The sequence below is a fragment of the Panthera leo genome, chromosome B4 (genome assembly GCF_018350215.1).
Source record: "Panthera leo isolate Ple1 chromosome B4, P.leo_Ple1_pat1.1, whole genome shotgun sequence".
In the NCBI taxonomy this organism is placed as follows: Eukaryota; Metazoa; Chordata; class Mammalia; order Carnivora; family Felidae; genus Panthera; species Panthera leo.
In genome coordinates this window covers 137,283,149-137,549,433 of record NC_056685.1, presented here as the reverse complement: position 1 = coordinate 137,549,433, position 266,285 = coordinate 137,283,149, and the positions used below count along the sequence as shown (strand labels likewise).

The 266,285-nt window shown below is 50.3% G+C and overlaps 1 protein-coding gene and 2 long non-coding RNA genes across 4 annotated transcripts; 1 reads left to right on the top strand and 2 right to left on the bottom strand.

The window, feature by feature from the left end:
- Positions 1-56,673: 56,673 nt before the first annotated feature.
- ATXN10 (ataxin 10) lies at positions 56,674-222,523 on the bottom strand. 2 transcript variants are annotated; one of them, XM_042948115.1, is made up of 12 exons: positions 222,277-222,523; positions 203,595-203,786; positions 196,423-196,505; positions 182,748-182,844; positions 180,373-180,531; positions 166,767-166,847; positions 157,298-157,463; positions 149,157-149,265; positions 147,563-147,732; positions 84,384-84,447; positions 58,421-58,608; positions 56,674-57,953 (listed from the first exon to the last, which is right to left on the bottom strand). In XM_042948115.1, exons 1-12 carry the CDS (start codon positions 222,390-222,392, stop codon positions 57,951-57,953), a joined length of 1,428 nt encoding a protein of 475 aa, XP_042804049.1. In that variant the 5' UTR covers positions 222,393-222,523; the 3' UTR covers positions 56,674-57,950. The 2 variants fall into 2 exon arrangements, with proteins under 2 accessions (XP_042804049.1, XP_042804050.1); XM_042948116.1 differs by lacking the exon at positions 222,277-222,523 and adding an exon at positions 221,547-221,566.
- A 24,159-nt stretch (positions 222,524-246,682) lies between these two features.
- Positions 246,683-247,717, bottom strand: LOC122223762. The gene is made up of 3 exons (XR_006204463.1): positions 247,618-247,717; positions 247,170-247,232; positions 246,683-246,835 (listed from the first exon to the last, which is right to left on the bottom strand). It is a non-coding gene; the product is annotated as an uncharacterized LOC122223762 (long non-coding RNA).
- A 58-nt stretch (positions 247,718-247,775) lies between these two features.
- On the top strand, positions 247,776-263,500 carry LOC122223761. Its single transcript, XR_006204462.1, has 4 exons — positions 247,776-248,010; positions 253,724-253,969; positions 262,207-262,410; positions 262,796-263,500. It is a non-coding gene; the product is annotated as an uncharacterized LOC122223761 (long non-coding RNA).
- The last annotated feature ends 2,785 nt before the right edge of the window (positions 263,501-266,285 follow it).

Sequence of the window (266,285 nt, the reverse complement as noted above, 5' to 3'; positions counted from 1 at the left end):
GCGATGTTCTGTTGACCCAGTGGATGGATATGTACCACACATTGGTTCGGTGATGAGAAAATGCCATAAATACCGGAAAACAACACCTGAGGACAAAATACCTAGGTGTCTTGCCCCTGGCAGAGCGAATGCGGGAGCAAGCAGACTGCTCTGGCTAGGCAGGGGATGGGTGGGGTAGGTGGGGGTGGTGGGGGGTGGTGGGAGTGGGGGGCTGGGCCCGAGGCCCTGGCTGGGCTCAGGTTATAAGATGAGGAGCTCAGGTGGAACCTCTGTCCAATGAGTGCATTTATTAAGCGCCCACTGTGTACCAAGACTGTCCAGTGAACAGCGTACTAAGGGCCAGGGCCAGGGTCACTCCCGGGCTGGGGGCTGCACAAGGCCCTGAGTCTGTCCTCAGGGATCCAAGCGGTTGTTCTGGAGAAATGCAGGAGGCTGGACATCTTTCTGTCCTGCTCTCCTGTAGTCAGGACGCTGTGGGGCTCAGGGAGCACTGAACCGAGTCAGGCAGGACGACTAGGGTGGGGGGCGCCTCTATCCGTGCACACAGCCAGGAGGACCTCCGAAAGTGTTCACCTCACAGGAAGTGTGTTTGGAGGGGAAGGGGTCCGGGGCCTGAATCCCCAGCGGCTCAGGTGGGTGCCAGGTCGGGCGGACACTGTGGCACATCGGGGTGAGCCTCACAGGGCTGTTCTCACGTGCTCTGGGAGCCCTCGGCTCCGTCCAGAGCCTGCCGGGGGCAGGGGCTCTGGCCCTCAGACCCGCCTCCACAGGGCGCCTCCGCGGTGGCCGCCTTGACCATCAGGGTTCCACAGAAGAGTTAGTTTGACAAAAGGGTCTGGCTGCTAAAAATGCCAGAAAACCACGAAGAGAGTGTAACACTGGAGTGTCACGGAAGGTGTGCAAGGCTCAGAGAGGGCCCTGGTCTGCCTCAGGTCACACTGGCTGGTCCCCTGACTCCACCCAAACAAAGGCTTCCTGAAGCTGGGCTTCTCTACGCCCCCGGGGCCCGGGACAGAGCAGCCCGGTTCTGATCCCATCACCCCAGACTCGGCTGGAGGTCCTGAAGGAAAGTTCCGGCAAAAAGCCAAAGCTGGGAGACTCTGGGCTCAAATGTTCCTAAGTGAAACTGGCAGCCGAGAGACAAGTTCCAGAAATGGCTGGAGAACTTTTGGCCATGCTAATTAGCCACTGAGGTCACGGGTCAGGGTAGGCGGCAGGCACAGGGAGGCCGGGTTACTGGATGCAGGCTGGCTTACCTGGGGTTCTGGCTGATGCCACACTTCCCGGTAGGTCTGGCTGCCTCTGTCTGCTGCTGGGTGTCACCCCGTGGAGACAGGAGCTCTGGCAGGGTCCTCCTGTGCCCGTGGCTGGGGGTGGGGCTCAGCGCTGATCAATCTCAGGAGGCAACACTCCCGAAAGGACTCGGGGCCCAGAGAGAAGCGTCTGGGGCGGAGGGAGGTGCGTGGGGCTGAGAAGGCCGACCGCCCCCAGCTTTCTAAGCAGAACTCAGCCCTCCCGGATCTGGCTGGCTGTGAATGCGAAAGGACTTCGGGAGCCAAGGCTGAGGGCAGGAAAGCCCAGGGAGCTCCAGGGCCAGATGGGGGAGTCCCGGGTGCCCCAGGGAGCAAGCAGAGCCCGGGGGTCCCCAGGCCTGCAGGAGTCTGGGCCTAAGTGTGCAAGGCCTTGACTATCAAGCCTGGGCCGCTGACTTTTCTTCGACCCCTGGTGACCCCGGCAGTGGCCCGGTGACCTGGGGGTCAAACCTCTGCGGCTTTGTCTGGAAGACGTCTCCCCCTTGGGCCCCATAGCCAGCACCTGCCCCCAAGCCTCCCCAAGGTGACAGGTGAAAGAATGAAGCGTTGAAGGATGCGTCAAAGGATGAGTGAGTGAATGTATGAAGGAGGGAGGGAAGGAAGGAGTGGACGAGCGAGCAGAAGCATTTCCCCAAGCTGAGGGCTTCCCCGCTGAGCAGGGCTGAGGGATAGGACCCCAGGCCTCACCCGGGCAGGACCAGACAGGGGTCAGCCCAGGCTCTGATCCGCAGGGCCTCGCTGACTGCTGGGTTCTTGAACACCCCAGCAGGTGCCCTGCAGGACCGCGAACGCAGCTGGAGTAGCCCATACTCAAACCCACAGCACCTGAGGCCCCTTCCCCCGTTGGTGCACCTGCTGTCCCTTAGCTAAGGTGACCTTCCAGTCCTGTCTGCTGGGCAGACTCCTATGTATCTTTCAAAACCGGTTCATGCGGGGCACCTGGGTAGCTCCGTTGGTTGGGCGTCTGACTTAGCCTGAGTCACGATCTCGTTGTTCCCGAGTTCGAGCCCCGCATCGGGCTCTGTGCTGACAGCTCAGAGCCTGGAGCCTGTTTTGGATTCTGTGTGTGTGTGTGTGTGTGTGTGTGTGTGTGTGTGTGTTTCTCTCTCTTTGCCCCTCCCCCACTCACACTCTGTCTCTCTGTCTCTCAACAATAAACAGAAAAAAAAAAAACGGTTCATGCGGCACCCCCCCCTCCAGGAAGTCTCCAGGGCTGCATAAACAAGGGCAAGAGGAGTAGGGGCTCCAGGGGCCATGAGGGGCTATATGGCTGCTTTGCCAGCATCGGCTCCAAGTGCCCACCCAAATGCAGGCCCGGAGCGGAATCTTGGGGGGCTCACTGCTGGTGGGAGAGACTCCTGCACTCAAGGCACCACAGGCAGAGCAGGGCAAGGGCCCGGTGTGGCGGGAGGGAGCGGCCTCTGTGTCAGTGTCTGGCCCTCCTGTTACCTCCCAGGCCTGTGGCTGGGTGGCCTTAACCTCTGCAAGCCTCAGTTTCCTCTTCTGTAAAGTGGGATTATCTAAACTCCCACTCCGAGAGGTCTAAATGGCCTGGGTGAGGAAACGAGCCAGGCACACTGCCCGGTATAACGGAAGTTCTTGGTCTACCAAAGTTTGCTGCTCAAGAACGGCAGCTGTGCACAGAGTAGAGACCACAGATGCACCGAACTTGAGAGTCCGGACGAGGCTCTTCGGACACGTGGCGGCTGCTGGATCAGCCCCATGGGAGGCTCTTCCTACTCCCCGCACCCTCCGTGGCTCCCAGCAGGGCTGAGCCCCTCAGGGGGCAGGATGCTGGTCAGCCTGGGGCTTGCGCACACCCTCTCTGACCCTCCTGGGTGGCCGGTAGGGCTGGGGACTGGGTGTGTGAGGGTCTCCCAGGCTGGACCCGACTCCTGCCTCACACCCCTCCGGTCTGGTGGCCCTGGGAGATCCCCTGGGTCCCCTCTGTGAGACGTCACGGCCCGACGGTCACAGCCCCACTCCTGTGAGCTGTCAGGGCCTCCCGCCTTTTTCTGGGGATGCCTCGGACGGACGGAGCTCAGAGGGGCGGGCAGGCGGGAGCCAGCGCTGGTGGGCCTCTGGTCTCAGGACAGAAGCTCCCCTCTGGGGCCTTGGCCTCCTCGTAGCCAGGCGGATAATCCCCACCAGCATTGTGGGAGCCGGAGCCCGGGCCCTGGGAAGATGCCCCAGAGGCTCTGCTTGGGCCCTGGAGGGCGACCTCTGGGGTTTTCACTGGTTGCCCCACCCTTGGGGTAATTGAGAAAGCGGCTTCCTTTTAATTAAAGCTCTGCAAAGGGTCTGAGCTCCCCAGGAAAGGAAAAGTGTAGATGCAGAATAATTAGCCAGACAAAAGGCAAATCCCCTTAGCATCTCCCTGGGTGATTGCAGGTTAATTGGTTGAGGCTCTAACCCGCCTGCCCGGGCCAGACACCCGGGCTCTCCCCAGCCTCCCGCCGCTCGCTGACCCTGAGGCCACACCTGCCCCACTGTCCGGTGTGGGAACCCAGCAGGGGCTCCGGTTGCCCTCTGATCCGCCCCTGCCCCGCCAGGCCCTCTGCTGGCCTCCTGGCCCCTCCCCCGTCGTCGTGGCCCAGAGCCAGGGTGAGCCTGCCGAGGAACCCCGGCCCGTCTCCCTGGAGCCCCTGCGGCCCTGGGCAGGCACGCTCTCCTGGGCTGTTCCAGCCCCAACGCACCTCTGAACCTTTGGCTGGGCTGACCCCTCTGGCTGGCAGGCCCCCCTCCCCACCAGCGCCCCAGGATGGCACTTAAGCACTTCCAGGCCCCAGGCAAGGCTCTGGTGCAGGGTGTAAATAAGGAGCTGGGGAGCGCCGGGGGCTTCCCTCACCAGCCCTGACTCAGGCCGGGGAGTAGGGCTGCCTTCCTGCTCAGGCCCTGCGTCCACAGGAGGGAGCTGGCTTGAAGAAATGGAAAGGTTATCAGTGAGAAAGAAAAGGAGGGAGGAAGGAGGGAGAAAGAGAGAGAAGGCAGACGGGAGGGAGGGCCCGAGGACCAGACGGCCAGACCTTCAGGATCACCAGCCCCCAGACTGGGCGAGGCTCCCTGGGAGGCCTTTGCTAAAATCATTCTGAAATGTGCCGTTTTCCCGCCCTGCTATGTGAGGCCTCTCCTTGGCTGTGGCCCCCGGGGGGACCCCTGAGCCACGGCCACCACCATCACTGTCCACAACCGTGGTCAGAGCAAGAGGTGCCCAGGCCCGCATCTGGTTTAGTTGATGAGGCCACCGAAGCCGGGAGAGGTCAGGACCGAAGGTCACACACTGAGCTGCGGGAGGGCACAGTGCAGCGGGACGGGCGCACCCCCAGTCCCCCCCCCACCGGCTCAGTGGACGGTGTGGGGCCCAGACAGGGGTGGGTCTGGCCTGAGGTCGCGGAGGGGCTCCTCGGGGCAGCCCTGAGCCCCTCTCGCTGCCTCCGCCCCGGTGGCCAGTGAGTCAGCCCCACAGCTTGGTCTGAGGCCTGGGCTGCGACGGTGTTTCCAGCTGCGGAGAGAGGGGGACAGCTGTTTATTTTTCTTGCAGTTAAGGGGGTGGGGTGGGGGCGGGGACGGAGGAAGCTGACCTTGCTGTTCTCACACTGCTTCAGGCTTCCCGGGAGCCCCCGAAGGAAAGGGGGGCCGCAGGGGTAGGCTGCTGGGGGGGGGGGCGTGGGGCCTCCCCACCACACTCCTGGGGCGGCCGGCCAAAGCCAATTCCACAGGCCAGTTCCTGGAGCGGGATGTTGGGGTTTCCGAGGTCGGGAAGGAACTGGCAAAGCTCAATTCATGATGTCACCGGCCGGGCCCCAGCCCTGGCCCAGGCCCCCGCCCTGCTACCGCCTCTGGAGGCCGTGGGGCACCCTGGGGATCGCTCAGAGCTGACACAGTGAGGTGCCCACGGGGGACTCAGGTGCCTGTTCCAGAGCAGCCCTCGGCATCCCTGCCCCTCAACACCCAGATCCTGGCTGCGGGGGGCCCTAACCCGGGGGCCCCTTGGAGGCAGGGACGATCTCCTGGCTTCTGGGATTGGCCACGGTGGCACCAAAGGGGTGTTTCCTGAACCAAGAGAACATCTTTCCAAGATGCAGTGATTCACCTGCAACGGGAGGCCCTCCGAGCACTCCTGGCCCTCCTCCTGGCAGGCCCAGGGCTCAGCCCCATGGAGGGAGGGGACCCCCGCCCAGCCCAGGACCAAGTGGGGGGTCGGTGCCGGGGGGAGCGTGTCACCTGCAGCCTAGAGTTGAGGACCCTTCTGAGTGGGAAGAGAATGGACGCAAGGGGCCGTCTTCTTTCTCCTTTCCTGGGATTTCCAGTTTTCTGCCGCAAACACTATTTTTTCTGGAACTTTTTAATGAAGTATAACCCACAGGAAAGTGGACACAGAAGTATACAGCTCGACGGGTTTTCACAAACCAAACCCTGCACGTAACCGGCACAAGATCAGAAACAGAACGTGGCCAGCTCCCAGAAGCCTCTCGATCCCCTTCTGGCCGCTGTCCCACCCCGGGGGCCACGCTCCTGACTCCCACGGCCGTGGGTTCGTCTTGCCTGGTTTATAACTCACATGAACGGGTCACACAGCCTGTCCTCACATGGAGGGTCACGCAAAGCCTGTCTGCCTTCTTTGTTCAAACTTGTGTTTGTAAAAAGAAACCCCAAAAACGAAAAACCCCCAAACCAAAGAAGATTCTGTGCAAGGTAGGTACAGGGGTACCCACAGTCGTGTGTGGTTGTAACTCATGTGTTACTCTTAAAAAAAAAAAAAGTCCTGTACAAAAAAATTGAGGGGAAAGTACAGAGTTCCCATATACCGCCCTCCCCACCCCTACTATTCACGTCTATTTGTCACGACTGACGAGCGGATGGTGGTATGTGATCGTTCATAAAATCTATAGGTGACGTTCGAGTTCACGCCTGATGGGTACATCCTACGGGTGTAGACAATGTGTGATGAAACCTGTCCACCATCATAGCATCATACAGAGTGTTTTCACTGCCCTCAAAATCCTTGGTTCTCCACCTCTTTATTTACTTCTCCCCTCCCAGCCCCTGGCCAGCACCGATCCTTTATGTGTCCACAGTTCTGCCTTTTCCCGAATGGGACAGACTTGGAATCGTGCGGTGTGGAGCCTTGTCCTAGGTCCTTCTTGCAGTTAGCGGTGTGCTTAAGGTTCCTGTACGTCTTCTCGTGGCTTGATAGCTCATTTCTTTTTAGCACTGAATAACGTCCACGGTCTGGACGGACCGTCGTCTATTTACCAGATCACCAGCTGCGGGATTTCCTGGTTGCTTCCAAGTCTTGGCAATTACGAATAAAGCTGCTAGAAACGTCCACGTGCCGGTTTTTATGTGGACGTAAGCTTGCTGGTCCGTTGAGTACCCACCGAGGACAGGGATTGCTGGGCCGAATGAAGAGCATGATGAGTTTGGTAAGAAAGCACCGCGCCGTCCTCCACGGTGGCCGCGCCATCCCGTGTTCCCGGCGGCCGTGGACGGGCACTCCTGTTGCTCTGCGTCCTCCCCAGCGCCACATGCTGTCTGCGTTCTGGATTTTGTACCTTTCTCCTGGGTCTGTCGTGGTGGCTTGTTTTCACATGCAAGTCCCTGATGACACAGGACGCGGAGCAGCTTTTCATGTGCCCGTTAGCCGTAAATAGGGTTGAAATAAGCCATCTCCTGTGTTATTTTCCCTCTTTTCAGATCTTTCGTGCATTTTTTATTTGGGTTGTTTTCTTCCTGAGTTTTAAGAGTTCTTTGTGTACTTAGGACAGCAGCCCTTTATCAGATACTCGTTGCAAATATTTTCTCCCCGTCTGTGGTTTATCTTCTAATGCCCTTTGCAAGCGTCTTTCACGGAGCACAAGTTTCTCATTGTAATGCTGTCCGGCTCATCCATTATTTCCTTCACGGATCGTGCCTGTGGCGTTGTGTCTAAAATGGCATCACCAAACCCAAGGTCATCTAGGTTTCCTCCTCTGTGATCTTCCAGGAGCTTTATATAAAGTTTTGCATCTTAGGTCTATGATCCGTTTGGACTTAATTTTTGTGAAGATCGCAAGGTCCGTGTCTAGATTCATCGTTCTGCACGTGATGTCTGGTGGTTCCAGCGACATTTGTCGAAGAGCCTGTCTTTGCTCCTTTGTCAGGGTCAGTGACTGTATTTACGTGGCCCTAGTTCTGAGCTCTCCATTCTGGTCCATTGAACTGTTTGGTCTTTACCCCAGCACGCTGTCTTGATTACTATAGTTTTACAGTGTTGGGTACTGTGTATTCTTTTTCTTTGTTAGTGTTTATTTATTTTCGAGAGAGAGAGAGAGAGAGAGAGAGAGCATGAGCAGGGGAGGGGCAGAGACAGAGGGAGACACAGAATCCGAAGCAGGCTCCAGGCTCTGAGCTGTCAGCACAGAGGCCGACGCGGGGCTCGAACCCACGGACCGTGAGATCATGACCTGAGCCAAAGTCGGACGCTCAACCGACTGAGCCACCCAGGTGCCCCTGGTGCCGCGTATTCTGTAGCTTTGTAGGAGTCTTTGCGTAATACTCTTTTTAATTAAGAAAAGTAGCCGGTGCTATTTTAAAGAGATGCCACGGGAGGAAGCCGCTTGCAGCCGGCCCGCTGTTTGGGGTGTCTCCTCCGCTGGCCCCGTGGTCGCCTGCAGTAACTTCTAGGCCCCAGCGGGCCTGTGGGTGGCAAGATGGGCAGGGAAGGGAGGTCATTGTTTGGTTTTGCTCTTTAGGCTTGCGGGCTTGTGGGGTGGGGGTAGGGGAGGTGGGAACTCCTTGCTGTCATGTGACTATTAACCATTTCGTCAGCCGGACCAGGCCTGGGGGCAGCTGGAGGGGGAGCCCCATTCCCCCGAGGGGGACCTCTCCCATTGTTGGCTTCCCACGGCCATTCTAGAGAGAAGTCCCCATTAAGGTTTGTGAGGCTGGGGTGGAGGAGGGGCCCAGTCCCCATGGGGCCTCGGCCAGGTCACTCCTTTCTTTGAGCTCTTGTTTCCTCACCTGCAAATTGGGCCCCTGAGGGACACAAGCAATCGCTATGGCTCCATGGCTCCCGGAGAGGGAGTGAGGCCCCTTGCAAACTGTAAAGTGCCAGGCAGACCTGTGAATGTTAAGATCGGTTGGAGCGTGAGCACGGCCCATCTGCCCGGGGACCCGTGCCACGCCAGTGACATGGCCCCAGTGGCCCCCTGGGCAGCTTGGTTCCGGGATCGACGGGACATCTGCCTCCCAGTGCTGCTTCTGTTCAGTTACCCTACTCCGTTCCACTTAAGAACATGCGGCAGCCCTGTGAGGGGCGGGGGTGTTTCCCTGCTCGTCTCTATAAGGCGTCCGGGGCCCAGAGCTCTGTCCCGGCCTGGCGAGAGCCACTTGGCCAGGAGAGGGTGGTGAAGGCTGAGCTTTGAGCCCCTGAACCCAGGGCCTGGCTACATCCAATGACCCTGACCCCGACTCTGATGGGGGACACGGGGGGGCCTCTGTTGGGGCCCTCCCCCACTGGGGCCTATGTTCCCCTCTTGGGCCTGGCCTCCTCATCAGCCTGTCCAGTCTCCAGATGGTCATCTGCTCCCAGCAGATGCACCGGGGCCTCTCGTCCCCAGCCTGACCTGAGTGTCCCCTGAGGCAAACGTTCCCGCCCCCGGAGTGGGAGCCTGGGCGGCCCAGTGCCTGCTGCGTGCTCCATTGAGGGCATTTTAGGGAATAAGAGAGGGAGGAAAGGGTACATCCCAACAGCTCTGGAACACCAGGGGGTTTGGCCTCTGTTCTCTGGGCACTTGGGGAGCCATGGAAGGTTCTGGGACCTGCAGGAGGGGGTTTGGAAGGACATCACCCCGGTGGGCCTATTGGATTCTCTAGGATTTACAAACCCCTCTTGGGACATCTGTTCCCTCGGCTGGGAGAAAGTTCCCCGAGCAGAGGCTGGCGTGAGGCCTCAAATAGAGGGACACGAACCCACTGGTGGGTGCTGGGCCCGTGGTAGGCAGGCAGTCCCCATGGCCCCTTCTGAGGAAGTGGAGCCCTGTTGTGTCCCTGAATGTCAGGACCGGTGGGCTCTCGGCCACAGGACAGCCTGGCCCACGGTGGACCCCCCCCCCCCCCCCCCACACACACACAGGGTGGGACAGCACACAGCGGGCCAGACACAGTCCCTCGTTAGGCTGAAGGAGCCAATCCGGGTCCCGGAGGAGGACATTCTCGAAACTGGCCAAGCTAGCTGCAGGTGCAGTTTACCGAACCAGGCGACTGGCCCGTCGGTTTCTTCAAGAAGCGGCACCCTCCCTGCCACCTCGTCCTCCAAGGCCAGGCCCAGCGGAGCCCGAGGACGGCAGCCCGGCAGGGGTCTGGTCAGACGTGGGCCTCCCTCCCCCCGCTCACTCCATCCCCCACCTCACGCCCCCCTCCCTTGACACGGGGCCATGGCCAGGCCTCCTCCCAAGAGGGTGGTCTCCCGAGACCTGGGTGCCACCCGGTTAAGCTGCGGCCCTCCTGTGGTCTCCAGCCAGCCAGGCGCTTCTCTCTGGGGCTCAGTTTCCCTCTGTGGGAGGGAGGAAAGAGCTCTTCCCAGAAGTTGGCTGGACAGGACCCTGTGATCCCCGGCCCGGCCGGTCATGGCACCAGTACCCCTTGAGCTGCAACCACTGATGGGCTAAGGAGGCAGCCTCAGGGTGAAAGGCAGAGCCCAAAGGACAGGGCCTCAGGACCCTGGCTCCGTGCTCTCCCCCAACCTATGGCCCCCAGGGGCTCCCTGGGCCTGTCCCGTGACCTCAGTGCTGCACAGACCACAGCCCTCTGCCCCCACCCTGGCCTTCCAGCTGACCTGCCTCACCTCAGACCCCCGCCCCCCCCCGCCCAACCTCGGGCCCTTGCCTCTTGTCTGACTCCTGCTCACCTTCCAAGCAAAAGCTCCAGAGGCACTCCTCCAGAAAGTTCTTCCTCCTTCCTCTCTGATGAGGGAGACCCAGGGGCCATGGGAGGCTCCTATAGGAGGTGTTGGTGGAGCAGGGGTTTGAGTCAAGAGGAGGCAGGAAGGAGCTGAAGGAGGAAGGCCAGGAGGGCCTGTCCGAGGGCCCTTGCCACCCTGAGGGGGGTTACTGGGGCATATTGTTGTTCCCCTTTCTGGAACAGGGGCTGGGCGGGAACCTCTCCAAGGGCCTGGTGCACGCGGGAGACGCCCGACCCCGCTGGGTGCATGGGTGAGTAAACAAGGAGGTAAGAATGAGTCAGATGATCTGGGAGCCCCTCACCGGCGGGCCAGGTCCTCTGGGAGGGGCCTGTGGGGCACAGGGATGCATCGATCCTGTGTGCCCATGGCAGGTGGGCCTGGCTCTGGCTGCTCTCGTCTCCGTGGTAACGGCAGGGCAGCGTAGCGGTCGAGGAGGGAGTTCTGGAGCTCCCGCTGGTTCAAATCCTGGCTCCACTCCTTCCTCCCGCTATGACTTTGAATAGCTCACTCAGCCCTGTGCTGTGCGAGAGGATGGTAAGCCACGGGCCAGGCCGTGGGGACTAGTGAATCAACAACACAAAGCTGGAGGACCAGGGCTGGCTTGGTAGACGCTGGTAACGCTGAGCTGGGGAGATGACGCCATTCGATAACGTCACAGGGGACGCGCACACGCATGCTGGGGCTTTTCGGCTTCTCCCCAGTGCTGTCCAGGGGATTATGGGACCCCAGATGTCGGTGCTGGGTGATGCCGGGAGCAGATCTAGACGGCACAGTGCTGTGCCCAGCCCGGATGCAGACCCCAGGGGGTGGGGACAGAAACCCCAGAGGAGGGGCAGGAACTCAGGAGGAGGGACACGGACCCCAGGCCCAGCGAGCGGGGGATAGGGGGTCGGAGGGTGGCGCAGCTCGGCCCCTGGGCAGGGAAGTTAGAGGAGGGGAACGAATGATTTATTGTCTGAACAAGGTCGCTTTTCGAGACGGAAAGGGTGGAGGCACTGAAAATCATTTAAACTATTGGTTGCTGCAGGGGCACCTGGGTGGCTCAGTTGGTTAAGCATCCGACTTGATTTCAGCTCAGGTCATGATCTCGTGGTTCATGAAATCGAGCATCTGACTCTATGCCGACAGTGTGGAATCTGGGATTTTTTTTCTCTCTCTCTCTCTCTGTCCCTCCCCCACTCGTTCTCTCTCTCTCCCCCCCAAATAAATAAATAAACTTAATAAAATTTAACTATCAGTTGCTCGAATATGTATTTATTGATCAACAAATCAGTTTTATCATATTGGTGGACCTACAAAATAGTGATGTTCAGAACCTCTTAAAAAAACAATACCATTATTTCTGAAATAATTTAAGCAAATTACACCCTCACACATTAAGGCACGTGGAAAAGATAAGCCTGCCCCGGGTTTGATTACCTGCCATGAAAAATAATGTATGTGCAACACGGATTCTCCATCACACACGTTTTTGAGCACTTGTCTGTTCATTTGTCTGGGTTTTTCTCTTCTCAGTGTGTGTGTGTGTGTGTGTGTGTGTGTGTGTGTGTGTGTGTGTTAAATAAGGTCTAATTATTTTTAGGGTTGATTTCAATCAATTTTCCTGTAACCTTCAAAGTTGCTTATAATGATCCCCAACTGTGAATGTGCTGACACCTTAGACCGATGCTTCTCTGTGGATGATGCTATTTTATTTTACTTTTAGCGTTTTTATTCATTTTTGAGAGACAGAGAGAGACAGCGTGATAGCAGACGAGGGGCAGGGAGAGAGAGATACACAGAATCCGAAGCAGGCTCCAGGCTCTGAGCTGTCAACACAGAGCCCGACGCGGGGCTTGAACTCGTCAACTGCGAGATCGTGACCCGAGCCGAAGTCGGACACACAACCGACTGAGCCACCCAGCCGCCCTCAGGTGATGCTATTTTAATTGAGAGGGTCCTCTCCCTGCGGGCCGGGGTGCCTGGTGAGCTCCTGCACAAACCTGTCAATGGACAGAGTTCTCGTTCTAATAGTTCGCGCTGAAATGTGGAAACGTTTCAGCCCAAATGTCCTCACAGGCACTGTCTTTTGGCCTCCATTCAAGGGTGCAAATATTCAACAACAAAAGAAACGGTAAAAGGCAAATCTTGTCCCAAAAAAGCTATCTCCATGGTTCTTTTAGGTGAATCTTCACATTTAGAGGCTGCAAAACCATGGGCCTTCCAGATTCCACCCCGCTTTTTTAAGTTTATTTATTTTTTGGAACAAAGAGGGGAGGGGCAGAGAGAGGATCCCAAGCAGGCTCCACACTGTCAGCTCAGGGCCTGATGTGGGGCTCGAACTCAGGAGCCGTGAGGTCATGACCTGAGCCGAAGTCAGACGCTTAACCGACTGAGCCACCCGGGTGCCCGGCTGATCCAGAACACGCATTTACCGGATTCATAGGAGAACCCCACCAGCAGGTGCTCCCCGCAGTGAAGCGGTTTCATCGGACTTTAGAATCTCGTTGCCTTGGGCGTCTCCCCGGCTGGGGGGACCGCTCCTCGCTCGCTTGCGAGGGGGCGGATTTGAATGCCTTCTGGTTTGCAAGAAAAGGCTTCCAGCGCTGAAGGTTCTCGGTGCTCCTTTTGCTGAAATATTGGATGAAAGTTTCCTAGCCGATTTTCTCACGCATTGCAAGCCGAAGTTAGAGAACTCCCTTCTGCAAACACGCGGACACCGTCGGCCTCCCGCGTTGATTCAGGAAGCGGCCTTCCCAAGCCGGAGGGCCGGAGGGCCGGCCGGCAGCGTGGGCTCCACGGCCGGGGCACATCTGTGGGCGTGACGCCACATCACTGCAGGAATGTGGCCGCTCGGCCCTGACCTGCGCACGAAAACCAGCTGGAAAGGCCGATTCGTACAGTTCCTGGCGTGCAGCTTGGCAGAATTCTGCGCGCATCACGACCAAGCGCGTCGCCACTCATGGGTTTGTGAGTGTAGCTGGAACATCACTTTTCCCGCTAGAGTCCCTCCTACGGTCACCCCTGCAAGGACCAATGATTTTGTCTCCATCCTGAACGTCCAGCTGAACTTACAAGGGCACTCGCGGTCACGCCCCCGAGTCCCCTCGACAGGTTGGACTTCTGAAAGCTTTACCTGGACTGCATACAAGAGGCAAAAGCGTCTGCTCTTGGACTTGTCCGTTGTCTGTTGGTGATTCATTGTCCATGCCCTGGGGGCAGGGATGGTCAGCCCCCCACGTGTCCAGAGTCTGTAGGACCGCAGCCCCTACCCCAGGATTCTCCCTGAACCGTCCTGACTTCTGGACGCACAGGCTGCTGCTGAGGGTCCTGGATACCTTGCCCAGGCCCGGGTGGCTCTGGGGGACCAGAGACTGAGAGGTGGACCCCACGCAGGTCCCTGGGCCTCTTTCAGCGGCTCCTTGCCGCCCACAGTCCTGGGGTGGGGGCGGGGCTCCAAAGAGGTGGGGCCACGGAGGCCCTGAGCCAGTGGGCGACAGGGAGCAAGGGCGGAGCAGGGACTGAGCCCAGGGTCTGGCCACACTTGCCTGGTGGGGGGAGACCAAGGACATGGCCAAAAGAGCGGTGTGGGGGGAGGGGCCCGCAGGGCCACGGCAAGAGGTGGCAGCTCCTTGGGGGTGTCCCAGCAGCGAGGCCACTCCTCCCACGGCCTGACACGCCACCGCCACGGTTCCACGCCCTCGGCTGTGCTCCCTGCGCTATTTCCTAAACCTCTGATGACCCTTGAGCTTTTCTGGGGTCCAGCTTTCATGCCCTGTGGGGTTCCATGGAACACGGTTTGGGAATCACCGGGCAGCACCTGCACTAAACGCTTTCGCAGTGACAGCTCTCTGAGGAGCTGGTGTGGCCTGGCATGCCCGGCCCACGGGGCAGCTCCCGGGTGTGTGAGCCGTGGGGTGCGGCTGCCTCCCTGTTCAACCGCCAGCTCGTCCCTTCCCTCTGCCTCAGTTTCTCCACTTGTATAATGGGGACAGATGGGACTCCTGGTCGGGTCTGCCGGCCGGGCACTGTTCACACCGCTTCTGACTCCCTGCCGGGCCCTTCCCCGCAGAGCCCAAGGCCACCCCCTGCAGCCTTCAACCACAGCTGCCAGGCCCGGCCCCGAGGGGAGCCCCACGAGCGGGCAGAGGCAGGGGGCACCCAGCGGGCCAGCGGGGCTCTTGGGTTTTGTGCGGCTGATGGGATCGCTAGGGTGTTCGGGTCCTGCGACCCCGGGACAGCCCTTCCCTTCTCTATCTGTCCCTCCAGAAACAAGAGCTGTTTCCGCTACGCGGACAGCCCCGACGACGGGACGGCCACACCCAGGGGTGCAGTGACGGGGGCAGCCGGGGCCCAGGCTGTGAGGAGGCAGAGGGGCCAGTGCCCGTGTTACAGACGAGAAACTGCAGTCAGGAGAGCAAGGGAGGCGCCCGTGTGTCGCTGGGAGAGGCCCCCCCCCCCTCCACATCCCTCGGCTCTGTGCCGGGTGCTGGCGTCCTAGGTGCCGTGGGCACAGTGAGCAGGTGCCTCCCGTAACTGCTGCCCAGCGAGCGGCAGGGGCTGAGCGGGGGCTCGGGGGGCCGGGCGAGGGTCGTGAGCATTGCCTGCTAGCGGAGGGTGGGGTCCGAGGGGGCTGAGGGTGGCAGGGAAGGGGCGAAGAGCCACCAGGAGATGGAGGGCGGTGGCGGAGACCCGGTGATGGAGCGTGAGGGTGGGCGTGTCCGATTCCAGACATGTCTAGAAGGTCGAGCCAACAGGATTCGGTGATGGATGGAGTGTGGGGTCAAGAGGAAAAGGAGGCATGGGGAGGGAGGGGGGTGGTCTAGGGTTTTGGTCTGAACCTTTGGAAGGAAGGAGGGCTTCCTTCCTGAGACAGGGAGGGCTGGGGTCAGAGCAGGGGAAGGGCCTGGGAGGAGAAACAAGAGTGGTCTTGTGGCTGGCAGTTGGTCCTAGATCTGATGGGATCATGGTTGAGGGAGGATCTAACCCTCTGGGGCCTAGTGGGTGTCTCCCTTTCTCTCTACGGCAGCCTGATTACTGCACACGTCCCAACACGTCTGCACACATGCCCGGCACTCTCATGCTGTCTGCTGGGTGCAGAGAGCCCTGTGGGCGGGAGAGGATGGGGAATCAGGGTTCGGAGCGGTGGTAATGTGCCCCAGGCCTCAGCCCTCGCCGGGATTTGGACAGGGGGTGTCAGAGGCCAAAGCCGCTATTTTTCCAGGGCTCACGCCTGCCTTGGGGCCTGTGGGAATTTTCTCTCCAGGGCGGGGGCGCCGAGTCCAGCTGATGGAGGCGAAAGGGCCACATGCTTTTTGTGGTTGAATTATCCAAACACTGAATCGCTCCATCCGCCCGGGTGGCTGTGAACGGGCCGGCTTTGTCCAGTCCTGAGAACAGCGGTGGCGGGCAGGGCCAGACAAAGGCGGGCGCTGACACGGACTTTTCCATGGTCCGGCAGAGAAAGAAAGGCCTGATGGACAAAGCCTGGCGGAGTCAATGGGGGGGGGCGGGGCGGGGGCTCGGGCGTTAGTCACGGTGGGGCTGGCGGGCGGGGCGAGGGGCGAGGGGCGAGGGGCCCCCACCCGAGCTCCCCACCGGTCGGCCAGAGGCGTCAGGATGGGAACAGAATGGCAGGAGCTGACTTTCTGGTGGCCCTCTGTGTCCTGGGGCCAGCTCTCAGGGCTGCAAGCCCCCCCCCCCCAAATCACCTGACCACATAACCCCCCAGAGGAAGCCTCCAGGGACCCCAGGAGACCACTCAGGTTCCCACGGCCATCAGCACCCACTCTGCCTGGCTCCAAGGCCTGGCCATGCCTCCTGGGGATAGCACGACGCCTGGGGGTGTGCAAGGCCTCCCCAGGCCCACAGCCGGAGACTCCTCTGAGGGGCCCCGTAACTGGCTAAAACCGACCTCTTGAAAAGAGTGTGTGTGATGGGGGCCAAGCGATAACACAGCAGGGCTGGGGCTGGGAGCCCCTTGTCCTCACAGGGACCTCAAGGTGCACGGGGACCGAGGAGCAACCACAGGCCGAGAGCCAGGCCTGCGGGACTCAGCACAAGGCCTGGGGTGCAGGGAAGGGTGGGCGGAGGGGGTGCCCAGGACAGGAGCGGACCCGCTGGAAGCTGGGCACGGTGGGCTGCCTCCGTGTGGCCCCTGGACGGCGGTCTGAACCCTAACCCTGGGGCCGCGGACCTTGGTGTCACAGATGTGGGCATTTTGACCAAAAGGAGCACACGGGGGTGATGGGCTCATGCCTGCGTTGCAGAGAATTTCCTTGAGGCCCCCTTGAGAATGAGCTAGAAGGGGGAGGCCAAGCCCTGATCAGGGCGGGCCAGCGGGGGTGGCGTGGATGGTTCGAGACTGTGTTCGGTCCAGATGAGGCGTGGGGGTGGCCACAGCGGGGGCCGGAGTTCCCTGGCTGAGCTAGCAGGGGGCTGTGCTGGGTGGGGGTCCAGATGCCAGCAGAGCAAGGCCTGGGAATAAGGGCCTGAACCGCCAGGCCTGGTGCAGCCTCTTCACACACGATGATTTCATCCTTTAACCCTCAAAACTGCCGGGTGGGTCTTGTCCCGTTTACACGCAGGGAAACCGAGGCCCAGGGACCAGGAGTCTCAGAACCAGGCCTAGGGCAGCGTGGGCTTTACCCACCATGCCCGGCGGCTGCCTTGACTGCCCCCAGCCCACGGCTGACCCCCAGACCCCCCCAGCCTTCCCAAGGGAGCACCTCACCGTCCCCGCAGGTGAGGCCAGCTCACCCCAACACGGAGCCCATCTGGGGACCCGCGGGGCACACCCGGACGCCCGTGCGAGGCCTGCCGGGAAGGCACCTGGGCCTTGGCCAGGGTCAGCGTCATCCTCCCTCGGGCAGCGCTGGGCCCCCAAGCCAGGAGGTGGACCCCCAGCCTCACCGCGGCCCGCACCGCCCTCTGAGGCCTGCCCCGGATCCCATCTGGGTCCCATCAGCTTGCCCTCGGCCAAGAGCGTGTGGCGTCCGTGGGAGTATGAAAAACAGCCGCAGGGGCCCGTCCTGCTGCCGACGGGCCTGGCTCTGCCCCAGCGGGGAGGGCGCATTTCTGATGAGGAAGCAACTTGGCTGACCCATCCCCCATCAGGTGGCGCCCGGGGAGGCTGCCCAGGCCCCCGCCCAGCCCCGGCCACCAGGCTCCGGCCGCGATCTTCTGCCAGGATGTGGCTAAAGACCTGGCCGAGGCCTGTGGGCCGCCTGGAGGACAGCATCGGGGGCCCGGCGGGCACCCGGCAGGTCGGGAACGCATGTGTGTGTGCACGCGTGCGCGTACGTGCTGTGTGCTTGCACGCACGTGTGTGCACGCGTGCGCGTGTTGGTGGTTCTGTGCTCGGGTCCCGGTGCTGGGAGGAGAAGGTGGCCGACCAGCTGTGTCCACCATGGGACGGGCCCTGTGACCCAGACCCTGGCATGCCGACCTCAGACAGCCCCGGGCTCGGGTCCCCCCACCCCCGCCGGTCCAAGCCTCCGTTTCCCCACCTGGAAACTGACAGTGATGAACTGACTCCACAAGCCTGTTGCGAACTTCAAGAAACGAGGTCATTTGTGCAAATCCCCTAGCACAGCCCTTGGCCTGTAGCAGGTGCTCAGTGAACGAACCTGCCCTCTGAACAGGACGGAACCTTCGCGGACCTGGCCGAGGGTGTCAGAAACAGCTTTTCTGCGCAGGCAGGGGGAGCCTCAGCACGCATCAAGATCCCATGGGACTCTGCAAACATTGCCCAAGGTCCTGCAACCCACCGGGCCCTGCATTCGGAGCTAAGGATCCTGAGGTGACCAGAGCATGCTCCCTGCCCTTGGGGAGCTCACACCGGCGGGGGAGATAGACACTGGCCCCGAGGGATGGCTGCGGGACCCCAGCCTCAAAGCCTGACCAGCCCTCAGCCCCTGCCTCGCTGGGCTGGGGTGCAGTCCGGGAGGGCTTCCTGGAGGAAGAAGCATTTGAGCTAACTGCGTAGAATGAACACGTGGGCCTGGCGGACGGAGAGAGGGAAGAGCAGGAGGAGGACCAGCACGAGCGAGGGCCGGACAAGGGACTGCACGTGGTGTCCACGTGTGGGATTGAGTGCCGCGCGGTGGGGGGAGGCAGGAAGGACAGTGGAGGAGTGGGTGGGGCCAGGGGACGCTACCGAGCAGAGGCACAGACTACCTGAGGCCCCCGGGAGGAGGTGGGCTCCGGGGTCCTCTGCGCCCGCTTCCTCTCTTCCAGCCCCCGCCCCCCTCCGTGGGCGGCCCACACGTGTTGGGGGCAAGCGGGAGCCGGCTGGCCTGGACGAGGAGGCGGCTGGACCTGCGTGCCTCTCGGTGAGCTGGGCCCTCTCTGCCCCTTCGAGGTGGGAGAGCGGCCACCGCCCCCACTCCGCCCCCAGGGGGGCTGGGACCCTGGGCTAAGCCTGGGAAGCCACCTGGGAATGGCATTTGCGCCGTGGATAATGAGGGCGGAGGGAGCATAAATCTCCAGAAAGCCCTCTGATGTGTTTGGAGAGACCAGGCAAGCGTCTGGGAATGCTCAGTCACCGCTGGTCAGCGCTGGGCCCGGCCTTTGTTCCCTGGCCTCTGGGCCCTGGCGTCCGGGAGCGTCCCAGTCAGCAGAATCGGGCAGGTCGTGTTCAGACCCCGGGCGGGGGTCACCGCAGGGCTTCCCCCAACCCCTGGGCAGGCCTCCCTGAGGACAGGGAGAGGACGCCGGGCCCAGACCCTTGCGTTCAAGTTGGGTGCGAGGCAGGTGGCGGTAGCCGGGACGGGGGGGCACCTTGGAGGCTGTGCGTGAGCGGTGGGGGCCGGGGGCTGGGGAGTTGGGGGAGCAGGACTGTGGACAGCGGTGCCCGTCTCTCTGCCTCATGCTGTCTTCGGCTGTGTCCCCGGGTCCAGAAGTCTCCCTCACCGGGGACCAGGGGGCCTGCTCACCCCCTCACAGAAGGGGGCTCCCGAGGCTCGGTCACAGAGGTGCACCCCAAGCAGGATGGCCCCCCTGCTCTGGGGGGGGCAGGGATTGGAGGCAGTCAGGTTGTAGGAGCCCCACAGGTGCCCCCAGGACCCACCGAGTAGATGGGGCCAGTGCAGGATCCTGCGGGTCCAGGAGGGCAGCGGGTAGGGGTGCTTGGACCCAACTCGAATGAAGCCTGGGACTAGGCCGGAAGGGAAACCCAAGGGACTCCGGTATCACCACAGCTGGAGCGGGGCCAGGACCGACGATCAGGTCCTGATCCCCAAGCAAGCGTTCTTGGCACTTCTACACCCTTCCGGAGGTTTCTAACTGCCCACTGCCCTGCTCGCAGCCGGACCATTGTCTCCAGACTGTCGATGGCAGGGACAGTGACAGCCACCCCCAGTGGGCACTCAGGGACGGCCCTGCACCCGGGCATCAGCCTGGACCTCTCCTCCTGGCCCCAGGCGTCCACCCCGCCCTCGCTGCCATTCCCAGGGACCAGCACCGCCTCACTGCCCACAGCACCTCCTGGAGCAGGTGCCACCGCCACCCCAGCGTATACTGAGCACATCGTATGGTGATGACGTCGAGGCCTCCTGCCTCGCCGGGGGTCTTCTGGGTCAGGGGCAATATGGCTCAGGAGCCATGGCCTTGACCTCCGCAGCACGTGAGGAGGGTAGCAGCCTGCTTGTCAGCTGCCAGGATTTATAGTTGTGTTTACTTTTCCTAAAATACATTCTGCTCCCTCAAACACCTCCCATAGCTCCCCATTGCCCGCGGAATGCAGCTGGCATGAGTGTCTGCATCCCCACGGTGTTCTTGCAGCACGGGGGCCCTCACTGTGTCCCCCCTCAGGACCCCAAGCTCTCTCTAAGGCTTCCCTTCGGGCTCCGGCACCCCCAGGACTCCCCAGCTGCTCTCGTTCGAGCCTGGCACGGTGCGGGTCACGGGGCATCTCGCTCCTTCGTGCTCGTGGAGGATGAAGGCCCACGTCACCTGCGTCCAGCGCCTGGCTCCGGTGACCCGGCTGTGACCGGTGAGCAGGCACTGGTCTCAAGGCTGCGCTCTGGGCGTCCCGCTGGGCCCTGCTGTAAAGAGGCGTGGGCTGGACCTCGGGCCAGACCGTCACTGGCACCGGGAACCCCCTCCCGACAGATGTAGATGTTGTCAAACCCAAGGACGCGGAGGGCCCGGCTAGCGGTCACCATGCCACGCTCCCGGTCCGCCTCGAGGGCCGCCTCCAAGCTTGGAATTATGGTTCCCAAATCTGTCCTTACTTGGGTTTGCTTTTGAAAAGGTTAGGATTTAACTTTCACCCGATAACACGCACTCTCAGCTCCGTCTGAAATTACAGAGCGGCCGGTCCCGGGCTCTGGCGTGTGCCCGCGGCTTGGTGAAGAGGCGCTCTGTGGCTGTTGCCACTCTGCCCGGGCTGGGGGTGGGGGTCCAGGCAGTGCCACCTACCTGGGGCGTCACTGGGGGTGCTCTGGGGTGTCGCTCACCCGGGCAAAGTAGGGTCTTCGGGACGGGAGGAGGCCCCTGCCGGCCGCACCCACAGGTCCTGACAGCGACGCCCTGTGTCTGGGGACGGGCACCGGGCCCGTTGTCCCCACCCTGGTGCCTCGTACAGCAGGTGTTCTCAGCTCCCTCAGGAGCTTGACCTCCGACACTTGCTGGCACTGGGGCCCTGGGTAAGTTGCTTACCTTCTCTGGGCCTTGGTGTATCATCCGTGAAATAGGGATCGGGCGGTTGCAAGCGGAGAAAACGTGTGCACAGGCTGACCCCGGGGCCCACTCATAGCACACAACACCCAGGAGCTTTGGGGGTGAGAACGGGGGCCCGGAGCAGGGGCAGAGGCAGCGAGCCCAGGGGGGCACGTCCCAGCCCAGGGTCCAGTGGGTCCCGTGCGTGCCATTGTGGTGGGATGACAAGGACATTAGCGTTATTATTCTCTCCACTGAGCGGGAGCCGGGGAGGCGGGGCCAAGTGCATGGTGTCCGGGGAGCTCTCGAAGGTCCTGGGAGTGGATCCCTGCGGGGGGTGAGGAGTAGACCTTGGGGGGGGGGGCCCAGGGCAAGCAGACCCTGTGTTTGCGTGGGGAACATGTGGGCGCCCCGAGTCAGGACCCCCGAGGCTCTCTAAGCGCTCCCCCAGCTCTCCCTGACCGCCCCAGCCCCGAGCCCAGCCTTGTCCCAGGATCCCTGAGTGTGTGACACACACCGGCTCTCCCTCTGCACTGGCCCCCCCCCCCCGCCCCCCCCAAGGCCTCCAGGGCGGGGCTCACCCTGGGGACACCAGCTTTCCCGCTGGGACCTACCAATGTGCTCTGAGCCTGTGGGCTCGGGGCCCCAGTGTTGTCCCCTGCACCCCCACGAAGCAGTTGCCTCGGTTCCTGGGCCTCCTTTCCACCCCCCTCCCTGGACACCTCCGGCCCCTTCAGCCATGTGAGGCAGGGAGCCCGGCAGGTGTGGGTGGAGTCTGCTTGTTCCCTTACAGCTGTGTGACTCTGGGAAAGCTAGTCAACCTCTCTGTCCCCAGGTTCCTCTCTGTCAGGGCTATCTGCCCCCACCCCGGGCAGGGGCTCAACCGACATCAGAGGGACTCGTCCTCCTGCCGACGAACACGGGTCAGATTGACCCTGGGGACGACGCCTGACCCCCCGGGCCAGCGTTGGGGCCCCGAACCCGCCATACAGCCTCCCTGGGCCGCCTCGGCCCCCTTGCTCAACAAAGTAGATGCCTAAGGCACGCACCGATCGGCCCCAGCACAGGGACATAGATGAGGGGTCACCCCAGGACCGACGCTTGGGTGCTCCCCATCTGTTGTCAACGGCCAGAGCAGGGTGGGGCCCTCAGGGTCAGGAGGAGGATGGCCTGTGTCGGGAGGGGCACGTGCCAGGCTCCAACGTGCGATGTTTCGTCCTTCAGTGAGACGCCTGGGCGCAGCATGACCCGGGGGAGAGGGGGCAGTGGGATACGGAGTGTGGGGGAAAAAGCAGACCCCGGGCACCCGGCATTTGCAGGTCTGACCCTCAGCTTGTCCTGGCGAGGAGCCAGCGTGCTGGTTCTGTCCTCTCGGGTCCCCTCTCCCGTCCAGCAATGTTGGCCATGGAAAGTCTTCGGTGGGCAGATCCCCACCAGGGGCGACAAACTCCCGGGAGGCCTGGGCCCGGGGAGGAGGGGCCTGGCTGCTGGCCGTCCAGACTCCCCACCCAGGGGGATGTGCCAGCACAGGACTGAAGACAGGGACACAGCAGGGACAGAGAGAGGCGAGGGGCGATGCCGAGTCACGGGGGGGGGCCCGTGTCCAGACCCCAGCCCGGGCCCCGGAGGCCAGGGGCTCAGCTCGCTTGAGCCTCAGTTTCCTCGCGAGAGGCAGAAACGGGCCAACGCCCCCACAGAGCCGCTGGGGGGAGGGCTGATACCGTGGATGTCAGGCCAACATCTCGCTGTCGCTGTTACCGAGAGCCCCCTGTGGCCCAGCCCCTGAGGGGGGGCCCCTGGAAGATGCCAGCAGCTCAGGTTTGAGCAGAGGCCCCCCCCCCCCTTGCTTGAACGACCTCAGCACGAGAAGCCCAAACCCAAACAAAACGCAGCCCCAGCCTCCACAAGGGCCTGTGTGTCTGCAGAAACTTCCACCCCCTGGGACATCTGTGGCGGCCCCGGCGGGGGACGTGAATAGGTTCGGTGGCATGTTCATTCAGCCAGGCCCCAGACGCAGGGTCGCTCCCTTCGGGCCCCACACCCAAGCACCCTGGGCCGCCTCCAGCGTTCTGTCCCCGGGGTGGTCCCCAGCCCCCCCCCTCCCATCCCCAGCACCTGCCATCGCCCCTGAAGGATGCCCAGGGGCCTGTGGGTATTGTCCCGGGGCCACCTGTCCCGTCCCGGGCAGGCACGCGGGGTCACGATGGCTCTGCTCATTCACACGAGCCTGAAAGGCGGCCCCTTCTAGGCAATTGCCCTTCTCCTCCTCGGCCGCGTCGGAGCTGTGCAGGGGGAGGGGCCGGGCAGAGTCAAACAGTATTTTTTCTGTTCTCTCCTGCACAGATGGAATTCAATTAGGAAAGAAGAAACCCAAGCCCAGCCAAATACTGCTTAAAAAAAAAAAAAAAAAAAAATCTTGCAGGAGAGAAACATCTTCCCACATCCTTAGCAAATCAATGAGATCAACGGCTCCCGTCCAGTTTCCTCCCCAAACGCCGAGGTCGCGGCCAGAACGTCCTCCCCCACACCCAGAGGGGGCAAGGCGGGAGCGGGCAGTGGAGCCCGCTCCAGCCCCTGACCCCCATCCTGCCCCGCCAACTCTCCCCGAGAGCGGGAGTGCTCAGCAGGCCAGGCCAACTCTGCCAGACCCTGGGTGGGGTCGAGGGTGTCACTGGGCTCTGAGGCAAGAAAGCTTCTCCCCACGGCCCAGCCGCCTCCTCGGCTCTCCCTCCGGCCGCTGCCCAGGGCGGCCAGAAGCAGCCTGGGGCCAGGCCACAGAAAACCACTGCAGGAGGCTGGGTCCGGGGGCCTGCCTCCCACTGCCGTGGCCTCTGTCACCAGGTCCCCGCCAGGCTGTTCCCCACCTCAAACAGCCATCGCTCCTCAGCAGTCGCCGTGGGGTCAGGTCGCGGCTGCCCCTGTCCTGCTTCACAAGGAGCAGCCCCGTCCCAGGGAGAGGATGGCCCAGAGCCTTCCCAGCTGAACTGACGGCCCAGCCCCAGGCTCGGCTGCTGCGAGTGGCCTTCTTTGGAGAAGGACTGGACGCTCATCGAGACGTCCTGTCTGATCTCTAGATGCTTCACGGGCTCCAGAGACGGACTCTACCTCTAGAGACAACTCTTTTGAGAGTCTCGGTATGAAACCGGAGGAGAAATGTGTTGGGCTTTAGAAGAAGCAGCCCAGTCAGTGCCCTCCGGCCTCGGGTGGGGGAGGAGGCCATCAGGACCCCGTGTCCTGGGATGGGAAGACCGCAGGGCCAGTCCCGGTGTCTGGGCTCTAGTCACGCCCCCTTCCCACGCCCTGCCCCAGGCTCAGTGCGATTCAGGCAGATCCTTGTTGTCCGAGTTGCCCCCGTCTGGGGAACAGGTGTGTTGGGGCCCAGGACCCAGAGCGCGGAGGGAAGAGAAGGAGGGGAGGCGGGACAGCCCCTCTTCAACCTGTTGATGGCTGAGTGACAGTCTGCTTGCCTTCTGCTCCGGGCCTCTGCGCCTGCTCTTTCCTCCACGCGCCCGGCGCCCAGCCCTCACCCCAGCCTCTCTGGCGCGTGTCTGTCTTCCAGAAGCCCTTGGACCCATTTTGCCCCAACCCCCTGGCTGTGAGTTCCCCGAGGGAGCCATCCTCTCTCGGACCACCCGTGGGCCCCCAGCCCCAGCACAGAACCAGCACGGGGAGGGGACAGAACGGAGCTGAGCTCCTGGCCCACGGCGGCCTGCTCTCCTCCACTGCGTGGCCAGCACCTTCGGGAAGGACCACCGGCCCCGCGTGCGCGTGCCTCTTCCACGCCGCCCCGCGGATGCTGGCTCAATGCGCCCGTGTCCAGGTGGAGGCCCTCCTCTCGGGCAGGACAGCCGGCCGGGGGCCGGGCCCCGGGCACAGTACTGCCTTCCGAGAGCCTCCCGACAGCCCGCGGTCTGCGGGGCGGAGGGCGGGCCAAGGTCACACGGAGGGAGGGGGCAGAAAATGCCGGTGGATTTCAGCACAGCCCCGGTTGAGGTGCAATTCCTTCGATGCTCTGAACCAATGGGAACCATTTCAATTCTTTCCAGCCTGACTTGTCTCACAGATTGCCGAAGCACTAATTAGTGCTAATTAGAATCGGATCCACTCGCCAAGGCAATCTGTCCTGCTGGGGCAGGCGGGATCCCAGAAGCACGTCTGATCTCGAAGGGAGTGGAGTCTTTTCTGCAAAAAGGCCCCCGTGGGTAGCTTTGGGGGCGGGGTGTTTTGTGCCTCCCTGCCGGCTTTGAGGACGTCCCTGTTAGAAGCGATTCTGTTCCAACGTGTTTGACACATTCCAAGGGGAGAAAAGACAAATGTATGCCTTTGAGAGATGGGTGAGGGGGGACAGGGCAAGGCCGGCCAAGTATCGTCTTGGGCGTTTTGTGCGAAGGCACCAATGAGGCCTCACAGGCCAGGAGAGGCCCCGGCGTGGTTGCCATGGGAACGTTCTCCCGCTGGAAGGGGAGAGCGGCACCCTGGGTCTTCCCTTTCTCCTTCTGCCTGGGACCCACTCCAGAGCGGGGTGACCACAGACACCTGCCCGGGCCCTTGCGAAGTCTGGAGAGGGAACAGGGGTGTCCCTGGTGTCCCTGGTGTCCCTGGTGGGAAAGAGGTGACCCTGGTGTCACCTGGTGTCTGGTGGAGAGCAGCCAGCCAGGGAGGGCTTTGGTTTACAAGGCATTCTGGCCACTGTCACAGGTGATGGGGGCGTGTGACCCCACCTAACCTTCACAATGGGTCCTGGAGATCGGCACCAGCATCTCGATTTGACGGAGACGGAAACCGAGGTTCCAAGAGGTGAAAGGAGAGGGCTCGGAGTCACGGGTGGGCTAGGAAGAGGCAGGGCTAGTGACAGACCAGGGACAGGGCTCACACACGTGTCCAGAGTCCAGAGCTGGAGCCAATCACCGAGGACTGGCTCCCCCTGTCAGCCTCCATCACAGAGGCTGGCTCTCTTTAGGGTCTTACGAGTCCAATGCTTGCCTCCATTTTACGGGTGGGGGACCGAGGGTCAGGAAGGGAGCGGACGTGCCCATGGCAAAAACCCAGGTCGAGCAATGCTCTGCCCTCATGCCGCCTTTCTTCTGTGGTTGTGCCCAGGCATTTATAGTCTTGATATTTTTATAGAAAACACCCATGTGTACGTGGGTCCCCCTCTTCTCCACTGGCAGGTGGGTGAGCACCTTAGCCTCAGGCTCGGAGCCCCAAGACTGCAGGTCCAGTGTGAAGGGGGAACATTCATTTCTTTGAGCAGAACCTCGGTGGTGCCCAGGGAACATCTGTTTATTGGGTCTGTTGCCTCGCAGATTGGCAGAAACACGGGTTTCTCTAGGTTCTCAAGCAACACGGTTCAGCCTCTCTGCCTGGACCCAGGTGCTCTGTCTGTGTATGTGGGGTAGGGGTGTGGGGGGGTCCTATTGTGCTGCCCTTGACAGTCACAAGCAGACCCTCCTGCGGTCAGGGAGATTCCACCCGACAAATCCCTGACCCAGGCCAATTTGCAGCAGGAGGAGTAAGGTCAGAACCTCCGGATTTCTGACGAGCCCCGGGATGGCGATTCAGAGTCTGGGTCAGCTCTCTGTTACCAAGTATCTCCGCAGCGAGGCTATGGGCAGGATGGGGCCTCCCTTCTGGAACATTCCTCTTGCCCTTTTTTCAAAAGCAGCTTTATTGAGGTATAATTGTCAATTAACGGCGCGTGTTTAAAGGGCACCGTTTGATAAGTTCTGACATCTGCGTGCATCTGTGAAACCACCACCACAAAATCAGGATAATGAACCAGCCCGCTATCCCCCAAAGTGCTCCTCTGCGATCAGCCCCTCCTTGCCCTACCTTTTCCCCAGACGTCCACTGATCTGCTTCCTGCCACTATCCATTAGTGTGTATCCCCTAGAATCTAGATAAATGGACTCACGCCCTATGTTCTCTGTTTGTCTGGGTGCTTACCCTCAGCACGCTCAGACTGATTTTGAGACTCACCTGTATTGTGGGGTGTATCGACAGTGGGTTCCTTTTTATTGTTCAGTATATATATATATATATATATATATATATATATATCACAGTTTGCTTTTTTATTCACCTGCTGATAGACATTTAGGTCGGATCCAGTGTAGGGTTACAAATAAAGCTGCCGTGAATATTCGCATACAAATCTCTGTATGGTCGTTAAGTTTTCGGCTCCTTTGGGCAAACATAAGGGTGGAATGCTTGACAATACTTGGTATTGTGCGTTTTTCTCACTTTAGCTGTTTCAAGTAGATGTAGGGGGTAACTCACTGGGATTTCACTAACTCACTGGGATGAATAAAGCTACTGAGCATCTTTCCATGTGCTTATCTGCCCTTCATAGGTCTTCTTTGGACCTCTTTCAATGCATATGTTGTTTTGAGCATTTTTTTTTTTTGGAGTGGGCTGTTTGTTTTCTTATTTTGGGTTTTGAGAATCCTTTCTGTATGCTGGATACAAGTCATCAGATATATGCTTTAAACTTATTTTCTCCCGGTCTGCGGCTTGTTTTTTTTTCATTCTGTTGACGGTATCTTTCAAATAACAACAGAAGCTTTCATTTGTATAAAGTCCAATGATCAATCTGTCCCCTTATGAATCATGTTTTTTGCTGTTGTAGCTAAGAGATTGTTGTCTAACCCAAGACCGCAGAGTGCTTCTAAAGCTGTTATAGTTTTCGGCTTTCCATTTAGGTCTGCGGTCCATTTGAAGTTAATTTTTGTCGATGGGGCCAGATAGGGGCTGAAGTTTGTGCTTCACTTTGTTTGGTTTCGTTTTGGCACACATTTGTTTTGAACAAATGTTTGAGTGTTCTCACACCATTTGTGTAAAGGACGATCATACAATCACTTCTCCGCTGAACTGACTTTGCGCTTTGTCCAACATAAGTTGCCTATGCGTGGGTCTCTATCTTGTTCCACTGATCACTACAGTCTCTTGATTACAGTAGCCTTATAAGTCTTTAAATGAGATAGTGTGACTTCTCCAGTTGACTTCTTGTTTTCAAAGTCTTGTTGGGGGCGCCTGGGTGGCTCAGCTGGTTAAGTGTTCGACTCTTGATTTTGGCTCGGGTCATGATCTCATGGTTTGTGAGATTGAGCCCCGCAGCAGGCTCTGCACTGAGCGTGTGGAGCCTGCTTGGGATCCTCTCCCTCTCTCTCTGCCCCTCAACGGCTCGTGCGTACTCTCTTCCTTTCTCTCTCCCTCAAAATAAATAAATAAACATTAAACAAATTTAAGGTTGTTCTGTTTTTTCTAGGTTCTATACATTGCCAAGCGACTAGACTACGAGAGTCCGATTTTCCGTCTCTAGAGGAAATCTGCTGTAGTCTAAGTGTCGTGACATCGCATCTATACATTGACTTGGGGAGAAAATGACATTTTTACAATATTGAGTCATTCTAATCCATGAACACGTTCCGTCTCTCCATTTATGAAGATCTGTAATTTCTTTCGGCAATATTTTGTAATTTTCAGGGTAATAGGTCTTTTGTGTCTTTTGTCAGATTAACCCGTAAATGTGTCATGCTGTTTTGATACTATTATAAAATGAATTTTAAAGTCTTCATTTCTGATTATGTGGTGCTAGTATATAGGAATACAAATTGATTTATGGATACTGATCTTGTTTCTGCAAACTTGTTAAACTCATTTATTGGCTCTGGTAACTTTATTGTAGATTCATTGGATTTTCTGCATAGAAGATCATGTCATCTGTGAATACAGACAGTTTTCCTTCTTCCTTTACAATCTAGATGTGATTTATGTATTTTCCTTGCCTGATTTCCCTGCCAAGAACCTCCAGTTCAATGCTTAATAAAAGTGATGAGAACAAACATCCTGTCTTGTTCCTGAACTTAGGGGAAGAAAATTTAGTCTTCCGTCATTAATATGATGTTAGTTTTAGGTGCTCTGTAGATGTCTTTTCTCATATGGAGAAAGTTCCTTTCTATTTCTAGTCTGCTGAGTTTTTAATCAAGAATGGATGTAGATTTTTTAACATTAAACCACTCTTGTATTCTTTAGATAAAAGCTCACTTGATCGTGCTGTGTTGTCCTTTTTATATATTGTTAATTGGGAAATACATCCCTTTAATATTCTGAGAGTTAGTGTAGAATTTCCTAAACGTTTCATAGAATTCGCTAGTGAAGGCATCTGGGCCTAGAGTTTTCTTTGTGCAATGTCAATTTCTTTAATAGATATAGGGATATTCAGGCTATCTATTTCTTTGTGAGCGAACTTTGGAAGTTCATGTCTTTCCAAGAATTTGACTGTTTTAACTAGGTTGTCGAATGTATAGGTATGATGTTGTTCATAGTATTCTCCTATTATCCTCTTAATATCTGTAGAGTCTGTAGTGATGTCACCTTTCTCACTTTTAATTTTAGTAATTAGTATCTTCTCTCTTTTTTTCCTGATTAGTCTGCTTAGAGTTCTATCAGTTTTATTGATCTTCCCAGAGATGGCCTTTTGGTTTCATTTTTCCTTTCATTATTTTTCTCTTCTCTATTTCATTGATTTTCACTTTGGTCCTCTTTATTTCCTTTCTTTTGCTTACTTTGGGTTGACTTTTCTCTTTTTCTATTTTCTTAAGATGGAGCTGAGGTCACTGATTTGAGTTCTTTCTTCCTTTTTGATACAGGCATTTCGTATATTTAAGGTGAAGCTTATCTCTGCTTTAGCATCAGGTCACAAATTCTGATCTGTTGTGCTTTCATTTTCCTTCAGTTTTAAATACTTCCTAATTTTAATTTGTTTTCCTCTTTGACTCATGGGAGTACAATATAAGTTGTTTGGTTTCCAAATATTTGCGAATTGCCCAGATAGCTTTATATTACTGATTTCCATTATGGTAAGAGAACGTAATTTGTGTAACTTGAATCCTTTTATATTTCACGAGCAAGAATATGATTTATCTTGGTAAACGTTCTATGTGCCCTTCAGAAGAATGTTTATTCTGCTGTTGCTGAAATGCAGCCTTCTAAAAATTGTAATTAGGTCAAGTTGGCTAATAATGTGGCTCAAATCCTCTATATCTTTGCTGATTTTCTGTCTCCTTGCTCTATCAGTAGTTGAGAGAGGAATATTGGAATCTCTTCCCATAATTATGATTTAGTTCCCCCTTCAGTTCTATCACTTTTTGCTTCTTGTATTCTGAGGCTCTCAATATTTAAGATTATGTCCTCTTGATTGACACCTTTACAATTATGAACTGGCTTTGTCTCTGCTAATATTCTTTCTTCTGAAATTTACTTTGATGGTACAGCTACTCCAGCCTTCTTTGGATTACCATTATAGTGGTAAGTCTTTGACTACCCTTTTACTTATAACTTATTTGTGTCTTTAGATTTAAGGTGCATTTCTTGTATGCAATATTATAGTCTGATCTTGATTTTTTTAAAGTTTATTCATTTAAGTAATCTCTACACCCATCATGGGGCTTGAACTCATAACTCTGAGATCAAGAGGCTCATGCTCTTCTGACTGAGCCAGCCAGCTACTCCTGGACCTTGATTATTTTATTCGATCTCAATCTCTGATCTTTAATTGGGATGTTTAGACAATTTACATTTAATGTGATTACTGATATGTTAGGTTTCTTTGTTTTCTGGGTTTTTTTTTTTGTCCCATCTGTTCTTTGTTCTTTTTTCTTTTATTGCCTTATTTTAGATTGAGTAATTTTTATTATTACTTTTTATCTCCTTAGTTGTGTCTCTCTGTTGTGTTATTTTAGTGATTGCTTCAGGGTTTATACTATAATCTTTAACTTATCAGAGTCTACCTTCAAGTGGTTGATGTCACTTCACCTACTATAGTGTAAGAACTTTAAAAAAACTTTTCTTAAATGTTGTATTTATTTTTTGAGAGCGAGAGATAGTGTGAATGGAGGAGGGGCAGAGAGAGAGAGGGAAACACAGAATTCGAAGCAGGCTCCAGGCTCTGAGCTGTCAGCACAGAGTCCGATGCGGGGCTCAAACCCACGAACTGTGAGATCATGACCTGAGCCAAAGTCTGATGCTTAACGGACGAGCCACCCAGGCGCCCCTAGCATAAGAACTTTATAATAGTATTTCCTTCTCCCCCCTCCTGGCCTTTATACTAATGCCATACATTTCACTTATTTTATAACTATATTTGAACAATCATCTCTTTAAAAATTGAGGTGAAATTCACATAGCAAAACTTACCTTTTTTAAAAAGTTTATTTATTTATTTTGAGAGACTGAGAAAGTGGAGGAAGGTCAGAAAAAAGATGGAAAGAGAGAGAATCCCTAGTAAGCTCTGCACTATGAGCACAGAGCCCAACGTGGAGCTTGAACCCATGAACCATGAGATCATGACCTGAGCTAAAACCAAAGCCAGACACTGGGGTGCCTGGGTGGCTCAGTCGGTTAAGCGTCCGACCTCAGCTTAGGTCACGGTCTCACAGTTCATGGGTTCGAGCCCCGTATCGGGCTCTGTGTTGACAGCTCAGAGTCTGGAGCCTGCTTTGGATTCTGTGTCTCCCTCTCTGTCTCTGCCCCTCCCCCACTCTCACTGTGTTCTCTCTCTCTCTCAAAAATAAACATTAAAAAAAAGACGCTTAACCAACTGAGCCAGCCACCCAGGAGCCCCCCAAATTAGCAATTTTAAAGTGAATAATTGTGATATTTAGTACATTCACAATGTTGTATAACCACCACCTCTACTGAGTTCCGAAACATTTCCATCCCTCCAAAGTAAAATCCCACACTCATTCAGAAGTCACACCCCATTCTCCTTGGACCCTTGACAACCACTCACCTGCATTCTGTTTCTATGGGTTTACCTATTCTGGATATTTTGTATAAATGGGATCCCTTAATGTGTGACCTTTGTGTCTGGCTTCTTTCACTTAACATGTTTTCAAGGTTCATCCACATTGTATGTAGCATATATCAGTACTTCATTCCTTCTTTTTAAAAAAAAAAATTTGTTTAATGTTTATTTATTTTTGAGAGAAAGAGACAGCACGAGCGAGGGAGGGGCAGAGAGAGAGGGAGACACAGAATCTGAAGTTCGCTCCAGGCTCCGAGCCATCAGCACAGAGCCCGACGTGGGTGTCGAACCCACAGACCGTGAGATCATGACCTGAGCCAAAGTCAGACGCTCGACCGACGGAGCCACCCAGGCGCCCCTATACTTCATTCCTTCTTATGATTGAATAACATCCTACTGTATGCACACACCACAATTTGTTTACCAACTCATTCACTGATGGACATTTGGGCTGTTTCCACTCTTTGGCTACTTGTGAATATTGTTGCTGTGTGCACTCATGTGCAAGGATTTAAGTACTTGTTTTCAATTCTTTGGGAGAATTGCTGGGTTGTATGGTCATTCTATGTTTAACTTTTTGAGGAACAGCCAAACTGTTTTCCACAGCAGCTGAATCACTTTATATTTTTACCAACAACGTACGAGGATTCCAATTTCTCCACATCCTTGCCTGTGTTCATTTCCTTTGTTTGTCTGTTCGAACCATAGTCATGTGAAAGTGTGTAAAGTGGTATTTCACTGCGGTGTTAGTTTGCATTTCTCTAATGACTACTAATGTTGAGCATCTTTTCATGTGCTTATTGACCATTTGTATATCTTCTTTAAAGAAGTGTCTACTCAAGTCCTTTGCCCACTTTACAATTGGGTTGTTTGTTGTTGGAGTTGTAATAGCCTTTTATATAGTCTGGATACTACACCATTATTAGACATTGGATTTATGAATATTTTCTCCCACTCTTTAGTTTGCCTCTTTACTATCTTCATAATTTCCTTTGATACACAGAAGTTTTTAATTTTGATGAAGTCCAATTTACATATGTATTTATTTAGTTAGTTCATTGTGGTTTTGGTGTCACATCTGAGAATCCATTCCCAAACCCAAGGCCATGAAGATTAAGTCCTATGTTTTCTTTTCAGAGTTTTATAGTACCTTTGATCTTTAGGTTGTTGTTGATCCCCTCAAGTTAATTTTTGTATATGGTGTGAGGTAGGGGTCCGGCTTCATTCTTTTGCAGGTGGATATCCAGGTGTTCTCAGCACTTGTTAAAGAGAGTGTTCTTTCCTCACTGAATGGTCTTGGCAACCTTGTTGAAAACTCAGTTGGCCGTCGATGTACAGGTTTATTTCTGGATTCTCCAATTTATTCCACTTGTCTATATGCCTATCTTCATGCCAGTACCATACAGTTTGTATTACTGTAGACTCGTAGTATGTTATGACACTGAGAAGTGTGAGTCCTTCAACCTTCGTTTTTCCTTTTCAAGATTGTCTTGGCTATTTGGGACCCCTGGCAATATCACATGAAACTGAGGGCTGACTTTTCCATTTCTGTGAAAAAGGCTGCTGCAATTTGCATAGGGGTTGCACTGAATCTGTAGATTACTTTGAATAGTATTTCCATCTTAGTGACATTAAGACTTCCAATTCATGAACCTGGAATATTGTTCCATGTATTTAGTTCTTCTTTTCAATTGTCTTTTGAAGAGATCTAAATTTTAGAAAATTAAATGTACTCGTGTAGGTACCATTTACAGTGTTCTTAATTTCTTTACATAGATACATTTTCAGCTGGTATTATTTTTCCTTTGTGTGAAGGACTCTAACATTCCTTGGAGAGCAGGTGTGATGCTAATGAATTTTCCCGCTCTTGTGTGTTTAAAAATGTTATTGTTCATGTTTCCTTTACAAAGACATTTCACTGTGCACATATTTGCTGGAATTATATTTTAAAAGATTTTTTCTTTTATTTATTTATTTATTTATTTATTTATTTTTCTATTTTATTTTTTATTTTTTAAAATTTACATCCAAATTAGTTAGCATATAGTGAAACAATGATTTCAGGAGTAGATTCCTTAGTGCTCCTTACCCATTTAGGCCATCCCTCCCTCCCACAACCCCTCCAGTAACCCTCAGTTTGTTCTCCATGTTTGAGTCTCTTCTGTTTTGTCCTCTTCTCTGTTTTTATATTATTTTTGTTTCCCTTCCCTTATGTTCATCTGTTTTGTCTCTTAAAGTCCTCATATGAGTGAAGTCATATGATTTTTGTCTTTCTCTGACAATTTCACTTACAATAAAGATATTTTTCTTTTATTTAAAAAAAAAATTTTTTAACATTTATTTACTTTTGAGACAGTGAGAGAGCATGAACAGGGGAGGGTCAGAGAAAGAGGGAGACACAGAATCTGAAACAGGCTCCAGGCTCTGAGCCATCAGCACAGAGCCCGACGCGGGGCTCGAACTCACGGACCGCGAGATCATGACCTGAGACGAAGTTGGACACTTAACCGACTGAGCCACCCAGGCGCCCCAAGATATTTTTCTTTTAAAGATAGAAATAGATTGACAGCTTTTCTTCTGGTGCTTTATTTATTTATTTTTAATTTTTTAAAATGTGTATTTACTTTTGAGAGAGAATGAGAGAGAGAGAGAGAGAGAGAGAGAATGAGAGCAGCAAAGAGGTAGAGAGAGAGGGAAACATAGAATCCAAAGCAGTCTCCAGGCTCCAAGCTGTCAGCACAGAGCCTGGCGTAGGGCTCGAACTCATGGAGTGTAAGACCATGACCTGAGCCGAAGTTGGACGCTTAACCGACTGAGCCGCCCAGGTGCCCCTTTCCTGGTGCTTTAAAAAAACGCTGTTGCTTCACCTGCATTGTTCCTGACAAGAAATCTGTTGTCATCCTTATTTTCCTCCTTGACGTAATGTCTTTTTCCATAGCTACTTTTAAGATTTTCTCTTTGGGGTGCCTGGGTGGCTCAGTCAGTTAAGTGCCCAACTTCAGCTCAGGTCGTGATCTTGCATTTCATGGGTTTGAGCCCCCCCGTCAGGCTCTGTGCTGACAGCTCGGAGCCTGGAGCCTGCTTCGGATTCTGCGTCTCCCTCTCTGCCCCTCCCCCACTCATATTCTCTCTCTCTCTCTCTCTCAAAAATAATTAAAACAAACAGAAAAGACTTTTTCTTTGTCACTGTTTTTTAGGAATTTATGATGAGCCTGGGTGTCATTTTCTTCATGCTTCTTGTGCTTGGAGTTTGTTGAGCTCTTAGATCTGTGGGTTTATAGCTTTCATCATTTTGGAAAAATCTGATCATTCATTCTTCAAATATTTTTTCTGTTCCCTGCTTCCTGTCCTTCAGGGACTCGAATTACACATACGTTAGGCTGATTGAAACTGACCCACAGCTCACTGATGCTCTTTACTGGGTGGGGGATTCCTTTTCCTCTGTGTGTTTCACTGTGGATAGTTTCTATCGCTATGTCTTCAAGTTCACGAGTCTTTTCTTTTGCAGTGCTGATTTTTCTGTTGGGCTGTCTACACTGCTTTTCATCTCGTGCATTGTAGTTTTCAATGAAGTCTGATTTGGGTCTCGATATCGCTACATTATTCTAACTTGTGGAATACAGTCAGGATGCGTTTCTCTGTTAATTCTCCTGGTGGTTTCAGGTGGGGAGTAACACGAGCCTGTTGATTCATCTTGGTCAGAAGCAGAACTCTCTTTTTAATCCACGTATCGGTAACCTCCTCCTTGCTGGGTGTGTGAGCCCACGCAAAGGTGGACAGAATAAAATGTCAGCCCTCTTCTGACTGCAAGTCCTCCTCACGGCCTCCCAAGGGGTAACACAGCCGGCGGTGTCGTTGGGTCAGGGCAGCATGTATTCCCTGGACAGAGGCCAGAAACAGCTGCCTCGTAAGCCCTGGTGTTCATTGTCCTTGTGATGCCGACACCGGGAGGACCCAGGGCCCCTGGGCAACAGTTCAGGTTGGTGTTCAGAATGCAGTTTTCCCCTAAATCGGACAGATAAGCCAGCAAGAAATGTCTGAGGTGTGACAGGCCAGGACGGAGGGCAAAAAGCACTCTACCCAGGTGGGGGCAAAATAAAACAGCAGCCAGTTGAGGTGTTTGTTGCAATTCCGGCTGCATGAAGGGGAGCCTGGAATCGTGGTGACCGTGGCCACGGCCATCACTACCCCAGTTCTCGAGAGCTACTAGGTTTGGGGCATTGCCTGTTGGCTCACACAGTGACCGGTGGGGTCACTTTATTCATCCCCGTTTGGGCCTGGTGGTTATTTTTTTTTTTAATTTTTTTTTTAACGTTTTTATTTATTTTTGAGACAGAGAGAGAGCGAGCATGAACGGGGGAGGGGCAGAGAGAGAGGGAGACACAGAATCGGAAGCAGGCTCCAGGCTCTGAGCCGGCAGCACAGAGCCCGATGCGGGGCTCGAACTCACGGACCGCGAGATCGTGCCCTGAGCTGAAGTCGGACGCTTAACCGACTGAGCCACCCAGGCGTCCCGGGCCTGGTGGTTATTGAGGCTAGTGCTCGTCCAGGGAGGTGGCACTCTCCCTTACCGTGTCCAGGCGCAGGATGGAGGGGTGACTCTGTGCTTGGAATAGGGAGCCAAAGGTGACGTCAACCACGTCTGTCTTCAAGCAGGGTCCCTGCCCGTGAAATAAGATGCTAGACGAGATGGCCTTGCCAGGAAGGGCCTGGGCACCGGCTCTCTGGGCCCCAGTCTGATGCCAGGGCTGTAATAAATCACTAGCAAAGTCGAGAAGCCCTGGATCCCTAACCAGTGGTGGTGCCAGCAGGTGTGTGCATGTGTGCACTTGTGTGTGTGTGTGTGTGTGTGTGTGCGCCTGTGCATGGTGGTGACTCCCAGAGGTCTGAGTCCACGCCCGACACTGGGGCTACTGAGTCTCCCTGGCCTGCGCCTGTCACAAGGATGTGGCAGCCAGGGTGAAGCCGGGAGTTAATCTGGCTTTGATGCTGACCCACTGAGCATCCAGGAAACTAGGGTCAGGACCTCCCAGTCTGGCTGTGGGTGAACCAGCGAGTGGGAATCTAGCAGTCGTAGCCTGACCCGAAGCCCCTTGGAGGCTGAAGGGAGGGGGCCAGGGCTGCCCTGGGACCGGAGAGACCCTGCCCTGCGTCTTCCTGTTGAGACTCCCGGTTCTGAGCAAGGAGCAGAGGGCCTTCCTGTGTTGTTTACTTGGTGGGTGTTGCCTGGGCACCCACCTTGTGCCAGTGCTTTTTGGGGGCATGTGGGATGCAGCATGGAGCAGAGAGGCCCAAATCCCTGCCCTCCCTGCCCTCGTGAACCAGACAATACATGAAGTGGCCCCAGGGGTGGCTGGAGACAAGTATAAGGCAGGGGAGGGAGGTCAGGGCTACTGGGAGAGGAGGCTGTGGTTGTAATTTCACCGAGGAAGTGACATTTCAGCAAAGACCCGAGGGAGGTGAGGGAAGGAGCTGGCAGATATTTGAGGGAAACGTGTTCAGGCGAAGGGAACGCCAGGTGCAAAGGGCCTGAGGCAGGAGACAGTCTGACTCAAGGAGCAGCTAGGAGTCTGTGGGGCTGAAGGAGGGGGAGCCGAGCAGGTGACCCGGTCAAGCCCGGTAACGCTGGGCCGCAGTGTGAACATAAAGAGGCTTTGGAGGGTATCGGGCAGAAAAATGACACGAGGAGGCGCTCATCAACCTCAAAGCACGTGACAGTTCACGGTGGCTTAGACCAGGAGGTGGTGGGAGGTGGTCAGCTTTGGGACACGGTTGGAAGGCAAGACCACAGGATGTGCCGACGGACGTGGGCTCTGAGAAAGAGGGGAGCCCAGAAAGACGGCAAGGCTTTTGGTCTGAACAACCGGAAGGCTGGACTTGTTCCTCTGTGGGGGGTGGGGAGGCTGGCGGGGGCAGGCCTGGGGCGGGGAGAGGTCGGGAGAGGGCAGGCGCGTGTTTACCCACCAGACACCTCCGGGCCGAACCGGTGGCGACATCGGGTAGGGAGTTGGATCCAGGGTCCGAGGCTCAGGGGGCGTCCGGGCTGGGCCTACGTGGGGACGTCGGGGCGTCACTGGTGTTAAAGCTTTGACACGGGGCACGTCTCCAGGGAGTGGGTGTCGGGGTCTAAGAGAGAAACACGGAGAACGCCAGCACCTGAGAAGGACGAGAAGGAGCGTGGCCGCAGGGAGCCACGCCTGAGGAGGTCTGAGCGCCGACCACCAGCCTGAGGGACGTGAGGTCCTTGGTGGCCGTTGGAGCCCCGGTGGGGGGAGGAGCACCGGAGAGGCTCACGGGAGAAGCGGGACCACTGGAGAAGGCCGGACAACTCTTTCGAGGGCCTTCGCTTTCAAAGAGCAGAGAAGGCGTTTTCTGCTGCAGGTCGGGTGGGGTCAGCAGAGGGATGATGGGAGAAACCCCAGGGTGCGGGCCGCTCAGGGGACAGGGCGCGACCTGGAGTGGAGGCGGGCACAGCTCAGGACAGGAAGGGGTGGCCAGCTGTCGCCCGGTCGCTGCTGCTCCCACAGCTGGGAGGAAGGCCCCGCGCTGAGGGGCCGGGGTGCAGTCCCCTGGGCAGGGGAGCGGAGGGCCTCGGGTGGCCGTGGTCGCGCCCGCGTCCCCCAGCCGCCTGGTGAGTCCTTCCCCCAGGCAGGCTGCAGCCATGGCGGGGGCCCCAGGTTGGATTTCTCCAGACCAGAATCCCACGCAGAAGAGGGGCCGGAGCGGGGGGGAGGGTCGGGGTGCATGGGGAACACCGAACAAAGAACACCGAGCCGGGCGTGGACAGAGGGGAGGAAGGGAGGCCACAGAAGGTTCCGGGTGGGCTGGAGGGCCGTGGGGAGGAGATGGGAGGCAGTGGGCTTCCGGGCACGGACACAGGGCAACGATGCGTTCCGCGCTGTGCCCGTGGAAGGGAAAGGCTGAGCGGTCCCTGGAGTCACCTCTGCCTCAGTGTCCTCGTCTGTAAAATGGGAATAACACCAGCACCGGCCTCACGGTATCGTTGAGGGTTAAAGTTCTCGGGACGCGGCCTGGTTAGGACAATAAGCACTGGGGGAAGCCTTCGCCTCGCCCGCACTGCTGGACCGGGGGTGGGGGGTGGCGAGGACCGAGGGAGCCAGGGCCGCAGGCCCGTCTCTGGGGGTGGGACGATCTCCAATCCCCCACAGAAGTAGCACGGGAGCACGGTGAGCCTGAGGCCGCCGCGGGAAGGGAGGAGGGCAGGCGGGACCACCCGGCTGCTTCCCGCGGGGCAGGCCGGAGGGTGCCCGGGTGCTGCAGGCCGAGTCCTCCTTACTCCTGCAAGGCCATCCCCCAGAGGGCAGTGCAGGATCACCTCTCGGCCACACGCAGTCTCCCCACAGCCGGCTCTTTCCGGAATCCTTGCAAACAGGCCGACCTGCCAGGATCGGGTTTTACTCTCAATGTTCCTCTGTTTTTCTTCTCTGAATCGAAAGCGGTCACGGGCCGGGTGCTGCCCTCGGCCGCTCTGTGCGTGCTGTCTCACCGGGCCTCCCCAGCGGCAGTGACTGTCATCTCCATTTCATACAGAAGGAAACCCAAGACCCGAGAGGTCAAGGAACTTGCCCAAGGCCACACAGCTTGGAAGAGAGGGGCTGCGGTTCCAACGGAGGAGGGTCCAGTGCTGGGGCCGGGCTCCGATCCCTCCAGCCAGCCGCAGGGCGCGGGGCTCTCGATGGTGCAGAAAGGGTCCCTACGCTCCCCCTGCCATCCAGCCTGCGTCCTGCCTTACTTGTACTGGTCTCTAGAGGGGGCCCCGCTGCTCCTGCCCAGCTGGACCCGGTCTGTCTGCACAGGGCCTGGCACCTACTGGGCTCTCAGTGAGCACTGCTGACCGCGATCAGGATTCATGCCCGGGGCGGGCGGACTGCACGCGTCTCCAGGAGAAAAGGCAGGAAGCGGGGAGCCAATCCTCGCTCCGGGCGTGCGCAGAAGGGCCGTGTCGTCTCCTTGTACCCCGACCTTTGCTTGCACGCCCCGCCCCGCGGCACTGCAGCCACTCGGGCGGGTCGCAGGCTGGAGCTGCAGGGACCCTGCCGTGGCACGCGGGTCTCACGCCAGGTGCGCACGGGGCTCTGCCCGATGGACGGCGAGAGGGCCCGTGTCCCCGGGCCGTGCCTCCACGATCCCCCGGGACCTGCCCTCTCCGGAGCTGTGGCACATCCCCTCCAACACCCAACTCCCCACTGGGCCCTGCGCTGGGCGGGAGACGCGGAGCCGGCCGGGGAGACAGGGGGGCAGGCAGAGGTGGGGGCCTCCCTGAAGAAGCAGGAGAGAGGGGAGGGAGGGAAGGGGAGGAGCAGAGGCCGCTGCAAGGACTGAGACGGACGCAGAGACGGGCAAGGAGGAGACGAGGGCCTCGGGAGCTGGGCTCCCCAGCGGACTCGTGATTCACAGCGGATGTTAGTTGCTGGGAACGATTGCGGCTGGAAACCCTCTAAGCGCCAGCGAAACGCCTCAGAGCAAACCCTATCTGTTGGGGGGACTCCGGGAACAAAGGCTCCGCGTAAACATCTCCCGAGGTGTGGAATCTCCGGGTGACTCAGGGACCTCACATCCAGACACCGGGGTTGTGAAAGCCGAGTGCCCCGGCAGGCTGCCGAGCGTCTCCCGTGCTGATGACAGCGGGAGGCCGACTTGCAGCGTGAGTCACGGGCAGCGGCACCCGGGAAAATACCCAGGTCACCCCAATTACAGCATCATCGATCGCTGCCATCGCCCTGTAACCCAACCCAATGAAACCGGAGAAGACGCCGGCCGGGCCGGGCCGGGCCAGCAGGAGTCGGGCCCTCGGCGAAGTCGGCCTCCCTGGCAGGGGCCTCCGCGGTCATGCCAAGCCGCAGCCCTGTGTGGTCGAAGCAGAGGTATCGGCCCCGTTTCACAGACACGGGGACCGAGGCCAGCAGGCCGGGGCCACGCAAGCCCAGGGCAGAGAACCCAGACAGAGGCAGACTGCCTGGAAGAAAGAGTGGCCTCGGGGGCCGCGGGCAGGAGATAGTCTCGCTCAGCACGTCCTGCCGTCCTGGCCACTGGAATGCTTTCGGCTCCTGGAGGCATCCATTCTGTGGATGGTGCCCGCACTTGCCGGATCTCAGCAGCCTCCACAGCGCCCCCCGTTCTGTAGAAACCAAGGCTGCGAGAGCTCGTCCCTGGCCGGGGTCACAAAGCTGGTGAGTGGCAGCACTGGGTTAAAACCTGCTGGACCCCAGATCCACGCTCTTTCCATAGTGACCTGCTGCCCATCACCCTCCTGTGAAGATACTCAGACCCAGCGAAGGCCCCCCTGCCTCGTCTCCAAGGGGCTGTCGCAGAGCCGTGCGGGCACACGGGTGCCCGCACACGCGGCCATGCCCTGCAGCCACGACGTGCACCGAGGCGTCGCGGCGGAGCCTTTGCACCGCCCCCTGCCGCCACTGACATGCCGGCCCGGCCTCGGCGGAGCGGGGAGGCCGGCTACCGCGGCCCACCCACGAGCCGGTAGCTCACCAGGCTCTTAATCAGTAAGATATGTTTCTGGAATAAAAACCGCATCAGCATTTTTATTTTCAAGTTCAGACAAGGTGGCTTTTTTTTTTTTTTTTTTTTTTTCCCTTCCCTATTTTCCCTTCACATGGGCGAGGCTAATCCTCTTGCCTTGACTGACAGGTCTCTAGACGGAGCCATACATGTAAAGAAGCAAACAATCAATGACAACAGCACAGGGGAGATTTTTCTTCCTCGAGTCTTTCAGATTTCGGTAAGTCCACAACCCATAATTACCAATGCAAAATGTTTAAAAAGTGATACCAGGCCTGTGGCTGGGCCGTCCAGGCAGACACGTGGCAAGTATTGCAGGATGGCTCTTGCCTTTCCCTTGTTTATTATCGTACAGGTTCTTGCCTTTCTTCCTGAAGATCTGCCCTGGGGGGTGGGATGGTCCACGGGTAGCCGGGCTCCCACCTGGGACCAGGGAGGGGCAGAGCTCCAAGGAAGAGGGGTGAGGAAGCAGGGCGAGGGGCCTTCGGGGAAGGCTCAGGTATGAGCCAGAGCTCCAGGAGAAACCACTTAAATCCAGGGAAATGCCTCTGTTTCAAGAGTGGGGAGGCTTTCCCATAGCCGCAGAGTAAATTCAGACCAAGTCTCTGCTCCTGGAATTGAAGTGACCTCTATTTAATAAAAGGGGGGTAGAGGTGGGGGCAAATCCAATGCAGTGACTTTGTTGGGTGTATGTTTGGGAAGGTCTCCAAGAAGTAACATTTAAGCCGAGCCCCAAAGGCCAAATGAGGATCAGCCTGGTGAGGAAGGGGCGAGAAAGTTATAGGGAGAACTAGGAGCAAGGCTGATCCCCGGGAGACAACAGTCAGTTCAGGTGAGACTCGGTGGGGCCCTCTGGCATTCTCAACAGGGCAACTCTTCCTGGTGGGGCCTGGTCCAGGCACTGCTGCCTATTTGACAACCGGCCCCTGGCCCACTGAATGTCGTGATATCCCAGAGTTGGGGGATTGTGACAACTCACACTTCCACACATTCCCAAATGCCCCCTGGTGGGGGCAGGGGGTACTGCCGCCAGAGAGGGACAGGTAGAAATCAGATGTGTGTGGGCTCCAGTGTGGGGGGTTGGGGCACAGAGTGGAGAAGGGCGGGAGTTAGAGATAAGGCTGTCAGGGACAGGTGCCACCTGGGTCCAGTTGCCTTGAATGTCTTACTGGGGAGTCAGCCCCGGAGGAAGTTCGGGTAGGGGAAGGACATGACAAACTTGTGCTCTAGAAAGGTCACTGGCTGCTAGGTAGGGCATGATTTAGAGGGTGTTAAGACTGAAGGTAGAGGCTTGGGATTTTCTTTGTGGAAGGATTAATCATGAATTCAATTTCTTTAACAGATATAGGGCTATCTGGATTTTCTATTTCTTTTTGTGTCCATTTTGAAAATTCATGTCTTTCACAGAAATAATTCAAGTTTTAAAATTTGTTTTGGCATAAAGTTGTTCACATTCCCGTCATTTTCCTTTTAATGTCTGTAGGATTTGTAGTGATGCCCCATCCTTCATTACTGATGATTTGTGGTTTTTTTTTTCTCTTAAGCAGTCTCTGGGGATTCATCAACATTACTGATCTTTCCGAAGAACAGCTCTTAGTTTTATTGATTTTCTCTACTGATCACCCATTTTTTAAGAGAGAGAGAGAGAGAGAGAGAGAGAGAGAGAGAGAGGCAGACAGAGAGAGGGACAGAGAGAATCCTAAGCAGGCTCTGCACTGTCAGTGTGGAGCCTGATGCAGGGCTCGAACTCGCAAACTGTTAGATCGTGACCTGAGCTGAAGTCAGATGCTCAACCGACTGAGCCACCCAGGTGCCCCCCTCACCCATTTTCTATTTCATTGCCTCCTGCTTTTAGCGGTACAGTTTATGTCCTTCTTCTTAGTGTTTCGTGTGTTCTTTCTCTAGCTTATGGTGGAATCTTTGTTGATTTTAAATTGCTCTCCTAACAAGGCATTTTAAAGCCCTACATTTCCATCAAACATCTGCTTTATGGCATTTCAAGTATTTTCATATACTGTATTTTCCTCACTATTCAGACAAACCTTCTAAATTTGTTTCATAATTTCCTTTTTCATCCACAGGTCATTTAGAAGTGTTCTTTTTAACTTCCAAATATTCAGATATTTTCCAGGTACTTTTTTGTTATAGATTTTCATTTAATTCTGTGAAAGCCAGTATTTGATTCTGTATACAGAATTCTACATATTCTGTATGATTTCAAGCATAAAAATATTTGGATAGAATTCTGTCAGTGAAAATGAAAGGAAATGCAGAAGAAAAAGTCAGAACATAATTTCCAAGCACTTAAAAAAAAAGCACTTTGAAGATGGATTATGGTGGGGACCACAGTTTTCTATGTTTCAAGTCTACTGCAGTCATTGGAAGGACTGATGTAATATTTTAAAGTAGCTCTTCTATTTGTGGCAAATTATATTATTTCCAGTGACTGAAGACTTAAGATGAAAAACTTAGGTATCAACTTGAAATGTTGGTATATTTTTTTTCAAAGTTTTTTTTAGGGAGATGTGAATAGAAAGTTGGAGGACAACGGGGCTAAATAATGAACGAAAGGGAACTGGGAACTGGAGGTTTTCTTTTCCTTAAAGATGGGTGCAACTCGAACCTGTTGGAAAGGGCGCAGGAGCGGAAGGCACCTGCACATGGGGGCGGGGCCAGGCTGGAACCGCAAGTCAGTGTCAGCAGAGCACCGGTGTGTGAAAGGCACAGGCACTGGGTTGGCCATTTCGAGACAGCAGTGCCCTGCTCTTCCTAAAGGTGTCAGATTCACCTTCCTCCCCCAGACCCTATTCTGGGTCGGTGGTCCAGCGCACGAAGCAATCTAGGGCATGGCTGCATGACCCATGGCTGCGAGTGCTGGAAGGTGCAAATTAAGGTGGACCCAAGTTCTCGGAAGGCTTCCTGGAGGAGGACAGCGTTACGGCAGAGCCTGAAGGAACGAGCAGGATTTAGGAGAACAGGGAGAGGACGGACTGGCATGGATCCTGTGGAAGGAAGCAAGGCAGGGCAGGAGCCTGGGTCTGCCCTCTGCTGCCAGAGCACGAGTCTCTTTGGGTTCCACACCCCCCCCCACCCCACCCTGCAGGGGTCCCAGCAGAACAGCTGCCTGGCTGAGCATCTTCTAAGAGCCAGTCCCCTTATGCACACCAGAGGGTTAATCCTCACCTTAATTCTTGCTCGACAGACAGGCAGACCCTGGGGCTCGGAGATGCACGGTAGCGTGCCCAGCTCTTGGCGCTGGGAACGGGACCTCGGTTCGCGTCTTCCCGCTCTGCCAGGCTGGCTCTTGCCCGGCCTCTGTCTTTGCCTCGTCCAACACAGCTGCGGCCTCCAGAGGGAGAATCTAGTGCTGGGGGCTCCCCACCGTCTCAGGCCACAGCCCAGACTCCTCCCGCGGGCACGCGACGTCTCCCCAGCAGGTGACCTCTCAAGCAGCGGCAGGTTCCCAGAGGCGGCTCTTCTCTCTTGGCCCCAGGCTGATGCACGCACCGGCTCCCGGCCCGGAACACCCTTCCAGCCCGTCCCGGCCCGCGAGAGCTGCTGCTGGGAGTCTGGCACCCTCCGGCTCCCGGGGCTGTGGCTCCTTTGCTTACGTCTTCCTCCCCACATCACACTGGGAGCTGACTGAGGGCAGCGGTGAGCTCACGCCAGACTCAGCCTCCAGCTAAGACGGACGGAGCACCGCGTGCCTGCATTCGCCTGCTAGGGCCGCCACAGACCGGTTTAAACGCCAGAAGTCCACCCTCTCGCACGTTTGGAGGCCAGAAGACGGAGATCGAGGTGCCGGCAGCTGGTTTCCTCTGAGGCCTCTCTCCTTGGCTCGCAGGTGGCCACCCTCTGGCTGTGCTGATTTTCACGCGCGTGTCCCTCTGTGCACGCGTGCCCCTGGCGTCTGCGTCCAAGTTGCCTCTTACAGAGACACCAGCCAGATTGGGTTAGGGGCCACCCGAACAGCCTCATTGCGATGCCGTCACCTATCTGTAGATCCCAGACCAATCTGTAGACCCCCAATCTCAGAATGTGACCAATATGGTCATGTACGCGTCCAGTTCAAGGCATTATCACAAACTGAACACATGTGACCAATACGGTCACATTCTGAGGTCCCGGGAAGCTAGGGTGTTGACAGATGAGTGTGGGCAGAGAGACAGGATGCAGTCCTGACGTGGACAGTAAGTGCAGGCCACACAGGGGACATCAGGCAGACACAGTCCCCGCGCTCGCCGGCCTGCTGACGCGCTGTGGTCGCAGGCAGAGAAGCTGGGGCAGTCCTGCCAGCTGAGAGTCCAAGGCCCCAGCTGCCGCCGCTCCTCTCTTCACCCTCCTCCTCTGGTCGGTGCTCCATCACGACAAGGCGCTCGCACATCCACCACCTCCCAGATGCACAGGCCCCTGGAAGGTGTGTGGTTCATCTCACGTGCCAACTTGACTGGGAGGCGGGGCCCCAGACATTTGTCCAAACACGACGCCGGGTGTGGCTGGAAGGGTGATTCTGGATGAGATTCAGTTTGAATCAGTGGTCTGAGTAAAGCAGATGGCTCCCCCCACCTGATTGGCCCCATCCATTCGGTTCAAGGCCTGAATCGAACAAAAAGGCCGACCTCCCTTGAGAAAGGGGGGGTGGGCTTCCTGCCCGACTGCCTTGAGCTGGGACGTCCGTTTTCTCCTGCTTTCGGACTCGCACTGAAACACTGGCTCTTCCTGGGGTTGGAAGGCCTCTGGCCCCGGACTGGAGTGACAGCATCGGTGCTCCTGGGTCTCCCCCCTTGCCGACTGTGGGCCTTGGGACTTGTCAGCTTCCAAAATCACATGTGCCAATTTCTCAGAATGAATCTCTGAATCTCTGTCTGCCTGTACATACACCGTGGGTTCTGTTCCTCTGGGAACCCTAACACAAAGGTCCTGTGCCACCCCTCCTTGGTGAGCTCCAAGGGCCTTCACCTGCTGCTTCCTCCCGGCTCCCGGGAGGGTGAGCTGCTCCATGGACCAGTCAGCCACTGCGACAGGGCCGGGTCACGTGCACATTTGAGCCAAAGCCCTCCAAAGCTCCCTTTCCTGCTCCTGTGACTACAATAGGGGGACGTTCTGATCCCACCTGCCTAGGCCCCTGGTCTGACTAAAAAACAGAAAGAAAGTCTAGGCCTTCCCTCTGAATGATGTCCTTTCCCAGGCAGGGAGTAGGATGTCACAGAGCCCCTGAGAAGGTGCTCTGAGGCTCCACACTCCCCTCTCCTGCCCCCTACCTTCTCTTTCTTTCTCTAACTGACCTAGCTCCCGCCTGTTGTTTTTAAAGTAGGCTTCAAGCCCAGTGCAGAGCCCAGCGTGGAGCTTGAACTCAAGACCTGTGAGATGTAGATCTGAGCGGAGGTCAAGAGTTAGATGCTTAACCGACTGAGCCGCCCAGGAGCCCCCTGCCTGCTGCCTTCACTCCTGTTCCCGGACACGCTCAGCTCTGGAGTCTGGTGACAGGTTGGCTCCCTCAAGTCTGACCCCTGGCACTTTCTCGGGGCAACACACTGCATGAATCCTCAGGCTTTCTCGCCCTTTGGACACTCAAGCCAAAAAACACCTGCCCAAACAGCCCTCAGCCTGAATCAGGAGGGGCTGGTAACACTAGAGGGTGAGACTAAATCCCTGTCCTCCCAGCAAAACCATGCAAGGCTGGATGGCCACACCCGTGTTGTGGCAGATCCTGTTAACTGTCCCCACGACCTGATCTCCCTCCTTCCTGTGGTCAGGGACAACTTGCACTCTGGGTGGGCACATGGCCACCCAACTGGGGGCTACACGGTCCAGTTTCACTCAGGAATCGATGTGGCCATGGGGCTGAATTCTTGCCAGTAGAACATGAGTAAAAGAGAGGCGTGTCAAGCCCAAACCCCTTCCCTCAAAGGAAACTGCTTGCCCCTCACTCTCTGTCCTTCTAGCCAAAGGCAGGAACACAGGCACAATAGGCCACCGACTTCAACTGTGCACAAGGGTCAACACTGGAGATGGCAAAACAGCAAGACAGCGAGGAGCCAAACTCCTGCCAAACCTAAGGGCACCCGGTGCCCAGCCCGGCTTCCTGGTCTACCTCTCCGGACAGACCAGAGGCTACTACGTGAACAGAAGTAAAGCCTCACTCTTGTTGGGCCACGGTATCTTGGGTTCTTTTTGGATAGCGGCTCACCCTGCACCCCGGTGAGAATCTTGGTTAAGTGTGAACTGGAAAACACATACAGAAAAAGACACAAAATGTACGCGTCCAGTTCAAGGCATTATCACAAACTGAACACACCCCCGTGACCACCGGCAACCTCCTCCCCGAAGAGAACCACCATCCTCACTTCTATAGTTTAATCTGCTCGTGAACTTCACAGAAATAGTCCTGCAGCCATCATTTGCCTGTAGCTTCTTTCACGCGCCGTTGTGAACCTCCTCCCTGTTGAGCGTGGCTGCAGCTCACTGCCATATGGCCCTACACGCCGTGAACATATCACAACTTACTCAGCCATGGCACTGTTGATGGCTCGGGTTGCTTCCATTTCCCGGCGATCACAAACTTAACGCTGCTCTGGATATTTACAGCTCATCTGTCTTTGGGTTCACCTATCCATATACTTCTGTTTGGTGTGAACCTTGTAGCGGAAATGCCGGGTCATGTGATATGCTTGCTCATCTTCAAGTTTAGCAGAAAATGCCAAATTGTTTCCCAACGTGGTTATAGGGTTGTGCCAATTTACACTTCCACCAGCAGTGTTTGCCTGCTCCACATCCTCACCAACAAACACGTGGCGTTGCTGGTCCTATTTTTAGCTCTTCCGGTGGGTAGTGGCGGTATTTCATTGTGGTTTCAATTTGCATTTCCTTATCACTAGTGAGGTTACATACCTTGGCATGTGTCTACTGGTGAGATGGGGATCTTCTGTGCAGTGCTTGTTCAAGTCTTGTGCCCATTTTTGACAACTTTTTTTTTTTTTTTTTTTTTTTAATTTTTTTTTTTTTTTCAACGTTTTTTATTTATTTTTGGGACAGAGAGAGACAGAGCATGAACGGGGGAGGGGCAGAGAGAGAGGGAGACACAGAATCGGAAACAGGCTCCAGGCTCCGAGCCATCAGCCCAGAGCCTGACGCGGGGCTCGAACTCACGGACCGCGAGATCGTGACCTGGCTGAAGTCGGACGCTCAACCGACTGCGCCACCCAGGCGCCCCTACAACTTTTTAATTGCTACGTAGTTCTCAATCTATTTGGGATGTGAGCCCTTTGTCACTTGTATGTTTCAAGTGTCTTCTGTTGCCTTTTCACCAATTGTGACTTAATTTTTTTAAAAAGTCCATTTTTAACAGCTTATGTATGCAATGTAGTTAAGAAATCTTACCCCATCTGTTGTGAGACTCTATTTTCTAGAAGTTTTCACATTTTGTTTTAAAAAGAGTTGTTAATATTTATTATTTAGTTTTGAGAGAGAGACAGAGTGTGAGTGGGGGAGGGTTAGAGAGAGGAGACACAGAATCTAAAGCAGGCTCCAGGCTCCGGGCTGTCAGCACAGAGTCCGATGCGGGGCCCAAACTCAAGAACCATGAGACTGTGACCTGAGCTGAAGTCAGATGCTTAACTGACTGAGCCACCCAAGCGCCCTGGGAATTGATATTTTTATATGGTACAAGGCAAGAGGTAAGCTTCCTTAACCCTCTACAGTTATTCAGTGGCCTGTGCAGGATTTGTTGAGATCACTCTCTCCCCATTCTCTGCAATGCCATTTGCCATTACCAATGCCAAAAAAGGTATCAAATGTCCACAGATGAGAATCTGTTTTTTGGACTCTATTCTGCTTCTTCATTCTATTTACCAAGTGCCAATGCAATCCTATTTTAACTAATCTTGCTTTTCAGTTTTGATATTCATCTTGTTCTTTCAGAGTGTCTTGGCTATTCTTGGCTTTTTGCATTTCCTCGTACATTTTACAATTTACTTAAAGATTTTATTTTCTAAATCTTTGTTGCTGGTATACAGAAATTCAATGAACCTTTGTACATTTACTTTGTGTTCAGCAACCTTGCTATATTCATAGATCTTTTCTTCACTAGCTACATGAACTATCCTGTTGTCTGCTTGAGGTCTTTCCCAGTTACTGCCCTTTCTCTCTTTTTTGATGTATCTCATTGGCTATTTCACCTTTCCAATATACGGGCGAAAATAAGTGATGAATTGGATTAACCTTACCTTATTCTTCAGTGTCAAAAGGAAAAGTTTCAACATTTCTTCATAATGTTCTCTATTTGCTGTAGGAGTTTTTGTAGATATTCTTTATCACTATAAGGAATTTCCTTCCTATTCCCAACTTGCTGTTTTTACTAATATAGTGATTAGATGTTGAATTTTGAATGTAACTTACTTTTTCTGCATGAATTGATCATGATTTTAATCAATGCAGTGATGTTTATTAACATTAAAAAAATGTCATACCGATCTTTCATTCCTAAAATAGTTATTAATGTGGGTAGGCTCTCTGGATCCGTGTTCATGCAGAGGATTGGACTTCACTTTTCCTTTCTTCTAATAAACTTTGCAGGTGTTGATACCAAGGTTGTGCTGCCCTCACAGAGTGAACTGTTTCGTGTTCCCTCTTTTTCTGGAGAAGTTTGTGTGTGATTGGTGGTATTTCTTCCTAAAATGTTGGTAGAATTTGTTGCTGAAACTATCTAAGTGTGAGTTTCCTCTGTGGAAGTTTTGAAGATTAAACATTTAAAATATTATACTTTTATAAAATAAATTTTAATTTGGGGCACCTGGTTGGCTCAGTCGGTTAAACATCCGACTCTTGATTTTGGCTCAGGTCAGGTCATGATCTCATGGTGAGATCCAGCCCCACGCTGTGAGTGTGGAGCCTGCTTGGGATTCTCTCTCCCTTCTCTCTCTGACCCTCCCGTGGCTCATGCATGCTCACTCTTTCACAAAATAAACATTAAAAAAAATTATATTTTTATTTCATTTTATTTAGCTTTTTTACAAAACCCATTTGTCCATGTCATATGTAAGTTCAGATTTATTAGCATAAAATATTCACAATATTCTTTTAGGGACTTTTAATGTCCAGAATATCTGTAGTGATAATATTTTTCTCGGTGCTCTTTCTTCTTCATTGACACAGCTCTATCAGTTTAATTCATTTTGAAAAAAAACTTTTAAACGTTCATTTTTGAGAGACAGAGTGCGAGTGGGGGAGGGGCAGAGAGAGACACAGAGAATCCGAAGCAGGTACCAGGCTCCAGGCTCCGAGCTGTCAGCACAGAACCCAACGTGGGGCTCGAACTCATGAACCACGAGATCATGACCTGAGCCGAAGTCGGACGCTTAACCGACTGAGCCACCCAGGCACCCCAATGCATTTTTTTAAGAATCAATTTTTGGCTTTATCTTTTTTGTATGTTTATTTTTATTTTTTAAATTACTGCAGTTATTTCCTGTTTAATTATGTTCTGCTCTCATATTACTTTTTTTACCCCCATCAACTGTGGGTTTAAGTTATGTTCACACTACTTAAGGATGTTTAGGTGACTCATTTTCTGATGCGTTTTCTCACATGTGCACTTAAGGTAATAAATCTCTAAGAAGAGCTTTAACTGCACTCCACAAACTTTGTATGATTTTCATTAATGTTCACTTAAAAATATTTTCTAATTTTCATCTCTTGGTTTTAACTTTTAGGTATTTGAGAAATAGGTTAATTCCTAAAGTTGTGGGCATTTTCTAGTTATTTGATATGTAGCTTAACTGTTTTAGGGTCAGAACATACTATGTATGATTTTAATCCTTTGAAATTTGTTGAGATCTAATGCACAGCAAAATGACAAATACGGTAAGTGGGCCCACATATACTTTAAAAGTGTGTGTATTCTGCAGTTGTTGGGTGCGATGTTCCGTAGACATCCAAGAGGGTCAGCCCTAATTGCATTGATCAAAACAATATTCTTATGGGTTGTTTTTGTCTACTTATTTTATCACTCACTGAGACAGAACAGACCACTGCATGCTGGCCATATGATGACTCCAATCTGCAGACTGGGGCAAGAACACCCCCACGTGGTGGTGGTCAGTAGACACTGGCTGGGAGTAGATGGTGGCAGCTGCAGAGAGAGAGGGGGAGGAGAAGGGACAGGCAGGCAGGGAGGGAGGCAGATGCAATCACCGCTTAGTTGACTGAAGGAAAGAATCACCTAAGTGAGATGGTGTTCATGTTAATTTTCTCTTGCTCCTGCCTTCTTGGTGGTGTTTCAAGCCTAAGGTTTAGTTCTGAGTTTCAAATGTCTTACCCAAAACTAAAACGCTCATTCTCTTTCTTCTTAGGCTGTAAATAGGGACATTAGACCTTTTTACTGTCCCGTATGTTTCTTACCCCATCTTCTGTATTTTCCATCATTTTGTCTCTTAATGGTTCATTTTGGGTATTTTTGATTGGTTGGTCTTCCATTTACAATTTCTATCTTTCGTGGTTAAAATCAACTACTGATTTCTTAGTTTTGGTTGTATTTTTTTCAGTTCATGAATTTTCATTTGATTTCTTTTCATAGTGTGTCCTGCCTTTGCTGATATGTTCAAAGTCAATCCTCAATGGTCTCTTTTGTCTCTTTAAACATAATGAACAAGGTTGTTTTAATTTTGTTTGAGGACTCTGTTATCTGGAGCCCTTCTGTGTTCATTTCTATTAGTTACTAATGGTTTTTCCTAATCTCTCATTTCTATTAGTTACTAATGGTTTCTCCTAATCATATCATGTTGTCTTGTCACCTCATGTTATTTTTGATTGAGTGCTAGAGAACATATACGGAAAATTATACAAATAACTTGAGACTTATGGTGGTCTTTTCCCAGAGAGGATTCACCTGGGACGGCAGTAATTAATCCAGGATGTCTGATGGCACAGCATACCAGGTCTCTCAGATTCAGTTTCTGGAGCTGAAAATATTTGAAACTGAGTGCAGTCTCTCAACCATTTACTCTTCCGATGTAGCCCTTTGGGGTCCCATCTAAAGAAAGAGAGGTCTACCAGGCAACAGTCCCCACGGCCTGGGCTCCTCAAGGCTGTGATAAGCACCGTAAGCCACTCGGCCTCTCTGCTTCCCCCTCTGAAATGACAAATATCTACAGAGGAAAAAGTGGCCCAAACACCAGACTAATCTCCCAGCCGCTGTCTATTCCTGGATCCCGGCCCCGTAATTTTTCACTGTATCTGGTTAGCTGCCTGGCACCTTTGAATAGTGGTTTAAACATATTTTGGCCTATTTTTTAGTTGTCTTCAGGAAGGCTGGTCAGAACCACCATGGTTTGAAGTGCCCTCTTTCCTGACATAAATAATTCTCCAAGAAAACGTTCTTTAGCCCCTTACCTTCCTTCTGAGACATCCCATCGTATGCACCCTAAAACGCAAATAAAGCTCTATGCACCAAGATGTTCGCAACAGCATTTACAGTGATGAGAAAAAGAATACAAAATGTTCTAATAATAAGACAGTGGTTAAGTCCACTATGGAACATTCTGATGATACAGCCACTGCAATTCTTTTCATGAGGGCTTTTTAACGTACGGAAATATCTTAAGCTATCATGTTAAGTGTTGGCTTACATGGAGGCTGAAAATGTGGGCTACTTTTTGTTACAGTAGGCCCTCTTCTCTATCCACTCTCCTGCCCCCAGACAATCTCATTTACCTCCATGGCCTCAGATATGTTTACATGACTCCGAACATGGATTTCCAGCACTGACCTGCCTTCTGAGCGCTAGTCTTGTGTACTCAATTACTTTTTTAAAGTCCTCTCCATTGGGAGGTCTCAAAAGCATCTCAAACTTAGCTTGCCCCAAAGAGAATCTCGGTTCTCTCTGCTCCAAACAAAACCCACATCAGAACTATTCTCCACATCACACTTTTCCACTTCGGTGAACGTGCGATCATCTACCCAGCTGCTCAACAAAGCTTTAAAGAGTGATTCTTGCTTCCTTCGTTTAGCCCATCCTCAACAGTCCACCCACAGACCCTGTGAATTCCACTTCCAACACACAGACCAAACGCAAGCCCGTCTCTCCACGGCCACTGACCCGCACGTGTCTAAGTCGCCGTCATCAGCAGCCCCAGGAATTAGGTCTCAGCTTCTGCTTTTTTCCACCGCAATTCATTTTCCACGTGGCAGCAAGAGCGCTCACTGAAACACGTGAAGTGGGTCTTCCCATTCCTCTGCCGAATGCCACTTCCCAATGTACTTCACGCAAGACTCACATCCCCCCATGGCTTCGGAGGCCTTGTGCGGTCGGACTCCTGCTTACCCCTCTGACCTAGTCGCCCTCATGCCGCTGCTCTCTGGTCACCAGGCGCTGGCCCCATTAGCCACCCTCCTGGCCGCTGCCCGCGTGAAGCTTGCCATCTCGGGGCCTCGGTGGCTTGTCGCGGTCTTGTGAATGCTCTGCCCCAGCTCTCAGAAAGGGGCCGTCTCAGAAAGGACACCCCATTCGCCATCTGTATCACCGTTTTCTTCACAGCACTCGCTGCAGTATGTGCCACCTTGCTCTTGTTTCATCGATCTGTTTACCTGCCAATTTCCTGCCATTCTCATCAGAACGTAAGCTTCACAAGCGCATGGACCACGTCTGCCTTCGTGACTGCTGTGGCCCCAGGGCCTGCCGGGCACACCATTTGAGGAAACTTAGGCTCTGAGCGGTTAAGCAACTTGCTCAGGACCACACAGCTGGCAGTATGTGGAGCGGAGATCTAACCTAGGGTTTTTCTAACTGCAAAGCCCATGTTCTTCCCATGGAGCGCCCCTTGCTCTACGTCCTGAGCCACAATCCAGGCAGTTCCGCTACGTTTATTTTCCATGCTTCCGGGAAAGAAGCTGTATTTTCTTCCTCACTCCTTCTCCTCTAATTAACTACAGCAATTAATCATTTAAGCATTTGCTGTCTGCAACTCAACTTCCTCATCCACGAAATGGGATTAGTACTAGCACATACGGTACCACTGCTAGGAAGATTGTATTACTGATATTTTCAAAGTGCCGAGAGCCTTGCCTGGTACACAGAAGGCACTGTGCAGACAGGGGCAGGAGAAACGGTGCCATTTCTGTGCGTCCACCAGATATGCTCACGGTGAGGGCGTGAAGGGCCTGTCGATGCACGTCACGGCAGTAAGAAGAGAAACGGGCAATAACGAATGCTTACCACCCGGTGCATTCATTAATTTCTACCCTTGGACACTCCTATGGGTCAGCGGTGTCATGAGCCCCACGAGTGGTGAGGAAATGAAGGCACGGAGCTTACAGGGTGTGCCTAGAGTCACACAGGAGAGAGGCGGGGCTCACTTCAGTCTGTGCCTTTCAACCACTGCGCTTCACACGGTGGCGGAAACAATTACACACGTTGCTATAAAACATCACGCAAACTCTCGTGCAACTGATGTAAAATAAGCACGTCACAGCTGTGTGTAAATGGAGGACGTATATTGTGTTGTTTAAACAACAACAACAACAACAAAAAAACGCACTTAACCTAGTATTTCCAGCTTAAGGTTTTAATTGAAACAGTGATCAATTAATGGAACCTCCAAGAAGTCATCTCCACTGGCATAACTGTCTCTGGTTGTGATGACGGAAGTCTGATGAATGACTTAATACCATAACCACTACATTTATAGGAAAAATGTACCTTTAAAATTCATGTATGTTAGGGGGCGCCTGGGTGGCTCAGTCGGTTAAAATTCATGTATGTTATACAAGGTAAATCAAATTTATACTGTGAAATGTCACCTAAATAAGATCTAACTGAAAAAAAACCACAAAATAAGTATATTGAAAAAATCTGTAAGGAAGAGAAAAACATATTATATAACTCAAGGGGGAAAAAGTGAATTTGGAAAACAAGGATTTTTCATAGATGGGCCTTTGTGGCTGAAACAATCAGGACCTTGGACAGCACCAAAAAAAGTGCTCCTTTCCTGTCCCCACCCCCACCCCCTCCCCCCACCCCCAGACTGGACTGGATTTGTATTAGATTTTAAACGTTAGGATTCTTTTGTATTAGATCTCAAATGTTAGGTTAAATGTCAACTTCTCTGCATTTTACAGTTCTGTCTTAATTTTAATGACTCTCATGTAGAAACTGGTTCCTTTACGTGCAGAACTTACTGATGAGGAACATGTAAAGTCTTTCTCCTGCAGAGACTGGCGTTTCTATCACAACGTCTTTGTTCATTCATTCAGGGATGGAAATAGAAAGACAGTAATGACATCTGAATAACATTTGGGTCCCAGGTATGGTGAAAAGAGCAGGAAATTGATGCCTTCGGTAGATACTGGGCACAGGACACACACACATAAAATGCTGATTTTTGATTTAAAATCTACTCGTGGGCAGCCCAAATAACCCCAATCATTTCTCTTTATCCTATTTTGCAACATGGGCATCTTTTAGCAGTTTCCAAAGCTCTGTGGCTAGATTCACAGGTTACTGAACAAAAATGTGTCTCAACACTAGTTTCCCAAACAACTCAAACCTACAAGATGTATTAAGGTGGAAAAATAGAAATTCTTATATTACTAAAATTGTGAAAAAATTGTATTTTTGAAATATCAACATCCATTGTGACCTTGAACAAAACCCGTCTGCAAATACCTAGACTCCGTATCAAGCAGAAAAGCCTTCCCCTACTAGCTTTTATAATGAAACAGGCTGAAAAAATGCAAATGCTTTGCTGGTTTGCTCTTGGAAGCAGTAACATGGTCGCCAAACTTGCTGTGGCCATTCTGTCCCTTTACAAATGTTGTAAGGCTGGCCTGCCTTCCTTTCTTCTTCTTCTAAATGACTGATTGAGGTGGTGATTTAATCCCCTGCAGCATGTAAAACGAGGCTCTCAGAATCACCAAGCCCTTGGGTAGAGGGCAGGGGAGCTGTTGGCTGTGCGGGAGGATTAACCGTCCAGGGCATCCAAGCAGCCACAATGCAGCCGTCAGCATGTTTTCACTATGCAAGCCCCACATTTCCTAGTTAGAAAACACACAGCCATTACCCCTTTCTGTGTTCCCACACAAGGCTCCCTTTTGTTTATTTGTGTTTGTTATTATATGGCTTATACCGCATGTTTGTTTGATTCCACTGGTGTGCATACATCCATTGAGAGAAGAAGAAAAAGAAGTGTCTATTGCAAACTTGTTAAAAGGGAAAAGGGACTCCCACTGTTTTTTTTTTTTTTTTTCCTTTGGAGGGCCTCTATTTGAGAACAGGATGTTAACTCTTTGTGTCTCAGAAAAGAATGACTTCTTTGTGCATTTTAAATTTTGAAAGAAGGCTTCTTTACTGATGGAATGTCATAAATGAGAGAAAAAAACGTTACAGATTACCACAATTCTGGAAGTTGACGTTTCTTCAGAAATCGAGAGTACATTAGCACGTGGGACAACTTTTATTTCATTCTGAACATGCTTAAGCTGTTTGTACAGAGCAATTTACGTATGGCTACAAAAAAACTTAGAAGCACTTTATTCTAGAACAATCGGTATTTCTGTAAAACTTCTGGCTGGGTCTTCGTTGTTTTTATTTTGGAAGATTCAACAGGGACTGTGCAAAATCTAGACAGTTGAGTAACATGGCTGTTCAAGAACGTTTTATGCATTCGTACGTGACCTCCCTCTGGAGCTCTCTGCTGGTTACATCAATGCTCTGGGCGGCCTCAAAGATTTCAGTGCTCGTTTAACCCAGCTCCACCTCTAACAGGAGTACGTGTATAGAGAGAAAAGGACAGAAATAGACAGATGTAGGTCAAGCTAACTCCTGGTCCCCAAAACTACTTTTGCAACTCCAGAAAGTGGAGCCGTGGCTGAAACGTGGAGTGGCTTTAGGAGACAGTGCCTTTGAAACTGAATGAGACGTGGACGTCCTTTAATCCTGTGGTCCTAGGCACAGAGTGCCCTTCACGGAGGAGGCATGAAAGTGGGTAAGAGGCAGGCATGCGCCTGTGAGAACAATGGGTCTGGAGGTCTAGTTCCCCAGGGGATTTGGAAAGAGAAGAGTTAATGGCCCTCACGTTCTCCCCACTCACTCCCTGTATCGTCCCCACAACGTTCCAAAGGGCTGGGCTCAGTGACAGCACAGCCCAGTCCCTAAAATGAAGAGGGAGCTTCTCTATTCTTCAGCATCTCTCGAATTAATTAGCTGGAAATGAGTCTTGTCAATGTTTTGGAAAGGCAGAAAGGGTGAAAAGAGATTGCTAGAATTAATCACAGTGAGAAACCTACTTCAACTGCCTGCCAGAGTTCAGAAAACCCAACGAGCAGAGAAGAAAAGTAATCAGGCCGACCCGCCATCTGAAGGAACAAATGGAATCCGAGCAAATGCCCCAGTCTTTGCCGAATAAGGGATACGCCCTCCAGGAAAAGAATTTATTATCTGCCGCCACAGTAAGTACAATATATGACTTAAATGCACACTGTATCCATGGGGACAAAGGAAACCGAACGGTTACGTTTCTAAAGCAAAGAAACCACAAAATACTCAAGTTACTTTCACTTTCGAGCTCATACACATCTAACTCTATTACCTAAGATTCACGGATGCCTGAATTTGTACTTAACAAATCTTCAAACACTTGCAATGTTATATGCTGCGGAAGATGGAAAGTCCGGGAAACAGATTCCCAAAATTCAGATGCTTCAATGGAGAGTTCGTTCACTAAGAGAAAAAAAAGAAAACAAAATTGCAGATCTATTTCTAAGAATCACCCAAGGGAAAACACACACGCACATGCACACGCGCACACGCACGCACACACGCAGGCACGCACACAGCTGAGGGAGGGACCTGAAACAACCCATTCCACAAGACGAAGGGGGCTTACCTGCATCGGCTGCCTCGCCAGGAAAACCCGATTGCTGTCAGAAACTTTTAGACCGCACAGAAATTTTGACGTGCTTTTTGTATGTCTCCCCCCAGACGAGTCGGAACTTCTCATTTTTAAGAAAATGGCAGCTTAAAGCTTGACCAAAATGTTATTTGCGATTAAACTGAGGGCTTTCTTGGCCATCTGAGAAGGCAACACGCTCCCATCCGGGTTCTCGGGAAGAAGCTCTGCCCATGGGCAAGGGAACAGGGGGTGGGGGCTGCTGTGCACAAACCGGCTGCTCCCTCAGCATACTCACCAGCGGAGGTGTGCCACTGGTGGATTTCAGAATCAGCCTGTCACCCCTCTTTTCAACTTCCAAACCCATCTTTTTGAGCAGGGAGGCGTCGGCCAGCCCCTGCTGCTCCATCTTTGCGATCAAGTCTTGGTTCTGACTGTTGTCTTCTGTAAGGTTTCGGATGGCATACACCACCCACTGGGTCAGGACTGGAAGTGGGGTGAAGGAATCTACCAACACACTTTCCCGGTTCAGGAGTCGCACGCGAGCACTACCGGAAAGGAGGGGGACGAACCCGGCACTGGCGAACGAGCTCCTCCTGACCATGTGTCATGAGCACCCAGAGGGGGAAATGATCGAACAGACGTGACACAGGAATCGTACAGGTATGTCCCACGTGCGTGTGCATGTGTGTGATATCCAACAACGGGCACACAGACGTACTTACTTAACGAAGACCCGTTGAATGAACGAGCAAGGAAGCAAAAGCTGGGAGCAGCCACGTCTGAGGTCTATGATCTCTCTCTCTCTCTCTCTCTCTCACACACACACACACACGTTGGGTAATGTTATGGAGCCACCAGGGAAAGAATAAGAACACTACAGCATTAGTCACAAAGATGCCAAGTTAGAGGCAGGCGAGAGGACTCATCTTGTTTAGAGCAAGCTCAGTTATAAATACGAATTGTTCCCTAGGAGTCACCATGGAATTTCCCTCATTCCGCCGCATTTGCAAGATGAAGCCAGAAGGCCTTTGAAGGATTTGCTGTATTTAGTTTGAATACTTGTGCTCTCAAGAAAGCATCTCATCCCCTCGGCCTTGCTGGGCCCCGGCCCTAATTTTGCGTGTCCTGCACAGCAGCCTTCACAGCAGACAGTAGAGAGCCCATGAAGACGACAGAATCGCTGCATTTACTGAGGTCTTTTAGTGACCAAGAGCTGTGAAAATCTCAGGGAAGCGTTAAGTTGCTGCTGCATGTTGTTCTACAAGAAAACTATAGAAGTTGCCTCGGGCACCAACCAGCATTCGGCGCTGGGTCCAGGGATGCATCAGACTTGTCGAATACGGCGGGCCTGGCCTGGCACCTTCTGCGGTTCCGGAGGGAACATCAAACACCTGGGGTGGGGCAGATGCTTTCTCCAATGAAGAAAGGCCTCCCTGCCCACCATCGGATGGAAGCTGGCAAGAAAAACAAACCCTTTCCCCGATCGTCAGATGTTTCCTGTGCAGGCATTTCTGGTGTCAGAATGGGGGCATCTGTGCCCCCAAATTGTATCAGGCTCTCCAGTCTGAAGGGTCAACACTTCTGACCCTGTCCCAGCTCCCAGCATAGTGGTGAGGCCGGTGCTCAGACATTTCTAGCTCCCTCAACTGGACACAGGAAGCCACAGAGAAAGGCTTCAATATGTATAAAGGCTCCCAAAAACACCCCCCCCCGCCCCGGGGTCGCTGCGCACCCTTCGTGCCGGGCGCCCTTCGCGACCCGGGCTGCCTCTGAGCGCGGGGAGTCAGGCGCGCCCACCGCGTGTCTCCGACGGCTCCTCCAGGCGCACCGCTAAAGTAGGGGCATCAGGGTGGCTCAGTCGGGTAAACGTCACCTGACTGTGACGTTCGAGGGCAGGAGCCGCACCAGATTCGCGTCTGTGCCTCCAGGCTGGCTCCAGACACAAAGTGAGTTGCGGACTTTGGAAGCCACGGCTGGCTGTTTCTACCTGTCCACCCAGACGCCCTGCGAGCTCCTCGGGGGCAGGTGTGACCCGCCTCTGTTCCAAGCACAGTGTCGGGGGATGTCTGTGGGACCTCCGAACGAGGAGTGCTAGCTCCCACTCGCCACGTGGGTGGGGCCGCGGTGGCACGGCAGTGACCCACACAGGCTGTGCTTTTCCTTCGGGTTCCTGGTGTGGTTTGCTGACTCAGGGCGTTGCACGGCCGAAAGATCAGATGAAAGAAAACCACTACAAACACAACCCAGGCGAGGAAGCTGCGTGCGTGGGGTCGATACAGGGTATGGGACAAGAGACACCGGGAGGATTCCCACGTGGGCAGATGAGAGGGCAGATCTCAATCACGTGCATCGTGGCGAGGCAACCAACGCGCCTTGTGGAAGCGGTGCCACGGCAGCTTAGTGGCACTTCACCCTGGAAGCGCTGGGAAACGAAAAACCCGCGCGCCCCCCACTCTGCACGTAGCAAAAGGGCAGCCCAGAGGAGAAGGAGAGGGGTGAAGATTCCCGGCGGTCAGACCGGGCAGGGGCGCCGCTCCCGGCTGGGCCAGCACGACTCCGGGAGCACAACGCAGCCGCTGTGAACTTCTCGAGGGACAGATTCGCGGCACAGCCACGCGGCGGACAACCTAACATAAGAAGCAGTAAAGCCCAAAGCAGAAAAGGCACGTCTGTCTTTTTCTGCACCTGGTGTTCAGGAGGCAAGAAGATGTGCGTAGACGGACTGGGGGGTCGGGAGAGGCAGGGCCACACGCTGGAGTCCGCTCCTTTGCACACCTTGAAGGTCGGAAATAACCGAACAGCAACCCCCCCCCCCCCCCGCCGACTTTTCACATGAATGTATGTTTCCCATTCTCGTCAATGTGAAGTCGTATTTCCTCCTGAAGGAGGATTTCGTGAAGTTCGAACGCGGTGCCCTGAGCAAACAGGAAAGGCCTGCCCTGCTTCTCCACCCTCCGTGAGCACCCACACTCGGGGTCTGTGTTGTCCCATCTATAAATTAAATGCCACACAGACATGCTCTCCTTTGTCCCTATTTCCAGGGAGAACGCTTTAGCACTACTGTCTAGGGACTCTGACTTAATCATAATTAAAAAACCAAATTTAGCGGTCGTTTCTTTCACAAAATTTGAGTTGAAAAGAGAAAACACCGAAACAAGCCCTTACAAGCGGCGTCTCACGCACACGAGCCTGGCTCATGAATATGCATGGCTCTCCTCGTTAGCGGCTGTGAAAGCCCGGAGCCCTGGGCAGCCTGCGCAGCCCTAGACAGCCCGAAGGGTCGCTAGGGAGATTAAAGGGAGTCCCGGTTAATATTCACATTGCCCTCTTGTTCCTTCTCTAAAGAGACAGACAGAGAGAAAGAGCGGGGGGAGAAAATTAAACATCTTCTAAAGTCTAATCCAACCAACACGTGAAGTGCTTTATTGTGCGCCTGGCTTTAGAGAGACAGCTTCTAAAGTTTCCATAGCTACTGCAAATACAAGGCGTGAGCCTGTGCGCGACAAAACTGCCCTGAAAGAGCCTTGCAATCAGCACTCGAGTGAGGGCTCCACAGGGCTGGCCGGCTCCTCAACAGGGCACTCTGGGGTCCGGACACAGGCACAAAGGGGACAGTGGCAATGAGCACCCCAGAACTGCCGTGCTTGGGAAGGAGGCTCCTCTCGGGCCCGGAGCCACAGCCCCGGGCTTCAGAGAGACCCAGCTCAACACCGAACCCTGCGGCCTTGGACAAGTCGGGTGGTGAGGTGTTAGTGAGGCACAAAAGTGTAGGCCCGGAGACAGTGCGATCTAGAAAATCTCCCAACACGGATGTGACGAACCAGCAGACTGACGTGCCAAATTCACTTTAAAGTCAGAGAATTAAAACACCGCAGTTGGAAGTGTCCGATGAGAAAGGTTCCATCTAAGAAGGGCAACACCCGTTCAGTTCTCAGAATCAGACACCTGTGTACCCAAACGCAGGGCCCGGGAGGACAGGGGCTCCGTTCTGGTCACCGCTCCAGCTCTGTGGCTGGAAGGATGCTGAGAACAGTGGTCAGCAAATTAGGGCCTGTGTTTTTGTACGGATGCAAGTTGACAATAGTTTTTATATTTTTAAATCATTGGGGGAGAAAAATCAACAGCTACTACTAACTGGTGACACATGGAAATTATTTGAAGCTCAAATTTCAGTACCCATAACCAATGAAGTTCTACTGGCACTTTATTCATGCCCATTCACTGACCTACTGACTATGGCTGCTTTCATGTTCCAACGGCTGAGCTGTGGAGGTGTGGTAGAGACCGTCTGGCTAGCAAAGCCAAAAATATTTACTAAATTTAAACCTTTACAGAAAAGGTTTGCCTACCTCTGGCCTAGAACACGGAAGGCACCAATAAATATTTGTTGAGTGAATAAATGAGCTTTTTAAAGTCCTGGCATTGAAAGACTTACATTAGTAGGGCGCCTGGGTGGCTCAGTCAGTTAAGCGGCTGACTTCGGCTCAGGTCATGATCTCACGGTTCGTGGGTTCGAGCCCCGTGTCGGGCTCTGTGCTGACAGCTTGGAGCCTGGAGCCCGCTTCGGATTCTGTGTCTCCCTCTCTCTCTGCCCCTCCCCCTCTCACACTCTTGGGGTGTGTGTCTCTCTCTCTCAAAAATAAACAAATGTAAAAAAAAAAATAAAAACTCACAATATCTAAATCAAAACAATTTAGCTTATGTTAAAAGATTTTGATAATGTGTGTATACATACTATCTATGTAATATCTATGATATTTTACATGTTATGAACCTGTACGTGCACAGCATACATCTATATTTAACATCATAACATACACAATATGTATATAACAAATGTAGGTACTATATACATAGGATCTATATTTAATTTTTGCTTTCGGGATACATTTTGAAAAATTATTTTTAGACAACAAGCCCATTGATGGCATGGGATTTACGTACTGCCTAACAAAGTCAACTATTTAGCAGGGCACAGAGCATAAAAACCTTTTACAAAGTTGGTGTGAGAACAGGATGTTCGATATGAGGCGAACCTACTTGATCAGGTTTTCGGGTTTCACAAAAACCGTGTAATTACCTGCCACGTTATAAATTAAGGTTTTCGTAATACGAAGTTACGGTTCTGCTAAAGATCAGGATGCTTTCAAACGACTTCCGTATCTAAACTAGTATCTTCACAGAAGTGGTAAAACTGAAGAATTTTTCAGAGTGCAAAGAAGTAGCCCAGTTTAAAATGCTTCTGAAAACGCTTTCCCTTGCTAAAAGACAAAATACTCCTAAATATGCCGATTCTGTCAGGCAAAGGATGAGCAGGCATCGAAAGGGCGGCTTCTCTTCCCGCGGCAATGACTTCCTTCCGCCTTCCTGCTAGCCACACAAGTCAGAGAACCTGCCCGTGTCGGGGGGGTGCTCTGGGGGGCCCCGCTTCCCAGGTCCTCACCAACCTCAGCCCTGCTCTTCACGTACTGACTTTCTGAGGGGAAAAAAGTGGCGCCTCTCAAACTGCTGCCCCGGGATCCCTGGGCTCCCCCGAGGCCTCTGCCGGAGGACGAGGACCTTGTCCAAACCACAGAGGACGTCCGAGTGGAGGTGGTGAAGGAGGAAGAGCTCACGATTCAGGGGTTTCTGGAGGGTGAGGGGCACCCAGCCGCGGACAGACGAGGGCCGGCGGTCAGGACACACCTGGAAAACACGGCCACCGTTCCTTCCCTTCCCGGGGCAGCACATGCTTTTCCTGCACGGACTGACTCGACCTCCAAGGGCCAACATACTTCCCTTTCCTTCTGCCTTCCTCTACCATAATTACCTTCTGCTCTTAACTCTCATTATGTCATCCGGCTAACCCCATGCTCTTCTCCGTCAGGAAATTAAAGCAGAAGTTTCTGCGGTGCGGATTCCATCCGGGGTCTCCCCGCCTGGCGCTGGAAGCCAGAGTGTGCCCAATAACCGCCACAAACCGCCCATCTGGCTCCCTCCTCCTCCTCCGAATCGTCGGCCTATCCGGTATCTGATTTCCCTCCGCACTTCTGCATTTTAACAGGAGGGAACATCTGTGGTTCAGGCGCTCCAGCGCCGTGCGGATCCGAGCCGTTCGAGGCTCTGCCGCGTGTTGTGTCCCGGAGGCACCGACAAATGAACGCGTGCGTCCTCGCTCATTTACCAATTACTGGCTAACTGTGAATCCTGAGCGTGGTAACGGGAAGACTGACCCGGCTGGTGGGGGCGGGGGGACAGCTGCCAGATTGGTGGATCACAGGCCACAGTCTGGAGAATATGAAAGAACACTTGTGTTTAGCACGAGCTCCAAGAAGGGGCAGGAAGGCGTCATCCCGGAACCACCCCCTCTGCAGGCAGGGGCCGTTTCCTGGCCTCTGAATCCCCAGGGGACTAGGACGTCACAGGAAGAGCCACGAGGCCCAAGAACACAAACTGCCCAATTCTGACAGAGCTGTGTCAGACACTATTCCTGGGCTGAACCCCAATCAGCCCCTTCTAGGTGATTCTGGAACAAAGGGTGCATTCTCTGTCCTTGGTAGGCACGATTTACTTTCCGCAAGTGGAGCTTCTACGGGGGGACCCGACACTGAGCACCTCGCGGGCCTCTGCTCCTCTCTCCCCACCTCAGGTGGCTCCGCGTCCCCAGCACCGTCACACGCGTGCGGACGCGGTCTGTCTCTTGCCCCCCACCCCCCCCACACCAGCCGGGTTAGGAGCGCTTGGTCCTTGACAAATCCCACACGTATAAAGCCCAAGCCTCCGAGATGAGCAAAGTGACACCGGCCGAGTGACGGGAGGAGGAGGCCCCTGCCCTCTGTCACCACACCCGCTCCCCACACCAGAAGCTCCTGCGGCCGAGTGAGGGCTGCGTGGGTAGCTCACAGCCGCGGGGTTTTGGAGGTAAGGGGTCCGAGGGCACTGCGACCAATTTCGTACATGACACAGTCTGGAGTCACTTGACTCACCACTTGAAAGCGCAGTGTGGCACGGGGCGGTCAGAGCGTGGCGTCCACATCCCACGACAGGTCTCGGATCAGAAACGGCCACCACCACTTCTAACTGAAACCACACTAAAGGCTTCTGGGGCCGTGAAGTGGTTCCATGTGCATCTGGGGCCGCACTCCAGGGTCACCTCCGAGACGCCGGGCGAGCCCCTGCGTGTCCCGTCTCAGCGGCGCCTGGCACGTGGCGGGCACGCAGCACGCGCTCGGTAAGCGGCGCGGGAAGAACCCCCAGGGCCCATCACGCTGCGCGCCCCCCTCCCCGGGCCCCCCTCCCGCGCCCCCGTCCCGCGCCCCTTCTCAGGCTGCGGTCACGGGGTGAACCGGACCCCTCCCACAGAACGGGTGATCACCTGCGTGCCGGGACCGCCGGCTTCGTCCCCGCAGCTCCTGGCGCGCGGAAGGAGAGACGCTTTCAGCGTCCGCGGGACGAATGCCCCCTGCCCGTCTTCTACCTACTCCGAAGCTCTTCCGGGGCAGGTGGGCCGTGAGTGAGAGGTTACTGAACACACGCGCGCGGGGGCCCAGCCCCACACGAAGTCAGCCCTCGCGCTGCAGGGGAGCGTTCGTCGGGGAGATGCGCTCTGGACACGACAAACTCCTAAAGGCACCGTGCCGCCCTGGTGCTGCGATCCCCGCTCGGGGCCGCGGCCGGAGACCGCGTGGAGCCACCTGGGACGGCCCGGCCCCCGAGGACGGAGCAATCGTGAGCAGAAGCCCGTGGTCGCACAGCAGAGACCCCCCGGGGGCTCCAGGCCCCGTCTGCCAGGCAAGAGGACGTCCGTAAGGTACCGTGTGCCCTCTGGGATGAAGGAACCGTCGGGTGAGCAGCAGTGACCTTCTCCGCAGCGACTCCGCGGTAAGCAAGGCTTTGCGAGAGGAACCGATTCCAGCGCCTCTCACGGAACCAAGACCGTCAGCGCATCTGCACGAAACAGTAAGAGCAAGTGCAGTAAACGTGTCGGCAGCGGCTGTGACACGCCCAGGACACGTCGGGGCTGTTCCGGGACCCAGAGGAAGCATTCGGTCCTCAGGATGCACTCTGCAGCAGGTACGGCCACCCTCCTTTTACGGACGGCGACACAAGACGCCGGGGCTCACGCTGGTCCGAGGTCACACACCCTCGGGCGGCTGAGCCAGGGTGGGAGGCGGGCTCGGCACCCACCCTCGCGACCACCGCGCTGCCTACTTCCGAGCACTTGTCCGTGAGCGTGGCCGACGAGGAGGGAAGTGGGGGCGGCGGGGGGGGGGGGGGGGGGAGGAGGCGGACAGAGCGGTTCTTCCTGTGGCTCAGTCTAACCGCAAGCCTCCTACCTCTGCCTCCAAGTCAGTTAAAGGGATGGTGGGTCTGCTGACACTTGAAGTGAGGTCCCTTTCTCTTCAAAGCAATCCCGAAGGACAGAATAAGCTTGCAGAGATTAGAGTGACTACCTCTGCAAAGCACCCCTGGAACTAGCTAACGGACAGTTCGAGGAGCGCCAGCGGCTCGGTCGGTTGCGTGTCTGACTCTTGGTTTCGGCTCAGGTCGTGACCCCACAGTTCGTGAGATCGAGCCCCACGCTGGGCTCTGTGCTGACACGGTGGAGCCTGTGCGGGATTCTCTCTCTCTCTCTCTCTCTCTCTCTGCCCCTCCCCTGCACACATGCTCGCTCGGTCTCTCTCCCCCAATAAAGAAATAAACATCAAGAAAAAACAGTTCAAAATGAAATTAGTATTTGGAGTAGAAAAAGTGAGTAGTCTCATCTAAATCACAGAAGATGAGTGTCAGTCTAGCGCTAACGAAGTCCGAAGTTTACACAGCGCAGCTAAGGGTCAGAAATACTTCTGAGAGAGCAAGGCTTCTGTTTCAACGACAAACAAACAGTGCGGGGGTTCTGGCAGATTTCAGACTAGACGAGACGCAGCAGGTGCCCCAGAGGGTGTGTTCACAAACCGCACGTGCCGGGGGCCTGAACACGTTACCACTGTCACTGGTCACCCGGGACGGTCCGCTCCACGGGTCGCCGTGCTGGCTTGTCTCCCCCCACCCCCCCCCCCCCCCCAGCTCCCAGAAAGTCGGCAGTCAACAGGGGTGGGCCCGCAGACGCGTCCGTTTCCCGCCCACACTCCCCCGCCCCGAAGCGAGCCCGTGAGCGGTGGTGTTTCTCATCCTGTGCTGTCGGCTTCCACTTCTCTCAGTAGCAGGGGAACTAAGGACAGAGCACAGACCCGGGAGCCCACTCATCCTGGTTACGGGAGGAGCTCGGCCGTGTCCGTTTTAAAGGAAGACCACTCGGCAGAAATTTATCACGTGCAACTGCCTTCCACGTTAACTGGAAATAAATACCACGGGCCCGCTGGGCTATTTATATGAAGGCCAAGCTGGTTGTGGTGGTGACGTTAAGTTCTAAGGTTCTTCCCTATGTCTCTCTTACAACTTCTAAAGTACCGGCCGCCTCACTCTGGCGAGAAAAATCTCATTCCGTTATAGAAATCTAATACTCTAACGTGTTTTTCCTCCTCTCTGCAGACAATCTGCTCCTTGAGCATTATACTGGAATTAGCACGGGATTTACATCCAAAGATGCGAACGGCTGATCACACACCCGGCTGTCTCAAGAAGTTAGCCATGATGTAGTTGCTCGTCAGCAAATGTGAAGACACCACGCTCCATGCTGGGAAAACAACAGTTCCCAGGATGGTCAGGTCCCCGCCCTTGTGGCATCTACATTCTAGAGACTGACTCACCGGACAAGGGCAGTGGGAGGCGGCCTCTCCGAGGAGGCACCACCACTCTCAGACCCACAGGCTACAAAGAAAGGGGTGTTGGGGCAGAGGGCTGCGGGCCGTGCACAAGCCCCAAGGCACGAAGAAAGGTCCGGGGTCACCTCTGTGTCGGGAGACTGGAAAGCAACAAGGCTTTCCACGGGAAGGCCTCCCTTGCAGGGAATCGGGATACGGTGAACAGTCTGTGTTTTACTCCAGTACAATTAGAACCTGGGGCAAGAACGAAGTAGAAAAATGAGGACCCTGTCTTGGGTAGCCGTGTGGAGCGTGGTTTCGAGAGGAAAGTGTGGGAACCGGGGCCCAGGAGGGGTCCGCCGAGGCCAGAGGAAGGTCCTGGAAAAGGACAGACCTGGGCTCAAGTTCCAACGCGGCCACTTCATACGATGTGCAACTTGGAGCCAGTTGACGCAACCGCAACAAGGTAGAGCTGGTCAGGTCACGTGTGAGGACGGCGGGAGGGGACACCTGCCGTGTGTCTTGCCTGGTCCCCGGCACACCTGAGAGACAGCGTGGGGCCCCGGGCAGGCTGTGGAGCCCCCGACCCCTCTGTCAGGCTGGGACTTCACTACCCTTTGCCTTGGCTGCTTCGTCCATTCGGGGGGGGACCATGCCCCAGTGTGTCAAACGATCACAGGACCCACATGAAGCTCTTGGGCCCTGGAGTCAGAAAGTGCGGGTTCTAAACACCAGGCCTGCTGCTCAGGAGTGCGGAGCCGTGGCCAGTCACGACCGTTTCTGCCTCAACTTCTTCTTCTGTAAAATGGGACAATGACAGTATCTGCTTCACGGTGGTCATGAGATTTCAGTAAAATCCTAATGTTTGGTGTAAAAGAGGCTAGTTCTGTTAGAAACATAGACGGTTACAGGGGCGCCCGGGTGGCTCGGTCGGTTGAGCGTCCAACTTCGGCTCAGGTCACGATCCCTCGGTCTGTGGGTTCGAGCCCCACGTCGGGCTCTGTGCTGACAGCTCGGAGCCTGGAGCCTGCTTCGGATTCTGTGTCTCCCTCTCTCTCTGCCCCTACCCCCTCATGCTCTGTCTCTGAAAAATGAATAAACCTTAAAAAAATATATTAAAAAAAAAAAAGCAGCAGCAGCAAAGCGGGAGGAGGAGGCCAGGGACCCTCACATCATTTTCTTGCTGAAAACCTGTTAGGATTTCCTGGTGTTTCCTACCCACACTCCGAAGTGCTTTCAGAGAGAAAGACAGAAGTCGTTTCGATTCTGACATAACCCGGTTTCTCTCAAAAACTGGGAAAATGTGTTGAGTTGCTATAGGTTGTTCCGGTCCCGAACCGGGAAGTACAGATTGTTACCTGCACGGGGCCATCATTCTGTGAGCTTCCGTAAGAACGTAAAATTAGGCCGCTACCCGAACATGAAGACGAGAATCTCTTGTAAAAAATAAGGCCGGTCGCAGTCGCGTGAAAAATCCCAAGTGCAGGCTTGGGACCCGGCTGTCCAACTGTCCTCTTCGGCCCGGCTTCCGTCCACCCGTGAGGCTCTTTCACAGCACGGGGCCGCTTCCAGTTGCACTCAGTTAACCCTAAAGAGAAGACCTGTCCGTCCCTCAAACGGCCTTTCCCGGCGGCTCGCAGGAACCAGCTGCCATTGCCGGGACGGCCGGGGCTCAACCCGCGAAGCCTGCTTCACCTCTACCTGGGAGGGAGGTTCGGACCAGAGGACAGAAGAGCGTGGAAAAGGGGACATCTGGAAGCGAGCTTTCTTTTTCTGTTTTCTGGATTTGCGCGAGCATCCAAGGTGAAGAAGGGGTGGCCACGAGGATAAGAAAGCCTGAGGATCCGGAGGCCTTCCTTCCCGACTGCGGCCCCCACGCCTCACTCCCGTGAGGCAGGCCCGGCGTTTCCCCCAAGTTCCTCGGGGCCCACGTGGTTTGTCGGGAGAGACACCAGCAGGCTCGGGTCGCGTGCTGGTGGCTGGCGCGGCCCTCCTCCGTCCCACCCGCGGGTCCTCCTGTCGCGAAAGTGGCCTCCGCGCAGAGGCTCAGCCCACAGCTTCCTTCATGTGGTCAACAGGGACTCACCGAGGGGCCGCCGCCGGCCCTCCTTCCTCCAGAGACTCACTCACTCACCCGGTAGGGTTTGTTTGTTTGTTTAAATCTGTTGGTTCTAGAAAGTGGTACAGAGAGTACAACACTTCCTGCCAGGAATGACGATCCCAAAACACGAAAGCCAGGGAGTCACCATCTCACGGTGCTGAACCGGCCGTGGGGCGTCCACGCTCTGCCCAGACCCTTCTCCGTCACTGCTGAATCTGACCGAGGTCATTTTGGGCAAAAATCCTGACTTTAGGGTTCCCTGGAACAGGTTCCCTCGATGCCAAACTTCTCTCAAGTGTTTTACAAAATACGCAGTCTGTGTAGCAATGGCATTTAAGTACAGCAACTGTAAAAAGTCCTTTAGTAACATCCTCAACACATCCCAAACTGCTCTTTTTACTAAAGGGAATGCAAAAAAAGAAAAACTGGCAAATACTTAACTTGGTAACAAAATACAAACATCCAGTTAAATGCTACGACTACTTACTAAGCACAGACCATGCGCCAGGACTGCGTACGTTTCACGTGGGTGGTCAGTGGGGTCCAAACTCGCCAGCTCTTTCGAAGGCAGACCTCACCCTCAGGGCCCGCTGTGCCCACCAAGTGCCCCAGGGCTCACGCACGATCTGCCAGCGATGTCGCTCGGTAATGCCATTTGGGGACGCAAGGGAGGTGCATTACCGAGCACGAAGGGGATGTGCTGGTGGGACGCCTGCCTGGCTCAGGGGGCAGACCACACAGCTCTAATCTCGGGTGATGGGTTTGAGCCCCACATCGGGCAGAGAGATTACTTGAAAATAAATAAACAGAAGGATCTCCCGGTGACCGGTCGACTTTGCTGAATATGCTTTCAAAGGGAATGCAGACTGCTCTGTGCAGAGACAGGCTTCTGAAACCCCCCAGGGGCTGTGTTTGGACACTGTCACGCATGTGAAGTTTAGGCTGTTTTCAGACTTTTCTTTTCTCTCTCTCTTCCTTCCTCCCTCCCTCCCTCTCCCTTTCTTTTTTAGAGAGAGAGAACACGTGTGTGAGTGGAGGAGAGGGAGGAAGAGGGAGAGAGAGGGAGAATCATAAGCAGGCTTCACGCTCAGCATGGAGCACGACGCGGGGCTCAATGTCACGACCCTGGGAACGTGACCTGAGCCCAAGTCAAGAGCTGAACGCTTAACTGACTGAGCCACCCAGGCGGCCCTGAGACATTTCTTTATGGTCAAATCCATACGGGAGATAGCAATTTTCTGAAACACAAAGTCAAGAATCAGCAAAGCTCTCTTTATGCTCTTCTCCATACTGTAGAGACGCTGGGGGACAGGTGCAGAATGACCACCATGTAGACAGAACGTTACAGGAAGCGATTCTGAAAAGTGAGTATCTGGTCCGTGCAGACAATGCGACGCTCGGCACGAAAAAAGAAATGAGAAGTCATGGAGCAGACTGGAATGCGGAGCACCAATGACAGAAGCCAGTCTGCAAAGGCCACCTACTGTGTGATCCCGGCATCTGCAGGGCACTCCAAACAAGGTATTAACCACGGAGATCAGAAAAAGATCTGCGTTTGCAGGCAGAGGACAGAGGATTCCCCGGGCCTCCACGTATTACAATGGGGGATGCACGTCCTTACGCACTTGTCCAAACTCAGCGCACATGACACCAAGAGCGAATCCTCCTGGAAAGTGCGGACCACGGGTGACAATGACATGTCAGTGGGTGTTCACCACGTGCGGCAAACGTCCCACCCCGGTGGGGATGGAAATGCACAGGGAATCTCTGTACTGTCTTCTCCATCTTGCTCGTCAGCCTACCACTGCTCCAAGAAAAGCCCAGGAGAAAAGAGAGTAACGTTAGGAATGAATCTTTCATGTAGTTTCAGAATTCAAAATACTTTCTCAGGCTGGCAAACTCACCACGACCATGGAAGACCAGTCGGGAGAAACTATTTCGGCCAGGATGTCTAATACATATCCCAGAGATGTTCTTTCCCTAAAGTTATACTCATCAGTATGAGTATATATCGGTATATAACAGCACCTGTTATATTAATCAGCCACAAGTGTGCCGCAGGATCCTTCAGATTAAGAATAGGTGGCAACAGATCTTTGCATGACGTTTTGTTTCAGGTTTCAAACGCATTTTACGTGGTGTTACTTCAAACGTTAATAGGAACTATCAGGAAGTAAAATGGCGAAAATGCTGTGTCATCGCAAAGCCAGGTGGCTGAAGTGACAGGCCATCCAAGGAAGCGGCTTCCACGGCCACTCGCACACTACCTGCGGTGTGACGGCAGCCCTGCCCTGGTCCCTGTGCAGGCTGAGTACGTGCCAAGGGGGAGGTGGCAGACCACACGGCCCACCCCGGGCTTCTCACCAAGGGAAAGGGCAGACTCCCATCTCCTAGCTTAGGTGAGAATAAACCCCAAGCATTCTTGCTTTTTTTTTTTTTTTTTAATCTTTATTTATTTTTGAGAGACAGAGAGAGAGCGAGCTCGAGAGGGGAAGGGCCAGAGGGAGAGGGAGACACAGGATCCGAAGCAGGCTCCAGGCTCCGAGCTGTCGGCACAGAGCCGGACGCGGGGCTCGAACTCACGGACAGCGAGATCGTGACCTGAGCTGAAGTCAGAGGCTTAACGACGGAGTCCCCCAGGCGACCCCAGGCAATCTTGCTCTTTGTGAGTCAACGAGGCACAGCCAACCCTGGTGCATCCTGACCTCTGAGATGGGAACGGCTGAGCAACCAGGCTCGGCGAGACACAGCCTGAGGACAGGCGTGGGCGGCGCGTGCCCCCCGGCGGGTTCTCACCTCTGTCACCTCTGGGCGCCCTCGGGGAGAACCACTTTCTGTGCCTCAGCCTGCGGGACGCAGAATCTGCGCGCTGACGATGCTCGTCATTTGTAGCCTCTGTTTCAGAGACGCGGGAAAACCGCGAAGCAGGGGCCACCCGAAGGAGCGCAACTCCAAGTGTGTGCGTCTCACTTAAAAATGGTCTACTTGCCACGACACCTGAACCAGGAAGCGGTCCACTTTTGTGAAAGCCTCATTCATTACAGGACGCGGACTCCTCCGGCCATCGGCTTCAGGCCCTGGGGACCTGGTTGCTAGGATACCATAAAAGCCACACAAACAGGGCTTCTTTCCCCTTTCACTGTGAATGGTGCCATTTAGATGCATCCGTGTGTGTGTGTGTGTGTGTGTGTGTGTGTGTGTGTGTCGGGGGGCTGGTGGCAGCGTGTCACACTCTTAGCAGCCTGGGAGCGGCACCCGCACATTGTCTGGTCCTCGGCCCGTGCTTGGCTCACGTCACACGGGGCCCCGGGGAGGCCTCCCCTGACCTGCAAAGCTGTGTGTGTACAGACTTGTTTGCTCTGGTCGGGGAGAAATGTTGGGTCTGTACATCTTCAAACGCACTAGGTGAGAGGCAAGACAAGCAGCGAGGGGCTTTACAAAACCAAATCAAATCACTGGCCAGCTAAACCGAAAGTTTATCTTTTTCAACTAAAACAGCATTAAAGGAACAGAACAAATAATCACCGTTTATCAGCTATTTCATGCTGGGGACTCAGAAACACAGAAGTAAATAAAAAATAAATGGCTCTTTCCCTCCAGAAAGAGGAGGGACAGCTTTCCCTCAGAACGACTTCCTAGCCGTTCGCTGCACTGAACGTCCGGGTGGGCAGTGTAGGGTACTGACAGCAGAAAGGCACCGTTCTGTGAACACGGCGCCAGCACTCCTTTGGCGTGGAAGCGCACGGACCCCACCAACTCTAGCCCCTTGTGCCCTCCCGAAGTATTTCAGACACTTCTCTGAACGGCCCCCCTCTGGCTGCTGCGTGGCAGGTCCAGTCACAAGCCTGGACTCCCCGGTAAGTACAGAGCTGGGGCGCCTGGGTGGCTCAGTCGGTTGAGCGTCGGACTCTTGACTTCGGCTCAGGTCACGACGCCAGGGTCGTGAGACTGAGCCTCACCTCGGGCTCCGCGCGGAGCACGGAGCCTGCTTAAGAGTCCCTCTCTGCCCCTCCCCCTCTAAAATGAAAATAAAATAATAAATAAGAAGGACAGAATGGAATATATTTCCATCATTTCCCAGGATGTGGCACTTACAGTCCAGAGTCTCCAAAATGCACATAAGAACGGTAAGGACTCCACGCAGTCCTGCTGGAGACAGGCTTGGGCAGCACGGTTCGTGCGTGTGCGTGCGTGTGCGCACAGATATGCAGGTACGGACATACGGTTTAGAAGCCTTCCCTCAAGTAATAGCCGTTCAAGACACCACATAAAACTCTGTGCTTTGGAACACACTCTGGTAACGCTCCCTTGGATCCGTGGGGTCCAGTGTGGAGCGTGTCCCGAGGTGTAAACGCACGGGGACACAGATCCCACCCGGGGTAAGCTGTCCTCGAGGGAAGGGGTTACATATGCGGGTCCGTCCGTGCGGTGTGCTCACGGGGACGCGGAGCGCAACTGACCCATAAAGACGCGCTGGCGCGCTCTGCTTGGTCCCGGGGGTCACGGAAGGATCCCAGAGAGGAAGACACCCAGGTCTAGAGTTCCAGAGGAGGAGGGAGGGGAAACGGGAAGGGGGGGTCCATCTCCAGGCTCAGGGGTGCATCTTGATCATGCACGGTTGCAACAGAGCGCTGAGCGGGTACCACGTGCTACACGTTCGGCAAGATCGGTCCAAGACTTGTACCCAACACAGCGGATTACCCACGTGTCCCGGAGAAAGTACGCCTGAAAGGAACGCCGTGACGGAGCGAAGCGAGCACGCACGGGCAAGTCTAGACCCCTGAATTCAGACGAAGCACGGGCCTTACAGTCAGACACACCTGGGCCTGCACCCTGGCCCTGCCCCTCCCGCGCTGGGCGAATCTGGAGCGGCCGGCGTCAAGGAACCAGCTGCCTGGGCTTTAGCGTTCTCGGCGGGAAATGGAAATAAACGTTCCCAATGAAGCGGGTGGTCTTAGCCCCAGTGAAGGGGCCGGAACAGGACGTGGCACGCGGGAAGAACCCAAAAGGTGACTTAAAAAACTTGTGCGTGGCGCAACAGAACACACACATCCGAGGGCACGTCTTGAGGGGTTTCCTCACGTGGATGTGTCCCCGTGACTCCACCTACACCGAGACTAAGGACGCGCCCGCACCCCATCCCGGAGGGCCCCCGCGTGCCCCTTCCCTAGTAATACCCACCCTCCCACCTGCACACATGGTAGGAACAGGCCACCGTTCATTTATCCCTTCTACCACGGATGAGTCCCGGGATGCTCCCACCTTGGGGTTATTATCAATGGCTCTGCTGTGAAGGCTCTTGCACGCCTGGAAGACACACGCGTGCACTCCCCTCGGGGGAAGGTGCCGGGAAGGGCACCACTGGCTCGCAGGCCGGGTGTGTGCGTTGTGTTAGGAGACGCGGCCAGAACGTTTGCAAAGGGGTTACTCCAATCTACGTCTTCCCCAGCAAGGCTCGGAGGTTCAGGTTGCTGCTCCACACCCTTGCCATCACTTCATACTGTCGGCCCTCGCCATTAGCCATTCCGGTGGGTTTCTCACTGTGGGTTAATTGTGCATTTCCCTGACTGATGACACCGAGCTCTTTCCCCAGGTGTGCTGGCCATTTGGATTTCTTCTTTTCTGAAATGCCATGAGTCTCCTGTTCGTTTTGTTTTTAAATATATACATTTTAAAGTTTATTTTGAGAGAGAGAGAGAGAGCGAGAGAGCGCGCGCGAGAGCGAGAGAGCACAACTGGGGGATGGGCAGAGAGAGAGACAGAGAATCCCATGCAGGCTCCACACTGTCAGCACAGAGCCCGATGCAGGGCTTGAACCCATAAACCATGAGATCGTCCATCATGATCCTGTGAGGATAGGAGTAGGGCCTGTTTTATAAGCAAAGAAGCTTAAGGCCAAAGAAAGTAAATGCAGTGCTTACAAACTAGGAGGGGTGGGGTGCGGGTGTTGGACCCAGCGGCTGCCACTCTTGCCCCGGGCCACACCTCCTCGACACGGGTCAGGTCACAGGGGAAAACACAGTTTGTTTAATATTTCTGTAAACTACTTGCTACATTTCTGTACGCAAGGAAACTTACAAATGAGGTGTTTCAGTGTTAGAGAGAGAGAAAGAGAGAGAGAGAGAAAGAGAAAGGAAGGGAAAAAAGAGAAAAGAACAGAAAAAAACTCCTGTTTGGATTCTCTATGCCTGTCCCCTCCCCCTCCAATAAAAACAAAACAAAACAAAACAGCCCACATCAAGGACAGCTGATGAAAACACAGATCAAAAAAGAATAAAAGGAAAACATTTCAAATAAAGCTCAGTGGTTTCTATTTGGGAGCAACAACAACAAAAAATCCCACTTGCCACAATAAACTGACAAACAAGGAACTGACCCTGTGGTGGTGGGGCTGGAATTTTCCGATGGCCTCAGCTACCGTGTCATTACTGTGGGTGACCCACAAGCGAGCGGGCGAGTGAACAGCTGGGGCCTGGCTGGGCTCGTGCCCCTGGAGCAGCTGTGGAGGGCAGGTCTTCCCAGTGAAGCGCCCCTTTGACATGCTGCCCTCTCCCTGAGACTGGAAATCCCCGCTGGTTTCTAGAATCTATCTCCAAGAAATGGAGCCTCGGGCCTCATTCCTAGCCTGGGGGCAGGGGCGGCGGCCCTCGGCGGCTCTGATAGGAGAGCCAGCCTGAAGTTCCTAATCCCCAAGGGTGGCCAAGAAAGTGGCAGTCTCACAGGGTCCCCCGCACTGATCTCCTTTGGGGACCGAGGACTGCTCCCCACGGCGTCACGAGGCCTCAGCCCCCATCCCACAGAGCATGGTTAAGTACATGTGCACGGCAGCTGACCCTGAGTGATCAGAGAATGGAGAGATTGTTATCAGCACGATTCCTCGTCTAAACATACCCAAAACATCTACTGATTTTTAACACAAAATACTGAAATTAAAGTTCTGTAAAAACTTGGCTGGTGTTAATTAGAAGAGGGGGTTAAATGAAACAAATCTGAAACACCGTCACTGCCGAGCAGACTTAATTCACGAAGAATCACAGAACCCACAGGAGCAATTTTTCGTGTGCTGCCAACCGCCCCTGTTCCCACCAAATACACACACACACGCCTCTCGCCAGGCTGCTATTTGTTCAGTGTTGTACCCACACGTCTGTGTGTCTAAGAAGTGTTTACTGGACATTTACTAGGTGCCAGACAGTGGCAGATTGTACCGGGGTGAACAACAGAAAAAAACGGTCCCTGTCCTCACAGCACTTGGCCCAGAGGGCAACTGAGACGTAAACGCACAAGTATTTGGTGGCACACTGCGATGAGCAGACACGGCAGGTTACAGGAGGGGTGACCGGACCCGGCCGGGCTCCAGCGACCTCTGGCTGAGGAAGAGACCGCGGGAGCCGAGCACCCAGCACGCGGAAGGCTGGCCCCGGGGAGAGCAGTTCAGGTGAGAGGTCGGTGCAGGTGACTACCTGCGGTGACCATGAGGCGCACGTGAGCCACAGTAAGAAAGCGTGTGGGGGGAGTGCCGCGGCGGGGAGAACAGCTCCGGACAAAAGTGCAAGAGGAGGCAGCGGCGAGATCAGACGGGGCCCCTCAGGCTGTGCTGGGGACTCCGGGTTGTTCCGAGCACGGTGGGCAGTCTTGGGGGTTCTGTCAACGGAGCGTGTTTGGGACAGATGGTGTGGGGGCAGGGAGAGTCCAGAGGCAGAGAGGAAGGATCCTATGTTGTTTTGCGAGGTCTCACGGAATGGCTGGGGAGTCCGTGTTTCCCGGACACCCCGAGGGAAGGAGGGGAACAGGAGTCAGGAAGCCACCGCTGACCCAGGCTGGGGTGAGGAGAGAGTGAACGGGACGGTGCCACTGGAAAAGGAGGAAGTGGACGGTCTTGGGACGTGCTCCAGAGAGAGAATCGGGAAGACGCGGTGACACGTTAGTGGCAGGAGACCGAAAAAGAATCAGCATGGCAAGGGGCTCCCGGATCTCTGGCCTGAAACCATTCCCCCAATTACCGAGGAAGGGGGGGCGGTTACGGAGCTATTAACAGCTCAACTGTGGACGTGCTGGGTTTGGAATACCGGGAAGACATACCAGCAGATGAGAGAGCTCTGTCTACAGACTGAGTCTGGGAGCCACGGGTGAACAGGTATTTGAAACCCTGAGAATACCCAGAATGCAACTCTGTCTCCCCATCTCCACGGTGACCGGACGGACTGGCCCAAGCCACCATCCCCTCTTGCCTGGAAGACCGGTCGCCACAGCCTCCCTACAGGATTCGCTGTCATTCCGTGGGCCCGGAGAGTGTCTGGCATGTGAAGAACGTTCACTAAACACGGAATGAATAAAGGAAGAAACGGGTGGGACTCCTTAGGGAGAAGAGGCAGGGTGAGGCGAGCACCCCCGGGTTCTGGAATGTCCAGCAGGGCTCCAGCAGGTTTCCAACGGGCAAACGCTGCATGGAAGAGGAAGCAACAAAGGAGCCAGAGAAGAAGGATCCAGAAAGACCTGAGGAAAACCTACAGAAGGTACTATCGTGAGGGCCAAGAAAGAGGCAGTATGTTACAGGCGAGGGATTAATTCTGCCGAACTGAGTTTTAAAATGGTAAGAACAGGGGCACCTGGGTGGCGCAGTCGGTTAAGCGTCCGACTTCAGCCAGGTCACGATCTCGCGGTCCGTGAGTTCGAGCCCCGCGTCAGGCTCTGGGCTGACAGCTCGGAGCCTGGAGCCTGTTTCCGATTCTGTGTCTCCCTCTCTCTCTGCCCCTCCCCCGTTCATGCTCTGTCTCTCTCTCTGTCCCAAAAATAAAAAAAACAAAAAAAAAAAAACAAAAAAAAAAAACGTTAAAATGGTAAGAACAACAGAGCACCACTGGTTCTGGCACACGGTAATGGCTGGCGACAGTAAGCAAATGATGAGGCTTAGGAGCCCACTCACCGATCTACACCCCTTTTGGAGAGCCACTGGATTTCTTAAAATAAAGACACAAACTCTCAAGCACAAAAAGAATGTTAGATGCTAAAAAGCAGACAGAAAAGAAGTAACAGGGCACTGGCTTACGGCTGGGTAAGGGGGTCTAGCACCTACCTCAGCAAACCCAAGAAAGCTGGTCCTGAACGGCAGGGAAACACTACGCCCTGCAGAATCCCTCACAGCTCAGATGCTGGTGACCACATGGATCTCTTCAGAAGGTAAAGGTGAAAATTAAAATAGAAGGCCTGTTTGCACATTTAACACGTACGTGTACCCCTAGACCCCCTTTCTCTATCTCAACACAAGACTGGAAGATTCATCAGCTCAACACCAAGGATAAGACAGAGACGCTCTGGCACGGAGGGCACCAGATAGGGTGGAGGGCGCAGACACCACGCGGGAGATGGTGGGATTAGGTGACCGTACATACGCATTAAAATTAAAATGTAGAGATCCTGCGGCTTTCCCAATAAAATGGTGGCATCAGGCATACATTTTCAAACAAACTCAACTAGTTCCCCACCAATGGCCCCACTTTAAAGGAAATTCTAAAAAGACCTCAGGCAGAAGGAAGACGATCCCAGCTGGACAAACAAGAGATACAAGGAGTGAAGGGCAGGCAAAGTAGTAAATATGTGGATAGATCTAAGTGAACACTGACATTAGGGGTTTGAAAACAGAATTAAAGTGTATAACAACAACAGCAGCATGTAAGTTGGGGGTGCCAAAGTGGTCCTGTATAATCCGGGAAGGGGGTTAGGGGTGCCTGTTGTAATTTTCCCAGGAAACTATTAACGGAATAGAAAAAAAGAACAGAGAGCATTTAAATGAGAAAACGATAAAAACTGAATTATACAAAATAATCCAAAAGAAAGCAAGAAAGAGAGAAAAAGAAAATAAAATAGGAAGGACAGAGAGGCTTCAATACAAATAGGTCAGCATTTACATTATATTAAATATAAATGGGCTAAATGCAGCAGCTGAAAGACAGAGACTGTCAAACTAGATTAAGGGGAAAAAAAACCCAACTACATGGTGTTCACAAGAAGCACCTCTGATACAGACAAGTTGAAAATAAAAGAGTTGAAAATGTTATACCATGTAAATAGCAACCAAAAGCAAGTTAGAGGAGCTATATTAATATCAAGTAACAAATAATTTTAGAGTTTTAAAGGGGTTCAATTTATACTGACAACAGGAACATTTCTCAAGGCCTGTCATACACCTTTATCTAATAACACTGCCTCAAAACATACAAAGGAAAAATTTATGTAACTAAGTGAAGAAATAAGACAAATCTATAATCACAGAAGGGTATTTTAAGACTCTATGTAACTGATAAACGAAAGGAGACAAATATATCAGTAAAAATATAAAATTTTCACAAACTTCACCTAATACACATGGATAAAATGCTGCTTCCCACTACTGGAGAATAAATGTTCTTTGCAAGCACACATAGAACAGCTGCAAAAAAGTACCATATACTGGGTCATAAAGGCAGTCTCAATAAATTTCACAGGACAGAAAAGTATGTGCTCGTTGATCACAACACATTTATGCTAGAAATCAAGCTCCAAAAGAGAACTAGAAATTTTCAATTTGTTTGGAAATTAAGAAATGCATTTCTAAATAATCCAGGGGTCAAAAAAGAAACCATGACAGAACTTAGGAAACACTTTAAATGTATGGTAACAAAAATAACATACACCCAAATCCATGCAATGGAGCTATAAAAATACATAGAAAAGGATAAAAGCTTAAAATTAAGAATCCTAAATAAATGGACAGATATGCCATACTCATGGACTGGAAGATCCATCCAGTATCGTTTAGATGTCAATTCTCACCAAATGGACTTTAGTCAATGCAACTTCAATGAAGAACTCAATGTGCGGATTTAAATTTTTGTTGGTTAAATTGGTTTTTTGTTTTTTTTTTTTTGGTTGATTTCATGTGTGTATGTACATGTAGGTGTACATAAACATGTAACCACATGTGTACAATTTGACAAGCTGGTTCTTGTATGTAAACTTTTATGTAAAATACAAGTGACCAAAAATAGCCATAACACTTTTTAAAAAGAAGAGACCAGTTGAAGATTTGACTCAACTAATATCAAGACATGTTAGAAAGCGACACTTAAAGAGTAAGGATGACAAAGAGATCGATGGAAAAGAAAACAGAGTCCAAATACAGACCCACACATATTTATATACTTGTGATAAAGAGGGCACTACAGCTAACAACGCATGTTCTTTTCAGGAACTTGGGCTCGGACAATTGTGTGTCCATATGGAAAAATATAGAAATAGACCCCTAACTCACACTATACACAAAAATCAACTCTAAGGGAATTACAGACCTAAACAGAGAAGGTAAAACTATCAAGTGTTCAGAAGATAACACAGATTATCATCCTGACCTCAGGGTTGGAAAATATTTCTTTAACAAGATACACACCAAAGAACTAACCATAAAGGGAAAGTGATAAATTTGATTAACTGTTAATACCTCCTGTTAATTAAAATAAACTATAAAGAGAATGACAAGATAAGTCACACAATGGGAGCAAGAAAACATTAGTAACCATGTAGTTGACTAAAAACTTCTGTTTAGAACATAAAAAGATCTATTACAAATAAATTATAAAGGAAAAACCCAATGAAAAAATAGTCAAAAGGTTTGCTCAAGCATGTTTTATGTCCACTGACACACATGCACGCGCGCGTGCGCACACACACACACACACACACACGAAATCCAAATGGCAAACATGTTAGAGGATGCTCAGTCTTGTTAGTCATGCAGGCAACAGTAAACGAGATCTGTAGTCTTAACTACAGTGACATGAGAAGAGCGAGGAGTGAAGGTGGTTTATAAGAAAATAAATCTTCATGTCGTAATAGATTCATCAGAACCCAATATACACATCAAGAAGCAGCAACAGAGCAGGTTACTTAGGTGTACAAAGCAGCTAGTAAAACAAAGGGCGAAGAGTGAGTTTAAAGTGTGGCCAGTGGAGTAAGAGGCCTCACTCAGTACCTTTTGGCACAAAAAAAAAAAAAAAAAAAAAAAAGATGTATTGTTTTGATGAACAGAAAGTAGGAGAAAGGAAAACACCTAAAATGGGTGGGGAAGGGTAAATGGGAGGTAAGGAGGCGAAGTCAGGGAAATTAGAGAATTCTCTGGAACACCTACTTCTGAGTCAGAGCCGAGGAGCAGCACAGAAGGGCACTGGTGTGGTTTTATTCCATAATCCGTATCGTGTCCTTTTTGCGCTGGCTACCAGGAACGCCAGGTTCAAGTGTATGGCTCCCGCCTAAAACGTGATCCCCTAGGCTCTAATGCCTCTTCGTTTCTGACCATTCAACCATCAATTTCCCTTCTGCTCTGGTATCTTAGTATGTAGTATCTCCTATCTTATGCATATTTTATAGGCCTTTGCAATCTGGCCGGCTTTGGTAAATAAAACTCCAAAGAAGGAATGAATATGCGTCATACTAAACTACGTGGGATTTTAACTTATCTTGACAATTTAAAGAATATTCTGGGATCTTGCACTTCTTCATTAATTATCATTGTAAAGACACCAGTTATCTATACAGATTATCCACATACATTTTTTTCAATTTCGAAAGCTGAATAATTTCTCCGCCACATGAACAGGTTATTGCGGTTTCCCTACATGAGTTCCGTCCCCGCCCTGTGACTCCTAAGGAGGAAGCACAGCAAAATGGCTAGGGACCGGGCACACACCAAGCCTGCACTCTGGGTCTGGCCCGCAGGACGAGGCTCTGAGACTCCCTTGCCGTGTTTCCTCATCCACAACACGGGGGTGGCGACGACGACAGCGTGTGCTCCGTGGCGCTGCCGGGATTAAATAAGGTAACGGGCGTAAGCGCACAGCGAGGAGTCAGTGAGTGTTTCTGGAAGGAAGGAGTGAGCGAACGGAGGAGCCGCCCAGGAGGCTGCCAGGGAGACCCTGTAAGCGTGGAACCACAGGCGGGCCGTCTGCAGAGCCACGACGCGCTGTGCGCAAGGGCCGGGCCGTCCCCTGCTCTCGGTCAGAGCCGAGACCAGTGATAGAACGTCTTCTTCACCAGGAGGTCGGTTTAGGGAGCAGAACGCTGTGGGTGAATGTCTCGTTTCGGGATACATCCTCTTTGTCCTCAGGAAACGCACCACCTGTCCCTGCACCTGAGTGACCTTTCACTGCCTTCCTGTGACCCCCAGCTCTCTTTCCTCCCTTCTTTTTTGGGGCTAAAAGACTTCCAGACTGTGGGGGGCAGAGCCTGTAGTGGCTGATTATAATGCGGTGCAGCGAACCAACTTTGTTTTGCCTCAAGGACGAGTCTTCCGAGGCTTCTGTCTTTTCCTGACTCAGCTTATAAACCGTTGTGCTCTTTAAAATCGGAGATTTTCTTCTGTTGCTAATCAGACAAATGACAGTGTCGTCAGCACCGGGATGAGCAGTCCTCCCTCCACCTACTTTCAATACACGATTTTTATCAACTCCTTTTGTCTTCTTGACAGAAGCCACAGTGAGGGGTGCTGTTCGCACGCCCCCCCGACCCCCATCCCCTGAGCCCCAGGCCGGGCTCCTCACTGTCCCTCAGAGGGTTACGCTCTCAACGTCCTTCCTCGCCAGCCCCGCCCCCAGCAGGCGCCCAGGGCACAAGGGCACGCAGCGGCCAGGGCGAGGGACTGGACGGAGTCCGGCTCTCGCCAGGGAAGTCTCGAACTTACACGGAAATACCGCTCAAACCTCACCGGGCTCAACCTGGTTTCCGGATGCGGTTTCCTCACGGTATCAGAGCAGCTTCCTAGCGTCACTCCTTGGTGAAGTGGATGAAGTAATGGGGTTCCCCGAAGAACCCTACAAGCAGGGTGGTCAACCAAGGGCAAGAACCGGGCTCCCCCCCCCCCGCACCCCCACTTGGGTAACAGAGGGTCACAGGCCAGAACACGTCAAAGACAGGTAGGTGGTGCCACGAAAGTGTTTCTCCCTATTCCTGGGGCCGCAGGGCGCCCCTCGAGCTTCTCTGGCACGAAACCGTTGCTAAAATGGTTCCTCTCAAAGGACTTGATACTTAGAATCTCTAGAGCAAAAGTTAAAAAAAAGCACGATTCTTCACATTTACTCCGAGGAACACACACTTTGGAAAGGTGATGTTGGCGGCAGGAGGCACACAGGGACCCTGGGTGGGCGGTCTTCCCCCCCAGAGTTTAAAGCATTCGTGAGTACAGGACTGCTTTAGAAGGTCCCACTCACCTTGAACACCAGCTCACTGCACTGCACAGACGGCAGGAGGGCTGGTCCGGCGTCCCGACTCTGAGAAAGTGGCTTAGTTCTTAGGAATAAGCACCCAAGAAAGCCAGCCGGCCACAGGGCCAGGGAACACAGGGAAAGGGAGTCACACGGAGGGCCCTGACTGTGAACGGATGCTCACGGGTTCACGTGCAAGGATACAGGGGTTGCTGTCATCGATGCTGCAGCTGTCCAGGATCAAGGGGATGCCATCCAGCTCATTCACCTGCGGAGAAAAGAAAAGGCACATTTATACACCGAAAAAGGCCTGGGTCAGGGTGAGAGATCATAGACGGTCTGTCTCTCCTGCTGGTCTCCTCACTCACTGCGGTAACGTAACAGCATACTGCTGTATTTGAAGCCTGCCACCCCAGCCACAGCGGACGACGAAACTCGACCTCCAACATCGAGGCAGGCAGACACAGCAGGTGTAGACGTTAGTGACCTGCCTGCCCTAATGGAGTCAGACGATGAGACGTTAGTTAACAGAAGACCCTCCTCCTGTCTCTGCTACAGCCCAGCCTCCTGCACCCGCCACCACCCCGACCTCCGACCACCCAGCCCAACACCTATCCCACCACCTCTGGCCTTGTGGGGCGGGGCGCTCGCGGTCTCCCTGATCCTGGTGAAAGCTGAACTACGCTGTATGTACATTGTGTCCTCTTTACACAGACTGTGGAGTTATCACATCACTCCTGCTTTTACGACACAGTGTTACTTCAGGTTTTATGTGTTATTTGGTAGGATTTGGTAGGGTATTTTGGGGGACAGAGAACGCTCAAAACATTTTCCATTTAATTAAGGGCAATCGTTTCTTTGCTTTCTGCCGTTTCGGCTGACGGGGCTTCATGGGAACAAGCAACTTCTGGAGAGCAGGGGAAACCGGTATCTCAAACACGTACACCGACCCAGAAATCTTTAAAAGCAGACAGGAACAGAAAGGGATACACTATTTTTCTTTTCACCCTTCCTTAAAAATGCGGGGGCAACTGGACAGCCATATAAAAAAGGATAAAATGGATCTCTCCCCAGCAATGTTCGCCAGGGTAAACTCCGAACGAATCTGAGTTTATCACAGTTTAACAGTACTAGTAAGTGGACAGTTTTTCTACACGAAGAGTAGGAAAAGCTTTCCAAACTATGACTTAAAATCCAGAAGCAACTGGGAAAAGAGGTTTTTAAAATTTGCCTGCAGTTTTTTAAAAAGCAAATTAAGGGGCAGCGCCTGGGTGGCTCGGCCAGTTGAACGTCCGATTCTTAATTTCGGCTCACATCATGGTCTCATGGTTTGTGGGTTCAAGTCCTGTATTGGGCTCTACACTGTGAGGAGCCTGCTTGGGATTCTCTCTCTCTGCTCCTCCCCTGCTCACGCTCTCCCTCTCGCTCTCAAATAAGTAAACATTAAAAAAAAAAAAGGCAAATAAAAGCTGGGAAAGTTATTTGTAAAACATTACAGGCAAAAGGTTAATCTTTTAATATACAAAGAACTCGTAAAAACTGAGAAAAGATCAGCAATCCAATAGAAAAAGAATGGATCAAGTGCATGAACAGAAACGGCACAGAAACAAAGAAATGCAGCTGGACCACAGAGACATCAGAAGACGTTCAACCTTGCAAACTGTTACCACGCGGAGACACCACCTCTCGCCCGTCAGAGCGGCAAGCGAGCGAGTCTGACAACCCACGCAGGCGACGGGGAAACCGGCGTCCTCGCACACTGCTGGAGCGAGCACTAGATGGCACAACGCCCGTGGACGGGCTGCACCGGGTGAAGCACCTACTCACCGATCCAGCCCTCCCAGTCCTAGGGCAGCACCTCCGACTGCACTGCCCCACGGAGGCTTTGCCTGCACAAGGTTACTCACTGCAGCACAGTTTTAGGAGATACAATTCACATACGGTAACGCGCACCTTTTAAAGGACAGAGTTCAGTGGATTTCTTTTTTTTCAAATTTTAGACAGAGAGAGAAGGGGAGAGTGGCGTAGGGAGAGAGAGAGACTCTCAAGCACGAGCGTGGAGCCCGACACGGTGTCTGATGCCACGACCCTGGGATCAGGACCTGAGCCGAAATCAAGAGTTGGACGCTCGACCGACGGAGCCACCCAGTGGATTTTAGTTTTATTCACAAAGTTGTACAACCATCACCTCTATCCAATTTTAGAACATTTTTATTATCCCAGGGAAGAAACTCCATACCCATCAGTCACTCCTCATGTCTCCTCCGTCCAGCCCTTAGCAATCTCTGATCTACTTTCTGTCAACGGATTTGCCTCTTCTGGACACAGCGTACAAATGGAATCTTTCAGTGCGTGGCCTTTTCTTTCAGTTAGCACGATGCTTTCAAGGTTCATCCAGCACCGCGTTCCTTTTTGTGGTTAAATAATATTCCACTGTCTGGAGAGACCATGTTTTATTTATCTGTTCATCTGTAGATGGGCATCTGAGTCATTACGGTTTTGGTTACTGTGACCACGCTGTGAGCATCTGTGTACATGTTTTCGAGGGGACATTTATGTTCAGTTCTGCTGGCTGCGTACCCCGAGAGAGGAACTGCTTGGTCCTGGTAACATCTGGAGGAACTGCTGGGGTGCTTTTCAGAGTGCTGTGCCGTCTTCTAGTCCACCAGCAACGTATGAGGGTTCCAACTGCTCTCCGTTCTTACTGGTGCGTGTCGGTGTCTGTCTTTTATTTTAACCATCCTGTGGGTGCGAAGTGACGTGTCACTGCGGTTTTGATTCGCATTTCTCTGACAATTAGGGATGTTGCATGCAGTGCAACTTATGAAAACAAAGATCCTGGAAGCAACTCAGGTGTTCTCCGATACGGGCCGGCTGAACGAACGACAGCACAGACGCAAAACACGTCCGTGTAGCTGTGAAAATGAGTGAAGAAGGCCCAATTCACTACCTGGAGGGATCACCAGGATACAGCGGTCAGTGAAAAAAGCAAGCCGCAGACAGGCTTATACGTGAACCTTCCGTGTAATAAAGGAGGAGAAATATACAAACTTTCTTAGAGTTCCCAAAAGACACAAGAAAGGGTTAAATAAAGAACTAATAATGGCTGTCCACAGGGCATGAGGAGAGAGGGAGACAGCAGCAGCAGGAAAGGGAGGCAGATGTCTGTGAATGCACCTGGTCATACAAGTATGACTTTGGAATCCTATATGTATTTTATATAATTCTCTACAATTTAATTTATAACGGATGTTAACTACACTTACTGTGTTGATAACTTCACAACACACAAATACTGAGTCATGTTATGTTCTATGAGCACAGTACGTTACGTCAATTACATCTTAGCAGAAAAGTTAAATTTACAAAGTTATAAAAATAGAAAACAGAAACACATTAATCCAATGGCATGTAAAACAAAGAAAAATTACACAAAATTAAAACAGTATTTGATTTTACACCCCTAGTGAGACGTATCCGAAGCTCAGAGAGAACTGCACAGAAATCTTAGAATGGCATTCAGCTGTCTCTGCTTCCTATTGGTATTGATATTCTGAACCGTTATGCACTTATTTTTTTAATGTGTATTTATTTTTGAGAGAGAGAGAGAGAGAGAGAGAGAGAGAGAGAGAGAGAGAAAATGAACGGATGGGGGAGGGGCAGAGAGGGAGACACAGAATCTGAAGCAGCCTCCAGGCTCCGAGCCATCAGCACAGAACCCAACATAGGGCTTGAACTCACAAACTGTGAAATCATGACCTGAGTGGAAGTCGGACGCTTAACCAACAGCCACCCACGTGCCTCTATATTTAGTTTAAAGCAAATGGGTCATTCATGTTATTAAGGAACTAAGATTTTCAGCATAAAAAAGGATTAAATCCAGAAAATAATTTTACACTTAAATTAGAAATATTAGCAAGATTTCGTGATATATTTTTCAATTTCCAAAAAGTATTTATTTCCTAGCTGTTCACTGAAAAGGCCTAGACGTGAAGAGAAGCACCCCTCCCAGGATCGGATGAACCACAGATCCTCCCTGACTTACGACGGGGTTATGTCGCGATGAAGCCATGGCTACCACCCCCTGCCTACCGAGCGCCACTGCTTAGCCCCGCTGACCCGAATCATGTTCGAGCACTTGCAAGAGCCTATGGATGGACAAAATCATCTACCGCAACGCCTATTTGGTGATGAAGTGTTAAGTATCTCTCACGTAATTTGCTGCACAGGAAGGGAGAAACTGAAAGGCTGAGGAGCACACAACGGGTGTCAGCGTAACCGGTGCTGCTGACCCTCGTGATCGCGAGGCTGACCGGGAGCCGTGGCCGCCGCCTGGCGTCGCGAGAGAGGAGCGTACCGTGCATCGCTAGCCCAAGAAAAGATCCACACTCAAAACTCCAAGCACAGTTTCTACTGAACGCGCTCTCACTTCCACACCATCATAAGGTTGAGGATCCGTAAGCTGAGCCACCGTTAAGTTGGGGACCGTCTGGAAATACACGTCCCGGTGAAAGATGGCAGCTCTCCACCTGCCTGTGATGCACAGACCCGCTGAAGAACACTGTGACCAGCTGTCCTTGGTTTCCCCAAGGCAGACGGGAAGAAAACAAATCTAATTTCTGCAATTTTTTCTAGGTGCCGGAAACAGGGTGAGAAATGTCCTACTATTTAATAGGCATCTGGCACACACTAGGCAATGACAAATACATCCATGATTTCCGCCTTCCGGCAGAATGCCAGGGTAAGCCGTACTGGCTCCATTTTCCTGACAAAGGAAGTGGGGCTCACGGGTTAAATATCGTCCCCAGGGTCACTTCACTAAAGAGTGCTAGTCAAAGTCTAGAGACCACCGTCAGTCAGTGAAAACAGGCAGTGAGAGGGAAAAGTCAGAAAGGGTGCTAACAGTTCAACGGGGTTATGCTGTGTCTCCTGAATGTTGTAATAAAATCTAGGTTTGAAGCATCTATGTCTTTTTAAGTTTTTGACTTTTTTTTCTAGTAATTCACTTGTATTACATTTTATAAACATATTGGTCCAGGATGGCTTGGGGGAAAGATAACCCGTTCTTCGGCACAGAGAGTTTGGGAGGTTAGGACACTAGAGAGGGCTGGACCGGGAAGGGATCACGGGTTTGAGAAGCGCAGAAGGAAATTTTATGGCCAAGCTGTTAGCGGCCCCACCTGAGACCGAATTCAAAGCTTCCCAAGGCAACCCTTGCACTGAACGTCTCCTCCCACAGCCCACGGCACACCCTCCAGCGGGACTGGGGTGCTGACTGTGACGTCTTCAAAGGGGAGGGAGAGCTACCGTCAATGCCTCTGCCCTGGGGTGAAGACGAGGGGTCCAGAAAGGAGCAAGAGCCTGGCGACGGGCACAGCAAGGAAGCAGCTGACCCTCACCAGCCCTCGGCAAGGACGTGATCTAATCCTCCTGGAACATACGTCAGCCTGGTGTCAGACGGTATCACACAGGGCTCACAGGGAAGGCCTCCTTGCAGAAGTGACACGTGGCTGGGGAGGCGAATGAACTGGCACTGAATGGACAAATGGGGGGGGGGGTGCGCTGTGGAGAAGGCTTTGCAGGGACAAGAGCACGTGCAAAAGCTAGGAGATCAGAAGGAACACGGAGCGTTCCAGGAGCTGGATGTGCAGCACAGCCCTGGGATTAAGAGTGAGGACTGTGGTTCCCAAAGCCTGGTTCTGCAGCAGTGCTGAGCTGTGTGACTTTGGACAAGTCCTTTAACCTCGGAGACTTGCCATTCTCGCCCATAAAACGGAATGACGGGTCTCACTTCCAAGGGCAGCTGCGAGAATGGGATCGATGGCTTCAGCCAACGCTCGGTGACGCGCAGCAGGACTGGCGGCAGCAGCTGTTAGTCCTACTGTCAGCAGGAAGTTCAGGTGCTTGGAGTGAGCAGTGAAGCCCCTGAAGGGCTGAGGAAGAAGCTTCAGGACAACTTCACCCAGCTGAGTTTACGACCCCACTCTGTATTGGCAAAATAGTACCTTTATTTAAAAAAAAAAAAATTTTTTTTTTTTTTGGTGAGGAATAAAAAACTATTCAGGATCTATTATTTGATGCGGAAAAAAAAAATCTCATTTGCTTGGGGGGATAAAGTAGAATTCTCAGATATGCGAAATGGGCAAAATTTCCTGTGAAGGACACGAAATCACGTGCTAACGATGGAAACGTGAGCAGCATGAAGGGTGAATTACAGCGCCCCTGAAGATCACAGTTACGGGGGAGTCGTGACTGAATCGAGGGCATGCTTTCCTAGGTGAGCATTTCGCATTCACACCGCTCCATTATGAAACAATACAAGATCAATTTTTACAGAGATACACGAGACGTGTAGCACATAAATGACAGGGACGACAGTGGCACTGTGACAAACGCATCATCGTTCCCTTCAGGAGCAGTGACTGACGACACCTCTGTGCTACGAGCAAGCTCAAGTTTACTGCCGCAGCTACGAGTGTGGAGCTCTGTCTGGGGCAGGGGAGAACAATTAGGAAATTAACAAGTTTTCTTCTGTTCACACTTCATAAAACAAGGAAGCTGTTTGTTTTCTTACCTAACATGTTGGGAATTGATTCTATACCCATAACAAATGAGTCACAAGCTGTAGTTCATACGAAGGAGCCAAGCTCAGTCAACACTTTCACAAGGTAACACATTTCAACAAGACAGCGAGTCTGGCTTAAACAAACGAACATTTAGCCCCTGGAAATAAAGTGTAAACAGAAGGACAACTAATTGATTTGCTAACTGTTCCTCCCACCTGGGCCAATCAGCTCGGAGAGCGTTCTATGCACAGTGCACACGCCCAGCCCTGCTCCGTATGCTCCCTTGGGGGAACCTACTGGATTGACAGAGAACACAGCCTCAACTACCCGGCTGCTGTCACGTCAAACAGTAAATACAAAAATCCAAGAACCCAAAGAAAGCAAGGGCACGGTACCAGCACAGCACCTTATCTCCTACCTGAATATACAGTGAAGCGAGCCTGACTGACCTGACACGTGGCAAAAATGTGTTCACCACACAGCTCCTCAAAGCAAACGCACACGCAAGTAAAGAGACCATCAGAGGCCTCGTTCCAAAGCCGATCAATGACGAGCGTGGGCGCGGCAATGCTCACACGAGGTCCCCGTCCGGATGAAGCCATCGTCAGACGTGCTGACAACCAACTCAAAGGGCCTGGAGCCCAAAGGCAATGCTGGACGAAACGGACCGTCCGGTCAGAGATGTGGACGCACCCACCCACCCACGGGCAGGACTCAGGTGTCATCCCAACCACCTGGAAGGATGGGGGACACTCTGGAGACAGAACTACATGAGAATCCCGGCTCAGGGATCCTGTCAGCCGTGGAACCTTGAGGAGCTCCCTGAACGTCAGGAAGTCTGGATTCTATGTGACAAGGGGGTCACGCCCATGTCACGGGGTCGTGGTGAAGATCCACGAGGAAGCATTCGGCATGGCCCCCCGCACGCAATGAGGACGTGAGAAATGGCAACACGCTTGTGATACTGTTTTCACTTGTTCTGAGACTCTGGAAGTTTCCTTCACGGCCCACACTTGAAAAGGGCTGGACACGGCGCTCCTGTGCCAACCGCGAGTTGAGCTGTGGCAAAGCTCCGGTACGTCAAGACTTACACTTCCGTGACCAGCCAGTAAGTAGATACGGTGAGTCTAGGTGTTTCGTGCAGCTTCGTGCTGGGCGCTTCATGGCTCCCCTTCATGGGCACGCTGGGAACAGGCAATGGTGCTCCTCCAGAAGCTTCAGGGCAGCACAGGGCCTGCGCTCCACAGACACGCTTTCTCTACAACTCCGAGCGTGAGGCTAGGCCAGTGGTTCACCACCCTGGGTCCGCATCAGCATCCCCTGGGACGTGTCCAACGGCACTCATCCTGTGGTCCCAACCCGAAAATAGACACGTCCCAGTCTCGGAGAGTGAAGCCTGGGCGTCAGAGCCGCAGACACACTCTTAGGAGATTCCGACACGCAGCTGAGCTGATGATTCCTGACCCGCGCCAAGTGCGAGAGCACCCACTGAGCCAGCGTCTGGGACCCACCGCAAATCCTGCGAGAAGCCCCTAAAATGGAGCACGACGGCCTTCCCGTTCTCCCCTCTGGAGCTCTGCTCTCCTTGTTCCTAAACCAAGCTCTGCTGAGCCGTGACAAACACACAGCAGATCATAGCTGCACCTGCACCACCATAGCCACATCAAGGCCAGAACCTCACGGCCCAGAAAGCTCCCGCGCGTGTCTGCAATCTCTGCGGCTCGCCCACCAGCTTTCGTCAGCCATGGAGCCGCTTTCTAAAGCCACTTATGAACCCTCTCTCTTTTTATTTATTTCTTTTTTTTTTTTAAAGTGGTTGCTCTGGGGTTTAGAGTAGGCATCTTTAACTTGCTGTGGTCTATCTACAGATAATGTTATATAAATAATATATTACTGTTTCACACACGATGTAAGAATCCCACAACCGGACACTCCACTTGACGTTGGGGCTCTCGTACGTTTACTTCTACGTCCGTCATAAACCCCCAAATACACTGAGATTATGATAAGGTATTTCGGTTTTAGCTACATGTTTCCTTTTCTGGTGCTTTGATTTCTTTGTATAGAGTCAGGTCTCCATCCAGCACCATTTTCTTCCACTTTATTCAACTTCCCTCGATACCGTCTCATAGCACAGTTCTACTGACGGCAAATTCTTAGCTTGCGTTCGGGGAAATGGCTTTATTTTACTTTCATTTTTGAAGGCTATTTGAGCTGGATATATAATTCCGGATTGACAGCTTCTGCACTTTAAAGATGTTATTGCACTGAGTCCTGCTTTGCATCACTGCTCCAGAGAAGCCTGCTATCAGGAAGCCTTGTATCTTTGCTTTTCTTGATTGGCAGGCAACGGTCAGTGTGTCAGAGTAACGGCACAGCAGAAAGATGAACCACAACCAACGGGGGTTCTTTGCAAACATTAACAGAAGGAAAAAAATGCCAAGAAGACTGATGAAGAAGAGAGAGACATCTATTTAAACAGAACAGAATGAAAAGAGACAAAAAGGTACAGAAAACACAGATTACAATAAAATATTATGGACTTTATGAAAACAACTGGAAGTCTAGATGGAATGAGTATCTCTGAAGAAAGGAGAAAATGTCAACACTGACAGAATAAATCAAAATCCTGAACAGAACAATTTAAATACTTAAATTTAGATGATTTAATGATACAAAAATGACCAAGACTCACTGACAAAACAAAGACCCAAGGGCTCTCCAAGTGAGTGCCACCGAATTTTTCAGGACCACATAATCTATTATGTATATAAGTTGTTCCAAAACAACAGGCAAAGAGAGAAAGCTCCCTAAACCTACTCTGACTTGGTTCAAAACCAGCATCAGACAGAGCGGTGTAAGAAAATCACAGGCCTATTTAACTTTTAACAGGGACCCCTCCCTGCCCCACACAAAAAAGTCCCACAAGGAGTATTAGATGAACCAAATTACACATGCTACAAAAGTTCCTCATGATCCTAAAGTCAACCAGAAAATGTACAGTAAGCATCCTCATTAATGTAGTAATAATTATCTCAATATCACAGAAAAAACCTCTGATAATGGTTAGCACTGGCTTATGACTTTTTTTTTCTTAATTCTCAGAAAACTGGAGAACTTTTTTAACTTGAAAAGGGCTATGTGCCAGGAACTTGTAATAACCATCATACCTAAGAGAAAATTTAGGTAGATTCCGAGACCAGAAAAAAACACAAGATGGTCTTCTTATTCTGATGTAGAAAAACAAACTCGACAAAATACTGCAACTTAAAAAGGTCTTTGTTCGGAGCATTCAGTCTCTGGAAATCAATAAGGAGTCCGAGTGGCCGTGAACAATGCTTCGGACTCACTGTCAGAATGGAAGCAGAGGAAGAACGAGAAGAGAAGAAGGTAATCAGGCTGATTTAGATGAAGGAAGAGTGTTTCTTTGTTTTGCTTTGTTTTGTTTTGTTTTTAGGAGAAAAAGTTGAAATCTTAGAGGATAGATTCCCCAGATAGAACATGGAAAATAATTATCTAGAAGGCCAGGAAAGATCTAAAGGGAAATGAAAATGCATCCAGTCCCAACTGCTCTCAGAGATGGGGTAGATGTGTTAGTTGTTACCGGAACAGAAGACTGGGGCCCCGCAAAACCCAGGACAGGACAGAAACATGGTCTTGGCTCACTGGGATTGCCCTTACAAGGGAGAGCAGTACCGAAGAAATGAGTGAGGACACCACCCCTCAGTGTCACAGGCCACCAACCGTCACAGACTAACTGAAGTCCTGCAGAAGCGGAAACTCAGAACTTCTATGTCAACGCTCTTGCCCTCACAAACCAGAGACTTTCTGCTACTTGGCAGCAAAGACTAAGCACTTGTATCTGGGGACCCGCTTTTGCTCGGGGGTAACTATCAGAGGACTGGGAAAGGACGTATTTCCTAACTCTGGTGTGGGGACACCGGTGCTGTGATAAGCCTGTGCCCTTGTACCTTTTTTTAATTGTAAGAAGCAAGGCATGTCAGAGATTTGGTACTGGGGTTCTTGAACCTGTAAGACCCCAACCAGGCCTGCAGCAGGTGGAGTCCTGACCCCGGGCAGGCACGAAGAGCCCCTCTGGGTGGGATTCAGCAGAATAAGAAACCGGAAAGGATACATTTTAAACCTCAGTCTCTTTGAATTTCAACTCTTAAGGGCAGAGAGTCTGACTAAGGTCTTGGACTTTAATTTAAAATGGAATGTAATCTTCGGATTTTAATGTCTCCCTGGGAATTTGATAATGAGATAGAATTAATATTCAAATTTAGAGGTACCTCTGGTGGGCATTTTATTATTACACTGAATTTAGTCTCTTAATAGGGAATGAATTTTGTGCCTTGGGGTCAAAGTGACTTTGGAGTTAATTTAATTCATGGATCGGGGTGACCCACTTAAGAGTCCTGTGGGGGCAGAATCTCCACTCTCCACCAACGGTCCAGGAGAAGGAAAGGCGCCCGGTCGGTATAAGCAAAGTGGCCTCCTAATGAAGCTGGGAGCAGACGGTCCTGACACCTGAGGTTCTCCCCAGAGAAGGGACCCGCCCTTGGCCCAATACCTTGGCAGAACAACTACAAAACCCAGAAACAATGCTGAGAGGGGCAGACATCCGCTCTCTGTATGTTGTGGAGAGAGCTGTATTAGCACAACCTTCCATGGCTTCTCTATGCCCTCCACTGGCTCCTTCCCAGTGCAGCGACCATCAGACCAGTGAGTCTGGTTGTATGAAGTCCATGGTATACAAATGTGCTGGTCTGTCTGACTCTTTCATTAGATGCCGGGGTTTTCAATTACATGAAGCTCGCTTCTTTCACTCCTGTATCCCTTGCCCTGCCCTTCGATTAGATGTAACTAGATGCTGAAAAATTCTGTGTATGTGACAGCTCTTTTGACTGACCCCATGCACACATCCACATGCAAACAGGTAAACAAGGTCCTTGTGCCCGTGAAACTTAGCACGCAGGGGTGGGGGAGCGCGGGACGCATACGGGAGAGAGCACAAGCAAGAAATAAGTAAATAAAAACACACTACAGATTAGAATAATTGCTATAAAGGAACTAAACAGGATGATCCACTAGAAAGTGACAGAGGAGGCTCTATGTGAGACAGGGGGTGGGGGGGTGGGGGGGAAGGCAGGTAATGCTTTCCTATAAAATGGTGACGTCTGAACTAAGACCTGAGTCATGGAAAAGCACTCAACGATCTCGAGGGAACCCAGATCACCCGAGGTTGAGGGAACCAGGGGTGGAAAGAGTCAAACGTATCCAAGTGACAGAAAGGAAATCAGCATGGCTGCGTGCGGGGGAGTACCGGCAAAATGGCAGGGGTGAGGCTGTAAAGGCAGGAGCCAGAGCCTACGGAATAGCGGGCGGTTCTCAAAGCGGAGTCCCTGGAGCAGCAGGACAAGCATCACCTGGGGACTTGTTCTTCCGAAACGCACATCCTGAGCCAGCCCCAGCCCTGCTGAGTCAGACCCTGGGGTCAGGACCCAACAGACAGCTGTTGAACGGATCTTTAGACAATTATGCTGCGTGTTCAATTTTAAAGATCACTGTGCCTCTCAATCCTCCCTGTGAATCCGAATCACCTGGGGAGCTTTTAAAAAGCAAAGCCTGGGTCCCACTTGGTCAACCTAATCTGAATCTTGGGGACGATGGTCCAGGCATAAAAACATACATGCACGTACGTATTTTACAGGCCCCCTAGCTGATTCGGCTCCCTAGAATACAGTCTTGAAGGGCAGGAAAATAACTTCGGTCTTTTCTTTCCTGAGTGTAAAATGAGCCATCGAAGATTTTTACAGGGGAGTGAATCCAATCTGGATTTTCAAAACCATGACCCCTGGCTGCCATATAAATACGCGGGGGGGGGGGGGGGGGGGGGGGGGGGGGGGGGGGGGGGGGGGGGGGGGGGGGGGGGAGCCAGTGCTCGGGGCAGGTCCGTCAGGAAGCACTGGGGCAGGGGAGTGGGAAGCGGACCCAGGCAGGGCTGCCGTGGTGCACTGGGGATAAAATCCCACACCACTGACGGGAGGCAGATCCCACGGGAACTGCTTTCTCAAGTGAACAAAGAGGACTCCAAGATTCTGAGTTTCTGGAGGGCTGGTTACCATTTACTGAGATACAGAAGGGCTCTGGGGTGGAGCGAGTGAACGGACTGCACTTCGGGGGTGAGGCGCTCGGAGACATCCAATGGGCGTCGGCGGTCCTATCCTTCTGTACTTCCTGTAAGGAGAGTGTGGGCCGCCATGTACCCCAGCGTGGACCCTGGGGGGCAGGTCTGGGCTCCAGAGATACACGTGGGGGTCATCTGCACACAGACGGGCTTTAAAGCCCGGGACCAAGGGGCTCCCTAGAGGAAGGCCCAGGACCAAGTCCTAAAGCATTCAAACATCTGGGGGTCTCAGGAGAGAAATCTTTGTGCTTCCTCTGTAACTTTGGTATCATCACCAAATACCATCTAATCCGAAGGTTTCAGTAATCCAACACTAGGTACTATAGACAACTGTTAAGCACTTTCCCTGGAGTAATTTGTAAGCAATAAGACTATTTTCTTCCTGGAAGGAGGTCATCAATAACTGAAAAGCCACAGTGACAAGATTTTCTTCTAAAAGTCACAGTGATGGGGCACCTGGGTGGCTCAGTTGGTTAAGTGTCCAACTCTTGATTTCGGCTCAGGTCATGATCTCACCGTTTGTGGAGTAGAGCCCTGCATCGGGCTCTGTGCTGGCAGCCTGCCTGGGATTCTCTCCCTCTCCCTCTCCCTGCCCCTCCCCCATGCTCTCTCTAAATAAATAAATCAACATTAAAAATAAGATAAAAGTCACAGTGATCATCACATTATTTGTCCACTCATCATTTTTCAGGGTGACTTTTTAGAAGTTTATTTCTTTTTTCTTTTTAAATGTTTTAAATGTTATGTGGGCTGCAAATTGTTTCCCTTGTTAAGATTATATAGGAATAACACATATGTACGTACATACCCCACTAAACTGAGTAAAAAATACTTTAATCCCAACTAACTCGCTCTGTGCCAGCCCAGACCTTGAGAGGAGCAGAAAAGAACTCGATGGGGAGTTCAACCTCAAGATGGCTCATCTCCGTTCAGTCCGCCTACTGCCCAACCAAGGTACAGAAATGCCAGCCTTGTTAGCAAAGGCTGGAAGGTGGGAGAGAAATAACCAGCGGGCTCACCATTCCCTGAGCCCCCCGTCCCTCCATGTTTGAGGGCAAAGGGGCCCAGCAGCAGGGGAGAACGGAAAAGGTCTGAGTCCACTTTGGCCCACGATCACCACCTTGCAATCTCACCCCCAACCAGGCTGCCATCAAGGATCTGATCCCTTCCCTCGGGGGCCAGGCCCGAGCCCTGAGGAGGGGACAGATCCCATCCATGAACGTGTTCGTGTACCGCCAGTCTGTGTTCGACCCGTACGTATTAACACACGCACGCATCTTAAAAAATGAAAATCGTCTTTATATATGTACGCTATTCTACATCTTCCTGTATAATAAAAATTCTCTGAAGATGTGATTTTTAAAATGGTATATGCTAATCTGTCACTGCAAGCCACCATAATTTAATCCTCCCCTACTCAGGATTCTTACATAATTTCCAAATTTTTACCAACAATATAACAAACATCCATGTATCAGCATTTTAACTGTGTCGCTGATTATTTCCTTTGCAGTAATTCCCCAAGGAAAAACTACTGGATGAAAAAACATAATCATCTTTAAGTCTCTTCGATAAAGTGCTCCCCGTCAGGGTCCCACCACTTCATATCACCCTAACAACTGCCCACTTTATCCTTACTGACCATGCATTATTTTTTCTAAAGTTGCTTTTGTTAAACAGACGAAAACTTTTATTTTCTAGCTTCACTGAAAATGAAAAAAAAAAATGCTCAGCATTTTTCCATTTTTCCACCTGCCAAAGTTTGGCAACTGAAAGTTTCAGGAGCATTTTTCCACCTGCTAAAGTTTGGCAACTGAAAGTTTCAGGAGGTAAAAGGCCTTTAACAGTAAAGTTTCGGGGACCAGCTAAAACGCACAGCAGGGTTACCCTCGGAGTTCTGAAACCCGAGTCAGGAAGGACCCACAGGTCTTGCAATGGGGCCAACGTGCGGGCAAGATGACAGCCAACGATGAGACGAGCCTCGGCCCCGTTTCCCACAGGGACTGGGACACCACAGAGCCTCGGTGAGAACACCAGCAAAGGGTGGACAGTGCCGACGGCAGGGCGGTGGCGGGGGGGGGGGGGGGGGAGGCAGGGGTGACGGAGGCTCGTTCAGAGACTGCGCCCCGCAGGCGAACCTGGCCGAGACCCCACGAGGCTGGGCATGCTGGGAAAGAAGAGCCCGTGGAAAGGAAGCCACAGAGAAGACGGGCTCTCCAATTCCACAGTACGACTCACCAGGGCACCACGGCCGCGTTCTGCCAGAGCTCACGGATGGACAAAGAAGCTTTTCAACAACGTAACACTGCGACTTTTAAAAGTACTCCCAAGTACAAAGCACAATATGATTAATAAAAATATTTTGTACGCCCAACTACCAGATTCCAGGAAGACTAACAACTAACTGTTCTTTAGCAAATATCTGCATCTGAATTTAGTGCGATTTTCTCATGAATTCCTCACCCAGCAGATAAAAATCTTTGTTGAAATGATGAATGAAACGAGCTGGTTTTAAAGGAGCTTACTACTACATTCTGCTTGCAGGACTGAAGAAAACAGTAACTGTTTTGAAGTGAGGAGGGCACAGGTGACACACGGATGACACCGTGGTGGCCGAGTATGGAATCAGTGTGCAGCTACAGATGTCCCTGCTTCCACCCTGACCGATTACTAAACTACCACACACTGCAGGGCCGGATGTCAGAAAGGAATTTTCAACTGATTCGGAACGCAAAACACCTTCCAGTGTTTGGTCTCAGAGGATGAGGTCCCGGGGGAAGGGGCACGCCCCGCGCACAGCACTGTTTGTGACGCCGGACCCTCCGCTTCGTCAGGCTTCCACGTCCCGAGGGGCACGTGAGCCGCAGAGGCTCCGATGAGTCACCCTGGTCTCACAGGGAAAAAAGGGCGAAACGCTCCTACCGCGAAGCAGAGGGCGTCACTTAACTAGGGGGTGAGGAAAGGGAAGGTCTTGCACAACACCTGGTTTCCAGAAAGTGCCCAATAAAACGGCAGGGAGTAACATAATCTTTTTTATTTGTCCTTCTACTTATGGCATTTTTGTTGCATTCTTTGCGAAGAACTCGAAACAAGCAGAATTAGAAGGAAAGAAGCATACGCGCAAGGTGACCTTTGCCACCATAGTCATTTCTGGAAGACGGTTTCATCAACAAAACGTCAGAAGTTGTGCAGTGAGATATCTGAAGCGCGAGATGAAAGGCCACTGTTTTTAAGCAGAAGCAGGAGAAAACACGTATCAGGACGTGAACTGATCTCTAGTGTACTCGAGAGCCCGCGACTTAAAGCTCCACTCCATTTAGCAGCCTCCTTGCAGGGCCACAAGATACGACTTGAGAAAGCAGTAAGACCAGAAAGGGATCGGTAAAGCGTGTCAGCGGCAGAGAAAACAGAGCAGCTCAGGAGAGCTGTTCTGGCACATCTGTGCTATCACGCACAGCTACGTTTAGCACAAAAATAACCCATAGAGCCAGTTTTTTAAAAATACGCATTCCGCCGCTGCTTCTCGGGATGTGATTCCCACCCACGCTGCATCGTCTACAGTGTCATACTTCAGTGCCTGAACAAACAGAAATCTGTCCTGAGCACATTCAGCCTTTAATTTTTAACCCACGGACAGAATCTCAACTTCTCGCTGTAACAGGATGAGCTCCTTGCTACTAAGAAATCCAGCCTTGGAAACGGTTTATCGAACTTGGCCATGGTGTTTTAAAAAGAAAAAAAAAGGGAAAAGAAAGAAAAGAAAAGAAAAGAAAAGAAAAGAAAAGAAAAGAAAAGAAAAGAAAAGAAAAGAAAAGAAAAGAAAGAGAAAGAAAGAAAGAAAGAAAAGAAAGAAAGAAAGAAAAAGAAAGGAAGAAAAGGGAAATGAAAGAAAGAAAGAGAAAGAGAGAAAGAAAGAAAAAAAGAAAGCGAAAGAAAGAAAGAAAGAAAGAAAGAAAAAGAAAGGAAGAAAAGGGAAATGAAAGAAAGAAAGAAAGAAAGAAAGAAAGAAAGAAAGAAAGAAAGAAAAAGAAAGAAAGAAAGAAAGAAAAGAGAAAGGGAAAAGGAAAGGAAAAAAAAGGCAAGAGAGGAAAGGCAAGGCAGGCAGACCGCTGAGAGCCCGCGTCTCTCTATCCAGCACAGGGCATCATGGCACCCGTTGGCCCCTGGGAGGAATATCCCGACCTGGGCCTGTTATGAGCCCTCCGTCCTGCGGGCACCGGAATGAAGCCAGCAGGGGAACCTGTCCTTCTCTTCCCTGCCTGCCTGCCTGCCTGCCTCCCACAAATCCTGACTGACATGCCCACAGCCTGTCGTGGCCTCTGAAGGGTGTCGTGTGGAAGCCCCACGGTCACCTTTCGGGTGCAGGGTGACAATGGGGGGAAGAAGTCTATGAACAGAGACGACACACCTCAGAAACGCATCCCGTGGGAGAAAGGCTTTATCGGTGCAAGAGAACGGGACCCAGAGAAGAGGAAGGAAACGTGCACCGAATATGCTCTGCACACAAAAGCCCGGGGCTCTTTTTTTTTTTTTTAATTTTTTTTTTTTTTAACGTTTATTTTATTTTTGAGACAGAGACAGAGCATGAATGGGGGAGGGTCAGAGAGAGAGGGAGACACAGAATCCGAAACAGGCTCCAGGCTCTGAGCTGTCAGCACAGAGCCCGACGCGGGGCTCGAACTCACGACCGCGAGATCATGACCTGAGCCGAAGTCGGCCGCTCAACCGACTGAGCCACCCAGGCGCCGCGGGGCTCTTAAAAGCCCTGCGACGTAGGAATCAGCGTTCCTCTCCGACAGGTGAAGACAATGAGATGTGTAGGGTTAACCGACTCGATCCGGGTCATGGAGTGGAGTGAGCGGCAAAGCCCGGGTCTGTTACACTCAAAACGTCAAGCTTTTATTCGACTGCGGCACCCACACTGCAGGAGGGGGTTTCTAATCTTCAGAGTAGAGATGCGGCCCGAAATACTAGAGACGTGCTGGGAACCCTCACGGTGTACAGCTGAGCCCGCTTGGGGTGGAGAAGGGGAGGGGAAGGGCCGGCGAGGCAGGGCTGGACGGCGACAGGGCCACGGCCCTGGGAGCGGCCACAATGATGGGGACGGTATGTCGCCAGCCCCGGCACACCAGGAAGGGCCTCTGCAGCGAACAGAGCAGCCCCTGAGCGGGAAAGAACTGCCCTCGGGAGGCTCGCCACCCACCGGCTCGATGAGAACGTCAGAGTGCCATCTATCTGCGGTCCCCTCCCTGCGCGACTGACTTCTCTGACTTCTCTCCCTTCCCTAACCCTAACCCTACGACTGTTTACTCATTTGCTAAACATTGAAGATAAAAGCTACTTTGCGACAGACCCTAAGGTGGGGACCAATGGGTGAATCAGACACATTTACTGCTCTTACCAAAGTCAAGGTGGGGTGGGAATAAGGGAGACAGAAAGGCCCTGGAGACGGGAGAACACAGCATTGGTATCCAGGGCTGGAGGAAACACGGTGGAGCCGATCAGGGAGACCTTGAAGGCCAAGCCTACGAGTCTCACTTTTTCCTGAAAGCAACAGAAAGACTTTACCCAGAGATTTGTGTTTCAGAACACGTGGCTATAAGTTAATAAAATTAATTATTTAAAAAATTAATTTCCTAAAGTGTGCCAATCTCAAAGTGCACAGCTTACGGAATTTTTGTATGCGTACACACGTGTGCAACTATCACCCAGATCAAGACGAAGAACGCTCCGGCACCCAGAGGCTCCCCGTGTCCCCTACCAGTTGCTAACCCCACACAGTAACTAGTACTCAACCCTCTGTCATCTTAGATTACTTCTGCCTGTTCCGGAATTCTGGCTGAATGGAGCCACACAATATGCACTCTCTACTGTGGCTTTTCCCGCTAAACAGACGGCTACAAACCACAGAGCTTGTCCCTTCTCACTGCCGGCTTTATTCCCCTGCACGAAGGACATGCCATGCTGTATTTTTACCCATCCTGTCCGCGATGGACACGTGGGGTGTCTCCGGCGTGGGGCTTTACGAGTGAAGGCTGCTATGAACACTCATGCACACGACTCGAAGTGGACGAAGCACTCGTTTCTACCAGGTAATTGCTGGTTTAGGAAAACAAACTTTGAACAAACAGACTATCTTGTCATGATCGCGTAGAAAATGCGGGCTGACGTAACCTAGACTGAGATGAGGTCAGTCATTAAGAATAAAAGACTGAAAGCAAGATCCTTTTTGTTTTAATAGGATGCACGGGTTAATGAGACCGTAAACGTTTCCAGACAGGTGGCTCCCCTGCTACCCGTAAGCTAATCGAAGGAGACGTGACCCAGGCTCCGCCCTTCCGAATCCTCCGGTCGTCAGATTCGGTAATTGTTTCTCGGACCACGTCTTCAGCCTTACCGGCTTTCTTCTCGTCTCCTGGGACTCTGATGACAGACTCCCAGACTATTTCTGAGGACCCTACATGTCCCTGAGGCTCCATCAATTTTTTTTCCCCGGTCTATTCTCTTTCTGTCGCTCAGACTGGATGATTTTGATTTCAGCCCGAAGTTCCCAGACTGTCTCCGACGTCCTCTCCACTGTGCTACCAAAGCCCACCCAAGGGGTCTTTACGTTTTACTTCGGGTCACCGTACTTCTCGGTCCTAAAATCTCCAGTTGGCTTTTCTTCACATCTCGTTTCTTGGCTGGGACGTCCTATTTCTTCATTCGCTTCCAATGTTCCCAACTGCTCACGGAAGCGCTTTTCTGAAGGCGGCTTTAAAATCCTTATCAGATCACCCCACATCCGTGTCATCTAGGCAGCCCTCAATCGCCTCTTCTCATCAGGTCGAGACCCGCCTGGTGCTCGGCAGAACGCGTGGCTTTTACGTGTCCCGTAGACATTTTGGGCTTCAGGTCACGCGACTGAGAGTCTCGAGCACACGTCCAGTTTTGGGGGGCCTCCTCTGACACCTCGACAGTGACCGGGTCAGGGCGAAGGGCAGCACCTGCTACTCCCACGTGGGGCCCAAAGTCCAGGCCTCGGCTCACCTGGTCTCTCCCGACAGTGGAGCTGTGGTGGGCGTGGGGGGCTTGCCTCCTTACTGCTTTATGCCCATGGTTCCCGAGCGGGCAGGAGTTCCGGTCCCCCGCAGGGCGTCCAGCAACAGGGAGGGGAGGAAGATGCCCAGTTACTGCTGACACCAGGTCTTTTCGGAGTCCACCGGTGGGGCCGGGGGCACTGTGTCACATCCAGGTGAACGCGTAAGTCTGGGCTTCCCACGTAGCCTTTGCTGATGGGGGAAGGGCTACACGGTTTTCCACGGTGTCCGTCTGAAGTAGGGCAGTTATATTCTAAAAGGCTGCCTTGCCAAAGTGCCCTTTCTTGGTCCTCTGGCAACAAAGAGCAACCTTCTCTTGGGTGTGTATGTGTGCGTGTCTGCACCCATCGGTGTTTCTGGACTGACAGCTTCTCTAACATCCAGTCTGAGATACTGGAGGCAAAAGGAACACCCCGGGGACATACGCTGGGCTGTTCCTTGAGTCCTGAGGTCCCCAGGCGGGCCGCCTGCTTCTCCCCATCTTTCAGAGGGCTCCTGTGTTTGCTTTACACCTGACATCCAGGGGTTTTAGCTGTGCTTAGCGGGAGACATACAGAGAAGTACCTCTAGGCCACCACGATCCAGAATCGATTCCCAACATACTGTTTCCAAGGTGCAAAGGACTTCCACTGGGAGCCAGAAAAGCAAGTCCACGATAAGAATGACTGGGATGTGTATGTGCAAACAAGAATAACGCAGTTCCTACTGACTAATACGTCTCTGCCTGGCACAGTTCACATTACAGGCTCCCTCGTGACCCTCCCAAGGAGCCTCGGACACAGGACTTCCTGTTGTCCCGTTTTTGAGGGGGGAAACAGGCTCACACAGGGTCACTCCCGGTCTATAGCAGGGCCAGGATTTGGACCCAGATCCACCTGACTGTAGAACCAGAGCTCCTAACCACCACACTACATAAAGCCTTTCGCCATGAGCCACACTCTACCACGGGCACTCTGGGGGCACTGAATCCCACGCTGCTGTCCTCAAACCACACGCGGCAAACTCAGTCAGTGATCAACAGCTTACAGTTACGCACTCTTCCCTTGTGTCTTTAGAATTCTTCTTTTTCAAAAATGTTAACAGCCCAAACTTTGAGAGTGCTATATACAATTTAGAGGTCACAACTATGATCTCATGGACACTCCTAACAATCTTACGAGGTGGGTATTTTGTTTCATTGTTTTATTTTATTTCCGGTACGGTTAACATACAGCATTATAGTAGCTTCAGGCGTACAATACAGTGATTCAACGTTTCCACACATTACTCAGTGCTCATCATGACAAGTGCACTCCTTAATCCCCATCCCCGATTTCCCCCAACCCTCAACCCCCTCCCTTCTGGTAACCATCAGTGTTCTCTACAGATGAGAGTCTGTTCCTTGGTTTGCCTCTCTCTTTTTTCCTTTGCTCTTGCATTTTGTTTCTTAAAGTCCACATAGGAATGAAATCGTATGGTATCTGTCTTCTGTTCACTTACTTCACTTAGCATGACACTCTCTAATGCCATCCGTGTTGTTGCAAACGGCAAGATCTCATTCTTTTTTATCGCTAATATTCCATCGTGTATACACACCGCGTCTTCTCTATCCGTTCACCTACTGATGGACACTTGGGCTGCTTCCACATCTTGACTATTGCAAATAGAGTGCATGCATCCCTTTGAATTAGTGTTTTTGTACTTTGGGGGCAAACACCCAGTAGTGCGATTACCGGATCGCAGGGTAGTTTTATTTGCAACTTTGGGGAAACCTCAGAAGTCCTCCACAGTGGCTGCACCAGTCTGCATTCCTACCAACAGGGCACGAGGGTCTCCATATCCTCACCAACACCTGTTGCTTCTTGTGTTTTCTGTTTTAGCCATTCTGACAGGTGTGAGGTGATATTTCACCGTGATGTGTATTTCCCTGATGATGAGTGACGTGTCGCTTTTCATGTGTCAGTTGCCATCTCGATATCTTCTTTGGAGAAATGTCTTTTCATGTCTTCTGCCCATTTTTTAACCGGATTATTTGTTTTTCGGGTGTTGCATTGTATAAGTTCTTTATATGTTTTGGATGCTAACCCTTTACTGGATAGGTATTTGCAAATACCTTCTCCCGTTCAGGAAGCTGTCTTTTAGTTCTGTTGGCTGTTTCCTTTGCTGTGCAGAAGGTTTTTATTTTGAAGTAGTCCCAATAGTTTATTTTTGCTTTTGTTTCCCTTGCCTCAGGAGTCATATCTAGAAAGATGCCGTTATGACCAATGTCAGAGACATGACTGCCTGTGCTCGCTTCTAGGACTCTCATGGTCTCAGGTCTCACGTTTAGGTGTTTAACCCATTTTGAGTTTATTTTCGTGTATAGTTAAAGAAAGTGCTCCAGTTTCATTCTTTTCCGCGTAGCTGTCCAGTTTTCCCAACACCATGTGCTGAAAAGACCGTCTTTTCCCCACTGCATATTCTTTCTTCCTTTGTCAAAGACTAATTGACTGTATAATTACGGTTCATTTCTGGGTTCTCTGTTCTGTTCCGTTGCTGTACGTGTCTATCTTTGTGCCTGTACCACACTGTTTTGATGACTACAGCTTTGCATTAGAACCAGAAGTCTGCAGTTTGCCTCCAGCTTTGCTTTTCTTTTTCAGGACTGCTTTGGCTATTTGGGGTCTTTTGTGGTTCCAGACACATTTTAGGACTGTTCTGTGAAAAATGCTGTTGGCATTAAATCCGTACACTGCTTTGGGAGCATAGACATTTTAAGAATATCTGTTCTTCCGATGCAGGAGCACCGAATGTCCTTCCATTCCTTTGCGCCCTCTTCCATTTCTTTCATCCATGTTTTACAGTTTTCAGAGTACAGGTCTTTCGCCTCTCTGGTTATGTTTATTCCTAGGTATTTTATTATTTTGGTGCAATTAAAAACGGGATTGTTTTCTTAATTTCTTTCTGCTGCTTCCTTATTAGTGTAGAGAAATGCAACAGATTTCTGTAGATTGATTTTGTGCCCTATGACTTTACTGACTTCATTTGTCAGTTCTAATAGTTCTTTGGTGGGGTCTTTAGGGTTTTCTAGATATAGTTACCACGTCGTCTGCAAACAGTGAAAGTTTTGCTGCTTCTTTATCAATTTGGACGCCTTTTATTCTTCTTATCTGACTGCTGTGGCTAGGACTTCCAGTACTATGTTGGATGGAAGTGGTGACAGTGGGAATCCTTGTCTTGTTTCTGACCCGAGGGAAGAAACCGTCAGTTTTTCACCATCGAGTATAATGTTAGCTGTGGGTTTTTCACATATGGTCTCGAAAAAAAATGTTTCTGTATTTTGAGAGAGAGCAAGCATACAGGAGAGGGGCAGAGAGAAAGGGAAAGACAGAATCCTAAGCAGGCTCTGTGCCGCCAGCGTAGAGCCCAATGTAGCGCCTGAAGTTATGAACCGTGAGATCGTGACCTGAGCTGAAATTAAGAGTCGGACGCTTAACCAACCGAGCCATCCAGGTGTCCCCATATATGGTCTTTATTATGTTGAAGCATATTCTCTCTAAACCTACTTTACTGAGGGGTTTTATCATGAATGGATGTTGTACTTTACCAAATGCTTTTTCTGCGTCTACTGAAATGATCATGTGGTTTTTATCCTTTCTCTTATTGATGTGATGTATCACATTGATTTTATAATTCTTCTTAGTTGGGGATTTCATAAATTTGAAATATGGTAAATATTAAGTCATAGATAATATTACCCTTATATTTTTAAGGGCAATGACTCCCAGGAAAATCATTTGAGTGTATTTTTCCACTTTACTTCTTTATCAACCAGTGACTTTTTTATAAGCATATTACTAAGTACCGAATATCCTAAAAATGAAAGTCCCAGAAGAATGACATATTTTCACATAGAGTAAAAACGTTTTTTTCTTTGTATTTTCAAAAAAGTACATACGAATTTTGTTTAAGCTCTGCCAGATCACAAACCACGAACTGTAATTTAATTTTCAAATCTGTAGAAGGCAATCTTGAATTGGTCATTTCACATCACCTAAGCTTTTAGGTATAAACGTTTCCTACAGAGCTTTGTGTCAAAAGGGAGAGTGTTATAGGAAAAAGGATACTGGGTAGCACAGGAAAATGCCAGAGGTGCGCACTGAGAACCTGAAATCACTGCCAGTGGCCACAGCCTTCTGCTGCGATAGCGAATCTAGTCTCTGGAAGCTCCAGGCCACGCAGGTTCTCCCCTTTTCCACCTGAAACGGACAAGACGGGCGCCCGGGTGGCTCAGTCGGTTAAGCGTCCGCCTTCGGCTCCGGTCATGATCTCACAGTCTGTGAGTTCGAGCCCCACGTCGGGCTCTGTGCTGACAGCTTGGAGCCTGGAGTCTGCTGTGGATTCAGTGTCTGTCTCTGTCTCTGTCTCTCCCCCCTCCTCTGCTTGTGCTCTCTCTCTGTCTCTCAAAAATAAATATTAAAAGAAAAAAACTTGGGGGGGGGGGACAGACAAAACAAAACAACACAAACAGCCCTCTTCCTCCTGTCCATCTTTAGTCTTCTAAATTGTATTCTGGAGTCTTAGAACGTCAGAACTGAAAAATACCTCAGGTAGTTATGTGGTCCATCACAATGACACCCCCACCTACAGATGAGGGCCACGAGAGGAAAATATCCTGCTTAAGAAGATGAGGAAGGTAGGGCCCCGTCACCCCAACGCCATGCGTGTTGCACCTACAACCACGAAGAACCAAACGTGTTGTATCATTATGTGAAGGACAAAGTGGCAGATCCAGCAGGAGAGGAAAACAATACAAAGCTTTCGACTTTGGGGAGTCTGGTCGAAGAGAAAATCCACAGATTATTTAATTAGAGCTGAAAAGGACCTGGAAAAACTTGGTCCGATCTCCTTACTTTAGAAATGAAAACACGAGGGGTGCCTGGGTGGCTCAGTCAGTTGAGTGCCCGACTTCGGCTCAGGTCGTGATCTCACGGTGAGTTCGAGCCCCGCGTTGGGCTCTGTGCTGACAGCTTGGAGCCTGGAGCCTGCTTCAGATCCCGTGTCTCCCTCTCTCTCTGCCCCTCCCCTCTCTGTCTCTCCAAAATAAATAAACATAAAAAAAAAACCCAAAAAGAAATGAAAACATGAGCAAAATGAACTCATTTTCCCCAAGTCATACAATCGGGGGCCTCTGGGTTCTTAGACATGCTACGTATATTCATTCCACTCACCGGTTAACTCTACCCCACTCCCCGTACCGGTCCAAGTACTGGTACTTGGTACCGGTCCAAGTACCAACATGTAAAATACTCGGGTCCTAGGACCCTGTGCACAAACACCAATTAGATTATCAACATTTAATGTATATGAAAAAAACCAGTATAGACTTCATATTTTCCAATATTGACCTTCAGTCTTAAAACATAATCATCACTTCAACGAATATTAACCTTTAGGCCGACCCTTAAAATTCTCAGTACTTTTTCTCACTACTCCTGTATGGATTCAAAGAACCTCAAAAGTCCAAGGAATCTAATGTCTAATGAGAATTTTTAAGTATAGAATGAGCATAAAATGCTCGAGTTAGCTCCATGTTCCACGGGCGGATTTTCTCCTTTCCCCGCTCTCACCTTCTACATGTGAGCAGCCCAGTACACCAAGAGCAATCCGTGAATTCACCCTGCCCTGGGCTGGGACTATACAGTGATACTATTTTACACAGTTTCCCATGAACCATTCCCTCTCTTCAGGAGGCTAATGGTACCAGTTATGCTCCTTATTATTTCTAGCTGTTCATTCTCTCGGTAGAAACCTTAGGGACATAGACACGGAATTAGAAGGGTTCCAACCCCGAATTGAGTTTCCACTTTGTTTGACACATTAACAAGCCCATACTTAGCACAGTAAGAGCCAACATCACAGAGTATGTATTCTACTGATGCCTGTCTACGCCAAGGAATGTTCCAAATGTGCTTTTCCAAATATTCGTCCACGAAGCCCTCCCTGTGCTATTATTATCCTCAGTGAACACGTTCCCCTGGAACGTAAGCCCCACGAGCACAGGTATTGTGTCTTCCCTGCTGCACTTCCTCAGCCTAGAACGGTGTTGAAATGTGGCAAGCACATGACACTCGCTGAAGGGATGAATAAATGACATTCACAGAGGAAAAACGAAGCTACGAAGAGGTCACAGAACAAGACTGAGGTCACACAGCTACTGAACGGCACAGATGGGACTCACAACACCGTTTTTGATCGCATTCTATCAGGGGTCAGCAAGCTTTTTCTGTGAAGCGTCAGAAAATAAAGAGTTTAGGCTCTGAAAACCACCCGGTGGTCTCTGCGCACCTCCCCAACAGTGCTGGTAGAGCGTGTTAGCAGCCATAGACGCCACTCGAGGGATGGACACGGCTGTGTCTCAATAAAACTTTATTTACAAGAAGACGCCAGTACACTGCAGTTTGCCAGCCCCTGCATAAATCTTCACAATAATCAAGCCAAGTAGATGAACGAGAACCAGAGACTCAGCTATTTTATTAAAGGACTTCGTCGAAGGTCACACCGTGGATCTCAAAGTTCATATCCTTTCCATTAAGCCTCATGGCCTCCGCGAAAAGGAGACTTGTAGATCGACCACGCACTCAAAATCTGCTGCTTCACTTGCACGCCACAAAGCAGAACCTCACCTCATTCTTCCGTCTTGAAATCAGAACCGTGACGTCAGCAGGTTGCTGGCGCTAACCGCACGGGCGGGTGTGGAAGGGTGCGTGCAAGCACACAGAGTTAATCCAAACTCTGTTTTCACAAGAAAATCCGACCTTACGTTAAGCACCGTGATCTGGAAACAATGCAAAGACTCCATTTGGGAGACAGGCAGGGCACAGCACTGGCCATTTCTATTCTCGTAAGGAAAACAGCCTAACCAAAACTAAACACTAACCTGGTTAAACGTGAGGCTGAACATAGCTGAATGCATTAATCATCAGACAGGATAATAAAGGAAAATATGCAAGCTCTCTCCCAACTGTTTACCACTTCTATTTTTCTTGGAACAGAAATGCATTTTATATATTATACGAACCTGTAAGAAACACATACCTGGTAAAGTATTTGAACACATACTGTGTATGAAGAATACTGAAACATGAAATATTCCAACTTCATAAAAGAATTTTGAGTTCACAAGGGTTTAAACACTCACCCGACTCCGGCTATGGTAACAACTACATAACAAAACTTTATGCTAACATAACTGCACTTTACGTTAACTGGATGATGATAATTATAGACTGTTCAGTACGCAGAAAAGTGTGACATACTTCTCTTTAATGCTGGCCAATCCCGGGAACTAAGGTGTTACTCAAGAGAAACACAGTACGATTTAAATGGGAAAATTCTAATCAATTCCAAAATAAAAGCTTTTTGGTTAAGATTCCTAATCATATATTTATAATCATTCAAACTCAATGCTGTCTACTATTGGACTGACATAAATATTGCTTGGCCCAGGAAGTTCAACTTAACACATTTATTTACTGAGAAATTATGTGCAAACTGGCATGTGAAAATAAAAAGCTGAGAAAGGAAATGGACGCCCACCAAGAAATTTTAAAAACTCACGTTTATCTCAGACTCACTGGCACAAAGATGAGCAGTTTGTATTTTGGGGTGACGTCATATACAAGGATCACTTGATGTACTTTACATATATGGTCTCTAATGCCTACAGCGACCCCGCGAGATACAACGCAGGCATCATTCTGTTCCACACACGAAGCTGGGCTTCAGCGGGTCTTGCCCCGAACCACACAGCCAGGGAGCACCTGCTGCCTTCCAGTCCACACACTCCTTCCACACCACACTTTAATCCCCCCAAATTCCCAGGGTTCTGGCCCTGACATCCCAAGACAGGTCTCAGGGAGTCTGTGACCCCTGCAAAGTGTATAAGAAATGCCTATGGCGTGTAAACTTTCCGAAAGGGGTAATTTTTATTCTTTTTTTTTTTTAACGTTGATTTACTTATTTACTTACTTACTTATTTAGAGAGCGAGTGAGCAAGCGAGGCGGAGAGGGTCAGAGAGAGAGAGGGAGACAGAGAATCCCAAGCAGGCTTTGCACTGTCAGGGCAGAGCCAGATGGGCTCAAACCCACGGAACCATGAGATCATGACCTGAGCCGAAATCAAGAGTCAGACGCTTAACCGCCTGAGCCACCCAGGTGCACGCGAGAGGGATGACTTTTAAAGGAGAAAAAACGAAGGTGGTCAGATCAAAGATGCTTGTCCTGAACGCTGCCTGACAAATACCAGCACTGTCCCATAGAGTCTTTTCGAAGACTTACTGCTCCCAGATGGTGACACCCCCCTGAACAAAGAGTGATTCACCCTTCCTTTCTGACCATGAGAACGGAGGTGCTCTCACAGAGCCCAGCCCCCGGATTCATGGCAGGACCCGCCCGTTCTCTTCCACCTTGAGGAATACACAACATCCACGCACAAGCTACAGGCCCCAAGACAAACACCGCCGTGAAATGTTCGCGTCGCTGGAAACTATTTCTGCTTTTCTGGAAATGGGAAGATTCATTCTATGGCTCTTTAGGAGTTGATCTGGAGGGGCCATGGCCGTGCATGGAGGCTCCTAGGAATCACTCCACCACCACCACCGGCCGCTCATTTCTTTCCACACGCACCACAATTACGCAAAGACGATTCTTCTGCAAACCCTCCTTAGTGATGTGCATGTCAAGGTGCTTTGTAAAATGCCAAGTGCTATAAAAACATGAGTTATTGTTAACGAACGAATCAGCGGATGATTCCAGATTAAGGTGAAACACGGTCCATGTTGGGTGCAGCCTCTACGTTGCGTATGTTTTCCTTCTGCGGCCCGTTCCCCACTTAACCACAGGATTACAGAGCGGATCGCCGTCTGGGTTTTAAGGACACGAAGTGACGTGAAAACTGAAGTTGGGAGAGGTCGTGAGAGGTGCTCCGGGGCGCTGGTGTGCAACCGTGGGCTCTCCGGAGGGCCAACCCTGGGCTCGAGCCAAGGGATGGACAGACAGACGCACGGGTGGGTGGGCGGGGTGTGCAGGCTGGGACGGAGCAGGTGGCTGAGGAATGGCCGCACAGCAGGCCTCCTTCATCCCCGGGGATGAACACAAGCTCCGGGTTTGTGTTCAAGAGCGAGGCTGCTGTGAGGGCCCGAACAGGCTCACAGAAGCTACTGCTCTTAGTGTCACTATATTAAACAGAGTGGAGACAGGCTCCACAGCCTCAGGCACGGAAGATGCAACGGCACGTTTGGCCACAGAGACCACAGATGCTGGTTCACGGCGTCTCTCTCAACAGCAGAGGTCCAGGCTGCACCTGCTTTGCAAACAGTCCCCGTTCCACACACTAAAATGGCCCAAAGCCATCCACGGCAGTCACCTCATTCTACCCATTTTCCAACATTAGTTATATTTTCATAAAATCGAGACGCTACAGAGCAATTATTTCTGAATCTGATTCAACAGGCAAATAAGCAAATGTTTGAACAGAATGAAGACAGCTAAATACGGACCAACCATGGCCTTCCAGCAAGAGGCACGCCCCTTCTACAAACCCTCACGGTGTTTGTGTTTTCCAACATCAGTCTTAACTTCTTATAAAATCTGAACGAAGCCACCGAACAGGGGGCGTGCTTAAGCCACCAGTGCTGAAGTCCAGGATGCGAGCGCAGGGACAGGACACAGAGCCCGGTCTCAGAACCAGTGAGCCACCAGCCTGCTGCCGATGAAGCACAAAGAGGCACCCTGATGTGCCACAGACGCCGACACTCTTCTGTGGGCACGCGTGGACCTTCTTTCCCCTGCCCGCCCCACCCCTCCTTTTCCAAGGATGGCTCCAGACTGAGTGGCAGTGTTTCTCCAAGATGGCCCCAGGCCAGAATACAACCTCTAGACACGGTGGGGTCCTAATCTGCTCGGTCAGTACATCTGGAGATAGGGCACTAGTGATTTAGAATGACTAGGGGTGAGCACAGGGGAGGGGACAAAAGCAAGAAGCTACTTTAGTGTAATGTCTCCCACCAGTGACCCCCCCATTTCCAGTTTGTAAAAAACATTTAAAATTCCTTTTCCTCTTCAAGAACCTGACCCGGATGACCACCCGGAACTGGATCCTCTGCCGCGTGGCACCGCTCAGGGCCGGGGAGGCGGGTGGGTGTCACGACGGCACCGGGAGTCTCACAGCACTGGTCTCTTTCGACAAAGCACTTGTTCTTTCCCTCCGAGGCAGCTCTGGTTTTCACGGGGACGGGGTGGGAGACCCTGAGCGTTCTCCCAGCCTGCTCTCACGCTCTCTCTAGATTATCTGCCCTCTGATACGGTGACGCACTGGAAGCGAGCGGGGGGCACCCCAGCCAGGTGTAGCATCGACTCTCTCTCCACGAGACAGACGGCGCGATAGACAGTTAACAGAGTCATGTGGCCAGAGGCTCCCCTGGGGAAAATGTGGAGAGAAGGTGGTGATGCACCACGTTGCTGAGCCAAGACCCTGGGTGCGGCCCACGCTCTGCATCAGCAGACTGTCACCAGGGCTTCCCAGAGCGTAACCTTCCCATCCCTGAGCCCGCGGGAGTGGTGGGAGCCAGAGCACACGGTCCAGAAGATGCTCGGCCGCCACGGTTTGCATTTCCTTACAGTTCCGTTCTACTGGCCACTCTCTGTGCCCAGGAAGGACTGGGCTAATAAGAACTCCCCATAGTTAATTCCAGAAGAAGAAACCTTTACATACAAATAAGCCTGTGTATACACAAAACTACCTTTCTGTTGTTCTTGTAGTAGTTGGGTCGTTTTTTAAACATTAGGCCATTTTCCTTCTTTCTTTGCATTTTGTTTTCCTTGTGATTATTTTTTAGTTTTCTCTTCAGTTTTAGTAAGTCACCGTTCGGGAAAAAGGGATTTCTGTTCCCATTCAGCACCCTCAGAGAAGAGGGAAGAGACAGACGTCGCAGCATAATCAGAAAAGGCTTAGCAGTGCAAGCAGACAAGAAGCGGCAATCAAAAGCAAGCAGACTGAAAAAGAGGAAAACAACTTCCCCTCATTTACAGAAGATATGATTGTATCTTCTGTACAAAATGCCAGGGGCTCTAGTTTTTAAAACCCCTAGAGTAAGTGAGTTTAGCAAGGCCCCAGGATACAAGGCTAACATACTAAAATCCATCATAATACATATATAAGCGATAAACAACCAGAAAGTAAATCTTTTTAAAAATTTTTAAAAATATTTATTTTTGAGAGAGAGTATGAGAGAGAGAGAGAGAGAGAGAGAGAGAGAGAGAGAATGAGTGGGGGAGGGGTAGAGAGAGAAGGAGGCACAGAATCCGAAGCAGGCTCCAGGCTCTGAGCTGTCAGCACAGACGCGAGGCCCGACTCGGGGCCCGAACCCACGAACCGCGAGATCATGACCTGAGCCCGAGTTGGGTGCTTCACCAACTGAGCCACCCAGGCGCCCCCTGAACCCTTTTTTAAAAATATCGTTTATAAGGGAAATATTTCGATATAAATCTAACAAAGCATATGGAGCCTCTGTATCCGGAAAACTACAAACCGTTGATGGCAGCCATCAAAGGAGATCGACAGGAGGAGGAAAACATCTCTCGCTCGCGACTGGAAGACTCAATGCAATAAAGACGCCAATTCTCCCCTGCAGGGAGCTGTAGATTTAACTTCATTCCAACCACAACCACGGCCGGGCTCCGCACAGTTCCAGACGAGCTGCTCTAAACTTGCACGGACGGGGGGAACAGGGAGCTGAAAGAATCACACTGGCCGACTCGAAGACCTGACGGAAACCCCCGGGGCTGGGACTGGTACCAGGGTGGCACCAGCAGGGACCAAAGACCAGAGGCACAGAACAAACTGGCCAGAGACAGGCCCGCACAAAGAGAGCCAGCTGATTTCTCACAAAGGTGCAAAAGCAATTCAGCAGATAAAGGACAGTCTTTCTCACCAACGGCGCTGAAATAATTGGTCATCCAGATGCAAAAAAAAAAAAAAAAAAAAAACAACCAGGACACGTGACCTAAACCTCACGCGTTATATACGAAGACCAACTCAAGTAGAACACAGATCTAAACACAGAACATACAACTGTGAAGCTTCGAGGAGAAAACACACGAGGAAGCCTTTGTGACCTGGCACTAGGCAGAGTTCTTAGAATAATACCAAAGGCGTGATCCACGGAAGGAACAACTGACAAATGAAACTCCATCAAAATTATAAAGCCCTTGCTCTGTCAAAAACACAGCCAAGGTGGGGCGCCTGGGTGGCTCAGTGACTTGAGCACGTGACTTCAGCTCAGGTCATGACCTCACAGTTCGTGAGTTCGAGCCCCGTGGCGGGTTTGCTGCTGTCAGCGCAGAGCCCGCTTCGGATCCTCCGCCCCCCCTCACCCTACCTCTGCCCCGCTCACGCTCTTTCTCTCAAAAATAAATAAGGCATTAAAATAACAACAACAACAACCACACGACTAAGGAAGTAACAAAGCAAACTACAGACTGAGAGAAAACACCACAGATCCCAAGTCCAACAAAGAAACCGTACGCAGAATACACGCAGAACCCTCCAAACTCAACAAGAAGACAACTCCGCTTCACGAGGCACTTCAGAGAAGACACAAAGATGGCAGATAAAGCCCCTGGGAAAATGCTCACCGGCAATAAGCATCGGGGAAACAGAAGCGAACGGGAGACCCCGCTACGCCCCTGTCGGAACGGTTCAAATACACAGCGGTGACGCCGCCAGGTGCTGGCGGGGAGGCGGAAGAGCAGCAGCTCCGCGGGCGGAGACGCAGACGCGCGCGGCTGCTCTGGAAGACGGTGCGGCGGCTTCTCACAAAATTAAATGTACGGGACCATACGATCCAGCGGTCCCGCACCTGGGTTTGCACCCTAGAGAAATGGGAACTTAAGGCCAAACGCGAGTGCTCACGGCTGCTTAATTTGTGACGGCCCAAAGCTGGAAGCCACCCAAACGTTCCTCACCGGGTGAATGGACGGGGGAGCGGGGGTGCGTCCGCACGATGCCACGCTACTCACAGGAACAAGAAGTAAATTCGGATGAGCTGGATGACGCTCCAAGATGCTATGATGAGCGAGGGGTGAGTCCCAAAATATTGCATATACTGTATGGTTCCATTTACATGAAGCCTTTGAAGAGATAAACCTAGTGGCAGAATGGAGATCACTGGTTGCTGGGGGTTACGATCGGGGAGAGGATGGGACACAGGATTTCTGGGGTGAGGGAAAGGGTCTCCATCCTGATTGTGGCAGTGGTGGTTACAGGAATACATACACTAAAAGACGCGTATATTCCCCCCGAAAGTCATGTTCCTGTACGATGATTAAAAGCAGGAAAAAAGAGGGGCGCCTGGGTGGCTCGGTCGGTGAAGCGTCTGACTTCGGCTCAGGTCATGATCTCGCAGTCTCTGAGTTCGAGCCCCGCGTCGGGCTCTGTGCTGACAGCTCGGAGCCCGGATCCTGCTTCGGATTCTTTGTTCTGTCTCTCTCTGCCCCTCCCCCGCTCATGCTCTGTCTCTCTCGGTCAAAAATAAACATTAAAATATATGTATGTGTGTGTGTGTGTGTGTGTACACACACACACTAAAAACAGGAAAAAAGAGGCTCAGAAGATACAGAGCTCGAAGGGGGAGGAAGGAAGACGGCCTCTGCCCGTTCCCAGATATGTCGGGGGCAGTCAGACCGGAAGAGTCCATCTGCGGGAGGAAGTCGCCGCCAGGTCTCCTGGAATTTTCCGAGTGCCCTCCCTCCAGCAGAGCCTCTCTCCTGCTAAGAAGGGCCCTCCTGTCAATCATGCAGAAAAGGCAGACCGTCCAGCATACCTGTATGCTCTAGAAACTTCTTTAGCTCTGGTGAGAAGAAAGAGAGGAGGCAAAGAAGCCCCAGGGGAGACCGTGGAAAAGGCAGAGACGCCTGTGGTCCCCTCAACTCGGGTGCCCTTCTTGGGAGAGCTGCCGGGGTGGCTGGAATGGCCCACGGGGCCCTTCGGGGATCCAGAATCCTGACAGGAAATGGTCGTGGCCCAGACAGGATGCAGCCATGAGTGCCCCGAAGAGAGGAGGGCCTCGGAGACTGTGGTTCCCCCGAAGGTGGCCAAGCTCTATGCCCGCAAACGAACGGGAAAGAGGCAGCTCTGGCGAGCCGGAACAGCTGCCCTGGCGACTTCCCAGGCTGGCTCCTGTGTGGGAAGGTTGCTGCCTTCTTTTTCCAAGCCAACGGCTTCCGAAAGGCCACACGGGGAGCAGTGAGGGAAGCAGGGGTCATTCCCGGGCCACACGATCCCAGCAAACAGGTCGCTGGCTAATGAGTCAAGGCAAGGGCTGCAAAGTGTGAGGCTGCTGGGTCCTGGCCCTTGGCTTCCCTCGGGTCACGAAGGCCTCTCTGACCCCGGGCCCGGCCTGGCAGCGGTGAGCTCCGAAGTGTCCGCGTCTGCCATCCCACGACGGGTCGCGCTTCAGCAGGTGTCTCTCCCACACGGGCCACGTGCTGTGTGCGTGGTCCTTCCGCCTGGTCCACTCGGGGCCACCTCAGAACCCAGTCTGGCTCCCCTCCGGCTCAACCCCACAGCCCTCTGCAATGGTATTTATGTATTTGTGAGCTTGCCCCACGGTAAGAAACACATCTTATATGAAGCCTAATATACACATACGAGCCCCGACGCCTCCAGAAACATCCGGTCGCTCGTGCATTCACCACATACTGTCCCCGACCTCTTTCACGCCGTCTGTCCCACCTGGCCACAGTATTTATTACAACATGTGTCATTCTTGCTAACCAGTCGTGTGAACAAGGAAACACTGTCTCCTCCACCTTATCCTATCTCGTTTTAAAATAATTCTGGCTGTGACCAATGAAATTAGTTTAATATCCCATTAATGGGTTGCAATCTAGATTTAAAAAACTCTGCTTAAGATGGAATTCAAATAGATCTAGGGTTTTTGTTTTGTTTTGTTTTGTTTTTTTAATGTTTATTTGTTGAGAGAGAGAGCAAGAGAGAGAATCCCAAGCAGGGGCTTGGGACCCCGACGTAGGGCTCAATCCCACGAACCGTTGAAATCATGACCTGAGCCAAAACAGTCAGATGCTTAACTGACTAAGCCATCCACGCACCCCAGCAGATCCAGGTTTCAATTATACTTTGCCGGAACTGGTTCGGGCAAATTCCTCCTGTGACTCTGGTGCCCCCTCTGAACAACAGGGGTTCAGACCAGCAGACGGCCCAGGACAGGGCCCAGCGTACGGCAAGCTCTCAGGGAGCTGCAGCATTATTAGACCAGAAACACTAAAATCCGCTCTCTTAGCTTTACCATCTGGGACACGGCCTGCTCTGTGAACCTGCATCTGGTATCCTCATTTAGAAATCTATTTATAGAGTGGCAAAACACTTCTGGCAAAGTTTACTTTTTACCCAACCAACATATGTACACCTTGTGTTCCATCCGAAAAATTTTCGTAACTTTTAAACCTCCAACAGTTTTACAAAGTTTTTATTCAGATCGGGCTCCCGTACCGTGGACAGAGTACTCACTCATCAAGTATTGTCTGAGTACCTAGCAGGCACTGCACCAGGCCACTCGGGGAGACAAAATACAGGAGGCGGGGCTCCTGGCCGTCAGGTACTCAAGACCGGCTCCGCGGGCCTGTGACATTGGGCCTCGGTCTACCTCCCTGACCAAGTCTATTCAAGCCAAACTGGGCTTGCCTGCTTTCCTTCTCCGTACTTCTGCTGCTCTAATTCCTGCTGAATAGCCTCTTCATTGCCACAGCACTAACCGTTCCCTACCCTTCCTTGAGACCCGGTCCAGACCATCCCTTCTTGACCTCTGCTGGCGTATTTGTGGCCTTCTGTCCTAATCATACAGAGAGAGGGTGACCGTCCCGTCCTTGATTCTCCCCATCAACCTAGTGCAGTGCCCTGCACCAACCAGAGCCTGGAACTATCTGTTGTCTCTGAACGTAACAACTCAAACGTGTATATTTGGGGACGGGCATCCATATGCACTACATGTGCTACTCTCTCGATGAAGCTTTCAGATTCCATGGTGGCTCCCCGGACCCACCGAGAACTTTTGACCTAAGGTCAACGAAGAAGTAACTTGAAAAATTTTTAATCTTTCTTTAAAATTTTGCATTTACTTTTATTTTTGAGAGAGAGAGAGAGAGCACAAGTGGGAGGAGGACAGAGAGAGAGGGAGACGCAGAATCCGAAGCAGGCTCCAGGCTCCGAGCCGTCAGCACAGAGCCCGACGCGGGGCTCCAACCCACCAAGGCGAGATCATGACCTGAGCTGAACTGAGACGCTCAACCGACTGAACTACCCAGGGGCCCCTAACCTTTTTTTCTAAATAGAAATTTCCAAACGTACCACAAAGCAGAGACAGAAGTATAACAAGTACCCATATACTCAACGCCCAGCTTCCAAAATTACCAATCATCAATCATTATCAATCTTGTTTCGTTTACTCTCCTCCCATGCATTTATTCTACTTAAAATAAATCCCAGATCAGTATATCTGATACCACCTTAACATACGATATTACTTTGCTCTGTTAAGATTAACTACGATTCCTTGAGGCATCTGGGTGGCTCAATCAGTTAAGTGTTCAACTTCGGCTCAGGTCATGATCTCGTAGTTCATGAGTTCAAGCCCTGCATCGGGCTCTGTGCTGACAGCTTGGAGCCTGGAGCCTGCTTTGGATCCTACGTCTCCCTCTGTCTCTGCCCCTTCTCTGCTCATGTTCCGTCTCTCTCTCTCTCTCTCTCTCTCTCTCTCTCTCAAAAGTGAATGAACATTAAAAAACAAAAAAAAAAAAAACAGAATGGGACGCCTGGGTGGCTCAGTCGGTTTAAGCGTCCGGCTCTTGGTTTCGGTTCAGGTCACGATCTCATGGTTTGTGAGTTAGTGCAGAGCCTGCTTGGGATTCTCTCTCTATCCCTCTCTCTGCCCCTCCCCTGCTCGCTCTCTCTGTCTCTCTCTCAAAAATAAATAAATAAAAACTTAAAAAAAAAAGATTAGCTATGATCTCTGAATAGTATCTGACAGCCAGTCCACGTTCAAACATCCCTGCCGCCTCAAAAGGGTCCTTCCACAATGGTGTGTTGAGAGCCGCCCTCAAAGTCTACACACAGCTGTGACAGGCTTCCTTGAACTTGTTAAATTCTCCCCTCTGTTTTCAGGTCATCCATTACCGAAGAAGCCGTGTATCTCGCAGGTTTCCTCGCCCTCTGGACTGGCTCACTGCTCTCTGAGGACGTCTTTATCTTGAGTCTCCACCACCTGCATTTTCCTTACACTGGTAGTGTAGGGCTAAAGGTTTGATTTGATCTCCATGATTTTAGCAGGAAAAGTTCACAGGGCATGCCGCACGTCCCACCGTCAGAAACTACGCCATCCAGTTTCTTCCAGGTCAGTGACTTATCAGTGGGTTCCGGTGCTGGGGCCTGACGTGCCACCCGTGACACAGCCCACACCACTGTGCACCCTAATGGCTTTGTGCATTGATGACGACAGTCATTGATGACGACAGCCTACATCCTAGAGTTCTTTAAAACAGTGATTGTCCTATGACACGATTCCTTCTCCACTTGTTAGCTAGAATCCTTCCATGAAGAAGTGTCTCTCATCAGTTGTCTGCCCCGAAATACAGTTCAAACTTCCAGAAGAATGAATAATGATGCCTTAGTAATCTTCAAAAGCAATGGAGGAGAATTCTCGTGTTTTTAGTTAGCATGACACCTCACATCTTGCATTGTGAGCATACTCAAATTTTCTTTTTCATCCTCTGGCCAGTGGACAAACCTTCAAGCAGGCGCTCGTGACCTTGGGACACAGCTCCGGGGAGTCTGCGACAACTTCCCTGCACATTTACGAGTCCAAGGGACGTGTTCCCGATGTCCTGCCCCACCAAGAGCCAGCCATCCATCCAAGGAGCCTCAGTTCCTCTTAGAGAGAGAGGGTATTAAGAAAACACAACGCGGATGGTACAGGGGCTCGTCGGTATTAGTATTTCTCAGTGAAGAAAGCTAGGAAATACATACTTTCTGGGAGGAAAAATAACCAATCACGGATGTAAACTGCCTGTCCCAACTCAAACTTCAAGCCAGGGGGTTTTAAACTGCTTTTCTTCTATTTTTGTGTCTGTTTTATGCTGAAAATCTTGCTTCCTAACAGCATACACACGACTGCTTATTTTCTTTATCCTAAATGCAAAGTATGTGACACGCACACATGTGGAAGGACGTAAACACGTGTGTGTGCAAGCACTTGCTTCAGAACAACAACAACAACACTGCTCCCGGAGGCAGAACGTGGTCTACAATTTCTCTGTGGCGCTTTGGTCCCAGGATGTATCCCACTAAGTTATACAGTTAAAAGTCACTTCAGGGGCGCCCGGGGGGCTCACTTGGTTAAGTGTCTACCTCTCGATTTCAGCTGAGGTCATAACCACGGTTCAGGAGTTCGAGCCCCACGTCAGGCTCTGTGCCGACAGCGTGGAGCCTGCTTGGGATCCTCTCTCTCCCCCTCTCTGTCTGCACCTCCCCCATTCGTGCTCTGTCTCTCAAAATAAACAAACTTAAAAAAAAAAAAGTCCCTTCAAGTAACTCTTTCTGTGTTAGAGATTCCTTCCTGCCCTCCTGCCCCCCTCGTTTCTCTGGCGAATGCATTTGTATCTGTTTTCTTTTTCATCTGTTCATTTCAGTAAAACACACACAGGGATTTGAAGTAAATCCCATACAACAAGGGACATGCAGGCAATTCTGCTTCCCATCCCTGCCTATTCTACCCCGTCCTCTTCAAGTTTTAAAAATTCGTCTTTACTTTTGCATGGCTTCTCTGTGAACACACACGGGGAGGGACGTGTGCCCGTGCACATGCAGAGCCCTCCCCCCTCCCCCCCTCCCCGTGTTACACAAGGCCGCAGTCTCAGTCTTCTGTGGCCGCTGTTCTCACAAAACATGTCCCTCACGTGACTCCACAGACTCTAAGAGGAGGACTTCGTGTATTTCTGTAATGCTGTAAATCTGTACGGATACTCCCTTCTGAGGGACATCTGGGCTGCTGCTAACTTCTCAGAATTCTGAATAACGGACGATTAGTGATCCTGAGCTCGTCTCTGGGATAGATTTCTAAAAGCAAGGCTGAGGAGTCCAAGAGGAAGCGCGTATGCGCTCTGCCGGACGCCATCAAACCCCCAGCCACAGGGAGGTGCCAGGCGCGCGGCGGAGGCCCCGCGGTCCTGCCGGCTGTGTCACACGGGTGTCCCACAGGAGTCACGCGGGTGAGACGCAGTGGCTCGGCCTGTGGTTTCACACGTCCAGGGTGGGGCGCTGTTTCACTGATTTAAGGCCCCTTTGCATTTATTTTTTTCTGTAAATTTCCGTTCCAGTCTTAATCCAGTTTTCTGCAGGGCCACTGGTCTTTTCCTTCCGAATTCTCAGAAACCACGTATCACGGAGGCCGGCTTTCTGTTTGTGACCCAAGCTATAAATATTTCCCCCATTTTGTCATTTATCGTTTTTCTCTGCTTATTCATTTTGTGCCACCTAAAGGGTTTTGTTTTTTAAGCACACTTACATTTATCAAGATCTTCTCTACGGCTTTCAAACTGAGCTATACAGAAAGTCTTCCCAGCTCTTAGGGTATGAAGGAATTCAGTCCTGTTTTCTTCTGACATTTGCAGGGTCAGGTGTTTTAACATGCAGATTTCTGTCGTTTGGAACTCAGCCAAACCAGTGCGCCCGTTTAAGGGATGGATCCAGTTTTATCAGAAGATAATGGATGTCCGGTTCTCCCTGACACCATTTATTAAACAGTCCTTCTTTCCCTCCAGTGACCTGAGACATCATCTTTAACATACGTGCAATTCCACAGAATCCTTGTATCTATTTCTGGAATTTTCTATCCCGTTCCACCAGTCTGTTTCTTCATATGCTAACGCCACACCGTGTTTAACTGCGGAAGCTTTACGTTTTAGTATCTAGTAGAATGATCTGTCATTTTTCTTTTTCGGGGACTTTCCTGGCTGTCACTGCTCACTTACTCGTGTACATACACCTTACAATCAACAGACCTAGCTCTAGGAAAAACCCGAGTGTTACTGAGATCACGTTAGATTTCTAAGGTATTTCGTAAGGAGAAATGGCACCTGCACGAAACGGGAGCCTCCCTGCCCCAAGCCCGTGGCGTCAACAGGGGGCCACTTTCATGCGGGACGCTTCCTTCCGGTCTCTACTCTAGTTATGAGAGTAACTGATATTCCGAACAGCAAGATGAAGGAATCTGCCAGGAAATAATTTATGTTGGAGGAGTGATTTATGACACAAGGGTTTTAAAGCATCCGCACTGCAGATCTGAGTAACCCCAGAGGGGCGGACTTGGCAGTGCTGGGGAGCACGTGGAGGCCGGGGAAGCCACAATCCCAGGAGCAGCCTCTAGGGCAACTTCTTGCAATCCAAAGCTGGGTTTAGAGGAGTTAAAACGCTCCCCAAATCCTGGAAGGTGAACTCCCGCACGGCTGAGTTACCCTCTCCGCACCGCTACTGACAAAGCTAGGCGCTACTGAGAGCCCACGGCGCTTCCCCAGCTCTCTGCTTCCCTCCCGCCGGCTCCCAGACCTGCCTCCTTCTCCGCCTTTCTATGCGCGCATTCCTCCGAGGGTCAGCTGCAACCTGCTGGCTGCTCCCCGTCACCCCAGCACTAAGGCAAACAGGTCTCCCGCTGCTGTCCTGAGAGGCAGCGCTCCTGGGGCGCCCCGGGGGCGGGAAGGTAATCACCTGACCCCCACGCTCTTTCTACTGGACCTCACATTGCTTCCCTATCAGCACTGACTCTACATTTCCTGAAAGGGTTTTTATCATCCAGAAAAAAAGAGAATTTATCAGGTGGTCATTTACACTGCAGAAAACCAGGATTACTGGAAACAATGGCTGTTGAGAGAATTAACCGGTAAGTGAACAGCATGAACTAAGGATGCGAGGCTCATCCCAGTCAAAGCCCAGTGAAGTTTAACAGGGACGGGAATTTCTCTAGTCGCTGATCCACTCATACAAGGGGCTGCCACTCTCGTTGTTTGACTCTGACCCAGAGTAGGTGAGGAGCGGACGTATCTGTGAATTTCAAGAACGACACAGCTTTGCTAAATATGTGTGTGGTTTTGGAGTTTTGTTGTTTGTTCCATCCGGGGAGTCTCACTTGAACACAGTTTTGGGTAAATTCTTTGGTTGCTTAAGAGACTATTTTGTGGCTCTTCACCAAAGCATGAAAGGATGTGATACCAACAACGAGAAAAAAACCCTATCTTAGCTTGTGTCTTAGCTTAAATCTACCCACAAAGGACAATGGGGGAAAAGTCAACAGAACCACCCCTGGTGAAAGACAGGAGGATAAGAGTGAGTCAGCCCGTGAAGCCTGGAGAGCCGGGCAAAACGAACCGGGTTAGCCAGAGGCAAAGCTGATGCCTTCTGGGAGCTCAGACCCTCAAGGACACACGGAGGAGGGCAGAGCCGCCGTGGACGCGGTATGTGCGAGAAGCCCTTCTGCCAACTGCCAGTTCGTGCCCCAACATGGTGCCCGCCGGCTGAGAGGGACTGGTCCACAACTCTAGCAGCAGCAGGCGAAGGTGCTGGTAGGGATGGGACTGGGGGTGTGAACTTGGCCGTCCTCACGTGGAAGGGGAAAGGGAAAGAGGACGCGGTGCAGACCATTTTGATTTGGAAACGTGGCCAGCTTCTGAGGTCAGGTTCACGTGCTTCAGGATTACACAAAGCGAGAGCGATATGGGTCATCTGAGGACTGGAGGAAGAGATTCTAGTGCCTGGAGTCAAAGGTAAGTGCAAAGGCCACCACTGGGAAGGCTCAAGGAAGCTGGGTGGACACGTTCGGGGGCGGAGTTCACGACACAGGTATTCCAGTAGGTCTCCAATGACACTGTGCAGCTTAAGAAGCAAGGGGAGCCTGGAAAATATGGTGGGAGCAAAAAGCGGTCAAAGACCCAACACGATGGGCATCTCATGCCCCGCGAGACTCCTTACAAACACTTCCCCATTTTGTCGGTCTGCACGCGGAGGCCACTTATGTCTGGTGCCGTTCTAGGCACCGGAGCAGCAAAGGGAAACCGGGTCCCCGCCCGCCCTCCCTGCCCCCACATCCTGGGTCGCAGGGTCCCTGCCCATCCTCCCTGCCCTTACAATCAAGGAACGAAGTGGGGGTGGGGAGCAGACAAATACAAAACACAGCCCATAAATGCACAGAATGACAGATGGCAGGAAATATGCCAGAGGAAAGAGCAGCGAGTGCCAAAGGAACAGGGGAGGAGGGGGTTGGGGGCGGGGGGGGGGGGGGGTTACAATTTCAAGGGAGGAGGGGTAGGAAGGCCTCCGATAAGATGAGCCCAAACCTGAAGGAATGAGGGAGCAAGAATCCGGCAGAGAGAAAAGTACGCGAGGCTCTGGGCGGGAGCGAAGGGCAGGCAGCAGGGCCGCCGACGCGGCGGAGCAAAGTGGACACGAGGCATGAGGTCCAAATTCCTCAGCTGATACTCAAAGGCCTCCTATAATCCTGACCAGACCTCCGTTGCCGCCCTCTCTCTCGGGAGCCCTCCAAAAGAAAAGCTCTTTTCCAGCCGGTTACCTCTTGTCCTCCCAGGGACACAAGAGGCCCATCCCGCCACCTCACTCCTGTGCGGAACTTTCTCCGGCTTGCAAATGCTCTCCCGCCATCTTCCGGCCCCCTCCAGGATATTCTGTCCGGCGTCAACCGGCCCCTGCCGCTGAGGGTTACCAGGTCAGGGGGGACAGGGAGGGCCGGCCACAGGCAGGGGGTCACCTTCCGGACTTCCTTCTACACTAGCGTGCTACAATCACGACCTCCTGCTGCACGTAACGACACCCTGTTTACTTGGTGCGAGAGCGGCCACGACCCGCACAAGCGCTTCTGAAATTTACTGGACACTCAAACCAGCCGGGGATCTTGTTCACGTGCGGGCTCTCTCATTCGACAGGTCTGAGGTGGAGATCTTGCGTTTCGGACAAGGCCCCAGGGGAGGCCTCTGTTTGGGTCCAGGGGCCACGACTCTTGAGCGGTCAGGGACCTACGACAAGGATGGAAACTGAGCCGAGAGAAGCCACGCAACCATTCTCACTCAGGATCTGGGACCGAGACACGGGGACCGCGTCTGGCAGCGAGCAGCAGGACGCGTGAGGAGTTAGAAGGTGCGGCTAGGTGGCCTCCGAGGGGGCAGGGGGCAGCTGTGGCTTCTCATGGCTTCAGAGCTCCCTGAGGTCAGAGAGGCCCTTCAGCCCCTGCCCTAGGGTTCCTTGTCCTCACCTATCCTCACAATACACACTCTGGCTCAGCTCTTCCCCGGCCGGCCTGAGACCAACTAGACGAGAGAGCCTGGACCAGACCCAGTCGGGCAGGACTGCGGGGGTGGGCGCGGGGTGTACATCCAGGAAGGCCCAGCAAGTTCAAGGGCACATATTTAAAGAACGATACAGTTCAGAGACACATTCAAAGATGTCACCAAGTGTGTGTACGATCAGCAACATTAAGCGAAGAAGATACAGTAGTCAAAGGATCCCGCACCTGACTGGAATAGTCTGCTTTATCCGTCATCTATTATTGCGAAGGTTAAGTAAGAAACAGTCACCCCTCTGGTTGGCAGGGGAGAGGCATCCATGAAGGTGTGAGGGCCTATTCTGAGCCAGGCCCTCCATCAGGCCGGATGCACACGCACGCGCACACACACACACACACACACACACACACACACACACGCTAGTAGGTAACTGCCCCTCAAGAAATACAGACCAGTCAAGGGAGACATCCGAGGGGGAAAGGGTTACAAAAGCAGCTTCAGAAATGCCATGACCAAAGCCAGCACAGACAGAAGGAATTAATTTACTCCCCCCACCCCAGTAACTTCAAGCCTCTATTTCTGTAATTGTTATGAGTACAATATCATTTTGATGACTGATTTTCGTTGTTCAGCTAATTTAAACCATAAAGCAAGGTAAAAACATAGGTTTAAATAGGAAATTGTTTAAGGATCAGAAATCCCTGGGAGTCAGAAGGCAAAGGCTCACCTGGTCCATTCACCTACTGAAAATTAGTACCGCACCTACAACGTCCCAGACAGATGTGGTTTTTTAAAAAAACAAATTAAACTTTAATCCATTTAAGTACCATTTCAACCCCACTGCTCTTAAACCAGCCTCCTCTGTTTTAGCCAACATTTGAAAAATACCTCCACGACAACCTAATTTTTTTCAACTTTAATTAGAGACCATTTAGACGAGCAACCAACTTCTGCCATTCCCTGGGGTGTACCTTAGAACAGATTTTTGTGTAATTACTAATAATGACTATGCAAAAGCAGGGAAGAAGTAGATGATAAAAGGCTTGTATAAAACGTCTTATTCACTGCATTTGCAAATTCCATAAAAAGGAAAAAGATGTTTCCTAGCACAAACCGTATCACAAGCCTGCACCACAGTTAACTTTCACTTTTAAAAGGAGTTTATACCTCTTATAGTACAATTTCATCGACTGCTGCTTTTCCAACCTTCCTATAAAGGGGAGAAGGGAATGAAAAAGCAGATAGATACGCCAGTAAGCAAGAGCTTGGAGGAGTTTCACGGTTCGAGAACAGTCGTATTTGGAAATCTTCATTCGTTCGCCCTAAGAGCGGCCGGAGCACTCACGCAGGTGCCCAGGAGTGAGGAGAGGCCCCGCCATATTCTAGATGGTACTTCAACGGCAGCTCAAACTGCCGAGGCGGTCCTGGCCACGGTCAGGCCTCTACGAGCCGCTAGCTCACTTCTCCCCGCAGCTGGTCCACCAAGAGCCATGTCCCCAGCAGCCCTGCCTCTCTGAGCTCCTTCCTGTCAGGTCCCTTCATTTCCTGTCTTCTCTTCATACCCCAATCAGGCCTCCCTCCACTCCAGATGCCCGTGGCCAAAGTCTAACTGCCTTCTCCTCCCCAGGATGGGATGGGGGAGTCCTCCTGTCCCAGTCCCTTCCATACTGACCCTCACACCAGCTGGGATAGGTTAATCTGTCCTGTGGGGACAAATACACCCCGCCCCCCCCAATCCAAGCAGCCTAAATAACAAAGTCTCTCTTACTCATGTCTCTTAACAGCTGTGTGGTCCTGGGCACAGATACTTAACTTCTCTGGCCCTCAGTGTTGTTTGCTGTCATCTGCAAAATGGGAAAAACAGCATCAGGAAACACAAATGAGTTAAGAGCTGAGTACCGAGACCTGCCTGGCACTTAGTAAGCACTCGGTAACTAAGGGGCAACTACTTTTACTGCCGCTACTGTTATTCCGGGGAAGCTTCCACTGATGCCCCAACTCGTGATGCTTACACCCCCCTTCGATAGGATACCTGTCCGTTTAACCGCCTCCACCCCACCCTGGATCATAAGCTACTCAAGAATGAAGGTGCACCCGACTGGGTCTTGGAACCCAGAGTTGAACAGAGTCTGGCACAGGGCAGACACTGAGTAGATGCTTGCTGAGCTAAAGGGAAGAATTCGAATCACCATCCCCGATGTCTGAGTAAACCCTACACGTGCTGAGTATACGTGCGGAGGACTCTTAACGAAGACACGTTCCCAGGGGGACCTGGCCTACAAGAAATCTACCTAAAAGCTCGTGCCGAGGGTCCAGAACATCATCAGGAGACGGGAAAGACTACTGCTCCGGGGGCCCTGAACTGGGCCCTGGCGCGTGCCAGGACGCCAGAGGTGGGCCACTGCTCGCAGTGAGGTGTGAATAAAGGAAATAAAGGAACGTGGACGCTTAGCACGAGTCTATGTCCCCACAGGAGAAGAATGCAGCCCAGGACTCCGGCCTGCTCCCCATTCCTTACTTGGGGCACGATGCCGTACCGGCACCCAGAAGCCAGCCTCGACATGGCAGAACCTTCTGAGGTGATGAAAACATCCTGTCCATGTTGACTGGGGTGACAGTTACACGGGTGTATACGTTTGTCGACACTTACCAAGTCATTCATTAAAAATCTGTGCATTTTTTGGTGCCTGAATGAGAGAGAGAGAGAGAGAAGCCACGACTGTTCTACCCACCCCTCTGTCTTCCTTAGCTGCCAAGAAGGAGAGAGACGGAGGGAGGGAAAAATTTATGAACAGTTAGGTGAACCCGGCGTCTGCTGACAACATCATTAAACACTTATCCCGAAAGTTTGTGCAGCGTCAACGCCCTCGGGAAGCCCTTCTTCCTTCAAGGTTGGGAGCCACGAGAAGAACGGGGACTCCTCCGCCCTGCCCGTCTGTCCCCAACCACGCAGTACCGGCCTCTTAGGTCTATCATGAAGACAGTACTTCTCAGCACGGTAATCTTTTCCTTTTCGGCACCCTCCTCTAGGTGCATGTCCCTCCAGGGCTAGGACCACCTCTCTCCCGTCCTTCCGCCCTGGCACTTGAGCACAGCGTTTGGCACACGGTACACTCTTAACAAATATTCGTTCCTCTGGCGCTATGTTTTTCGGATTCCCTTCAAAGATATGAGATACGCTGCCTTTAGATAAAAACGTTACTTCTAAGTAAGAATAATGTCTAAATTACATTAAATCTTGGTAACCCTGTAAAGATTTAATCCCTTCGTTTTCGGGTATGTACGAATCCTACTGTCATGATTTATAAGCCCATAAAAGCCATATATTTAGTGGGCAGAAGAGACAGTGAGCCTGGAATGCATAACACGGCACTAGAATTCTTGCTATAAAGATTACTGATGCCTCGGGCTTTTAACAAACGAGATGTCACATGAAGCTGTACGAGGAGCCCGCCTAAATATAACACATTACACACTGCTCTATCAATTCCACTTTAGATCACAGCTCCTGGCGCTCTGCGGAGCGTGCAGGCATGCGTGCAGGCGCAGGCACACAGGCCAGTGTGCGTTTCAATTAACGCCTGGCAACCGAAAACAACATCTTAAAGATAACCGTCCGCGCGCAAAACACCGCACTGGCGAAGAATCCCCGAAGCCGTGGACGGGCACACCTCGGAGGCGCTCTTGCCATCAGGTGCGACAGTCCACGGACAACTTCGGTTTTTCAAAAGCAGTCACCTGAATCTAAAGTTCTGAACCAGAAACAATGAGGTACGACACTACAGCAGGTGAATCTCAAGCCACGGATCTGTCGTTTCACCCACCGAGCTTGTACACGGATCCAAAATGGCCAGAAAGCCCGTGGCGCCACACGGAGGCACCGATGACGGTCCGCGCTCCCCCGCTCCTGACGACAGCACTGCCAGGGAGGCCACAGACCGACTTCCCAGGGGAGGGCAGGGGGCAGGGGGGACAGCTGGGAGCCTGGGAGCGCAGGGTGACAGGGCTGAGGGTCCGTGGAAGCGGCACCGGGGCCCCCGACCGCCGCACGAGCCTTCCTGCGGCCGCGTTCCGGCGACGGGGCCGAGTCACTCTCGGCCATACCAACTTGGGAGCGTCAACTGTAATCTGAGTCTGTGCATCTCCGCACAAAAGCTGAACTCTGTGTTTCCTCTTTTGCAAATTGAAATAAAACCAATAAACGGTGTACACAGAAGTCTAATAAATGCCACTTCAGTGACTACGTCAGATACGGGGAAGCGTTATCGGTGCTTAACTTCCTAATAAAGCCAAGCTGAACGGTTTAGAAAAACTACCCAGAAGGCGGAGAACACTGAAAGGCAAATGAAATGCCAACTGAGAATTTGAGTCAAAACTTTGGTAACTAAAATTCCAAAACAATTTGACCCATACGGTTAGTATCCACGAGACTCCCCGAGTCCTCTGTGTATGTGGAAAACAACACGTTTTGTCCAACACGTTTTTGTCCGTATTTACCAGTGCTGCACTAAGGTTTCTTCTAAAACTGCTAGAAATGATTTTTCGAGATGAGAAATCTGTCTTGAGAGGAGTCCAGAAAGGACCCATCTCCTTCTCCAAGCGCCGAATGAAACGTCCACTCCTCCCTTTTGCGGCGCACCCCTCGGGGACCCCCGGGGTTGGGCCAGGGCTCGGGGCGGCTCCGAGGGCTCCCGCCGGGGCCCGGCGGCTGGAGGGCGCACCTCCGCGCGGCCGCCCGCGCCCGCCGTTTAGCAGGGCAGCTGGTACTGCCCCTCGCTGCACTGAAGCGCTGAGATATTTTTTTGTTTTGCTTTGTTTTTGGTTAGGGGAGGGAGGAGGATGTAGCCCCAGAGTTGCCAGGGCTGAAATTCCAGCAGGCGGGAGACACGCCCTCCCCTCCGCTCCCAGAGGCCTGCCAGTCGGATTCTTCCTGTCAACACCCCCGCCGCCCACCTCCCGGCTCAGACTTCCCGGCCCTCCTCCTCCACACCCCCAGCCCCCAGGCTGTCCGTTCTGGAGCTGCAGGTGCAGACCCAGAGTCACTCCTCGCCCCAGAGAGGAGGAGGAGGGTGTGATCTGCTTCGGAAAACATCTCAAACTGTGTCTGTCCTCTTAGTGACAGTCCTCACCCTGGCTCCCTCCTCCTCCACGGTCACGCACGGTCCCCATGGGATTAAACACACAGAACTTCAGCTCCGGCAGCCCTCGGGCCCCAACTCTGCCGCGGAAAGGACTTACTTTGAAAGTTCCCCGCTGGATTTCTCCAGTGGGTAAATTCAACACTGTCACTACATCACACCCAGAAATTAGTCTCACGCTAAAGCAATTATTCAAATGTCCAAGAGTAACATGAGCTAAGTGCGGCTTGGGGAAGGATTTGTAACATAAGATGTACAATAATACAAACACTTCAACCTGAAAAGGACAATCACTCCCCAGCACACACACAAGGAAGCTTTGGGTGAGGCCCCTCCGCTTGGTCTCCTGCCCTTCTCGGAGAGCGGCCCCCGTGCCCGAGGGCCTCCTCAGGTAACATCAAACAAAAACTGGAAAGACCTTTTAAGAAGCTCATCATAGATGCTGCTTAGCTATTTTCTTTTAATGCTAATAGTTGGATTTTTCTTTAAATGATTAAACAACACACATTCTCTTTGCCTGGGTGTGTGTGTGTGTATGTATTATGTATTAGTAGATAAAAGTTTCTTTAATCAAGACCTCTTTTTTGAAATGTCAGCCTTTCAAAGCTTAAAAATCGTCTGGGTGAGCAAAGACAATCCTATTTTAAACTTAATTCACAAAAAACTGACTCTTGCACTGAAAGATTGATACTGGGTATTCTGTGTGCGTTCACAGAAACCGACTCCGGGGCCACACAGAGAAACTGGAAGAATCATGTCTTTGGCTCACAATGTCCCCAGCGGACAACCATCCCAGAGACCCAGCCGACAATGAGTCTAGGCCAAACACGGACAGGAGAGCGGGCAGCTGGGAGGCGGGGTGGCCGGCTCCAGAGCCTGGGTCTGAAGCCGGGCTGCCCGGATTCTTACGTGGCTCTACTGCTGACTCGCTACGTGTGACCCTGCGAAAGTTCGGCAACCCCGGTAGGCCTCCGTTTACAAATCTGTGAGGCAGGGATGATGATACACCCTACTCCAGGAAACATCACGAGGATAAATGCACAGACAGTTGTAAGGGGCTGACGAGGCGTCTCCGGCCCAGCGGGCACCACACTTGCTCCTAACACTGTCACTGCTGCTGTTTCTCATTTTAGAAGTAACTTATTTTCCAGGGTCCTGAACAGGGCTTAAAATTTTATTTTTCCAATCGAAGTAAGCGGCCAAGGCAACTAATGACTTTTCTCCAGAAGAAAATGTAGGTGTCCAAGTTATTACCATTAAAGAGCCTGAGCGAGGCACAGACCACCGTGACGGACCACAGAAGCTAAGCGTGGGCTGTCCTCACCATCAGGGGAAAGATGGCAACGCATCGCACAGATACACGGGAGACCGAGGCGGCTCTCAAGCGTTTCCCTCCAAGGCGCCTTTGCCTTTTAACACAAATGGGAACTACGAGAAGCAAAGGGTTAATAGTGGGACACCGAGCATCATGAAACACAGAGGGAAGACAGAGGCGTCCTGAGAACCAGGGCCCCTCCTTGCCCAGGTGACAGGCGGCTCTTCGCAGATACCGGCAGCTCCATACAGGCACGAGATTTCCCGAAGCTGACCTGGAAGGCTTACAGGGCTAACCTGACGAGCGGGGACCAGAGGGTCCTCCTTCCCAGGCCCTGCACCCAAGAGAGAGTCAGTAGGTTGGGGGGGCGGGGGGGGGGGGGGGCGGGGGTGACAGCGACCATCTACACGCAGCTCAGGCGGAAAAGGACCTTAGCTTTTTCCCCTCTCTCGGTTCCCATTCACGGGGGCGGCCTGCTCACGGGCCGGCTGGAGACAGGCCGAGGCCCTGCTCCGAGAGCTTCGGGGAACTGAGCCAGCACTGAGATCGACGCTGTTGGGAGCCGGGCCTTCCCCACCACGCTGAGCCTGGAGAGGCAGACCGACTCGGTGAACACGGCTGTGGAACTGGACGGGATGAAATAAAGCACGCGTACAGAACGCCACACTCGAGGCCACACAGGAGGCACTCAGAGAAGGCAGTCAGAGTGTTATCACCACTGGGGCCCCCGGGTGGCTCAGTCGGTCTGACTTCAGCTCAGGTCATGATCTCACGATTCGTGGACTCAAGCCCCACGTCGGGCTCTGTGCCGACGGCTCGGAGCCCGGAGCCTGCTTCCGATTCTGTGTCTCCCTCTCTCTCTGCCCCTTCCCTGCTCTCTCTCGTTCTCTCAAAAGTAAATAAACATTAAAAATTAAAAAAAAAAATGTCATCCCCATCAATGATAACTTAATCCTCACAACGAGTGTGTGAGGCAGGTAATATCTTATCTACAGTGGAAGAAATGGAGACTCTGAGAAGTTAAGGGACAGGTGCAAGGCTGCCTCTACTGCCTGTCGGTTAGTAGAAAAACGAATTTAAACTTTCTTTTCCCCTGAAATCAAGATTTTCCCGTGCCGAAGGTGAGAGTGCACAGATGCCAGAGGCGGGCGGTCGGGGAGGCTCACACAGTAAACCCTGGTGCTCACCTGCTCGTGCGGTCCCGGCGGCTCTGCGTGGCCCACAGGACTCGCCTTTGTACCTAACCTCCTACGGCTGAGGGGTCCTGGGCGCTATCCAGTCACCGGGCAGGCTTTGCATCACTCAAGATGCAGAAACGAAGGGAAGGTGTTTAGCATCTGACCAGGACGAAGTCCCTAGAGGCTGGGATTTCGGAACCACCGTGGGGGTGCAGGCAAGTGGCCCTCAGAGGGCAGTGACCAAGAATGAAAACCCCCAGTGCAGAATGAGGCCCCACCACAGGCTGAAAACTCTGTCTGCTCATTTAATGAGGCTTGTAGTTTGCCCGAAGATCTGGTGGGGGTGGGATGGGGCCACGTCCACAGGGAGGTGCAGGGTCCACACTGCTGGTGTGCCACTGGAACCCCTGGTCAAGAAATAACAATACAGAAACTGGTGAGACGTGGGATCTGTGGACCCTCGAGGGCCCCAGGAGACGGGAAGCAGAAGCAGACTCCTCTGTGAACAAGTGCACGACCCAGGGGACCACGAGAAATCCCTGCGGGCAAACCACAGGGAGGGAGACGGAGGGAAGAGGAGGGGAGAGGAGTTGGGGAAGGGGGGTGACAAATGAGAAAATTCTACCGCAACGGCTAGAAATAATAAAGCAATGTGAAAGAGGGAAGAAGCTCGGCAAAGGATAAAACACACACAGAGAACACAAAGAAGGAATATGTGGGTGTGAAGGAGACCCAAAACCATTTTCAGAGCTGAAAGATACTTCAATAAATTTACGAGGACACACAATTCCTCCAGCGGAGTTCAGAGCCCGTCGGCGTGGCCCACAGAACCCCATGGCCCGCCGCTCTGTCACCTCCGCACCCCCACCCCCCGCCCCTCAGGCCCCAGCAAAGGCCCACGGCAGGGGGTCCCACCCACCTGCCCCCAAAGCCAAGCCTTTCCTCCACCTGCCCCGTTGCTCCTAATTCTTCCCTGAAGGCCCAGATCCTGGAGGCCCTTCAGGAAGCTCCAAGGTGAGCCACTTGTACGAAGCCTTTACAGCATTTCTACTACTCCGTCGGAATACTTTTCGCCCACCACTTTCTACTCTACTGGAACGATCTGTTTTTACACCTGTCTCCCCCTTGGGAGTAAGCACCAGGCCAAATCCATTTCTGCACTCCCGGTGTCTGCAGCGCTGGCTGGTACACAGCATATGGCAGGCACGTTATTTGTTGAGCTGAACTAAAAGCTCTTGCCCCTACGCCAAATAGCATGTTCGCTCGTACTCGGGAACTCAGAATTATTCCCGACTTCGCTCTTGACTGCAACACAGCAGCAGATTTAAATTCAAACTAAAATCCACAGCTTGGGACTAAATATCATTCCTGGTCCACTAGAATGTAACGGGTATGAAATTCAATTCTATCAGGACAAGACAAGCGACAGGCTTTTAAAAAGGGGTGGAGAGCGCAGTCCGATCGTGACTTCAAGCGCTGACGAAAACAAGGCCATTAAAGGAACGTGGCTTTGATCCTCTTTTTAGTTGCTGCCAGGGGGGAAAGAAAAAAAAGAAAAAGCAAAATATGGTAAGGATCAAAACTGTGTTAGATGCGTGACAGACAGCTCCACTCTAGCCTTTGAAAAAAATGGGAGACTCTCCAATATTTGAAAGAGCGCTTTTCTCAACGAAGGAGAGCCTGGGGAGACACAAAGAGATTTCACAATGTCAAAGTACTCAGATCCACACTAGGTTGGGGTATGTGCTAGAAAGCTTGGATACTTGAGCATTCAGCAGATGCTAATGTACCCAAAACAGAACACCTGATAATAAAGGGTAAATTCAAATTTCTATTCCTTTCGGGGGGGGGGGGGGGGGGAAGAAGTTTAACACACTGGAAGAATCATCTTTATATTTTCTTCTCTCTCACTCCCCCTCACACTCTTTCTCACACACACACACACACACACACACACACACACACCTACCACCTCCATCCCCACTATTATTCATTAGCAAAATATCCACGTTGTATGCTAACGTTTTGCTTATTAGAATCTTTCAATTAAAAATGTAATTGAAATTGTAACTGTTAAAGCCCCCAGACCTCGGCCAGGGAGTGGGGGTCAAGATGCCGTCCCTACCGTGGAAAGTAGAATGAAGAACTATTTCAGTCACCAACGAACGAAGTATATTCTCTTATCAGGAACTCTAGACATGCATCCCTTTCCTTTTTGAATCGCACCTTCTCGTTATTAGGAAAGAAATTCACATTCACTGTAAGACTACGAGCAAGTATACCGGAAAAAATGAAACCCACCCTAATTTTACCAACCAGAGACAGCTGTGGTCTATCTGTGCGGGATCCATTTGTTACGCGTATATGTATTCGTGCCTCTAAAGTACGCTTACAACACAGATACACACGAACGCGTGGCTCCTCAGACACAGCATTGTGTCCTGTGCTGAATTCCCACCGAGCATGTTATCCTGAGCACTGACGGTTTCAAGAGAAGAAATGTTCTCTGAAAACACGATTTTTATTGGCTGCGTATCACATTACCGTAATTTACTTAAACATTTCCAATTATGGAAAAGTTGGTAACACAGATACAGCTGCCCTTGACTAAAGGCTTATCACCTGTCCTAAACGGATTATCTAACCCTCACAGCCACCCTTTGCCATGACTCCATTTTGGGTTGAGTAAACCGAGTCACAGACAGGATGAATAACTTGCTCACGATCAGCCACGTACTATCTATCTAGCCCAACCCAGACAGGAGCTCCGCGCCCCGAGTTCCTCCCTTATTTACAGTCCTACCTATGCTAATCTTCATTATTCCTGCTCCATAAAATATCCCTGGTTATTCTGACAAGTTAATTATGTGCTGTTCCAGATTCCCATGAGTTCTATCCGTAACACTTTATTCCTTAATCGACACAAGTTTGTCTTCGTGTTTCCTCCAGGTAAGCTTAGCCTTTTTCAAATAGTTAACAAGCTCCCTCTCCTCCCTGGTCACATGGGGCCTTCTCCCCTCTTGGGATCTGCTTCCAAAGTACACGCTCTGTTCCACCAACCTATACGCTCTGGACATTGTCGATTATTTTAGCTGTAAAGTATGTTTATTTTGGGGGCACCCGGGTGGCTCAGTCGGTTGAGTGTCCGACTTCGGCTCAGGTCACGATCTCGCGGTTCGTGGGTTTGAGCCCTGCGTCGGGCTCTGTGTTGACAGTTGGGAGCCTGAAGCCTGCTTCGGATTCTGTGTCTCCCTCTCTCTCTCTGCCCCTCCCCTGCTCAGGCAAAATAAACATTAAAAAAAATATTTTTTTAAGTATATCTTAATATTGCTAAAATAATTCTCTAATTCTTTTCACATTTTTTTGGTCAAAATTCTGGGATTTTTTCCCCTTTAGTGGGGATATAATTGGCCTACCAATAAACAGATAAAGCAGTGTAAAAACAGTACCAAACAGTATCTTTACAATATCCCCACATTTCCACCCAGGAACACGGTACTTGTCTCGGTTTACGTGGCTAGTTTTCTGTCACCTAAAGTCTCAGCTATTTCTTGTTATGGATACTGTGAAATAATTGTTTTTACCGTGAAACATGAATCCGTTTAAAATCCCTGTTGTCTAGAAACTGATCAGAAGGCACAGTAAAGAAAACGGAGTGGCAGTTAAGAAAATCGGATTGCAGGCTTTTACAAACTGCTGAGTCACCGCAGACAAATACTTGCCCAATGACTTCCTTTCGGTACGTAGGAGATGGATCAATCATGCTTCTCCGAATATGCACGTCCCAGGAACATAGGTCTCTACGCTGACCTCCAAGAAGTCACGTACTCCTGGGGCACTTCAGACAACGAAGAAAATGGTTCGGCCAGAACCAAGGAACATGACCGCTGTCCAGAACGACTCCACCGCCAGCTCCCCATGCGCTGCTCTATAAAACGTGCCTGCTCTAAGGATTCTCACCAAGCTGGTCAAAGGTTTCAAGCGACAAGCCTCAAACGTCCTTTTCTGGTAGGTGCAGAACAGTAGAGGCCAGCCGGCAGAGTTTGGTTCTGGAGGCAGAATGCAGCCTGCTATCGCTCCCAGCGAGTAACTTAACTCCTCCAAACTCTCAGTAACCAGCACGGGGGGCACCGATCCATGGTTCACGGACTCCTTGTGCCGCACACCAGGAGCTGTGGCAGGGGTTCACCAGACAGGGTGCGTGCTGCCTTCAAGGAGCTTACAGGTCGGTGGGGAAGAGGGCCGAGGAGGCCGCATGCTCGAGAAAGCCCAGGCCTGGGGCCTGGTTCGTGTGCAGGAGTGAAACAACAGCCACCAGCAGGCTGTTACATTTTATTTACATCTTTAGTATGATTCCTCCTTTTAAATGATTTACCTCTTTTCTCCGAAAGAACAAGCTGACCGCTCCGTGACAAGACACAAAAAGGGGTTTTGGGTCTTTAAAAAGAAAAAATTTACAGCTGCACGAAGCAGAGCCACGGTATGTGTCCTCTAGGTAGGAATTTTAATTTCACCTACTGTAACAGGAACTGTAGGTTCAGGAAACTAATGGTGACAGCTTGATTTATGAATTTTGACATATTTCTTGAACTAGGATTACATTACAAAGAAGAGGAATTCTAAGCAAGCCGGATCTTGCCTATACATTCAATCTTCAAATCAATAAACTGCGATTCTGGGCAACTTGTTTCTGACAGAGGACAGACACAGGCTAACCCAGACAGGCCAGGTCCCTGTAATGTGAAAGTTCCTTAACACGCTCTCAGAAGTGAGCTAGAACGGATTCAGGGACCCACAGAGAAAACCCTTCGGTTCTTTCCTAGGCAATAACAAAAGAGAAATTCAACTCAGAGAGCAGGTGTGGTCAAAGTGACCACGGAAAAAAGGATTCCCGTCCTAAAGAAAGTTTTGTCTACTCCATTTTACTTCCTTCCAAAAGCCCCATCTATGAGAAAAGCGCTGAACACAGAAGACGGTATGTGAGGGTTACTTTAAACTGTGTAAATACCCGTGAGGTGCTGTCCATAAATTTCCATTTAAATACAGGCACTGGGAGACACTGACTGAAGCGGAGCCTCTCAGTTACAGTGGGACGGGAGGGGAGCGGCGGGCAGAGGCCACACACATGCTGTCAGCCACTTCCCGCACGCGATCTCACTTCATCCCTCCAGCCACACAGGCAGGTGTTTTACACGTGATGGAGCTGAGGCTCAGAGAGGTTAAATCACTTGTCCAAGCCTACACAGCTAAGAGACGGTAAAACTACGAGGCAGATCTGGGGTGTCTAACCACGAGGTTCCGCGTGGGTTCTCTGTACTATTCTCAGCTTGCTGTATGAGTATCACGTCTACTTGTGGACCCAAATGTGACGAAGCACGCAAAGACAGAGGAGCCACGGGCAGGAGAACCCACTGCCGGGATGTCTGCACCAGCCTACCTGAAACCCCCCAAGTAGTCAGGCACGGAGGTACGGGTGGAAGATTTCCGTAAAAATGGAAAACTACGTACGTGGCAAAGCGTGCAGGTTATGGTATTACCAGCCGAGAAGACCTGGGGAGAGCAATCTCATGAAAGGACACTGGTTGGGGGGGGGGGGGGGGAGGGCGTGGAGAGATGACTGGGAAGGAACCAGGCTTTGCCAAGGTAAAAGTGAGTGACACTGCATGAACTGCCAGGGGTCAGTTTACACGTGTGTGTTACACTGGAGCCATAAATGACAGCCACCTGCATACGGACACGTGTGCCAGAATCCACAGCCAGTAACACATTCACATACAGAAACTGAGGGTATGAGTCCAGGATAAAGTCGGGGTAAAGAGGAGTAGGTATGGGCTCCAGAGGTGAGTGTGGGTGGAAAGCCTTCCCTGCAGTGACCAGAGAAGGCACCTGTGACCTTGGGTACTGAAGGCCAAGCTACGGTCACCTGGGTAAAGAACCCACAGGCCGAGAACGCAGGTGCTGGTCCTGCATGAGGACGCAGGGCCCACCATACAGCAGCACGGAGGACCCCCCACACTCGTCGGTCATTCCCTTCCCTGCGCTCCCATCAACTCCCCGGGGGAACCGACAAGCCAGCAGTAGGGACGCAGCACAAAGCAAGTAGTGACCGTCCCCAAGAGCAACGGCCTCACTAAAATGACTGGGGGCCCCTGGGGGGCTCAGTCGGTGAAGCGTCCGACTTCGGCTCAGGTCGTGATCTCACGGTTCGTGGGTTCGAGCCCCGCGTCGGGCTCTGTGCGGGCAGCTCAGACAGAGCCTAGAGCCTGGAGCCTGCCTCGGATCCTCCGTCTCCCCCTCTCTCTGCCCCTCCCCTGCTCGCACTCTCTCAAAAATAAACAAACCTAGAAAAAGGATTAGGAAATAGCAACTGATTATTTCGGGTTCATGATCTGATAGGCAAATATGCTGGTTGAGAACATGTCAAATAGAAAGAAATCATAGAAAAGGGTCGAACAGCTGGCCTGCTCTTGACCCGTCACATCTAGATGCGAAAAGCTGACGGTACCAGTCCCCCTCCAGAAAAAAAAGCAGCGAAAAACAATCATGTTATGATCGCTTAACAAGTGTTAAGTTTAGTCTAAAACTTTTTTTAACGAAAAAAGTACACTGGGATCTATAAAGCTAAATTTGGGGTTAAAAAAATATCGTTTAACTCCTTGCGAATAGTACGCTTTGCAGATGTTCTCATAGTCTAAAATTTAGATCTGGGTAAGTCAAATCAAAATAAGGCATGTTACAGTAAGAATACATTCAAATACGTGACAAACATAAAAGACTTTCGAAAATAATTACGGAACCCCAAATCTAGAGGAACTCTTGATTTTCACGTGGAAAAGTGGTTTTATTCTCACTACATGTCTCTGTTTGCAAACAGAATAAGGACGTTTTATGGTAAAATACACACTCCTTGAGGAGGAGGGTCATGTCTTGCTTGCTTTCTATTTCCAGAACCTAAAACTGTGTTCGGCGTGTGGAGACGCTGACCATAAATCCCCACGCGAGCACTTCCCGAATGCCTGCTGTGTGGGAGGCACCATTTAGATGTTGAGGGTAACACAACGGGCAGAACTTCCTTCGTCAAAAACAGAGCACAGAGGTCTTCCACGTGTCTAAATGACACCTACCTCCGCAGCAGATAATTCGGGCCTGGGACTCAGAGCTGGCCACCCAGCGCACGGTCTTCACGTGCTGGACTTTTCCGTACGCTGGAGGCTTATTTTTAAATAAACGAAGCCAGGGCTGTGATGAAAGCTTTCTGTGTGCATATGTCTGAACACATGGGATCCAACATATGTGCGAATGCCGGGAATCTTTTCTATCAGGGAGGAGGAGAAAGAGGGACTGAGCAGCATTTCCACAAACCTTTTGGCAGAATGGACCAAATAACCCAAACTGCGGAGGGCCCGGTGTAGTCGATACAACTTCTTTGGGGGGAAATGAAGGCAGACAAACTAGTTCATTTGCTGATCCGCTTTGAAAACACGCAGTTAGCTTTATGGAAAAAACCAGCAACCGTGTTTGGTTTTGTTTTTTTTTTTTTTTTTCTCATGAAGAATTCCCTTAGAGCATTTCTGACAATAGCGAAGGAGAGAACAGGGAAGAAAAAAAGTAAACCATGCATTCCTTCGGCTAACAAAGAAGCAGCCAAAGAATGCTTTCTTCATGTTTACGGCATTGATACCCATGTGCTTCTTACAATAGAAACCAAAACAGAATCTCCATTTCAGGTCCACAAAGGCTTAAAAGTAAACCAATCACCAGAGACGCAGCAAGGAGATACTATGTTTTGTCGAGCACAGAAAACAAGGTAAGAACAGAAGTCACCAAGTGTTTGTGAACAGCTCCCTACCACGACCTGGGAAAAAGGGAGTCTAGCAACCCTTTTGCAATTCAAGAAACACCACGACCCATCACGGGCAGCGAATTAAGAGTTCAAGACCCAGGGGAGGCCTGGGGAAATAAACTTCCATCCAAGGCCAGGCACACTGGACCGTCTCACCCAGAGCCCAGAGACACAAACGCAAAGGGGGATTGTCACCCTTCCTGTCACGATGGTGCAGTCGGCTCCTGTCCTTGAGAGACAGAGGGACTGCTAGCTGGCACAGCCCGCCCACAGGACCACACCTCACCTGCTCCTCGCGGACGGGAGGGGGGGCCACAGGGGCTTTCGTCAGAGGTACCGGTGCCACGCAGACCTCCCTACGAAGGTGACTCAGTTTCCTCCAGAGCGCGCAGCAGGAGTTTCTATGCGAAAAATGCTAACTGAACGAAATCACAGTCTCTCTGAGCCTTGGTTTCCTCATTTAGAAAATGATGATGGTGTCTTTTTAGCCTTTTCCACAGAGGCATCCGAAGCCTCCACTAAACGAATGTAGATAAAAGGATCTTTATAACAGGGAAAGGGCCCCACAACCGTAAAGGGTGCCATCCAGGCGGGGGCCCCACATTCAGTGCAAAGAATGAACTTACGCGGACAAGCACAGAGACCCAGCTGGGCTTAAACGGCTTCTGATCAGACCTCCAAGCAACCAGGCAGTGCACAAAGATCTAGGAAAATCTGTCAATCATTTTGGGATCCTAGTTCAAAGAGGCAAGGATAATTAGGCCCTAGATGCTTCTCGAGTGGAAGCTTCACAGAAGAGATACCCGTCTGTTTCATCCAACAAAAGGTCCCCACAGCCGGGAACATTCACATTTGACGAGTGGATGAACCAGAGACAGAGGTGCGAGTCCCCGGGAGTGCCAGACTTGAGCCAAGACTGGGCACAAGGGGCCCGGCTGGCCTAGTAGATGCAGACTCACCAGCCGCCAGCACCTTCGGTCTGAGGTCCATCAGGAAGGAAGCCTGTTGTAAACCTCTTCTTGCAAACCCCGGAACGCTCTTAAATGAGAGGCAGGCATGATGGTACAGGCCCAGGAGCTCAGAGTCAGACAAATCTAAATACTACTCTGGACCGGGCAACTCACCAACCTGGTGGCCTCTCCTAAAATGTGGTTAACAGAGCCTGCTTTTCGGGGTTGATACAAATATCCAAGTTGGTAACACATGTAATTCACCCTGCACAACGCTGGGACATAAGAAACACTCAACAGGGTATCGGTCCCTTCCTCTGGGTGAAGAATGAACCAAATCAGATTAGGCGGCACAAAATCCCCCTAACTCAAACAGAGTTAAGAGCAGAGACAGAGCCAAATTTCCCTTTGGGCCCAAATCTGGGTGGAAGCAAGAGCCTGGTGATAGAGACCCGCTACGCCGCATAATCCTCTGTCTCTCTAACACCGCGACTAAAGTTATCTTTAATGCGTGTGACTGCTTTCCCTGGAGGCAACAATGACCAAGGTCAATGTCTAACAGCCAGCGAGAACCAGGATTTGACTACAAGAATGAAGAAGCTTCTAGGACTGTGACGCCGTGGCAGATTCTTTGGAAGGAGAAACAAATCCCAGAAGGAATGGGTTCAGGGAAGGCACTTCGTTGGCACAGTAAGAAAGCAGGGGCAACAGGGGCATTCTTCTATTCAGAGAATGACCTTTCTCATTCCTTCGAGAATGTTTGCTCAGAAACCAGGAGGGCTATTAGCAATCACACACGTGAAGGAACATACCACCGACTTCCTGTGGGCCCCGATGACCTCTCCACAGCGGCACTTGGGCACACTCCAGATTTACTTATGGTGCAACCTGATCCTGACTTGAGTGAGTTATTTCACAAGCCTTTTAAGGGTTACTACATTTTGTTCCTATAAGAGGCCTATCCAAATCAGCAACAAAAGAATAGTTAAACACAAGAAAAGCCACCTCTTTTGTGCTCCTCAAGAAAGGCAGTCTTGGTCATTAAAAAGGCAAAGTGTTTCTTATTCTCGATCACCTTTCTCTCACAAAAATCGGGCCAGTAACTTTCCAGGGTGGGGAGGGGACTAGGAGTCTTTCACTCATACCTGCTTGAAAGTGGGGAGGAGTCGAGATGCTAGATGCACATCTGAGCTAGCTATCTGGCATCTGGTTCCGTGCCACATCCTGTAGAAATGATTCCGATGATCAACGATGCACAACACACAGAATTGAGACGTCAGAGGACCGTTTTCTTGTCAACCTTTTCTCTGTTCTTCAGATCGGATGACTTCTATGGTTCTATCTCCAAGCACACCGACTCTTTCCTCTGTCACCTCTCTGGAGTTGTCAAGCTCGTTCAGTAAAATTTTCAAATTGTATTTTGGATACCGTGTTTTTCAGTTCTCAATTTTCCATTTGGCCCTTTTACTTTTATTTGTATTTTTTTAGTTTCTATTTCTCTGTTGAGCTACACTATCTTTTCATTCATTAGAAGCATATTTTCCTTTACATCCTTGGGCACAGTTACAATTGCTTTAAAACCTCTGTCTGCTAAACCCAATGTCTGTGTCCCTGCAGTTTCTGTTGGCCATCTTTTTTCTCTTGGAAAACGGGGCATACTTTCTTGTGCTTACAGTAAGTGTGGGCTGTATCCTGGACATTGCGAATGCTAGGCCACAGAAACTCTGGTTTCTATTTTATTCCTCTAGAAAATGCTGAATATTTTTGTTTTAGCAAGCAATGATCTTGGATGGAGTTAAACTGTAAACTCTGGCACGGCAGCTCAAATCTCAGTACAATCGTTTTATCCTTGGCTCAGCTGCCTGGAGCCTGCCCTGCATGTGTGATTCAGGCATCGGCATGGACTCAGGCGACTGGTGCCCAGAATCCGGGGCTTGCTTTCTCCCACCTGGGAGTCCCTCCTTTGCTTTCCAACGGCTGTGATTACTCCAAACTGTCCATTTCATCTTGAAGGTGAAGGGAGTACAGATTTTCTTTCAGAGTTCTAATAACTGTCCTGCACAGCACACACGGGGCTGCTCCCTTCTTCCAAGCGGCAATTCAATTCCCAAACCTGCCGGTTTGTGTCAAATTTGATTATGTTCACAGGGCTGTCTTTTGTCCAGAGTTTACAAGTATTATCTGCAGGAGGACCAGTCCAATGGTAGCACACAGGGCCATTAACAGAAGCAGAACCCACACAACTTGGTGTTTGGTTTTTTTCCCCAATTTTTCACTTCTTCCCACAACGCTGCGGGTCACAAATTCAGAAAGGGCTCTGTCAGGCAGGCTGTCTCCGATTCATGTGGCCTCTGCCGTGCAACTAGGGAACTGAGCTTGGAACTAAGGATCTGAGCAACTACCCAAAAACCTTCCAAGATGGTTTCTTGATCCCACGTCTGCTGCCTTGGCGTTCCCTGACTAGTCTCCTTCACTCTCCTCAGTACGGTTCATCCTCCAGGGCTTCTCCAGGCAGACTTGGCAAAATCACGGCACAGTGATCGCAGGGAATCTGCACATCTTACACGGTTACTGGCTTTTAAGAGGCTAGAAACGGAATCTCCAAGACCAGTCAACGGCTGTATCAGAAATGGTGGAAGATCACTCCCACCATATATTATTCTTCAAAGGAGCCACGGGGCTTTAGTCATCACACTGAGGAGAATGGGGAAATAAATGCTAATCCTTGATGGGAGAATGGCAGAGTCAAATTCCAGGTATGAGTTTGCAGCCATCTTGGAAAAAATAGATCTGTCACACATACATTGATCTATTTCATCAGGCAAAACAAGTGCCACCCGAAGAAAATTCCAGTGAAATAGAGGCAGGCTAATTCAGTGTTAAGCATGTGGTCCGATTCTCCTGCCATCTTTTTTCTCATCTTTTCATGTATCAGTGTAGTTCCACCTAAGCTATTCAGCACAAAAGAGGTTTCCAGGGGCAGTTTATTGAGTTTCCAAAGACTTAATACTTACATACTGTATCAGTTTCAAAATATCTAAAAGAAATGCTTATGATGCAATCATCCAGAAATGCTGGTCACAGATTTAAGGGTTTTTTTTTTATTACTAACATAATGGCCCATAACTACCGTTTATTACATATCTACTGTGTGTTTGAAAATTTCTAGCATTTTAAATACCTGTTTTTATTGACTATTTCCTACGTGATAGTAAGAATGTGTTCAAATGCCCAGGCTCTGGACAAACATTGATACTTTATAAGAAAAGAGACTGACTCGGGGCGCCTGGGTGGCTCAGTTGGTTAAGCGTCCGACTTCGGCTCAGGTCACGATCTCGCAGTCCGTGAGTTCGAGCCCCGCGTCGGGCTCTGGGCTGATGGCTCAGAGCCTGGAGCCTGCTTCCGATTCTGTGTCTCCCTCTCTCTCTGCCCCTCCCCCATTCATGCTCTGTCTCTCTCTGTCTCAAAAATAAATAAAAACGTTAAAAAAAAAAATTTTTAAAAAAGAAAAGAGACTGACTCAAACACACGGAGGACACATACAAAGCCAACACTATAAAAATACAAACCCTGATATAAACAAATATGCCACATTATGCCTATCTGTGGGATATATGCACATACCCAGCATCTCCAACTACCTTCTAGGCAAACTTTCATTCCAGAAAAGTGTACATATTCTAAATCCTAAATATCACATTCTAAAGGAAGCCATATACATATGAAACATCCTCAGAAATAATCTTACCTTGTCTTGGTTATCTTTATTCTTGTAACACAGATTTCCAATCAGACGAATAAGATGAGACTTAAAACCTTCAGCCACGTTTGAGACGTCACCCTCTGCTTTTACACAACCACTGGTACTGAAGATGTTCGTAGTGTCATTGCCAGCCACGTGAATCAGTCGTAAAAGATCTATACAAAAAACAATAAACTTTCTTTTCCAGAAGAAAATTTTTACTGTTATAAAATAAAGCTTTCTTTAAATGAAAAGTAGAAGACTCTTTCTTTCGTTTTAAATTTTTTCATGACTCGGGTTTTGGGGAGATAAGCCACAGGGATCATCCCGACTTGGACTTTCTATCCACAAAGGAAAGTTAGCTAAAAATTTTCTGCAATCTTTCTTATAAGGAGGTTTCCAACCCCACATTCTTTCTTTATGAAGGAACTCATGTGACAACCACAGTCCGCTGAGTCGAAAATGCAATACCTATTCTGCAGTGAGCCACAGGACAGAAACCAAGAAGTATGCTGACTTTTTTCTCATTGTGCAGATCGTCAGAAGGCAGCATGTAGTCTCCAGAAATCTATTCTGGCTCCATTCAAAAGGAGTAACACTGTAATGCTCTGTGAGATGCCTCTCAGACAGCACACGAAAAGAGATCATCCTCCAGAAGCTGCAGTGACGTGTTTCCACATTCTCTCATTTAACACTCTCAACAAACCTAGTAGAGGCAAGTATCATTTTCTCCGTGTCAGAACGAAGAACTCAAGCTCACAGAGGGTAGTAATTTGGCAGAGTCGGGTGGACAGCCCATGGCTGCCTTGGCTGCACGCACGGGTTTCAACAACGATTCTGTTTCGCAGGTCTGTGGCATTTTATTTTGATCACCACTAAAAGCACTGCACTCAAAACAAAACACTCACATGAGATTCTAAATATCTTCTACAGCTCCCTGCTGACCTGTCTGCCCACCTAGACACAATTCATCCTTCTTGGAGAACGCATCTCCACCAGAAATATGATCTTTTTTTAAAGGAAAAAAACAGAGAACAGCAAATAACAACACCATAAGCATGGCTAACCACAAGGAACGGGTCCTACTTGAATTATGCTGCAAACAGCTTTTTAGCAAAGACGGTGTTCCAGACAATGGCTTCTTGTGTAAAACCATTTTCTTCTAAGAGCGGAATGCATAATTACTATGTGTAGGGCACTATTCTTTGTGTCCCTGAAGGTAATTGGGAAAAATCTACTAGCAAACTTGGAAGACTGATATAAAAGGCACCATCATCATCACTGAAACTACTACCCCCATCATCACGACCCCCCACACCACACACCCCTGAGGAGACGCCCACGAGGTGCAGCCTGTGGAACACGTGTGAGGTCTCTCATCTACTGACCAGGCGCCGTGAGTTACACAGCAGGTGAGTGGCAAAAGCCTGAGCTGTTACCAAAACACAATGATTCTTGTTAAGAAAGACTATTCCAAAAATAATCTCAAAAATATACCAATACAATGAAAATTAAGGATCTGTGTTTGGACTTCTATTTCAGCGTGACGAGCCGAGGATTCCTCAATGAAACATGGTGATAAGGGTGACACTTCACTCACCAATCACTCTTTCCAGCAAGCCAGGGAAAACCTGCAGATAGCTGAGCAGATCGGTGTTGGCGGTCATTTCACACAAGACATCGAGAAGCCTAATCGTGGCCAACGCCTCCTAAAAACAGAAAACGTGACTTTTAAGTCAAGCTACATGGTCTGCAACTGTTACAAGTAAGGTAAGAGGATGGAATATTACAGTAACTACTAAAGAGGTGGTGCTTGTGGAGAGTGTCTGAAGAGAGAGACAAAACGATCACGAATGAGACAGAAGTATTAAAAATGTACGTGAATAATCATTTTCACTACCAGCAGCATCAGCCATCAAGAACGCAAGATTATGTGTCATTATGTGTCTTCCGGGAGCAAAGAGGCAGAAAAGTTCTTATTCAAGCAAAAATACCTTCCAACAGTGGAGCAAATGTTCAAAATTACTAGCTACGTACATAACATTTATGCAAATACTTTCTTTTTAAAGTGTTCCCAGCAAGCAAGTTCTACTTTAAAGATACAAATATCCCATGAAATACATTAATTTCTTGTCCACAGGAATCCTGTAAAATGCTGTGGTCGAAAGAACTCTGGCTGCAGGAACTTGCATTATTTCTGGGGAAATATAAACTCACATATGCAGTATGGTGGAAGGTAGAGAAAGATAGTATTATTTGAAAATGTCAGTTCACGTAATAATTGATCATCAAATGGGCTACACGAACAAGAGACTACCAACTACCAACCATATGGCATTAGGTGATCTGAATAAAACGTCAAAAATCCAATCCTCTGCAGATTTCGACCCTAGTTTCTAAAGTACACGCTATTTGACAAAATGTGGTAGATGCTATACATTTAGGTCATAAAGATAACACTCTTCAAAAGAAAAATAAATTACTCGGATGGGTTAACTCTAACTGTGTAGTTATTTTTCTCCAGTTAGAAGATTTAAAGGTAGTATTTTAATCTACCATTCTGAAATCTCAAAATAAACAGCAAGAAACAACGCCTATTTTTAATGCCTTGTTTGTCATCGCCAGATACCATTCCTCCTTCCAGAAGAGGCTGATCGGTTCGAGGGCTGGGGCAGAATACATGCCAGAGAGAGCAAAGAAACTAGGAGCGACTATCGGGATCCCCTCAGAAGGAACCAGAAACAACCTGAAGAAGGTCCCACTGGCCAGCAATGGCACATTAGGACATCAGGAAGAATTAGAGCTAAAGTGGACGGAAGATAAATCAAGTGGCTTTAAAACCATGACTTCACGATGGTGATGAAAACCTAAACAATTCACTCATCACCTCTGGATGATGCCACAAAACCAACTCCTTACTCTGAAGACTGATAATCAAAGGGGGAGGAAAAAAACAAGCATTTGTTGTACTTTTCATAAACACGGTGTACTGTGGGTAACCTAATAGCGGATTAAGAGAAGTTTCTGAATGATAAAAGTCAAGATACCACCATCTGCAATGCCCAAAGAATGAAGGGATCTAGGGAACAGTCATTTACAAGTGCTAACATCACAGAAAGAGACAACCGGACGTCACGTGCCTCTTGATGAAGGCACTCATCGCCAACAATAAAACACTATTGGAAAAAAAAGACACAAAAACCTAACCAAATGTGAACAGGTTTCTGGAACTAATTATCAGTCACAGGAAATGCCAGGAAAAGAAGAAGAATATGTTAAACACCACCATGGAGTTACACTCAAAATCCAAACTGTAGAAAACTCTACAGATAAGACAACCCAGTTTCTTCCATCAAGAACTCGCAAAAAAAAAAAAAAAAGAAAGAACTAGGGGGGGGGGGTGGGGGCAGGGCAAGAAAGGAGACCATAGATATTAAAGGATATCTGAGATACAGCAACTGATTGCAGTGCATGGACTTTATTTGTATCGTGATTCAAAGGAATAAACTAGAACAAAATTACTGGATAATGGGAAAAGTCTGAGTATTATAATTACATTGCTAATTTTTTAGGTGTGTGCTAACTGTAGTTTACTTCTGTGTGACTCATCACCTTTTAACACATAAAACATCGGGCTGATGAAACACGTGGGAATTTTGTTTCAACGCAGGGCGGACGGTGGGATTGTGGACAAAACAAGAAAAGTAATGAACGGAGAGGAGAGCTGCTGATGCAGGGCATGGGCTTGCAGGATACTTTTTTCTCTTAGTTGCTGGAAATTTTCCATGATAAAGAGATAACAGTAAAATCAGAGGGTTGGAAGAGATAATCTAGAAGTTTCCTTCCAGCTCCTAAATTCTAGGACATTAACTGAAATCAACCCCAGTGAAAATTAATTTATCTCCACCTAACACATTCCCAATTTTAGTCATTAGAATCCTTTTATTACTAATGTGTTTCTAATGTGCATTTGGAAACTAATAATGAAAAAACAGCTAGGAAAAATATTCTCTTAAAAAGCAGGATGGGGAGCCTGGGGGCTCGGTTGGTTGAGCATCCAACTCTTGGTTCCGGCCCAGGTCACGATCTCACAGTTGGTGGGCTTGAGCCCCGAGTCGGGCTCCGCATTGACAGCACAGAGCTTGCTTGGGATTTTCTCTCCCTTTCTCTGCCCCTCCCCTACTCATTCTCTCTCTCTCTCTCTCTCTCTCTCTCTCTCTCAAAATAAATAAATAAACTTAAAAAATAATAAAAAAAATAAGAGGAATGAGTGAGATGTCCTTCTGCTACTTACAAGTATTATAAAACCATATTCATTAAATTGGGCTCTGGGGAAAAAAGACACAGGCACATCAAAGGAACAGGACTCTGCAATGGACACAAGAGGGGGAAGAAAGATTTGTCTCCCATCTAGACCATCTGGCGAGATTAACTTCACCCTTACAAAATTTAACGTTGGGGAAAACTGATAATTATGCAAATGACTCTTATCTACAGAAAGGCAGATCACTTGTGTCTGGCTGGAATGTAATTAATTACTGCCTTGTGCGCAGACCAGCGTTTGCATCTATGTTTAAGTCATTCCAGCAGGCCTTCAGTGCCTATAAAACACGTAGCTCTTTGACTTCTTTGACGGTTGTTGATATCTCACTGGTTCTCTCTGTAAAACGTTGGAAATACAGAAAGGGATCCAAAATTATATAAGAATTTAATATATGACAGAAGTAACATTAAAATTAATGGAAAGGATGAGATTACTCACTAAATGGCATTGATACAACAATTAACAGCTAATATTTGGGAAACACTATGTACCAGTCAGCATACTAAATGCCTACATGAAATACCACTTGTCTTGGGGTGCCTCAGTGGCTCGGTCGGTAAGCGTCCAACTCCTAGTTTTCGCTCAGGTTATGATCTCACTAGCCCCAAGCTCCATGTCGTCGGGCTCTGTGTTAATGATGCGGAGCCTGCTTGGGATTCTCTCTCTCCTTTTTCCTCTGTCCCTCCCCTGTGCGAACTCCCGCACGCGCTTCCCCCCCACCCCCACCTCTCTCTCAAAATAAATAACTAAACATTAAAAAAAATACCATTCATCTTACTGGTATAGAAACGGAGGCACAGAGGGTAAGTAACTTTTCCAAGATGAAGATCAGACACCAATGATAAAGGAAATCAAGATTCAAATCCAAGCCGTCCTTTACCAAAGATTATATACTCTTGGATCATCAAGACATAAATAATTCACTTGGATCTATACTTCACTCCTTACTCAAAAATAAATTCAAGGCCAGTTAAAAATGTGGACAGAATACCAAAAAAAAAAAACCCCTAAAATATACAGGTGCGTATTTCCACAGTCTAACTGGAGATGGCTTTATAAAATATGTAAAAAAAACAAAAACAAAAAACTAAAACAACTTCAGAAACCAGAAGGATAAAATTGGTAAGCCTAACTAGATTAAAAACAAAAATTAAAACTTGTAAAAGGCTAAGAATATCATAAATAAATTCAAACAAACAATTAACTCTGGGGAAAGAAAAGTTTCCTGCATATGTGACAAAAACACTAATTTTCTGAAAATGCTCACTAATAACTTTATTTTAAAAGGTAAACTGACACACAAAAAAATGAACATGCTGGACAACGAAACAATTAACGAGAAATGGTAATCAAATCAGATTAGTGAAAGGCTGCAAACCCACATACTCTCATGCTCTGTTGGTACGGCATTTAGAAATATTCCTAAAATTTTTAAATAAACAGACTCTGACTCAGCGATTCGACTTCCAGGAATTTATAATTCCAGATCTGCTGGTCCAAAACTGCAGAGACACCTACACCGGAGCATTATCTGTGAAAAGGTTTTTAAAACAAAACCCTGGAGGCGACTGAGGTGTATGTTGACAGACGGTCAATGAGAAAGTTCTGGCAGATCGATCTAGTGAGACACTGTTCACCTGTGAAGGAGGAGGAAGTGCACAAGACACACAGAAAAAGCAGTACTGGAACAAACCAAGAGAGGCAAAACACAGGCGTGTACGTACAAAAAACTCTGAAAGGAAAAGAAAAAAGTACACGCTAATATATCCGCAGAAGACAGGAGGGCTGGGCGAGAATGAGGACTTTTTGTTTCGCTGACTTCGGTGTGAACTTTTTTTATTTAATAAGCAAGTATTATCTGCATAGCACAAATATTTAATCCCTTATCAGTCTGTGGAATAAAAGATTACCCGTTCTCGTTCAAATGCCTACTACAGAAACATATTACGACTGAAGCTGGGGAACGCGGAGGGAAACAGGATGAGAAACCCACAACCCGAACATCATTTTCCTAATGGACAAATACAAGAAAATACAAAACTGAAGGAAATATTTTTCACTTTCAGAGGAAAGGCCAGGCTCACCACAAGCAACAAGACGAAGGCTCGAGACAAAGCTAACTGACCCGTCAGTCCTACGAGATAAACAGCACACTAGGAGCGACAAAAATGTATCAGAAACTAGAAAAAAGAGTACACGCAAAATACCAAAGGCAGAAGCACGCACATTAATGTGAGAACCTAAGACTATTTTCACTACGGCGGCATGGAAAAAAAAAAAAAAAAAAAAAAAAAAACCCTCAGGATTTTAGAGGCACACAATTACGTAAATTAACACACAGGTGATACAAACACGACTTTTCGTTCCAATTTTTCAGCCGCAGCATGGTAAGAACCTTCCTGGGTATCCTGTCCTACGGATACCCCAGCCGGGTAAACGCGGTGGTTTGCTGTCTGCTGGCTGGGGGAGACAGGGAGAGGAGGCAGGAGTGGGGAGCCCCGATCAGCGCATTTGCTGGTTTCCACGGTGTAAGTTTCCGAACATTTAACGATGGACTCAGAAGTCAGTACAGGCCAGCCCCGGCAGCCACTGGCTATAGGGTATATCGAAATATTGAGGTTAGAGGTCTTCTTAAAAACTACTGTGGCTTTTTTAAAACCTTCTAACTTAAAGGAGAACACACATACGGTAACGTGCACAAATCAGGAGGGTAGGGGTTAATGAGTTTTTAAAAAGTGAACTACTGGGGAAAGAACCATTCTACCCGTTCTGGCTTTAAGACAGAAGGGAAGGAAGATAGGACAGTTCTCAAAAGAAAACGGTCTATACATTTTTATCTATTGGTGCACCTGGGTGGCTCAGTTGGTCTGACTCCTATAGTTTTGGCTCAGGTCATGACCTTGCGGTTCGTAAGTTCCAGTCCTGCATCAGGCTCTGTGCTGACAGCACGGGGCCGGCTTGGGATTCTTTCTCTCCCTCTCTGCCCCACGCCTGCCTGCTCATTCTCAAAATAAGTCAATAAACTTAAGTTAATTTCTATCTATTAATATACAGTATTTCCTCCCATCTTAGAAATGAAACTATCTGAAAAAAATACACAAACTTTCCTCAATATAGAAAGTTCCATCGGGCGCCTGAGTGGCTTCGTTGGTTAAGCATCCGACTTTGGCTCAGGTCATGATCTTGTGGTGTCTGAGTCTGGGCCCCATGTCAGGCTCTGTGCTGACAGCTCAGAGCCTGGAGCCTGCTTCCGATCCTGTGTGTCCCTCTCTCTCTGCCCGTACCCACTCACACTGTCTGTCTGTCTCTCTCTCAAAGAAAATAAACATTAAAAAAACTAGTTTCATCAGGTCATTTCTTATGACAATATTGAAATTATCTGTACTATAAATACAAGTGCCCTGAAAAAGTTGAAAGCTGGGTCTTAACCAAGTACTAAGTTTTAGTTCCTTTTCTGTCTCCTGGAGAATTGATTTTTGAAACTTTTTAGAAGCACAGCTCACTGCTCCTCCTACTGGAAACAAAGGCAAATCTATCTCCAGGAAGGAAAGGCAGTAGGAAGTCGAGATTTGGCTCTTGTAGCACAGAAATGAGAATGAAAGTACCAGCTTTGCCCGCGAGCGCAAATGTGGTCTGTAGGAACGCGGCACAGAAAATCCACAGCAAAGTAACCTTGAAACACGGTACATTCACCGAGAAGGAAATCTACCGTCACAGTGAAGTCCTAACCACGGCCCGCGGTTACAAGGGAAGCTAAGAGGTTCGTGGCATCACGCACAGCTCCCTGGAAAACGCTATGGATCCGCATGGTGGGTGGTCCTGTGGAGGGCAGCCCCTCCCACCCATCATTCCCACAGATGTCAGTGTTACCGAGGACGTATACTTGACACAATAAAAATACGCCCACCTTGAGTGTATGCTACAGAGTTGTGTCGACATACACAGCCAGGTACAACCTTTCCATTACCCAAAACGTTCCCTCGTGCCCCCCACAATCAATTCTACCCCTCCACCTCCAGCCCCTGATGACCTTTCGCAGGCTTTGTTATTATTGGTAAGTTTCGCGCTCTACTCTGGCTACCCTCATGCAGCAGGTTTGCGATTCCTCTCTGCCTGTGTGACAAACACATCCCTTTCTACTGTTGAGTAGTATTCCAGAGAAAGAACCATTCTAACTTTAAGACAGGGGGGAAGGAAGATGGGACAGACAAAAATAAAGAGAATTCCTCACGCAAAGAGAAGGGAAGCGGAATCGGCATAAACTAGCTTCCATCCCCTTGGTAAAGACTCGAATGATCCAGGGCAGCCTTGAGGAGAATAAAAAAAGATACTTGAAGAAGCTGACCAGGCTGGTGTATGATCGCGAATCTCCTACAAGGACAGAAGAAACAAACTTTCTGGAAGGCAATTTAAAATGTGTACCAGAAGCTTTAAAACGGGATACACCCTTACAGGCAGCAATTTCACGCCGAGGCTAATACGAGGGAAACGTACAAAGATGTACCTGTGAAGGCATGTACCACAGCCCTGGCGACAGTGAGCACAAGTGGGAACAACCTGAATGCCAGACGGGCAAGCTGTGGCAAGTTCTTTACTTACAATGCTACCCTGGCTTTTCTCACGACATTCACAATGGACTGTTTATGCAGTCAGCCAATACTAAATGCCTACTGTGTACCATGAACATTGGAACGTAAGAGTCAAAACTTTTACCCTCATAAAACTTACATTCCGTAGAAGAAAAAACAGAAACTTACAAAAAGCACAGCATGGTTTCATTTTTCAGAATACATGTTTGTGCACGTGTGCATGCATGTATTTGATGTTAGCTGCCTGGAAAAATACGTTAACCAGATTTTTGTTTCAAGTCGTTAACTCTGGATGGTAGGAAGACAGGCACTGTCTTCCCTTACCTGTGTTTTCCTAACTGTTCCAAACCGAGGATACTGTCCTCATCCATTCGGGCCACTGTAACAGAACACCGCAGACTGGAGGGCTCAGAGACAACATTTATGCCTCACAGTTCTGGAGGCTCAAGTCCACGGTCAGGGTGCCTGCACGGCTGGGTTCCAATGAAGGCCCTCTTCCGGGCTGCAGATGGCCAACCGCACCATGTCCTCACGTGGTGGAAGGGGCAAGGGATCCTTCCGGGGTCTCTCGCGTAAGGGCACTAATCCCATTCACGAGGGCTCCGCCCTCAGGACCTCAAACATCCCACGGGCCCCACCTCCGAACAGCATCACATGGGCCACCAGACTTTCAACATACGAATTTGGAGGTGGGGCACACTCAGTCCGTATGTTACTTACGCACTATATTTTAAAGCTTTAAAAGAGAAATTCTCGTGGAGGACCAGACTAGGTCCGAAAATCTCCCTTTCCCTCTCTCAACCAAGGTTATGAAACCTGTCCTCGTACCTCATCGTCAGCGTGCTGCTCAGAGGTCAGTTTCAGCACGATCTTGCACTGATTCACAAACGTGCTTGCAATCAACTCGGCATGGCTCAAAAACACAGGGATGTCATCCTTGGTCAGTGGCTCATCACCCACGATTTTCGCTATCATAAGGTCCAACAAGGTAACTCTGTGAAACATAAAAAAATTTTACATAAATACGAAATATTGAAATTGCACCATACTAAAAATATTTATAGAGCGCATTTTTAAGAGGATGTTTTAATTTTTTAAATTCCTTACTTTGTTTATGATGTCTAACTAGGGCAAATATTTTTTGTGAATAAAATCAATCTTCATCAGTTACGTGTTTTTTCAAACCTTGACTTCTCTGATGTGACGTGGCTACAGAAACGAGCCCCCGTTATATGCCCTTTACTGTGAGCCCTTAATTCAGTTATTTCAGAAACGCTGTCAAGTGTTATAACACGTCCACAATATCAACAACAGCGAAGTTCAGGGGACTCACATCCATTCACAGCTCACTCCTGGGCTACTGAGCACTTTACACACACGGATCTCATTTACTCTACCGACACTCCAAGAGACAGGCACTGCCACTGGCCTGCACTAAGAACGGCAAACAGGGCTCAGTGAGGCCAATTCACACGCCCCGTATCACACGTGCCGAGCTGCATCAGGACCCAGACACAGGATTCCAGCTCTCACTCCTGGGCCACAGGCCTCAGCCACTCACTTCGCTGTCCTTCCTGGGAAGGCTGGCTTTGTTTATTTCATCATTTTAGTTTACCAAGACATAAATCTGAAGACCAGACCTATTTGATTTTACATCAACACTTGTATTATCCCATAAGTATTTCTATTCAACAAACTCTTTCCTTCTCTGAGAAAAAAAAACAAGTCTCACCCAGGGCAATCTATCCAGCATAAACCAAGCAGGATGTTTCTCAAAATTACGCTCTGACTTGAGATTACATGTATAATTCTCATTTATTTTTAAACCAGAAAGGACAGGAATGCTTAGCAAATAGGGGTAATTCACTTACAGGAGGCTTGGAGCGTTTCTTACCAAACAAACAAACAAAAAAAAGAATTTGCAAGTTTCAAGCATGAAATGAAACTATACCAAACTCTTCCTGTATTTTTGCCAAATGATGGGAAAGATCATCCTTCTGGGGAGAAAAAAAAAATCATACACAGACCTTACTGGTTTTCAAAACTCCTAAAACCTTCAGATTTCTTACAGCAATTATTAATCCAAAATGAAACAGATGACCCCCTCAACTGAGTACAAAAGAACAACAAACAGTGCAGTACTAGGGTTATTTTTGTTTTCCCTTATTCACACAGAAGCTTTAAAAATGAATGGGGTGCTCTCAGGCCGTAAAGCCAGGCTTTCCGCTTTCCCCAGGCAGGTCGACTTTCTGGGAACGCTGGGGAGGAGGCTACCTACTAGGTATGATCCAAAAGGAACCCAGATGTCTGCACTAAAAATATTCTTTTTAAACTGGGAAAGCGTGACAACGGCTGCTAGGTATGACAGGTCATAAGCTGTGGTTTCAGGGAACTCAGCGCCTCGTGGACTCAGAACAGAGCACACAAAAAGGAGGAGCAGACCCTGAAGGGGTTGTGTGAGGTCCAAGATAGAAAGAGTAGGCCCAGGGTGGTACCCAAGTTCATCAGGCCGAAGCAGGAAGGCCCTGGAGTCCCAGGGGACACACGGAGGGAGGCCTGGAAGCGGCAGCTGCCAGATAAGGTAATAGATGCAGACGCTGCCTTCATTACAGGCTCACCAGAGGCCGTCCACCCCTCACACTCCTCCCTGCTCGGGCGAAGCACCTCTACTGTGTGACTGTAACATGGGACAGCAGAGCAGACGAGGACTTAAGTGATTGGGGGGGGGGGGGGGGGGGCGGGGAGGAAAAACCAGAACATGAATGTTCAAAATAAAAAACTACAAGTCAAGTTTAACTATCACCTGAGAATCAGTTATACTTCATTAAATGATCTGACTTCTATTCTGTTATCTGTCAATAAAAACCTTTAACGGCTCCCATCATTAGGGAGCGGGTCCAAACACTTTCGTCTGCCATTTACAAGGGGGCCGGCCCAACCAGAGGCCCCATCTAACTGCCCAACCCCCCCCTACATCTAGCCACCATCAAAAACCATCCGTCTCATCAAAATGTGGGACTCACGCGTGGGACTTAACAGCTCAAGGAAGAGTTTTTTTTCCGAAATCATGTATTTTAACGGTGGATTACATCTGCCCCTCCATTTCTAAGCCAGAAAACATGTGTACTGAAAAGTACCGTGTGATCAGGGACCGGGGGATGTCATGCGGGAAGCCTGACTCCTTCCAGTTGCAGGGGAACCACTCTAGACACTTCCTTGGAAACAGAACAAAATACCAGTGCTACTCACTCACTGACTTGGTGACTCTCCCAGAGGTGAAGAACGAAAGGGCGAGACGTCAGAGACTAGCTATCTAAAGTCACACATCAGTGTGAGAGTCCCCCATCCTTCTTCAACCCAGAAGTCCTCACTCGGGCTGCCACAGGCTCTCCGGACACACCCCTTAATGCAGACCGAAGCTTCTGTAATTTTCTCTCTCGACCCCTGGCTGTCATTAGCATTCTATTTCTGATTCACTTCTGATTAAATAGTTACACAGTCTGCCCTCAAAATCAGGATTCCCATTTCATTAAAATAATAATAATAATATATATATATATATATAGAGAGAGAGAGAGAGAGAGAGAAAGAGAGAGAGAAAGAGAGAGAGAGAGAGATACATATAAGGGAAATATATACATTTAAGGGAAAATTCTATAGCAAAATTTATATCTGAAAGTCCTGCTTAGATTAATGCAAGCTCAATTTTTTTTTTTTTTTTACGTTCATTTATTTTTGAGAAACGGAGTGAGACAAAGCATGAGCAGGGAAGGGGCAAAGAGAGAAGGAGACACAGAATCCGAAGCGGGCTCCAGGCCCTGAGCTGTCAGCACAGAGCCCGACGCGGGGCCCGAACCACAAACCGTGAGATCATGACCTGAGCCGAAGTCGGACGCTCAACCGACTGAGCCACCCAGGTGCCCAATGCAGGCTTAGTGTTAATAGGCACACCTGTACCACCCTGAAATGGGTAAGGTGGTTGTGGGGGGACTGGAGTGAGGTACCAAGAAGCAGGGGGAGCTTGTAAGGGCGTGAGTTCTATGAGCAGGGCACGTAATAATAGTCTCTCCTTCTGGAAATAAAATGTCTGCAATTTGGGGCTCCTGGGTGGCTCAGTCAGTTGGGCGTCCAACTTCGGCTCAGGTCACGATGTCACGGTTCATGAGTTCGAGCCCCAAGTCGGGCTCTGTGCTGACGGCTCGGAGCCTGGAGCCTGCTTCGGATTCTGTGTCTCCCTCTCTCTCTGGCCCTTCCCCCGTTCCTGCTCTGTCTCTCTCTGTCTCAAAAATAAATAAACGTTAAAAAAAAAATTAAAAAAAAAAATGTCTGCAATTCAACTAAGGGCTGATGGCCCCAACGAACTGGGAATTTACATCTGGACCGCCCCACGGATACCATCTGTTGAATGGTGTGCCATAAAGGCCAAAACCTGTATTAACCTGGACAAGCTAACCAAGATGCAGGCAGGCACAAAGCCGTGGCCGAACTAACCTCGCTAATCCCTAAGTTACAGGCATACGAGATTCCTGTGTGGCGGGGAAGGAGACTGCTGATCCTGGCATCAGACACGCTGAGTCCAAACACTAGGCCGGCCACCTTTGCAGGGCAAATACCTTAACCCACAAAGCCTCAGATCCCGACGTGGAAAATGGCAAGAATGACACCTATGTCGCGGGGTCTCTCGAGGATGAAGTGAAAAGGCTGTAGGGTGCTACCGGGAGGGAAAGTCAAGGACGCGGAAGAGCAGGAGCACAGAAGCAACTCACTGACTGAGTGATGACCGCATGCCAGGCACTGCTCCCTTCATCCTACGCTTCAGTTAGTTACGGCCACGTCACGGGGAGGCTACCAGCCGTACCCCTATTCGACAGAAGAAACACAGCTGCACAAGAGGAGGTAATTCTCCAAAGCAGTGAGCCACGGAACCACCGCCGCTGTGCGCGTTACCCTGCTACAGACGTCACAAGCCTGGAAACTGCAACAGTGTTTTCCGAGGGCAGCTGTGTCAATCTAACGATAGTGCGACTCGCTGGGAAGGGGGACCAGAGAACTGCGTAAGCGCAGACCCTCATTTCTGCCAATCAGTCACGGGAACTGCCTGGGACTCCGCAGCCACCACTTCTCACCAAGCGGCCTGGAGTCAACCGAGGGCACAGCCCAAAGCAGCTGCTCCAGGAAAGGGCAGCAAAACACGCCCAGCACCTTCCGGCCAGGCCCACCCACACGAAAGGCAGGGGCGGTGTCTCGCTGTCACCTCGAGGCCCCAGGGACCAGCGGCAGGCACTTAATGAACACACCGCCCGTTTCACTGACCGATCCTCACACGATTTTAAATCTAGCAGCCGCTAACCCGACGGGCCACTGCAATTCAGCAGGCGGGGGCCGCGGCCAGGGCACCTCCTCAGGCGATTCGGGGGAAGCACCACGTATCCCCACAGGGTTCTCGAGCGGAGCCCCTCACGGGAACCACAAAACACAGGACACGGTCTCAGCGCCGCCACAGAGGTGGCGGCCATCTAGAACATCCATTCTAGATGCACAGGAAGCACGTTCATTCACTGCCTGTCCCTGTTGAGAAAAACTCAATCTTTTCCATCCTATTAACCTGCAAACGTACCACTCTGAGCGCAGAATTCCCCGTTACTGCCTGAAAAGGGGTCTGCGGGGAACCCAAGAGCCTCTCCTCGATCACAGACGGAGTGCCTCTGCTGAGCCCCCCCACTCCCCTCCTCCCTGCGCCCTCCCCCCCACCCCCCTGCACACACACCAGCACAGACACCATCAGCACTGAGGCCTCAGGCCCTTCCGCCAACTGTTCGAGGCGGTCACCACAAAAAGCTCAGATGAGCTCTGAAAAGGACCTAAATGCACGACTGTACAGCTGACCCCGAACAACACAGGGGACAGAGGCAGCGACCCCCTATAGGGTTAGAAATCCATATTTCACTTTTGACTCCCCCCAAACTTAACTACTAATGGCCCACTACTGACAAGAAGCATTACCAATAACATAAGTTGATTAACACATATTTTGGATGTTAGATGTGTTATATACTATATTCTTACAATAAAGTAAGCTAGAGAAAAAAAAAAGGTTATTAAGAAAACCATAAGGTGGGGGGTCGCCTGGGAGGCTCAACTGGTTAAGGGTCGACTCTTGATTTTGGCTCAGGTCATGATCCCAGAGTTGTGGGATCAAGCTCTGGGTCAGGCTCCACCCTGAGCATGTACTCTGCCTAAGATTTTCTTTCTCTCTCTCTCTCTCTCTCTCTCTCCTTTGCGCTTCACCCTTGCTCGTGCTCTGTGTCTAATAAAAAAAAGATGAAGAGGTGCCTGGGTGGCTCAGTCGGTTGAGGGTTGAGCGTCCAACTTCGGCTCAGGTCATGATCTCGCGGTTTGTGAGTTCGAGCCCCGCAACGGGCTTTGTGCTGACAGCCCGGAGCCTGGAGCCTGCTTCAGATTCTGTGTCTCCCTCTCTGTGGCCCTTCCCCATTCATGCTCTGTCTGTCTCTCTCTCTCTCTCAAAAATAAATAAACATCAAAAAAAAAAAAAAAAAAAGCTTTTGAAAAAAAAAGATAAATAAAAATTTTTTTTAAATTGAAGAAAAAAAAGAAAACAGAAGGAAGAGGAGAAAATACACTTACAGTCCTATACTTACTGGAAAAACCTGGCACATAAGTGGACCTGTGCAGTTCACATCCATGGGCTCAAGGGTCAGCTGTACATTCACGAGGAGGAGAGGCGGGGGCCAGGACGTTCCAGGCAGAGAAAAGGACACATGCAAAGGCAAGCAAGTACAGGGAAGGCCTCAAGAACTGAGAGGAGTTCTCTGTTGCCACAGTGTGGTGACCGGGAGAGAGGGGGCAGGGGTTGGAAATGAAGCAACATTATAAAGGGCCTCAAAGAGCCACACCACGGAATTTAACCGCGTCCTGGGCAGGCAGGACCTGCCACTGAAATGGCAGGGCGAGATCCATGCCGGCAGTACGGTAGGTAACAGAGAACGGGAAACAAACATCGGAACAATCGGACTCTAGGCCGCTGCCCTGCCATGGTCATGGCAGCCTGATTCAGGAGAGCTGAACAGCAGAAGCAACCTAAGTGTCCACCGACGGATGAGTGGGTAAACAAAACGTGGTCCATCCACACAACGGAAGAGGATTCAGCCTTGCAAAAGGAAGGAGAGGGGCGCCCGGGTGGCTCAGTCGGTTAGGCATCCAACTTCAGCTCAGGTCATGATCTCGCAGCTCGTGGGTTCGAGCCCCCGGGAAGGGCTCTGTGCCGACAGCTTGGAGCCTGGACCCTGCTTCGGATTCTGTATCTCCCTCTCTATCTCTCAAAAATGAATGAAAGTTAAAAAATTTTTTAAACCAAAAAAAAGGGAAGGAGATTCTGACACCTGCCACGACACGGACGAACCTTGAGAACATTATCATAAGTGAAATAAGCCAGTCATAACAGGGCAAAGACTGCAGGATTCCACTTACGGGAGGCACCCGCTGTCATCAATATCAGAGGGACAGAAAGTCAGATGATGGCTGCCAGGGGCTGGGGGAGGGGCGATGGGGAGCCGTTAACAAGGAAGCTCTGGTTTTGGAAGATGAGGAAGTTCTGGAGGCTGGCCACACAACGGTGTCGTGTACAGAGCGCTACTAAACTGCACACGTGAACACGGTTACAGTAGTACATCTGAAGTTACGTGTCCTTTATCACACTTTTTTAAAATCTTGTTTCATGTTTGTTTTTGAGACAGAGAGAGAGCATGACTGGGGGAGGGGCAGAGAGAGAGGAAGACACAGAATCCGAAGCAGGCTCCAGGTTCCGAGCTGTCAGAACAGAGCCCGACACAGGGCTTGAACTCACGAGCTGTGAGATCGTGACCCGAGCCAAAGTCAGACGCTCAACCAAGTGAGCCACCCAGGCGCCCTATCACAATTTTTTAAAAGGCCACAGCGGAAGTCCAGTCAAAGAGGACGTAAGGATAAAGCAAAGGTGTGGTGAGAGCGAGCTCACCAGACACGGGGATGGCGCCCTCAGCAGGGCCACTGACCCGGGAACCCGAAAGGGGACCCTGAGGTTTCCGACACAGCAGACGGTATAACCCGAGTAAGCGTGCTTACTGGATAGACCTTCCCGACAATAAGAAAATTCATTCGCAGGGCACCCGGGTGGCTCAGTTAAGTATCTGACTTCAGCTCAGGTCATGACCTCATGGTTCAGGAGATCAAGCCCCACATGAGGTTCTCTGCTGTCAGCATGGAGCCTGCTTGGGATCCTCTGTCCTCCTCTCTCTGCTCCTCTCCCGCTCATTCTCTCTCTCTCTCTCTCTCTCTCTCACTCTCTCTGTCACACACACACACACACACACACACAAATAGATAAATAAATAAAATAAACATTAAAAGACAAAATTCATTTGCCTCATGTTTTCATCCCAACAACCTTTTCTGGCACCTGTGACGTGCCAAGCACTGTCTGGGAAACGTGGGCACCCCAGAACCAAAGACAAAATCCATTCCCTCTCAGGCTGACAGCCCAAGGGCGCTGTCACAAGGCAGCACGCAGGTGTGTGACACAATACGACGTACAATGAGTGACACGAGGAAATGAAAGCACTTCTCCTTTGGAAGAAAAGTAAAGAGGGGCGGTGACACGTGAGCAGACGCTCCATGAAGGGAAGCAGTGGCTGCGACTTTTTTTTAAATAAAAACGGAAAATGTTTAGTCTGGCACCGTCTTGGTTACGTAATGGAGCAGCCTAAACACTGATCTTTTGTAAGGAATATGAAGAATACAAAATTGCATATTAAAATACAACTCAAGGGGCACGTGGGTGTCTCAATCGGTTAAGCGTCCGACTTCGGCTCAGGTCGTGATCTCGCGGTCTGTGAGTACGAGCCCCGCGTCGGGCTCTGCGCTGACGGCTCGGAGCCTGGAGCCTGCTTGGGATTCTGCATCTCCCTCTCTCTCTGCCCCTCCCCTGCTCACACTCTGTCTCTCTCTCAAAAATAAATAAACATTAAAAAAAAAAAATACAATTCAACCAGGCATTATTCTCCTCGCATTCAGGTATTCCTCACTGCAAAGCCATTTCCTAACTTATAGCCCTGTTCCTTGTGTCACATATTTTAGGTCAAAAACTACGAATAATTCTTTTTCTGCAACAGAAGTATGCATATGGTGGGGCGGGGGCACTGGGTTTATAAACACGGCATTTATTTATTTATTTTTTATTTATTTATTTATTTATTTTTTTTAGCGTTTATTTTTGAGACACAGAGAGACAGAGCTTGAACGGGGGAGAGTCAGAGAGAGAGGGAGACACAGAATCCGAAGCAGGCTCCAGGCTCTGAGCCGTCAGCAGGGCTCAAACTCATGGACTGAGATCCTGACCTGAGCCGAAGTCGGACGCTTAACCGACTGAGCCACCCCGGCACCCCATAAACATGGCATTTAAACTGACTTTAAAAGCACAAACTTCTCCTCTTTGTCAAAGATATTAAAGATATGAGAGTTCCTCAACAAGACTACAAAGGAGCATACACGGAACTGTTGGAAGCCAAATATACCGTAAGAACTTCAAAACCACAGCAATTATACAAATGGTGACTACAATCAAAAGATTAACATTTTTTACAGTTTTTCATCATTAGACCTGGGATTTCTAAGTTAAGTTTTATGTTTCCCGAGGCAGTGTCTCCAGTAAGGCTAGGAAAGCCACAAGCCGCCGGAGTCATACTGGAAATCGTTTCACACTGTCCTCTCCGTGTCCAGGTCTGGAAACCGAACCCCAACAGGGTAAAGGGCCCGGCTACGGGCACGTGAAGAATCACCATCACAACGAGGCACGGAGCCAAGGTCTCAGGGCTCTGAGGGCACTCTTCTTCCCACTGCCACGGCAGGGAGGTGGCAGATGGGCACCAACTTTGCCGGAAATACCCATGGGTCCCTACGAGCTTTGGTGGAGCACGTCCCACATCGTCACACCGAACAGGAGCACGTTGCAAATCTACAGACAGGCGTCAAGGGACTAGCCTGACATTGTGCCGGTCACAGTTTTCGAGCGCGCCCTCACTGAACGATGCCATCAACCTGGACTCCGCAGCCCCACGTAAATCACTGCCTGTTGTGGCCGAGCGGTAATGCTAACCAGCCAATTTAAAACCATTCCCGACCCAGAAACATGTAGTTAGAGATTTTGTGCCAGCTAAGAAACCACACAGTTTTTCATTCATGTGTACGGGATACTCTATATGGAATGCTAAATACTCAAAACCACACTGGTTTTTGGGGTTACCTTTCTTGATTGCTCATTTTGGCATACATGGCTTTCACCAATTCCGGGCTTTTCAGAAAATGGTCTGTAATAATCAAGAACCTAAGAAAAAAGGAGGAAAAAGTGTGGTTACCAGAAACATAGTAAAATGGACATAGCCTTATCTCTCTATAGGCGTTTTATACATAAAAACATTTCTTTTTATTGAATTTTTGATTTGCTGCAATATTAAAATGTTTTAAGAGGTTCACAGGCGATGTTTCCATTAACAGCTAAAAGAAAATAAAAACCTCAAAATAGGTTTCTCCAACTTTACCTCTGAAAAATGTACTGATATGATTCATTTATTCCACCGGAAGGAAGGGCCTACTCTGTATAGGTTTTATCTAAGTTTCATTTTCACAGTAACATGAAATTGACCTACAAGTTCAGATATAAACAGAAAACACATTAAACTGTTTTACTCAGAACGTTAAGTGCTAAAATCAACCAGAGCAACGGGACATGTCATACATTTTATTTAAACATATGCCAACAGCCTGGTAAGGCACACGGGCTTGATTACCTCGTCCGTAAAAGCTCTCGAGTTACCAACAAAACATCCTCACTGTCAAGCAAACCACTCATCTAAACTCAGAGATCAACGTATGAAGACCCGGAGGCAAAGATTACCAGCGTCCTTCTTCAAAGTACCCCTGTGACAACTAAAAAGACTGTGTCGTATTATTAATTACTTCTGAATCGTATCTGCCGGAGGGCGTCTCCAGTCTTAGGAACTAAAGAGGATACTGTTTAGAACCATGGTTATAGCAGTAAGGGTGACTGTGAAGCATTAAATATATTTATGGACACGGTTTATCTAACTCTTTAACCAAAAAGTTAACAGATGTGTTTCAGCATAACCAAATGATGCAGATTAACGACCACAACACGTCGTCACTCATAAAACACCAAAAGCTAAATAAGTATTCTATTTCTTCCACAGCCTTCAAAATAACTGATTGACACTTTGATACGAAATATTTCTAGTAATAACGGATATATTCAAAATTCTCAGACAGTTTTCATACAAGGTTAAGTCCTCAAACTGCAACGACAGAAACTGACGCATTTCAAGCCAGGTACGCAGAAGTGATCGTAAAGCACGTTCATAATCGAGCTTTCTGGAGCTCAACACATTTTCCCAAGAACATTCGTTCAAAGCGCAATGCTCCAAACGGCCAGGAGCTAGGTCAGAAGCTGTCTTCCCAAACGCTAACAGTGGAGAAAGATTCACACACAGAGAATCAGACAAAAATGTCTTAGGGGCAACACACACACTTCATGGATCAGAGTAAAAGCAAAGTTTATCTAACCAGAGGGCCAGGGCAGGACGTTCGGGAGGCTGGAGGAGAGCAGAGCATTTAAGTTACCGGTGACAAAAAGGACTTGGAAAAACAGCATGGCAGTGCGCTCAGGGAACCACAGCCGGGAAAACACGACGAGGGTTTAAAGAGGGTTTCAGGGGGCGCCAGGGCGGCTCAGTCGGTTAAGCGTCCGACTTCGGCTCAGGTCATGATCTCGCGGTTTGTGGGTCCGAGCCCCACGTCAGGCTCTGCGCTGACGGCTAACTCCATGACGACCATGCCCTCCTTGGAGACACTGGGCATGGCGCCCTTTCTTTTTTTGACCAATTCTACTGATCTTAAACAATCTTGCCTTGGTTAATTTTTTCTAGTGTGTTTCTGTTTTCTGGGTCACTGACTTCGGCCCCGATTATTTACCGTTCGCTTTTTCCTGCCGCCTACTCAGGTTTTACTGTGCTCTTCTGTCTTCACAAAGTACAACCTAAGGTCACTGCTTTCAGACCTCTCTTCTTTTCTGGTAGAAACATTTAAAATTATAAATTGCCTTCCAAGCACTGCTTTAGCTTTATCCCACAAATCCTTAGACTCTCATTATCCTTCCGTTCAAAAGACTAACTTGCCCTGTGATTTCTCCTTTGACAAATCAATTATTTAGATGAGCTAATTGCCAAAAACTTGGAATATTTCTAGATATCATCTGATTATGGTTTTCTAATGTAAATTCACTGCGGTCAGAGACTCCGTCTCTGTCTGTTCTCATTCTCATATATTTACTGAGACTTTACAGCCCAGACTATGGTCTAGATTGGTGAACACGACATGTGCAGTTGAAAAGAAAGTAGATTTTTCCAAGTTCTGAGATGATATCCTACAACCTCTCTCAGGCGAAGGTGGTTCTGAGTTCATCTATGTCCACACTGACATCTGTCCACTCCAGTGAATGGCTGAAAAGCAGGAGTTAACACCTCCAACCATCACTCCCAATTCCAAGCATAAAGGACTCACAACGTACCCTCCTACCTCAGACAACCATAAATGCGGGGAAAACACAACGCTACAGTTTTTGGACAACCGACAAAAGACCCGAGTCAAGTAGGCTGTGGAAATAAAAGGCACTTTGGAGAATTTCTTCCTAAACAAATAAAATATTCTAGTAAGTGTGTGATAAATGCGATTTCAGATCAGTACGTTTACAAACTCCTTACGGCCCAACAGCAGACCGGGACACACTCGGTGGAGGAAGGGCTAAGTCTCCCACGGTGGAGTGGGTGCCGAACAGGCGGAAATGGAGCTGCAAGTTTCCAGGGACGCGGGGCGGTGAGGGCAAGGGCGATGGGCAGGGACAGAGGAAAGACGCGTCCCAGTCACCGTGGCGCTCGGCCGCCGCGACCATCGACAGCACCCGGAGCAGAAAGGAAAGCGGGTCCGCACTCTCACCTTTACACCGGGAGGTGCGACCACAGCAAACGGCTCAACCTCAAAAGCGAAATGACACGACGCTGACGAAACCCTGAGTAGGGCAAAGACCTCTGCGTCCATCGCCAAAAATCTACAGGATGTAGAAAGACGGACGACTTCATCTACCAGGACGTCAAAAAAAAATGTTTAATGTTTATTTATTTTGAGGGAGGGGGCATGAGTGGGGGAGAGGAGCAGAGAGAGGAAGAGGGGATCCCTAGCAAGCTCCACACTCAGCAGGGAACCCAACGCGGGGCTCGATCCCACGACCGCGAGATCACAACCTGAGCCGAGATCAAGAGTCAGATGGTTAACCGACTGAGCCACCCGGGCGCCCCTCAAAAATTTTTACATAAAAAATGCCACACACAAAATCAAAAGACAAGGAAGTGAGACAAATATCTGCGTTTTATTTCACAGAAAAGACCACTGGCCCTAATTTAGAAAACATTCTTCAGCTACAGATAAGACCGACCTCCTAAAGGAAAAACAGGTCAAGAAAATGAGAACGAACATAAAAGAAAAATAGGCTCTTCGGCATCTAAAACGGTGCTCGGACTCATAACAAGAAAAACAGGAGATAAAACTCTGTAGCGATGCCACTTCAAACCTCAGCAAGATCGGCGCTTCCAACACTTTGAGAGCACACTCTGTTAGCACCGAGGTAGCAAACCGGGTCCTCTCAACGGCCAAGGGGAGTGTCCGTTGGTACGACAGCTACGAAGGACCTCTTGGCAGTATCTGTTAAAATATAAAAAGCACGTTTCCTTTGGCCTAGTAATCGCACCTACGAATTTATCGGACAGTCGTACTCGCCAACACGCAACGTGACGTACATACGAACGGGGCCACTCACCGCCACATCCTGTAGTTACGAAACGCGGGGGGCCTAGATGTTCACCAGTAAGGGGCCGATGAAATAAATCGCGGCATAGTCGCACAACGGAAGACAAAAGAAAGTTCTTTATATGCTTCTAGGGAAAGATCTCACAAGTCTACCATCTGGTTAAAAAAGCAGGAGACTCAACGGTGTGTCGAGGACGAATGGGCAGCCCACCTGTTCAGGGGCCGGGGCCGGAGGAGCTATGAATGGAATGGGAGAATGAATCTCCCCCCAAGTTAAAAAGATCATTTAAGTATATCCTGGGGAATTCACCTCAAGTTGGTTTCTCTTTACTGCCCTACGGTGGCGCGACGCCACCTGGTGGCCCGGGCGGCTCAGCGTCCCAGGGAGAGGGCCGTGGCGGTGGACGAGTCCGGTCGGTCCCGTCTTACCGGGAGCTACTTCTGGGCAGGGAAAGCTCAGCCATTTCTCCAAAGCGACTTGACTAACAAATCTCTACGTCTCTCCCCAAACGGACACAGAAAAACAGAAACACAAGACGAGGTCACTTCACCTCCCTGTCAGGGCGACTCAGCGGCACAGCGCTCAGGTCACCTAAAATCTTGGTTACACAGCACCACTACCGCGCAGTCCTCACCGCCCCCTGCAGCGCGACTGCACCCGCCAAGCACGTCGCCCACGACACGCTGCCAGGGCTCCTCTCCTCTCCCCCCGGTGCCAACGCCGTGCCCTCTCCGGACCCGCGCTGCCCTCGGCCGGGAGTTTCAGCTCCCGCTCTCCGGAAGCCCCCCTCGCAGGCGAGCTCCCAGCCCCGGGCTTCCACGGCACCACCCTGTGCTCCGTCTTCTGGAACTTCCACACTGGCCGCACCACAGGACGTCTCCGCTTAGGTGCACGGTGGGCGTCTCCAATCCCGCACGGCCCGCACAGAACTCCCGATCTCCCCACCGCCGGCCAACAAGCCCAGACCCTGGCCGGCGCCCCTGCCTTTCTGCTCCCAACCTCACCCCACACCCCCAACCCGCATGAAGCCCCACGGGCCCTCCCTGCAGAGCACATTCAACCTGCGCGCTTCTCCTCACCCCCACGCCACCACCCTCAGCCAAGCCGCCCGCGCCCCCTGCCCGGACCTGGAGGCCACGGCTGCCCCCACTCTACCCACCCCCCCCCCCAACCCCCAGCTCAGCCTCCGCCCAGAGGCCAGAGGGAGCTTTTAAATCACAGACCAGGTCAGTACAAATTCTGCTCAGAACTCTGCGATCCCCTCCCATGGCACAGAGAGAAGGCCAACGACGTCTTCCCGGTTCACGAGGCCCGAAGCAACCGGCTTCCAGCCGCCCCTCGGGCTGTCCCGCCCAGGACTCTGAAATCACCCTGGGCCCTGTCCCGAAACAGAGGCCTCTGCTGGGGTGGGGGTGGGGGTGGGGGGGGAGGACAGACAGGGGAGGGGGGTGGGGGGAAGGGGAGTCTCCACACTCTGGGGACTCACTGCTCCACATGTCCCTCCCGATTGGCCTCCTCCACCTTTACCACACAGGCTATCAAGCAGGCCGGTGACCCTGTTCTCAGCTCAGTGTCACTGCCTCAGGAGGGACTTCCCTGAACTCCCAATTCCAAAGCAGCACCCGGCCCCTCCAAGCCCCATCACCGCACTGGAGGACTCTGCTGAAGTCAAATACTCCTCGTTTTTCTTCACAGTCTGTGCCCCGCACCGATCGTATTTAAATGATTACTAATAAGGGGCACCAGGGTGGCTCAGTCAGCTAAGCATCTGACTTTGGCTCACGTCATGATCTCGCGGTTCGGGAGTTCGAGCCCCAAGTCGGGCTCTGTGCTGACAGCTCGGAGCCTGGAGCCTGGAGCCTGCTTCGGATTCTGTGTCTCCTGCTCTCTCTCTCTGCCTCTCTCTCTCTCTCTCTCTCTCAAAAATAAACAAACATTAAAAAAAATTTTGATAAAAAATAAGTTACTACGAATAAAACAGCAAATGCTACGCTGTTTGCTCCGAGCCAAGCACCACTCGAAGGACAGCTTTGTAAACACAACTGGGTGTGTATCTTTTCTCAGGCATTTATCTGGCATCTTAGGTATTTATTTGGGGGGGTTTTGTTCATTATCGGTCTCTCTCCCTAAAACATAATGTCTTCTTAATTTTGAACCTCCAGTGCCACAAACACTGCCTGGCACACGTTAAAGACTCAATCAATGATCACTGACTTCATTAATCAGTTCCTGTTTGAAGTGAGCGTTTTAAGTTTCCTGAGTTTCCTACAAGCGTGCACAGGGCAGGAGGGGTCTCTAACTCACAAGTTCTCCGAGAGAAAAGCAGGTCAGATCGTCGCACGGAGGGCAAATTATTCCTTGCGCAGAGCCCAAAGCCCCTTCTCCTGGGCACGGTGGACAGGCCTGCCAGCAGGGTCCTCACAGCAGACCCGAAGTCAGTCAGAGCAAAGCTGCTTCAGAGTATTTGCCAGTGCAAGCCAGGCCCCAGACTGGAGGTGGGGGCGGGGGGTACTATGGGCTCTCAGGTCAGTACATCAACCCAGGAGATGTTGATGAGCACCTAGAGACGCACAGATGGACTGTTCAGTTTTCAGAGTTTCTTTGCATTTTTGAGTTACCCAGGCAAGTACTGGGTGGCAAAGAGGTCAAGGTCACACTCACTGGGTCACCAGTCAAATGCAACACCATACGCTTTAACAGTCACCAGAATTAAATACCAGCTCGTTCACTTTAACCAAATGTAATTAAAAAGGCAAAGCCATCAGAGCAAAGGACAAAAATGACATCTTCCCATGATGCTACATAAGAAGAGGCTGGAACGAGTACTGCCACTGAGGCCTCAGAGCAACAGCAAGGGACACGGTGTTGTTAGCCAACAGTCCCCAAGGCAGACCAACCACCCCAGCGCCTGTGTTGTTTTTATTTTTACTTTTTTAAGTAGGCTGCATGCCCAGCGTGGAGCCCAATGCGAGGCTTTAACTCTCGATCCCAAGATCAAGACCTGATCTGGGATCAAAAGCCAGACGCGTAAGCAACTGAGCCACCCGGGCGCCCCAATCCATACGCCTTTAAACACAGGGGATGTGAAGTTCAAAAGCGTGGAAGCGTCTGACCTAAATCAGCCCCGTCGTTTAAGAATTAAAGAAAGAGAGGCCCACAGAGGTTTAGTGTCCTGGGGAAGGTCCCTCAGCTCCCTAAGAGTCAAGACAAGAGCTCCGTCTCTGACTTCCGGGGCTTCTCTGAAAATGCTCCCCTTTAGAGAGCTTGCGGCTTGCTCAAGCAGCCCTTTGGGAGAGAAGTTTCAGGTGAACTTAGCATCTGGTTCTTCGTGTCACCTTCAGTTCAAAGTGACCAAGCGTAAAATTCCTCCATTCTTTTTTTCCGTTTTCTTTTGCAAAAGATTTTACCTTTAAGTAACATCTGCGCCCAACATGGGGCTCAAACCCACAACCCTGAGATCGAGAGTCTCACGCTCCACGGACTGAGCCAGCCACGCGCCCCCTCCATTTTTTTTTTCCACACAAGAAAGAGGAAACGTCTACCGGTGAGTGAAGATAGCGGCATCTGTACTTTAACGATTTCGAGGACGAGAATAACTGTCACTCACCTTCAACCTATGCGAAGGGCAGGAAAAAAGCATCCTGTGTGGACATCCATACAAACAACTGAATTCTCCGCTACCACGTTACGGCGTAACATCCAGCGTCCAATACCGATGGCAAATACGCAACAGAGCAACGAGAAGATGCCGACGGGAGGGCGACCTTTTCCTTGCACCTTGAAAGCGGCCACTGCGATGGGTGCCAGTCACGCGTGTCTGTGTTAGTTCCTGAGACTGTTTTTCTAAACGTAATATATTCTCCATGCCAGCATGTCGCATCAAGTTACAAGTGGAATCTCAACTTTCAACCTAGAATCCACTGCATGTACTTTCTTACCGAACATCGGCTCGGGGGGAACCGAAGACAAAGACTTTTACAACAACGAGACCCAACCGTGGTCAGTGTTTCCTAAGTTACAGATTTGACATCTGTGATTAAACTCTTCTGGAGAACAACCATCTCTGTAAATTCCGAAATTCTGTGGCAGTGTTGTGTGAGGGAGGTGGGTCCTTCTGATCCGAAACCTGAAACGCCACAAGGACATCTAGAGACTGTAAGTAAGGCTCCACTAACACTCCCGACGTCACGGAAGAGAACAAATGGTCTTGGGGAGGGTCAGAAATATCTTCTAGCAAAGGCAGGAGTTGGAGTAGAAAGGGCATCAGAGAAAGAGATTTATTTTACAAAAAGAGAAAACGAGAAATGCGATACTTTTGTTAAGTCCTGAACTGCACGCACAGACACACGAGCTGAACCCTCTCCCTCACGTGCACGAGGGTCCCAGGCCGGCTTCGCCTATTACTTTCTGTTTCTGGTGCCAAAACGGACTCATGCAGGCCAAGAGGCAAAACGCCTCCGCTTAATCTGGAAATTCATCACCGAAATGCGATTACAGAAAAGCTAACGTTCACAAATCGAGCTGTCGACGTCAAAGCACTGACCACATATCTGCATCATCTTCCATACTGGCTAAAAACCCAGATGCATCAAGGTCCTTCTTTCCATCTCCTTTCTTTCGATCTTCCTCATTTATAAGTGGTGTTAATGAGGTATGTGAACAATTACAGACAGATTAATTATTGTCTACGGACAGTGTTCCTACTCCACACAGAAAGTGCTAAAAGCCATCTCTAAGCATCAAGAAGCAGACATACAGGGGCTCCTGGGTGGCTCAGTTGGTTCAGTGTCCAACTCTCCATCTTGGCCCGGGTCATGATCTCACGTTTGTGAGTTCGAGCTCCTCCTCGGGCTCCACACTGACAGCGTGGGGCCTCCTTGGGATTCTCCCTCTCTCTCTGCCCCTCCCCTGCTTGCGCTCTCTCTCTCGCTCTCTCTCTCTCTCAAAATAAATGAATAAACTTAAAAAAAAAAAAAAAAGACAAAGAGCAGTATGCCACTGACACACGGAGTGGCTGTAAGCCAATAAGCAGTAACTTACTGCTGAAGTTCAGGTTTTAGGGAAATTTTTTCAAGCGAGATCCCTGTCTTATCCCCACTTCCACATAAGCACGAAGCACACAGTATCAAAGCCACACTTACAAAATATTTCAGGGACTCTGAAAACCTAGAAAATGCTTTCATACCGCACTAATTAAGCGAAGAATCTGATTTAACCAGGTTCTGGAAAAAAAACCCTCCTATTCGTTTCTGAGGCCGGGAAATCCCACCCACAGCTGCTTCCTACAGCAATCTGGACAAAGCTTACAAAGCTGGTATAGAAAGGAACTTTCTTCTCTTTGACAAGTAAGTAACATCTTCACCAAGGCAGAAAATCCCCCTAGAACACAAATAAGTTAAAACCTCTGCAAAAGACAGCGGCCGGGATCTCCTACGGCACCTTTACTGTAGGATTTAGAGGAGTTCAAACACCAAGACCCAACCCCTGGATTCATGCGGGGTCATCTCAGAGCAGGAAAACGTCCTTCACACCTACAAACAAAAGGAGCAAATATTTTTAGAAGGACATTATCCCAATAACTCAAACCGAGTAACGCCAGAGCCCTTGGCACCCACGCTTCCCTGCGTCCCTGGTGTATCCAAACAAAGGACCTGGCTACTGAAACCTTACATTTGTCCCTTTCCAAGAAAAGACACCAAACCCATGAATTCTAACACTGTTGTGTCTTGTACTCTTTGCCAACCATCCCATCGTGTTAGCAGGCGGGACGGAGAAGGGCGGATGCTCCCTAATTGTCAGAGATGGACGGGTTCATATTTAACGGTAAAAAGTAACAATGCTGTCGGAAGCCTCTGGATGCTGGGACAGCTCAGAGACTGCGTCTCATCTCACTGCGCTTTGCAAGGAACGCACTTTGCACAAACTGAAGGCCTGTGGCTGGCGCCCAGCAAGTCTGTCGGTGCCATTTCTCTAACATTTGCTTGTGTCTCTGGTCACATTCCGGGAATTCTCGCAGTGTTTCAAACTTGTTTATTATTGTATTTGTTACGGTGATCTGTGACCAGTGATTATCCTTCACTGAAAGCTCAGATGATGGTTAGCATTTTTCAGGAATAAAGTGTTTTTTAAGTAAAGTACATACACTGCTTTTTTAAGAGCTAATGCTATTGCACACTTCGTAAACTACCCTACGGTGTAAACACAACTTTTTTTTTTTTTTTAATGTTTATTTATTTTTGAGAGAGAGCGTGAGCAGGGGAGGGGCAGAGAGAGGGGAAGACACAGAATCCGCAGCAGGCTCCAGGCCCTGAGCTGTCAGCACAGAGCCCGACGCGGGGCTCGAACCCACGAACCGCGAGATCATGACCTGAGCCGAAGTCAGACGCTTCACCGACTGAGCCACCCAGGCGCCCCGACACTGCTTTTACATGCACCGGGAAACCAAAAATTTCACTCGAGTCTTTTTACTCCAATACTCGCTTTACTGCGGTGGTCTGGAACCGGACCTGCAGCATCGCTGACAAAATACGGCTGTATTTTGTGATCTCATTCTTCTCATTCTTGTTTAGCGAATGCGCAGCTCCTCTAACACAAATCAAAGTGTCAGCGCTGCCCCAGCGGAAGACATCAGTTACCACCGCCACTTTCCATCCTTCTTCCATCTGGCGACCTGTGAGAACTCTCACTCGAGCTACTCCGAAGCACACTGCACCTTCCGCCCTTGACCCCTGCTGCCAGAAAACCGCCGACGGCCAAAACCCAGATCTAAGATACTTAACACACGAAACAGACTTCAACTAAAAACTGTGCTAAGTAAGCAGACTCTAAGGATTCATCCACCGTGCTCAATTATAAAACAACCCATACGGAGGAAGGTAATCTAAGTCAAGCACAGTATCCTAATCTTTTCAGACACCAACTTGTGTCTGTGTGCAAATGGGTAATCCAAATACAAATGAATGCTGGGAAAACTAAATGAGTTTTAAACGAGGCATAATTTCAGGAGGACAATAAAGTTCACACTGAAAGAGACCCAAATTGAGAAAGCGCCTCTGAAACGCAAGTGGCACGGGGGCGCCCGGGTGGCTCCGTCGGCTGAGTGTCTGACTCCGGCTCAGGTCGTGATCTCGCTGTTCATGAGGTCAAGCCCCATACTGGGCTCGCTGCTGTGGCCCAGAGACCGCTTCAGACCCTCTGCCCTTTCTCTCTGCCCCTCCCCGGCTTGCGCTCTCTCTAAATTAAATAAAAACATTAAAATAGTAAAAAACTTCTAAAAATAAGTTTAAAAAAAATGCAAGCAGCACTACCGGCAGCTCCGGGCTCCCCCCGCTCGGACACAAGCTGTGCCCCGAACTCACTGGCCGCTACGTGAAAACACACATGAAAATAGATCTTACGGAAAACGGAAGAACAGGACTAAAAGCAACAGGATTTTTGATGAATTCTACAATGACGAAAGGAAGGACCAATTCCTCAAGACATAACAATTACAGACAGATATGTGCCCAACCACAGAGCCCAAAAATAAGGGACACAAAAACCAACTGGTCTGACTTGACAGACAGAAAACGGTCCCCTTCCAGGAATGCATGAAACAGGTGGACAGAAGACCATCAAGAAACAGAAGGTCTGGGACGCGTGGGTGGCTCCGTCGGTTAAGCATTTGACATCAGTTCAGGTCATGATCTCGCGGTCTGTGAGTTCGAGCCCCGCGTCGGGCTCTGTGCTGACAGCTCGGAACCTGGAGCCCGCTTCCAATTCTGTCTGTCTGTCTCTCTCTCTCTCTCTCTCTCTCTCCCTCTCTCTCTCTCTCTGCCCCTCCCCTGCTCATGTTGTTTGTCTCTCTCAAAAATAAACATAGAAACAAAGAAAGAAAGAAAGGGAAAGAGAGAGGGACAGAGAGAGAGAGAGAGAGAGAGAGAAAGAAAGAAAGAAAGAAAGACAGAAAGAAAGAAGGAAAGAAAGAAAAAGAAAGACAAACAGAGGTTCAACAGGCGTCTAGACAGCGCCCCCACCAAACCCGAATCCACAGCACATGGGACAGTCTGCATGACAGACCAGGTGCTCGGCCATAAAACACACCTCAACATATTTAAAAATGAAAAACGGGCTGGGGCGCCTGGGTGGCTCAGTCCGTTGAGCGGCCGACTTCAGCTCAGGTCATGATCTCACGGTCCGTGAGTTCAAGCCTCGCGTCGGGCTCTGTGCTGATGGCTCGGAGCCTGGAGCCTGTTTCAGATTCTGTGTCTCCCTCTCTCTGACCCTCCCCTGTTCATGCTCTGTCTCTCTCTGTCTCAAAAATAAATGAACGTTAAAAAAAAAAAAATTGAAAAAAAAAAAAATGAAAAACGGGGGGCACCTGGGTGGCTCAGTCGGTTAAGTACCCAACTTCGGCTCAGGTCACGATCTCACAGTTCATGGATTCGAGCCCAGCGTGGGGCTCTGTGCTGACAGCTCAGAGCCTGCAGCCTGCTTCAGATTCTGTGTCCCGTCCCCCCCCACCCCTCCCCGCCCCTCCCCTGCTTGCTCTGTCTCTGTCTGTCAAAAACAAATAAAAATGTAAACTAAAAAAAAAACCTCACTGAAAAAATTAATAAGGCCTAAATAAATGGAAAGATACCTCTACACATGGACTGGAAAACTTAATCTAGTTAAAATGGCAACATTCCTCAAGCTGATCTACAGATCCATGTCATCTCTACCAAAACTCTAGCTGCTTTTCCGAACGAGCTGAAAAGCTGATCCAGAAATTAACATATAACACAAGGGACCCAGAAGGGCCCAAAAAATCTTGAGTAAGATGAACAAAGTGGGAAGACTTAAGAGTTTTCTGATTCAAAACTTACACAAAGCTACCGTAATCGAGATAGTGAAGTACTGGCTTAAAAGAGAAAACAGAAAGCAGGAAACAAGAACAAAACATACAAAAACCCTGATCAGAGCCTCAGGGAGCTCCGGGGCAACCAGAAGACTAGGCGACATCAGGGAGCAGAGACTGCTCTGGCCGCCTCCCTCCCACACGTGCATACAGGCCAAGCGGACAGAAGCCCAACACCCTGTGATCCTCCCACAACTCAGGGACGGCAGGCCCGAGGCTTCGGAGGCTGTCAGGGACGGTCAGATGAGGGGCCGTCCTGACGAGATATGGAGCGGTCTGCCCAGCCCCTCAGAATATAAAACCGCTTCAAGCAACGTGGCATCCCGTTGGGATGACAACGGTCGTCCCAGTCATCCGGCCCCTTTTCAGCACGTGGGACGATGGGACTCACGGCTTCTCCTTTTCCTTGTCCACAGGATAACAAACCGTCTAAATCTAACAGTGGCTTCTTGGGTCTTAAAGGATCACAGTCAGCCTCAGCCGTGGCCTGATGTGGAGTCCCCACAAGAGAGCGGAAAGATCACGGGGCCAAAAAAGCGTTCAGACAAATAATGGCCGGAAAGTCCCCAAATCTGGCAACATAAACCTACAGATTCGAGAAGTCGAGGGAACCAAAGAAGATACACTCAAAGAAATCCACATCAAGACATCATAATTAGGCTCCTGACAAGTCAAAGAAAAATCTTAAAAGCGATTGGAGGGAGATGAGGCGTTATGTACGGGGCCAGGGGATGGACGGACACTACGATGTGGACGACAACGGATGTCTCGGTGGAACACAAGCCGCGAGACACGTATCGACGTCCGATCCGTAACGAACCATCAGGCGCAGGCACGGCGGTGTGACCCGGACGACCCCAGAGGGCTGCGTGTCCTCAGGCTGCGCCCCGGGCCTCACCGCCTCCCAGGACCCCCGACTCGCCCGTCACCCCACCTTCCCCAGCCTCCAGGTGCTGCCCAGACGCTTTCTCATTTTGTCCGTATCGTTTAGCGTCAACTTGCTGTTCAGCTACCGGAATTCAAACTCTGGTTTGCTCCGCAAGGAAAGGGATCCGCTCGGATGTTCTCAAGCAATCAGACTGCCAGCGAGAGACTTACGGCCATTCCGACTCGGGCTGCCTCTGGTGAGCTTCGACGACGTCAATCGCGATGTTCAGATTCTCTTCCAGTTCTTTCATTCTCTCAGAGTTCAGGGAGGTGAACAAAATCATTGACGAGTAGGCAACAATTTTCTTGTCCGGATGATTTAAGCAAGACCTTCCAAAGAAAGACATCAGGGCATTAGCCCCATTGAGCAATATGGTAAAATATGGATTCTGACAAACAACAATCACCCAATTAACAAATGCAGTGCATACTGACGTTTCTGAGGATTTAACAAAGAATGACAACACTTTGAGACAAGTACCTTATCTACTGGAAAAAGAGCAATCTAAAACGAGTCGTGACACACTGTAGCCAAAATTAAAGACGCAGCGGACTTTAGGACTTGAAAGCAAAAAGCAAACACCACCCGATTAAAGGAAAAGATAAATGATGACATCTATAAAACGTGAAAATGTTCACTCTTGTTAGAAAAAAGAAACCAAAAGGTAAAACGTGAGGCCCCGTTAACTACGGGCACTCCTTTCAGCATCACGAGGGTCGGAGGGTTTATGGGAACGGTGGAGAGATGGTACCCTGGCAAGAGTGGAGCCAAGAGCGTCAGGGTGAGTCCCGCCTCATCACCTCTCAGCTACGCGATCATAGTTAGGAAGGTCGCTGAGTTACCCACGGCCAATTACACCCTGGGTTGCGCACTACGGCAGGATTTTTTTTTCCAGTTCCACTTCATCATACTCTCCCGGAGGAGGTATTATCCATACGTTACAGACAGCGACTGGGACTCTAGCTGCCCAAGTGCACAAAGCCAGTACCTCTCAAAGACGGAACTCAAATTTGGTTACATTTGTCTCACAAACGCGCGCAGAGCGCAAATTACCTCTTTCAGTGTGTTTTCTGATATAAAAATGGACTACGACGACCTCCCCGGCCTATCTCACGGCGCTTCCGTGAGGATCAGATCTGACCCCGTAAGGAACACCACCGCGTAACCTGTCGCGGCTTCTCTGCCCTGTCCAGGGGCCTCTGTTCTGGGTTTCCGGGACACTCGGATTTGCTCGAACCGTGTCCGTCTTACACTACAGTGTGCTCACCTGTTCCTTTATCTCCCCCAAAGCATGGGCTTTTGGGGAATTATAAATAGATCTAAATTACCCAAATTCCACTCACCTAGCTCAGAACCACAGATACTAGGTGTTCAAAATGTTTTAAAGGCAGGGATTCTCAAGAATGAGCAATTTCTATTTCTGTAGCTCGAATTCCACAATTCTTTCCTTCCACCTAAGCTCAATTATCGTGAATCATAAAGATTTGGTGCCTTCAACTCTCATTATTTGGAGGAATTTGAGAGCCAGTTATCGACTCAAGCGAGCTAGGGATCACATTCGAGTTTATGTGATCCTGACATCGTACTTTACACGGAAGCCCAGAAAACCGACACGACCGGGGAAGGCAGCAGGGCGTTTAGGCAGCAGAGCACCGCCTTTGGACCCGGAGAGCAGCTCTGCCCTTGACCAGCGGTGAGCGTCGGTCCTCACCCCGCCCTGCACAGGACAGGATTCCTGCCGCTCACAGGACAGGAATCGCCCGCACGGAATACCCAACCGGGGCGGAGAAACAGCCACTGCTCGGCCGCCTTACTGCTGCCACGACCACGGACACCCCTCGTGGGCCACGGGGCCTGGACTAGAAGCCAGGCCACCCACTCAGAGACAGCGCTTCCTACTGCCTACCCTGCCTCCGTTACCCACTCGTCTTCTATCCCGGTGCTCAACTTTGTGTGAACTAACAGAAGTTGGTCAAAACAAAGTACCAAATCACCAGGAAAAGCACCGCGAACCAACCTAGACAAACGGATTGGCTGTGCCCATCTTACCGCTCTTCAGATCTACCCAGACAGCCTTGTGCTGGGCACATAACAAGTGCTCGATGGATAAATAATGACCAATTCACTGCCCATACTCCAGCATTTTATGGCTTTTTTTTCTTACGAATGTGTTTTCCTATAAATCACAGTGAACCTAACAGTATTTCTTACTTTAATCAAAACTCTTATTTTCTTAAAAAAAAAAAAAAAAAGCCGACATACAATAAAGGGCATAAATCTTGAGTGTACAGCCCAATAAATTATTAGATGTGGGTATAACTCCATAACTACCAAGCAGGTCAAGACACGGAACATTCCCAGAACCCCAGGAGACTCCCTCGTGCCCTCTCCCGGCTGGTGCCGATCCTGCCCCCGCCCACCACCACCAAGGGCCATCCTCAACTCTCTGACCAAGGGCTAGTTTTCCCTGTTTTTGAACTTCACCTAAATGGAATGATATAACCAGTCTTTCCAGAATGAGAGAAACTTCTATCGATATACTCACAGAAAGAGTTCTGGGAAAGCGTGCACCCACACGACAGACTGCGAATCTTCATTCCGTGAGGCGATGTTGCCTAGAAACTGCAGGCCACAGCGAAATGCTGACGATTTATAAAAATAAGAAAGATACAATTTAAAAACTTGTTAACACACCAAATAAACATATCTTAATAGAAACCATTCCACGTCATTAAACGGGAAGTTTCTGTTCACTTCTTTTAACTACATAAGTCTCTCACCGCGATGAAACTTTGGGCGTGACGTTAATATTAAGATGCCTTACCAAAACAACGTGCTCCGTACAAACTGAATTAACTTCTTTAAAAAACTGTAAATGTCAACACAATATACCTCTAATTTACATTAACTATCACTGGACTACGTGCTCCAATTAAGAGTGACTCTTTGACCGGATTTTTATTTTTTTATTTATTTTTTTTTTTTGGGACAGAGAGAGACAGAGCATGAACGGGGGAGGGGCAGAGAGAGAGGGAGACACAGAATCGGAAACAGGCTCCAGGCTCCGAGCCATCAGCCCAGAGCCTGACGCGGGGCTCGAACTCACGGTCCGCGAGATCGTGACCTGGCTGAAGTCGGACGCTTAACCGACTGCGCCACCCAGGCGCCCCATTGACCGGATTTTTAATAATCTAACTTAATGCTACTTAAAACAAAACATCTAGAACATAATACTATAGAAATATTAAAAGTTAAAGAATAGCAAAAAGATGTATTAGGCAAATACCAGCTAAACAGGAAGTCATAGACCCCTTAAAATGAGACGTAACAAACATTAAGGCAAACAAGCATTATCATTTCAGGGGCGCCGGGCTGGCTCAGTCGGTGGAGCACAAACTCTCAGTCTCAAGGCTGTGAGTGTGAGCCCCATGTTGGGTGTGGAGACTGCTAAAGAAAAGAAATAAACTTCAAAAAAAAAAAAAAAATTTCAGAATGACAATTCACCAAAAAGATAATAATTATAGATTGTAATCATAACATGGCCTCAAATATATACATACATATACACACACATACATATAATTAAAAGAAAAATTGACAAAACTACAGAAGAAAGAAAAAAACCCACAATTAAACTCTGCAGTAGTAATACAACTTTCCTGGTGACTTATAAAACAGGCAGACAAAAAACTAGTCTATGTAAAAGATTTTAACAGCATTTAGTAACAACCTAGTTGACAAATTCAGAACATTTCACCCGATAAAACTAGAGCATATTGGACAACACCCACAACACTGACAACACACAGTGCCGGCACGGATGTGAGCGACAGGGACGCTCACGCACGGCTGGTAGGGACGCAGAATGGTACGGCCACTGTGAAGGACAGTTCAGTCCCGCGGCTTCTTACAAAACCACGCACACGCTTAACATACAATCCAACGATCGCAACCCTTGGTATCTACCCAAAGTGACCGAAAACTTATGTCCACACAAAACCCTGCACATTAATGTTTACGGCAGCTTCACTCATAATTGCCAAATGAAATTATGAAAGCAACCACGACGTCCTTCCGTACGTGACCAGATAAAGGAACTGCAGTCCGTGCACACAAGGAAACGTTACTCAGCACTAAAAAGACACGAGCTATCAAACCATGAACACACATGGAGGAAACTTCCATACAATTACCAAGTGAAAAGGCCACATACCGTATGATCCCGACTGTGACGTTCTGGAAAAAGCGAAACTACGGACACAGTAAAAAGATCTGTGGTCGCCCAGGACCAGGGCAGGGACAATGAACAGGCAGAGCACAGAGGACTTTCAGGCAGTGAAACTATTCTGCATGATTCTATCACGGTGAATACACGTCACTGCACATACTTTTGTCCAAACCCATGAAATGTAAAACACCAAGAATGAACCATGATGTAAACTACGGACTTTGGATGATAACAACATAACAAATGCATTACAGATGACCCTTGAACATGGGGCGGGGGGGGGGGGGGGGGGGGGGGGGTAGAGGAACTGATCCCCACACGGTCGAAAATCCACAGATGACCTCTGACTCCCCTAAAACTTAACTATGAATAAATAACCTACTGCTAACCAGAAGATTTATCAATGACATAAACAGCTGATTAACATATTTTGTACGTTGTTTCATACACTATATTCTTACAATAAAGAAAGCTAGAGAAAAGAAAACACTAAGAAACTGACGGGGCAGAGACAATACATTCACAGCATGTTGTGTAAAAGTCCATCTGCGAAGGTGAGGAGCCGCGCATTCAAGCTTATGGCTCAGGATCAGCTGTCACTGTGGCGCCACACGTGAAACGCGAGGGAGGCTGTGCAGGGGCAGGGGCAGAAGACCCACGAGAAATCTCTGAACCTTCTCAATTTTGCTGTGAACCAAAAACTGCTCTAAAAAATAGTCTGTTAAAGGAAAGAGTAACAGGAGAACACAACTGTGTACCGGCCACAAACACAGACCTGTGTGCAACTCCCAACGTAGCGTGAATGTGCGCAAGGCACGTGACCTCTGTGAGATCCAAGTTCCCCCCCGGAACGTGGACAGTCCCTGTTTTGTCGGTCATAAGGATGACACGGGAACCTGCTAGCACAGTTGAACGTGCGGGAGAGAACGCAGAAAAGGCTCACCTGGCCACCCTCTTTACTGGCACAATACGGACTTGATAAATACTGGTTTAAAATGTCAGGTTTCCAAATGTTCCGTGAAAACATGTGTTTGTTCCTGGGGTCGGAGACTCTAAACAGACACCGTGAGCGCTTACTATATACGCACTCGCTTATCACAATGCTTACTGTACTACCGTATGGAGAACCCTACTGCCGAGACAGGTGCTTCTATCCTCGTTACAGAGCACAGCAGACCGAGACCCACGGCGGTTAGAAGGAATCTGACCCAAGTCACACAATCACAAGGTATCGCGATTCCGGATTTATTCCTGCGACCGTATCAACCCAATACGGTTGTCTCGTGCTTATCCGAGCACCCACTTGCTTATACGTGAAGCTGATTAGTGAAAAGGAAAAACGGGTTTCAGCCGCAGAGCGTACGGTCTTCCCAAGGACACACCGCCAAGCACTTCACCACGTGCCGGAGAAAAAGACGAGTCTCCACGCACTTTCAAAGACTGCCATACAGACAGTGCTCGCTTCCTACGTGGCAATTACACCTACGTGCGAGTATTTGGGGGAAATTAGTCCCCAAAATGATCGGAAAGTCACCAGGTTTAGAACAAGAAAACAGACCCCTAAATAACCTGTGGGGACAGAAAAGAAATCACTACGGAAATACAATATTTCAAACCAAATGTTAACAAAAATACCTCAAACCAAAGCTTCGCGATGCAGCTAACACAGTACAGAAAGGAAAACCTTTTTAAAGCTTTAAAATGCGTATTTTGGGGAAGAATGACAAAAATCAATGAATACCCGCTTCGAGAAATTACAAAAAGAATAAAAATATCCCAAAACAGGGAAGGAACAAAATAAAGATTAAGAGCAAGAAATTATTAAAACTGACAGCAGTCATAAAAAGAGGGTATCAGGAAATCGAAAACGTGACTCTTCAGAAAGCACCATACAGACCAACCTTTGGAAAAACGGGTCAAAATGGAGGAAAGACACAAAGGACGCCGACGTTACACGTTCAGAAATGACAAAGGCGAGGCTGCCAAAAGAGAAAGTCAGAAGATATCACAAATAACATGAGGCCACACTGTTTGCAAACTTCAATTAAATGAACAAAACCCTAGAGCACAGCTAACACAAACTGTCTCTGTAAAATATCCAGGGAACGCCCGCAGAGCGCGACGGCCACGAAGGGAACTGAAGCGGCAGTCATTTTCCCACAAAAACACATCCTACACCCAGACGGCTTTCCCGCCAGCTCACATTCAAGGGAGAAAGACTTCCAACTTACACAACCCTTCCAAGGAACGGGAAGAGAGCGAGCAGACCCTCAAACCAAGCCGGTGCGGCCAGCCTCACTGGGACCGATACCCAAGTTGAACACACACACTATGAAAAAGGAAGAGAACAGAAGGTAAAAACGCAAAACCCGTGTTTCAGGAGGAATCTCGTACCAGAGAGGAAGCTGCACTCACACCCGCACCGCAAACTGCTCTACCCTCCCAGAGTCGAACTTTGTAAGTGACCGCATCAACCTACAAAGGACAAACCGATCCGATCATCCCGAAGACTGCAGAAGACGTAGCTGGTGAAATTCGACACCCGTTCATAATTTTAAACAACAAGCCAAACTGAACAACTCATAGCCACCGAGGAACAGAGGAGGGCTTCTTTACCCTAAAAATGGGTCCCCAACACAAAACGCAAGGTGCACGTTATGGTTAACAGCCAGATGGAGAAGGAGCCTTCCTTCTGAAAGGGAAGGAGACGGAGGTGCCTGCTATCACCACTTCCAGTCCACACTCCCCTGACGATCCGGGCCGGCAAGAAAAGAAAGGCCAAACGCTGGAGAAGACAACACTGAACTGTTTTTTTGTTTTCCTCTACAGTTGAAAGGTCATTTCTAATGTATGTGGTCAACACTTTTAGGCGTACGAGTTGTCTGAATTAGTAAGTCCCAAAAGCTTCTGGATGCAAAGTCAACATTTAAAAAGTCAGTAATACTTCCATACATACAGGGAACGAGCAAAAAAAATCAAGAATGGAGCCTATTCATAAAAGCACCAAAAATGGGGCGCCTGGGTGGCTTAGTCAGTTAAGCATCCGACTCTTGATTCTGGCTCAGGTCACTATCTCACGGTTCATGGGTTCGAGCCCCACGTCAGGCTCTGCACTGGCAGCATGGAGCCTGTTTGGGATTCTATGTCTCCCTCTCTCCCTGCCCCTCCCCCGCTCACATCTCTCTCTCCCTCTCTCCCTCTCCCTCTCTCTCTCTCTCTCATTCTCTCAAAATAAATATATAAACATTAAAAAGAAAAAAGCATCAAAAATGTAACTAAAAATGATGCCCAGTGCCACTAAGAAAAAAGATTCTAAAACTTGATCGAGTAAAGAATTATACCATGTTCACAGATGAGAGGAATCCGTTTTTCTCTAGAGATCAAATGCAATCTGAGACTGAATTCCCCACAGGGTGTGTGTGTGTGTGTGTCATTTTACACATCAGAGAACATCTATATGTTTGTGTGGGCATCTCTAATCTGACAAGATGATTCTAAAATTTATGTCATGATATAAACAGCCGACAGCTGAGACGCTGTTGAAAATCACGAGGTAAGAGGATTTGTTTTCAGAAAACAGTAAGCAATGGTAGGTACCAGTATAAAAAATGGAAACTGGGCTCCTGCCCCACACAACACAGAAAATTCAACTCCAAGTACTAACCTAAGCGTAAAAAAGTGAACTAGAAAGCTTTTAGAAAACAACACTGCAGAGTAAGATATTTTAAACAAGACAACAAAATAATACCATAAAGAAAAACATTAACCACCTAGACTACATCAAAACTAACACTTTTTTCTCAAAAGTGTTAACATCCTAGGGTTAAAAAACAAAAACTATCCATAGAACAGGAAAAGATATGAATGAACACGTAATAGAAACACGTAACTACCGCAGGATTTGAGCTTTTGTAAGTCGGTAAAAAGACAGACAAATCTGATTTGAAAAACGGGAGGGGGGGATTTGAAGCAACGCTTAATAAAGATCTCCAAAAGGCAAAATATAGAAAGTGCTGAACCCCACGGAAGAGGCCAAGATTCTACTACACACCCGCCGGACTGGCAAAAATCAGCCAGATGACACCCGAGCGTCTATGAGAAGGTGGTGCGGCGCAGCTGAGGGCTCTCTAAACCCGGCGCCTCCCGGACATCCCCGGGAGCCGTGCGCGGGCCGGGTTTACTAGGTTTCCGAGCGGGCGCCGGTCTCGTAAACCCTCCACCGCCTGCCCTGCCAAAGGGCAGACGGGCCCTTCCGGGAAGTCTCCTTCGCCGGCTGGCAAGTTCGGCATCGCCAGGCTTCCTGCAGCACGCTGCTTCTCCGGCATCCGCCCGCTGCGGTCGAGTCTCTCCAGTGATTTGCTCCGGCAAATTGTGACCAACCGGGCGTGTCCAGCAGCCGAGAACTTCCTCGGGATGCTTCTGAGCAAGTTCCGAGTCAGGATACCTCCCTGTGAACGACCTGCCCCTGCACCCCAGAGGGTGGATTTCCAGCAAGTTCCGCCGACACCGCCTCCCCACGACTTCCCCACCGGCCAGATCCTCTGTTGTTTTTGATTTGTGTGTGTGTTTATTTATTTTTGAGACAGAAACAGGGCATGCGCGGGGGAGGGGCAGAGAGACAGGGAGACACAGGATCCGAAGCGGGATCCAGGCCCTGAGCTGTCAGCACAGAGCCCAACACAGGGCTCGAACCCACGAACCGTGTGAGATCATGACCTGAGCCGAAGTCGGACGCTTAACCGACTGGGTCACCCAGGCGCCCCAATCCTGTATTTCAAGACTTTGTGACAGTTAGCAGTTCTTTACATGAAATTGTCCCCGTTCAAGTTATGGCGTTCAAGTTTCCATCTCCTGGACGTGCCCTCTCCAGCAGAGCAGATGGAGAGAAGGGAGAGCAGGAGGGAGGAGTGGGGAAGAGAGGGAGGAAGGCATAGGGGGCCCCTGTGGGAGCAAGAGAAGAGGCACCAAGCACAGGCCTTAGAGCAGGATCATAGCTCAGGCAGGACCTCAGGCGAACAGAACCGAACTAGTTGTTTCAACGAAGAAAACTTGCTATCAGGGATCAGATACGCTGCAAAGGCAACACTGAGGTAACACAGACACCGGGGCTACAGGAAACAGCTACCACCCTCGGAACCGACGGCACCAGGGGGAGCTTCTGAGAGCCCAGGACCTGCAGGGGCTCCGCGGGGCTGGGAGCCAGGCCCCTGGGGAAAGGGGCCGCCCGGTGACCGCGGATGCCTCGGGAGCACAGGGGACACCTTAGGGAGGGGGCGTGGACAAGGCCTGGCCAGCTGATGACGGTCCCCCCCGGGGGAAACAAAACGAGGCCGACGGGGAAAGCAACGGAAGGTGGGCGCAGGTACGGCTCTGGGAGGGAGACGCGAGTGGGGAGCGAGTCCCTGCCTCCTCCTCCCGCCTGCCGCTCAGCTGGGCCCGACACACGGACGCCCGGGCCCGGCAACGCCACACAGGACCCGGACGCCAGGGTGAGTGACAGTGGCCGAGGAGCCAGAACGACGTCCAACGCACAGCAATCGCTCCCGTGATGTGCAGGTGGGATTTACGTGGGTTCTTACTGTAACTTCATAGTTAAGGCAGACGGCACCGTCCACATTTCACAGATGAAGAAAAGAGGCACAGAGCGAGCACATAAATCAGCGGCCAGTGAGGGGCCGGCCACGACTAAGGCCGCGCTGCGCGCCTTCAAGGCCAGCCGGCTGATGGGAGCGAGCCGGTGTCCGTATGGTTCACACGGGCACCGCAATGCTGGCCGGGGAAATACTTGAAATACTTCTGTCCTTTGCGGTAACCAGATACTCCCCCGAAACGCCAGTCCCAGCCCCCTCCTGGCGACACACCCCATACCTAAAAGGCCCCTGCTGGCCGGGCCTCGGCCTCCCAGGGCCGCGCCCCAGCTATGCGTGGCATGCGTGCCGAGGCGGAGACGCCCGCGCCCTGCTGTTTGCTCACTGTTTTGGAAGCGGTTCACGTCGGGGCCAGCGCAGCCCATGCAGGCGGAATGGCATGTGACGAGATCCTGAGCGGAAAGAGACCGAGACGCTTCCGAGGAGGTAAACACCAGCACGGGTTGAGCGCCAAGAAGCGAGGGCTGAGGGACAGCGGCAGCGAGAACGGAGGCGGTAACTGACGCTTGCGGAGGATCCACCGGGAGCACCTCCTCTGACCCCCGCGACAACCTGGGAGGCAGGTATTGACATCTACGCCTTCTACACGGGGCAAACCAGAACCCCATCACACAGCCCGCCCCGGGGCAAAAGCAGCAGCAGGCGGGTGGCTCTTCCCCAAGGGGAGAATCGAGGCTGATCAAGGTAACAAGTCACAGGAGAAGGAGCCGAAATGAAAGATTTTGCTCCCCGAAAGGATCTCCCCGCCCACCCATCAGCAACCAGAGGGCAATTTTAAGAGCGGGGGGACTTCCGAAGTCTTTAAGCTTTCTAGGCCTCTGCTTTGCCAGAGGAGGGGGCCGGCCTGCTGGTCGGGGCCCAGGGCTCCCGTCCTCTGTCCTCAGGCTCTCAGGGGATCTGGCCCTCCCTTCGAGTCCTATCACCTGATCCCTGGCTGAGCACGGGACGCGCTGTTCCTCCAACACCTCAAAGGCAGAGTAGCCACGAAGATTAAGGAAGGTAAGGTGTGTAATGTGCCTGCGCCCCTCACTTACACAGTGATTCAACGATTCCTGGCTCAAAGATGGCCGAGCTGTGGCCGGGGATCGCCAACACCGAGAGAAGGACAAAAAAAAAAATACAAAGGAAACGATGAACCAAGAACTTCAAAACTGAACAGAGTTAACATTACGATCCAAAAGACGCAAGATCTAGAATTCCAAGTACACAGTCATTCCCATACGTACAAACACTGAAAAAGGACTAAAAAAAGTCAAGTGTTTGTCTAAAGCAGCCTGCATGTACACGATGACTATTTTTCTTTCCACTTTCCTGAGTTTTTAAAAATTACTCTGTAACAAGTTATGGAAAATGGTTACAGTGAAAAGTTAGATCCTCATTTTTAATCTTAAATCACAATTTAAAATGCCCTTTATATTTTCACTGAGTATTTTGAATGTTAACAGCCAAATCTTTGTAAAATTGCTCACACACACACACACACACACACACACACACACACGCACGCCAACAATATAAGTTGGTCTGGAAGCCAACTGACCTAACAATTCATCAGGCAGCTAAAAATTAGCACTCTGAATCAGAACACGATTCCAGGAAGGAAAAGGTTTAAAGATGTCCTAGCGGCAAGAAAAGAAACCCCAGACAAGTACAAATGGCCGTTTACTTTGACCAAACAGCTTATCAACTGATCTGTGTAAATATTGCAAATGTTACAAAGCCCCTCAAAAATCCCAACATTATTTTTACAGATTAGAAAATAAAGGCCAAAAACAACACCAATAACTCAATTAAAATAACTCATGCTTGTGTTTACATAAAATTTGATGAGCATAATATATTCGTCACACCACTGCAATTATTCTCTGAAAATAATACTCTAAATATTATTTTGACAATGTAATTACAGTTTTTACCTCAAGAGTGGTAACAAAAAGCTGGCACAGATACCCTGCTAAAAATCCACAAAAAGACGATTCTCACAGAGAAACAGTCACAACACAGTATGGGCGCTTTATTAAGAACCAGAATACTTTTGGGGCGCCTGGGTGGCTCAGTCAGTGGAGCGTCAAACTTCGGCTCAGGTCATGATCTCACGGTCCGTGGGTTTGAGCCCCGCGTCGGGCTCTGTGCTGACAGCTCGGAGCCTGGAGCCTGCTTCGGAGTCTGTGTCTCCCTCTCTCTCTGTGCCTCCCACTCTCACACTCTGTCTCTCAAAAATAAGTAAACATTAAAAAATTTAAAAAAAAAAAGAAAGAACCAGAATACTTTTTACAAGGCTTATGTTACGCTTGAACTAACGTACTATAAAACTTCTTTAAGTTTCATTGTTGAGTCCAAATTTCACTGCTGAATTCCAAATAAATTCAGGAATACCGTGAACTGCCTTTCCCAAGGAGTGAGAAATACCTTTTTGACGTCCCTTCTCCTCCTTGCCTCAGTAATATCCTCCCACTCTGCCTATAAACACACGTGATCCGCCTGAAGCCAACACAACTGGAACTGACAGACCTAAATGCGTGGAGAGACGGTCCACATTCACGGACCAGAAGACTCAGGGTCACGAAGATGGCCAGGTGTCCCCAAATGGATCTACAGATTCACCGCAATTCTCAGTATGCACAATATACAAATAACTCTTGAAATTCACCCACAAAAAAGACAAACAGCCCGATGAACAGCTGGGCAAAGAACCTGAACAGACAATTCCCCAAAGAAGATCTACCAATGGCCAAACCAGGCGCCCAAGAAGGTGCTCGGCATCATTCCTCAAGAGGAAAACGCAAATCGCGATGAGACACCACTGCACAAATGTCAGCATGACTAGAGTCCAAAAAAAATTTAAAAAAGGAAAATAAACGTCGGCAGGGACATGGAGAAACCGGAATGATGTACGTTCTCAGTAAAGACGTAAAACAGTTCAGCCGCTGAGAAAAGTCTGGCAGTTCCTTGACAATTTAAATATAAAACTGCCCCAGAAATTCTTCCTGATACACTCAAGGAACAGAGAACGGTACTCGGATGGGACACATCCACGCCTGCTCAGAGCAGCACCGATCCGAACAGCCAAACGGTGGAGACGACCCCACGTCCGGCACTGAGTGAACAGACAAACTGTGCTAACGTGCACACGACGGAACGTCGTTCAGTCATCTGAAACAATAAAGCGCTGACACAGGCTACGACGGGGATAAACTCTGGACAACATTCTGCTGAGTGAAAGAAGCCAAAGAAGGTCCAATAATCCTGATTCCACTCCCAGGAGAAATCCAGAAGAGGTAATCCCGCAGAGACAGAACGCAGACCAGCGGCAGCCAGGGCTCAGGGGAGGGGAAGCGGAAAGCAGCAGCTCAGGGGGCACAGGGTCGCCTTTCAGGATCGTGAAAGTATCTGCAGTCTGAGCCGGTGGGGGCACAACACGGCGACTGCCCCAAGTGCCGCTCAACGGTTCACCAGCGAGTGCTTACCCGTGTGCCCGTGAGTCTCACGTCAGTAAGAAACGTATCACTTAATGAAACTAACACAAACGCAGCTGCCAAGGGGCCCTCGGGTGGCTCCGTCGTTAGGCGCCCGACTTCGGCTCAGGTCGTGCTCTCGCGGTTTGTGGGTTCCAGCCCCGCGTCGGGCTCTGTGCCGACCGCTCGGGGCCTGGAGCCTGCTTCGGATTCTGTGTCTCCCTCCCTCTCTGCCCCTCTCCTGCTCATACTCTCTCTCTCTCAAAAATAATTAAATGTTAAAAAAAAAAATTAAAAAAACAAAAACAAATACAGCCGCCAACCCGGCAAACAACTCTGAATACACCAACACAACACAACACAGGTGTCTGAAGATCTGCCCTCTGACTGGCACGTATCAATGAAAAGCCAGGCCACCGACCACACAGCCAATGTATTCATCAACGACAAATCAGGTCATGAAAAGTTTCAGCAATCAGCTCCTGTAAGTTTTTCGTCGGATCGCCTACTTGCTTCGGCGAAGAGAAAAATCAGTCCCGTGAAACAGTCTTTGATCACGTGAACACCCTACAGCAAGTCTCCCGTGGCGCGTCTGGGGTAGAGCGGAGGGGCCCCTGGAGCCCGGGGAAGACAGGAGGGCGCCTGATGTGCTGCCATAAGGATGGGGAGCGGCGGGCGAGGGGCCGTTTCGGGAGCAGCGCTGCTGCGCGGGGGCGTGGGGATGGGGCTCGACGCCCCCGCGGCGGGCCGCTGGCTCTGCCAGTTACTCAGTCACAGCGTGCGCGCCCTGCCTCCCCGGGGTGTCTCATTCAGGAATCCATCCAGGGAAACCCACGTCCGCCCGCTTCGGTGCTGCCAGGGCCCCACTATCCACCACGCCAGGAGGTCTCAGTAATTATGGAACGCGGTCCACTCCGAACTCCCCTTCTCGCGCCACACGCAGGCTTCAAAACCAGAGGCTTTTCCACGCAACAGAGCGCAACCTGGATCTCACTGCCGATTTGTCTTCCCCCAACTGGAGCACGGAGGCTTCCGTTTCGCCATAAAATGAAGCTACAAAAAGACCGTTAAGCACAGAACGTCTTCAAAATGCCCTCCAACTAAATCCTACACCCTATCGGTTTCTCGAGAATACCTGAGAAATTAGAGCTGTTCAAAACAACGCAGAGCAAACGCTTTGTGTGCAGAGTCTTAGACAATTTAGTTAATTGAAAAGATCGCTGCGATTCCCCAAAAGAAGAACTCTCAACCAGGTAGAGACGCAGGAATTTTAACAAAGGCGTTTTAAATGAGAACACTAAGGAATCACAGAACAGGAAGAGAACTGAACTGAGCCAGGCAGCACCTCTGACAGCTAATTTAGCCCCCTGTGCTCTGTGCCTCAGTTTCTCTGCCTGTGAAGAGACTACCCCATCTAGTTCTCTCCTCGACCCCAACGGTAGCACGTATATTACCATGAACATGAAAGGCCTCACTGTTTAGAGTCAGTACAGGCAATGAGAACTAAATGTAAACCAACTTATAAATAAGATCATATTCTACAAATTGCTGGAGATTGCTCCTTTATTATTTTTTTTTAAGTTTATTTATTTTGAGAGAGACAGAGCACGCATGTGCTTGTGTGGGGAAGTGGCGGGGGGGGGGGGGGGGGGGGGAGGACGGGGGCGGCGGGGAGGGAGAGATAATGAATCCCAAGCAGGCTCCACGTGCTATCAGAAGAGCCAGACTCAGGGCTCTGATCATGACCTAAGCCAAGATCGAGTCAGATGCTTAACCAACTGAGCCACCCAGGCACCTGTGGGGATTTCTCCTTTAGAGGACGTATTTATTGAATTATCAGAAAGAATTTGTTCACTCCACGATCTAGTAAATCTTATAAGCTGAACATTTACATTAAGATTTTATTATTAAATGACTTGGGTTTGCCCAGAAGCGTTCCGAGGCCTTGGATAGAGATCATATGTTAAAATTCTGTTTTCTTACAGGATATTACAGTAATGATCCCTGTCCAAAGAAGATGTATAGATGCTAATACCTTAAGAACCAAAAACATTCAAAAAAGTCTAGAAAAGCTTCCTGGTCTTCAAATCAAGAGGCTTGATTTCTCTCCTAATCCCTTATCAACAGCTATCCAACAATCAGAGAGCTACCCTCCCTCAGTCATGCCAGGTATTTGACTTAGGTAACATATTTAGCACCGGACTCCCTCCACTGCACTGTAAACACGCTGAGGCAAAGATTTTCTGCCTGCTTTGGTCACTGTTCAGAGCACACTCAGCACCAAGAACAGGCATGCCACCTTCACACATCCTGAGAGACACCATTACTTGGCGAGGCCACCATAACGAAGCACCACAGAGCGGGTGGCTGAAGCAACGGGAATTTATTTTCTAAGTTCAGAGGCTAGAAGTCCAAGGTCGTGGTGTGGGCAGGGCTGGTTCCTTCTGAATCCCCCTCCTGGGCTTGCAGATGGCTGTCCCCTCCCCGTGTCCTCGCGTGGTCGTCGTCTCTCTGCGTGTCTGTGTTCTGACCTCCTCTTCTTACAAGGACACCAGTCATAATGGATTACTTATCTTACCTTATTTATCTCTTCAAAGGCCTGGTCTCCAAATATAGCCACATTCTGAAGCGCTACAGGGTGGGGACTCCGCCATGTGGATCTGGGGACAGGTCGGGGGGGAAGGGGGGCGCAGTTCAGCCCACAACAGAGGGAGGAAAGGAAGCCGTTGCCACTTTTTTATGGAAATTCACTAACATCACTAAATAAGTTTCTCTGTATCATGAAACACGACACATTTGCTTTAATGAACGACGTAACAACACTCCAAGTTGTAGTTTTTAAACCCGTTTCAAAGACACAAATAACCCGTGAATCATACTGCAAGTTACCTGTCAACAGGGATTCCTGTTCCACCCGCAGTTCACGGAAAAGAAGAATCAAATCGACAGCGACGCCAATTGTATCCAAGTTCCTGTAAAGGGTTTTTAAAAAAAGACAAAGTTAAACACGTTGATTTTCTTAAACCCGCATTTCAAATGATGAGCCAGGGAAGGGCGCCGTGAGCACTGGCTAACGGTTCCTGCACTGAACAGAATCGTGGCCCTGAGCTGTCCGCGTCATAACCTCCAAGCCTGTGGACGCGCTACCTATGTGGCAAAGGGGACTCTAGGTTGTGAGGAGATTCGGGATCTTGAGATGGGCAGATTATCCTGGATTAACCGGGTGGGCCCGATGTGGTCACGAGGGTTCTTGAAAGCAGAATACTAGAGGGTCAGAGTCCAGGAAGGGGCCGCGAGCCCGGGGAACACAGGCAGCCTCTAGAAGCTGGGGAAGGCCAGGAGAAGGATTCTCCCCGGGAGCCTCCAGAGGGAACTCAGCCTCCTGAACTACACCAGAGGGTAACAGATCCGTGTTGTGTGAACGCCACTCAGCGCTGGGTAATCCGTCAGAGCAGCAGCAGGAAACTAATGCGGATCTGGGAGCAGAAGCAGAGGTGCGCCGTGAAGAAACATCTGAACAGTGGGCGCGGCTGTGGGACCGGGGACCGGGACCGGGCCGGGGCGGGCAGAACTGGGAGGCGCAGGATGAAAAGCTCTGATGCCACGGGTAGGTGTGTGGACACTGAAGGCACCGCCGGTGAGGGCTCAGGAGGAAGTGAGGGAGCGATCATCGGAAACCGGGGAAAGGGGGCCCTTCCTCCACAGGGGAAGAAGCTTAGCAAACTGAGGAACCTGGACATTCGGCTGAGCACGTTTCCAAGCGACATGCTGGACGCGTGATCTGACTGCTTCTTGCTGCGTATAATAGTGACGCCAAGGGGAGAAATAAAGGAGGTGGAAAGGGAACCAGGTCTTGCTTCAGGAAACTGTCAGTCTAGCCAGACTGCAAAAGATGCTACAACTGGGACAGACTGTCAAGAAAAGTGTGCTCTGGACGGAGCCAAACCTTTCCGGACAACCTTTTGCTCATGACTTGGAAGGATCAAAAGGTCAGAGTGTTCAGTCACACGGTGGGGGGAGCTCTCTGAAGAGGTAAGGGTGGGACTCACTCTCTCCGTCACCACAGCAGGACCCAGGAATAGAGACGGGGTTATCTAGGAAGGCTCTATGGAGGGCCACCTTGTCTGATGGCGTGAATCCCCATGACATACAGGTGAGACCCACAAGGTTGCTGGAAAGGTTCTACTGGTAGAAACTCTGCCAGCGTGGACAAAATGCACCGAGAAAGGATGAAATCAGACTCCCCAAATTCTCCAGGCGGGAAGTAGGCTGATCCAACTACTCAGGGGCAAACGTGTGCTACCCTTCAAGAAAAAGGAAGGGTGATGCTGAGGGGAGGGCCGGGGGCACAGCCTCAAGCCACAGAGGATTCTTCCCAGGCCCTGAAACCTGAGTTTGCCCAACGGAATTCTGAAATTGCTTGGGATCAGTAATTCCTCTTTTCCTTCAATTTTCTCCTCTCTCAAAGGATAATGTCTAAAACTGTTACCTTAGGCTTTGGGGAGCAGATAACTTGTCTTTGGGGAGCAGATAACTTGTCTAGCTTCACATGTGCACAGACAAAGAGAAATTCTGCCCCAGGATGGAGCGCGTCCAGAGTCGGACCCATAAGTAATTTTTACATGACTGGATACTGAGATTTGGAACTTCTCAGTTGATGACTTAGATGAGATTCTGTACTTGAGCTGATGCTGTCAGAGTCAAACACGTGGGGACCTCGAGAAGGGATGAATGCTTTCTGCACGTGTAACAGACGTCAATCTTTAGGGGCCAACGGGTGGGCTGTGGTAGGAAAATTATGGCCCTGAGAGGTGTCCACATCCCAAACTCTGGAACCTGTTAATACATTATCTCACATGGCCAAAGGGATGTGGTATAAGAAGAAAAAGACTTTTGGTCTTTGTCCCCAGTTCCTGGCCCAGAGCTCCTAAAACCCCTGGAATTTCTGGTGTGGTCAGGAGTGTCTTCTGTTACTCACGCCAAGCCCCGTTCAACCATACGTGACCTTATGCTGATAAGGTGACTCTTACTGGGTCTCCAGGTAGCTTCACAGGGGGCCTGGCTGCCGGGGAGGGGGGACCAACCAAGTGATCAGGGGCTGTAACTTTCACCCCAACCTCCAGACCTCTGGGGAGGACGGGGTCTGGAGAGCGAGGTTCATCGCCAACAGACAATGATCAAGCCTATGTGAAGGAACCTTCGTAAAAACCCTACTACACGGAAGTTTGGAAACCTTCAGTGTGGCTGGGTGAACACAACAGAACGCCAGCAGGATGCAGATGGGCCCAGGGACGGCAGAGAGCCCCGTGGCTGCCCACCTGTCCTACACATCTCTTCTGTTTGGCTCTCCGTAAGTTGTATCCTTCATGGTGAACTGGGGACAGGATGTAAAGGCTTCCCTGAGTTCTGTGAGCCTTTATACTGGATTACCATATCTGAGGGGTGTCACGGGAACCTCCAAATTTGTAGTCAGCTAGGCAGAGATGTAGCTCAGGTACCCCGTTCACATCTGAAGCAAGGCCATCTGGTGGGACTGAGTCTTTTAAGTTATGAGATCTGATGCCACTAACTCCAGATAGGTCCAAATAGAACTAAACTGCTGGACCCCCAGCTACTGCCAAAGACTCGAAGTTGGTCAGAAAACACTGCGAGAGACTTTTTCGATGTGATTAAATCAATGATTTTGAGATGATGAGGTTATCCTGGATTATCTGTGTGGGCATCATGTGATCCTGAGTGCTTACCAGAGGGATACAGGATGGTCAGAGCCAGAAAGAGATACCGGAAGATGCCACAGTGTTGCTTTGAAGACGGGGAGGACGGAGCCAGGAGCCAAGGAAAATGGGCGGGCGGCCTCAGGAAGACAGAAAAACCAGGGAACGGATCCTCTATTAGAGACCCCAGAAGGAGCCAGCCCTGCCGATACCTTCACTTGAGGTCAGTGAGACTGATTTTGGACTTGTGACTCCAGAACTATGAGGCCAACGAATTTCTGTTGTTTGAAGCCAACGGGTTTGCAGTAATTTGTTAGCAGCAAAGGAAACCAACGCAGCTCCCGACCTGCCTCACTTCTCAACAGGAATCAGACCGGAGCCAAGATACTTCCTTCCAGGGCTAGTGGGTACACGGGGAGGGTCCTCCCTCCCTTCCCCAAGGCCAGGGGGTCAGAAAGCCACTGTTCCTTTCTCCTTTACTTGTCAGACCAGGATAGGAAAAGAGGCCGTTCCTGCTCTTGCCTCTATACGGCCAGATGGTCACCGGGCCAATGTGCCCACGGCCTATTTCTACATGGCCAGAGCTCTTGAATTAAAAAAAGAGAAAGAGAGAAAGAGAAAAGAAAAAAACCTGTAATTTCATGAGATGAAAATTTTACCAAATTCAAATTTAAACGCATCCACGGGCATTCAGTCACGTGTTACCTGTGGCTGCTCTCACACCACGACAGGAGAACTCAGAAACCGGGACAGCGATCACAAAGCCTGAACCATCTCCCTGGCTCTTGAGGGTAAGAGTGTAGCGACCCCCGCAGCAGGGTTTACACCGGCCTGCGGAACTAACTGCTTTGGGTAGTGCTGAGAACTTCCTGAAATTTCACTGGACTCTGATTGTCTGCCTCGCCGTGTTATACACTCCATATGTGCAGAACACAACCTTGGTCTACACAAGGGCAGCGTCCAGACAGAAGATGTAAAAGGCCTGGAGAGCATCACACCTTTTGATTAACTCCTTCATAACTTAACACAAAGCGCCAGAAAACTTCAGCTGCAATCTGAATCCCGACAGGCTCGGAAATTAGCTAAGGTCGACTTGAAGTCCTTACTAGAATCTTTTGTGTTTCTGATCAGAAAAATGGTTTTTCCAGGAGCTGGTGCCTTAACCGGTCGGAACTTCCCTCGAAGATCAACTGTGAATAATAACACAATCCTAGAAGGAAAGAGGCAGAAAAACGAACACCTTCTAATGTTCATTCTCACTTCACCCCTAAGTGTAAGCTGCGTGCGAGCGGGATCCCACGGCCACGAAGCACAGTGCGGGCTTTGACGGCCCCTCCGGAAGACGGCTGACATTTCATCTGCCATAGTGTTTACTCTTGTAATGTTTGAATTTTTACAGTTTAGGCGTTACTTTTACACTCAGAAAAAGAAAATGAGAATTCATTTCCAAGAAAGACATATCCTCATCCACTTTCATCGTACCACCCCATTCCCGAGCAGGTGCAAAACCCACGGACGCAGCACACTTGCCGTCTGCAGGAGTAAGCTCACGGGACACTCCTGACGGCCTGTGTGGGAGACACGGCCCGCCCTGCTCAGGGACGCAGGGTCCCGCGGCTGTTTAAGGGACGGAGCCATCACACACAACAGGGTCAACGGGTGTCACAGAGCACTTGGGGCAGCTGTGGAGTCACAGAGAAGGTTCCCTGGCTCTGCTGTTCAGACAAGTTCCATACCCCAAGTCACAGTTTCTTCTCTGTTAAGAATGGAAAAATAGTAGCATGCTATTTCTTGGCTTTGTTCTAAAAATAAATCAAGATCCTGCAGGTCGAGCCCTTGGGACAAAGCCTGGGCGTAGGGCAGGCCCACCGAAGGCTCGCTTCCTTCCCCACGAGGCTGGCAAAGCACGGGATGAGTCCGCCTGCCCACAGTCAGAGTCTCCGTCCCAAGGCTCTCCTATCCCTCCCCCATCACGCAGGAGGGCCTCTCTGCCAGGAAATGGACAAAACACACTAGTCCCTGCCCACTGCTGCTTAGCACTAACTAGTTATGTTTTTACATGGTAACTATTATTAGCGACATTATTATTGTTTCTAGGCATTTATCTGCAGATGGACAGCAGGCTCTGTTTGGTATTAAAGTTACACAACCCTGGCATTTCTCCCCGCTCTCCTTTGATCTTAAAAATCTCATTCATCACATCAAAGCCCCAGGTATAAGACTGTCTAGGCAGCAAAGGGGGTCCCTCAAGTGGCTTCTGGACCAGCCCAACTTTGCCCACCACAGCAGTGACGGAGGCCTGGAGGCTCTGTCTACATTCAATTCCAGGAAAGGAAGCTGAGCGTGCTCTTTGTGGCTTCTGACTTCATCTCAAGAAAAAACGTGTAATAAAAAGCAGATTCCATTAAGTCAGAGGAAAGGTGCTCAGTTCTGGGAAGAGAGAGTAAGTAGCAGGCAAAGAATAAGAACAGTGCCTGGCAATTCTCTTGCTCATCTTCTTAACTACTTTAAAAAATGTGCACCTTAGGGGCACCTGAGGGGCTCAGTCGGTTGGGCGTCCGACTTCGGCTCAGGTCGTGATCTCACGGTTTGTGAGTTCAAGCCCCGCGTCGGGCCCTGTGCTGACAGCTCAGAGCCTGGAGCCTGCTTTGGATCCTGTCTCCCTCTCTCTGTCCCTCCCCTGCTCATGCTCTGTCTCTCTCTCAAAATAAATAAGCATTAAAAAAAAATTAAGAAATGGGGCGCCTGGGTGGCTCAGTCGGTTAAGCATCCGACTTCAGCTCAGGTCATGATCTCAGTCCATGAGTTTGAGCCCTGCTGACAGCTCAGAGCCTGGAGCCTGCTTCGGATTCTGTGTCTCCCTCTCTCTCTGTCCCTCCCCCGCTCATGCTCTGTCTCTCTCTCTCTCTCTCTCTGTCAAAAATAAACATACATTAAAAAAAATTTTTTTTAAATGTGCACCTTATAAAATGGGTGGAAAGAGTTTCCAACCTTGCACAATCTTAAGGAAATCTTAAGACAGGTGATCTCAGAAACGTACAAGACATGCTCCTTGTTCAAAGCAAACACAAGGGTAATGAATTAAAAGACTAAAACCAAGTAAAACATTTCCAACTAAGAAAAGTGAGGTCCAGAACGGCATATGCCTTTAGAAAGGCAGAATCTAGGATCAGAGAATCAAAATTAGGTTAAAATCACTGTGCTACATAACAATAACCAAATCATAACACATTAGAATCATAGTAAAACCTTGGTTTGCGAGCATAATTCGTTCTGGAAACATGCTTGTAATCCAAAGCAACTGTACACCAAAGCTAACTTCCCCGTGAGAAATAACGGAAACTCAGATGATTCATTCCATGACCCAAAAATATGCCTATAAAAATGATTACAATACTGTAATATAATACAAAATAATTTAAAAAACATAAAATATAAAGACAAACAAGTTAACCTGCACTGACCTTGGAAAACCTTCGTGGCTGGTGTGAGGGAGACCAGAGAGAGGAGGGTTACTGTGCAGGATGACTGTCACTATCACTAACGGAATCGCTGCTGTCACTGGCTCAGTGGAATCTTCTTCTGCCTGGGGGCCACTGCAGATGCTCGCAGCGATGTAGGCTACAGTGCAGTATTAATAAACTCTTGTCATGTACCGTATTTAATGTACCTGGCAATAAGGCAGCAGGGGAAAGGGTCTATAACTGCAGGCAGCCTGAGCTAGAAGGAAGCAAAGCATTTCTAAGCTCAATCTTGTCCGGAAAAGCAAAGGACTATCCACAGGTGCTTTGAAGTGACAAAAAAAAAAAAAAAAAAAAAAACAAACAACACTAGTGTCAGCTGTGGGCACCTTCCAACGTCCTGAAAAATCACTGATTTCTGCCAAACACCGCGGCCTGAGACTGAGCATCTGAGCACGGGAGACGATCACCCACAGTCCCTCCGTGAGCAAGAGAGAGAAGAAACACTGGCTCAGTTGTGATCACGTGACGTCTGGCATCACGTACTATTCATATTGCAAGACATCGCTCATTTATCAATTAAAAACGTATTGGAAAGGTTTGCTGGTCTTGCGGAACCCTCACACGAGTTACTCGCGATCGAAGGTTTTACTGTATAAATCACAAACTGAAATAACCCCCAAGGTTAAAAACATTCTATCCTATGTCGTGCCATCTATGTGCTCATCTAAAAGCCTCTAACGGCAAAGCCTGCAGAGCACCTCTCCCCTGGAGACATAAAAACAGAGCCTCGCGGTAATGCTGGTTAGCACTGCGACACCAACGCTGTTTCTCGCCGATAAACCCGCACGACGGAACAAGTGTGCACATACACAAAGAGTACTACCTGATGGAATTCTGGTTCACGGAACACTCTATGCAGGCATTTCGGAGACACCGGAAGCATTCTGTTATCAGCTGCAGACTGGAAGTGAGATGTTCCACTTGGGAGGGGTCTCTGCAGGCCAGCTCAACAGCATGAGAAGATTTCTTCAAGATGTCCAGGACTCTTTGGAAGATAGTCCTGGGTGCCGTTTCTCTGAAAAAGGAGGGAACTGTTACAAACCAGAGGGAAAAAAAAAGTCTAATTTCCAAATGTCGTCTCCAGAATACGGTTTATACTTCTATCTGTGGGGAGCCGGGCTCGGCCTGTCTGTCCCAGCTCCTTGGCTTGCAACACAAAACAAAAGAGCTACATCTATGGAGTGCTGAGCCAGGTACCATTCTTAGCAACTTCTTCGTGTATTATTTAGTAAAAACCCAACTGAAGAAGAGGGGAGTTGAAGTAACTTGCTCATATAACTCGGCTAATAACGGGCAGAGCCACATTTCCAATAGGAGTCGGACTCGAGTACTCCCACAGCCCGAAGACCGGTGACGGGGGATGGTCTACGCCTGTAGATCTGTCCTTAATCAAAACAGAATATCTACATTTTATGTTCTAGAAAGAGAATATAACCACGTCTGCTGTCACCCAATAAATACTAAAGTACAATTATGAGAAACAGTCTTCATGAAGCTGCCAGGGAGGCCAACGCGTTATCCACTCCCTAGATACAGAGAAGCCAGCAACAGCACATGGTCTGAGCTGGAATATTCCACTGCAGGTGAGAGGCAGAGAGAAAGAGGAGGAGGAGGAGGAGGGAGGGCGGGAGACGGAGAAACACGGAGAGAGAAACAGAGATAAAGAGAGAGGTGGGAGGAGAGGGGGAGAGGGCGGGGGGTGAGGGCACCGTCCACCCGCCCCGAGTGCGTGCCCAGGGGAGAAAATGAGCCCGTGGCCGTTCCCTGGGGGCTTCTCCGTTCCCACATGCCTCTCACTCGGGAAGCATGGCCTGCAGGGGCTACCGTTACAGAGCTACGGAGATAAGAATTTGTGGCGCAACGTGGCACCGAAATGCAAGCCAACTTCCTCATTCCGTGAGTCTCCTAAAGAAGCAGCAATCTGTTCTCATGTTAGAAGAAAAACTGCTGTGCTGGGCGATTTGAGACATTCTCGCAGATTCTTTCTGACCATGAGAATTTTCGCCTTTGGCCCTGTTGGAGAGGCCCAGCACCCTCCTTTCTTCCTCGCTCCGCGCCAGATTATCAGATTATCAGGGGAGCGCGCGCTGAGGCAGAACCGCGGACACGGAACCACCACGGTCACGGCGCCGGTGCTGGCGGGGTCCCTCCATACGTCTGCCCCCCTCCCAGAGGAGACACTTCCCTCCCTGAGTCCTGTGCTTCCACTGGTGGGTTTTTACCGCACGGACAGATAACATAAATCACACTGTTTACCGGTGACTGAGTGAGTGACCGAATAAACGACGTGCAAGTCCAAGGGTACAGTATTTATCCTGCCTCAATGACCGTAAGAAACAATTATGCGCGTGAGCCATTTTCAGTGACGATTTGCCATAAAAAAGTTCACAGACACTCTCACGACATCTTTAAGGAGCACTAAACACGGTGCAGACGCAAACGTGCTAAGAAAACACACAAGAGTTCAAAACATTTCGAAGGATGCCAACAGTGATCAGGATTTCCAGAACAAAGATTACATCTAATTATCTGCCCCCACTGCACAAAGCTTCGATGGCATTTATGATTTAATATTACAGTCAAATGAACAGAGAGCTATAACTTGAATGATCAACAGTAATACCTCTTTTTCCTATTAAGAGAGCTGAGAAACATTTTTCACACTTGTGATGAAGAAGCCTCCCTCTGACGGTCCTTTGCAAGCTACCCTCACTCGGGCAACACCTTCCTGCTGCGAACCGTCTCCCCCGATGCCACCCTTTGAAATCCTGACATCTGTTTTACTCAATATTCGTATCGAGCACATCAAAAGCTTTGGACTCAGACTACGGCAGACTAAAAAGCAAAACAGAAAAAAAAGCATTGTTCTTAGGAAAACTGGAGAACTGATATTCCCACCATAGAACAATTAGCAAGTTCATGAACTATCCTATGACTAATTCCCAATGCTACGTGATAATCTGTCATATATGCACCATGACTTTCTCCTTTATTACTCTTCTAATCAAAAGAAAGATGTCTGAGCTGGGGCCAATCATCATATTCCTGAAATCAAAATAACTATTAACAGCTACTAGAGAATAATCACGACAGCGTTCACTCAGCATACAACAATTCACATTCGCAGTATAAAGAGAAAATAATTCGGGCTTGCGATCACGGTCATTTGTTCTCCCCCAGGCTGCCCACCCATGGATTCCTGAAAACACCAAGCACTGGGCAGCCCTCTTTGTCTGTTCAAACGTATGCCCTCCCAGAATGCACTCTGCACACAACCACCCCCAATTCTCTGCCTGGAAAATCTCGCATCTCCTTATCGAGGCCTTTTGAAAACTCTCAGCCCTGGGGAAACTCCTCCGCTACTCAAGGCGGAGCAGCTCCCATCTCTATGTCCCACTGGAACGCACTCTGTCCATAACGCTGGAATAACACTTATCCACCGTAGAGGATACGCACTTATCCAGTCTAGCTCCCCAGCTAGCCCATAAATCCCAGAAAACAGAGCCTATCCTATTTGTTTCTGCATCCCCAGGGCCCAGAACTGGCATTCACTAATTGCATTTATTCAATTCAAGTGTATAACAGAAAGACTACTTGCACGTTCGGTGGCACCTAACTGCCTCGCAGACTTGTACTGAGAACGCGGCCTGAGCCAGACACCAGCCCCGGGACGAGCAATGACATTAGCGCATCCGGCAGCAGCAACTGGAAGAAGGGTACAGAGGCATCGACTCCTCCATTCCCATTAAGAAATCCATATATCCAGAAACTTGAAAAAACATCACATCTTAAGTAAGATGTAGATATCTCACGAGTAACATTTAACAAACATCTAATTTCTTCTCCACTACATGATACAATGGATGAACTTAAAAGCGGGAATGTAACCCGATTAACTGTACTTTAAATTTCTTTAGGGGCACCTGGTTGGCTCAGTCAGTTAAGCATCCAACTTTGGCTCAGGTCATGGTCTCGTGGTTCATGGGTTCATGGGTTCAAGCCCCACGTCAGGCTCTGTGCTGACAGCTCAGAGCCTGGAGCCTGATTCACATTCTGTGTCTCCCTCTCTCTCTGCCCCCTCCCCCGGCTCACACACACACTCTCTCTCTCTCTCTCTCAAAAATAAGCACTAAATTTTGAGAGCAGAGACTATTTGTTAGATGTCTGGCTCCCGAGGTAAAGGGTAGGAGGAAAAAACTCTTCTAGAGCCATATAATAAATATAGACGTTATTCACCATCTTTGCGTACAACGTATTAACAACTTTCATCAGACGTAGACATAAAGAGCTTTTACTCACTAAGAGAAAGACCTATGAAAGCATCTAACAGTCTTCTATACTTCTTCACTTCTCTACGGCCTTTAAAGAAAGCTATTTGGTATTGAGATCCAAAGCAGCCCTAATGTCCTCTATCTTCAAATTCTAAGTTCGCTATCAAGAGAACGCAGTTAAGTTATGTGAAATGATTAACCACAGTGAAATGGCCAACATCAGTCGATCGTTCCCATATTACAAATGTTACTATTAATAATAATTGCTGTCATTTCTGCTTTAACCAAACTAACACAAAATATTCACAGACTTTACAAAGCTTAGCTGCCTTATTCACAGAAGGCAGAAAGTACTTAGGAGGACAATTAAAATTCAACCGTTAGACATTCCTGTTAGATAGGAATGCATACCCTGAAGACAAGGTACCAATGAAATGTTACATTACAGAACAAAAAAAGAAAAAAAAAAGCCTTTGAATTATACAAAAGGTAGAATTTCATCTCCTTCAAGTTTGAACAGATCTGTAGGTTTAATCTTGGCAAGTCCTGTCTGAGTAAAATTAGATAAACCCACCCATGATCGTGCGTCAGAGATTAGATAGGTCTATCACACCGTGTGCACACACATTTTACAGCTAGGGCATCAGGTGGCACCTCCTACAGAAAAGGAAAACCACCGCTCATCACCGCACTGCCCTGCTGAGACTTCCCTGCATTCTCGTATCTCACGTTCAATGACAAACCAGCATGGTAGGTTAGAACCGCGTAAGCACCGTCACTGCGAAAAACCATTCGAATGTGCACAGGTTCTGAGATTAAAGTAAGAATCACTGGTTCTTCTCTAAAACCACAAACGGTGCTCACTGACTTCACCAGGCTGGACTGAACAAAAACAGAAAATAAAAACATCTGCACGTCCTGCCAGAAACAGCTTGGGGGCAAAATTCTGAAATTCATCTTTGCAGACCTCAAAATGCTTTTTCTACCTTTTCCCTCTGCCGTGACATCCAGAACTCTCAAGCTGGCCCTGACAGCCCAGACCAACCCATTTTTCTGTAAAGGGCCAGAGAGTAAATACTTCAGGACCGGAGGGCCCGACGATCTCTTGTCACAGCTTTGCAACTCTGCTGCGGGAGTAAAACCAGCCACAGACAACACCCACGCGAACGACCGTGGCTGGGTGCTAATAAAGTTCTACTTACCGACACTGCAATTTAAAGTTCATGTGATTTTCATGTGCCACAAAATTTATTTTTCCCAACCTTTAAAAAATGTAAAAACCAGAGTCATCTGGGTGGCTCAGTCGGTTAAGTGTCCGACTCTTGATTTTGGCTCAAGTCGAGATCCCAGGGTTGTGGGATCAAGCCCCTCCACATTAAGTGTGGAGCCTGCTTAAGATCCTCTCTCTCTCTCCTTCTGCCCCTGTCTTCTGTTCACACACCCTCTCTCTCTTAAAAAAAAAAAAAAAAAGGTAAAAACCATTCTTAACTCACAGGCCATTAAAAAAAAAAAAAGGATACAGACACATGAATGACGGCAGACCAGCCTTGGCCCCCGGATCACAGTTTAGCAACCCTGCTTTAAAGAATCCGAACACATCAGTTCTCCCCCAAAACCCCCAAATCGCAAGCTTCCCCCTTTCCACTGTTCTCAGTACAGTCAAAATTCATCTCGTAAGAATCAAATCTCAAAAGCACGATGCCAAGTCACAGAGGCCAAGAAAAGGCGAAACGGGCACAGACGTGGAAAAATAAACCACTGGCTACAGCGTCCCGCGACGGCGCTGTGCATGCAATGACAGCACTGCCACCAGGCCTGCGGGGGCCGGGCCATTGTGGAAGGGGGCTGCAGCGACAACGATCCACGTGGGAAATCAGAGCTGGACCCTCCCCTATAACCACACAAAGAAGGTAACTGCAGATGCATCCAGGAATGTATGTTAACCAAACCTGTAAAGCTCTGGAAGAAAGTATACGGAGGACGTCTTACACTCTCGGGCAAAGAAAGATTTTGTGTATGAGGCCTCATTAAGAACCTGATGAAAAACCTTACCCAAAAGAGTGATGTCTGAGCACAGAACTCAGGAAGGTAAAGGAAGCCCTGGGCACCTTCCTGGGAGAAGAGCACGGGGGAAGGGAAAGGCGTATCTGGAGGGCTCGCGGAGAAGAAGCCCAACGAGGGAGTGGAAAGGTCACGTGAGTCCGAGGCAACATGGAACCAAACTGCACAGGCCAGAAGGACTTGGGCTCTTATCCTGATGTGAAGCCACAGAGGGTTCTGAGTGCCCTTCATTTTGAGGGACCCCTCTGGCTGCTCTATAACGACTGACCACAGGTGAGGACGAGAAGACACCAGGAGACCAGGCAGGACACTATTCTTGGAAACGACCATGGCAGCAGCAGGCACAGTAAGCAGACATCAGATTCTGGATACATTCTGAAGAAACGGCCAATGAGGTCTGACGGGAAAAACTGTCAGAGGGCTATCTGAGAAAGGGGATTCCAGGAGCACTCCAGAACTTTGGCCTGAGCACCATCAGGAAAGGTGTATATCCTGCTTACTGAAATGGAGATGGCCGGGAAGGCACCTGGAGGGGAGGGACTCAGTCCAGGCAGGGATCCGTGAAGCGGGAGGTACCCACCCCAAACAATGAAACGTGCAGGAGGCAGACAAATGCACAAGTGTGACGTTCGGAAGGCAAGTTCGGCCAGAGACAAACATGACAGCCACCAGCAGATGGAGAGTTATTAAAGCACAAGACCGAGCGAAGTCACTCGGGACTACAGGTAGAAGAGGGAAGAGGTCTGAGGACTGAGCCCTGGGACCTGAGGAGGCGGCGATTCAGAAGAGGGCGGGGACACAGAAGCTGAGTGAAGAAAGGGTCAAAGGCAGCTGACAGGTCAAGTGAGCGAAGAATTTAAGAGGAAGACCACTGGACTTAGCAGTGGATTAGAATGGGTTCAAGAGAAAGAGACATTGCAGTAGGTGAATATAAAACACTCTCCGGAGTTATAAACAGCAGCGGAAAACTGGGATCATGGCTCAAAGAGATAGAGTTTCCTATGAATGGGAAAAACTTATAGCAGATATATAAACTGATGAAAATAATCCAACAGAAAGGGTAAAACTGATTATTTAAGAGGAGGGGTGGATTACTGCAGCAGTGGATGCAAAAGGGAGTGATGTTTAGTGCAGACCTGAGGGGGGTCGCATCAGGGCAGGAGGCTCATCCACAGCCACAGAAGGCAGGGCAGGTTATGGGCACGGACACAGGCAGGTGGGAGAGCGGGTGACGGGAGCCCCTGGGAATTATCTTCTGGTTGCTCCATCTGTCTCGGTGAAACAGGAAACCAGGAGTGAGGACGAGGGAGAGGCAACGGAAACAAGGACCGCGAAAGGCGTGCAAGGTTGGGCGGGGGCAGGAGACTATGGCCGAGGGAAACACAGGAGCACCGCCAGGCAGCGCTAAGTTGGGCTAGTGATCAGTTTAAAGACAGCCCCATGAGCAGGGTCGTGTAGTAATCACCACCGTGATATGAGACCAGCGAGCATGGCTGGAAGTTCTTCTCCAGCCTCGTTGGGTGCAGGCACCAAGGACAGGGCAGGTGGGCTTTAACCAGAGCTGAAGCTGTCCCAGGAAAGCATGAGGATGAGAAGTAGCAGATCAAGAGACTGTAGGTCCTGGTGGGGCTGAAGACTGCTGGGGTAGGTGACCTAGAGAGAGCCAGAGCAGACCTCCCGAAATTGAGATCGTGACGGGAAGGCAGCTACCATCAATGAAAGGCCTAGGGGAGCGCTGGTTGGATGGGGTGCGGGTCAAGCTCAGCAAAGGAGAGGAAGTCAAGGAACAAGAAGGGCAGAGTAACGCAACGACGACCTATGCGGATACCGAAATAACCAAGACCTAAGATAGGACAAGCAGCACGGAGTTAACAGCGAGCCAGAGCGAAGTCTGCAAGGAACGAGCTGACATGACCCACAGAACTCTCCTCCTAACAGGCAGAAGTGACCCATGGGCAGCCTACGCCGACGGTGTGAGATGGAAAGCTGGAGGGGTCACAGGGGAAAGGTCTGGAAGCAGCAACGACGATCAAGGTGAATGCCCACCACACCTTCAAGCCCAGCGGCACGGGATAGAGAGAAAACAGCCTCCCATTTGGAAGACCTTCTGGAAAGGCATTCCTCAGAGGTGAGCCGTATTTCACTTAGATCAAGAAGATGAATGTTCAAGGAAATGAGCACACAAAGAATTTTGCTAAGGGTGTACGAGAAGGGTTTTCAGGGCTGAGGGGTCGGAAAAGGAGTCATGACAAAGCCTTCAGGGAAGCAGGGAATGAGAGAAAACCTAGTTTACCGTATAAATTAGAAAATCAGCTTGTGAATGTCTACCAAACTCCCGGCCGAGATTTTATTTTCAGTGGCTCCGAAACCACAAGTCACTACGGGGAAAATTGATGTCTTTGCGCCATGGAGGGTTTCCATCACGTAACGGTCTATCTTACCATCTGTCTTCTTTAATGACTTTTGATAAAGCTGCACAATGTTCTCAGGGAGGACGAGAGCCCCTGACATTTCACCGTGCCCGTTAACACCAGGCACTTGACTAAGCCCCACGCCGTGAACTGCTCAAGGGCTACGAGAGCGCCGCTTGCTTCCGAGCGGTCTTCTTAGCCCAACGAGACTTGTCCAGGCCTGCGGCCGTCAGACAGGTTGACTCAGCGTGGTCGGGCCCAGGGTTCCTGTCCCTCCGAGGAAGCTTCCTTGCCCACAGTCCAGGGACCACTACAAAAGACTAGAAGAATAAGAAGCTGAGAAATCCTGCTTGAGGGCACTGGTGGTCACAGCTCCAACCTTATTTATTTTGACTCGCTGGCTCGAACTTCTTCCTGTCTGTTTTGTCCATTTAAGATAATTGAATGTGAGGGGTGGCTCACACTGACCACATCTGTATTTTGAAGCTGAGTCAGAACACCTTACCAAATAGTTCCATGTGGTATTCCAGCTCATGGCCTAGGTAAAAATAAAGGAAGCTGTCATCACACTCTGAAAAGTGCTTTTTATAGTGGAACTTAATTGATGTTCTCTCTCAACAAAGCTGATCTGAATCATGGTTGAGTCAAGATGCCATATGGCAACCTTCGCCAAGCTGAGGACTCGTGTGGGCTTTTTTGGGTTTTTCGTTTTGTTTCATTTTTTGTTTTTGTTTTTGGTGCGGCCCAAGATCCCTGCCGGCCGGAGGCTCAGTCATGTTTGGGGAAAACCTATGTGAGTACGTGTATACACAGGCGGATAGGTTTATTTGGAGTTCTGCAGTGTGGTGACCTCTGAAGTGCTCATTCTATTCCCTTTCTTTGCGAAAGTTAGTCAACGTGTTTATACAAGCAACTGGGAATACCAAGACCTTTTGTACCTCTTGAAATCATAGTCATCTGTCACATTTGGTATTTTTCCTATACCTTCCTTACAGGAGTCTTTCCTCTGTGGTCTCTCTCTGTATCTTATGACTCAAGCAAACGAGCTATTCAAGGAAGTAATAAGAATACCATCAGGTGCTCATTATGTGCTCGGCCTTAAAGCAGGTTCTGAGAGCACAGAGGTAAACAAGAAGCCTGCCCTCGGGCTGCTCTCACCCTAGTGGGACCGGCAGGTGACTGAGTGATCATAACACCGCATGACGATTTTCCAAAGAGGGAAGCAGAGTGCCAAAGGGAACAGAGGGCAGGAGGCTCCCCGAAGATGAAGACAGGCTTTCATCAGGAGGTGAAACGGTAATTAACCTTGAAGGGAAAGGAGATGTGTGCGTGGCGCAAGTGAAAGGCACACGGCACTCGCACTCATAAACTCGGTGTCACAGCAACTGAGCTTTCCCACTGCGGGTGTCGAACACATGGCTTACGCGGTACCTACAGCTGCGGTGCTAAACACCGGCGTGTGTGAAGTGACCAAATAACTGAAAGGTCAGTAAACCAAATTAAAAGCTTTTCCGTAGCCAGAACAATCATTACTGACCGGCTCTCAGTGCCAGGAAGTGACCTTCTCGTCTCAGCCACTGGCTCCTCGCTGCCAAGCCCTCGAAATGGACCAGGAGCTGGGTTAGAAAATGCTGGAGAAGAAGACAGTCCCTCAACAAGGTCGCAGTCCAGCGAAGTCCAGGGAGAAAGACATACAGAGGCTAATGAAAAGTGCTGTGAAGGAGCTCATGCCAGAAGCCTCTCTCCTCCATTCCAAGCAATGTAATCACAATTATTTTTAAAATATCTAAACGCACGGCCGACTTTAAAACAAGACACGTATCTCCATACCCAAGGCCCGAATGGAAACACTCAGCCACGATCAGGTCTAAGACCAAGGAGTGAAACGGGTTCGAGGATCAGCAAAAAGCCCGCCTGATGGGAACCAAAATGCGACGCCCCTGCATTACGTGGCAACGAGTGGCAGTGAGAGAGCCAACACGTGCAACTCCGCACTAGGACGGGCCTCCCCTGCGTCTGAAGATGGAAGAGTACGGTGTGAACTGCCCCAAGTCCAAGGCGATCCAAATGTCCACCAGTAAGAAAAAAGGCAGATAAGTTCTGTGCTCTTGTGATGGCACACTTCACAACAGCTGACGCTAACAGCCCAGCTCTCCACGCGTGACAGCTGGCGGCACTCGTGAACTCAGGAACAACTCAAACAGAAGTGTGAAATGCAAACTAGAGCATATAGTATAACGTTCATGGAGTAAAGAGGGAAGAACGGGATTGGAAGCTGAAACAAAGACCCGCCCCCCAGCACGAGCCCCGCCTCGCGGTGTTCACGCTGTCCTCCCGGGGCCATTACAACACGCGACAGAAAGGCTGGTCATTTCCGAGATCATAAAGACGCTCCGGCGTCCACCTCGAGCACGCTCTCTTGGATCCCGCGTGGAACGAGCCAGCCGCCAGGGCGTGCGCAGCCCTAGGGAAGAGTCCACGTGGCAAGGACCCGAAGTGTCGGGCGCAAAGCCTTGCGTGAGCTTCAGATCAGGGCTCCAGCCCCAGTCAGGCCTTCGGCGGCTGGCTGACCGGGTGGACAGCCTGACGGCCACCTCATGAAAGACGGAGCCAGGTCCACCCAGCCGAGCGACTCCCGCCCCTCGCAAACCCTGTGAAATAATAAACGTCTGTGGCTTTCAGCTGCTAATTTGTGGGTAATGTGTTCTCACTCAGGGGATATTAACAGTATCAGTAATGTTCTGGACTTGGCGAGAACACGACAAAATTTTAACATTTCACTTCACGACATAATTTTAACATTTGTTGATTCTGCAAGTCAATTACATGGGTACTTATTAGATCATCTGTTACACCACCTTCCATGAAGGCATTCACATTATTATGTATTTGTGGTTTTGATTTGTCAAGAGTTTAAAAACAAGCAAACCAACAAAAATACATGGATGAAAACTAATAAAAAGCTTCAATTTCCTTCTCCAAAGAGCACACGAGTATGGTTGTCCTAAACGTTGGTTCCTACAGCTGTCACGCCATGCAAAGACATCGAAATTCTTCTGCCTAAGTCACAACACTGTTATTGGCAAGTATTTACTTTTTGTTTTGGATGTTCTTATAGCTTCTTAAAATTATTTACTATTGCTAACGTAACTTTCTACCAAGGAATTAAAATTTTGGCATGAAATCACTGCCCACATCTTGGATCTGAAAAACCATCTTTCTTCCACTGTGTTTCTTGTCCTTACACCTACTTCGTATTCCAAAGTTTCAGAGGCAGTTCCAAAAGCCTATTGAAACTAGAACCTGACCGCAGAACTGCAATGAATTTAAAGCTTTCCCAAGCACGATTGTGAATTACACAAAATTCTCAGGAGTTACCACACAGTTCTTTTCATTTTTCACTCCTGACTCTGACCAGAGCCTGCAATGATAATAACGGTGTTTGCTGGGCACCAGCCACGTACCAGGCACCGTTCCGAACTCTACATACAGAACACTCTAACACCTACATCCCCCCTACAGGGGAAGCATAATTATTATACCCATTTTCTTTTGCGGGAGGGTGAGGAGAACTGTAGTAACTTACAATTTTACGTTATTTTAATGAGTTGTGACAAATGCATGCCCCCGGGCACCCAATCATACCCCCACCTAAAGACGGCACATTTCCTTTGCTCCAGAGAATTCCTCTGCTCCTCCTGTTCCTTTCTAGTCAATCCCCAACCTCTTCTGACAAACACTGTTCAGATCTGTGCCACCACTGATTAGCCTTGCCAACTGTAGAACTTCACAAAAATAAAATTACACAGGACATACTTTGTGCCTGGCTTCTTTCACTCGGTATGCCACGGAGATCCACCCATAGTGTTGTGTGTATCGGTGGTTTTTTCATTCAAAATACCACATAGTCTTAGCCATTCTCCCGCTGGTGGACATCTGACATGTCTCTAGAGTTTGGCTATCGTCAATAAAGCTTCCGTAAGGATTTTTTTTTACAAGTCTTTCGTAGACGTACGTTCTTGGATCTCTTAGGTAAATTCCTGGACTCGTGGGTTAAACTTTACCAAAAACTGCCAAAATGTTTCCCAAAGCAGGTGTACCATTTACACTCCCTGCAGCAAGTCGTGAGAGTTCCAGATGCGCCACGTCCTTGCCAAAATTTGGTGCTGGTGGCCATTTTAATTTTAGCCATTCTAATGGGTATGCAGACGTATCTCATTATGGTTTTGTTTATAAAAGCTTTATTGAGATATAATTAACACAGCATACAATTTGATGGATTTTTGTATATTACATTAATTTTTCCATTGCAGTAAAATATGCAGCACCCCCTCCCCCCCACCGCCTTATCCACAAGTTCACTTTCAACCGTTCCAGCGACGGCAGTCAACCTCAGTCCAGAGGCGGGAGCCTGCTTTCTGATACACCATCAGCAGGTCAACAGCAGCCTAGCACCGCGTCACAATGCCTACGTCATACACCTCCCTTCGTGTTATCATGCAGGCGTTGTATCATCTCACATCATCACGAGTAGGGTGAATACAGCCCAGCAAGATCTCCTGAGAGAGACACCACGTTCACAGAACTTTTACTACAGTGTGCTACTACTGCTCTATTTTGCTGTTAGTTTTTGCCATTAATTTCTTACTATGCCTAATCTATGTTAAATATTATCATAGATTGTAGTATGAATAGGAAAAAACATAGTATATACAGAATTTAGGAGTATCTACAGTTTCGGGAATCCACCGATGGTCTTGGGACGTGTCCCCTACGGATAAGGGGGAAACTACTGTGTATCTAACATAAATGTTGCCATTTTGAGCATTTTTAAATATAAAATCCACTGGCCTGAATTATATTCAGTGTTGCGCAACCACCACCACTATCTAATTCCAAACTTTTGAACACCCCAAATAGAAACTCTAGAACCATTAAGCAGTAACTCCCCCCCCCCCCGCCCCACCCCCTGCTGGTAACCTCTAATGTGCTTTCTGTCTCCAATTTGCCTAATTCTAAGTACTTCATGTAAGTGGCATCCTACAATAGTTGTCCTTTTATGTCTGGCTTCTGCACTGAGCATGTTTTCAAGGTTCATCCACGTGGTACCACGTATCGGCACTTTGTTCCCTTTTACGGCTAAATACCGTTGCAACGGACGGAGGGACCACACTTTGTTTATCCATTCTTCCGCTGACGGCCGCTCGGGCTGTCTCCACCTTTCGGCTATTTTGAGTCGTGCTACCCCGAACGCTGGCTCACAAGTATCTGTTGGCGCCCCGGCTTTCAGTTCTGTGACACGTGCCTCTGAGCGGGACCGCGGAGTCGCATTAGCTCGTCAAGGAGCCACCAAACTGCCACAGCAGTGCTACCACTTGGCAGTCCCACTGACACCACCCAGGCGCTCCGATTTCTCCCCGTGCTCCCCGGCACTTCCCTTTCTCCGCTGCCCGTCACTGCCATCCTAAAGAATATGAAGCAGGATCTCATTTCAGTTTGCATTTCCCTAACGACCACTGACACGGAGTCCTTCATCAGGCTTGCTGGCCGTTGATGTATCTTCTCTGACGAAGCATAGAACTTTTTCACCCAATTTGTTAATTGGGTGGTCTTGTTACTCCCGGGTTATAGGAGCACTTCGTAATTTCCGAAACAAGTCCTCTGTCAGACATATGTATTGCAAGTCTTTTCTCTCAGTTTATGGCTTGCCTTTTCATTTTCTTAATGGTGTCTTTTGAGAAGTAGCTTTTAATTTTGATAAAGTCAATTTTTCCTCGCATGGTTAGTATCCTCTGTGCGCTGGATAAGAAATGTCTGCCTACACTCCAGCTCACAAAGATATTCTCCCGTGTTTTCTTCTCAGCACTTTATAGTTTGAACTTTTATGCGGAGGTCTAACTCAGGTTGGAATATTTTTTGGTGGATGGTGCAATGTGTGAGCCGAAGTTCATTTTATTCGAATCAGATATCAAGTTATCCCACCATCATTATTAAATCGTTTTTAAACTGATTTTGGTTTTGAGTTCTCAAATATTCTTCAAAGGGAACATATCTGGAAACGGCCTCAATTTTTCAAACACATTTAGCACTCAATAAAATGGGACCAAAGTACTGAACACAAGAAACTGACAACGGGAAGTTATCAGGACAAAAAAGGGGGGGGGGGAGTTATCAGGCAAGTTATCTTTCAAACAACTATAATTAATACACGTTCAAGAAAGTAAGCAACAAAATGAATCTCTTAAAAAACTCAAAGAGAAATTCTGCAATACAATCACTCAAAAACATAGTATCTGAAACTAAAAACACAGCAGATATCAGCAGACTAGACATAGCAGAAGAGAGGATCAGAAAGCTAGAAGGTAGATTAACAGAAAATTTTCAAATAGAAGCTCTGAGAATGGACAACACAGAAAGGAGCCTATGATACATATAAAATACAGGGAAAGGTTTAACCTACGTGTAAGTGGAGTCCTAGAAGGAAAAGAATGGGGAAGACGCAAAAAAACATCTGTCAAGCGCCTGTAACTACCAGATTTCGTGTTACCGGCTAGGGGTAAGTGACTGTGACATGCTCACTTCCGTCAAGAAGCTTATCAAATGGAAGCACAATGAGGTAGGAGTCTAAGGCGAAAATTTTAGAGAAAATAGTACCCAAATGTAACATTACTTCAGGAATACTCAAAAACCAGAAAATAATCTTCTCTGTAGAAAAGCATACAGAGCAGCCATCTCCAACAGAACTTTCTACAATGATGGAAATATTCCACAGCTACGGTGTCCGATAAGGCAGCCACTTGTCACAAGTGGCTACTGAGTACTTAAAATGCAGCCAGTGCAGGAACAAAATTATTCATTTCACTTATTTCTAATTAAACAGCCACACACAGCTAATGGCTACTTAGTGGACAGTGGTATAGGTATAGGGCAGGACAACAAATTTCATATGACTGCACATGTTAACAGGGAGGTCTGGCTACATCATAAAGAGAGATGATGTAGAGATACACCATGAAGGTAACTAAAGGGTTGGAAAACCTCCAGCAAAAACCCAAAAATAGAATTTTTAATGTATTTTTATCTTGCTTTGTTTCAGAAAGGATTTAGTATGACTTACAAAGACTCCCGCCACAGCAAGAAAAATCACAATAAATGTTAAAAATGCAAATACATACATTAAACAAAAGATATAAAACAACTTTAACACATAAGAAAAGGAATTACCTTCCACAAAGAAATAGCTGAGTATCTTAACACTGGTATTTATGACCCTACGCATTTTTTTATGGACTTTTGTGATTAAGATACTATTCAAGAAGTGGGTTACAGAATCCAGAGCATGAAGAATTTAGATTGGTATATTAACCATCTATTGCCATATAACAAAGTACCCCCAAATTGAACAGTTTAAAACAATAACACTTGTGGTCTTGCGCAGGTCTGAGGGTCAGGAATCTGCAAGTGTGCGACTGGGGTGGCTCTGGCTTAGGGTCTCACGAGGTTGTGCAGGTGCCTGAAGGCTTCCCGTGGACCAAGCGTCCGCTTCCAACACAGTTCATCACATTCCTCACCACACAGATCTCTCCGCATAGATGCTTGAGTGTCCTCACGACATGGCAGGTGACTCTGTCAGTGATTCAAGAGAGAGCGCAAAGAGGGAGCTGCGCTGCCTTTTAGGACCTAATCGCAAGTCGCACGCCTTCAAGTCTGCCATAATCTATTACGACAACAGCACGTCCCTAAACTCAGCCCACGTGCAAGGAGAGAGGAATTCACCTCCTCCTCCGGCAGGACAGAGTTGCAAAGAATTTGTGAGCACATCCAAAACCACTGCGATGTGATAGGAGGACTTCTGTTCACTTGGGGGTTGCCAGAGTTGTAATGAGATCCTGGGATCCCTCTCCCTGGAAACCCCAAAATCAGAATAAATTATAACCTTTTGAAAGAGCTGCAACCGCTTTCTCAAATGCAAGACATTAAGCACAATCGGGTTCTCGGTCACTTACAGCCCCATCGCTTTTGAACGGCAGCTATAAAATAAACAACATAAAACACCGTGCTGTGCAGATAATATTACAGATCCTCACGGTAATCCTGCAAAGTGAGAGGCTTGATCCCCACTTTCCAGAGGAGAAGTACGTCCAGGGAGATAAGCCATGATCCTTGTCTGGGTCTACCCGGTTCCCAAGGTTTTCTTCTTCCACTACAGGATACTTCTCTCGCTCCAGCCACCGCAGAGGCTAGTGTCATGGCGACAAACGTACGGGAAGTACCACAAAATACGCTACACCAGCTAAGATCTCCACCTTGTGTTCCATCAAGTACATGCTCACTCTCCTCCATCCATGTTTGTTTTGCCTGGTGTTTCCCACTGGCTGCTCGGAGGCCTCCATTTGCTTCACTTTATGTCCCATCCTCCCTCCGGGCCCGTCGGCATCGGAGGAGCGACCAGTAACTTGCTCAAAGACACACGGAAGCAGCAGCGACAGAAGCAGAACCAAGAGCCTGTCCCTACAAACCCTCAAGGAGGGCTCTCTGCACCACCACGCATTTCGGCCTCCCCCTCCCAAGACCTGCTCGCCAGACTCTGCCTGGAACAGGACCATGGACCCAGGAAAGCTGGCGCCAAATGTGGGAAGCTTCTTCCTCTGCTCGTTCTCCCCCCCAACAATCCAGTTGGACCCTGAGACCTGTCCGTTCAACCTTGTAGATATTTTTCAGCACTCATCCCATCCATCCCCAGAAACAAGGTCCTAATTCAGATTAGCTGTTCTTTGACTCGGGTTCCACATCAGCTTCTTAAAAGTCCCTTGCCTCTAGCCTCACCCTCTGTGATTTATTCCCCATACAGCAGAGAGTTCGGTCTAATGCCCAGATCTTAGCTTGCCATTCCCTTAAAAGAACCGTCAATAGCTCCCCATCAACTCACCTCACAACAGTGCAGAGGGCCTTGTAAACTGGCCCAGGGCCTTGGATTTCATCCTACAGGTTATAAAAAGGGATCTGATTTTTTTTTTTTCTTAGTTTTTTTAAGGTCTATTTATTTTTGAGAGAGAGACAGAGAGTGAGTGGGGGAGGGACAGAGAGAGAGGGAGACACAGAATCGGAAGTAGGCTCCAGGCTCCGAGCTGTCAGCACAGAGCCCGATGCGGGGCTCGAACTCACAGACCGCGAGATCATGACCTGAGCCGAAGTCGGACGCCCAACCGACGGGGCCACGCACGCGCCCCAAAAGGGTTCTGATGTTTGAATGTCTCCTCTGTACCAGACACCTTACCTATGCTACTGCATTTAATCCTCTCAGGAACCCTACAAAATCCATGTATGGTCCCTCTGCACCCAAAGTAATCCAAAGCCTTTCCCGGCCCACCAATCCATCCAACAGATCCACAGACCCCTTCCGTGCGACCGCCTGCTTGTCAAAAACCCCATTACAATTTGCTCACACGGCCAATGCTCGACAAAAGGGATCGTGTCAGATTCACCTTTATACCCTCCGCACCTAACAAAGAACCTGTTTCCGAGTAGGTACTCAGTACATGGCTGATGGCTGATAACGGACTACAGGAAAGGGCCCCCATGGTATGGGTGCACTGAAGCGTTAATCAACATATCTCCTAGCAGTACCGTATCATGTAACTTGTGTCCCAAGAAGCCCCCAGAACAGTGCCCTCGGCTTTCACCGCTCCTTCCGCGGCTCAGTGCTCCTAATGTGACTTAAGGGAGACATGCCCAGACCCAGGTGTCCCATTCAAAGACTAGAGGGCCTCTGGGGATCCATCCTCTGGACCAACCCACATCTTCTTTCTACGTTCCCTCTACTCTTTGTACACCCCCCCCCCATTGTAAAATTATCTGCTGGCTCCCCAGAACAGGACTTCTCAGAAAGGACTTCATTTTTCACCTTCACCACCCAGCGCGATACCTGGCCCACGGAGGGCCATCGATAAATGTATTAAAGGATAAGAATACCAGCCAACATGCGTTTAGTACTACGTGTCAGGCATGAATTACGGATTTAATGCGCATCACCTCATACCGTCCTTACAGCAATCCCACCAGGGACGTGCTGGGCAACACCGGCACCGAGGCCCAGAGAAGACTAGAAAATCAAGCACTGACTTACAACGTCACACGTTTTGCATTTTCACGCGCTTTATTTATTTCATTCATCCCTCTGTACAATCCAGCAAGGAGGGTACGTATTGCATTCGCACTTCCAGACCAGGAAAACCTAAGGCTCGGAGAAATCGCCCAGAAACGCACAACTTGTAAGGCCAGGAACCGAATCCAGGCGCGCCGGACTCGCGGGCCCTTCCCACCCGGCCACCTTGCCCCCCCACTGACAGTCAGGACCCAAACGGCCGGTTCGCTCGGGACCAGGGCGCAACCGCCCCGCACACCGCGCTGCCCACCCCCCCCCACCCCCCCCCACGGGGACTGTCCCCACCGCGCTCTCGCGGCCGCCCGCCTGCCCCCCCCCCCCCCCCCCCCCCCGCCAGCGGGCCGCCGGGCCACCGCGGGCCGCGCCGGCGCTCCGGGCCAGGGCCCGGCAAGCCCGGGGGCGGGTGGCAAGGGGCTCGCGTGGGGCGGTCCCCTTCGCGCGCGCGCGGCTCCACGCCCGTGCCGGCGGGTGGGGGGCAGGTGTCAGCCCCCCGGGGCCCCTCGGGCCCACGGCCGAGGCCTCTGCCGCCCGCCTCCCGGGGGAGGGGCGCCCGCTCCCCGCCCGCCCGCCCGCCCGCCCGCGCCGCCCGGCCGTTACCGGTTCCGCTGCTCTTTGAAGAGCGCCGTCAGCGCGCGGAGGGCCTCCAGGTCCTGGATGGGCGCGGGCACCATGACGCCGGACAGCCGGGCGGGCGGAGGCCTGGGCGCCGCCATCTTGCCGCTCGCAGCTCGCGGAGCCGGGCGCCGACGAGGAGCAGGAGGACGAGCAGGAGGCGCGGGGCGAGCGCAGGCCGGGGAGGAGCGCGCCCCGCAGCCGCCGGACGCCGCCGCCGCCTCCGCGCCGCCGCAGCCCGGGCCCCGCGGGAGAGCGCGACGACGCGCTCCCAGGCTCCCCTCGGGCGGCGACGGGGACGACGCGGCGCGGGGAGGGGGCGCGGGCGGAAGTCCCGCCTGAGGGGAGGGGGGCGCGGGCGGAAGTTCGGGGGGGAGGGGCGCCGGGAGGGCGTCGAGTCTGAGAAGTGGAGCCGAGGGTTCAGGCTTGGAGGGGGAGCTGCAGGAGGGGGTGGGCGCCTGGCCAGGAGGGGGTACAGGGACAGGTGCACCCCGGAAGGGGGGAGGAGATGCGGGCGTGGGAGGCCCTGGCCGGATGGGGGTACAGGGACAGGTGCACCCGGGAAGAGGGGGGAGATGCGGGCGTGGGAGGCCCTGGCCGGATGGGGGTACAGGGACAGGTGCACCCGGGAAGAGGGGGGAGATGCGGGCGTGGGAGGTCCTGGCCGGATGGGGGTACAGGGACTGGTGCACCCGGAGGGGCAGATGCGGGCGTGGGGGGCCTGGCCGGGAGGGCGTACAGGAACAGGTGCACCCGGGGAGGGGGGGGAAGATGCGGGTGTGGGAGGCCCTGACGGGATGGGGGTACAGGGACAGGTGCACCCAGAGGGGGAGATGCGGGCAGGGGGGACCCGTGGGAGGGGGTGCACAGGAGGGACAGAAGTTCTAAAGCTCCCTGTGAGGAGAAGGTTGAAGACCTCATCCAGCTGTTGAAATGGCTTTATTCGTGCCCCTACATGGACCCCCTGGAAAGTGGATCTCAGCCCCTGAAGCCCAGGTCCCAGTACTTAGTGATCATTTACTGGTGATACCAGATCATTTACCAGGCACTTTAGATACCTTGAGAATACATGGATCCAGCTCGTGGAGGGCTTAAAACATAATTAGAAGTCACGTAGCTAAATTCTGTAGCAGTAACTTGAGAATTCTTTTTTCCTAAATAGGATTTTTTTTTCTTGAGAGAGAGAGAGAGAGAGAGAGAGAGAAAGCACACATGAGAGTGAGGGAGAGGGGTAGAGGGAGAGAGAGAGAGAGAGAGAGAGAGAAAGAAAGAAAAGAATCCCAAGCTGGCTCCACACTCAGTGCAGAGCCCAATGTGGGGCTCTAACCCACGACCCTGGGATCATGACCCGAGCCAAGATCAAAAGTCCGATGCTAAACCCACTGAGCCACTCGCATGCCCCCAGAGTTGCTTTTTCCAAAGGGAAATGAACATATTTTTCAAGAATCACAATATTCTGTGGCTGGTGTTGGTAATGCACATATTTTCTTTCTACTACCCTTTATCATACTGTGCATACATTAAACATTGTCCCCAAGCCCTGTGCTAGGTGAAATGATCCCAACCCTGAAGGAACTCCAGACAAAAGAGCCTTGATAACTATGACGGAGGACTGTACAAATTGCTATGGGACCACATAAAATCTGTAGATACATGCGCCTGACATTTTGACTTGAAAAGTAGGACTGTGTTTCTAATGTGGCACTTTTGATGATCTTTGCTACAGAAAACTACAGAAAAGACAATAACCACCACCAGAGAAACGCCTCTTGCATCTGCAAGTTACGGGATAACGTAACTCAGTCTTACCCATTCAACTGCCTACGTATTCATTCCAGAAATACTTCTGTACGCCAATTATGTGCCAGGCATTAGATCGCCTAACGGTGCCAAAGAAAATTCAAAATGTTTAGCAGTCCTTGGATTAGCAAGGCAAAATCACCCAATATTTCCCTGAGGAGCAGGGGATGGTGAAATGCTTCATCATGCATCAAGATTTCGCCCCTTAGTTTTCTATCCTCAATCGTAAAACAAAAGTAACTACCCTGATTCTTCCAGAAAACATTCCCCATAATATTCAAATATATTGCCTGGAAAGTTGTAATATCCTAACTGGTTTCTTGGCTTCTTCTCTTGCCTCCCTACATTCCGGATCTTCTAAAAATAAGCCAAGGAGAACCTGGGTGGCTCAGTCAGTTAAGCGTCCGACTCTTGATTTCCGCTCAGGTCATGATCTCACGGCTCGTGAGTTCGAGCACTGTGTCGGGCTCTGCACTGTCAGCTTGGGATTCTCTCTCTCTCTCTCCTGCTCTCTCTCTCTCTCTCTCTCTCTCTCAAAATTTAACATGTAAAAAATATACATGTCAACATTTCACTTTGCTTAAAACCCACTGAAGGATTTCCATCTCAAGATAAAAGCTCAAATTCTTCCATTGGAGAAGTCCCTAAATAGCCTGTGTCCCTCCTCCTGCCCGCCCCGACACTTCTAGTCTCTTCCTCCCTCACAGAGCTTCAGCCACACCGGCCTCCTTGTTGTCTCCACCAGAGGAGTTACGCTCCTGCCCCAGGACTTCATACATGCAATTCCTTTTGCGTGGGACGCTTTCCACACCCTTCCAAGCAGATGCTGGCGTGGTTAGTTTCCTTCAACTGTCTGACGAAGTGATCTCACCAGTTTTTAAAGTTGTAATACACCACCCAAATTCCTGATTCTAAGGAATTTTTCTCCATAGCACTTAACACTCTCTATATCCTGGTCTACTTATCTGTTGTGTTTACTGCCATAATGTCCCCAGGAGAGGACCTACCACGTGGCAATTTCTCAATGAACATTAGTTAAATTAATGAACAAAGAATATTTTTAGAGATATTTTCAGAAAGGAGAAAGAAAGTAGCACGCCTCCAGAAAAAAAAAAAAAATGTACACCAATCCAAAAAGTACAGGAAAGAGAAAGGATGGAACAGGGGAAGAAATAAATTATAAGACGATCAAAAGAGCTACATTAACAGGACAGACTAGTAGTGTGAGCAAGTAAAAAAATAATAAATTGGTCAAACAGTGGATGTTATTGACTGCCCAGAATCGACCAAGAGATATCGACCTTGACTGAATTAACAGAAGTAAGTTAATATTTCACTTGGGCAAAGTGGCATTTTTTGTTTTTGGTTTTGTTTTTTTTTTTTGAGCTTTTTTTTCATCTTTTTTTTCTTCTATTAAGGCTTCTTATTTTAATTCCAGTATAGTTAACATACAGGGTAATCTTAGTTTCAGGTATACAATATAGTGATTCAACAATTTTATATATTACTCGGTGTTCATCATGATAAATGTACTCTTTAATCCTTATCACCTATTTCTCTAGCTCTGTCCATATTGTTGTAAATGGCAAGATTTCATTCTTTTTTTATGGCTGAAAAATATTCCACTATATATCACATCTTCTTTATCCATTCATTTATCAATGGTCGCTTGGGCTGCTTCCATAATTTGGCTATTGTAAATAATGCTGCAATAAACATAGGGGTGCATGGATCCCTTTGACTTAGTGTTTTTGTATGTTTGGGGTAATACCGAGGGTCACAGGGTAGTTCTATTTTTAATTTTTTTTTTTTAATTTGAGAGAGAGAGAGAGAACATGAGCAGGGGAGAGGGGCAGAGGGAGAATGAGAGAGACTCTCAAGCAGGTTCCATGCTCAGTGCAGAGTCCAATGCGGGCTCTATCCCATGAACCGTGAGACCATGACCTGAGCTGAAATCAAGAGTCAGACGCTTGGCACGCTGGGGTGGCTCAGTAGGTTGGACGTCTGACTCTTGGTTTTGGCTTAGGTCATGATCTCATGGTTGTGGGATCGAGCCCCGAGTTGGGCTCTGTGCTGACAGCGTGGAGCCTGCTTGGGAGTCTCTTTCTGCCCCTCCCCCACTTACGTGTGCACGCACGCTCACTCTCTCTCTTTTGCTCTCTCTCAAAATAAATAAACATTAAAAAGAGTCGGGGGCACCTGGGTGGCTCAGTCGGTTAAGCGTCCGACTTTGGCTCAGGTCATGATCTCATGGTTCGGGAGTTCGAACCTTGCATTGGGCTCTGTGCTGACAGCTCAGAGCCTGGAGCCTGCTTAGGATTCTGTGTCTCCCTCTCTCTCTGTCCCTCCCCATTCGCACTCTGTGTCTCTCTCTCTCTCTCTCAAAAATAAACATTTTAAAAATTTTTTAAAAGAACCGGACACTTAATCAACTGAACCACTCAGGTGCCCCTATTTTTTTTGCAAAACTTCCATACTGTCCTCCATAGTGTCTACACCAGTCTGTATTCCCACAACAGTGTATGAGGGTTCCTTTCCCCCCACACCCTTGCCAACACCTGCTGTTTCTTGTATTTTTGATTTTATCCATTCTGACAGGTATGAGGTGATATCTCACTGTGGTTTCGATTGGTGTTTCCCTGATGATGAGTGATGTGGGGCATCTTTTCATGTGTCTGTTAGCCATCCAGATGTCTTCTTTGGAAAAATGTTTGTTCATATCTTCTGCCTATTTTTAAAACGGACTGCTTTTTGGTGTTGAGTTGTATAAGTTCTTTATGTATTTTGGACACTGACCGTTTATCAAATATCTCATTTGCAAATATCTTCTCCCACTCGGTAGGTTGTCTTTTAGTTTTGTTGGTTGTTTCCTTTGCTGTGCCGCAGCTCTTTATTTTGATGTAATCCCAATAGTTTATTTTTGTTTTTATTTCCCTGCTTCAGGAGACCTATCTAGAAAAATGTTGTTCTGGTTCTTGCCTATGTCAGAGACGCTACTGCCTGTGTTCTCTTCTAGGATTTTGTCATGGTTTCAGGTCTCACATTTAGGTCTTTAGTCCATTTTGAGATTATTCTTGTGTCTGATGTAAGAAAACGGTCCAGTCTCATTCTTTTCCATGTAGCTGTCCAGTTTTGCCAACACCATGTGTTGGGAAATACACAACCCATTGTATAGTCTTGACTCCTTTGTCAAAGATTAATTAACCATGTAATTATGGGTCTGTCTCTGGGCTCTCTGTTCTGTTCCATTGATCTATGTGTCTATTTTTGTGCCAGTACCATACTGGTTTGATGACTACAGCTTTGTAACAAAACTTAAGTCTGGAATTGTGATGCCTCCAGCTTTGTTTTGCTTTTTCAAGATTGCTTTGGCTATTCGGGGTCTTTTGTGGTTCCATACAAAGTTTAGGATTGTGTGTTGTAGTTCTATGAAAAAAATGCTGTTGGTATTTTGATAAGTATTACATTAAATCTAAATGACATTTTTAAGTTTTACATAAATATTGTTTGCCTGAGATAATGTGTCAACCATGCTGATGTACCTGAATAAAACTCCAAATGAAGTATGCTATATAAATGTGTGCCTTGAGCCCAGTGCAGAACAGGACCAGTAGTCAAGAAGCAAAAATAAATAAATTTTAAGAAGAAGGAAGCGGGGGTGGGGGGTTGGCACCTGGGTGGCTCAGTCTAAGTTAAGCATCGGACTTCAGCTCAGGTCATGATCTCACAGTTTGTGGGTTTGAGCCCCGTGTCGGGCTCTGTGCTGACAGCTCGGAGCCTGGAGCCTGCTTCAGATTCCGTGTCTCCTTCTCTCTCTGCCTCTCCCCTGCTCTCTCTCTCTCTCTCTCAAAAATAAATAAAATATTAGAAAAAAATTTAAAAAGAAGGAAGGGGAGGGGAGTAAAGCAAAGGGGAAAGTCGGGGAAGGTGCGAGACAAAAAGGTTTGGACCAAAGTACGGATGATGCTGGTGAGGAAAAGAGAGAGGAAATAAGTGAATAGTGGTAAAGAGAAGAGAAGAGGAGTGACGAACGGATAGAAAAAATCTTGCTTGTGTTGGCTCCTCTGAAACTGTCTCCTTGCCATCTCTGCCTGTGGTTCTCTCGCCAGAAAGCTTATGCCATCACCACCCACTGCACTGAAACACCCTGTGTCCGTCGGGAAAAGCTCCAGTCAGTCTATACCCCTCTTTTGGCACTGACCAGTCAGCTCTGTGGTATAGATGTGTTTGTGTACTGTCCTTCTCATCTGCGGCCCCTCCAGTCAGGGCCTTTGCCTTCCTCACCCCTTCCAGGACCAAGTTCAGTGCCTTGTTCTCGGAAACAGTGCTGTAGATATTTGTTGAATGGATAGCTCTGGAGATTAAAGGAAAAAAAAAAATAACAGAATGGTGTAATCGTTAAGAGCGGGGATCAGCAAACTACAGACCGCGAGCCACATCTTTCCCACTGTTTCCGTAAATGTTATTGGAAACGGTCACATTCATTTACACGTTGTCTGTGTCTCCTCTGATGCTACAATGGCAGATCTGGGAAGTTGTGACAGAGACTGTACGTCCTACAAAGACTCAAATGGTAACCATGTGGTACTTTATGAAAAAGGTTGGCCAATCTCTGGTAAAGAGCACAAGCTCCAGAATCAAACAAACCTGCACGATGTCAATCCTGCTTTCATCTATTAGCACCTGACCTTGGACAAGTAACCATCTCTTTAAGCCATTTTTTTTTCCACCTGTAAAATGGAATACTAATAATGCCTACTCAATTGGGTGGCTGGGGGGATTCAACGAGATAGTCTAGGTCAATCCAGTGTCATACATTTATTAAGCTTAGCTCAATAAATGATGACATTGAACTATGTATGGAATAAAATTCAGTAAACAGGAGGGATAAGGTGGGCAAGGAGGGCAAGGAGATAGAAAGCTGTTAGGTAGTTGGGCTAGTTAGGAACACAGGGAGTGCGTGGAAAATTGTAGGTAGGCTCAAGGTATAATTGATAGCATTAACAATAGACGACTGGTATTTGAGGTAATAATTCCAATGTTACTAGTAATAGTTGGATTGTAGGGATGAATTATTTTTATACAATTTGAAAAGTGAGTAACCTAACTTTAGAAACAACAACAAAAAATGGAATGCATTCTCACGAGGAAAGAAACTTAAGTGAATTCATCCATATATTGAGCTAGATGTTAGAATGGACAGAAAAGACTTTATTTCATTTTATTTTATTTTGGTAGGTTTATTTATTTATTTTGAGGAAAAGAGAGAGAGACCACAAGCAGGAGAGGGGCAGAGAGAGAAAGAGAAAGAGAGAGAATCCCAAGCAAGCCCCAAGCGGGCATTGGTGATATAGTGGTGAGCATAGCTGTCTTCCAAGCAAGCCCCATGCCATCAGCACAGAGCCCGATGCAGGGCTTGAACCCACGAACCATGAGATCATGAGCTGAGCTGAAGCCAAGAGTCCGATGTTCAACCAACTGAGCCACCCAGGCGCCCCCAGAAACAGATTTTAAAGCAAATATAACTAAACTCGATGAATTAAAACAAAACATGACTTCAGTGAATATGCACCTCGGGAGAAAAATAATAAATCTCAGCAGAGAAAAACAATAAAAAAAGACCAAATGGAACTGTAGGCCTGAAAAACACATGGCAAACAGAAGAATAAATGAAATTGAATCAAGACACAAAGGATAGAAAATAGATAGAAGATAGATGGACAGACACGCCCAGGAATAGGAACAGAAAGAGAAAACATTGAAACCACAATGAACAGAATCTCAGGAACTTGTTAGAGATGTCAGATGTTCAGATACCAGTCTAATTGTAATACAGGAAGGATGAGAGAGGGAGAACGTGGCACACACAGAAGAGCATTTGAAAAATAATGGCCAAGAATGTCCACATCTCGATTTCCAAGATAGAAATTTGCAGATATAAATGTTACAGTAACACCAAGCAAAATAAACACAGAGAAGCCTCCGCCAAGATGCACCACACCATCGAAACCCAAAGAGAAAGAAAAGACATATTATATACAGAAAAACAATTATCCAAATAATGACTGACTTACTAGAAACCAGAGAGGCTAGGAAACAGCGGGACAACATCTTCTAACTGATGAAGGAAAAAAATCCATCCATGAGGAATTCTATATTCAGAAATGATATATGATATATCCACATCATTCAAGAATGAAAACAAAATAAAGGCATTTTAATGTAAAATATAACTAAGAGGATTCCTCACCGACGGAACTGCACCATGAGGAACACTAAAGAAACTTCTTTGGGCTGACAGAAATTCAAATCCTCAGAAGCATTGAATAGCATTAGAAATGGTGAATATCCAGGTCAAATCAAATGACCATTCTTTTCTATTTCCCATTTCCCTTCTAATATCATATCACATCACGGTTTATAGCAAAAATGACAAATTTTCTTGTGAGGTTTAAAACATAAGTAGATGTATTAAATGTAACAACAAGAACAGAAGAGACAGAGGAGATACTGACCCATAAATTCAATGTATATCGTATTTTCTAGGGCAACCACTTTAAAAAAGACAAAGAAGTATAGCTAAGATAACAACAGGAAAATTGAAACAGAATTCTAAGAAACATTCTAAAAAAATTAAAAAGAACAACAGAGGAAAAAAATACAGAGGAGACAAACAAAACAAAAATAAAATGAAAAATCCAACCTAACCATATCAATAATACCAGTAAATGGTAATAGAAGAGACACTGTAATTAAAAGTTAGAGATCATCAGAAAGGATTTTTTTAAGACAACTATATAAAGACACAGGTTGAAAGTTAACTAATGGGAAATAGATAACCCTTGTGAATGACAAGCACAAGAAGGTCAGAGGGGCTATATTAACATGGGATAAAATAGATTTCAAAAAGGAATGTTTTACCACGGGTAAAGAAGGACCCTTCACAATGGTGAAAGAACAAACTCATTATGAAGACATAATCATCATAAACGTGTATTTGCCCAATAAGAAGTTTTCAAATACCTGAAGCAAAAATCAACAGTTAAAGGGAAACAGACAATCCCACAATCATAACTGGAGATTTTAACATTCTTACCTTAGCAATGGCTAGAACAACTAGACAAAAATTAGCAATGATATGGGATATCTGAACAATACTCTCAACCTCTTTTAACATACATATGATGCAACACCCAGCGATGATAGAATGTACATTCTTTTCAAGTGCACGTGGGTAGACCATATTCTGAGCCATAAGTCTTAATATGCATATGAAGATTGAAATCCTACAGAGTGTGTTTTCTGACTACAGCAAATTTATGTTAGGAATCGGTAATAATAAAATAACCTAAACACCTCCAAAACTTAAAAAAAAAAAAACCCTTCTAAATACTATTGGATCAAAAAAAGGAATCACAGAAGAGGTAAGAAAATGTTTTGGACTGAGTGAATGATAATGAAAATGTCCTATCAAAATTTGTAGGATATGGTTGCTACACTTGTGGTAAGCATAGCATTGTGTATAGACTTGTTAAATCACTATGTTGTTCACCTGAAACTCATGTAACATTGTGTGTCAACCACAGTTAAAAAAAGTTTTCCTTTAAATAGTTTTGTGGGATAAAGTTAAAGCAGTGGTTAGAGGGAAATATACTTGTAAATGCCTGGATTGGAAAAAAAGGAATATCTCAAATATACATCTAAGCTTTCACTTTAAGATCCTAGAAAAAGAGGGTGCCTGGGTGGCTCGGTCAGTTAAGTGACTTCGGCTCAGGTCATGATCTCATGGTTTGTGAGTTCCAGCCCCACATCAGGCTCTCTGCTGTCAGCACAGAGCCCACTTCAGATCCTCTGTCCCCTTCTCTTTGTGCCTCTCCCCTGCTCACATGCTCTCTCTCTCTCAAAAATAAATAAACATCTTAAAAAAAGATCCTAGAAAAAGAAAGGCAAATTAAATCCAAGGCAGGCATAAGGAAGAAAATAATAAAGATAAAGATCAAGGAAATAATAGAAAAATATAGGGAGTACCAATGAAAGCAAAAGCTACTTCTTTGAAAACGGTAATAAAAATGATAAACTTTCAGTTGGGCCGACTAAGAAAAGAGGAAGTCAAAAATTTCTAATATCAGGAACAATGAAGTCATTACTACAGATTCAATAGACATTAAAAGAATAAGGATATGTTATGAACAACTTCATGGCAATAGAATGACAACCTATGTGAAATGACAAATTCCTTGAAAGACATGAATTGCCAAAGTTCATCCAAGAAAACATTACAAAACTTGAACAGCCTGATATCAATTAAATAAATCGAAGTTATAATTAAAAACCCTTCCATAAAGTGAACTCAGAGCTTCAGTGGTAAATACTATCATGAATTTAAGAAAGAAACAACATCAATCCTACACAAGTTCTTTCAGAAAACAAAAGAATTAACACTTCCCAACATATTCTATAAGGCTAGTATTAACCTGATTCCAAAACCAAGCAAAGACTTCACAAGAAAAAAGAAATACAGACTAATATCCCTCACGACCACAGACACAAAAATCTGTAACAAGATATTAGCAAATCAAACCATATATAAAAATGACAATACATCAGTACCAAGTGGGGCATATTCTGGGAATGTAGAATTGGTTTAACATCCCAAATTCAATTAATATGATTTGCTGTATTAATAGAATAAAAAAGAAAAGATCATTTTAAAAGATGCAAGTAAAAATATTTGATAAAATTCAATTTAAAATCTGATTAAGGATATCTACAAAACAACACAACCCCCCCAAAACAAAAACAAAAACAAAAACCCTTACACCCAACATCATACTCAGTAGTGAAAGATTTAATGCTTTCTATTTAGAATAGCAACAAGTCAAGGATGTCTGCTCTTACTGTGTCTATATTTAACATTTTACTGAAAGTCCTAGCCAAGGCTAGAAAAATAAATGAAAATGAAAGACATACAAGTTAGGAAAGAAATGAAAATGTCTTTTTTGCAGACTACTTAATCTTGTATCTAGAAAGCCCTAATGAATCTATAAAAGACACTACTAGAATTAATAAGCGAACATAGCAACGTTGCAAGATAGAACGTCAATAATATGAAGGCCAGTTGTATTTCTACATACTAGCAATGAACAATTACACATTCAATGTAATAACCAGCTTCACTTACAATAACATCAAGAATATTTAGGAATAAATTTGATGAAAGATGTACAAAACCTGTTCTGCTACAAAATATTACAACAGGAGATTGAAAAAGACCTAAGTACACAAGAAGATATACCATGTTCATGGATTGGGACACTTAATATTGTTAATATGTCTGTCCTCTTCAAATTCATCTACAGATTCAGTGCAATTCCAATTAAAATTTTAACACACTTTGTGGAAAGACACTGACAAGCAGATTTAAAAACTTACATGAAAAGACAAAATGCATACAATATCCAAAAGAGTTTTGAAAAATAGGAACAAAGTTGGAGGACAGAAACTATTTAGATTTCAAGATTGTTATAAAGCTACAGTGACCAAGACACTGTGCCATTGGCACATAATCAATGGGACAGAATAGACTCCAGAAATAAAGAAATAAACCCACACGTACATGGTCCATTAGTTTTTGGCAAAAGCACCGAGGTAATTCAAAGGGGAAAATCAATGAGATACCACTGTGCAACCATTAAAAAGACCAAAGTTTAAAGAAACAGATAATGGGGGTACCTGGGTGGCACAGTCAGAAGAGTGTGTGACTCAATCTCGGGGGCGTGAGTTTGAGCCCCATGTTGGGTGTCGAGATTACTTAAAAATAAAATATTAAAAAAAGAAAGGTAGTTGTGTCTGGGTGGCTCAGTCAGTCGGGCATCTGACTCTTGACTTTGGCTCAGGTCATGATCTCACAGTCGTGGGATTAAGCCCCACGTCAGGCTCTGTGCTGAATGTGGAGCCTGCTTAAAATTCTCTCTCTCTCTTTCTCTCTCTCTCTCTCTCTCTCTCAAGTAAAAAAAGGGAGGGACACCTGGGTGGCTTAGTTGGTTAAACATCTGACTTCAGCTCAGGTCATGATCTCACAGTTCATGAGTTCAAGCCCCACATCAGGCTCTGTGCTGACAGCTCAGAGCCTGGAGCCTGCTTCAGAGTCTGTGTCTCCCTCTCTCTCTCTGCCCCTCCCCCGCTTGCACTCTGTCTCGATCTCTCAAAAATAAAATAAACATTAAAAAATATACTGGGGGGGCGCCTGGGTGGCTCAGTCGGTTAAGCAACCGACTTCGGCTCAGGTCATGATCTCGCGGTCAGTGAGTTCAAGCCCCGCGTCGGGCTCTGTGCTGACGGCTCAGAGCCTGAAGCCTGTTTCAGATTCTGTGTCTCCCTCTCTCTGACCCTCCCCCGTTCATGCTCTGTCTCTCTCTGTCTCAAAAATAAATAAACGTTAAAAAAAATTAAAAAAAAAAAGAAAAAAAATATACTGGGGCGCCTGGGTGGCTCAGTCGTTAAGCGTCTGACTTCAGCTCAGGTCACGATCTCGCGGTCCGTGAGTTCGAGCCCCGCGTCGGGCTCTGGGCTGATGGCTCAGAGCCTGGAGGCTGCTTCTGGTTCTGTGTCTCCCTCTCTCTCTGCCCCTCCCCCATTCATGCTCTCTCTCTCTCTCTGTCTCAAAAATAAATAAACGTTAAAAAAACATTAAAATATATATATATAAAAATAAGAGAGAGAGAGAGAGATAATAGTGTCCTTGATGATCTAGAGCATCCTAGATCATCCATTGCTGGTAGGAGGGCAAAGTGGTATGGCTACTTTGCAAAACAGTAGGGTGAGACCTTTAAAAGTTAAACATACACTTACAACATGTTCCAGAATGTCCATGCATGCAAAGGTTACATATATATATATATATGTTTTTCCACACAAAGATGTAGCATAGTAACATTATCCATTCACAGACCCAAACTGGAAGCACCCCAAATGCCCACCACCCAGTGAATGGGGTAAACATCTACCCACACAATGCAATACTACTCAGCAATAGAAAGGAACAAAACATTAACACACACAATAATGTGGAAAATCTCAAACCCGCTAAGCGAAAGACCACATACACAAACACTGTGTACTGTAGAATTTAAGAATCACGGCCAAGGTGAAAGCTATAGTTACAGAAAGAAGTTACACGTCGGGAGGGGAGGGGATTGAGGGTGAGGGGGCACGAGCAAGCATTTTAGGGAAGGGAACTCTCCCCCATCACGATGGTGGTGATGGTTACCAACTGTATACAGTTACCAAGATTGTTTAAACCATTCACGTTAAAAAGCTGCATTTGACTGAATATAATAATAGCTAGTGAAGAAATTCAACAAGAAAAGCATGGCTGTCCTTGATGGATAACCAAGAGCGGACTTGCTACCAAGAAGTAGAAACTGGAGAAAATATACGGGGGAGAGACCTACGTGTTTAAGACATTAAGTAACAGCCAACATGGCACCGGGATCCTCGAGAGGACAGAAATGCATGATTGCCCGGCCTCTCTGCCTGGACTAACTTTCCACATCACAACGCAGAAAGCAGCGGCCCCGGGTAGCAAGACAAAGGGAGACCGAGCTCGCAGGCTGCAGACCAAAGTGGCTGGAATTTGCCGAGGTGGAGCTCTGCAGAGAACAAACCGCAGAAACCAGCTAGGAACCTGCTCGGGTCTCTGACTACGTATCAGACCGTGCGTGCACAAGGTGAGAGTCCGCGAAGCCAGCCAAAGAACAGCTGTCACAGAGCTGCGACCTTACCAATCCCCAGAGCTCACGCAGGGTGGGGAGGTGTCGGAGTTTGGGCCAGATTGGAGAGAGACGCACAACGGATGAAAACAACGTCGCGGTGGGCGAAACAAGTCAGAAAAGAAGACTACAAATCGTGCGATGTCATTTATGTGAGATCTCTAGGAAAGGCAAACACTATCGGGACGGAAAGCGGATCTGTGTTTGCCCCGGGGTTGGGGGTAGCAAGAGGGGTAGACCGCAGGTGGGCCCCAGGGAAACTTGGGGGAGTCACGGAAGTACCCCCAAACTGGAATATTGTGACGATCACCCAGCTGAATAAGTTTACCAAAACCCATCACACTCTCGAAGCAGAAAATCTCCTAGCATCCGACGGGATCCTGGTAGATAGGGGGCACCTCCCCATGACTGCCGGTGGCTGTGTGGCCAGGGGCCTGAATTCCACCAGACCCTCCAAGGCAGCAACAGCATTCCTCGAAGCGGAGGTAGCCCATCTGGGTTTCAGTACTAGCGAAGGCCAGAGGGCAAAGGTAGCACCAGCCAGGTGCCCAAACTCACGGCCCCTACCACTAGTGCCCTGCTACTGTCCCTAAGCCGTCACCACCTCTGGCCGCATGGATGGGAGGCCTTTGCGATCAGAAGGAGAAGGGAAATAGCCAGCTGGGTTCACAGATGTGATCGCTTGCTGTGATACTCCCTTCATCAACAGGGTCTCACAGGCCTGGAGTGGAGAAGACGGAAACGGATCCCGCTGGGGCTAACATCGAGGTGTAGACGGGGACAGGCGTGCGTTCCTTCTGGAGACCCGAGGGGAGACTCTGGTTCCTTGCCGTTTCCAGTTCTAGGGGCCACCGGCGTTCCCTGGCTTGTGGCCCCTTCTTCCTTAGCAGCACAGAGCTGGAGGGCTGGGTCCCTCCCACGCCGCCGTCCCTCGGGTGCTCCGCCACCTTGGCTGTGTCTTTGCCAATTAAAATATGCAGTCTGACATGCCCACAGGTTCCCGGGAGTAGGGCAGGGCCGTCTCCGCGGGACCACTGTTCGGCTCACTGTCTTTGGTATGTGGGTACGAGCCAAAAGGGGGACGTGGCGTTAGCGCAGCACCGGCCCCACGTGGAAAGGGGCCATCTCACGTGGAAAGAGAAACGGCCCAAGGTTAGACTATATGCAGACTGACGAGCCGGGGCAGTTTGAAGAAAGAAGAAAATTTAGAACAAGAGAATTTGGGAGGAGGATGTGGACGAACTGGAGAGAGTGAGCGCCAAGAGAAAGATGTTTCGTAGGCATGAAATGCCCGCCAGGAAGCATCCAACACAGACGCGGCACTCAACGACCAAGCAGACAGGACGACTTTGGCCACCAGCTGGCTGGGGAACTGACGCAGTGTTCTCGTGAGCCAATTCACCGTAGTGTTGGGGACGGACGCCACGCGTGGGCCCAGCTGCACGGGCGGCCGGCACCGAGGCCGATTTATCTGCCGCCTCCGTCAGTGTCTTCTCCCTCCCCAGTCCCGCTTCCTCCACTCCCCGCAGGTGTCGATCCCAAGCGCACTTGCCCATAAGCTTCCTGCACCCAGGTCTCCGTTCCCCCTCTCCCTAGGGAACCCAACCTGGGACACGATGTTCAACACTGGTTGGATGGACCAGAACTCACCTGCCTCCGTCACCCTCGGGGTCATCTTTCTGTCCTCCGTGGAGGAATTTAGCTGCGGCCAATGATCCAAGCCTCCAAGGACCCCTTTCTTCCCTAGGTGGTTGATTGATCCCAGAAATACCCCCACTACGTTCCCATTTTGGGGCCTCAGTAACTCAGCCCTCTAAACTCATCATCTACACAGGGTACACCTGCTCCCGGTGCGAGTGACATCATCTTGCTAATGAATGATGGCATCCAGAGCGGGGGTGGGGCACCACCCTTGGATGGCACAAGTGGGGAGTGAGGAAAGACGGGGGGCCGTCAGCACACCTTCCCGTCAGGGCTCCCCGCTGACCACCCTACCCAAGCCAGTCTTTTCCGTGTCACCGAGTTTGGCGTCTTCTTTTGCTGGTTCTTATGCAGCCGATAATTATTTGATGTAGTCCCTTATTTACTTACGTACTGTCTTCCTAAAACGTAAGCTTCATGAGGGTGGGAACCTCATCTATCTTGTTTATAATTATATCGTCAGCATCTAGCACAGCACCTGGCCCTGTGGGTTAAGAGCACACGTTAGAAGACATACAACCTCCTTTGACCTCAGGGCCGTCCACGAGCCTGCGGTTCCTCATCTGCAAACATGCGAATCAAGGAGGGGCTGTTGCGAGGACGAAGAGGTGACCCGAGGACAAAGCGCTGAGCCTACACAGAAACACGCACGTGCAGGTAGGGGAGCGCAGAGCTCCTGCGTGAACCAGGGGCAGAGCCGTCTGCCGGGGGGAGACGTCGTAGGCTTGGAACAGATGCCCAAGAGGAGGAGGGGGGAGCCGTGGGGAGCGAGCAGCTGACTCCGGGCACCGTGGCTTTGTGGGCACCAAACATCCTTGGTGTGGGATTTCCTCCCCTGGAGTGCCAAGGCTGGCGCAGGGCGGAGAAGACAGGTGCCTCGCAAATCCCTGGCTCGAGCCTGGCCGGATGAGCTGGGCGGAAGGACGGAGGGGCGAGGCAGTTGAGGGTATTGGCGAAGAGATCGGCCGCGATGATGTCCTGTGTGGTCTGGAGGGCTGGAGACGGGGAGCCAGGAGGCTCTGGTCCACGTGGGAAAGTCCAGGGAGCGGAGGTGGGGATGAGGTCAGCCGGGCGGGGAGGGAGGGGACGGCTTCGGAAGCTGTGGTCAGGGAGCGCGATCCCGGAGGGCAGTGGGAGCCGTCAGGGTGATGACGAGGCCCGGGGTGTGGGCGGCCGGAGGGGAGCGGAGGTGAAGGTCACCGGGCCAGGAGGAGGTGTGGGAAGGGATCCACAGAGCTGGAGGCCCCCTCGCGTCTCCTCTGCACCCTCACTTCCTCTCCTCCCTGGGGCCTCACTGCCCGGATTCTGGGGTTCGGCCCAACCTCCAGGTGACTCACAGATGGGTACCCCTGGCCCTCGCCTCTCACCCTCAGTTCTGCCTTTTCTGTTTTGCCTCCACCTAACCTGGGAGCGAGCTTTCTCCGCCGCTCACGACGAAACGTTTCTCAAGCGGAACTTGTTTTCTTTCTACCGAATCCTTCCCCTGCTTAAGCGCCCTATCGTCGTCTTCCCAGTCCCCCAATTTTTACGCCACTCTCGTTTCCCCTTCTCCTTTGCTGGTTTTTGTGCCCACCATCCAGTCTATCGTGGATCCTCGTGAATTCTTTGGCCCGCAACAGCTCTAAGCTAAGCACCCCCCCTCCATTTCCAAAGCTAAAATCCTGCCCGTGAATTGGCATCCCAGACCTCAAAAGTGAGGGTCGAGAAACGGGCTGAATCCACGGTGGGCGGAAGAAAGAGGAGAAGCCCTCGGATGGGGCAGAAATAGCACGCTGTGTTGCCAGGCAGATGCGGGTTTTCGGGCCTGGCCCGGCCGGCTTCATGGAGGGCTGCAGACAACTCCTGCCACTCAGCCTCGGTGGATATTGCGAACTTTAGGTGAAATCAGCTGTTAGCACGCCTGGTAACGGGTCGTATCCGCTATGTGCTAGCTCCTTTCTGGCAAAACAGCTCCAGCCGTAACGCCTTACCGCCCGCCGTGCGACGCCTGGGGTGCTAACCTCTGGGCCCGAGTTAAGTCCTGCCGCAGCCCTGACTGGCCACCCACCCCGCTTCTGAGCCTCCGTTTCCTCATCTGCAAAATGGGCCCATGCATATCTGCATTGCCCCCAGCGCGAGGCTGCTGTCGGGAGAATCGAATAGGGCTCTGTACCTGAAGGCGCTAGTCCAGATGAGGACGTTTGAGTCTCAGGCCAGCAAACTCTTACCCGCAGGTGCTCCTTCAGTCTGGGTCCGAGGAGAAAACTCTCCCCGAAATGCTATTGTCTTCGTATCGTTCTGAGCCCCCGTCGTGCAGGCTTGTCGATGGAGACTGCGGTTGAGACGGGAGTTCTAGACTTGAGCTGCCGTGCCCAAACCTCTGTCTTTAGCGCCACCAGCCTTGTGCCCTGGACGCCTCCTGCGTCCTTGATGTGACTCAGTTTCCACAGCTGAAGGGTCGGGACGGACAGTGGGGATAGGACCACGTCACGTGGTTACTGAGCACTCAGCCAGAGGGCGTGGGGGGCTCTTGGGACAGCGTCTGGCAAGTGCTCAGTAAATGTAATTAAATTTTTTTAATTTATTTTTTTATTTTGAGAGAGAGAAGGGGAGGGGCAGAGAGAGAGGGAGAGAGAATCCTAAGCCGGCTCAACGCGGCCAGCGCAGAGCCCAACGCGGGGCTCGATCTCACGACCAGGAGATCATGACCTGAGCCGAAGTCGGACACTCAACCGACTGAGCCACCAGGGGGGCCCCTAGCTACTCTCATTATAATCAGACCTGTCCCGGTTCGCCCCACTACCTAAAACTTGTCCACACATTCTTCCAAATGCAGGAAGGTGCCTGTCGTCTGCTCTGTCCTGGGCCGAATGCCTGAAGGCCAGACCCCTGTCCACAGTGACCCTTCCTCAGTGGTTCCCAACTTTGTGCCGTTATTTCTATGCTACGTAACAGACCTCACCACCACAGGCAGAAACCGCCCAGAAAACATTGCTAAAGGTTGATGGTTTGGTCACTTTTCACCTAGGCCTCTGGGAGAGCAGACCTTTGCGTGAGACGCGGGACTGGACGCGAGGCCCTGGGCGGGAAGGGGATCGCAGCGGCTCTCAGAACTTACAGGAGGCCCCTGCTTCCTCTCTGTCGCCAAAAGGCTCTGTTCGCTCTCTACAGGCATCTCGTCTCTGCCTCCAAGTCCTAGCACACGCCTTCCCTTGCACCCCGGACGCTGGCCAGTCCCCCAGCGCCCCGCCAAGGCCCCCCTTACAATGCAGGTGGACACCCCTGCCCCCGCCGAAGCTTTTCAAGCCGGCTCCTCGCCAGACCAAGGAGTGTCTGTGTGGACACGCCCCTCCCTGTGCTCCTCGCTTTTACCGTTGGAATTGTTACCGGCTTTGAACCTGTTTCCTGTCTCCGTTATCTGCGCTTACAATGTTCTTTTCTTTTTTTTCCCTTTCTTTCAGTGACATAAACCCCAAATGCTGTCCATCCTACTGTGTATTTTCTTCTGTGGCGTGGGGCACAGAAAGATGGGAGATTTTGGGGGGGTCTGCAATCTAGAAGGTGAGACAGATGGGAAGAGGCAGGTGTTCCTAGGCAACCGCGAGAAAGAAGTCATCAGGGGACAAGCAGCACAGCTCGGGGACGCAGGCTGGGCCACACTCACTCCAGGAGGTTCTGCAGGCCAGGATGGCCCCTCTTGGGCACTTGAACCCGGGGAGCCGTGCCACAAAAGGCTGGGGGAGTTCATCCTGGAGGCAGGGGCAGGGAGAAAAGAGGGGAGGCCATTTAGCAGAAAAGCAAAACTACCTGTCACGGGGGATTTTGGAATGTTTGTGCCAGAGGCAGAGAAGAGGAAAGCGTTTAAGTCTGAAAAAAGCCACCTCTGGGGCCTTGGCAAGCGGTCATTCGAGACCACAGAGTGACACCTAGTGGGCACTTGGGGAAGTGCTCCCTGCCGAGATGGCGGGCTCAGGCAGGTGGCTCCTAAGGGCTCAGGATGCTAAAAGCAAAGGAGAATCCGGGCCAGGTGCTTACCTCCTGGAGCTCGCCTCACTCTGTGCTTGGAGAACATCTGGAAAGAGCACTTGGAGGGTTCTGGATTCCAGTACTGGCTCAGACGCCAGCGGGGAGACTCCAGGCCAGAAACCCCACCACACATAGCCCTTGCCCTGGCTGTCCTGCCCACCCTTTCTGTGGAACTGGGGTGACTGGGGAGGAAGGACAGAACCCCCCCCCCCCAGGGCATGAGGTCCACCTTTAAGCTTTTTATTTTTGTCCCCAACAGAAAAGTCAATCCGATCACGGATGCCAGGCTGTTGGCACAGTGCTTTGCTGGTGCTCAGTGTTCCAAGAAAGATCTATCACAGGAAAGAGTCCTGGATCTTGAGTCAGGATTCTAGCCCAGTGTAAACATCAGCACCTTGGGGGTGGGAGCTGAGCAGTTCTTCTAGAAGGTTCTCCTTCGTTCCTTCGTTAAAATCGGCCTGTCTACAATTTTACCTCATTTGTCTTTGTTCCGCCTGCTGAAGCAACTCAGAATGACTTTCATTTTTTTTAAATTCCATACCTGCAAAGAGCTTTCACCTTCCCTGTAAATATTGTCATTCTGAGCTAAATGTGCCCAATTTCCTTCATTCTTTAGACCAGTGGTTCTCAACGGAGAAGGATTTTGCCCCGCAGGGGACGTTTGTCTGGAGACCATTTGGTTGTCACACCTGGAAGAGGGAGGCCGCTACTGACACCTAGTGGGCAGAGGCCAAGACGCGGCTAACCTCTTGCGGTGCTCAGGCCAGCCCCACCCCCACCGCATACACAAAGAACCATCCAGCCCCAAGTGCATTAGTGCTGAGGTTACAGAACCCTGCCTGGGACACGGTAACGTAATGTCCCTTCGGCGGACATTTTCCACTCGTCGTCGGTATTTCTACCATGATGTAGGATAGAACCCTAGGCCAGCTCTGACCAGCCTCGGCATCTCTCAGTGGAGCCCGAAGACAACATCAGTCTTCTGAGCCTTCCTTTGCTCACGTGGTCGGTATGTCCTTCGTGTTTTTGAACAAAGAACTTACAAACTCAACCATGCGTACAATTAAATACAAGCCATATACTACCTAGAATAACTAGTCTTATTTTCACACATACAAAAATACTGGGCGAAATGGGCATTCCCATCAGATCGATTCAGTTTTAAATAATTACTCTATAACTATGGGTTTTTTTTAAACCATTCCCCTTAACAAAGAAATGGCAAAGCCCTGCTGAAGCTCTCCAGAGCAGACAGAACAAAGGGGAAAAAAAAGATGCTTGTCAAGTAAAATATGAAAGGCGTGCCCCCCAGCTCCCCTAATTACATCTTGGAAGGGAAGCTTTGTCCTATTGACATTCAGGATCATTTTTCATAAGCTCAGGTTACCCCCTGGAAGATTTTTAGGAAGTTTCATGATATGCAGACATTGGGGAAAAATCAGCCGCTTGACTTCTGCTAAGCAGTCGGATTCAGAGAATAAACCCATCCCTGCCCACTTTGCTCAGAGCAGTCCCGGTTTTCTTGGGCAAAATGAGCTGGCAAGTTTAACGGGGACTTTTAAGGAGTCAGATGGTTTACTCTGTTCTTGTGTGTGTGTGTGTGTGTGTGTGTGTGTGTGTGTTTAACAAAGGATCTCTGAGGGAGCTCGGCTGAAGGTGTGGACTGACTTCTGATATCTGACATATTCTGTGTTCATAAACATCAGAGTAATTAGGGAACGACAAACACCGTTTTCCTTTCCGTAAACCGGAAGCAGAGGAAATAAGATTGCTTTCACCAGACCCTTAGTTCTTTCCTTTAGAATACAAAATTCTAAAGTAAATCGTGGCTTCCTCTCGCCCTGCCCTGAATTTTAAGGGTTTGACTGCTTAAATTATCATTAAAACTTAATGCAATTAAACTCGCTTGGCTCTGTCGAATCCTGATTTACGCACATCTGTTTGTATGCTCGTGGACACCCTGACAGAGCGTGTTTTTATACGGGGTCAAGATATTAAGTAGACCTGTTTCTGCACTAGGCCGTCGTTCCTGGGAGCAGGACTGTCTAGCGAATAGGAATATATTATAAATCACATTTTTTGTGAGCCTGACAAAGCTTAGCAACCCTCGCCTTAGGGAACCTGTCCAATTTGTCAGTTAAAATTTAGCCTTCTGATATAAAACGAGCCCGTTCATGTTGTGTGAGGGCTGATTCCTCGCGGAAAGAATCTGTTTGGGATCTGCGGGCAAAATGCAGAGTGCTAGTCACATAGGGTGCAGTGTGGGAACCTCCGCAGAAAGCTTGGCAGTGTTTCCTCAGTTTACCACCCGGCCCCTCAATCCCTCATCCCCCCAGGGCCCACAGGGGCGGGCGGACGGGCCTCCGAAAACACCAGGTTCGCATCCAGGGGAATTTCTGCCTTGCAAAACGAGGACACGGATGGGAATCTGTTACTTTCGTGAACAGAACAATGGAAACGCCGAATCCAAAAACAATTGCCCAGGCAAAAAGCATTTCGTTGAAAGGAGAGGGTGAAGACACACATTTCTGTCCACATTTGGGTCTAGATGAGAACAGGCCCTTCTGGGATGGCAGGCAGAGGAGTTGATGCTGGACCCTATCATTTGGTGGTTCGGAGAGTGTGCTGGGGACAGGTCCCCCCGGGGCCCCCAGGGAGCCGTGCAAGGGGACTTGATTCTCAATAACAACACTACTCTGGGGGGCAAAGAGGATGTGGTCTCTAGGCCCACAGCTCCAAATCCTTTGTTCCCTCGGTGCCCCACACGTGTGGTCTCCCCACCCAAACCCAGGGGGAGCCCAGCTCCGTCGGCTCTGTCCCTGAGGGGCCAGGAGCTCCGGCCAGCCCTCCAGAGCCTCACGGAGCCCCTGCTGCAGGGCCCGGCACCCGCAGGGGGGCTAAAATCACACGTTCTCGGACCCCACCCCAGGTCTTCTGAGTCAGGATCCCCGTGGCTCGGTGATTCGGCTGCTCACCAAATCAGGAACCACGGAGCAGGCCTTGGCGGCTTGGTCCAATAGCACGTGCAAACCAGCCATCGTCACACCGAGGGCTCCGCGGTGACCTCTGCGAACACCCGGGACGCAGGTTGGAATCCGTTGCTTTCACGAACAGGACAGTGGCAATGTCGGATCTGAAATGGTCCCTCGGGCTGAGCTCCCTTCCGGCCCCTGATGGGTCCCTGTAGAGCCTCGGGTTCCCCCCTCCCCCCCCCCCCCCCCCCCCCCCCCCCCCCGGGCTCTGCGCCCACCTCTGACCGCTGGGTGCTCCTCCCCAACAGAGAGGGGAGGAGCCTGTGTAAACCCCAGGCACCGTGCAGGTGGGGCAGAGGCTCAAGCCCGGGGCGGAGCCGGGGGTTCCAGGACCACCGTCCCTCAGGTCTGTCCCATCTGGAGTCACACAGCATGCTCTGCAGGGGGCACAGCAGGCCTGTCTTCGAGCTAAGCCAGCAGGAGCGAGACGGGCCCAGGGCATCGGAGGAGCTTGGCTCTGGGCCCACTGAGCATCTCCCTGGCCGTGCTGCTTCGGGTCTTTTGGTTAACCTCTCTGAAACCCAAGTGCTGTATCTACAAAGCAGGGAATGGGAGCCCCTCTCCGCCCCTTCTCAGGAGTGAAAGTGCTCTAACCATGCCCGCGGCGAGGGGTGGTCCTGCCCCCGCTCTCTTCGTCCTCCCCTCCCCTCCCAATTTGAGCCCGGGCAGAGCATAGACACTACTCTGGTCTTAGTCCTAAGGTCTTGGTAACGTGAATGCCTGGGAGCCCCCAAAGCTGAAAGCGGCTGCCACAAATCGCCACACGCACAAAGCCGCCAGCTGACCCCCCTGGACCACCGGCAGTTCCCCGTTCTGGAACTCTCTCCCGGGGCTGCGAGCCCTATGCCTTCGATATGAGCGGGTCTCAGAGCAGGCGCGGACATGCCCGGGAGGGGCATTCACGCACTCCTTCCGAGCAGCACCTCCACAGCCCCCTTCCTCGGGGACGCAGGGACTCTTCCCCAAGCCCCCTTGACCCCCTCGCCGGAGGCCAGGACCTGCCCCGATGATGCTGGCCGGCAGCTCGGGACAGACCCCTCCCCGGGCTGACCAGGGACCAGAAGGGCTGAGAGTGTGCCTTACTGACCACCCCGGAGGCCAGGGCACTGCTGTCCCCACCCGCCCCGAGGAGAGAAAGCTCACAGCATTTCTCAGGCCCTGCCCCGGCCCCTGGGTTAAGGAGGGTGAGGACAGTTTTGCCCTCAGAGACCTTAGGACCTGACCGTGAAGCTTCCTCCTCGCTTGCCTACCCAGATCTCCAAGGACCAGGAGGATTGATGCACAGGGGGAGGAAAGGACAAGAGAGACTCCCTCGCTCCCCCCTGCTGACCCCACTGTGCCCTGCTGTCCAAGGACAGCCACCACCCCGCGCTCTCACACCTCCATGGCTTTCCTCCCTCAGCTCCCTGGGCTTCTGCGAGCTTCTCTTCATTCCAGACCCACCTCAAAAGCCACCTCCTCCAGGAAGCTTTCCCCGATCCCTCCCCTTGAACATGCACGAACCACCCGAGGCTCTTTGCTTCCACCTGGCATTCTGGTGGAATGCCAGGCACCTCTAGCTCACACATGAACTTGGCTATGGCTTTCCTGTCTCCCTTCACACAGCACCTCCCTGCGAGGACTGTGTGTATCCAATCTAGAGACATTTTTGAAGCGCCTCTCCTGGCCGGCGCTTTGCCAAGCGGGCCTCACCTTGCAGTGCAAGCTCGGCCTTGGAGACTCGGCCTCTGGAGACTTCTCTCCAAATGCACGGGGTGACGGGAGACAAGGGATTCTCCTCTGTGGCCTCGAGAGAAGGGGTGGGTGGCCTGCGTGAGGCCAGCGACATCTCCCCGGTTAAAGTTCCGCGGAAGGGTCTGAAAGCACCCAGTACCTAGACCAGGGGCCAGAAAGTGGATATGCTACCAACCGAGCCGCGATCCTGTTGGCCTCTGTTTCTCTGGCCGCCGAGACATCAGCGGTGTGTGCAGATCCATCCAGACAATGCTCTCAGCAGCCCTTCCAGGCAGGTTCCATGACTGATCCCGGCTTATGGAGGAGGAAGCCAAGGCACAGAGAGGTTAAGCAACTTGCCTGGGTCGCACAGTATGCAGAAGGTGTGCTGCAGGGGTCCCTTGCTGTTGGTCAGCACTCTGGCTACCCAGGCTTGGCTGCACGGCCCAGGGCCCGACTCCAGCCTCACACTCCCTGGATGGCAATGATCGTGGATACATTTCCTTTGAGGCACCAGCCATCCTGAGAGAAGGAGGAGGCAGTCGTGAAGAAAGGGTTTCTAAAATTTTTAACATTTATTTTTGAGAGAGAGAGAGAGAGCGTGAGTTGGGGAGAGAGAAACAGGGAGACACAGAATCCGAAGCAGGCTCCAGGCTCTGAGCTGTCAGCACAGAGCCCGGTGCAGGGCTTGAACTCATGAACTGCAAGATCATGACCCGAGCTCAAGTCAGACGCTTAGCCACTGAGCCACCCAGGAGCCCCCCGCCTCCCCCGACGGGGCTTCTATGCAGGTGGTCTGGATCTATGAGGAGGGCCAGAGGCGAAGCCCAGCTGGGACGGTTCACCTCTTCCTAACCTTGGCGGTGACCCCCAGGCTGGGTGGGCGACCGAGGAGAAAGCGCTGACTCACTCCAGCCACCTGGAAGAATAGGAAGGTGGGACACTCCCTCGGTGCAACCCCAGCCTCCCGGTGTCCTGGCCTTGCCCGGTTTGCATCACCGCACACAGACCTTTAACCTCTCTGCCCCCGGGCAGCACCCTCCAGCTGGTGACTCACACCTCCTCCCAGCCCTGTCCGTGTGCCATGAAATGTGGACATCCTCGTGGGTCAAACAGAGGGACTTCGCCTCTACTCAAATCTGTTTGTCAAACCGAAAGGTGCTTTGTGTTTAAGTCCAAGTACCAAGTACCCTTAATGCATTTTCCATTCTCGACAGAAACCACAGCCGCCAATTAGAAAAAGAAAAAAAAAAAAAAGAACCCAGCCTCCAAACCACGAAGCACACGTCTCTTGCCCGGTTTACCATTTTCTTTGATCCATTAAAATCTGAGAGCCAGTCTTCCTCGGCCTCTAGAGTGAGGCAGAGAGGGAATAATTATCCATAAAGTGGCCATCCGAGTGTTTGCTTTGCGATGAAAGCAAACTTTCGAGAACTTGGAATGAAGAAGGAATATGTAAGCCTCTCCAGATCCCATCAATAATAGTACAATGAATTAATGATTTACTCACGTTTTATGTGTCTATTTGCTTTGCTATTCATAAGCATACATCGTTGCCTTGGTAACCTTGACATCAGACTGAACTTCATCTCTCTGGGAACTGAAGGGCACCTCTCAAGGAAAGGCACACAGCTTCTCGGGCTTTTTTTTCGGTGTTTGCAAAGGAGAAAATGATGAATGGACATATTCTAAAGGAGGTATGTCTCCTCTTTCCTTTCCTTCTTCCCATTACCACTGAAATGTGACGTTTGATACACCTACTGTATCAACAGGTAATCCCACCACCACGTCTCTCTCAAACAGTGCCTTCGGTCTTAACCAAATAACACCGCTCCCGCCAATGCGTGTCATTTATTTACAGATGTCGTATGCGCACACACAGGCACACACATGTATATTACATACTCCATCGGCTTCTTACCGACGAACAAAAATGTTGATTTGATTTCTCAGTTGACTCAAACAGCGTCTGCGCTCTCAGCGCCTCGTACGCGGCCGTGGCGCAGCCGTCGTCGCAAAGGGTAGGTCCGTGAGGATGGACGTTTCTGGACGTGCCGAGTAAAAGCCCACTTATCCACAACAGCCCAAATGGCAGCAAGTCACACTTCCTTGGCGTGGATGCTCCCAGAGGAATCTGGTCAGACAGACGAACGTAGGTGGCCAAGAATAGAATGGGTATAGATTTGGACTCAGCACTCGCTCGGTTAACCTTTTCTTCGATCTACCCACTGCCGCTGAGGATTTTGTCGTTTGCCTTTTGGGGGACAGGTTACAAAAGCAATGGAGGAGAGGGCAAGGGGGGATCCGTTTGCTGGGGAAAGACTGAAAGGGACGGTCGATGTTTTCTAACAAGCGGAAACCCGGGCCGTCGGAACCGTTTCGCACATCACGGAACGCCTTCTGGTGTCATAGCGTTTCTACTCTTCTGCAGTCGTGGCCCTATCTTGGGTCCGAGATGCGCCGGTCGCAGTCAGGCGAGGCTTAGTGGTAAGAAGCCATCTGCCTGCACCCAAAGGAAGGCATCCCTAGGGGACAAGACACCGTCCTGGGTGCTGGAAAGCCCCTGGTCTAATTGGCTAGATATTGGGATGGCAACTAAATGGGGTGCAGTAATAGGGGAGCACAGAGGAGTGGGGGCCCCCTTGGCTTGAAGGGGTTTGGAAAGGCATCACCTGGACACAGAGGTTGAGCAAGGCTTTGGCAGGTGTATACGAGTCAGGGGAGAAGACGTTGTTTTATGGCAGGTTCCAGCTTCCAAAACGATCACTGACCTTCCCGTGTTAGCAAAACGCACCAAAAGCAAACAGCTCACCAGTGTTAACCGCACGGCTCCATCACCCCCGTGGGCTCCCCTCCTGGTAACTGTAAAAGCCAGTGAGGATTTCGCTTCTCAAATACGTATCGGAGTATGTGGAATATTAACCTAGGGTTAGCAGCCGCAGCTTTCACTGCTCGTGGGTCTGTGTGGTTGGATTCCATGGGGCGTGGGGGTGGGAGGAGAAAGAAGGGCTAACTGAAATGGTCCGTTTCACCGATCCCAGAAGTTCTGCTTGTCTGACACTGGCTGGGGGTCTGAAGTTTTAGGCAGAGAATGTGAGGACATTCTTGAGTGGAATCGAGCTGGCCCAGGGCCCAAACCGTGAGAAACCACTAAAAATATCCCGGTTTTTTTTTTTGTTTGTTTGTTTTTTTAAACCAAACTCGGCCCTCACTTGTCGACAACCTGACCCTGGTTTTGAGGGAGCGGACCCAGCTTGCTTGAAGGTTGGTAGGGGGACCTGAGACCGTCCCGTCCTGCCTCCTACCCACTCAAGTTTTCCGGGAAAAACTCGACCAACGCTTTTCATAAACCGTTTCCACCACAGGTCAGCCTACCTGTAGCGAAGGTGCCTGGTGAGTGAGCCGGGAATGGGAGGTGGCTAGAGGCAGGAGGAGCTGGGCTGCCGCCATCCACCCTGGCCAAATATTACCTCCCTCTCCCCCGCCCCGGACGTTCGGCCGCTAAGCAAAGAAGCGGGGCCTTGGAAGGCTGTAGAAATTCCTGGAGTCACGTCTCTGTGCTATCTCTGAAAAGAAAGGAAATAGCTCAGTTAACTTGATTGTATTCTGAAGGGTTTAGAAAGAAGGGTCAAAACCAGCTGCTTAAGATCACTCGGCAAATGGAATATTCCTTGTCTCACCGCCGTCCGTCTGGTTGGGTTAAGTTCACGCAAAGAGGAGGCCTTGAACATTTCTGTACATATCGGGATGGCCACACGAGGGGTCCCCGGTCCTCTGCGGAGGGCTGAGGCCGTCTGGGGCTTGTCTGCACTGCCATCAACCAGTGCCTTCTTGGGGCCCAGCTACAGGACTTTCCTCCGGCCGCACGGGAGTCTGGCTTGTAGATCTCTGCCCAGCTCCTGCCACCCAGGCTGAGAGCCAGTCATCCGCCTCTGGTTTTCCCTGGGAACCCTTTCTCTCTCTCTTTTTTAAAGACCCAGTCATGGGACCTTCGACTGGACATTTCAAAAAAGAACGATCCAATGTAATCAGAGCAGGTGGTTTTAGAATATAGTCTCTTGATTAACCCCCATCCGAGAACATACGTTTTTCAAAGTATTGAGAGGCTGTACAGCATAAGGGTGAAGGACAAAGAGTCTGGCCCAGCAAATGCTGGTGCTGCCGCTGCTGACCGCTCTTTGCCTCAGTTTCCCCCGCAGCTATCTGTGTCGTAGGGTTTTGGCTTACTGCCCGGCGCTCCCCATCTCGGTGCCTGTGACCCGGTGTCCACGTGTCGGGCCAGGGTGGTCCCACTGTCAGCATCTCCGGGGGTCAGAGTCGCTGCTCCCGGGAAGCAGCAATCAGCTGGCTCCTTCTCGGGTCCGAGGCATCTATGAGCCCAGGCCCTCACTGGGTCCTCATTTCCATGACTAATATTTTCCAGGGTCGACCCTGAACTCCACGCGAAGGTCGGGGGCTTCTTGAGACAAAACAATGGCAGCACATTCTGGCCTGGGTGGTTGGAAGTTAGGTCACCATCCGGGGCTACCACCGGGGGGTTAGGAAGACAAACACTAGCGCCCCCGCCCACACACCCCTGCCCCCAGGGAAGGCCCCCCCGCCACTGCAGGCCGCAAACCTGAACACAATGCCTTTCTGTTTCCAGCACTCCGGGGGATAAAGAATCACTTTCAAGATGGGGTCAGCCAGAGGAAAATTAAACAACTTGCCCCTTGACCCCTGGGGCAAAGGGCAGGTTGGGCACTTCTCTCATCTGCGGTGGTGGGGGGGGGTGGGGGCCAGGACAGTGAGCGGCTGAGGCAGGACTCTGTCTGGTCTGGTCTGGTCTGCTGGATGGAGGACACCAGATCTGGGTCCGGGGCGCACGGGCCCCTACAGGCGACTTCCAGGAGGCTCCGGGGTCTCCCGGCGCCTGAGCTCTGTTCTCCCCACACTTTTGTCTTCCTCTTCCTCTTCCGCCTCCCCATAGAGCACTACGATGGATTCCTTTATTTCTCGCTCAGGATCTCTCTCTCGCTCTGGGAACCCTCCTTTTCAGCAAATTCTGTTCTTGTTTTACAAACGCGGTATCTTCACCCACCTCGCGAAGCTTCTTCCTTAGCGATCTCCGTTGGTCTTGTTTTAGCTCTTGCCTGTTTTCTTAATTCTATGTGACGCAGGACTTCTGCTTCTCCGTCTGTTTGCTTCGGTCCCCACGGCAGCGGCCGTCCTCCTAGCCAGACTCCTCGGCCGCGTCTCCTACTCCGCGCTGAGGCACCAGGCCGGCGGGGACCCCACGACCGGGGCAGGCCTGAGCGGTGGGTTTCAGGTGGGAGCGGCTCCCAGGTGTCAGACTATGGAAAGCTGGTCTTTAGGGAAGAACTTGGGGGGGGGGTGCAGGGAAGGTAGTGGGGCAGGTGCCTAACCACCCGGGGTTCTCAGCAAGTGGCCGGGCTTTGAGTGTATCGTGGGGAGACCCGCGCCCAAACCTGCCTCCGCCACGCACAGCTTGGGCGAGTCACTAAAGCTCTTGCCGCCCGTATTTTCTCATTCGAAAGGAGATCCATTCCAGGTACTGAGTCGCCGGCCCCGTGCTCCCTCTGCTCTGTGTAGTGAGGGCATTGCACGGCCCGTAACCACGACGCGCACTGTTCATCCGACCCCCGCAGATTCGGGAGAGTCCCAGCAGGTCTGCAGGACGCAGGGGCCCCGGTGCCCAGGCCCGCATGCAGCACGCACGCAACGAGCCCTTCCTTCTTCCAGCCTTTGTCAGCTGCACAACCCCCCCCACCACCCCCCCAGCACTTCCTCAAGGACAGACCCTCTGTGCTTCCTCCTAATTGTAATTTACCTCATTTGCATGTGGCTTTTTCATTATAATTCCCTGAACCTGGGCTGCCGTGTTGCCAGGGCAACGGAGAGAGCTTTCCAGCCTGCTCCCTGCTGTCTGGGGGGGACCCCTGGCCCGGCTCCAGCTGTGCCCTGGGCCCCCCTGAGAGGGCACAGCCTGCAGCTGTCTCCTGCTTGTTTTGTCTGTCTTTCCGCAGGGTCTCCGTGACCTTTCTGCGCACCCGGACCCCCTGGTCCTCTCCGGGCCAGCTCGGAGTCGTGCACCCCTCCTCCGACTCGGGGACCCCTGTTCCCACCAGGGCCAGCTGGGCTCTTGTGACGCCCAGCGAGGCAACGTGCATGAAGCACGGGGCACACGGGATCGCCAGGACCCGTGACAACGGTCACCTGTTGTCACGCTCCAGCGGGGCCCCCAAGCCACACCAGGAACTCAACCAAGCTCTGCCGCCCCCCTTCCTGCCCAGAGCCGGCCCCCCCAGCCCCTCCGTCTGCTCTCCCTCCAGCTACCGGCTCTCGGCATCTGTGCCCCGGCGGCAGATGCTGTCCTCCCCTCTGTCCCTCCGAGTCCTCTCTTTAAACTGGAACTTTAGTCCAGGGTAGAAACTGGAACTCAGGTGAATCTCAACTACGGCTTAATTACAGTCCTTGGTTCTTGACCCGCTCTGCCGAACGGACCAGTGAATGAATGAGTGACGCCCCCCCCAACCTGTTCACACCCCTACCATCTACTTCAGAGATGTGAATTTTTAGGCTTCCTCACGGCTTATTTGGGATACTCAGCGACGAAGGGCAAGGACAAGATGTGGTTAAAGGAGCCACTGTGAGCCCCGAGTTCCGCACTTTCCCCTATGTTACTAAGGGGCCCAAGTGGCTTAACTTGCCCAGCTGACCCCTTGGAGGACAGAGGACTGTGCTAGGAGATTTATGGAGTGTGGACAGGGTGGGAGGTCATCTGGGAGGTCAAGTGCGTAAACTCTAGCTAACTCTTACCCGGCTAGACTAGTTAGTGGTGGCCTGCCTGACCACCGCGTGTGGCCGGCCCCACCTGATTTCTGACCGAGCAGTGAGGGAGGGGTGTATGGGGGGGGGAGGAAACCTAACAATAACTCTCCATATTGCAGACCAAGCATAAAAGGTCGCATTTCTTTTTTTTTTTTAAATAAATACATTTTATTTATTTGTTTTAATTTTTTTTAACGTTTATTTTTGAGACAGAGAGAGACAGAGCATGAACGGGGGAGGGTCAGAGAGAGAGGGAGACACAGAATCTGAAACAGGCTCCAGGCTCTGAGCGGTCAGCACAGAGCCTGACGCGGGGCTTGAACTCACGGACCGCGAGATCGTGACCTGAGCCGAAGTCGGATGCTTAACCGACTGAGCCACCCAGGCGCCCCTAAAAGGTCGCATTTCTAAAAGCTGAACTCATTCACACTTTTTGGGGGGCAGGCTGGGGGTGTTAAGGAACAAAGGGACAAAAAAAAAAAAAGAGAGAGAAACTCTGCCTTTTAAACCCAGCTCAGCCTCTGACCAGCTTTGTGACCTTGGTCCAGTCACTTACGTGCCCTTTTCTCACGTCTCCAGGGGTCTCAGGAAAAACTGTGATTCGGACCCACATCCATAGTTCGAATGGAGAGAACGTATGATAAATGACAACCACGGCCTTGATTGCTCGTGAACACGGCCAGCTCACGGGTAGGACCCGGTGCCCGGCTGGGTCCTGTTCACACCACAACCCCAGCACAAGGCGTGCGTTACTATGCCCACGTTGTCCACCAGGAGGCAGACTCGGAGCCCTGAGAGGACTTGTCCAGACCCAGCAGCTGCCAGGTAAGCGTCTGCAGGTCTCTGTGTGTTTACTGTGGTACGTTACTCGCTTGGAGCCATTTTCAAATGACATATGCTGGACCCCCCTCAAGGGATGTGGTGCATTCGACCGGATGTGCCTCTAACAGCTGTACCGGCGTCAGCAAAACCAAAAACCAAAAACAAGAAAGGAAAAACAAAAGAAAGGCATCTTTTAAGGATGGATGCAGGGTATGGGGGCGCCCGGGTGGCTCAGTCGGTTGAGCGTCCGACTTCGGCTCAGGTCATGATCTCGTGGTCCGTGAGTTCGAGCCCCGCGTCGGGCTCTGTGCCGACGGCTCGGAGCCTGGAGCCTGCTTCGGATTCTGTGTCTCCAGCTCTCTCTCTGTCCCTCCCCCGCTCGTGCTTGGTCTCTCTGTCTCTCTCTCTCAAAAATAAATAAATATTAAAAAAATTAAAACAAAAGGATGCAGGCTGTGTCGGAGGGCTTGCTCTGTAGCCACTGACGCCCCCACGCGTCACGCTGTTTTTAATCTCCGTTTTGTGCGCTAAGTGCATCTACTGTTCCCGCCGTGAAGTACGATCGCTGAACTTGGGGGCAGCCACCGCAGCCCCTGCCACAACTCCATTTTGCTGAAGTGAGTGAGTTTACCTTTCAATCTTTCTCCAGGGTTTCTGAGTCGTTTTCAGGTTAGCTCTGGCAGGGGGACCGAAGCAGAGCATTCCCCACCACGGCAGCCGTGCACCCGTCGTCGGGATCAGGAACCGCCCGGGCTTCTGGAGATGTTTTCCAGAAGCCAGCATGCCCCCCTGCAGCATTTTCATCGATTTCTTGGATCCCATTTGCTTAGCGGTTTGGGGCTTTGTTTTGCCTCCTACAGTCCCAGAGAAGGAATCCAGGGTGAGACCCACCCAGGGGAGCAAAGCCTCGGAGGCCACTCCCTTTGCCACGAAACGTGTGTGGCCGATGCGCTTGCAGATAAGCCCGCGGTGCCAGGGGAGGGCGCGGGGTGGAAAAACACAGCGCAAACCCGGCCTCCACCCCGTCCCGCCCGGAAGCTGGCAGGAGGGGGGAAGGGGGGCTCTGCGCATTTCAGTATCTTCAGCAATTGCTTTCACTGCCCTTGGACGTCGTTTGCTTTTTCGTTTTGTTTGGCTTCTATCTACACCCCCTCCGCTCTGAATCAAGAGGCCTGGGCCGCGCTGGCTGAGGACGTGTGGGTGCCTGCAGTGCTGGGCTCAGTGCCTGCAGTGCTGGGCTCAGTGCTGCTCGGGATGGGATAAAGCGCCGTCCGCTGGGGTGGGTGTTTCGTGGGACATAAAAGAAAGAGGTGACAGAATCCTTATTCCGAGGAGCCCAAACCAGTGGTGAAGATGTGGTTCAATACACACAAAATGGGACCCCACGTGGCACAAGGGTCCTCACCTAAACAGGGTTTGCGCTTGGCACGGGAGGCCCCTCACTCGGGGTCCTCCAGGCCCCCCCTGCTGGCATCCTCGCCCGCCTCCCTCGTCTGCCCTGAAGGAGGGGTGGGCGTGCCACCCCACGGCTCTTTCCTCTTTCTCACGCGCATGTTCCGTCCTGGAGCCTGGCAAAGCTCTGCCAGAGATGACTCAGGCCAACGTGTTATCCGGCCGAGCTGCCAGGATCCCTGCTAGGATCTGGCCAGTACAGTCACGCGGGGCAGCCGCTGCTACTCACCTGCGCGGCTCCCAGAACATTCCCCGGCTTGTCTGCTCTAGAACCGGGGGGTGCCGGGGAAGAAGAGAAGAAGCTGGCTGACCCCCTCACCCCCATCCCGGGGAGAAGCGAGAGGGGGTGTGGAGGGAGGACAGAGGGGGAGGAGGAGACACAACTAACACCGTGCCAAGTTCTCGGCCGGAGGCTGGGAGGACGGCCAGGAGCAAAACAGATGTGCCCACGCCTTTGGGGAGCCTGCGGTCTAAAAGAGGCAACACATATACATTACAAGAGGACACAAATCACAAGAAGACTCATCATGTGATGGCAAGGTATGGTAAGTTCTAGAAAGAAAAAAAGAAGGAGATGAGAAGACGGGATGGACGGTTATAAAGGGGAACAGGTTTGCGTTGGGAGAGGGGTCAGAATGGACATTTGGAAATGGGACATTCGAGGGAGATCTGTGAAGGTGCAGTGAGCCGGGTGAAGAGGCCGGGACAAGCGTGATAACTGAGGGAACAGCACAAAGGACGCCACGCCGGGAACGTGGTGACCATCGGACCATCCGACGAACGGAAAAGAGGCCACTGCACCTGGAGTGCCGTGACCAAGGGAGAGGGTGGCTTGCTGTTCTGAGTCCACACACGTAAACACATGATATATTCTCCTCCGTTTAGCAAGCCTGCCTTGGGGACTGAGAACCCGGTCCACCTTTAAAACCTTGTGCTGTTGTGACCGGCCGGGATCTGAATCCCGACTTACAAGCTGGTAGGACCTTGGCTTAATTCTTAGAAGCTGGGTCTCCTGGCTGTCAGGTGGAGCTAATGGCACTTGGCCCAGAGGATGGGGCTCTGAGTTGGTTGGGAAAAGGTGTGGGATGTGCCCAGTGTGCTGTGAGAAGCTACGGTCCCCGCTCCAAATAGCCACCTCCACCTGCAACCGGGGACCTCCGTGTCCAAAATAAAAGGGGTTTGGTGCTGCGACGGCTCCTCCCCGCTTTGCTTCTTAGCTTCTTGGGGATCTGAGTAAGGGAAGGAGGCATTATTTATTGGGACCCTTCTGGAAACTCACAGAAAAACAAAAAAACAAACCCAACCACCAGGGGATGTGGGAGACTATCTGCTCCTCATTTAAAGGAGGGAATTAACAGAGAAGCTGGAAGGAAAGGTGTTTTTCTGTTCTTTCTTTCTTTTAAAAACAATTTTAATGTTTATTTTTGAGAGAGACAGAGACAGAGCCCATTATTTTTGAGAGAGAGGGAGACAGAGACAGAGACAGAGCAGGAGCAGAGAGAGGAGGAGACACAGAATCCGAAGCAGGCTCCAGGCTCTGAGCTGTCAGCGCAGAGCCCGACGCGGGGCCTGAACTCATGAATCGCGAGATCATGACCTGAGCCTAAGTCAGATGCTTAAGGGACTGAGCCACCCAGGAACCCTATGTTTTTCTTTTTTTTAAAGGACAAGTATAAATGTACTAAAACCTACATTATACTCCTGTTTTGTCAGTGCTTATACTAAAATTGGAATGATATTGGGGCGCCTGGGTGGCTCGGTCGGTTAAGCGTCCGACTTCGGCTCAGGTCACGATCTCACGGTCCGTGGGTTCGAGCCCCGCGTCGGGCTCTGTGCTGACAGCTCGGAGCCTGGAGCCTGCTTCGGATTCTGCATCTCCCTCTCTCTCTGCCCCTCCCCTGCGCATGCTCTGTCTGTCTCTGTCTCTCAAAAATAAATAAAAACGTTAAAAAATATTAAATTGATGAAAGAAAGAAAAAAAAGCCCTGCCAATCTTTTTGAAGATGACGTTTTTCAGAGATGAAGGCTAAAACAAATAGGTCTTCAAAAGCTGAGAGAATTAGTCACCAGGAAATCAACATGCACGAAATCTCATAGGAAGTCCTTCAGGCCGAAGGAGAGGGACCCCAGATGGAAGCACCAAGCTGCAGGAAGGAACGAAGAAAAGGGTAAATATAGGGTAATATTAACTACGTAAAGCAATGATAAGTGACCTAATGCTAAAACGCATGATATCCATGGCACCGGGCTGGAAAAGAGGTAAGTGGAGTCACAGACCACGTACTAAACCAGACCGTACGCTGGGCCCCAGAGCAAGTCTCAACAGATTTCAAAGGGCTGAAATCACACATTTCATTCTCTGTGCATTCTCTGACCACAGTGCAATTAAACAAGAAATTAATAACAGAAAGATAATTGGAGAATTCCCGAGTGTTTGGAAATTAAGCAACGTACTTCTGAACAACTAACTCATAGGCCAAAGGAAACATCACAATGGAAGTTAGCAAATACTTTGAACGGAATGATAATGAAAATAAACGTATTGAAACTTGTGAGGAGCCGCTAAGGAAGGGCCTAAATGAGAATTTTTAGTGCTAAATGCATGAGCTAGAAAATAAGGCGGCTGGGGGCGCCTCGGTGGGTTAAGCTTCTGACTCTTGGTTTCAGTTCAGGTCATGGTCTCACAGTTCATGGGCTCGAGCTCTGCATCGGGCTCTGCGCTAACAGCGAAGAACTTCCTTGGGATTCTCTCTCTTTCCGGCTTTCTCTGCCCCTCCCCCACTCTCTCTCTCAAAATAAATAAACTAAAAAAAAATTTTTTTTTAATTTACAAACAAGAAAATAAGGAGGCTGGGAGTCAGTGATATAAGCTTCTGTCTCATGAAACTAGAAAAGCCCAATAAGTTAAATCTAAAAATGGAAGGACAACTATAATCAAGAGAAGAGTTGACATCAATGAACTAGAGAAGAGAGGCACAATAACAACAACAACAAAAATAGCAAAGCCAAAGTAGGTGTTTGAAAGATTAACAAAAGCAGTAATCCCATCAAGACTAATTATAGGAAAAAACAAAACAAAACAGAAAAAATAACCCCAAATGTTTTTCACCTCAATATCAGAAATGAAAGAGGGCCATCACTACAGACCCTAATGACATTTTAAGTGGGATGACAGGATATTATGAAACGCTTTATGCCAACAAAAAGGACACCCTCGATGAATGGACACATTCTTTAAAAACCACAATTCACCAAAACTAATTCAAGAAGAAATGGAAAATCCAAAGAATTCTATACTGTTTAAAATAATCAAATCTGAAATTAAAAACCTCCTGACAAAGCGAAATCCAGACTCATATGGCTTCACGAGTCATTTTCTAAACCTTTAAGGAAAAAATAATACCAGTCTTACACAAGCTCTTGTAGAGAACAAGGAAATAGAGAACACCTTCCAATTCATTTTATAAGGTCAGCCAAACCCTGACATTAAAAGTTGACAAGGGTATTATAATAAAAGAAATTTACAGAATTATATCTCTCATGAATGTAGATGAAAATCCTAAATAAAACATTAGTAAATCACATCCAGAGGTATTAAAAGGATAATACTTCTTGACCAAGGAGAGTTTATTCCAGAAATGCAACGTTGGTTTAACACTTGAAAATCAATCAGTGTAATTTGTAATAGCAACATCCATCAATTAATAGTAAAAATACATATCCTTAATCTGATAAAGAGCATTTTAAAAAACTCTACTGTTAATGTAAATGAAACTACCAAGCACTTTCCTCTTGCCCACTACACCATTTCTGTTCAACATGGTTGAACAGAACAGAACAGAACATGTTCTGTTCAACATGTCCAATAAGGCAAGAAAAAGAAACAGATACAAAGAAAGTAAAACTGTTTTTATTTTCAGATGGCATACTTATGTACTAGAAAATCCCAAAGAATCTAGAAACTACTAGAATGAATAAATGAATTTAGAAAGATCACTAGATAAAATGTCAACATATGAAATTTAGTTTACTTCTGCATATTAGCAGCAAATGACTAGATGATGAAATTAAAAACAATTTTCAATAGGAATGAATCTTTTGAAAGATGTGCAAGATTCACACTGAAAACTACAAGACATTTCTAAAGAGAGATTAAGGAAGGACCTAAGTGGCGAGGCATACCACATTCATGGATTGGGAAGTTCAATATTATTATGATGTCAAGTCTCCCAGACTGATCTATAGATTCAATGTCATTTCAATCACAATCCCAGTAGTGTTTTTGTAAGGCGTATTGACAAACCGCTTTATATGGAATTGCAAAGAACCTAGAATAACCGGGACGATGTTGAAGAGAAAGAACAAAATTGGAAGACTTACTCCAGTAGATATCAAGATCTACTATGAGTAACCAAACTTAAGCGACAGCAATTAAACAGTGGGGTATTGCTGTTAGACTAGACATAGACCCATGGGATCAAATTCAGAGTTCAGAAACAGACTCACACATACGTGCCCGCTTACTTTACAATAAAGGTACGTAAGCAAGACAGTAGAGGAAAGGATGGTCTTATCGATAAATGAGTTGGATATCCATGTGGAGAAAAGTGGATCCTGACCTCTACCACGTAGCATGCACAAACATTAATTCAAGATGAATTGTATTCCTAATAAGAAAGGTAAAACAATAAAGTTTCCAGAAGACAATATCATCATGACTTTCAGATAAGCACAGATTTCTTTTTGTATGTTTATATATTTATTTTGAGAGAGAGGGAGAGAGCAGGGGAGGGGCAGAGAGAGAGGGACAGAGAATCCCAAGCAGGCTCATGCTATCAGCGCAGAGCCCGACGTGGGGCTTGAACTCACAAACTGCGAGATCATGACCTGAGCTGAAATCAAGAGTCGGATGCTTAGCCGACTGAGCCACCCAGGCGCCCCTGGATAAGCACAGATTTCTTAAACGGGACCTAAAAGCTATTAATCATAAAAGAGCTGATTGATAAATTGGGCCCCATTGAAATTAAGAAAGTCTGTTCACTAAAAGAAAGCAGTAAGCGGGTGAGAACGTGAGCTGCAGGCCGGGAGAAGAGGAATTCAGAAAAGGACTCACATCTGGAAGGCACACAGAATCTTTACAAATCGGTAAGAGAAAGGCCAGCAACTTGTTCAGAACCGGGCGGAAAACCGGAGGCGATCTCTCACCAAACAGAATCTCCAAATGACAGAAAGTGGAATGAAAGGGACTCGGCGTCGTTACCCATCACACCAAAAAGTCAGGTGACAACCACAAAACGAGCTATGGATCGGTTAAGAACGTACTCGACGTCATAGAGCCGACTACCCTGGCTAGACTGCAAGTGCCTGACCATCCTGGGGTTTGCGAGGCTGTGGGGTGGGGGAGCCTCTCCCGCGATGCTGCACGTTGGACAAGCCTTCGGCCTCCATTCTGAGCCAGCGATTCCCCTCCTACGTTTATACCCTTCAGAAATGGGTGCCTGTGTCCGGGAAAAGACACAGACGAGGAAGCACACGGCAACTGGTGATAAACTGTCGTTCATGCACACACTGCAAGACCACACCATGATCCAAAAGAATGTCTGAGGCACGATACCGAACTACAAAAAGGCCAGACACAGAAGAGTGCATCCCACATCATTCCATTTATACGAAGTCCAGGAATGAGCAGAACCGTGGCAGAGGTCGGGACAGAGGCCACCTCTGGGGGCTGGGCCATGAGAGGTTTCTGGGTACTAGAAACGTTCTGTATTTCGGTGGTGATCACACGGGTGTATACAAACATAAAGATTCTTAAGTATATATATTTTTTAGCTTTTATTTATTTTTGAGAGACAGAGAGAGAGAGACAGAGCAGGAGCAGGGGAGGGGCAGAGAGGGAGACACGGAATCCGAAGCAGTCTCCGGGCTCTGAGCTGTCAGCACAGAGCCTGATATGGGGCTCGAACCCATGAACGGTGAGATCATGACCTGAGCCGAAGTCGGACGCTCAACCGACTGAGCCCCCCAGGCGCCCCTTTTTAAAAAACAATTTTTTTAATGTTTCAGAGATCACCTTTTTAAGAGAAATTATTGTGGTTGGGGGAAAAAAAAAAAAACAACTTCTGTGAGCCTGATTATTTTATTAAGCATTTTATGAGCAGTCTTACGTATATTCTTGTAGGGGAACAGCTCTGTTCTGGCCCCTGCCTGCACCCGACACGGGTCACATGGGCGAGGCTTGAAACACAGCTGGTCTGGGTCTGGGTCTGGGTCTTGGGGTCCTCCTGGACCAGAAGAGCATGGGGAGTTCAGGGGGAGCAGCTACCAGATCCTTTCTCACGGTCCTCCCTGTCCACCCAGAAGGCTGTCCTGAGTCAGCTGGTGACGCAGTGGGATAGCCAGCTTCTCACCAGCTCCCAGGTTCTGAGGAGGTATGAGGCTTCCCGCCCGGACCCCTCAGGGTGCAGGTGCAGGATACGAAGCCACTCCGCGGCCGTCCAGCGTCGCCTCCCCCACAACTCCCGTTTATGTGGCAGTCACCTGTCTCTCCTCTCCCTTTCTCTGTCTACACGAGCAACAAACTGTGTAAATCCAAAAAGGCTCATTGTTCTCTGCTGCCTTGGCCTCGCCTCGCCTCGCGGCTGCCAATTCTTACATATGGAAAGCGGATCGTTTACACTCTGGGCGAAAAGAAGGGGCTATAAAGGGAGCTGGTATTTACTACAAGTTAACTGTGTGCCGAACACCGCACCCGGCATCACGCGCGTAACCGAATTTCCTTGTCGCAGATTTGTCCTCGGCTATGTTGGACCGTGATGACGCTCTCTGTGTATCTAATACTTTGTTGGCATCGTTATCACTTCTGCCCGTGTTCTGGGTGGCAGCCTGCCGTCCAGCAGAGACGAGGTTTGCAGAGCATCTGGGTCAAGCCCTTAAGAATCAGCGCTGCTGATCCGCCGGGCACCAGCCGGAGCGGTTCTGAGAAGGGGACGGTGAGCATTGTCCCTTAGAGGCGGCTGGAGGGAAGGGCGGGGACCAGCTGAGCACACGGGAGGGGGTCCGGAGTCTTGTTACCTAAACCGACAGGACTGTATTTTTCGAGTAGGCTGATGGGGAAGAGGGTGGGGGAAGGGGACTAAGCACCAAGTACCACGCTAGGAGTGTTCACGGGTAGAATCGTGGTCCCCGCATCGATCTCAGAGAGGGTTAGCTGCGTGCCAACCGCACAGAGCTTGCCGGTGACAGAGCCAGGACTCAAATCCAGGCCATCTGCCTGCAAAGTCTGAGCCCCCCTCTGTGGTACTCTGGCTGTTGGTAGCCGGTTGCCATGGGAACCGCATCCCTGCCCTGCCTCAGACTGCACACCGTCACCTGCAGCTCAGGGGACAGCCCACGAGCGCCACTGGATCGGGCAGAAACCCCGCCAGGCTTCTGAGGGCACCAGCCGACCTTCCGTCAACTGACTTCGAGGGCCCCTGCGGTCGCCAGCCAGTGCCACCGGGTCCCTGCCAAACAAAGCCTCTCTGTGGGCCCCGCCTGTCATCAGCTGCAGGTGAAGCAGCGGGCATGTGTGTCGTCCCCTCTGGTCTCCCTCCTTTCCCGCCTTCTTCCTCAACGCCCTGTATTCTGATGACACAGCCCTCCTCCCCCCGCACCCCGTTGGGGGTGGGGGTGGGGGAATAACAAGCAAAATTGCGGATGATGATATAATACGACTAATGACGGGGAAAACGGTGTGAATACCTGCGGGCCGCGGCGATGACAGTCGCCATGGGGCTGAAAGACTCCATTTACGGCGTTCCCGTCCGGGGCCGGCCGCCCTGCTCTGCCGCTCGGCAGACGCGGGTCTGCCCTGGGGACAGGCCTTTGCTCACTCATCACGTTGCGGCGGGATTGTGTTAGCCGCGCCCGGCGGTGGGGGTGGAGAGCCAGCCTCTGTGCTCCGAGGCCCCCTTGGAGAGTTCTAGAACACAACTAACTTCGGTAGGAGGGCAGAGGCGTCCGCGAGGAAGGCACTACATTTTCCCTCTACTAAGAATAAAATGGCAGAGACCGGCCTAGGGCATTTCTAGAAGACAGAAGTTTTGCAGGGTTCATTTGCAGGTGATTCCTTTGTTAACTTTTTAAAAAAAATTGTGGTAAAACCTACGCACTACAAAACTGACCACTTTCCCATCCCCACCATCCACCTGCAGAACTTTTTCCTCTCCCCAAACTGGAACAGCCCCCGTTAAACAGTTCCTCATTCCCGGTAACTGCCACTCTGACCCCTGCCTCGTGAACCTGACCTCTCCGGGTCCTTCAGGTGAGTGGAACCATACAGTCCGTGTCCTTTTGTGTCCAGCTAGTTTCACTGAGCAAAGTGTCTTCCAGGTTCATCCACGTCATAGCAGGTGTCAGAATCTCCCTCCTTTTAAAGGAACATTGCCTACAATAGTCCACTCTAAGTACAGACCACATTTTGTTTACCTATCCATCCACCAAAGGACACTTAGGTTTCTTCTACCTTTTGGCTCTGGCATCAGGTGATTTCTATCGTGACGCCCTCTTCGCCCTTTACAATATAATGATTTTGTGCCCCATTTTTAGAAAGGATATGAGATGACTTCCCCTAAAGAGCACGCTTTAGAACAGTACAGAGTGAGATAAAGGAGATCAGAAACAAGGCAGGAGGCAAAATTACATTTTCAATGTCAGCTAGGGTGTTACTCAGTTGGACAGTAAATTTAGATTTGAGCCTCCCGGTGGCCAAAGTGAAAAGGGATATGTTGAGCCTCAGGATTCTGACAGCATACGATGCTTTTGTTAGTAAAGTTAGCGGAGTTGTACCATGACAGATCCACTGGCTGGTTTTTCTGAGAATTTATTTCTCAAAATATTTGTGAAATTGAAATGCGTTTTGTCTTAAATACCCTGGTGTATAGAGGGAAAACTAACAAAATAAAAATAAAAATGATGAAAACAAAACTTGGTCCAGTAAGTTGCAACAGGCAATTAAAGACATTGGCTTTGGGGTGCCTGAGTGGCTCAGTAGGTTAAGGGTCTGACTTCGGCTTAGGTCATGATCTCACAGTTTGTGGGTTCGAGCCCCGTGTCGGGCTCTGTGCTGACAGCTCAGAGCCTGGAGCCCGCTTTGGATTCTGTGTCTCCCTCTTTCTCTGCCCCTCTCCTGCCCATGCTCTGTTTCTCTCTGTCTCTCAAAAATAAATCAATGTTAATTTTTTTTTAAAAAAAAGAAAGAAATTGGCTTCTTCTGGGCCTGAAAGACCCCTACACCATTATCCTGCTGGCCACCGTGTGTTGTTCATTGTGTCTCTGGGGCTGGCTCTGTACCTGTGCTTTTGAAGATGTGCAATCAAGATTTGCTTAAAATTTAAAATAATAATGGCATTATTATGAAGTGACATTTACGGAGAGCCCACAAAGGTAAGTCTCCAGGAGGGAGAAAAACCAGAACAGAGATCTCCGAGCTCCTCTTCCGGGCCAGGCACTGTGCACTGTGTTGTACATTTGCCGCCTTGCTTCCTTCTCCCCAAAGCCCCGCGAGGTAGTAATTATCAGACCCGTTGTCCAGATGAGAAAACTGACAAGTTGAAGAAAAGTCTAAGGAGGCTCTTGACCTGAGCTGGAGAAAAGCACTAGACTTGGGGTGGGTCCCCTACAGGGAGAAGGGAGGAAAGGACCCCTTTCCAGCGTTTTTAGCTCCAGACCCACCTATTCTGGAAGCCTTCACGCACCCATCCTGGAGGAGCCTGCCCAGGTCCTGGGTCCACGGCCGTCACCTCGGCGGTTATTGTGCTGTTGTTTTTATCTCAGGCGTATTTGGATGCGGGGATTTGCACACAACTGAACTGAACGTAGTTGGTAAGGAGGAGAGACTCGTTCCACAGTGCTCATCAGGGCTTACACGCAAGGTGGTCTCTCCTCCGTGTCTGCAGCGGAAGGAGCCTGGGAGGGCCCCAGAGGAGGAGCTGCTAGGCTTGGGGGGGGGGGGGGGGTGGGTGGGCGGTGCAGGTCCCTGGGCTTCTGAGGTTCAGGTTCGTCTTCTGCTGGGTGGTGACTGGTAATGACCTCCCAGTGCTGCCCGGAGATGGCGTGTGCCAAGCTGGTGATAATTCCCTAAAGAAAGCCATCCGGGTCCAGTCGGAAGCGTCTTTTCTTTTCCAGGCTCTGGCAGGAACAGACTCTGTGAGCACCAGCGGCTTCCACCTCAGAGCCCCGCGTGCCCGTCTCCTGCCGCCTCTCCCTCAGCACCGGAGGGAGCCAGGCCCCGGGTACGAACCCGCCCCACCAGGCCTCACCTCCGGCTGCACCCCTCTTCCTGTCGTACGACAAAGTGCCGCGAGATCCCATCTGCACTAGCTGTGCTGGGATGAATTTCTTCGTGTTTACCAACAACACCGATGTTCTCAACACAAGCTGCCTCGGTAGAGGCCGGAGTGGGTTCTCCCGGGACGTCAGTGCCGTTAGCACGCGGTCCTGGGATGCCTGGCGCTTTCTGGGCCGTGATTTTGGTTTGGGAGGCTGTGGGGGGCTCGGGTTTCCAGGGCGATGCTGCTGGGGGGGGGGGGGCCCTGCCAGCTCCTGACAGTAAAGGCTCATGCAGGGAGACCATGTGGAGGCTGTTTCTGTGAACAAATGCACACTCTTCCTGCTGGGGCAGGCAAGAATTAAGCACCCGCTGCACGCACATCGGTGTAGGAGTCAGAGAGCAAACAATGCCCAGGAGGGTGCTGTCTTGGGAAACCGAAGATTTCTTCTGGGATCTATCTGCCTTTGCGCACAAGGAATTTGCAAAGCAGGCCTTCGCCTCTTGGGAAGGATCCCAGGTCACTGGCGACTTGACAGACGGACTGGAATAATTCAT

Excerpts from the sequence above, each read along its gene's own strand:
- ATXN10 (XM_042948115.1), bottom strand. The coding sequence starts at position 222,392 with ATGGCGGCGCCCAGGCCTCCGCCCGCCCGGCTGTCCGGCGTCATGGTG. Across the intron at positions 196,506-203,594 it reads GTGAACCAGAATTCCATCAG|GAACTTGGATACAATTGGCG; the intron begins GTAGTACTCTTT and ends AACCCTTTACAG. Across the intron at positions 166,848-180,372 it reads CAGCCCGAGTCGGAATGGCC|GTTCTTGATTATTACAGACC; the intron begins GTAAGTCTCTCG and ends CTTTTTTCTTAG.